The 270658-nt window shown below is 45.2% G+C and overlaps 2 protein-coding genes and 1 long non-coding RNA gene across 7 annotated transcripts; 2 read left to right on the top strand and 1 right to left on the bottom strand.

The window, feature by feature from the left end:
- The first annotated feature begins 58999 nt into the window (after window positions 1-58999).
- LOC147117145 (STEAP1 protein-like) lies at window positions 59000-109589 on the top strand. Of its 2 annotated transcripts, XM_085987879.1 has the most exons (5): window positions 59000-59117; window positions 59520-59631; window positions 85607-86092; window positions 106778-106942; window positions 107628-109589. In XM_085987879.1, exons 2-5 carry the CDS (start codon window positions 59536-59538, stop codon window positions 107931-107933), a joined length of 1053 nt encoding a protein of 350 aa, XP_085844005.1. In that variant the 5' UTR covers window positions 59000-59117; window positions 59520-59535; the 3' UTR covers window positions 107934-109589. The 2 variants fall into 2 exon arrangements, with proteins under 2 accessions (XP_085844005.1, XP_085844006.1); XM_085987880.1 differs by lacking the exon at window positions 106778-106942.
- LOC147117146 (uncharacterized) lies at window positions 76931-83586 on the bottom strand. The gene is made up of 2 exons (XR_015078381.1): window positions 82942-83586; window positions 76931-79571 (listed from the first exon to the last, which is right to left on the bottom strand). It is a non-coding gene; the product is annotated as an uncharacterized LOC147117146 (long non-coding RNA).
- Window positions 109590-126965: 17376 nt separating the features above from the next.
- steap2 (STEAP family member 2, metalloreductase) lies at window positions 126966-243414 on the top strand. Of its 4 annotated transcripts, none has more exons than XM_085987883.1 (6): window positions 126966-128180; window positions 171302-171370; window positions 172888-173381; window positions 183294-183821; window positions 196871-197035; window positions 239592-243414. In XM_085987883.1, exons 3-6 carry the CDS (start codon window positions 172890-172892, stop codon window positions 239874-239876), a joined length of 1470 nt encoding a protein of 489 aa, XP_085844009.1. In that variant the 5' UTR covers window positions 126966-128180; window positions 171302-171370; window positions 172888-172889; the 3' UTR covers window positions 239877-243414. The 4 variants fall into 4 exon arrangements, with proteins under 4 accessions (XP_085844009.1, XP_085844010.1, XP_085844008.1 ...); XM_085987884.1 differs by lacking the exon at window positions 126966-128180 and adding an exon at window positions 141649-141886 and having other exon boundaries at window positions 172874-173381; XM_085987882.1 differs by lacking the exon at window positions 126966-128180 and adding an exon at window positions 141650-141886.
- The last annotated feature ends 27244 nt before the right edge of the window (window positions 243415-270658 follow it).

Here is a 270658-nt window from a genome sequence, read left to right on the forward strand (position 1 = left end):
GAGCACTTGAAATGCCATAGCATACAAGGCTACGGACCAAATGCTGGAATATGGGATTAGATTAGACAGGGCCTGATGGCCGGTGCGGACGCGATGGGCCGAAGGGTCTCTTTCTGTGCTGTATAACTCTATGACTCTAATCTTAGAGACAAAGAAGTCCATGCGCTCCTCACACTTGTTATCGGAGGTAAGGGTGGAGGAGACCGGGGAGAGTGGTTTAAGAAGACGGTTAGCTGTAGAGAATAAGAGAGCCGGGGTTTATCTTTGCATTCTAGAATGATTCTGGAATAGTGAGCAATTTTGGCAGACGAGAGCAGGGCCCGATAATGCTTATGTGGTCCAGCCAGATCTGGCGGTGAATGGCTAAACCAGTTGTCTGCCATATCCGTTCAAGTCTGCGTCCCTTGGTCTTAAGGGAGCGAAGATGAGAGCCGTACCAGGGGGAATGGCCAGGGTGAGAGAGGGTAATTGTTTTAGTAGGGACTAGGGCATCCAAGGTGGTGGTGAGGGTGTGGTTGAGCAGGTCGGTAGATGCAGAAATGTCATGGTGAATGGAGGGCCAGAGGCTGTACAGTTGGGATTTCATAAGTGCAGTTGTAAGAGAGTTGGGGGAGAGTTTTTCCAGGGGTGGACACGGAAGGAAGTAGGGTTGGGGGAGATGGGTGGAAGGGGGATGTGGGTGGAGAGCGATACGGGGAAATGGTCAGAGATGGCCTTATGATGGCAAGGTTGAGGGGGTGGCTGTGAATATGGGTTGGGGAGTTTACATGGAGGCTCACCTCCCTTTGCCTTGCACCATTATCCCTTTTGTCATTTAGCACTTCTGCCCTCCACCCTATCACAGACCTTTGCTTTTTGTTCTTTCCTCCCCTCCCTCCACACGCACCCCCCCCCCACCCCCCCCCCCCCCCACCCAACCTGTTCCCTGGCTCTCTATTTGCTTAAAAGCTGTTCATCTCTAACATCATCCAGTTCTGATGAAGCATCATTGACCTGAAACGTTAACTCTGTTTCTCTCTCCACAAATGCTACCAGACCTGCTGAGTGTTTCCAGCATTTTCTATTTTTATTTCAGGAAATGATATATTAACCTTGGAAGGGGTACAGCATAGATTCACCAGAATAATACCAGGGCTTACAGGTGTAAATTATGAGGACAGGTTGCATATACTTGGCTTGTATTCCCTTGATCTAATCAATGTATTTAAAATGATAATGGGATTCGATGGGAAACATGCAAAGAAACTATTTCCTCTGAAGGGGAATCCAGAACAAGAGGGCAATCTTAAAATTAGAGCTAGGTCATGTAGGAGTGAAATTTGGAAGAGTGGTGAAAATCTGGAACTTGCTGCCCCAAAAGAATGTGGATGCTGGATCAATTGAAATTTTCAAGACTGAGATCGATCGATTTTTGTTGGGTGAGGGTATCAAGGAATATGGAGCAAAGGCGGGTAAATGAAGTTGAGGTACAAATCAGCCATGATCTGATTGAATGACGGAATAAGCTCAAGGGGCTGAATTGTTTGCTCCTGTTCCTATTGCTTCTAAATCAATACTGAATACTCATGATAAGCACAATGTTGTTTAGGTCTAGAGTGCAGCACCCCTGAAATTCATTTACAGGAAACTTTGTGATATCCGGCACTGACGGGCCCGGCGTGTTGCAGATCTATCAAAACTGCCGGACATACAAAGTTAATGTTGAAGCATACGGAGGTTTTCATCTCCGTATCTGACAACAAACACTGTTGCTTAGCAACAGCTTCTAAAGAGGCAGCTGCAAGCGTCTGTAGCTGAAGCTGTTGCTATAGCTACAGACCTTGCAGTGCCTGACTGGGGAAAAAAAAAGAACGAGAACTAAAAAAACGTATAGAAAACGGCTCCTGATTTTTGCCGTTAGATCGAGTATTCCGGACATACAACCTCTGGATAAACCAAAGTTTCCTGTACTATGTTCCAACTATATTTATTTTGCATTAAAAAAACTTCTGATTTTTTCTACCCATGTAATGTAACAAAATATTCCACCCTAAAAGAGAAATTGTTTAGTTCTCACATTTTGTTATTCATTGATAAATATGATTTCAAAAACATGTACATATTGCAGTCATTACCAATAGGTCTTATATTTAGATACTGTTTCACATTGTGATGTTGAGAAATTTTATTAGGAATAGGGTTGATTTCTATATTTTGAGTTCTTGTGAAGCTGACTAGCATGTGAAATAGTACTATTAATAATCTGAACCCACTTTTATTCTGTTCAGGAACAGATGGAGGTGCTGTAGGCATGCAGAAGGTCAATAATGTATGAGCCAAAACAATACTTTTGAACATTATCTGACTCTGTTGATTTGGTCAACTCTTCATTACTTCATGAAACCGCCTATAATCCTTTGTACAAATTTTATCGCATATGCATTGTGAAAATATATAATGCAAGTCCTTTAAAAGATATTGGTACAATATTGCTCTCAATAGCGCCTGGGAAATGAGGAAATGGTGGCAGAAACTTGTAATGTCGAAACTCAAACCTCTTCATGTTGCCTTGGTATTTCCTGGGCTTCCCACACAGAGGCGGGCGATTTTCACTTGGGAAAATCAATGTTAACCGGGTGGTAAGGGTCTAAAAATGGGATGGGAAGCCTTACCACTCAATAAGATCATGGCTGACCTGATCTTGGCCTCAACCCCACTTCCCTGCCCGCTCCCCATAACCCTTGACTCCCTTATTGTTCAAAAATCTGTCAATCTCCACCTTAAATATATTCAATGACCCAGCCTCCACAGCTCTCTGGGGAAGAGAATTCCAAAGATTCACGACCCTCTGAGAGAAGAAATTCCTCCTAATTTCCGATTAAAAGGGTGCCCCCTAGTTCTAGATTCCTCCACGAGGGGAAACAGCCTCTCTGCATCTACCCCTTCAGAATCTTATATGTTTCAATAAGATCCCCTCTCATTCTTCTAAACGCCAATTAATATAGGCCCAACCTGCTCAACGTTTCTTCATAAGACAACCCCTTCATCTCCGGAATCAACCTCGTGAACCTTCTCTGAACTGCCTCCAATGCAAGTATATCCTTCCTTAAATAAGGAGACCAAAACTGTACGTAGTACTCCAGGTGTGGTCTCACCAAAGCCCTGTACAGTTGTAACAGGACTTCCCTACTTCTATACTCCATTTCCTTTGCAATAAAGGCCAACACTCCATTTGCCTTCCTAATTACTTGCTGTACCTGCATGCTAACTTTTTGTGATTCATGTACAAGGACCCCCAGATCCCTTTGTACCTCAGCATTTTGTAATCTCTCCCCATTTAAATAATAATTTGCTTTTTTATTTTTCCTACCAAAGTGGATAACCTCGCATTTTCCCACATTAAACTCCTTCTGCCAGATTTTTGCCCACTCACTTAGCCTATCTATATCCCTTTGGAGATTCTTTGCATCCTCTGCACAATTTGCTTTCCCACCTATCTTTGTATCAGCAGCAAATTTGGCTACATTACACTCAGTCCTGTCATCCAAGTCATTAATATAGATTGTAAATAGTTGAGGCCCCAGCACTGATCCCTGCGGCACCCCACTAGTTACAGTTTGCCAACCTGAAAATGACCCATTTATCCCGACTCTCTGTTTTCTGTTAGTTAGCCAATCCTCTATCCATGCTAATATATTAACCCCAACCCCGTGAGCTCTTATCTTGTGTAGTAACCTTTTATGTGGCACCTTATCGAATGTCTTCTGGAAATCCAAATACACAACATCTACTGGTTCCCCTTTATCCACCCTGCTCGTTACATCCTCAAAGAACTCCAGCAAATTTGTCAAACATGATTTCCCCTTCATAAAACCATGCTGACTCTGCTTGACTATATTATGATTTTCTAAATGTGCTGCTGCCACTTCCCTAATGATGGACTCCAGCATTTTCCCAATGACAGATGTTAGGTGAACTGCTCGATAGTTGTCTGCTTTCTGTCTCCCTCCTTTCTTAAATAGGGGCGTTACATTTGCGGTTTTCCAGTCTGCTGGGACCTCTCCAGAATCCAGGGAATTTTGGTAGATTACAACCAATGCACCCACTATCTCTGCAGCCACCTCTTCTAAGATTCATGGATGCACGCCATCGGGTCCAGGTGACTTGTCCACCTTTAGACCCATTAGTTTGCCGAGTACTTTCTCTCTAGTGATAGTGATTCTTTTAAGTTCCAACCCCACCCCCACCCCAATAGCCCCTTGATTATCCATTATTGGGATGCTTTTAGTGTCTTCTACCGTGAAGACCGATACAAAATATTTGTTCAAGGTCTCCGCCATTTCCCTGTTTCCCATTATTTATTCCCCAGACTCATCCTCTAGGGGACCAACATTTACTTTAGCTACTCTCTTCCTTTTTATATACCTGTAGAAGCTCTTACTGTGTTTTTATATTTCTTGCTAGCTTACTCTCATAAGCTATCTTCTCTCTATCATTTTTTTAGTCGTCCTTTTCTGCTTTTTAAAAATTTCCCAATCCTCTGGCCTTTCACTATTCTTCGTAACATTGTATGCTTTTGTTTTCAATTTGATACCATCCTTTACTTCCTTAGTTAGCTACAGATGGTTCATCCTTCTCTTAGTCTTTCTTTCTCACTGGAATATATCTTTGCTGAGAGTTATGAAATATCTCCTTAAATGTTTGCCACTGCTTTTCTACAGTCTTACCCTGTAATATATTTTCCCAGTCCACTTTAACCAAGTCTGCCTTCATATCTTTGTAATTACCTTTGCTTAAGTTCAGGACACCATTTTGAGACCTAGCTTTCTCACTCTCAAACTGAATTTGAAATTCTACTATGCTATGAGCACTTTTCCCAAGAGGATCCTTCACTTCAAGATCATTAATTAATCCAGCCTCATTACACATTACCAGATCTAAAATAGTCTTCTCTCTGGTTGGTTCCACAACATATTGTTCCAAGAAACCATAAGAACATAAGAACATAAGAAATAGGAGCAGGAGTAGGCCAATCGGCCCCTCGAGCCTGCTCCACCATTCAATAAGATCATGGCTGATCCGATCCGAACCTCAAATCTTCTATCACTCCCCATCCCACCCGAACCCATGTGATCTCCCGGGAGAGGCGAAAAACCAGATAAAAAACCCAATGGCCAATTTGGGAGAAAAAATCTGGGAAATTCCTCTCCGACCCATCTAGGCGATCGAAACTCTTCCAGGAGATCACTCTGTCCCTATATTTTCTACAGTACTTACCTTCTGTAAAGGCGATCTCCACCCCAGCCAGGAACAGGAATAAAACCATCTCCTGAAATCTAACACAGAATTAGAACACAAGAAGTAGGAGCAGAACCAGGCTACACGGCCCCTGGGGCCGCTCCACTACCCACAGGGCCATGACCATTCCGAACCTAGACTCATGTCCAATTTCCTGCCCGCTCCCCGTAACCCTTAATTCCCTTTACTTCTAGGAAACTATCTATTTCTGTTTTAAATTTATTTAATGATGTAGCTACCACAGCTTTCTGGGGCAGCAAATTCCACAAACCTACCACCCTCTGAGTGAAGAAGTTTCTCCTCATCTCAGTTTTGAAAGAGCAGCCCCTTATTTTAAGATTATGCCCCCTAGTTCTAGTTTCACCCATCATTGGGAACATCCTCACTGCATCCACCCGATCAAGCCCCTTCACAATCTTATATGTTTCAATAAGATCGCCTCTCATTCTTCTGAACTCCAATGAGTAGAGTCCCAATCTACTCAACCTCTCCTCATATGACCACCCCCTCATCCCCGGGATTAACCAAGTGAACCTTCTTTGTACTGACTCGAGAGCAAGTATGTCTTTTCTTAAGTATGGACACCAAATCTGTATGCAGTATTCCAGGTGCGGTCTCACCAATACCTTGTATAACTGCAGCAATACCTCCCTGTTTTTATATTCTATCCCCCTAGCAATAAAAGCCAACATTCCATTGGCCTTCTTAATCACTTGCTGCACCTGCATACTAACTTTTTGAGTTTCGTGCACCAGGACCCCCAGATCCCTTTGTACTACAGTACTTTCCAGTTTCTTGCCATTAAGATAATAACTTGCTCTATGATTTTTCCTGCCAAAGTGCATAACCTCACACTTTCCAGTATTGTATTCCATCTGCCAAATCTCTGCCCACTTACTTAGCCTGTCTATGTCCCTTTGCAGGTTTTTTATGTCCTCCTCACTCACTACTTTCCCTCCCATCTTTGTATCATCTGCAAACTTTGATATGTTACACTCGGTCCCCTCCTCCAAATCGTTAATATAGATTGTAAAGAGTTGGGGATCCAGCACTGACCCCTGCGGAACACCACTAGTTACTGATTGCCAGTCTGAGAATGAACCATTTATCCCAACTCTCTGCTTTCTGTTAGAGAGCCAATCCTCCACCCACGCCAGAATATTACCCCCAATCCCGTGATTTTTTATCTTGAGCAATAATCGTTTGTGTAGCACCTTGTCAAATGCCTTTTGGAAGTCTAAATACACTACGTCCACTGGTTCTCCTTTATCCACCCTGTATGTTACTTCCTCAAAGAACTCAATCAAATTTGTCAAACATGACTTCCCCTTCATGAAACCATGCTGAGTTTGTCCTATTAAATTATGTTTATCCTAATGTCCCGTTACTGTCTCCTTAATAATGGACTCTAACATTTTACCAACCACAGATGTTAGGCTAACAGGTCTATAGTTTCCAGCCTTCTGCCTACTACCCTTTTTAAATAAGGGTGTTACATTAGCAGTTTTCCAATCTGCCGGGACCTTTGCTGAGTCCAGGGAGTTTGGGAAAATTATTACCAATGCATCCACAATCCCTACCGCCACTTCCCTCAAGACCCTAGGATGTAAGCCATCAGGTCCAGGGGATTTATCCGGCTTGAGTCCCATTATTTTACCTAGTACCACTTCCTTAGTGATTTTAATCGTATTTAGCTCCTCTCCCCCTAGAGTCCCCTGTTTGTCCAGTGTTGGGATACTCTTAGTGTCCTCTACCGTAAAGACTGATACAAAATATTTGTTCAGCGTTTTTGCCATCTCCATGTTTCCCACCATTAATTTCCCGGTCTCATCCTCTAAGGGACCAACATTTACTTTAGCCACCCTTTTTCTTTTTATATAACTATAGATACTTTTGCTATCTGTTTTTATATTTTTTGCTAATTTACTTTCATAATCTATCTTCCCTTTCTTAATCAATCTTTTAGTTATTTTTTGCTGTCTTTTAAAGACTTCCCAATCTTCTATCCTCCCACTAGATTTGGCTACCATATATGCCCTTGTTTTTAGTCGGATACTATCCTTAATTACTTTACTTAGCCACGGATGGCTATCTTTTCTTTTACACCCTTTTTTCCTCAGTGGAATATATTTTTTTTGGAAGTTGTAAAATAACTCCTTAAATGTACACCACTGATCATGTACCATCTTACCCTTTAATCTATTTTCCCAGTCCACTCTAATCAATTCCGCTCTCATACCTTCATAGTCTCCTTTATTCAAGCTCAGCACGCTTGTTTGAGATCCAACCTTCTCACCCTCTACTTGAATATGGAATTCAACCATGTTATGGTCACTCATTCCAAGGGGATCCTTTACTAGGACATTTTTAATTAATCCTGTCTCATTACACAGGACCAAATCTAAGGTTGTTTGCCCCCTGGTCGGTTCAGTTACATACTGCTCAAGAAACCCATCCCTAATACACTCAATGAACTCATCCTCAAGGCTGCTCTGCCCAATTTGATTTGTCCAGTTAATATGATAGTTAAAATCCCCCATAATTATAGCTGTTCCCTTATTACAAGCCTCAACTATTTCCAGAGTTGCAACTGTTCGGAAGCCTATAGACTACGCCCACTAGTGTTTTTTTCCCCTTATTATTCCTTATCTCCACCCAAACTGTTTCACTATCCTGCTCCTTTGACCCAATATCATTTCTCTGTATTATAGTGATTCCTTCCTTTATTAACATAGCCACCCCACCTCCCCTCCCTTCCTGCCTGTCCTTCCTGATTGTTAAATAGCCTGGTATGTTTAATTCCCAGTCATGGTCACCCTGCAGCCATGTTTCTGTAATGGCCACAAGATCATACCCATATGTAGTCATTTGTGCCGTTAACTCATTCATTTTGTTACGAATGCTACGTGCATTCAGATAAAGAACTTTCAAATATGTTTTGTGACACTTAGTTCCTGTTTTTTCCCCTTTTACTACTTTACCTTTTACTCCATACCTTCTGTCCCTTCCTGACACATTCTGTTTTTTAATTTCCCCACTGCTACCTAAGTCTATGACCTTCTCTGTTGTCATTTCTGTTATTTGCTCTCTAGAAACCTCCCCCCCACTAATTAGTTTAAAGCCCTCTCTACAGCCCTAGTTATATGATTCACCAGGACTCTAGTCCCAGCACTGGCCAAGTGGAGTCCATCCCAACGGAACAGCTCCCTCCTGTCCCAGTACTGGTGCCAGTGTCCCAAGAAGCAAAACCCATTTCTCCCACACCAGTCTTTGAGCCACGCATTTAACTCTTTAATTTTATTTATCCTAGCCAAATTCGCTCGTGGCTCAGGGAATAATCCAGAGATTATTACCCTTGAGGTTCTGTTTTTTAATTTGACCCCTAGCTGCTCATACTCCTTTAACAGAACCCTCTTCCTTGTCCTATCTACGTCGTTTGTACCTTCCCGTATACACTCTAAGAACTCTTCCTCATGTCTACCTTTGCCAGTTTGCTTTGTCCAATCAATATGAAAATTAAAATCTCCCATGATTATAGCCGTACCTTTCTTACAAGCCTCTGTTATTTCTTGATTTATTTTCCGTCCTACAGTGTGACTACTATTTGGGGGCCAGTAGACCACTCCCACCAGTGACTTTTTAACCTTATTATTTCTTATCTCCATCCAAACTGATTCTACGTCTTGATCTTCTAGGCCAATATCATTTCTCATTACTGCACTGATCTCATCCCTTATTAACAGAGCTACACCACCTCCTTTTCCTTTCTGCCTATCCTTATGAAAAAGCAAATACCCGTGAATATTCAGTTCCCAGCCTTGGTCACCTTGCAACCACATCTCTGTAATGGCTATCAGATCATACCCATTTATTTCTATTTGTGCTGTCAACTCATCCATCTTGTCATGAATGCTGCGTGCGTTCAGATATCGAGATTTTAATTTTGTCTTTTTACCAATTTTCCCTACTCTGACCCCTCTTTCTGATGCACTTTTATGTGTATACGCTCTGTCCCTTCCTGTCACACTCTGGTTATCATTACCTCTATCGCTACCCTGCACTTTTGCCTTCTCATTTTTCTTTGACTTTTTAAATTTCTGCTCAGCATATCCCTCCCCCCCACTATTTAGTTTAAAGCCCTAGTTAGGACACCAATTGCAATTTCAATGGATACATGCATGGAGCTTGCAAAGCGAATGCTTTACCTATGTGTACTGGAGTTCTGATCAAGAAACAGCCACAACATTTTTAAAATTTTGTAGAGCCAGAAGAAGCAGACCCCAGACAGTCTTAGCCTTATGCCTCAAACAGCTGTAGGGCTAGGGTGGCCACGGTAATGAGGCAAGAGGGGGTGTTCCTAGCCCGCCTTTCTCAATTTCCTGTGATTTTGTTCAAGGGGCACTTATTTCCAATGGTGTCACAAAAAGTTGGCCTAATGCCTGGGAGTCTCTCAGATGAGCGGTTTCAGTTGACCAAGTTGCAAGGCAAGAAGGCTGCAAAAGCAAGTGGCATCTTTTATTTGCAGGCTCCCATGAGACATTTGAGCCTGTAGGCTGCTGTTCTCCAAAAGCAGCTAAAAGATCCCAAGAAAGCCAGCCAGTCCCACAGTTGTGAGCCTCTCCAGGCTGCAACTACAGTTATGTTTCCTACCTCCCATTTCCTGGTGCCAATCATGGTAGCTTCTTCCATTGGTGTTAATGTCTGTAGAGTGGCAGGACTTCCTCCTGTTCTTGTTCTCTGCCTTCTGTTGTGTGCCAGCTTTTCCTGCAAGAAGAATGACATTTGATTAATATGTACCCTGTTTAAGAGTTAAGACGTATGAGGCAATAAGAGGAAGGAGTAGTTCTGAACGCAGTAGTAGGTTTTGAGGGTGTGAGTGCAGGTAGAAAAGAGGCACAATTAAGTGTTCCGTGCTGACTTAGGAGAGGCATGTGAAGCAGGGAAAGGAAGGATTGATAATGCTGGAGCTACAGTAGGTCATGCAGGGCTGTGCAGAGAGTAAGAGAGATGTGAAAGGGAGTCTTACTTTGGCAGTCCTGGTCAGATCATTATTCTTTCCTGCACTGCAGCCAGATCCTGGGCACAATGTTTGTGGTATTTACATGCTCTGCCACCTCTCCATGCCTGCTGAGAAATTTATCTTGAAACCTGTAGTGTATGTACCCGTCTACCTTTAAGGGAACTATTGAATGTAACCGTTCACCTTTAAGGGAACTACTTTAGGTGTGGCACTATTTGTTTGGCTTCTGTATACTGTAATACCGATAGTGACCACACCAGTATATAAGTGTTGTAGCAGGATTTCTGGGGCAGATTCGCCCGGACCTTCGAATAGTAAAGACCTGTTTGTTTGTTACTTCTGAAGTCTGTGTATTTATTAACTGCACAACCCACAGACTTTACAGTGGCGACGAGTCCGATCGTACCCTGCGGCAAGATTACCATAAGCAACGAAGAGCGTTGAAGAGAGACAACCGCCCTCGTCGTGCTACCAAAAGAAAACACGAGGCTGCAACAACAGAAAGCAGGAAGACTAACAACAAAAGCTGTATCAGCAACAGGCACTGACTACCCTTCTGCCACGGTGCGGAGTGAGCCGACCAGCAAGAAACAAGGCGGCCGAAGAGACTGTGAGTAGGGGAAGGTGTAGAAGCATCCGGAGGATAAGGGCAGAGCACTCGACCTCGGTCGAGGGGGAGCTGTGCCGGCCAAAAGTCGGGTCCAACGGCGTCGGGTGACAGCCGGACCGCGATCGGCGGGACAATCGGGGCAGCGACCGCAGCCACGAAGCGCTGAGCCTGCGAGTAGGCGCGGGAAGAGAAACCCAGCCGCAGCCGGGGAGGGAAACACCGGTCTGCGAGAGGGCTGGGGAGGCGAATGGGAACCGTGCGGGTGAGAGCCGGGTGCGGAGAGAGAGACTGCGAGGAGCCGGTCCAGCGGCTGAGCTGTTCTCTACCAACGGGGTACTCAGAGCCGGCAAAACCGAACGTGCGGGAGTGGGTGAGAGACACAGCCGAAAACGGGGTGAGAGACTGCGCGAGAGCCAGTCCAGCGGTGAGCTGTTCTCCACCAACGGGGTACCCAGGGCCGGTAGCATCGAACGTGCGGGTGAGAGAGACAGAGCCGGGTACGGAGAGAGAGACTGCGCGAGAGCCAGTCCAGCGGCTGAACTGTCCTCCGCTAACGGGGTGTACCCAGCGCCGGTAGAGCCGTGCGGGCGGGAGGAAAAGACATAGCCGAGTAAGGGGAGCTGTGCGGTAGCCGGCCAGCAGCTGAACCTGTCCGCTGAGGGGGAAGCGTACCCCTTCCACCGGGAAGAAATGCGGGAAGCCGCCATTAGGCGGAGAAGACGCCAGAAGCGGGAAACGGCCATTGAAGTGGGCGGGGCGAGAAAGGAAGAGCGGGAAACCGCCATTTTCGCGGGAAAACCGCCATCTTGATTGACATACCGCCATTGAAGTGGGCGGGGAGAGAAGGAAAGAGCGGGAAACCGCCGATTTCGCGGGAAAACCGCCATCTTAGAAACAAATAAATAAATAAGAAATACTGGTGCTGCTCCCAAGGGAAGAAAGATGCCTAAGCGAGGGAATATGAATGACTTTAATTCTGAAATAGAAGACTGGGCCACGTACGTGGAACGCATAGAGATCTATTGCGAAGCCAACAAAATAGAGGAAGACGACAAGGCGATAACATTGCTAAACTCGATGGGGGCAAAAACATACGGGCTCTTGAAGCATCTAATAGCACCAAATAAACCAGCGGATCAGACCTTCGAAGAGATTGTGGCTGTGCTGAAGGGCCACTTGAACCCCACACCGCTGATGCTGGCTGAACGATTCAAATTCTACGCAAGAACGCAGAAGAAAGACGAAAGCAATGCGGAATACTTGGTCGAACTGCGTAGGCTAGCGAAATACTGCCAGTTCGGAGGGAATCTGACAGAAGCGCTGCGGGACAAGTTCGTATGCGGATTGTCCAAAGAAGGGACGCAGAAGCGACTACTGGAAGAGAATGACCTCACACTGGACAGGCTGCATCGCACGAAGCTGCAGCGAAAGGAACGGCGGAAATGCAACTAAAGGCGGCGGCACTCGGGGTGGACCAAATTACTTCAAGCACAACAAAATGCTACCGTTGTGGGAAGACAACGCATGACCAGAATCAATGCTGGTTTAAGAACCAAGAGTGTAGGAAATGTGGCAAACTGGGTCACATCGCGAAGGTATGCCGGTCCGGGAAAAAGATCAATAATCAAAGGAAGCCACCACCAGAAAAGTACAACAAGGTACACAAGGTGGCTGAGAAGAGTTCAGACGAACAGAATTCAGACTCAGACCCAAACAATCAGGAGCTGGGTAGTCTGAGAATCCACAATGTGGGTAAAGAAACGGATCTACAGGCCATCTGGGTCATACTAAAAATAGCTGGAGTCCAAATAAGAATGGAGCTGGACACTGGATCAGCTCTATCAGTCATCAACCGAAGGGACTACCACCGGCTATTCTCTCACATACCTTTAAGAAATACCAAGTTCGTATTACAGACATACACGGGGCATAACGTATACCCCGTGGGGAAAATAAGAGTCAAGGTGAGAGATAGGGGTAAAGAACACCCAAGAATGAGCTTGTACGTATTACCTGAGGGAGGACCACCACTTCTAGGACGGGAGTGGATTAAGAAAATAGACATGGAATGGCATTACCTAAAAGCCATAATGAGGGAGGACTCGGTGCAAGCTATTAGCTCAGATTCTGAAATGGATGATGATAAGACCAAGTCGAAAACGAAGACAGGCAGAAGGACTTATGGTACCAAGAAGAATAAAGCTGCAGAGCAGAACTCCAGGTTGACAGAGAATTCTGAGCCTGTTCAAGCAAAGGATTCATCCATGACGGAAGAACACCGAGCTCGGACGCAAACTTATGTCAAAGTACGACAACAATTAGAACAGTTGAGTGATCGTCTCGTACAGGAGATGAAAAATATGGAGAAGTTCTGGGACACCGAATGGGGAAACCTGGAAAGACTACAGAGACAGCTAGCTCAAGCAGAGAGCGACCATAGAGCCATCATGGTCAAATACCAATCACATTCCCCTGATGCTGTTCAGGAACTAGAATATTTACAGAATGAACCAAAGGAAGAGGAATCTTCAGGGAGCCAGGATTTTATTCCAGTTCTTCTTTACGACTCCTTACAAGCAGAGTGTGAGAAGTTGAAAGAACAGTATGAACAGGCCCAGGCTACAATTCAGAAGGGGGTTAACTCGGCAGCCTCCGAAAAGCTAGTTTCAGTAGAAGCATATGAACAACTAAAGGTTGAACATGAGCAAGAAGTCCAAAGGCTGCAGGAAATTCTTGATGAGCTCAAGGCCAAGACAGACTCATCGATAGAAGCTCCATCCATAGATGAGCAATTAGAGGTGAAAATCATGGCAGAGCATGAAAGACAGGATGTCCAAGAACTTATAAAAACATTGAAGGACACCCAAGACAAATATGAGGCGGCAATGTCTGAGGTTCAACAACTTGAAGAACAGATTCAACTGGGAATCCTTGCAGTGGAAGAACAGGACACTGTAAGAATGGTCCCTGAACATGAACTAGAGAGCATCAGGGCGCAACTTTTCCGAGCGCTGAAAGCCAAAGTTCAAGAGGAACGTAAGGCGGAAGTATTGGAGAAAGAGGTGGATGAAATGGAGAAGACTCTGATCCACCGTGTTCCCAGGGAAGAGTTAACGGTCGGCCAACTCCTTCATATGCTGAAGGACAAGACTCTACAAGGGGAACAATCTGAACACGAGCTTCAATCTTCAGGGGGAACGAGTTCGGAGCTCTCAAAAGTCACGGAGATAGCTGAGGTGGCAACACAAATTTTACAAGGATGCCAAAAGTACGTTGAATCACGTCAAGGTGAACAGAAGAAGGTGGAAACCGTTACTTCAGTAGAAGGGTTAAATAGCCTGATAACGCAATTACCGGTGGAAAGGAAGGTATTGAACTCACAAATGAGGTCCGTCGTGAAGGAATGGCAGATAGCCCAGGAAGAGCGGGATGAATATGAATGCATGAAGAAGGCTTTTCAAGAAAGATGTTTAGGGAAGGAACCACCATCAGCTAACGTCCAGACGGGTGAGGAGGAAGAAGAAGTCTCTCTCGCTGGCCTAACTCAGGACGAACCTGAATATTACCATGACCTGTTGAGTGACACTGAATATTATGAGGATGTGGTCTGCCCAGCTTGTGATGAAAACTCTCAAAGTGCTGAAATCCGGATGAAGCACTTAAGGTCTAAGGAACATAGAGAGTTGGTGGCGCTACAGCTGGCAGCCGAGAAAGGAGCTCCGAGAGTTTCAAAAAGGCAGAAAAGAAAAAGAAGAAGCAGAAGATAATAACTGTCTAAAATATTAGCACTTCTACCATTCCAGGCGGGACATTACGAAAGGAGCTAAATTAGTTGAAAAACTGGTAAATGTCAAGACAGCCAGTTGGTTGTCAAAGTCCGCACTGCTGGTTCAGCAGGACGAAAGTTCAAGCTGCTACGTCAAGAAAAAGGCTATGGAGGAGTCACGCTAGCCAGGTGAACCGGCTACCCCAAAGAAATGTTGTTTGGAACGAGTCAAGATCAGAGACTGAATCTATGAACTGTTTCCGCAGAGACGGAACCTGTGAACTGTTTCCACCGAGATTATATTTGTAAATTGTTTTATATGACATTGACTCCACCGAGATTATAGCTGTAATTTGTTTTATAGGAAGTTGAAGATATGTATGTTTAACGGGGACTCTGTAAGTAATAAGCTAAAAAGGGAGGATTGTAGTGTATGTACCCGTCTACCTTTAAGGGAACTATTGAATGTAACCGTTCACCTTTAAGGGAACTACTTTAGGTGTGGCACTATTTGTTTGGCTTCTGTATACTGTAATACCGATAGTGACCACACCAGTATATAAGTGTTGTAGCAGGATTTCTGGGGCAGATTCGCCCGGACCTTCGAATAGTAAAGACCTGTTTGTTTGTTACTTCTGAAGTCTGTGTATTTATTAACTGCACAACCCACAGACTTTACAAAACCCATCATCAATTGGCATGGAAGAGGACCTTCTCCTGCTGCTCATTTGGTTGATGAACACCTCCACCACTGCATCTGCGAATCTGGGAGCCCTGGCAGAAGTAATCTTGCCTGTTGTTTCACATTCTCACTGCTTGTTATTCATCATTTTTAAAAGCTCCTCCTCTTTAAGGTGCTGCAGGCTGTCTTTAAGTAATAACCGAATTTCCCTATCAGTGAACTACCTTTAAGAAGTGCATTTTTGCACTGGCAGCTTGCTGATTTATTTTAAATTAGGCCCGGCCACGAAAATGGCACACCCCGCCCACCACCTGCCTAATTAGCACTGTATATGAAAATTGCCCCCAGAGGGACAGAGAAACGTACAGAAAGGGCGAGACAAAAACAGTGAGGAAGAATTGGACAGAGTAACACAGACACCACAGTCAGGCAGATGGGTCTCAGTTTAACATCTGATCTGAAAGGTGGTGCCTCCCACAGTGCAGCACTCTCTCAGTACTTGCACTGATGTGTCAGCCAAGATTATTTGTTCATGTCTCTGGAGTAGGGCTTGAATCCGCAAGCCTTTGACTCAGAAGTAAGTTACTATCGCTGAGCCAAGGCTGACAAGGCAAGTAAGCTATAACACATTCAGCAGGAATTTCCACTGGAGTTCTCCTGATCGGCCTCTGTAACTTCAGCAGAAGATCAGCGGAAACCCCGGAAAAACAAACAATTTTGTGTTACATGGTGTGATGCTTCTGTATCCTCCGTCTCTCTCTGTGTAATAATAAAGATGTAAGGCCACCATATTAATACATTACTATAAGTTAGTAAACAAATTTCTTAGTTTGCTCATGTTACCTCAATTAAAAAGTGGACTTGTTATGCAACCATGGAGATTCTATTCACTCAGTCGTGTTATTGCAAATTATTGTGTTGGGGAAAGAAGAAATGGAATCTGATCTTAAGTGACCATGGAGTAAAATTGCAGTTTACAATTGTTTTTATTTAACGTGGAATTTGATCTTGTAGGGCTGACCTTTTTCTCTTACCAATTTTCCTCTCATCCTCTTATTGACTCCCTGCCGTAGTACATGGCACTAGTTGTCCATTGGTACTTGCCCAGTGGTCATTATTCATGTGTGAGCCATGAAAACCTGCTCTTTAACCACATGGCTTCAGAACCAAGCCTGATTCTTTCCCATGTACATACACCTCCAGCATCGAATTACTTAGAATGTGCAGCACAGAAAAGCCATTCAGCCCAACTAGTCCATGCCAGTGTTTATCCTCCACTCGAGCCTCCTCCCCTCTTTCCTCATCTAACTCTATCAGCATAACCCTCTAATCCCTTCCCCCCATATGCTTATCTAGCCTCCCCTTAAATGCATCTATACTATTCACATCAACCACTCCCTGTGGTAGCGAGTTCCACATTCTCACCACTCACTGGTAAAGAAGTCTGTTTGGAGGTGCGAACAGCTGAGGGAGGGTGGACCTGGGTGAGGCGGCGGTAGCGGCGGAGCGAGGATAAAAGTGGCGGCAGAGCCCAGGTAGGCCCCACAGCAGCGGCGGACCTGGGTGCGGCAACGGCGGAGCGAGGATAAAAGCGGCGGCAGAGCGCAGGTAGGCCCCACAACGGCAGCGGACCTGGGTGAGGTGGCGGTGGCGGCGGAGCGAGGATAAAAGCAGTGGCAGAGCGCAGGTAGGCCCCACAGCGGCAGCGGACCTGGGTGAGGCGGCGACGGAGCTTGGATAAAAGCGGCGGCAGAGCGCAGGTAGGCCCCACAACGGCAGCGGACCTGGGTGAGGCGGCGGCGGCGGCGGCGGCAGAGCGAGGATAAAAGCGGCGGCAGAGCGCAGGTAGGCCCCACAGTGGCGGTGGACCTGGGTGAGTCTTACCAATCTCCGAGCTCGGAGAGAGAGAAGTAAAAAATAATCGAAGTGTGACATCACCAGAAAGCAGGTAAGTGATTGGTTGGTATTTCTTTCTATTTTAAATTTAAACTCTGTGGTTTATAGTTTCTAAGCTCTCTGTGGTGTAGCGGGGACTGTTGGTAAACCAGGGCCCTTAAGTATATCATTTAACTGTAGTGTAATTGGTGGGATTGATTTGATTTAATTTAATTTGAAATAATTAAAGGGTAAGCCATGGCAGGAGAGCTGGGCCCCATGGTATGCTCCTCCTGCGCTATGTGGGAACTCAGGGACAGTTCCTGTGTCCCTGACGACCATGTGTGCAGGAAGTGTATCCAGCTGCAGCTACTGGCAGACCGCATTGCAGCGCTGGAGCTGTGATTGGATACATACTGGACCATTCGCGATGCTGAGGACGTTGTGGATATCACGTTTAAGCAGTTGGTCACACCGCAGCCAAAGGTTGCACAGGCAGAAAGGGAATGGGTGACCAACTGGCAGAGTAGTAGGCGCAGGCAGGTAGTGCAGGAGTCCCCTGTGGACATCCCCCTCTCAAACAGATATACCACTTTGAATACTGTTGGGGGGGGGTGGCTTATCAGCGGAAAGCAGCAGCAGCCAACGTCCTGGCACCAGGGGTGGTTCTGCTGCACAGGACAGGAGGAAAAAGAGGAGTAGAGCTATAGTAATAGGAGATTCTATTGTAAGGGGAATACATAGACGTTTCTGCGGCCGCAAACAAGACTCCAGGATGGTGTGTTGCCTCCCTGGTGCAAGGGTCAAGTATGTCTCAGAGCGGCTGCAGAACATTTTGGAAGGGGAGGGTGAACAGCCAGTTGTCGTGGTGCATATAGGTACCAACGATATAGGTAAAAAACGGGATGAGGTCCTAAAAGCTGAATATAGGGAGTTAGGAGGTAAATTAAAAAATAGGACCTCAAAGGTAGTAATCGCAGGATTGCTACCAGTGCCACGTGCTAGTCAGAGTAGAAATAGAAGGATATTTCAGATGAATACGTGGCTAGAGGAATGGTGCAAGGGGGAGGGATTCAAATTCTTGGGACATTGGAACCGGTTCTGGGGGAGGTGGGACCAGTTCAAACCGGACGGTCTGCACCTGGGCAGGGCCAGGACCGATGTCCTAGGGAAAGTGTTTGCCAGTGCTCTGGGGGAGGGTTTAAACTAAAATGGCAGGGGTTTGGGAACCTGAGCAGGGAGACAGAGGAAAGGGAAACAAGGATAAAAGCAAAAGATAGGAAGGAGAAAAACAAAAGTGTCAGTCAGAGAAATCAACAGTTTAAATCAAACATGGCCACAGTAAATAATAATTCTAATAGGTCTAAGAGCGTTAAAAAAACAAGCCTGAAGGCTTTGTGTCTTAATGCGAGAAGCATTCGTAATAAGGTGGATGAATTAGCTTTGCAAATAGAGGTAAATGAATATGATTTTATTGGGAATACGGAAACATGGCTCCAGGGTGGCCAAGGCTGGGAACTCAACATCCAGGGGTATTCAATATTCAGGAAAGATAGGCAAAAAGGAAAGGAAGGTGGGGTAGCATTGCTGGTTAAAGAGGGGATTAACACAATTGTAAGGAAGGATATTATCTCTGATGATGTGGAATCTGTATGGGTAGAACTGAGAAATACCAAGGAGCAGAAAATATTAGTGGGAGTGGTATGTAGACCTCCAAACAGTAATGCGGAGGTTGGGGATGGCATTAAAAGGGAAATTAGAGAAGCATGCAATAAGGGCACAGCAGTCATCATGGGTGACTTTAATCTACATATAGATTGGGCTAACCAAATTAGTAACAATACTGTGGAGGAGGAATTCCTGGAATGTTTACGGGATGCTTTCCTGGACCAATGTGTCGAGGAACCAACTAGAGATCAGGCCATCTTAGACTGGGTATTATGTAATGAGAAAGGATTAATTAGCAATCTTGTTGTACGAGGCCCCTTGGGTCGGAGCGATCATAATATGATCGAATTCTTCATTAAGCTGGAGAGTGAAGTAATTGACTCAGAGACTAGGGTCCTGAATTTAAATAAAGGAAACTACGATGGTATGAGGCGCGAGTTGGGTAGGATTGATTGGGGAATGACACTCAAAGGGTTGACGGTGGATAGGCAATGGCAAACATTCAAAGATCGCATGGATGAACTACAGAATTTGTTCATCCTAGTTTGGCATAAAAAAACAAAAAAGGTGATCAACCGTGGCTAACAAGGGAAATTAGGGATAGCATAAGATCCAAGGAGAAGACATATAAAGTGGCCAGAAAAAGCAGTAAACCTGAGGATTGGGAGCAGTTTAAGATTCAACAAAGGAGGACAAAGGGATTAATTAAGAAGGGGAAAATAGAATATGAGAGTAAGCTTTCAGGGAACATAAAAACTGACTGTAAAAGCTTTTATCGATATGTGAAGAGAAAAAGATTGGTGAAGTCAAGCGTAGGCCCCTTGCAGTCAGAATCAGGGGAATTTAAAATGGGGAACAAAGATATGGAAGACCAATTAAATACATATTTTGGTTCTGTCTTCACAAAGGAGGACACAAATAACCTCCCAGAGATGTCGGGGAACATAGGGTCTGATGAAAGGGAGGAACTGAAAGAAATCAGTATTTGTAGGGAAATGGTGTTAGGGAAATTGACGGGATTGAAGGCCGATAAATCCCCAGGGCCTGATAATCTACATCCTAGGGTACTTAAGGAAGTGGCCCTAGAAATAGTAGATGAATTGCTGATCATCTTCCAACATTCGATGGAATCTGGAACAGTACCCATGGATTGGAGGGTAGCTAATGTAACCCCACTATTCAAAAAAGATGGTAGAGAGAAAGCGGGGAATTACAGACCGGTAAGCCTGACATCGGTAGTGGGGAAAATGCTAGAGTCCATTATAAAAGATGTAATAGCAGAGCACTTGGAAAACAGTGACAGGATCGGACAACATCAACATGGATTTACAAAAGGTAAATCGTGCTTGACTAATCTACTGGAATTTTTTGAGGATGTAACTGGTAAAATAGTTAAGGGAGAACCAGTGGATGTGGTGTATTTGGACTTTCAAAAGGCTTTCGATAAGGTCCCGCATAAGAGATGAGCGTGTAAAGTTAAGGCACATGGGATTGGGGGCAAGGTATTGACTTGGATAGAGAACTGGTTAGCAGACAGAAAGCAAAGAGTTGGAATAAACGGGTCTTTTTCTGAGTGGCAGGCAGTGACTAGTGGGGTACCGCAGGGATTGGTCCTTGGACCCCAGCTATTCACAATATATATTAATGATCTAGACAAGGGAACTAGATCTAATATCTCCAAGTTTGCAGACGACACAAAGCTGGGTGGGCGTGTGTGCTGTGAGGAGGATGCCGAGAAACTCCAGTATGATTTGGACAGGTTGGGTAATTGGGCAGAAGCATGGCAGATGCAATATAACGTGGATAAATGCGAGGTTATCCACTTTGGTGTCAAAAACAGGAAGGCAGATTATAATCTGAATGGCAGGAGTAGGGGAAGTGCAACAAGACCTGGGTGTCCTTGTGTACCAGTCGCTGAAGTTAAGCATGCAGGTGCAGCAAGCAGTTAAGGAGGCAAATGGTATGTTGGCCTTCGTAGCGAGAGGGTTTGCGTACAGGAACAAGGATGTCTTGCTGCCATTGTACAGGGCCTTGGTGAGACCACATCAGGAGTATTGTGTGCAGTTTTGGGCGCCTTATCTGAGGAAGGATGTTCTTGCCATGGAGGGAGTTCAGCGAAGATTCACCAGGCTGATACCTGGGATGGCAGGAATTACGTATGAGGAGAGACTAGGTCGATTGGGCTTATACTTGCTGGAGTTTAGAAGAATGAGAGGGGATCTCATTGAAACTTATAAAATTCTGACAGGACTGGACAGACTAGATGCAGGAAGGATGTTCCCAATGGTCGGGGAGTCCAGAACCAGGGGTTACAGTCTAAGGATAACGGGTAAGCCATTTAGGACAGAAATAAGGAGGAATTTCTTCACCCAGAGAGTGGTGAACCTGTGGAATTCTCTACCACAGAAGGCAGTAGAGGCCAATTCATTAAATATATTCAAGAAGGAGTTGGATATATTTCTTAAGGCTAAAAGGATCAAGGGATATAGGGAGAAAGCAGGGACAGGGTACTGCATGTCGATGATCAGCCATGATCGCATTGAATGGCGGAGCAGGCTCGAGGGGCCGAATCACCTACTCCTGCTCCTATCTTCTATATTTCTAGGATGAAAGAGTCATGACAGCTACCAGGAAATTTGGCACACACATGCATAATGATCTTCCTATGGTTGCACACCAGCTGCACATTGAGGGAGTGGAAGCCCTTGTGGTTGACAAACACTCCTGGGTTATGATGGGGTGCCCTGATGGCCACATTGTGCAGTCGATGATGCCCTGCACCCATGGGAAGCCAGCCAGAGTGACAAAGCCAAGCGTCTGCTCAGTAACACTGGCTTCATCAGTGGCAAAGTTGATATAATTGGTTGACTTGTCAAACAGGGCATCAGTGACCTGTGTGATGCATCTGTGGGCAGTTGACTGCGAGATGCCACAAATGTCTGCTGCAGATTCCTGGAAGGAGCCTGAGGCAAAGAGATTGAGGGCAATAGTGACTTTGACAGCCACTGGTAAGGCATGTCCACCCGCTCCTCTGGGCTGCAGGTCTTGGTCCAGCAATCTGCAAATGTCTGCGACAACCTGGCATGTTAGCCTGAACCTCCATTGACACTGCTTCTCAATCATGTTGAGGAAGCTCATCCTCTGTCTGTATACCCTGTGTTGGGGGTATTGCCTCTGGCACGGTGTGGCCCTGCGCTGATGCCCTCTGTCCTGTGCAGCCTCAGGGCGTTGAGGAGAAGGTTGGTGGTGTTATTGGTGCTGCTGGTTTTGGGGCTGATTGTGGTCAGATTCTGGGGACCAAGGTGAGACAGTATAAATGGTACCCATGCTGATGGAATAGATGGCAGGTGAAGTAGAGATGACAGAAACAATCTGTCAATGGTGAGAGAGGTTCTTGCAATGAGGTGACACTGGATGGAGACTTTGCATCAAAGACTTGCAGCCTGCAGAAAGCTCAATCTGTTGCAAATGCAGTGAGAAACATCTTCTGCCAGAGGAAAGTGATCAGCTGTCAGGTGGGAGCTTTTATAGTATATTTCATCCTGTCTGTAAGAGCCATAAAAGCTTAAGAAAATACTTTAAAATAGTGGCTAAATGGCATAATACAGTTAATTTACCTGAACGACTTATTGTATTAAGAAACCCCCTATTTTCTTGCTCCAGTAGTATAGTCCGACACCCCCTTCATTCTTGCCACAATGGAACAGTCCCTAAGCCACACATGGGTGCAGCCATCTTACAGTTTTAAACTGCACGTGGTGAAAGAGGCAGAAGCTGTGAGGTTTGGAGCAGTACAGTTTTTGACCGTGTTCGTTTATACGTGTTTGCTTTGTAATTCTGTTTGTTAAGTGTTATAGTAAACCATTTAAAAGACAAAGCTACGTTTGGGAACGTTTTATTTCGACACGCGTCCACTCGATGTTAAAGGCCCCACAGCCCAGTGGCCTGCCTGTTTGGAAACTAAGAAGCGCCACTGCATTAGTCAAAAGCTAGCTCCCTAAGAAGGAAGGGACGGAATCGTCGGCGAACGTATACATGAATGGTCACGGAGCCAGACGACAATTTAAGAAAGCGAAGGTACAGTGACTGTTACTTGCTTTGTTCATTCTGTTGAGAAGCTAAATAAGAGCTGCGGGTAAAATGGCCGAGGCCTTACGGAGCCAGGAGCTTCCCCCAGCCAGAAGGATTGCTGGCCAAAAGAGGGAAATAAAGCTCACCCCAAAGGCAAGGGAAGAGAAGTTACATAGAAGCATAGGTGCAAGGAAGGCTAAATTAGTTCAGATAACTGGAAAAATGAAGATAATTGATCGTCTCATGGAAGATAATGCTAATATTAAGAAAGCTGAAGACATGATGTATTACGATTTCTCCAAGCTGCATGAAGAATTTAATATACTCAATGAAGATGTATTAGCACTTCTGTCTGAAGAAGAGGGAAACACAGATCAGCACGACTGGTTTGATCTTAAATCAACCAGCATTAAGGACTATATCAAGGCCACGGAGCAGTGGATGTTAAAAATTCGTCAAGATGCTGATACAGCAGAAAAAGATAAGGTTGACGATGAAGTCGGACCAGACGATAGCATTTCAGAGACTTCCGCCAGACCGAGCAAAAATCGAAAAGAAGGTAGCTCTGTTTCTGGACGCAGGTCAGTCGCTTCTACCACAAGCTCGGCGCGACGCATGAGAGCGGAGGCCAAACGGGCGGCGTTGATGGCGTGCGCAGCATCTTTAGATGAGAAGCAAGCTCTTGAACGGGAAGAGGCCCAACTGCAGGTCCAAGAGGCCCAACTGCAGGCCCAACTGCAGGCCCAACAGGCCCAACTGCAGGCTCAACTGCAGGCCCAACAGGCCCAACTGCAGGCCCAAGTGCAGGCCCAGCGGGCCCAGGTGCAGGCAAAGAAAGAACGGCTGGAGATGAAAACAGCTATCGAGGTCTCAGATGCCAGGTTGAGTGCGTACGAAGATTATGAAGGCTCACGGGACGGCGGGAGCCACTGCCAGTCAACGTTGCCACATAGAGTTGGATCCAGGGCACCTTCAAGAGTTACAACAGAGCCCGAAAGCAATTCCCCGGCATTACAGCGTGGAAGAGTGGCCTCTCCACTAACAGGAGCACGTGATGCTACCCCAGACGTCAGACGGTCTAGACTAGACCCTGCTGATGACCACCAGAGGCCTGAAGACACAGGGAGAAGCCTATACCGAGTGATGCAACGTCAGAACGAAATTACAGAGATGCTTGTAAAACAACAGAATCTGTTTCGACTCCCTCAAAGAGACATACCAGTGTTCCAAGGCGACCCACTCAAGTATAAGCCCTTCATCAGATCCTTTGAACAAGCCATTGACTCCAAGACAGAGAGCAGCAGTGATAAGTTGTACTACCTGGGACAGTACACCAGTGGTAAACCACAAGACCTGGTCAGAAGCTGTGAACACATGAGACCGGACCGGGGATACATAGAAGCCAGGAAGTTGCTGCAGGAGCACTATGGTAACGAGCTGAAGATAGCCACTGCATATATCAAAAAGGCTACCAAGTGGCCACAGATCAGATCGGAAGACGGAGAGGCATTGAACGCATATGTTCTCTTCCTCATAGGATGTCGCAACACCATGGAGGATGTTGAATTCATGGAAGAGATGGACAATCCTACGACTATGAGAATCGTCATCTCTAAGCTTCCTTACAGGATGAGAGAACAATGGAGAAGAACAGCCTTTGAGATAATGGAGAGACGGAAAAGTAGAGCCAGGTTTGCAGACTTAGTGAATTTCATAGACAAACAGGCTAAAATTGCTAGGGACCCATTGTTTGGAAACATCCAGGATGTCAGCCCGACCACCGATGGAAGAGTGAAAGCCAAGCCTGCTGAATCAAAGACTCTCAGGAAAGGTGGTTCCAGGGGAAGCAGCTTTGCAACTATCGTCACTCAGGCCGAGGAAGAAAGGCCCCAGAACTCATCTCCCAAAAAGAGCAGCACAGTGACGCCTGCTAATGCCTTTCAGAAGCCATGCTTATTCTGCCAGAAGAATCATACATTGGATTTCTGCAGCAACATCAAAGCACAGCCACATAAGGACAGAATCGAATTCCTGAAGTACAACGGCCTATGTTTTGGATGTCTCTCTCAGGGGCACCTGAGTAGAAACTGTAAGCAAAGAACAACATGCAGAGTGCGCACTCGGAAACATCCCAGTCTGCTGCATATCCATAAAGAAGAACAAGTCTCTAAGAAGAGTGAAGAAAACAATACCGACGAGAAGGTTGTTTCAAGTGCTCTGGTGTCGCTAGAACCAGAGACTTGTGGACTCACTGGGGCCGGTGACAGTGACTGTATTCTTGCCATCGTACCAGTAAGGATCAAGTCTAAGAGGAGTGAGAAGGTTGTGGAGACTTACGCCTTCATGGATCCAGGTAGTTCAGCAACGTTCTGCACAGAATCACTCATGCGACAGCTGAACGTTAGAGGCAGAAGAACAGAAATCCTATTACGCACCATGGGTCATGAGAAGTCAATGCAAAGCTATATCCTGTCAGACCTAGAAGTGTGTGGACTTGAAGAGAAGGACTTCATAGACCTGCCTAATGTTTTCACACAGAGGGAGATTCCTGTTAGAATAGGGAACCTAGCCCTGCAGAAGGATGTGGATAGATGGCCCTACTTAGAAAAGGTGCGTCTCCCATACATTGAAGCAGAAATTGGCCTATTAATTGGAACCAATGCCTACAAAACTATGGAGCCATGGCAGGTGATAAACAGCAAGGATGACGGACCCTACGCCGTCAGGACAGCCCTTGGATGGGTAATCAATGGACCGGTAAGGAGAGATGATGGCCACAAGTCGAACAAGGAGGAACGACAAAACGTCACAGTTAATCGCATCTCTATCGCAAGCATTGAAGAGCTGTTGATACAGCAGTTCAACGCAGACTTCTCAGAACGCAGCTGTGAGGAAAAGACAGAGATGTCACAAGAAGACCATCAGTTCATGGGTTTGATGACAAGGTCTACACAGTTCATTGATGGCCACTATCACATTGGTTTGCCACTGAGAAGACAGACCGCGAAGATGCCGAACAATCGCTGCATAGCAGAGCAACGCGCCATCAGTCTAAAGAGAAAGCTGAACAAGAACCCCGACTTTCACGAAGACTACAAAGACTTCATGAGAAACATCATAGCGAAAGGCTATGCTGTAAAAGTGCCCGAAGAACAGTTGAACAGAGACGATGGAAGGGTCTGGTACATTCCTCATCACGGGGTGTATCACCCAAAGAAGAAAAAGATCCGTGTAGTGTTTGACTGCGCCGCCTCATTCAGAGGAACTTCATTGAATGACCAGCTGCTTCAAGGTCCTGATCTTACTAATACCCTCATTGGCGTCTTGACTAGGTTTAGACAAGAGCTCGTTGCCATGATGGCAGACATAGAATCAATGTTCTACCAAGTCAGAATCCCTGACGAAGATGCTGATCTTCTGCGTTTCCTTTGGTGGCCAGATGGCGACGTTAGTGAAGCGATGGTGGAATGTAGAATGGCCGTACACCTGTTTGGAGCCACATCATCTCCCAGCTGTGCAAGCTACGCTCTCAGAAAAACTGCAGAAGATGGCAAGGGCAAAGCACCATCCGAGGCTGTGGAGACAATCTTCAGAAACTTTTATGTCGATGACTGTCTGAAGTCCGTGTCAACAGAAGACGATGCCATCGCACTGTCAAGAGACCTTAGAACTCTGTGTTCGAATGGAGGATTCCATCTGACTAAGTGGATAAGCAACAGCAGAGCAGTTCTAGCTTCTATCCCAGAAAAGGAAAGAGCCACTGAAGTCAAAGATCTGGACCTGAGCCACGATGTCCTTCCTATCGAGAGAGCTCTTGGTGTACAATGGTGCATCGAGTCAGACACGTTCAACTTCAGGATAATGGTGAATGAAAGACCATCCACAAGACGAGGGATTCTCTCCGTGGTCAGTTCCATCTACGACCCTCTCGGATTCCTGGCACCACTCATTCTGCCGGTGAAGCTGATGCTACGAGAGCTGTGTAGAGACAAGAGAGGATGGGATGAAGATATCCCAGAAGGTCAAGCTCAGAGATGGCACAGATGGCTGACAGATTTGCAACAACTTTCTAGCTTCAACGTCAGTAGATGCATCAAGCCCGCGAGTTTTGGAGTTACAAAGACGGCTCAACTACATCATTTCTCGGACGCCAGTGAGGACGGCTATGGCACGGCTACCTACCTCTTGCTGACAAATCAACAGAGCCAGAAACATTGTGCCTTCCTCATGGGAAAATCCAGGGTGGCTCCGCTGAAGCAGGTCACCATCCCGAGACTGGAATTGACGGCAGCGGTTGTTGCAGTTAAAGTTGACCAGGTGATGCGTAAAGAGTTACAGCTCCCATTAGAAGAATCTGTCTTCCGGACGGATAGCACGACGGTGCTGAAGTATATAGAGAATGAGAAGATACGCTTCAAGACCTTCGTAGCAAACAGAATCTCATCCATTAGAGAAGCTACACAACCATCTCAATGGAGGTATGTAAACACCTCATTAAACCCAGCAGATCAAGCCTCACGGGGATTGAAGGCTGAAAACTTCATGAGGAGTGAAACTTGGATACAAGGCCCAAGTTATCTGCTGGAAACAGAGAGATCATGGCCAGAAAGACCAGATATGCCAAGTCAGATTACTGAAGACGACGTCGAAGTCAAGAGATCAGTCACAGTAAATTTCATAACTACGAAAGAGAACTTTGACACAGTGAACAAGCTTGTTAACCATTTCTCAGGATGGCACCAGTTGAGGAAAGCAGTTGCATGGTTTCTAAGGTTGAAAGAGTTGCTGCTATACCTGAGCGGTAAGAGAAAAGAGTACCGAGCCACTATCAGTCAGTCTGAAAGTAACCCTGATAAGCAGAGAATGCTTCTACAGCAGTATATGCATCAGCACAAGACCACATTGAGCAAGAATTCATTGACCGTGGAGGATTTGGCCAAGGCTGAGAAGGAGATAGTTTGCTTCAGTCAAAGACAAAGATACCCAGAAGAAACCGAAGCTCTACAGCAAAATACTCCAATCAAGAAAGGTAGTCATATCTACAAGCTGGACCCTACACTGCAAGATGGAGTACTGAGGGTGGGAGGGAGACTAAACAAATCTGCTATGCCAGAGGAGGCCAAGCATCCTGCTATCCTTTCTAAGGACCTCCGGGTTGCTACTCTCATTCTTCAGCATATACACCAGAGTATTGGACACAGTGGGAGGAATCACGTGCTTGCGAAGCTAAGACAAAGATACTGGATTCCAGGAGCTAATTCCGTAATAAGAAAAATACTCTCTGAATGTATTGTTTGCAGACGGTTACACGCTAGAGCTGGGGAGCAGAAAATGGCAGACCTGCCTGAAGACCGTTTGTTACCAGACAAGCCCCCATTTACAAACGTAGGGGTGGACTATTTCGGGCCTTTCGAGGTAAAGCGAGGACGGAGCCTTGTCAAGAGATATGGTGTGCTTTTCACTTGTTTGACCATCAGAGCAGTTCATATTGAGGTGGCACACACGCTTGACACTGATTCCTGTATTAACGCCTTGCGGCGCTTTGTCTGTAGAAGAGGACAGGTGTCCATTATGCGTTCTGATAATGGCACTAATTTCGTCGGAGCGGAGAGAGAACTACGGGAAGCTATTGAAGGTTGGAATCAGCTTAAAACACAGGAAGCCATGATGCAAACAGGAATTAAGTGGATCTTCAATCCTCCGGCTGCATCCCACCACGGAGGTGTCTGGGAAAGACAGATACGCACCGTAAGAAAACTACTCAGTTCTGTACTGAAGCAGCAAGCGCTGGACGACGAGGGACTCCAAACCGTTCTGTGCGAGGTCGAAGCCATCATTAATGACCGACCGATAACTAAGACATCAGATGATCCCAATGACCTCGAAGCCCTGACTCCGAACCACCTGTTGTTGTTGAAAACACAGCCAGCCATGCCCCCGGGAGTCTTCAAAAAGGAAGATCTGTATGCCCGTCGGAAGTGGAGGCAAGGTCAGTATATGTCAGACCTCTTCTGGACCAGATGGACAAGAGAATACTTACCTCTGCTACAGGAGCGTCAAAAATGGTCCAAAATAAAGAGGAACTTCATCGTCGGAGACATTGTCTTAATTGTGGATGATTCAGCCCCTAGAAATTCTTGGTTGATGGGAAAAATAACTAAGACCATGCCAGACTCCAGAGGCGTCGTTCGTCGCGTCTGTTTGCAAACCAAGACCAGTACCCTGGAGAGACCGATCACAAAGCTCTGCCTGCTACAAGAAGCAGCGTGAAAAGCTCCTGAACGAAAGAAAAAAGTGGACACTTGTATTGTAAATATGTTGAACTCATTAGTTTATGACTCTTAATGTTTGAGTAATTGATATGCTTCATGTGCCTAGTCAATTAGGGGCCGGAATGTAAGAGCCATAAAAGCTTAAGAAAATACTTTAAAATAGTGGCTAAATGGCATAATACAGTTAATTTACCTGAACGACTTATTGTATTAAGAAACCCCCTATTTTCTTGCTCCAGTAGTATAGTCCGACACCCCCTTCATTCTTGCCACAATGGAACAGTCCCTAAGCCACACATGGGTGCAGCCATCTTACAGTTTTAAACTGCACGTGGTGAAAGAGGCAGAAGCTGTGAGGTTTGGAGCAGTACAGTTTTTGACCGTATTCGTTTATACGTGTTTGCTTTGTAATTCTGTTTGTTAAGTGTTATAGTAAACCATTTAAAAGACAAAGCTACGTTTGGGAACGTTTTATTTCGACACGCGTCTACTCGATGTTAAAGGCCCCACAGCCCAGTGGCCTGCCTGTTTGGAAACTAAGAAGCGCCACTACACTGTCAATTAATCAGCGGTAGCAATGGCCGCTCAACTCTCGCTTCAGGTTTACAGACTTGGTTCCCGAGCAGTGTGGTCCCTGTGGGAATCCAGTTAAATTTCAAAGGTAAGGTTAAAAGCATTCTTAAGGGTCTGACAACAAGCTAATCTTTTATCTATCTATCTTCTATATATATATAAAAAAAGGATCGTGGTGTCTGTCTGTCTCTCTGCCTGTCTCTCTGCCTGTCTCTCTGTCTGTCTGGGCTTAACTCAAAAGTTATAGAGCGTACCTACACATATGTTATATCAAAAGAAAGCTTATGATTAGGGGAGTGTCATAGGTGTATTTACTTTTTGGTTAGACAAAAATTGTTCAGACAGTATACAAAAAACGTTAAAAAAACAGACAAAATCCGCTCATTAGCGGTCGACCAATCCTACCGCTCATTAGCGTTGAGTGACGTGATGGTTGACCAATCCTACGGGGGCAACGGGGGGCGTTTCATGGTGTTTGTGGGCGGGGCCTAATCCTTCAAACTGGGGAGCGGGAGCTGAGCTGAGGTGAGTGGCAGCCATTAAAGACCGGCCGGGCCTGAAGCTAAAAAAATGGTAATGGAGGTGAGGAAATTGTTGATTCATTAGTATTGATTCAGGAATTTTTCTCTCTCTCTCTCTCCTTCCCCCCCTCTCTCTCTCTCTCCCGAAGCGGGAGCTCAGCTGAGGTGAGTCGCGGCCCAAGAGCCCGGCCGGGCCTGAAGCGCTAGGCCGCGCACGGTCACCGCGGCCTGCCTCTAAGTCCTTCCCCCCCTCTCTCTCTCTCTCTCTCTCCTTCCCCCCCCTCTCTCTCTCTCTCTCTCTCTCCTTCCCCCCTCTCTCTCTCTCTCCTTCCCCCCCTCTCTCTCTCTCTCTCTCCCGAAGCGGGAGCTCAGCTGAGGTAAGTCGCGACCCGAGAGCCCGGCCGGGCCTGAAGCGCTAGGCCGCGCACGGCCACCGCGGCCAGGCTCAATTTTCCAAGCACTTCCCCGGGTGGCAAATTAAATGGCGGTCGCCCTTCTTCACCTGCAAAATTTCCCTCTGGCTCTCACTTTTTAGCGGGGGAGAGGCTGCTTTAAATTAGATCGTTCACTCAGTGGCATCTCTCTTCATCTCTTTTGTTTTTCTTTTCTCTGGCCGGCTGCGTGGGAAAACAGAGAACCACGCGGCCCGAGAGGCAGCGGCGGGGGCTCCGGCTCAGCAGATCGGGCGCTCATCAGGGGTCGGCCCGCAATACATCGACCGGAGGAGCGGTGGCTCTCTCTCTCCTTCCCCCCCCCCTCGCTCTCTCCTTCCCCCCTCTCTCTGCTTCCCTCTCTCTCTCTCTCCTTAACTCTCTCTCTCTCTCTCTCTCTCTCCTTCCCCTCTCTCTCTCTCTCTCCTTCCCCCCCTCTCTCTCTCTCTCCTTCCCCCCTCTCTCTCTCTCTCTCCTTCCCCCCTCTCTCTCTCTCTCTCCTTCCCCCCCTCTCTCTCTCTCTCTCTCCTTCCCCCCTCTCTCCCTCTCTCTCTCCTTCCCCCCTCTCTCCCTCTCTCTCTCCTTCCCCCTCCCTCTCTCGCTCTCTCCTTCCCCCCCTCTCTCTCCTTCCCCCATCTCTCTCTCCTTTCCCCCTCTCTCTCTCTCCTTCCCCCCTCTCTCTCTCTCTCCTTCCCCCCTCTCTCTCCTTCCCCCCTCTCTCTCCTTCCCCCTCTCTCTCTCTCTCTCTCCTTCCCCCATCTCTCTCTCCTTCCCTCTCTCTCTCTCCTTCCCCCCTCTCTCTCTCTCCTTCCCCCCTCTCTCTCTCTCCTTCCCCCCTCTCTCTCTCCTTCCCCCCTCTCTTTCTCCTTCCCCCTCTCTCTCTCCTTCCCCCTCTCTCTCGTCTCTCTCTCCTTCCCTCTCTCTCTCTCCCTCCCCTTCCCCCTCTCCTTCTCGCTCTCTCTCCTTCCCTCTCTCTCTCTCTCTCCTTCCCCCCTCTCTCTCTCTCCTTCCCCCCTCTCTCTCTCTCCTTCCCCCCTCTCTCTCTCTCCTTCCCCCCTCTCTCTCTCCTTCCCCCCTCTCTCTCTCCTTCCCCCTCTCTCTCTCTCTTTCCCCTTCTCTCTCTCTCTCTCCTTCCCCCCTCTCTCTCTCCTTCCCACTCGCTCTCTCCTTCCCTCTCTCTCTCCTTCCCCCTCTCTCTCTCTCTCTCTCCTTTCCCCCCTCTCTCTCTCTCTTTCCCCCCCTCTCTCTCTCTCTTTCCCCCCTCTCTCTCTCTCTCTCCTCCCCCCTCTCTCTCTCTCTCTCTCTCCTTCCCCCCTCTCTCTCTCCTTCCCTCTCTCTCTCTCTCTCTCTCCTTCCCTCTCTCTCTCGCTCTCTTTCCCTCTCACTCTCCTTCCCTCACTCTCTCTCTCTCTCTCCCTCTCTCTCTCTTTCCCTCGCTCTCTCTCTCTCTCTCTCTCCCTTTCCCTCGCTCTCTCTCTCCTTCCCCCTCTCTCTCTCTCTCTCTCTCCTTCCCCCTTTCTCTCCTTCCCACTCTCTCTGTCTCCTTCCCCCCTCTCCCTCTCTCCTTCCCCCTCTCTCTCTCTCTCTCTCCTTCCCCCTCTCTCTCTCTCTCTCTCCTTCCCCCTCTCTCTCTCTCCTTCCCACTCACTCTCTCTCCTTCCCCCACACAGACAGACTCATTGATATATATATAGATAAAAATGATTTCTACTTTTTCATGACAACATGCCCTCAAAAAACCGTCGGCACCGCTGGGCACTCCAGCTAGTAATTGTATAAATTGGGTCGCCCGCCTCTGCCGGTCAGGTCGGATCCACGATGGGGGAAAGGCACATGGGAGCGAGATGACAGCTAGTTCTTGACTCACTTTCACAAATAATAACTTTCCCATCCGACCCACTACTGATCTCGCCTGCTACCACCCCGGGAAATTCCAGCCAGAGAGTAAGTGTATATAAGAGGAAAGGAGTGAGTATGAATTACATGAGTGAGTGAATATGAGAGTTTGAGTGAGTGAGTCAGTAAGAGAGTGTGGGTGAACACGAGAGTGTGTGTCAGTGAGTGACCGTAAGAGAAGAGTGAGTGAGTGATAATAAGGGGTAGATTTTCCCAAACCTGTCAGGAAGAAGGCGGGACTTCCCCTTTCAGGTTTTTGACCCGCCTACTTCGGCATCCGGCCAATCCGCGCGGTTTTACCTTGATTGACCTTGTTGAGCCCGCCCAGCGGGCTCAGCAGGCCAATTAAGGGCCACCCGGCAACAGGTGACATCACAGACTGCAATTTCATCTGTCAAGAGTTCATAGAAACATAGAGATAGGAACAGGAGTAGGCCATTCGGCCCTTCGAGCCTGCTCCGCCATTCAATGAGATCATGGCTGATCTTCATCTGAGATCTTAGCTGATCTTACCAGTTCAGTACCCCGTCCCCGCCTTTTCTCCGTAACCCTTAATCCCCTTAGCCTTCAGAAATATATCCAATTCTCTCTTGAAAATATTTATTGAATTAGCCTTCACAGCCCTCTGTGGCAGGGAATTCCACAGGCTCACCACTCTTTGAGTGAAGAAATTCTTCCTCATCTCTGTTTTAAATGATTTGCCCGCTATTTTTAGACTGTGGCCCCTGGTTCTGTGCTCCCCTGCCATTGGAAACATTCTCTCTGAATTCAGCCTGTCCAGGCCTGCCATAATTTTATATGTTTCGATGAGATCCCCTCTCAATCTTCTAAACTCCAGTGAGTACAAGCCCAAACTATTCAATCTCTCCTCGTAGGTCATTCCCGCCATTCCAGGTATCAGCCTGGTGAATCGCCGCTGCACTCTTTCCATGGCAAGAACATCCTTCCGCAGATGGGGCGACCAAAACTGTACACAATACTCCAGATGCGGTCTCACCAGCACCTTGTACAGCTGTAGTAAGGTATCCCTATTCCTATACTCGAACCCCCTTGATATGAAGGCCAACATACCATTTGCCTTCTTAATCGCCTGTTGCACCTGCATGCTCTCCTTCAGTGACTGGTGCACAAGAACACCCAGGTCCCTCTGCACTTCCCCATCTCCCAATCTATTGCCATTTAGATAATAATCTACCCCTCCTGTTTTTACCCCCAAAGTGGATAACCTCGCATTTATCCACATTATAGTGCATCTGCCACGTATCCGCCCATTCCCCCAACCTGTCCAAATCGCACTGTAGCCTCCTGACATCCTCATCAGAGCCCACCCCTCCTCCTAGTTTAGTGTCGTCAGCGAATTTGGAAATATTGCATCCAATTCCCTGATCCAGATCATTTATATATATTGTGAACAGCTGGGGTCCCAGGATAGATCCTTGCGGCACCCCGCTGGTCACTGCCTGCCACTCCGAAAACGAGCCGTTTATTCCAACTCTCTGTTTTCTATCCGCCAGCCAGTTCTCTATCCACGTTAATACTTTGCCCCCAATCCCATGAGCCTTAATTTTGCATGATAATCTTTTGTGTGGAACCTTATCGAAGGCTTTCTGGAAGTCAAGGTACACCACATCCACTGGCTCTCCCCCATCTATTTTACCAGTTACTTCCTCAAAAAATTCCAGCAGATTAGTCAAACACGATTTACCCTTTGTAAATCCATGTTGACTCTGTCCGATCCTTTCCCCATTTGTCAAGTGCTCCGCTATTTTATCCTTAATAATGGACTCTAGCATTTTGCCCACAACCGATGTAAGGCTTACTGGTCTATAATTCCCTGCTTTCTCTCTACCCCCCTTTTTAAATATTGGGGTAACATTAGCTACCCTCCAATCCACGGGTACTGTTCCCGAGTCAATGGAGTTCCGGAAGATGATCCTTAGAGCATCTGCTATCTCCAGGGCCACCTCCTTAAGTACCCCTAGGATGTAGTTTATCAGGCCCCGGGGATTTGTCGGCCTTCAGTCCCCTCAACTTACCCAACACCATATCCCTAGAGATACTAATTTCTCCTCCCTCTCATTAGTCCCTATGTTTGCCGATATTCCTGGGAGGTTATTTGTGTCCTCCTTTGTGAATACAGAACCAAAGTATGAGTTTAATTGGTCTGCCATTTCCTTATTCTCCATTATATATTCTCCCGAATCGGACTGCAAGGGACCGACTTGGGATTTTACCAGTCTTTTCCTCCTGATATACCGATAAAAGCTTTTGCAGTCTGTCTTTATGTTTGCTGCAAGTTTACTTTCGTATTCTATTTTCCCCTTCCTGATTAATCCCTTTGTCCTCTTTTGCTGTATCCTGTACTGCCCCCAATCTTCCGGTCTGGTGCTTTTTTTGCCCGTTGATATGCCCTTTTTTTTGATTTTATGCTGTCCCTAATTTCCCTCGTTATCCACGGTTGAGCCACCTTTTTAGGTTTATTTTTATGCCAAACCGGTTTTGACAGATCGCAGCCATTCAGCTTTCAGTTCCGGCTGAGTGATGCGCTCCCGACTGCTACAGGAAGAAAGGCTGTAAAGGTGAGTACAGGTAAGTAAAAGTTCTTTACACACTTTAGACACACAAACACACTTACCTTTGCACTCATGCACCCATCACTCACCTGAGCACCGACATCGCGATCCCTCCAACTCCTTCAACCTGACGGCCCGCCTGCTCTAACCTGGCGTGGTTTGGAGCCGTCGGGAAACACACACGAAACCTCTCAAAATAGGCAGTTAATTGGCACTAAACCCTTCCCGCCTGGTTTCGGTGGGTCCCAGTGCGGGGCGGGTACCCACCGCCCTGAAACTTACGTGGGGCTGGGGTTTCTGGGCGGGTTGGTGTGAGGAATCCCCCCCCCCCACACACACGCCTGAAACCCCGCCTGACGGCTCCACGAAAATCTAGCCCTAAGAGTCGTAATCCAGGGGATTCGGGGCAGACTGCAGCAGGCTCTGACCTTAGCGCTCGCCTTCTCACCTACCCCACTCACCCTCCAGCAGCCACGGCCAAGTTGGTAGAAGACGAAATTCGGACTTACTACTCAACTTCACGGCAGCTAAAGCACAACTAAAGTTAGTTTCTGAGTTGTCATACCGCTCAAATACTGAATTAACACCGGTTTCAAGACCTTTACAATCGTTTGATGTAATTTACTCTTGTCATTGTCGCTTACCATTTTGTCAACTATTTTTTATAGCACCTATTATAAACGTGCCTTTTTGCCATAATTTTATGTGTGGATTTGACACCAGATTAAGTCGGTAGCATTTAGTAAAATGTACCCAAACCGAACCTTTGCACAGGACCCCGTAAGGTAAACACACCACTGCCTTTATTTTATGCTGCGCTAGCATGTAACCATGATCATGACACCTCTTACTATGACACCTTGATATTGAATTCAATGGAAATGTGTTTGTAGACTGAAAATTATATACTTATGGATTGATCTGATCGAGGCAGAGCTTGAGGGCTCAATTATAAATGAAAAGCTGACATTAAAATCTCATAATTTTGTATTTGAATGCTTTTGAAAAGATTTGTGCAATTAATCAGTAAATTGGTGAAATGCACAAACTAATATCTCTCTCCATATAGTGAACAGCTGATACTAATTTACAGTTTGAGCATATATGGAGCTTTCAAGTATCAATCTTTCTGATTTCTCATTTTCATTGGTCATGAAAGATTACAATGGTTATCAAAGAGGAATGCCAAGGACAGTGGCATCTGACAAATGGCAATTATACCGGGAGAAATTTCATTGGGAGCTTCAAATGATGACATTAATTGCAAAAGCCAGAGTTGAGCCATTTTGACTGTTATTTGAAACCTGGCATGATGTGTAACTGAATCTGTGTTTCTTTATACAATCTGTACAGCATGTGTTTGATTAGTATTTTGTTCCTTGGGCAGATGACTGTGCTTGTTTTTCACTTCTGCATTCTATGGCAAAACCATTTCTCAATCTAGTTAGTACAGAAATCACAGAAACCACCACAGTGCAGATAGAGGCCATTTCGGCCCATCGAGCCTGCACCGACACATATCCCACCCGATCCCCGTAACCCCTACACCAACACATATCCCACCCTATCCCCGTAACCCCACGTATTTAATCCCCCTAACACTAAGGGTCAATTTATCATAGCAATCAACCTAACCCACACATCTTTGGACTGTGGGAGGAAACCGGAGCACCCGGAGTAAACCCACGCAAACACGGGGAGAATGTGCAAACTCCACACAGACAGTCGCCCGAGGCTGGATTCGAACCCGGGTCCCTGGCGCTGTGAGGCAACAGAGTGCTAACCACTATGCCACCGTGCTGCCCTTGTAGTTAAGGCAGCTTGAAGAAGAATTCTGACTAATTTGACAAAGGATTAGAAACACAAATGTTTATATATTACTCAGTTATAATTCAGGCATTTTTCCAACACTTTTCAAGTTCACATTAAAAAGGCAGCTTCCATAAGCAGACTTCCATAACCTCCTATGGATTGAAATTTGCAGTTTTATGCGAATAGCCTGCCTCAGGACAGTTTGGAGACTATGTTTAATTCTCATTCATATCTGTTCCTCATTGTCATTATAGGTTATGCTTAATCCACATCCATATACAGTCCCCATTACTAATACATATGATGCTTAGTCCTCATTCATATATTCCATATTTTCATGACATAATTTTTTCCCCTCTAACTTAATTATTAATGCAGGCTAAGAGATTTCCCAACCTGCCTGTCACATTTTGGGATTTCGACGATTTTTCCACAGAAGAGATTAGGATGTGATTTATATTTAAGTGTTGCATTTATGTTAAAATTAGTTCACAAAGGCTTAAAAGTCATGGGCTGGAGCTGCTGGGACCAAAAGGGGATTGTTATATTACCCGAGAGGTAATAAGCAGCCATCAAAATCGTTAACCATATTGATCAGCCCCAGTACTGGAGAACTGTGGCCAATTCTGGGCACCACACTTTAGGAAGGATGTGAAGGCTTTGGAGAGGCTACAGAAGAGATTTACTAGAATGGTTCCAGGGATGAGGGATTATAGTTACGTGGATAGACTAGATAAGCTGGGGTTGTTCTCCTTAAAGCAGAGAAGGCTAATAGGAGATGTGGTAGAGGTGTTTAAAATCATGAAGAGTTTAAATAGAGTAAATAAAGAGAAACTGTTTCCAATGACTGAAGGGTTGATAATGAGAGGACACATATTTAAGGTGATTAAATAGTGGGGGGGAGGTTCCTAGAGAGCAAATAATAAAAATGACAACAGAGAAGGTCATAGACTTAGGGAGCAGTGGGGAAATTAAAAACCAGAGCATGTCAGGAAGGGGCAGAAGGTATGGAGTAAAAGGTAAAGTAATAAAAAGGGCAAAATCAGGAACTAAGTGTCACAAAACATCTTTGAAAGTTCTCTATCTGAATGCACGTAGCATTCGTAACAAAATAGACGAGTTAATGGCACAAATAACTACATATGGGTATGATCTTGTGGCCATTACAGAAACATGGCTGCAGGGTGACAATGCCTGGGAATTAAACATACCAGGTTATTTAACGATCAGGAAGGACAGGCAGGAAGGAAGGGGAGGTGGGGTGGCTATGTTAATAAAGGAAGGAATCACTGTAATACAGAGAAATGATATTGGGTCAAAAGATCAGGATAATGAAACAGTTTGGGTGGAGGTAAGGAATAATAAGGGGAAAAAAACACTAGTGGGCGTAGTCTATAGGCCTCCGAACAGTGGCAACTCTGTTGGACGGAGTATCAATCAGGAAATAGTTGAGGCTTGTAATAAGGGAACATCTATAATTATGGGGGATTTTAACTATCATATTAATTGGACAAATCAAATTGGGCAGGGCAGCCTTGAGGATGAGTTCATTGAGTGTATTAGGGATGGGTTTCTTGAGCAGTATGTAATTGAACCGACCAGGGGGCAAGCAACCTTAGATCTGGTCCTGTGTAACGAGACGGGATTAATTAAAAATGTCCTAGTAAAGGATCCCCTTGGAATGAGTGACCATAACATGGTTGAATTCCATATTCAATTAGAGGGTGAGAAGGTTGGATCTCAAACAAGCGTGCTAAGCTTGAATAAAGGAGACTATGAAGGTATGAGAGCGGAATTGAGTAGAGTGGATTGGGAAAATAGATTAAAGGGTAAGACGATACATGATCAGTGGTGTACATTTAAGGAGTTATTTTACAACTTCCAAAAAATATATATTCCACTGAGAAGAAAAGGGTGTAAAAGAAAAGACAGCCATCCGTGGCTAAGTAAAGAAATTAAGGATAGTATTCGACTAAAAACAAGGGCATATAAGGTAGCCAAATCTAGTGGGAGGATAGAGGATTGGGAAAACTTTAAAAGACAGCAAAAAATAACAAAAAGATTGATTAAGAAAGGGAAGATAGATTATGAAAGTAAATTAGCAAAAAATATAAAAACAGATAGTAAGAGTTTTTATAGTTATATAAAAAGAAAAAGGGTGGCTAAAGTAAATGTTGGTCCCTTAGAGGATGAGACCGGGAAATTAATGGTGGGAAATATGGAGATGGCAAAAACACTGAATGAATATTTTACATCAGTCTTTACAGTAGAAGACACTAAGAATATCCCAACACTGGACAAACAGGGGGCTAAAGGGGGGGGGGAGGAGCTAAACACGATCAAAATCACTAAGGAAGTGGTACTCGGTAAAATAATGGGACTCAAGGCGGATAAATCACCTGGACCTGATGGCTTACATCCTAGGGTCTTGAGGGAAGTGGCGGTAGGGATTGTGGATGCATTGGTAATAATTTTCCAAAACTCCCTGGACTCGGCAAAGGTCCCGGCAGACTGGAAAACTGCTAATGTAACACCCTTATTTAAAAAGGGCAGTAGACAGAAGGCTGGAAACTATAGACCGGTTAGCCTAACATCTGTGGTAGGTAAAATTTTGGAGTCCATTATTAAGGAGACAGTAACAGGACATTTGGATAATCATAATTTAATAGGACAAAGTCAGCATGGTTTTATGAAGGGGAAGTCATGTTTCACAAATTTGCTGGAGTTCTTTGAGGAAGTAACGTATAGGGTGGATAAAGGGGAACCAGTGGACGTAGTGTATTTAGACTTCCAAAAGGCATTTGACAAGGTGCCACACAAAAGATTATTGCTTAAGATAAAAAAATCACGGGATTGGGGGTAATATTCTGGCATGGATAGAGGATTGGCTATCTAACAGAAGGCAGAGAGTTGGGATAAATGGTTCATTCTCAGACTGGCAATCAGTAACTAGTGGTGTTCCGCAGGGGTCAGTGCTGGGTCCCCAACTCTTTACAATCTATATTAACGATTTGGAGGAGGGGACCGAGTGTAACATATCAAAGTTTGCAGATGATACTAAGATGGGAGGGAAAGTAGTGAGTGAGGAGGACATAAAAAACCTGCAAGGGGACATAGACAGGCTAAGTAAGTGGGCAGAGATTTGGCAGATGGAATACAATACTGGAAAGTGTGAGGTTATGCACTTTGGCAGGAAAAATCGTAGAGCAAGTTATTATCTTAATGGCAAGAAACTGGAAAGTATTGAAGTACAAAGGGATCTGGGGGTCCTGGTGCACGAAACTCAAAAGGTTAGTATGCAGGTGCAGCAAGTGATTAAGAAGGCCAATGGAATGTTGGCTTTCATTGCTAGGGGGATAGAATATAAAAATAGGGAGGTATTGCTTCAGTTGTACAAGGTATTGGTGAGACCGCACCTGGAATACTGCGTACAGTTTTGGTGTCCATACTTAAGAAAGGACATACTTGCTCTCGAGTCAGTACAAAGAAGGTTCACTCGGTTAATCCTAGGGATGAGGGGATGGACATATGAGGAGAGGTTGAGTAGATTGGGACTCTACTCATTGGAGTTCGGAAGAATGAGAGGCGATCTTATTGAAACATATAAGATTGTGAAGGGGTTGGATCGGGTGGATGCGGGGAAGATGTTCCCGATGATGGGTGAAACTAGAACTAGGGGGCATAGTCTTAGAATAAGGGGCTGCTCTTCCAAAACTGAGATGAGGAGAAACTACTTCACTCAGAGGGTGGTAGGTCCATGGAATATGCTGCCCCAAAAAGCTGTAGAAGCTACATCATTACATAAATTTAAAACAGAAATAGACAGTTTCCTAGAAGAAAAGGGAATTAAGGGTTACGGGGAGCGGGCAGGAATTTGGACATGAGTCTAGGTTCGGATCGGTCAGGGCCCTGTGGGTAGCGGAGCGGGCCCAGGAGCCGTGTAGCCTGATCCTGCTTCTATTTCGTGTGTCTAATTCTGTTAGATTCAGGAGATGGTTCTGTGATAGTGGATTGGCCGTTAGGATCAGATTAGCCATGATCTTATTGAATGGCGGAGCAGGCTCGAGGGGCCGATTGGCCTACTCCTGCTCCTATTTCTTATGTTCTTATGGGGCCAGAAATTGCTGAACGGGGCTTGCAGCCCCGTTTTTGCACTTACCCCGCGCTCCTGCCGATCAGCTCCAGGGACGCCTGCACTTGCTGAAACAGAAAGAAGAATCCCGGGCAGCGTATGACGTCACGCCGCCCAGGAGTGCAGCCAGCGCGAAGCCAGGAGCGTGCAGTGCAAGTGAGACACGCCCCTTGAGGTCTCAGTTTCACTGGACACGCCCCCAATGTTTCTGTCAAGCTGCTAAGCATTTTTACATGCAAAGCAGCAGTTTAAATAGGTTTTTGGAAGTTTTTTGAAGATTTTGGTAACTTTTATAAACTTTTTTAAATGTTTACATTATTTTGAGTAATCTGAAGTAGTTTTAAAGAGAATTAAAGCAATTTAAAGACTTTTAAAAGCCCTAAAAGAATTTTTTTAATTCCATTTATTTATTTAGCAATGTCGTCGTCATACGTGTCTTCACACTGTTCCCTTTGGGGAACTGTATGAAGTGGTGGAAGGATTTATGGCCATGATTAACGCTCATTCCGTGACCGTAACCATCTTTGAACCAGCCATTAGGGCGGTTAGTCCTATGGCGGGAGGGTTTTACGGGCTCCCACAAGCTATACAAGGAGGAGGGCCACCCACACCCACGGACGCAAATATCCCACTGGATGTCAACCCAGAATTTAGAGCCGGAGCTCCGACTCCACTTGCCGGGACTGTCTGGAGCAGGGTTCGAAACCCTACCCTGATCTGGCCCAGCGGCGGGGATCCTACCGCTATGACAAAGGCCCAATCCGATTAGCAACGTGAAATGGCAGCATAGGGCTCCAGTCACGGGGAGGGAAAAGGCGCAGGAAACGTATGGGTGTCACCTTTTGTGCGGAGTGGGCCTTTTGCGTAGCAGTAAGCATCCCCGCCGCTGGGCCAGAAGGAGTAGGGTTTTGAACCCCACTCCAGACAGTCCCGGCAAGTGGAGTCGGAGCTCCAACTTTAAATTCTGGGTGGACATCCAGCGGGATACTTGCGTCCGTGGGTGTTGGTGGCCCCCCCCCCTCAGATGGGTTATGGGAGCCCGTAAAACCCTCCCGGCATAGGACTAACCACCCTAATGGCTGGTTCAAAGATAGTTACGGTCACGGAATGAGCGTTAATCACGGCCATAAATCCTTCCACCACTTCATACAGTTCCCCAAAGGGAACAGTGTGAGGATACGTATGATGATGACCTCTTGCGCAATGCACCTCCTTGGACCCTCAGTCGCAGATGCGAGGGGGCAAGTCGTGCAATTGTTAAATTTTTCATTTTATTGACATGTAAAATGTTGGCCCAGTAATTCCCTTCCAAATGCGCGAGTACGGTCGGGGTACTTGCGCATCTGGCTGGATGAAATGCCGGTTTTCAGCATGCACAGTGCATGTGGGGAAAACCGGCATTTCCTGTCCTCTGAACGAAGGGGTTCAGAGGCAGAACGCGTGCGACTGCACAGGCAGCGCGTGCGCAGTATAATTCGCCGCTTTCATTAATGCTTTCAGTGAGGTCAAGTCATTACAACTTACACATGAAAAAAGCATGGGTACAGTTGCTCCAGAGGCTGCGGAGGAAGATATTTATTATCGTGGAGCTTCTGAAAGTATGTATGTCTGTATATATTCCTTTGCGTGTTATGTATATATTCCTTTACTTATGTGTATGAATGTATTATTTAATTATGACTTTCAGAGAAAGTAACTTATTGGAAAATCATAATTAAAAACATACATTCATACACATTAGTAAAGGAATATAAAACATACATACATATACGTAAAGGAATATATGTGGACATACATACATAACTCATTCTCACATTCTATTCACACAGCCACAATTGCTCCTTCTACCTACCGTTCTGAAAACCCTTTTTTTTTTAAAAAAAAAAAAATTTAACTTTAAAACTTACTTAAAATTTCTTAAAATAACTTCCCTCCCTTTCCCAAACAAAAATATTGCATTTCAGAAGCTCCACGATAAAATATATCTTCCTCCGCAGCCAATGAACAACTTTACACTTGCTTTTTTCAAGTGTAACTTCTAAGGACTTACCCTCACTGAATCCATCATTGAAATCCACAAAGTTCACTGCGCAAGCGCTGCCTGTGCAGTCGCACGCGCTGTGAATAGACCTCGGGTCTGGAAATGCCGGCGTTCCCCGCATGCGCTGTTCCTGCTGAACGCCGGCATTTCCAATGGCCAGATGCGCGAGTACCCCGACCGTACTCACGCTTCTGGCCGCGAATTTCTGGCCCATGTTCTTATGTGATTGGCAAAAGAACCAGAGGCGACATGAGGAAAAACTTTTTTACGCAACAAGTGGTTAGGATTCGGAATGCACTGCCTGATAGGGTGGTGGTCTGCTTATGGAAGAGACTGGTCACACTAACCAGAGCGATATCTAGGCAGACCCAAAATTTGTAACACTGCTATTATATCTATAATTATAAATGGTTTGTAGTCCATAAATTGATTTACTGATTTACCCTCTCCCATTTCTTAAACTTGGCATTTCATTAATAATTTAGAAACATCTCATCCTTAACTATATCATCCCTCCTTGGAAGAAAAGAACCCACTTAAGATTTTTCCAGATGAAACTAAATAGCAGTGGTCAGTGAGCTCATATGTTCCCCTGTACATTTTGATTGAACCCTAATTCTGAAGAGTTACGTATTAATGAAGGGGCAAAGTAATTATTATATGATGAACGACCAGGAGAAATAACAATAAAACATCACTCCTTCTCTCAAAAATGTCAGTCTCAAGTTGTGAAACTGAATGAATAGTTTCTTTCATTATGAAATCCAAAGAAGTACATTATATACTGGCTCCAATAACACGATAACAGATAACACAAGGTCAGTTTGATGTGGGCAGCCATAAGGCTCCACGACAGTTACTGAAATGAGCAGCATTTTTTTTACTATATTATATTATCATTGATTCATTTTGGCTGCAAAGCCTAGCTTAAAATAAATAGGTTAATGTGTGTGTTAGAATAGCAAACAAAGCAATAACATATAACTATACAATAGCAAAATACTGCGGATGCTGGAAATCTGAAATAACAACAGAAAATGCTGGAAATACTCAGCAGGCCAGGCAGCATCCGTGGAGAGAGAAACAGAGTTCACGTTTCAGGTCCGGGACCCTTCATGAGAACTCCTATAACTATAACATATAACTATAGTAAGTGTTTGTCCCTAATAGTGCCAACAATAATTTCTGGGCTCAAAATAGTGTTATAGCAATAAACAACTTGAAATGAGAGTCAAGAAACAAATATATTATTTTGCAAGTAATAGATTATTACAACATCCATGATTATGGTTGTTTCTGTCCAACTTGGTGAGATATGAAGTAATCTTATCATATGAAGTAATATACATCAGAAAATATTTGTATCTATATACATTAGTGTCAGCCATGGCTCAGTGGGTAGCACTCTCACTTCTGAGTCAGAAGGTTGTGGGTTTAAGTCCCACTCCAGAGTCTTGAGCACAAAAAATCGAGGCTGACACTCCAGTGCAGTGCTGAGGGAGTGCTGCACTGTCGGAGGTAACATCTTTCAGATTATATGGGATATACGGCACAGAAACAGGCCATTCGGCCCAACCAGTCCATGCTGGCATTTATGCTCCACTCGAGCCTCCTCCTGTCTTTCCTCATCTAAATCTATCAGCATAACCCTCTATTCCCTTCTCCCTCATATGCTTGTCTAGCCTCCCCTTAAATGCATCTATACTATTCGCTTCAACCACTCCCTGTGGTAGCGAGTTCCACATTCTCACCACTCTTTGGGTAAAGAAGTTTCTTCTGAATTCCCTATTGGATTTCTTGGTGACTATCTTATATTGAAGGGCGCTAGTTATGCTCTTCCCCACAAGTGGAAACATTCCCTCTATCCACTTTATCAAAATTTTTCATAATTTTAAAGACCTCCATTAGGTCACCCCTCAGCCTTTTTTCAAGAGAAAAGAGCCCCAGCCTGTTCATCCTTTCCTGATATGTATACCCTCGCATTTCTGGTATCATCTTTGTAAATCTTCTCTGCACCCTCTCCAGTGCCTCTATACCCTTTTTATAATATGGCAACCAGAACTGTACGCAGTACTCGAAGTGTGGTCTAACCACGTTTAGCATAACTTCCCTACTTTTCAATTCTATACCTCTAGAAATAAACCCTAGTGCTTGGTTTGATTTTTTTATACCTTGCTAACCTGTGTTGCAACTTTTAGTGATTTGTGTATTTGTACTCCGAGATCCCTTTGTTCCTCTACCCCACCTAGACTCGCACCCTCCAAGTACTAAGTGACCTCCCTATTCTTCCTACCAAAATGTAATACCTCACATTTATCTGTGTTGAACTTAATTTGCCAATTATATGCCTATTCTGCAAGTTTATTAATGTCCTCCTGTAATTTGTTGCACTCCTCCTCAGTATTGACTATCCTCCCCAACTTGGTGTCATCCGCACATTTAGAAATTGTGTTTTTGATTCCAAAGTCTAAATCGTTAATATAAATTGTGAACAACAGTGGTCCCAGCACTGATCCTTGTGAAACACCACTACCCGCCTTCTGCCACTCTGAATAGCTACTTTTTACCCCTACTGTTGTGTCTGGGTATAATAAGACACAGACTGCAGCAGAAATGGTACAACAGGTGTTTACTCAACGTGGCTCATAGTTGAACTGACTGTACAGATTACTACTCAGTGCTAGATACAGGTGTGGTCACTGCCGGTACTACAGTATACATGAGCTGTAAAAAGTAGTTCCCCCCCCCTTAAAAGGTATATACATTACAATTCCTCCCCTTTTAGATTAACAGTACCATAACACTCATTTAACAATTAAATATCAAACTAATTACAATGAACACTTTTAACATGCAACATTAGCTGAAAATAGTCTATTTATATATTCAGTCTTTGGGGAGGCCTCCTGATCCTTTCTGGATAGCGCCTTTCCCGAGTGTCTTGCTCTTGGTGCGGAGGCGATTCTGGCCCCCTGTCGTCGGTTGGTTCATCAGCTTCCGATGCTACTGTTTCTGGGGAAGATGCTACCTGTACGTCGGGTTCATCACCAGGTACGTATGGGCGAGGCATGGGGTTGACTTGTTCCTGTGACTCTAGGATCTGGTCAGCATGGCGTCTCACGATGCTCTCCCCAACGTCCACTGTGTACATTAGTGGGCCCTGCCGTGTGCATATCATTCCTGGCTGCCATTTTTCTGTTCGGTAGTCGTGGGCCAAGACTGGTTGCCCTACATTGAAGCTCCTTGTTGGCTTCTCATGGATGTGCTGGAATTGCTTACTCTCAACATCTCTTCGTACGTTTGGTCTGAGCAAATCCAGGCGAGATCTTAACCTTTGGTTAAAGAACATCATGGCTGGGGCCTGGTTGGTGACTGCATGTGTCGCATTCCGATAGGCGAACAGGATATTGTCCACCTTGTGCTGCAGCGGAATGTTGTCATTGTACATAGCCTTTATTGCCTTCTTAAAGGTTTGTACGAACCTCTCCGCCAATCCATTTGTGGCTGGATGATACGGGGCGGATGTGTAATGCCTTACCCCATTCTTTTTCAAGAACCTCCGGAACTCTTCGGACACAAACTGTGGTCTGTTGTCGGATCATTTCTGTTCCGGCAAGCCATTCCTGGCAAAAATGGTCCGTAGGACTGCAATAGTTTTCTCTGTGGTGGTGGAGGACATTTTGATGACCTCAGGCCATTTCGAGTGCGCATCCACGGCTATTAAAAACATTGAGTCCATGAATGGACCAGCAAAATCAATATGCACCCGTTGCCATGGAGATGAGGGCCACTCCCATGGGTGTAGAGGGGCCTGTAGTGGTGCATTTTGGACTTTCTGGCATCCTGAGCAGCTCTTGGTCAGGTCCTCGATTTGTTTATCGATTCCCAGCCACCACACATAAGCCCTGGCTAGGCTTTTCATTTTTACCCCTCCCAGATGACCCTCATGAAGCTCATTGAGCACTCTATCCCTTAACTTGGGTGGAATTACCACTTGGGATCCACACATCAAGGTCCCCCGGCACACTGACAGCTGTTCTCTCCTTGTCGAGAATGCTGGCAACAGTGAGTCGCCATGTGCTGGCCATCCCTTCACTGTCAAATCATATACCGGAGACAGTGTCGGGTCATTTCAGGTTTCCTTTTCGATACAAGCGTTAGTTACCGGTAGGTATTCAACTATAGTCGAATGGAATATTTCGACAGGATCCACTGCTGGTGCTTCCTCCGCAGTAGGCAGTGGCAGGCGTGATAGCCCATCAGCATTTCCATGCTGTTTCGTGCCCTTATATTCAATCTCATAGTGGTGCGCCCCTAGAAAAAGTGATCATCTTTGTAGTCGTTGCGCAGTCATCACCGGAACGCCCTTCTTCGGATTAAAAATGGAGACAAGAGGCTGGTGATCAGTCAGCAAGGTGAATTTCTGCCCGTGCAGATAGTGATTGAACTTTTTCACTCCCCACACTAGGCTGAGGGCCTCCCTGTCAATCTGGGCGTAGTTACGCTCGGCTGAGGTTAGTGATCATGACGCAAAGGCTATTGGCCTCTCTGAGCCGTCCGAGAATTTGTGCGACAGCACCGCTCCAATGCCGTAGGGTGACGCATCACATGCCAACCGAATTGGTAATGCTGGGTTGTAATGGGCCAATACCTCTTTTGATGTGATTAGTGTTTTGCTCTTCTGGAAAGCTCGTCTACATTCGTCACTCCACTTTCATGGCACCCCAGTTTGCAATAGGTTTTTCAGTGGGTGTAGTATTGTAGACAAATTTGGCAAGAACTTATGGTAGTAGTTTACCAGCCCGAGGAACGACCTCAGTTGTGACACATTTTCCGGTGCTGGAGCCTTGACTACTGCCCCAATCTTCTCTGGGGACTTATGTAACCCCTCTTTATTGATAACGTGGCCACAATACGAGATCTGTTTTCTAAAAAACTCGCATTTGGGGCAGTTAGCGCGGAGCCCATATTCCTGCAATCTAGTGAGCACCTGCTCCAGGTTGGCAAGGTGATCACTGTCATTTTCGCCCATGACCAGGATGTCGTCCAAATAACACTGGGTCCCTGGGATCCCTTGCAGGACTTGTTCCATTGCCCTCTGCCAAATAGCCGGAGCTGATGCTACCCCGAATACCAGCCGGTTGTATTGGTAGAGACCTTTATGGCTGTTGATTATGAGGTATTTTTTTGATGCTTCTTCTACCTCCATTTGCAGATACGCCTGGGCCAGATCAATCTTAGTGAAGCGTTTCCCTCCAGATAGCGAGGTGAAAATATCTTCAATCCGCGGAAGTGGATATTGTACGGTGTGAAGGACCGGGTTCACTGTTACCTTAAAGTCCCCACAGATGCGAACCTTCCTTGGTTCCCCAGGCGTGCTGCTCAACGACTTTTTCATCACAGGGACGATGGTTGTAGCCCACTCGCTCCAGTCTATCTTGGACAGTACACCTGAACGTTCCAGACTCTCCAGCTCTGCTTCGACGGCTGGGCGGATCGCATAAGGTACTGGTCTGGCCTTAAAACATTTTGGGCTTGCGTTTTCTTCAATTTTAATCATCGCTGTCATGCCTTTTAGTGTTCCGAGTCCTTGCTGGAACACTTCTTTCGCGTCAGTTAGGATCTTTGACAATCGCCCAGGTGTGACGTCGTCATCCTTTTTGTCAGCCACAGTCAGTGCCTGTATGGAATGCCAATCCAGTTGTATTTTCTGGATCCATTCACGTCCCAGTAATGGTGGTCCTCCATCTTGCAATACATACAGGTCTAGCTTTGGTGTTTCCTTACCGTTATATATAACGGTCACCCTTATTTTTCCTTTGGGGTAGACTTTTCGTCCCATGTACGTCTTCAAAATAATTTTTGTGTCTCTCAAGGGTATGTGTGAGAATAGCCGCTCGTAGTCCCATCGGTTTATGACTGTTAGGGCTGATCCTGTGTCCAATTCCATCTTTACCTGGACTCCTGCTATCTTGAGAGTGACCCAAATGGTTCGGTGATCCTCTGTTGTGATCACATTATGTAGTTTCAGACAACTCAGTTCCCTGCTTTCGGAGTCGTTATTACTCTTTTGTTCGTCTCAACTATTCTCCGTCATCTTATGTGCCTTCTTGTACTTTCCTTTGGTAGGTTTCTTATTGCTGGTTTTCTTTCCCGACCTGCAGACTCGTGCTATGTGTCCTACTTTTCCACACTGTCTGCACACTTTGTCTTTGAACCAGCAATCATTCTGGTCGTGTGTTGTTCTGCCGCAGCGATAGCACTTCTCTGTTCCATATGACATTTCGTTTGTGCCATATTCTTGCGGTCTCTGTTGTATCTCTGCAGCGCCCCGTGCTGCTGCTTCATATGATACCGCAATGCTGAAAGCCTTTTCCAGCGTAAGGTCCTTTTCAGATAAAAGCCGTTTCTGGGTTCCTTCACTTTGAAGCCCACACACAAACTTGTCCCTTAAGGTATCTGCCAGTCCCGCTCCAAACTGGCAGTGTTTCGATTATTTAACAGAACTGCGCAAACTATCAGCATTGCTTTCATCCTTATGCTGCTTCCGTTTGTGAAACTTGAATCTTTCTGCTATCAGCAGCGGTGTGGGGTTTAAATGTTCCTGTAGTATCGTTACTACGTCTTCAAAACTCTTTTCCATTGGCTTCGTTCGGGTTACTAGATTTCGTAATAATCCATACGTCTTTGCACCCATTAAATTTAACAATACCGACGCTTTCTTGTCATCTGACACCTCATTTGCCTTGCAGTACACCTCTATTCGCTCGACATATGTAGTCAAATCTTCGACTTCATTGTCAAATGCGGTGATACTGCCACTCTTCGGCATTTTGGGTGTGGTTTAAAATGGCATCTCCCGCGCTTTCCTTCCTCCCCCGCTGCTGCCAACGCCGCACTCGGCGGTCCTCATGGCAATGGCGGCGCCTCGCAGGTTTCTGCGCGTCTCTCTCTCCCTCTCTTCGACGCTGCTCGGCCCCTGAACACCGGCTGCACCCTGTGCGCTCTGCCCTCTCTCTCTCTCTCCCCCGTCGACGCTGCTCGGCCCTTTGCTGTGCCGCTCGGTCGGGCTCTAGCCCGCTGCTGTCCGGGAAGGGTCTGCGCACTACCTGTTGCCAGCCCGTTTCGCTGGACCACCTCGACTGGAAAGCCAAGCCTGGCTCTCGACAGCCTCCCCCGCAATTCTCGAGTCTCTGCTGGATGACTGGGCGGTTGCCCGTGGTCGACGCCCGAGTCTCTGGCCTTGACCTCCAATCCACTGATCTCCAGGAACGAATCCCCGGGAGGTGATGCAGAGTTGCAGGTAGGTTCGAACTTGCCTCGTCATCAATGTTGTGTCTGGGTATAATAAGATACAGACTGCAGCAGAAACGGTACAACAGGTGTTTACTCAACGTGGCTCACAGTTGAACTGACTGTACAGATTACTACTCAGTGCTATATACAGGTGTGGTCACTGCCGGTACTACAGTATACATGAGCTGTAAAAAGTAGTTCCCCCCCTTAAAGGTATATACATTACACCTACTCTCTGCTTTCTGTCTTGAAGCCAGCTAGCTATCCCTTCTGCTACTTGTCCCTTGACTCCACATTCTCTGACCTTGTTCATCAGTCTATTATGGGGTTGTGGTGATTATTCCTTGTTTAGTAAAAGTATTGTGATTGGTTGTTTGTTAACTGCCTTGGGATATATGTTGTAATCTCATTGGTAGTTGATGTCACATGATGTGTGGTGGCCACCTTAAATTCAGTCCTTTTCCAGCTTTGGTTGGGACTGGATGTGGAAAGATGTGCTGCAGATTTTAAAGTTAATAAAGCCTAGTTTTGGAAGGCAAATCTATTCTTTATTTCAATTTATTAACTTTATGTTAGAATGGAGCGATATCTTCAACCAGAACGATTCAAGGCTGACCCCAATTCTGCTGGAGTGGATGATAAATGGAAACATTGGTATTGTACATTTAAAAACTTTTTGGGCGTGTTGGATCAAGAGTCTCTAAATAAGCTGAATATGCTGATCAACTACATTGCTCCGGATGTATATAAATATATTTTGGACTGTAAAACTTACGAAGTGGCTATTTCTACATTTGGAAAAGATTTTTGTTAAACCAAAGAATGAGGTATTTGCACGTCACCTTCTATCTGCCCGTAGGCAGCAGGTGGGAGAATCTTTGGATACTTATTTACAAGCACTTCGGTGCCTTAGTGTTAACTGTAATTATAAGGCCGTGACAGCTGAAGAATATAAGGAAGAATCGGTACGGGATGCTTTTATTAATGGATTACTGTCTAGATCAATTCGTCAGCGGTTGTTGGAAAATAAGACTTTGGATCTTAAAAGTGCTTTTGAGCAAGCTTCTACATTGGATGTGGCTCAGAGAAGTTCGGATTCTTATGCTCTTTTTAATCGGCCTGCGACTATGGTTTCGGCAGTTTTGGATGAAAAGGAATTATGTGGACTTAATGGGAGTGGTTTACTAGATTCTGAAACAGTTTCTACTTCGGTGGCTGTTGCCTCTAGGATTCAGAAGTGTTATTTTTGTGGGAATATCCGGCACCCTCGTCTGAAGTGTCCTGCTCGGGAGGCTGTGTGTAGTAAATGCGGCAAGAGAGGTCATTATGCACGCGTGTGCAAATCATCAGGTTCAATTACCTCCTCCTCTCCTGGTGTGGGAGGGTCCTCCTCTACCACCTCCTCCTCTGTGACTATTCAGCCTTTAGATAGGGCGTTTATTGCATCCATTTCTGCTGCATTTGCTCATGGCCTAAACAAAGCTATAGTTACGGCTCAAGTTAATGGGTTGGAAGTGAAAGCCCTTATAGATACGGGCAGTACTGAGAGTTTTATAAGTCTTCAGTTTGCGAAGGAGAAGCATTTGAAAATTTCGCCTGTTACGTATCAGGTGTGTATGGCTCAGACGACCCTTACTTCACAAAAAGCTGGTTGTTGCTGTGTGAAAATGATTCTTCTAGGTAATACGTATACTGATATACGCCTATCTGTTTTGCCTAATCTCTGTGCGGATATTTTGATTGGACATGATGTGCTTCAGTTACACGAGTCTCTTAGTCTTTCATTTGGAGGGACTAAGCCACCTTTATCTATTTGTGGATTAACCTCTTTATCCATTTCTCCATTATCACTTTTTTCCAATTTGATGCCGGATTGTAAGCCAATTGCTACCAAGTCAAGAAGATATAGTAGTCAGGATAGAGAATTTATTAATTCTGAAGTTCAACGTCTCTTATTGGAAGGAATCATTGAACCTAGTTGTTCGCCTTGGCGAGCACAGGTAGTTGTCACGACTAACGAGAGACACAAGAAACGAATGGTGATAGACTATTCCCAAACTATTAATAGGTATACTCAATTAGATGCGTACCCTTTGCCTAAGATTGATGAGCTTATCAATAAAGTATCTCAGTATAAGGTTTTTAGCACTATTGACCTAAAGAGTGCTTATCATCAGATTCCTATTGTTAAGAAGAATCAACCATATACGGCCTTTGAGGCTGGTGGAAAGCTGTATCAGTTTTGCCGAATACCATTTGGTGTTACTAATGGTGTTGCTTGTTTTCAACGGGCAATGGATGCTTTTATAAGTGATAACTCTCTCTCTGACACCTTTTCATACTTAGATGACATCACAGTGTGTGGCAAATCAAGGGTGGAGCATGATTCTAATTTTAAAAGATTCCTTCAAGCTGCGGAAAAAGTTGGTTTAACTTTTAATAAAGAGAAATGTATCTTTTCGACTACTGAGGTAAATCTATTGGGGTATATTATCTTGGGAAACAAGATTAAACCAGATCCAGAACGTCTGCGACCATTGATTGGTTTACCTTGTCCTACTAATTCTAAGGCTTTGCAACGAGTTGTTGGACTGTTTTCTTATTATTCTAATTGGATTGCAAATTTTTCACGGAAGATCCAGCCTCTTATTCGGGTTACGACATATCCTCTATCATGGGAGGCCAGGACATGTTTTGAGAATTTTAAAAAGGATATTTTAGGAGCAGTTGTGCATTCTATTGATGAGCAGGTTCCTTTTGTGATCGAGACGGATGCTTCTGATTTTGCAATTGGGGCTACTCTGAACCAAAATGGAAGACCTGTGGCCTTTTTCTCACGTACTTTGAACAATAGTGAAAAAAGACATTCTTCAATAGAGAAAGAGGCATACGCAATAGTAGAAGCATTGCATAAATGGAGACATTATTTATCGGGGCGACATTTCACGTTGGTAACTGATCAAAAATCTGTGTCCTTTATGTTTGATGTTAAACATTTTGGAAAGATCAAAAATGATAAAATAATGAGATGGAGGATTGAGTTGGCATGTTACCATTTTGACATAGTTTATCGTCCGGGGAAGGATAATGTTGCTGCTGATGCACTGTCGAGGGCTTATTGTTCTGTGATTCACGGAGATACGCTTATTAATCTTCACAATGCCTTATGTCATCCTGGGGTTACGAGGATGATACACTTCGTACGCAGTAAGAATTTGCCCTTTTCAGTTGAAGACGTCAAGCGGATGACTTCATCATGTTCTATCTGCGCTCGGTGTAAACCGAATTTCTTTAAGCCTCAACGAGCTCATCTTATAAAGACTACTTCTCCTTTTGAACGTTTGAGCGTCGATTTTAAGGGGCCTCTTCCTTCAACTACTCAAAACCGATATATTTTTACTGTTGTGGATGAGTTTTCAAGGTTCCCTTTTGCTTTTCCTTGTGCAGATGTATCAGCTGCTACAGTTATCAAATGTCTGACTCAACTTTTTGTCATCTTTGGGATGCCTGCATATATCCATTCGGATCAGGGAAGTTCTTTTATGTCTTCCCAGTTGAAGGAATACCTTCAGAGTCGGGGAATTTCTACTAGTAGAACTACCCCGTATAATCCCCAGGGTAATGGACAGTGCGAACGATACAATGGGGTGATCTGGAAGGCAGTTATGTTGGCTTTGACATCCCGGAGCCTTAAGAATACACACTGGGAAATGGTACTGCCTGATGCCCTGCATTCCATTAGATCATTGCTTTCAACGGCTACTAATGTGACCCCCCATGAAAGGCTCTTTAACTATCCGCGGAGATCTACTACGGGATATTCGGTACCTTCATGGCTTACTATGCAGGGACCTGTGCTGCTTCGACGCCATGTTAGATTGTCAAAATATGATCCTTTAGTGGAGGAGGTGGAGCTGTTGGAGGCAAATTCCCAATATGCTCATATTCGATTCCAAGATGGGAAAGAAAGTATTGTTTCAATTAAAGACTTGGCTCCTTGTGGTGGCCAGCCCTCTTCTGAGGATATTAACAATAGTTATGATTTAGATAATGTGGATGCTGTTACAGATACTACGAATGTCTCCAATCCGATTGCAGATAATTATACTTCTATTAGTCAGCCCTTGATGGATGTTTATGACCGTCCCAGTTTACCTTCTGATGGGATTTCTAATCCGGAAACCGATGAGAATCGGGATATGGATAGCCTTCCTGCAGAAGATACTTCTGTGTCTCCTGGTGTGGGAGGGCAAGGAATTTCACCAAGGTTAAGAAGGTCGACACGAACAAGATATCCGATCGATCAATTGAAAATGGACTTTTAAATTGATAGTAATGTTTTAAAATTGTTGTAATATTATATTATATTGTTTTAGTTGAGAGATACTTAATACTTATGTGCAATGTTATTATTTGTTGTTGTTCACTTAGTATTGTGTCATGTAAACAGTTTTACTCTTGTTGTGCATAGTTTTAGTTGTAAATAATTAATTATAAATTGTAAAGGTTATTTAGGTTGGAGTATATTTTAAAAGGAGGGGTGAATGTGGTGATTATTCCTTGTTTAGTAAAAGTATTGTGATTGGTTGTTTGTTAACTGCCTTGGGATATATGTTGTAATCTCATTGGTAGTTGATGTCACATGATGTGTGGTGGCCACCTTAAATTCAGTTCTTTTCCAGCTTTGGTTGGGACTGGATGTGGAAAGATGTGCTGCAGATTTTAAAGTTAATAAAGCCTAGTTTTGGAAGGCAAATCTATTCTTTATTTCAGGGGTACCTTATCAAAGGCCTTTTGAAAATCTAGATAAATTACATCTACTGCATTACCATTGTCTACTTTCTCTGTTACCTCTTCTTCAAAAAATTCAATTAGGTTGGTCAAGCAAGACGTTCCCTTTTGAAATCCATGCTGACTATTTATTACTATGTTTTTTGTTTCTAGGTGTTCTTCTATTGTCTCTTTTAGTAGGGATTCCATTATTTATCCTGATGAGACATTAAACCGAATCCCCGTCTGCTGTTTCAGGTGGGCATGAAAGATCCCATGGCACTATTTTGAAGAAAAGCAGGGGAATTATCCCCGGTGTCCTGGCCAATATTTATCCCTCAATCACAAAAACAGATTATTTGGTCATTACCACATTGCTGTTTGTGGGATCTTGCTGTGTGCAAATTGGCTGCTGCATTTCCTACATTACAACAATGACTACACTTCAAAAGTACTTCATTGGCTGTAAAGTGCTTTGGGACATCAAGAAGGTACTATATAAATGCAAGTCTTTGTTATCTTTCTAAAATGTCTCTTCCAAAAAACTGAAAAATAAAGTGTCAAAAAACAAAATTTTGGAGGTTAGCATGTTGTAAACAAATCCCATACAAGATGTATAGTATACCATTTCACAAATTGCCATATTAAAATAAAATGTTAAAAATTATTAATATAACTGGTCAGTTATATTCTCCAGTAGACTAATGCAATCACCCTTTTCAATTTTGTTTACCAGATCATTCTACTGAACACTGGAATTTATAAAACCATTTCAGCCTATCTGTTTGGCCCCCTGATTCATAAACAGAGTATACAGTTCACTACTTTTATTCCTCAGTTGGTTTTCTCATCAAATGCCTCTCCAACTCCTAATATTGCTGATATTATCAGCTTGATTGAGCAGTCCGTTCCAAGTTGTCACCACCCTCTGTGTGAATTTGTCTGTTCACCTTTCCTCTTCTGAACTTAGGAGTACAGGACTGGAAAAGACTATTACAGTCCAGCTGGCCAGCCCTATTTCAAAGAATTATCATATAATTTGCCACCCTCTGCAAAGTAATTAAATGGAAACTGTTTTTTCACCCTCCAGCTTAAAAGTTTGGGGTTATGCCCTCTTGTTGTAGAATCTGTACGGACGTTCATCTTGTCTGTAACCTTTAAGATATTGAATACTTCTATCCTTCAGTGTAAAAATTCCCAACTTATCATAATTCAATTGCTTAATTTCAGCTATCAATTTAGTTAACCATTGCTGCATCGGCCCCAATGCCTGGATGCCTTTTTCACAATACAGTGACCAAAATTGTACACAGTATTCCAGGTAGGGCTGGACCAGTGCTCTGTACAAATTTAGAGTTATTTCTTGAGATTTGTACCCTATTTCACTGCTCGCTCAGTACTGTTATTGTATAGTATGGCCATCAGAACTGCTACTATGGATTGGTCACCACACTATGAGTTCTGAATCTCAACCATGAGACTCTGCCAAGTGTAACCCAAGTGCTTTCAGACAAGAAGGAAGGGTAAGCCAAAGCTAGTCAGCTTGGGTTACTGCTGTGTGCCTCATTCCTAGCAGCTAGCTCCAGAGTGGCATTGGAGGAGGCTCCCAGGAGAAAGGTATGTGACAAGAGACATGGGAAGATTAATCACCCCAAGAAAATGTTAATAGACTCGATCTGAATTGCCTGCATTTTCTGCTATAGAACTGTAAACAAATTAAAATCATGAGGAAAGAGCGACCTTGGAGTGCATGTTCACAGATCCCTAAAGATAGCAGGACAGGTAGATAAGGTGGTTAAGAAGGCATATGAGATACTTTCCTTTATTAGCCGAGGCATAAAATATAAGAGCCAGGATGTCATGCTTGAACTGTATAAAACATTTAGTTAGGCCACATCTAGAGTACTGCATACAGTTCTGGTCACCACATTACTTGAAAGATGTGATTGCACTAGAGAGGGTACAGAGAAGATTTATAAGGATGTTGCCAGGACTGGAAAATTTTAGCAATGAGGAAAGATTGGATAGGCTGGGGTTGATTTCTTTGGAACAGAGGAGGCCGAGGGGAGATTTGATTGACGTGTATAAAATGAGGGGCTTAGATAGAGTGGATAGGAAGGACCTATTTCCCTTAGCAGAGAGGTCAATAACCAGGGGGCATAGATTTAAAGTACTTGGTAGAAGGATTAGAGGGGAGTTGAGGAGAAATGTTTTATCCAGAGGGTGGTGGGAGTCTGGAACGCACTGCCTGAAAGGGTGGTAGAGGCAGAAACCCTCATTGCATTTAAAAGGTACTTGGATTTGCACTTGGAGTGCCGTCGCCTGCAAGGCTATAGACCAAGAGCTGGAAAGTGGGATTAGGCGGGATAGTTCTTTTTCAGCTGGCACAGACATGATGGGCTGAATGGCCTCCTTCTGTGACATAAATTTCTATGATTCTATGTTAAAGTTAAGCATGCCAATACACTCAATCTCTACCTCTCCTCCTTCAAGATGCTCTTTAAAACCTACCTCTTTGACCAAGCTTTTAGTCACCTGTCCTAATGGCCCAGATTTTGCTGGAGCAGGGCATTGAATGGCATCTGCCGTTAGTTAGACTTGCCCCTGCACCCCTCACCTCAAAACAGTTTTGCCCACTAAGTTGCTGAAAGTGTGAGCTAATACTAGCACACCAAGGGAAGCAGGGCATCTCCAGCTTGAGTAAACAGGGCAACCAACAGGGTATCTCTTTATCCAATGTGATTTAAGGATTGGGGAAATAAACAGCATAAGGACTGAGAAGTAAGGTGAATTAAAGGGGGTGAATTCAATGTCAAATCAAGTACAGAAAGAGCAATCAAGAGGGAAAGAAAGATTGGATTAAGAAAGCGTCAGAAAGGAAAAGTAAGAATTTTTTTTTTAATTTGACATTTTTTAAATTTCCTGAAACCATTCAAAACCTGAAGGAGTGAGACGTCACACCTATTATAGTTAATTTTCAGTGCCAGAGCAGTTGATTGGCAGTCATTAACACTTATAATTACTCGCCCTAAATATCTGCGATGGGTTTAGTTTGTATCTATCGCACAAATACAGCTGCTTCACAACCTTCAATGCATGTCAATGATGAGGCAGTAAAAAATAGTGCCATTTTTGCAAAGCTAAGGGCGGAGCGGCGCAACTTGGACAACAACATTTAACCGAACACCTGCCCCTCACCTGAAGGTGCTGTACCATTTACGCATAAATGACAGCGAGCGCCATTATTTTGACATCAGAAACTGGCCCATTATCTCCATATGTGGCTCGGTGTCAAATTTTGTTTGATAATCTATAGACTTGCATATATAGACTTGTATTTATACATCGCCCTTCACGACCTCAGGACATCCCAAAGCGCTTTAACAGCCAATGGACTACTTTTGAAGTGTAGTCACTGTTGTAATGTAGGAAACGCGTGCTCCTGTGAAGCGTTTTTGGGACGTTTTACTGCGTTAAAGGCAAGTTGTTATCTCCTGTCGGCAATGTGTTTCAGTGCACATAGATAGAAAGGTCCTGCTCGACACAGGAATGTTGTAATTTGCACTGTCACCCTGATTGACCGACGCAATCTACTGGGGGGGGGGGGGGGGGGGTGGTATTGACAGGAGGTCGGGACCAATCAAGGCGCTGGAGGGAGGGGTTTGAAGAATGTGAGTGGCAGAACACAGCACGGTATATGTTACACGCGGCGAGGAAGCAGAGGTCTCTTTAGGTGGCTGGCACCTGGGTTACTTTCACTGTCTCAGTGCCTCGTTGATTCGGGCTGACAATAGTTTAGGAAGTGTGGGGCAGCAGCAGCTTCACAGCGAGGTGACATTCATTGAATGCTTCCCTGTGCCATTGTGCTAACTTTCGTCGCACAGAGACGCTAGTTTGCGTTTGGAAGTTACTACGTGCAATTACCTTGGGCAGCGTAGGTTTGCATTGGTTTAAAAAGCCGCAGCTGGAAGGGGACGAGCCGGGGTAGCCCCATGAATGGGAAACTAGGCGCGGATGGTCCGGCTGGTAGTTACTGTTGTTTCTTGCGACACTCCAATTTCATTGGATAGCAGACTGTGTAAAAGTGTTCAAACTTGACCTGTTCTAATGTTATATTTGTGCTGGTGTTTCTTTCTCCTTATGGCCAAGGACGTGTCCTTAAAAGTTTTTTTTCTAGGTTTGAATTTGTACTGGAATCTCCGGCAGTGTACATATTTTTGTTGTTTGTTCCAGGTGCTAACAGTGACTAATGATGGATGTTGAGAGTGCCTGCTCCACGCCTAATAAAGGAGATGAAATGTATACAATGGAATTGTCTACAAGTGGCGCAAGTAACATGAAAATGGTAAACTAGTATATAATTGTCCTTTTTAAGGAAACACTGTTTACCGAAAGTTTGGCAGACCTTTGTGTTTTGCCAAATACTCTTGTGCGATAACATGGCATTTGTCAAAAATACTGACAGTGAGCATTTATCCTCCCTTCCTCGTGGTAAGGATCATCATTCTTAATTTTCAAAAACAAGTATTGTAACCTTCTGTTGAAAATCACTAAGTCCTTTTAATAATGTAGTGTAAGTGATTTTTTTGTTTCCGTATTGTGAAGAGTTCTAATACCTTGTTTATAGTAGCAAAAGGAGTCTGCATTTTAAACCGTATATCCTAATGTGTAGCCTGGTCAGTGATGCTCCCACTGATGCAGAACTCTCATGACCCATGTGGTTATGCATTAAGCCCTGCAGATTCTTTTGTACCTTAATTTAACAGCTTACCCCACATCTGATGCAATCATGTTTGTGAGAAATTACACTGTAGACAAATGTTTGCAAAACAGAAGTTTTGTATGTGTTTAAGGTATATTTTCTTGTAATTATAATGTAACAGAAGGACAATATAAAATTGGTAGGGAGGGAACTGTTATGTGAAAAGATGAGCCAGCAATGAGATCACTTTTTTTCTTGCTGATGCAGTTTAATATACCAGTAGGAATTAATTTTCAGTTGTTAAACTAGGATGATGACTGCAATTCACAATTTTTAAATGGTGCAGGAGCCATGAGATCTCATGAGTACAGATTCTAAGTGTTTGTAGCCCCTGAGTTCTCAAAATCAGTCCTCCTTACTTCCTGTACAGGCCACCACTTCAGACTAATCCAAGACCAGTAGAACAAGGTGTAGGCTAAAACTGCTGAAGCATCAATTTTGAGCAGGTGTCTGGAAAACCTTTGGGATCGGGTGATCAACATTTGGAATGGACTTTTCAGTAAAGGAGTGAAAGGAAGAATCTTGGATTCATTTAAGATCCAGTTTGACGATATAATGGCGGGGGCATTGGAAGCGCTTTTTCCTTGGGTGGAAGAGCTGAGATGGGTCTCCCTCATGTGGTATTCATTTATGTAGCTAATTTGTGCAGGACACTTTTTAAACTATGTATTCCAATGTTCCCTGTTAAGAGCTCCTTTTAAACTCTCAAGTTGCATATTTTCAATAGACATTCATGCAGTGATTTAATCTTCATGGAGTGTACACACTTGCCAGCGTTATGTTTTGTGATGGCTTTAAGATGGATGTAAACTAACTTTTTTTGTTTTAAACATATATTTAGCTCAGTGTTATTGTTCTCGCAACATAAATTAGGGCAACTTGCTAAGCATAACTGCTTTTTCTTTTAAGAACTATAGTAATTTGTCTGTTTAAAGTAGTGTGGCACATAAACTGTTACAAATTATATTGATATTTTTACTCACGTTTTTAGCATGTGATGGGATTATCTGGAAAGAAAGCTGGCAACTGGCAAAGTATTTTGGTATCTAAGCTCCTGCAGAACTGCTGTTTTATAATTGAATAAGAGCTGTCACTCTTTCCCTTAAGAATGAAGGCATTATTAGACACAAATTTCAAACCACCAACAAAAGAAGCAATACTATTCAAAGAATTATTTAAAAATGCAGAGGAAAATGAGAATATATTGATTAAAATACCAACTGATAGTGGAACAATTGCCACAGATTGAACCAAATGTGTAGTTCGCCAAAGTAATTATATAAAAAAAATGTAATTAATTGGCACCAAAAGAGGAAGATTAAATGCCCTGTTCAGCTTAACAACCTTATTTTGTAAAATTATAAATTCTTTCAGCACAGATGGAGGCCAATCAGCCCATCGTGCCTGTGCCGGCTCTTTGAATGAGCTATCCAATTAGTCCCACTACTCCACTCTTTCCCCATAGCCTTACAAATGTTTCCTTTTCAAATATATATCCAATTCCCATTTGAAAGTTAATATTAAATCTTTTTTCAACGCCCTTTCAGACAGTGAATTCCAGATGGTAACTTGCTGCGTTTACCAAAAAAAAGTACTCTATATATACACTTCAACACCACCCACCCCCCCCCCCCCCCCCCCGGGTTCTTTTGCCAATTTACTTAAATCTGCATCCTCTGGTTACTGACCCACCTGCCAGTGGAAATGTAAAATTAGGTCAATCCACAGAGGCTTTAATTTTCCTTTGTTATTAGATCTATCTTTTCGTCTCCTGAGTCAATGGAGTACAGGCTGTCATCTGTTTTCAGACACGAGCACTGACCGTCTGCTCCTGCAGCCGCACATCCACAGAAACTCCTCCACTTTGGTCACATCGCTGTGTTTGGTCCAGTTCTTCTTCTTTTCTCCCTATCTGCTGTTTCAAAATTAGTCATAATTTTGAATACCTATTACCCCATTACCTTTTCTGTTCTAAGGAGAACAATCCCAGCTTCTCTAGTCTCTCGACATAACTGAAGTCCTTCAATCCCCGGTATCATTCTGGTAAATCTTCTCTGTGCCCTCTCCAAGGCCATGACATCCTTCCTAAAATGTGCCCAGAATTGGACACAATAGACCAGATTTTGCGTTAAGAATAATGGTGAGGCTATCGGTGCTCACCGTTATTGTGGATTAATCAGACAGCAACTTCTGGAGTACGCACGTGCGCCATTAAACGCGGAAAGCAGGAAGTTGCTGTCCAAGTTAACGTACTCCTCCACAAGCTTCGCTACACAAATAGCTCTCCGATAGACTTGGCATTGAAATCCACAAGGTCAAGGTGTGAGGGACAAGTTGGCTGTGGTAGATTGGGAGACTACACAAAGGTATGAAGGTGGACATACAATGGCTAACATTCAAGGAAATAATGCATAATTTGCAACAAACATATATTCCTCTAGGGCATTAAAAACCCAAAAGGAAAAGTGATCCAACCATGGCTAACAAAAGAAATTAAAGCTAGTGTTAAGTCAAAGGAGGAAGCTTATAAAGTTGCCAGAAAAAGCAGTCAGCCTGAGGATTGGGATCTTTTTAGAAATCGGCAAAGGGGGACCAAGAAATTGATTGATAAAGGGAAAATGGAATATGAGCACAAACTAGCAAAAAATATAAAAACGGAATGTAAAAGCTTCTATAGGTATGTGAAAAGCAAAAGACTGGCGAAGGTAAATGTAGGTCCTTTACAGTCAGAGACGGGAGAATTTATAATGGGAAATGGCCGAGAAATTAAATAAATACTTTGTTTCTGTCTTCACGGAGGAAGACACCCAAAACCTCCCAGAAATACGAGAAAACCAAGGGTGTGGCGAGAATGAGGAACTTAAAGAAATTATTATTAGTGAAAAAACAGTACTAGCAAAATTAATGGGACTAAAAGTCGATAAATCCCAAGGACCGGATGACCTACATCCTAGGGTTTTGAAAGAAGTGGCCATTGGGATAGTGGACGCATTGGTTGTCGTCTTCCAAAATTCTATAGATTCTGGAACGGTTCCTGCAGATTGGAGGATAGCAAATGTAACCCTGCTATTTAAGAAAGGAGGGAGAGAGAATACTGGGAACTACAGACTTGTTAGCCTCACATCAAGGACAGGGAAGTAGTCAGTGCCCACTGGATGGAGCACTTCGAAGATCTCCTTAACCACGACTCTGTCTTCGACATGAGTGTCCTCAACTCCATCCCACAGCATGTTACCCGCCACCATCTCCGCACAACCCCAGCCTGGCATGAGGTTGAAAAGGCCATCTGACAACTGAAGAACAACAAGGCCTCGGGAGCAGATGGAATCCCCACCGAGGCACTAAAGCATGGCGGAGAAGCACTACTGGCGCGAATTCATGAACTAATTTCTCTTATCTGGAAGGAGGAGAGCATGCCAGGGGATCTGAGACGCCGTAATTGTGACCATCTTCAATAAAGGTGACAAGTCCGATTGCGGTAATTACAGAGGAGTTTCCCTGCTGTCTGCCACAGGGAAAGTCATCGCAAGAATCCTCCTCAATTGCCTTCTCCTAGTGGCTGAAGAGCTCCTCCCAGAGTCTCAATGCGGATTCCGCCCACTAAGGGGCATAATGGACATGATCTTCACCGCACGTCAATTACAAGAGAAATGCAGGGAACAGCACCAACCACTACGTGGCCTTCTCTGATCTCACAAAGGCCTTTGACACTGTCAACCGTGAGGGATTATGTAGTGTCCTCCTCAAATTCGGCTGCCCTCAAAAGTTTGTCACTATCCTCCGCCTGCTTCATGATGACATGCAAGCTGTGATCCTGACCAACGGATCCACCACAGACCCAATTCACGTATGAACCGGGGTCAAGCAAGGCTGTGTCATTGCACCAACGCTCTTCTTGACCTTCCTTGCTGCAATGTTCCATCTCGCCCTCAGTAAGCTCCCCACTGGAGTGGAGCTAATTTACAGAACAAACGGGAAACTGTTCAACCTCCGTCACCTCCAGTCCAGATCCAAGGTCGTCCCATCCTCTGTCATCGAATTACAGTATTCAAACGATGCTTGCGTCTGCGCTCACTCGGAGGTCGAACTCCAAACCATCGTCAACACCTTCACCGAAACGTACGAGAGCGTGGGCCTTACACTAAACATCTGTAAGACAAAGGTCCTCTACCAACCTGCCCCCACCACACAGTGCTGCCCCCCGATTATCAAAATCCACGACGAGGCCTTGGACAACGTGGACCACTTTCCATACCTCTGGAGCCTACAATCAACAAGGGCAGACGTCAACGACTAAGTCCAACACCGCCTTCAGTGTGCCAGTGCAGCCTTCGGTCGCCTGAGGAAGAGAGTGTTTGTTTGAAGACCAGGACCTCCAAACCTGGCACTAAACTCATGGTCTACAGGGCAGCAGTGATACCTGCCCTGCTGTGTGCCTCAGAGATATGGATGACCATGTACAGCAGGCACCTCAAAGCACTGGAGAGGTACCACCAATGCTGCCTCCGTAAGATCCTGCAAATCCATTGGCTGGATAGGCGCACCAACATCGGTGTTCTTGTTCAGGCCAACATCCCCAGCATCGAAGCTTTGACCACGCTCGATCAGCTCCGATGGACGGGTCACATTGTCCGCATGCCCGATACGAGACTCGCAAAACAAGCGCTCTACTTAGAGCTCCGGCATGGCAAGAGAGCCCCAGGTGGGCAGAGGAAACGCTTCAAGGACACCCTCAAAGCCTCCTTGAAAAAGTGTAACATCCCCACCAACACCTGGGAATCCCTGGCCCAAGACCACACAAAGTGAAGGAGAAGCATCCGGGAAGGCGCCGAACACCTCGAGCCTCTGCTGGGAGCAAGCGGAAGCCAAGCGCAGGCAGTGCAAGGAGCGCACATCAACCCAAGCACCCCACCCACCCGCCCCTTCAACCACCGTCTGCCCCACCTGTGACAGAGACTGTAGGTCCCGCATTGGACTCATCAGTCACCTGCAAACTCATCTTTAATGTGGAAGCAAGTCATCCTCGGTTCCGAGGGACTGCCTAAGAGGAGTTGGGAAAATGCTGGAATCTAATATAAAGGATGCAATAACTGGGCACTTAGAAACTAATAAGATTGGGCAGAATCAACATGGATTTATGAAGGGGAAATCCAGTTTGACAAACCTATTGGAGTTCTTTGAGGATGTAACTAGTGGAGTAGACAAAGGGGAACCGGTCGATGTGGTGTATCTTGTTTTTCAGAAGGCCTTCGATAAGGTCCCACACGAGGTTAGTGAACAAAGTTAGGGCACATGGAATTGGGGGTAATATACTAGCATGGATTGAGAATTGGTTAACAGACAGAAAACAGAGTAGGGATAAACGGGTCTTTTTCAGGATGGCAGGCTGTGACTAGTGGGGTACCGCAAGGATCGGTGCTTGGGCCCCAGCTATTCACAATCTAAATCAATGATTTGGATGAGAGGACTAAATGTAACATTTCCAAATTTGCTGCTGATGCAAAGCTAGGTGGCAGTGTTAGTTGTCAAGGGGATCTCGACAGGCTCAGTGAGTGGGCAAGAACATGGCAGATGGATTATAATGTGGATAAATGTGAAGTTATCCACTTTGGTAGAAAAAACAGAAAGGCAGAGTATTTCCTAAATGGTGACAGATTGGGGAATGCAGATGCTCAAAGGGACCTGGATGTCCTTGTACATGAGTCACTGAAAGTGAATGTGCAGGTGCAGCAAGCCATTAGGAAGGCAAATGGTATGCTGGCCTTCATTACAAGAGGATTTGAGTACAGGAGTAAAGAAGTCTTACTCCAATTATATAGGGCCTTGGTGAGACCACACCTGGAGTACTGTGTATAATTTTTGTCTCCTTTACCTAAGGAAGAATATACTTGCCATAGAGGGAGTGCAACGAAGGTTCACGAGATTGATTCCTGGGATGGCGGGACTGTCGTATGAGAAGAGATTGAGTAAACTAGGCCTATATTCTCTTGAATTCAGAAGAATGAGAGGGAATCTCATTGAAGCATATAAAATTATTACAGGGCTTGATGGGATGGATGCTGGGAGAATGTTTCCCTTGGCTGGGGAGTCTAGAACCAGGGGCCACAGCCTCAGGATAAAGGGTAGGCCATTCAGGACTGAGATGAGAAGAAATTTCTTCACTCAAAGGATTGTGAATCTTTGGAATTCTCTACCTCCGAGAGCTGTGGAGGCTCAGTCATTGGGTATATTCAAAACAGAAATCGATACATTTCTGACTAGTAAAGACATCAAGGGATATAGCGAATGGGTCGGTGAATGGAGTTGAGGCAGAAGATCAGCCATGATCTCATTGAATGGCAGAGTAGGCTTGAAGGGCCGAATGGCCTACTCCTCCTCTTTCTTATGTCATGAAGTTGCGGTACTTATGCACTAGTGACCCACAAAACATGCCAGAAAAAGTTAGGGCTGGTGCATTTGGGTGAATTTTTAATGTCGTGGTAAGTCATAATTGCTGCCAAACATCCTCTCTGGCACTGAAAATTTCGTTTTACAAGTGTGAGGTCTCATTCCTTCAGAATTTAATTAGTGTTGGAGATTTGAGAAAAAAATTATATTTTTTAACTTTTTTACTTTATCTTTCTCAATCATATCTGCCTATCTTTCTCAATCATATCTGCCTTTCCCTCTTTCTTTATTTCACTTTCTGTACATGATTTAAAATTAAATTTCTACTTCCTGCTTCAGACTTTGTGTCTCAGTGAGGAATCTTCAATCTGATTGATCCACACTGTTGCTATCCCTACTCGTGCATACCACAGATCCCCTGTAGAGTGCATCGCACGGGATCAGATGGCCGCTTAGAGCAAGTCTCTGTTCAAAAGCCCTCAAACACTGGGCAGCTGTCGGCATAGTGAATGGCGAGTGCCATTCCTTTGCCGCTGACTGCAAAATCCAGACCAATACACTAGCTGAGGCCTAACCAATGATTTATGCATGTTGGCACAACCTCCTTGCTTTTGTACTCTATGCCTTGATTTATAAAGCCAAGGATCCTGTATCCTTTTTAACAGTTTTATTAATTTGACCTGCCAGCTTATTTGATGAGTTGGATTGAACAGGGCTGACTTTTTTGTTTCTACTTTTTTATATGCGAGAATGGCATGGCTGGGGCATTCTCCTTGTTCCACTCTTCTATCCATTATGGAAGAATAAAAGCAATTCCATTCCCTTTTTTGGGGGGGGGTGGGGGAGGGGTGCAGTTCTGGAAACTCCACTGCTCTAATAACTGCAGGATTATAACAAACTTTAGCTTTTGTTTGGAGCATATGTAGAATGCTACACCTCATTCTAGTCCCCACATTGATGCACAAGATGATGTACAGGGAACAACTAAGATTCCAACCTCTTGACTGATATAGTCATGAAAGAGGTCCCAAACCCTTTAACCTGCCTGACCAGGCCTTTGCTGTCTGTAGTAACAAACAGTTGTTTGTGCTTTTATATCACATTACTTCTATCAGTGAGATTAGAATCCATTTAAAAAAAAAAAAAAAAAAAAAAAAAAAAAAATAATTTGGAGAGAAGTACTCTGCGAAGAGACGCGGGTCCATTTAGTAACTGTCTTTTGACCACCATTTGCTAATTATCCTGTTTTTGCCAAAAATCTAAGTAATTATTCTAATCCGTAACTTATAACTTGTTTAAATGGCTATGGTTTGAAAGGAGGGATGAGAAAAAAAATATGGTACTCGGTTGCCAATGTCTTATCTAGATTGTTCACTCCAGCTATAAATAATGTCAAGTTGTATGTAATTGGCCAGCTCCTCTGATCACCTGAAAGCAGTTGCTGTTTGAGTACAATTTGGACTGCATTCAAACAATCTTTTGTTGTTATCTTGTAAGTTGTGCCAAATACAAAGCTTGGCTGTATAACAGGGCACATTGAAACAGGCTTTGGGAATCATTTAAAAGCAAAATACTAAGATTGCTGGAAATCTGAAATAAAAACAAAGTGCTGGAAATACTCAGCAGGTCAGGCAGCAGCAGGAGAGAGGAACAGGCATTTCCAGGTCAGCAACCTTTCATCAGAACTGGAAAATGTTAGAGATGTAACAGAGCCAGGGAAAGGGGGTAGGGGAGGAAAGAACAAAAGGGAAGGGAATAATTTGCTACCTTTTAGACTGGCATCCCCTCAACCCTACAAAAATCCTAATGCCTTCTGGCCAAACCAAATAAATCATATCTAGTGCTGTACAGTAACCAATCCAAATAATTTCTGATGGAATGCCACCTTCCATACCAGTGCTTCGATATGTCTTCCTTTTTCCTGAACTGAGGAGTCCCTTCCACCGTGGCTGACGGGGCCCTTGACTGTGTCGGTTCCATTTTCCGCACCCCTCTCACCCCTTCCCCCTCCCTCTCAGAACCACAATAGGGTTCCCCTTGTCCTCACCTTCCACCCCACCAGCCTTCACATTCAATGGATCACCCTCTGCCATTTCCACATCTCTAGCATGATCCCACCACCAAATACATCTTCCCTTCCCCTCCCCTTTCAGCATTCCAAAAGGACCGTTCCTGCCACGACGCCCTGATCCACTCATCAATCACCCCCAATATCCCCTCCCCTTCCCATGGCACCTACCCGTGCAAGCACAGGAGATGCAACACCTGCCCTTTTACCACCTCCCTTCCCACCTTCCAGGGCTCCAAACACTTTTTCCAGGTGAAACAGTGATTTACTTGTAATACTTTCAATTTAGTATAACTGTATTCGCTGTTCACGATGCGGTCTCCTCTACATTGTGGAGACCAAACGCAGATTGGGTAATCACTTGGCGTAATGCCTCTGTTTAATCTGCAAGTGTGACCCCGAGCTTCCAGTCGCCTGTCACTTTTTTAATTCTCCCCTCCACCCCCTCTCTTTCCTCTGCCTCCTACACTGTTCCAGTGAAGCTCAACGTAAGCTCGAGAAACAGCACCTCATCTTTCGATTAAGCACTTTACAGTCTTCCAGACACTATGTTGAGTTCAACATTTTCAGATCATAACCTCTGCCTCAATTTTTTTTGGATGTCATCTGTTGATGATTCTGCTATTCCCATTTACACCTCTTCTAGACCCATCTTTTATTTATTTACTTGTCCTATTACCACCTCCTTTTGCCTCGCACCATCATCCCCTTTGTCATTTAATCACTCCTGCCTTCCACCCTATATCAGATATTCCTTTTTGTTCTATCCTCCCCTTCCTCCCCCACCCCTTTCCCTGCTTCTGCATTTGCTTAAAGCTTGTTACATCTCTAACTTTTTCCAGTTCTGACAAAAGTTCATCGACTTGAATTGTTAACTCTGTTTCTCTCTCCACAGATGCTGCCTGACCTGCTGAGTATTTGCAGCATTTTCTGTTTTTATTCCAAATGATTTCTACATGTTTGCGCAAACTTTGGTTTTAATGAAAGATTGGTAGAAATTACTTGATCAACTGGCATAGTATGTTTGAGCACCACTGCAACGTATCGTGGTGAGACTCTGGTTACAATCATTCCTATCACCACACACAGTTGAATTTCTGATCTTGCCTGCCACTATGAGGAGGTGCAATCTGACGGCCAAGCACTTCCCTAGAAGAAGGGGAAATCAAAGGGAAACTTGTCTTCAGGCTGCCCTTGCATGCGTTTTTAGTAGCTAGTTTCAAATGGTTTGAGGACTTCCATTGCAACTTGGGGAAATCATGGAGGTGAGGAAAAATTTGACCAGAAATTGCCTACTAAAGCTTGCTGGCAATGTAGAACTGTCAGTCATAGAAACATAGAAAAATAGGAGCAGGAGTAGGCTATTCGGCCCTTGGAGCCTGCTCCACCATTCAATATGATCATGGCTGATCCTCTATCTCAGTACCTTATTCCCGCTCTCTCCCCATACCCCTTGATGCCTTTTGTGTCTAGAAATCTATCGCTCTCCTCCTTTAAATATATTCAGTGATTTGGCCCCCACAGCCTTCTGTGGTAGAGAATTCCACAGGTTCACCACCCTCTGAGAAGAAATTTCTTCTCATCTCAGTCCTAAATGTCCTACCCTGTATCCTGAGACTGTGACCCCTCATTCTAGACCCCCGCCCCCAGCCAGGGGAAACACCCTCTCTGCATCCAGTCTGTCTAGCCCTGTCAGAATTTTATACGTTTTAATGAGATCCCCTCTCATTCTTCCAAACTCTAGTGAATACAGGCCTAGCCGACCCAATCTCTTCTCATACGACCGTCCTGCCATCCCAGGAATCAGTCTGATGAACCTTCGCTGCACTCCCTCTATGGCAAGTATATCCCTTCTTGGGTAAGGAGACCAAAACTGCACACAGTACTCCAGGTGTGGTCTTGCCAACGCCCTGTATGACTGTAGCAAGACATCCTTGCTCCTGTGCTCAAATCCTCTTGCAATGAAGGCCAACATACCATTTGCCTTCCTAACTGCTTGCTGCACCTGCATGTTTGCTTTCAGTGACTGGTGTACAAGGACACCCAGGTCCCTTTGTACATCAGCATTTCTGAATCTATCACCATTTTAAATAATACTCTACCTTTTTGTTTTTTCCTACCGAAGTGGATAACTTCACATTTATCCACATTATACTGCATCTGCCATGTATTTGCCCACTTACTCAACTTGTCTAAATCGCCTTGAAGCCTCTTTGCATCCTCCTCACAATTCACAATCCCACCTAGTATATTACTTCCAATCCCATGTGCTTTAATGAAGTCCCACATGAGAGGTTAGTGTACAAAATTAAAGGCCTTCTGAAAATCCAAATACACCACATCCACTGGTTCTCCCTTATCTATTCTACCAGTTATATCCTCAAAAAACTCCAGTAGGTTTGTCAAACATGATTTCCCTTTCATAAATCCATGTTGACTTTGTCTAATCCCATTAATATTTTCTAAGTGTCCTGTTATCACATCCTTTTATAATAGACTCTAGCATTTTCCCTACTACTGAAGTTAGGCTGTCGTTCCTGGTTTTCTCTCTTTTTAATAGTGGGGTTACATTTGCCACCCTCCAATCTGCAGCAACTGTTCCATAATCTATAGAATTTTGGAAGATGACAACCAATGCATCCACTATTTCCATGGCTACCTCTTTGTACCCTGGGATGCAGATTATCAGGCCCTGGGGATTTATCAACTTTCAGTCCCATTAATTTCTCCAGCACTTTTTTTTTACTAATACCTGTACTAATTTCCTTTAATTCCTCCTTCTCACTAGACCCTTGGTTCCCTCACATTTCTGGGAAGTTATTTGTGTCCTCTTCCGTGAAGACAGAACCAAAGTATTTGTTCAATTGTTCAGTCATTTCCTTGTTCCCCCATTATAAATTCTCCCGTTTCTGACTGTAAGGGACCTAGAATTGTCTTCAATAATCTTTTTCTTTTTACATACTTGTAAAAGCTTTTACAACCTGTTTTTATGTTCCTTACAAGTTTACTCTCATACTCTATTTTTCCCCTCTTAATCAATCTCTTGGTCCTTTTTTGCTGAACTCTAAACTGCTCCCAATCCTCAGGCTTGCTACTTTTTCTGGCAACTTTCTATGACTCCTCTTTGGATCTAAGACTATCCTTAATTTCTTTTGTTAGCCATGGTTGGGCTGCTTTTCCTTTTGTGTTTTTGCCCCAGAAAGGAATGTATAACTGTTGCAATTCATGCATTCGTTCCTTAAATGTTAGCCATTGCCTATCCACCGTCATGCCTTTTAATGAAGCTCCCCAATCTATCATAGCCAACTCACTCCTCATACCATCGTAGTTTCATTTGTTTAGATTTAGGACCCTAGTTTCAGATTGGACTTCTTCACTTTCCATCTTGATGAAGAATTCCTTCATGTTATGATCACTCTTCCCTAAAGGACCCCACACAACAAGATTATAAATAAAACAGAAAATGCTGGAGATACTCAGCAGGTCAGGCAGCATCTGTGAAGAGAGAAACAGAGTTAACGTTTCAGGTCGATGATCTTTCCTCAATTAACCCCTTCTCATTGCACAATACCCAATCTCGGATAGCCTGTTCCCTAGTTGGCTCCTCAACATACTGGTCTACAAAACCATCTCGTACACATTCCAGGAATTCATCCTCCACAGTATTATTGCTAATTTGGTTTGGCCAGTCTATATGTAGATTAAAGTCTCCCATGATTACTGTCGTACCCTTGTTACATGCATCTCTAATTTCCTGTTTGATGCCATCCCCTACATTACCACTACTGTTTGGAGGCCTATAGACAACTCCCACCAATGTTTTCTGCCCCGTGGTGCTTCTTCGCCTTGCCCAGACTGATTCTACATCTTGATTTTCTGAGCCAATCTCCTTTCTCATTATTGCTCTGATTTCATCTTTTACTAACGACGCCACCTGTCCTTCCTAAATATCAAAAATCCTTGGATATTCAGCTCCCAGCCTTGGTCACCCTGCAGCCATGTCTCCATAATTGCAATTATATTGTATCCATTTATATCTTTGTGCTGTTAATTCATCTATCTTATTACAAATGCTTTGTGCATTCAGATACAGTGCCTTTTTAGATTTGTCTTTTTAACATTTTTAGACATCTTAACAATTTTTTGTACTATGGCCCTATTTGTCTTATTACCATTTTTTCTTACCTGGACCCTATTTCTTAGTGCACTCCCTTTTTGTTTGTGCGCTCTGTCTCTTCCTGACACAATGTGGTTATCCTTACCCCAATCACTTCTCTGCACTGCTTCCTTGTCTTTCCTCTTTAGTATTCTAGATTTCTCTCCACCAGGACACCCCCCCCCCCCCCCCCTTAGTTTAAAGCACTATCTACCTCCATAGTTAATCGATTCGCTAGAACTCTGGTCCCAGCATGGTTCAGGTGTAGTCCGTCCCAACGGAACAGTTCTCTCTCTCCCCAGTACTGGTGCCAATGCCCCATGAATTGAAACCCACTTCTCCCACACCAATCTTTGAGCCACGCATTCACCTCCCTGATCCTATTGAACCTATGCCAATTTGCTCATGGGTAAGGTAATAATCCAGAGATTATTACATTTCTGGTTCTGCTTTTTAATTTAGTCCCTAGCTGCTCAAACACTCTCAGCAGAACCTCTTTCTTTGTCCTACCTATGTCTCTGGTACCTATGTCGACCACTACAACTGGATCCTCCCCCCTCCCACTCCAAGTTCTTCTCCAGCCCAGAGGAGATGTCCTTTACCCTGGCACCGGGTAGGCAACATAGCCTTCGGGACTCGCGCTCTTGGTGGCTATCCCCCTAACTACACTGTCCCCTACCACTACCACATTTCTTTTTGCTCCCCCCTCTTGAATGGTTCCCTGTACCACGGTGCTGTGGTCAGTTTGCTCATCCTCCCTGCAGTCCCTGCTCTCGTCCATACGGAGAGTAAGAAGCTCGTACCTATTGGGCAAGAGCAAGGGCTGAGGCTCCTCCACCACTACGCCCTGTTTCCCCATACCTGCCTCGCTTGTAGTCACACACACCTGTCCCTGACCACGGGCCAAATTTGAATTGATTAATCTAAGGAGTGTGACTGCCTCCTGGAACACAGCGTCCAGGTAACTCTCCCCCTGCCTGATGTGTCGCAGTGTTTGAAGCTTGGACTCCAGCTCATCAACACAGAGCCGAAGTTCCTCGAGCAACCAAGACTTACTGCAAATGTGGTCACTGTGGACTTCAATGGTGTCCACCAGCTCCCACATGTTGCAGCAGTAACACATCGCCTGCCCTGCCATCTCTAATGTATTTAATTAAGTGTTTAAGTTATGAACGTTTAGTTTTTAATCCCGGCTCTTCATTTAAACCAATGCCCAAGAAAACAGAAAAATACTGACCAACCAATCACTTCCCTGCTTTCCTGTGATGTCACTCCTTGTTTTTTTGTTCTTTAAATCGCCTGCTCCCTCACAGGTAGGTCCACTCCTGCTGCTGCTCCCAATAGCTCGGTTTGGGCCTCAAGCCTTGGGCTTTATTTCCTCGTTCCTGCTTCGCCTGCTCCCTCACGGGTCGGTCCGGTCCCGCCCCTGCTCCCAATGCATTCCTCTATAAACCTGTGATGGGAGCAGCACTGAGAATTGTTTATGCCTGAACTTTTCATTTTTATCCAAAGAAGACTTTAGCTGCACCTTGATATTCTTTAGCAATACAAAAGAGCATCAATGAAGGCTTACAACAACTTTTATTTATATAGCGCCTTTTAACATAGTAAAACCGCTTGATTGGCACCCCATCCACCACCTTACACATTCACTCCCTCCACCACTAGCGTACCGTGGCTGCAGTGTGTGCCATCTACAAGATGCACTACAGCAACTCACCCAGGCTTCTTTGGCAGCACCTCCCACACCCATGACCTCTTCCACCTAAAAGGACAAGGGCAGCAGGCGCATTGGAACATCACCACCTCCAAGTCGCACACCATCCTGACTTAGAAATATATCACTGATCCTTCATCGTCGGTGGGTCAAAATCCTGGAAATCCCTCCCTAACAGCACTGTGGGAGTACCTTCACTGCACAGACTGCAGCGGTTCAAGAAGGCGGCTCACCACCACCTTCTCGAGGGCAATTAGGGATGGGCAATAAATGCTGGCCTTGCCAGTGATGCCCACATCCCATAAACGAATACATTTATTAAAAAAAAACATCCCAAGATGTTACACAGGAACACAATCAGACACAATTTGACAACAAGCCACATAAGGAGATATTGGTACAGGTAATCATGAAGCATGGTCAAAGAGGTAGGTTTTAAGGAGTGTCTTAAAGGAGGAGAGGTTTAGGGAGGGAATTCCAGAGCTTGGGGCCAAGACAGCTGAAGGCACGGCTGCTAATGGTGGAGCGAAGGAATTCAGGGCTGCACAAGAGGCCAGAATTGGAGGAACGTGGAGTTCTCGGTGGGTTGTAGGACTGGAGGAGGTTAGAGATGGAGAAGGGAAGGCCATGGAGAGATTTGAACACAAGGTTGAAAATTTTAAATTCGAGGCATTGCTGGATGGTGAGCCAATGTAGGTTGGCGAGCACAGGAGTGATGGGTGAATGGGACTTGATGTGAGTTAAAGATACACGCAGCAGAGTTTTGGATGAGCTGAAGTTTAGAGGGTAGAAGATGGGAGGTCGGCCAGGAGAGCAAGTCTGGAGGTAACAAAAGTATGGATGAGGGTTTCAGCAGCAGAGGCAGAGATGGGCCATATTACATAGCACATTTTATACTTGAGGCTCTCCTAGACATTGCTTGTCTGTAACAGAAGTTTAAATGCAAAATTAAATACCATTTGTTAAAATTAGATTTAGTTTGCTTTAAGAAATGGGAATTTCAAGAGTTGCCTGTTTGAAATGAAATAGGTGGAAGCAAATTTAGAGTACTAAATACAGGGGGTAGAGCAGAAGTATGATTTTTAAAATTGTGATACCACTTAAGAAAATTAAGACTCTTTCCAAGGATTAATTATTTGCTGCATACGGCAAAGATAAAATTAAAAGCAAATGCTTAAAAAGAATTTTGAGGATTATTGGCGTCATGATGAGCTTGGAACTAATCATGAATTATGACGGATGAGGCTGAATTACACAAATGGAAAGGCTAACATTTCTCATGGGGCATACAATTACTTGCATTTGTATAGCACCTTTTTTAAAGTAGAAAAAAGTCCCAACGAGTTTGTGATAAAGTAAAAGTGGACACTGAGCCAAACCGATATTGGGAAAGGTGACCAAAAACTTGGTCGAGAGAGGTTTAGGGAGGAACTTCCAGAGTGTCTGGCCTAGATGGCTGAAGGCAAGGCTGTCAAGAGGCCAGAGTCAGGAACAGAAAGTTCAGGGGGATGCAGGGTGCCGGTTGTAGGGCTCAAGGAGGTTAAAGATGGGGCAAGTGAGACCATGAAGGGATTTTAAACCTGAGAAAAAGAATTTTAAATTTGAGGTGTTGGGGAGTTGGGTTTTTGACCTGGGGAATTGGCAATTCACTCAAAGGAATTCACAATGTAGTGCAGCAAAAAAAAGCCGACCCAAGAGTCTTCCTTGGCTTGGCTGCAGCACCACAGCAAAACAAACTGATGCTGCATCAGGACTTCCTTTAAGTGAATTGGTATTTGCAATGCTGTTCAGTGATTTTAGAGAAGGAGGCAAAAGTTGTACCAAAAAAACTTTAAAGGAATATTTGGGCTTAATTTAGCTATGCAATTTAATACTTTTGTATAATGAAGCGAGGTTGCTTTTCAAACCTTCATCAGTTATAGTAAAATTAATTTTTTTTATTCGTTCATGGGATCTGAGCAGCATTTATTGCCCATCCTTCGTTGCCCTCGAAGGTGGTGGTGAGCTGCTGTCTTGAACCGCTGCAGTCCATGTGGTGAAGGTACTCCCACCGTGCTGTTAGGTAGGGAGTTCCAGGATTTTGACCCAACGATGATGAAGGATCGGCGATATACTTCCAAGTCAGGATGGTGTGAGACTTGGAGGTGGTGGTGTTCCCATGCACCTGCTGCCCTTGTCCTTCTAGGTGGAAGAGGTCGTGGGTTTGGGAAGTGCTGCCGAAGAAGCCTTGGCGAGTTGCTGCAGTGCATCTTGTAGATGGTACACACTGCAGCCACGGTACGCCAGTGGTGGAGGGAGTGAATGTTTAAGGTGGTGGATGGGGTGCCAATCAAGCGGGCTGCTTTGTCCTGGATGGTGTCGAGCTTCTTGTATTGTTGCAGCTGCATTCATCCAGGCAAGTGGAGAGTATTCCATCACACTCCTCACTTGTGCCTTGTTGATGGTGGAAAGGCTTTCGGGAGTCAGGAGGTGTGATGTAAGCCCCCAAAGTGTGGACTGAGTGATATACACAGTCGACAACACTGGCTTGTTGTAAGAAAGACAGACCCAATAATTGAAGTAAAAACGGTTTATTCAGGCCTGGGGAGCTATGGCTCTTGCGTCCCAACACAAGGCTCCAACTCCACCGAATCTCTTGAGGTTTACACAGTTATACATATATTCCGAGACCTCCTACTCCAGAGGTCCAATCGATTTAAAAGTCTATACATTAATCACTAATTAGGTGTGCCTAACTTCTACAAGGTAACCAATAACATAAGTTTCACTTTGCACTGTATGGGCCTGTGGCCCCTCTGATTTCTTGGAAATGAGTCATCAGGTCATGTGATTTCTGAGAAACGAGACCCTCTCTCTCTTGACCACTACTAAGTTTCGTTTTTCCAGAAAAGGGTTATGTCAGTGTCTCTTTTTGTAAGTTCATCTCTCTAAACTGGCATGGTCATTTCTGCAATTAAACATACGAGTAATTAGTACATTTCATCTTTAAACATTTTGCTGCGCAATTGCGTTCTACTAAACGTGCCCTGTTACGCTCATTTTTAAATCTTACTTCAGTCCCTCCTTTTGACCTTTTGGACAATTGTTCCAAAACAGGTCAACATGTATTTCCACTGCCTGGTGTCTGCCAAAGCGTGCACTCCCTGGCCTTCTACCAGTCTAGGTTATACATGTATATATCCTATCAATTTGGAGGCCGACTTCCCCCCCCCCCCCTGTGGTATAGTGGTCTTTCCTTTACGGTGGGCTTTCCTTTAGGGTGGTCTTTCCTTTATGCACTCCTTCTGGTGTAACCATTCCCGGGGCCCCTTAGACCCTGCACTAATGGTTGAGGCTTTTCTGCTCAAGCCTGTCCCTCATTCCCACGTGGGGTGTGTGACGTGCCAATTCGAGACTGTCATCACACACCAGTCCTCATTCACCACCCTCCTGCCACCCTCCTTCTGCCACCTCCATCTTATGGTTGGCCGGCCCGGTCTTTAATTACCATGCCCAATGAATCCCATATAATTTCAGGGCTTCCCATCGCGTCTTACACCATTTGCCTTGGAGAGGCGGGGGAGTTGTCCATTCTTAACATCGCTACCTGCCCCTCCTCAGGCTCTACTCCTTTCACCGCACCACTTTCGGCCTTACTCATTCTGGCACAAAGGCACTGGAGAAATAAAAATACACAATATATCAGAATAACAATCAAGAGGAATATCATTATGCCTTGTACCACCGAGGCGCCCACAGTCCCCGACCATCCTGGTCCCCAATTATCAAAATATGAGGAAGTGGGTGAGTTTCCTCTAATGTTGTACTAATGTCTTTCTGTTGTTTCTTTAAGCCTTCTTCTATTTATGATAGTACTTTTAAAATTTCCTTCGTTTCCTGCTGTAACTTCTGGCAAGCTTCCTCTAACTTAGGAATTGCCTTGGGCTCTGGTATGACATAAGTTTCAACCCTTTTTAGTAAGTCCCATATTATCAAATGACCAGGTTTTCCTATCTGTGTAGGTATCTTTAGACCAAAACAACGGTTTGTTTGGGGAATGGTATAAGCCATATCTTGATATTCATATTTCTGTTCAATTGTGGTGACACAACAGGTCCCATTGTTCCTTGATGCTACCCAGGTCCAGTGTATCCCCCTTGGGTGAACCTCGAGGGTGCAATTGGTAATTTTCGTAAATCCGTACTCGGATGTGTCTCCCTCGGTGGGGGGGGGGTGAGTGCACACCCATGTCCTTCCCTTGTGGTGGCACCCGTCCACTACCACCCCCCCTTTAGGTTTCATTCTTCTGTTTATTATCTTCATCCCTTTCCCAAAGCACCTTGGTAGGGACATCATGATATTTAACCCACTTTCCCTTTGTACTTCTCCTATATTAATCACATCGTATCGGGGTTGTCCCCCTTCTGGGAATTGTGGGATGGCCAGTACAAAGCCAATCATCTTAGTCCATGGGGTCAGACAATCGCCTGCCCGGTATACTTGTCCCATTTTACATTCCTTACATAGGCTTTTATTTGTGTCAATCCAAGGTTCCAGATCCTTATTAGTAATCCAATCAGGGATCTGTTCATTATTTATTTGCCTCATGTTATGCTGAGCATTCGACAATAGCCATGAGCCCTACGTGGCACATATTAGTTCCTTATCGGTTTGGCGAGAAGCATTATTAAGTCTATCAATAATTGTATTGATTGTTTCTGCATGGGGGGCTACTATCTCTTCCACCCCCGACAATTGCATTATTGTTTGGTTTCCCTGCCAGTGTCAATTGCTGGCTATTTCCAGTAGCTTGTTTTAGTAACTTCTCTATTTTTGCTTGTAATTCTTCTACTCCTTCGTTTACTCCTTCTATGTCCAAGCTATTAACTGTTGCTAACCCGGCCGCATACCCTGCTCCGGTCGTTTCCAATACTCCCCGTTTCTTACATCTTTGTAAGATAGATTTTTTTCTCCTGTGGATCCTCTAATTGTTTTACCCACAGGGAGTTCCAGGTTTGTTTTGTATCTCAAAAGTACTCATATTAATGGCAAGCTTAGTAACTCTATGTGCTACACTAGAATACACCTCATCCTGTGTTCTCCTTATTACTAATCCCCCTCGATAATGGCAATACTTATATTTATCCCTAGAATCAAGGCGAGGACGCTCCATCTCATTCCGGACGTCCAATGTTCCTGTAATTACAAAAAGGGGGCTGGTCGTCACCAGCCAGTTAGAATTATTCTGCTCTTATACATTTTATCAGTTCAAAATGCTGTACATCTGGTTCATTTCTTGTTCTGTGGCTCTGTCCCCAGACATACCTGAAGATGCAAACTATGGCATATAATATCATCATACACAGCCCTATCATTGATATATGTAGTAACTCCCCTTCCCATTCTTTATATCTTCTAGTATACTCCTCACTCTGTCAAAAAGGGCACCATCTCTGGTTTACTCATTGTCTTTCTTATATATTTTTAACTGGGTCCAGTGTTTCCACCTTCCTTTACCCGTTCCAGACCCATCTACATGAGCACGTGTCATTATTCATTAATACTTCATAAGGTCCTGACCATCTGGGTGCTAGCTCTGGTTTGGCTGGTATTATTTCTGCTATCACTTTGCTGTCTATTGCAAAGACCTCCTTCTGGTCGTCCCGTGTATCCTGTTCTCGATCCCGTATAATCTGTTGGTCTTTGGCCTCATGTCTCTAACTATCTGTCCAGATTTATCTTTGGGTAACAGGACAGCCTCCCCAGCAGTCTCCCGGCCGTTTGAGACGGTGCTGCAATTAGTTTATAAGATAACTTCCATTTATCAAATCCTAATTTTCCTTCTATCACTGTGGGGAAATATCAGCTTAACATTATCCTTCTATCACTGTGGGGAAATATCAGCTTAACATTAAGAAACTTAAATTTAATAATGTCCAATATCTTTAAATTCTATTCAGTAATACTGAAGTTGTTGCTTGGTGAACTCAAACAGCTGTCAGTGGAAAGGGTTAACTCCTTCGCAGGCTTTTGAAGGTGGAGCTAAACATTATTGCGTCACTTCACGCAACCCAAAAAAACATCCCTGACTGAAAGACAGTTGTGGTTTCACACTTTGATTCAACATGAACATTTGGGCTTCATTGGTCAGATTCCCTCTCTCAGTTGATCGTTTAGCTGCCCATCCTCTTGTGTGCTTTAATTTATTATTACGGACTCTTTGGGTAGGAGAGAGGTTCCTACTAATTCTTTGATTATATTCTTGTCTCTTACGGGTCTTCTCCTGGTGTCATATATCCCTGCCTACTCCCGCTATCATGTAATCAGACACCACCCCAAAGGCATTCCGACTATCTATATAGGTTTACACATTTTCCTTTGGCTACCCCCCTTTGATCAAATCCTGTATAGGCTGGGCCATTTCTACTTTGTTTCCCGGGCCTGCCTGTTTGTTTGACTTATAATCTGGGGGCCAGTACACTTCATTCGCTTTAGGGTCGACTAAAGCTCCTACTTCTCGCAGTATATCTATCCCTAGGATTGTTCCTTCGGTATTCTCGCATACCCACAACTGGGTAGGTATTATTATACATCCAATTTCTAGTAAGACTGTTTCGCCCTTATAAGCCCTGATTCTTCGTCCACCGATTCCTGCTATACTAACTGAAAGTTTTGTTCGGGGCAAGGGTAAGTCTGTCAATGAGATTGTGGCTCCTGTGTCTATTAACATTTTGCACTGTCGGCCCCCTACCAATGCATCAACAAACATCCTCGGATCCCCCTCCCCTCTCTGGCGCGGTCCCTTCCTGCTGCCATCCCTAGAAGCTTGCGAGCAATCAAAGCACGCAGCCAGTCCTAATGCCCCTCCCATCTGTTTTTGGGCATTTGTCTCTTCCCTTGTGTCACTATGTATCCTAGGTAGACTACTTCATCCTTCCCTACCTATACCTTTCTAAGGTTTAACTCTAGTCCCGCCTTCTATAAGGCTTCCAGTACCATAATCAATTAAATATTGTAGAGGGACCTGCCACTATCGGATATTCTTGCGGAGTTGAGTTATCTTATTCAATTTGGACTACACCAATTTACATCAACCAGAATTTCACTGTGGCCACAATGAAAGTCTGGTTTTAATAGGTTAATTTACCTCATAACTCCAAGGTTAGATCTTGGACTGAAACTTAATCTTTCATTAAACAAACTTTTTGTTGCTCTTCTCAGTTTTTACACTTCAGCTTAACTCAAATTGTAATAGGTTTTTTTTTCATTCTGAGGGCACAATCTTATTTGCACATTCTTAAACTTCCAAAATCCCCGACAAGACAAAGGGGTTAAATGCTTTTACTTTAACACAGAGAAGTGGGTGGAGCTACAACACACAGCAGACAGTTCTTTTTCTTAACGGACAGATTTTCAGACAAAGGAATATTGAATCCTCTTAAACATTCCTAATCAGGAAAACATCCACACTCACACATTTTTATACAAACTGTAATTTCAGCATATGTCTAAGGTTCCTTTCACTCAGCAAATCTCGTGTTTTACTTGTCTTGGTACAGATGCTAATAACTTCCATGTTGGTAAAGCTTTAAGTTTATCTTTTCCTTCCTTTTTAAATCTGACTCAACAGCTTTCCCTAGTTTCCAAATCCCTGTTTGTTTTTTTTTTTGCTGGGGTTTCAAATTGGTTTGCCTGCAAATTAGATCTTTTTCCTTCTTTATCTCTCCCTTCTGTTTCAATTCCTTACATTATCTGTTGCCTCTTTATCTTTAGCTCCTCCCCACCAAGCCTTTGGCTCTCTGCACTGTTTCTTTTTATTTTCCAGGAGTCGGGTTATAGAATCCAGGTCCCTTGAGGATTCTTCTTCCACCCTCTTAGTCATAACTAACTGCTATATTTAATGCTTAATTCACGGTATTGGTGAATTAGGTTTGTACGCTACGTTGTTCGCCCCTATAGCGTCACCTTCATTAGTTTCTTGCTTTCTATTAGTCACTTCGTTTCGTTAGACACACACCAACCCTTTAGTCCCGAGGTTTTGGTACTGTGGGGTCTGTAGCTCCCGGCGTCCTACTTGATCCTGGCCGTCACGTGGGACTACTGTCCTCTTAATTCAGGCTCAGGCTAGGTGCTGGGGACAGACCTCACCCTTGTCCGTTCTAACCTCTTTATGACCGTAGGGTTTTATCTCATTCACTCACCACGGTGCACCCATTCATTCAATTGTTGAGATTTCGCCGTCTCACGGATAAAGAGGATTTCCCGCCTCCCCGGGGTAGGGGTCTTTCCGCCCCTGTCGGTTCGCCTACACACGGCTAAATGAGGACTTCTCTGCCTCCCGGGGTTTTTCCGCCCCTGTCGGTTCGCCTACCTACGGCTAAATGAGGACTTCTCTGCCTCCCGGGGTCTTTCCGCCCCTGTCGGTTTGCCGCTATACGGCTTAGGGAACACCTTATCCCTATCTTTTTAACCGCCTTCAATTAAGGGTGTCTTTCTTTTTATAGTTCTTTTATACGTCGATTCTGACTCACCGTCTCGCCAGCGATTAACCCCTAATTTTACAGGTGGTAATTAAAACATACTCACCCGTCCTAGGTTAACGCTGTCCGAGAGTCTGGTTCAGAACGCGCATCCCATCCTCTTCGCCAATTGATGTAAGCCCCCAAAGTGTGGACTGAGTGATATACACAGTCGACAACACTGGCTTGTTGTAAGAAAGACAGACCCAATAATTGAAGTAAAAACGGTTTATTCAGGCCTGGGGAGCTATGGCTCTTGCGTCCCAACACAAGGCTCCAACTCCACCGAATCTCTTGAGGTTTACACAGTTATACATATATTCCGAGACCTCCTACTCCAGAGGTCCAATCGATTTAAAAGTCTATACATTAATCACTAATTAGGTGTGCCTAACTTCTACAAGGTAACCAATAACATAAGTTTCACTTTGCACTGTATGGGCCTGTGGCCCCTCTGATTTCTTGGAAATGAGTCATCAGGTCATGTGATTTCTGAGAAACGAGACCCTCTCTCTCTTGACCACTACTAAGTTTCGTTTTTCCAGAAAAGGGTTATGTCAGTGTCTCTTTTTGTAAGTTCATCTCTCTAAACTGGCATGGTCATTTCTGCAATTAAACATACGAGTAATTAGTACATTTCATCTTTAAACATTTTGCTGCGCAATTGCGTTCTACTAAACGTGCCCTGTTACGCTCATTTTTAAATCTTACTTCAAGGTGAGACACTCACTACAGAATACCTAGCCTCTGACCTGGTCTTGTTGCCACAGTATTTATGTGGCTGGTCCAGTTAAGTTTCTGGTCAATGGTGACCCCTAGGATGTTGATGGTGGGGGATTCGGCGATGGTAATGCCGTTGAATGTCATGGGGAGGTGGTTAGAGATGGCACATAAGAATTGCAGAGGTCAGCAGAAAGATGAATAGGGAGCTTGTTGGAGATAGTCATTGCCTGGCACTTAAGTGGCAGGTAACATTCGCACCACACATCAGCCCAAGCCTGAATGTCCATAACCATGTAAGTTACTTTAGAATATTTAACAACTCTGAATATGAGCATAAATTGAATGCTCTGATTAGCTGCCTTGCTTCCCCCACCTGCCTCCAATCCCACTTGTAGGTTGCATTAGTTAGAAGGAAATCTGATGTTTGGAATGAGCCTTTGTACTTGCAATAGGGGATAGTTATTTTAAAGATAGATAGCTATGAAGGCTGTGTACAACTTACCCAGTTATTCCAAGTTCAGTATTTGTAGAATGCAGTAGAGGAATATTCTACCTGCTTGAAAGGAATGTACTTCCATTTGTTTGAAGGGATATTTACTAGTCACACACACACAACACAGAAACCCCACAGTGCAGATAGAGGCCATTTCGGCCCATCGAGCCTGCACCGACACATATCCCACCCAATCCCCGTAACCCCTACACCAACACATATCCCACTCTATCCCCGTAACCCCACGTATTTAATCCCCCTAACACTAAGGGTCAATTTATCATAGCCAATCAACCTAACCCGCACATCTTTGGACTGTGGGAGGAAACCGGAGCACCCGGAGAAAACCCACGCAAACACGGGGAGAATGTGCAAACTCCACACAGACAGTCACCCGAGGCCAGATTCGAACCCGGGTCCCTGGCGCTGTGAGGCAACAGTGCTAACCGGCTATCCCGGATCAGGTGTATTTCTCAGACGTTCACTTTCAACTAAAGTTTGAGGTAGCCGAATCCTAAAGATGCTTAATTGGGTCTAAAGGTCCGGGCTATCTCTCCCTAAAGGAAAGGAACAACCCGAGAATGTTACCATCCTCCAGATAGCACTTTTAATAAGTTTAGCTAGACTGTAACGTCCTGAATATTATGAGGCCATGGAACTGTATGTAATATGTAACTCTTCACCAAAGAGTGTACAGAGATTGAGTTCGAGTTATTGATACAGAAGGCTTATGTGAGACAATTCTAAAAATATATAGATATTTGTTAAAAGAACCGACCTGCAATGTACAGTTGGTGAATCAGTCAATTGCAACGTTAACAGTTCTAAAAAGAGAAAAAATATGATCTTTTTAACAGAGAATCTTACTTTTAAATCTTAACTTCGCTACAGTATTACAGTTCTTAAAGTTTTCTATACAAGATATCCATCAATAGCAAGTGCCTGTTGATCCCCAAGGTACAAAGAGTTGAAGACCACAGAGCCGCCTCTGTAGCTGAGAATTGCTTTGCCCGATTAAAGCGACTCTGATATCCCATTTGAAACTTCAATATTTATACCCTTTTCCAGTTGTATTTCGTTTAATGTTTCTGCTGATTCAAGTTAATTATCCCTATTCATCTTTCTGCTGACTGCTGCAATTCTTTACTGCTACATCAGCTTGTAATATTCCAGAATCTTGTCTTTCTCCAGGTGTTCTGGGTTAACCATATAAAACGGTGTGAAGGGCAGGTGTCCCTTTGTCATCTTTACGAGGGCAGATGTTCCTTATCTTATGTGCCATCTTTACAAAGTTTAAATTAAAACACCTTCTCCAGGGTGAACCATTGTTTTTGTTCCCAAAAGTCAGCCTGTCGGAGCCATGCACCTTCTGTTTCAATAAGTTATTTATTCAAGGTCAACAACTGTCTTATCTCAATAGCCAGAATTCTTTCATAGGATAGTATATTTTTCTAAATAGGTTATATGGCTTATTCCTTCACATGTTCACTGACTCTAACTCTAATTTGTGTTGTAGGATTCCAGGATATCAACAGGAAATTTATCGCCTAATCTTCCTTTTGATGACTTTGAATATCCCTCACAACTGGATAGACAATTGGAGCTTTTCCCACACTGGCACTTTCCGATCAAACTAGCTGGGGGACTGTCCGTTGTTGTTTTCATATACACTTTACTCAGGGATATCATTCACCCCTACATGACTGAAAACAAAAACGTATTTTATAAAATTCCCATTTTGGTCATGAACAAAGTTCTGCCAGTGGTTGCCATTATACTTTTGGCTTTAGTGTATTTACCAGGAATTTTGGCAGCCATTTTCCAGCTCCATTTTGGTACCAAATACAGACGTTTTCCTCGGTGGCTAGCTCGCTGGATGTTGGTACGGAAACAACTAGGGCTCGTCAGCTTCTTTTATGCTGTGCTGCATGCATTCTTCAGTCTATGCTATCCTATGAGAAGATCATACAGATACAAATTACTCAACTGGGCATATCAACAGGTAAGAGCAAGTGAGATTGTTAGCATATTTGTTTTTGTTATATGCTTTTTCTTTTGTGAATTCTCGTGCTTATAAAGCTGAAGGCTATTGCATTCCTGGGGAATGGAATACATTTCTGCTTTTGATATCCAGTGTAACATCAAGCATGGATAAAATTCCATCCCAGTCACACAAGGCTGCGCCAACGTAATTTTTTACCAAACATCCTTAAGGCCCGTATGAATGAAGTTGTCAGTTTGTGCCTACTTCTGGGCATTTTTTTGCATTATAAACTTGTATCTATTAGACATCACGACTATTCAGTCATTTCACATAGCAATGTAGTACTGTAATGGACTTTATTCAAATCAAGATGGAGTGGATTTCAACCCAGGTCCCAGATGTGGAAGAACCATATTCAGCCTTGCTGTGATTCCTCATTCTTCCAGAATAGTGTGTCTTAATTCTGTAGTAATAAACATCTTGGTCACCAATAGACTTGTTGCTTTCCACTTCATACTTTTGTTGGTAGGTTAATATTGGAACAGATCACCCAAAAGCCTAATGATGTTTCTCATTGTTTAGTGAAACACTCAGTCATATGAACTGGTTGTGAGTGGGTCTAGTCCTGGACTAAAACTGGGAGATTTGTGAATTTGTAGCATTGGTTCACCAAATCCATTTTGTTTTTTGTGATTTGTTCTCTAATTTTATAGATTCCCCCAGATGCTTGGGTTGAATTGATTTAAGAGATTTTGAAGTTTATCATATAGAAATTTACAGCACAGAAGGAGGCCATTTGGCCCATGCTGGCCAACAAAGAGCTATGCAGCCTAATCCCACTTTCCAGCACTTGGTTTGTAGCCTTGTAGGTTACGGTACAGCTTTAGTTACTTTTCCTTTGCTTGCTCCTATTTATCTACATGCTACCCCATTGATTACATCTTCCACAAGCACAGGGTCTGCTTCCATGCATGTTGATGACACCAGACTGTACAATGTTTGTCACCACCATTGACCCAGAGCTATTACTGTACGATCTAACTGCCTGTCTAAGTCCTGGAAGTTCCTGCAACTCAACATTGACAAAACTGAAGCTATCATCTCTAGCTTTTGCTAACAAATGAACATGCTTCTGGCTCTGACTCCATCAGCCTCCCTGGCTGAGCCTGGTCGTGCACGAGCTGTTCTCTGATCCATTGCTGAAATTTATACTCTGCCTCTGATTTGCTGCTAAGACTATCTCTGCCTTTTTGCTACTTGAATGTTCTTCAGTTTAGCACTGCTAAAGCCCTTTTCAGTTCATTCATCACCTCAAGGAGTGACTTCTCAAATGCTATCTTGGTAGTCTTCCCACCTTCAACTTTCACAAACTTCACCTGATCCCGAATTATATGGCCCAAATCCCCTTCCGCAGTCCCGCAAAATGTCCCACATGCCCACTACGTCAGCCTAATATGCTCCAGTGGCTGCCTGTGCTCCAGTTAATTGACTTCAAGATTCTCTTTGTTTTCATAAGAACATAAGAAATAGGAGCAGGAGTAGGCCAATCGGCCCCTCGAGCCTGCTCCGCCATTCAATAAGATCATGGCTGATCTGATCCTAACCGCCAATCTACTATCACAGAACCATCTCCTGAATCTAACAGAATTAGACACACGAAATAGGAGCAGGATCAGGCTACATGGCCCCTGGGCCCGCTCCGCTACCCACAGGGCCATGTCCGATCCGAACCTAGACTCCTGTCCAAATTCCTGCCTGCTCCCCGTAACCCTTAATTCCCTTTTACTTCTAGGAAACTGTCTTTCTGTTTTAAATTTATGTAATGATGTAGCTTCTACAGCTTTTTGGGGCAGCATATTCCATGGACCTACCACCCTCCTGAGTGAAGTAGTTCCTCCTCATCTCAGTTTTGAAAGAGCAGCCCCTTATTCTAAGACTATGCCCCCTAGTTCTAGTTTCACCCATCATCGGGAACATCCTCCCCGCATCCACCCGATCCAACCCCTTCACAATCTTATATGTTTCAATAAGATCGCCTCTCATTCTTCTGAACTCCAATGAGTAGAGTCCCAATCTACTCAACCTCTCCTCATATGTCCATCCCCGGGATTAACCGAGTGAACCTTCTTTGTACTGACTCGAGAGCAAGTATGTCTTTTCTTAATAACAACAGAAAATGCTGGAAAAACTCAGCAAGTCAGGCAACATCCGTGGAGAGAAATTTGAGTTGACGTTTCGGGTTTGACCCTTCTTCAAAACTGGAGAGAAAAGGAACTAGATCGAAGGCAGGGCTGCGATCGGACAAAAGAATAAAAGAAGTAAAAGAGATTAGAAGCTAGACGAGATGGTAATAGGCTGTGATTAGGTGTAAAGTGTGCTGGCAGGGCAAAAGATAGCTGCCAGGTGTGAGAGAGAAACAAAAGGAAAGGGGGGGGGAAAGGAAAGGAGTGGAAAAATATAAGTGAAAATGAAATAGGGGCCGAGGTTATGATCTGAAATTGTTGAACTCGATATTGAGACCGCTGTGAAACCGAGTCTTGGCAGATACCTGATCAAACACGAGAAGGGAAACTGAAAATCACAGCACTTTCAGTTTCCCTTCTCGTGTTTGATCAGGTATCTGCCAAGACTCGGTTTCACAGCGGTCTCAATATCGAGTTCAACAATTTCAGATCATAACCTCGGCCCCTATTTCATTTTCACTTATATTTTTCCACTCCTTTCCTTTTCCCCCCCCCCCCCTTTCCTTTTGTTTCTCTCTCACACCTGGCAGCTATCTTTTGCCCTGCCAGTACACTTTACACCTAATCACAGCCTATTACCATCTCGTCTAGCTTCTAATCTCTTTTACTTCTTTTGGTTCTTTTATTCTTTTGTCCGATCGCAGCCCTGCCTTCGATCTAGTTCCTTTTCTCTCCAGTTTTGAAGAAGGGTCAAACCCGAAACGTCAACTCAAATTTCTCTCCACGGATGTTGCCTGACTTGCTGAGCTTTTCCAGCATTTTCTGTTGTTATTTCGGATTTCCAACATCTGCAGTATTTTGCTATCGTATATGTCTTTTCTTAAGTATGGACACCAAAACTGTATGCAGTATTCCAGGTGCGGTCTCACCAATACCAATCAATCAATCAACTTTATTGTCATTGTTAGTGCACAAGTGCAGTACAACGAAATGTAGGCTTGCGGCTCCCGAGAGTGTACATTTAGATTAAGACATTTAAACATTCAACATTCATTTGGCTTGTAATACAGTAACATAAACATCATAAAGTGCATTGGCAGATGTGCAGGCTTTAGAGTTTATTTGTGGAGTTCAGTAGGATGACCGCCCTGGGAAAGAAGCTGTTCCTAAATCTGGTCATTTGGGTGCGAATGCATCTGTAGCGTCTCCCAGATGGCAGGAGGGCGAACAGACTGTGGCTGGGGTGGGTAGGGTCTTTGATGATGGTCCGTGACCTCCGTAAACAGCGTTTCTGGTATATGTGCTCTATGGTCGGTAGCTGGGTGCCGGTAATGCGTTGGGCAGTTTTGACTACCCGCTACAACTGAAGCGCTACCTCCCTATTTTTATATTCTATCCTCCTAGCAATGAAAGCCAACATTCCATTGGCCTTCTTAATCACTTGCTGCACCTGCATACTAACCTTTTGAGTTTCGTGCACCAGGACATCCAGATCCCTTTGTACTTCAGTACTTTCCAGTTTCTTGCCATTAAGATAATAACTTGCTCTACGATTTTTCCTGCCAAAGTGCATAACCTCACACTTTCCAGTATTGTATTCCATCTGCCAAATCTCTGCCCACTTACTTAGCCTGTCTATGTCCCTTTGCATGTTTTTTATGTCCTCCTCACTCACTACTTTCCGTCCCATCTTTGTATCATCTGCAAACTTTGATATGTTACACTCGGTCCCCTCCTCCAAATCGTTAATATAGATTGTAAAGAGTTGGGGACCCAGCACTGACCCCTGAGGAACACCACTAGTTACTGATTGCCAGTCTGAGAATGAACCTTTTATCCCAACTCTCTGCCTTCTGTTAGATAGCCAATCCTCTATCCATGCCAGAATATTACCCCCAATCCTGTGATTTTTTTATCTTAAGCAATAATCTTTTGTGTGGCACCTTGTCAAATGCCTTTTGGAAGTCTAAATACACTACGTCCACTGGTTCCCCTTTATCCACCTTTATATGTTACTTCCTCAAAGAACTCCAGCAAATTTGTCAAACATGACTTCCCCTTCATAAAACCATGCTGACTTTGTCCTATTAAATTATGATTATCCAAATGTCCTGTTACTGTCTCCTTAATAATGGACTCCAAAGTTTTACCTACCACAGATGTTAGGCTAACCGGTCTATAGTTTCCAGCCTTCTGTCTACTGCCCTTTTTAAATAAGGGTGTTACATTAGCAGTTTTCCAGTCTGCCGGGACCTTTGCTGAGTCCAGGGAGTTTTGGAAAATTATTACTAATGCATCCACAATCCCTACCGCCACTTCCCTCAAGACCCTAGGATGTAAGCCATCAGGTCCAGGTGATTTATCTGCATTGAGTCCCATTATTTTACAGAGTACCACTTCCTTAGTGATTTTGATCGTGATTAGCTCCTTTCCCTCCCCCCCCCCCCCCCCTAATTGTCCAGTGTTGGGATATTCTTGGTGTCTTCTACTGTAAAGACTGATACGAAATATTCATTCAGTGTTTTTGCCATCTCCATATTTCCCACCATTACTTTCCCGGTCTCATCCTCTAAGGGACCAACATTTACTTTAGCCACCCTTTTTTCTTTTTATATAACTATAAAAACTCTTACTATCTGTTTTTATATTTTTTGGTAATTTACTTTCATAATCTATCTTCCCTTTCTTAATCAATCTTTTTGTTATTTTTTGCTGTCTTTTAAAGTTTTCCCAATCCTCTATCCTCCCACTAGATTTGGCTACCTTATATACCCTTTTTTTTAGTCTAATACTATCCTTTAATTTCTTTACTTAGCCACGGATGGCTGTCTTTTACACCCTTTTCTTCTCAGTGGAATATTTTTTTTGGAAGTTGTAAAATAACTCCTTAAATGTACACCACTGATCATGTATCGTCTTGCCCTTTAATCTATTTTCCCAATCCACTCTACTCAATTCTGCTCTCATACCTTCATAGTCTCCTTTATTCAAGCTTAGCACGCTTGTTTTAGATCCAACCTTCTCACCCTCTAATTGAATATGGAATTCAACCATGTTATGGTCACTCATTCCAAGGGGATCCTTTACTAGGACATTTTTAATTAATCCTGTCTCGTTACACAGGACCAGATCTAAGGTTGCTTGCCCCCTGGTCGGTTCAGTTACATACTGCTCAAGAAACCCATCCCTAATACACTCAATGAACTCGTCCTCAAGGCAGCCCTGCCCAATTTGATTTGTCCAATTAATATGATAGTTAAAATCCCCCATAATTATAGATGTTCCCTTATTACAAGCCTCAACTATTTCCTGATTGATACTCCGTCCAACAGAGTTGCCACTGTTCGGAGGCCTATAGACTACGCCCACTAGTGTTTTTTTCCCCTTATTATTCCTTACCTCCACCCAAACTGTTTCATTATCCAGATCTTTTGACCCAATATCATTTCTCTGTATTAGTGATTCCTTCCTTTATTAACATAGCCACCCCACCTCCCCTTCCTTCCTGCCTGTCCTTCCTGATCGTTAAATAACCTGGTATGTTTAATTCCCAGGCATTGTCACCCTGCAGCCATGTTTCTGTAATGGCCACAAGATCATACCCATATGTAGTTATTTGTGCCATTAACTCGTCTATTTTGTTACAAATGCTATGTGCATTCAGATAGAGAACTTTCAAAGATGTTTTGTGACACTTAGTTCCTGATTTTGTCCTTTTTATTACTTTTACTCCATACCTTCTGCCCCTTCCTGACACGCTCTGGTTTTTAATTTCCCCACTGCTCCCTAAGTCTATGACCACCTCTGTCATTTTTATTATTTGCTCTCTAGGAACCTCCCCCCCGACTAGTTAGTTTAAATCCATCCATGGCATCATCTCGACCTATTTGGGAAATCATCTTCATGCACGTGTCTAAACTCGCACTCTATTCCACTGATTTTCTTATTACCGCTTCCTCCTTCCCTCCTCCCCTGGTCCCATTGTCAGTGGCCACTTATTCAGTCATAAGGATCCTGCTGTCTGGAATACTCTTCCAAGCCCATTTTGCCTTGCTCTCACTCTCTTGTGTGCTCTTTGCCAAAAAACAAATTCTTTGTCTCTTTTGCAATCTGTCGGCCACCCAAATTCCTTTTGCTTCTTGCTTAGCACTCGCTTCCTTTCCTGTGTAAAGTGCTTTAAGATCTTGCTTTATGTGAGCAGCATTATGTCTGTTAGTTGCTGTTATCCACTTCATGTATCGAGGAATTTTCATCTATCATAGATCGTTTGGAGCAATGACACTAGGAGACTGCTCTTGAGATCAGAGTTCAGTTCCATTCTTGACCGATGTTTACCAGTCTCATACAGATTATCTATGGAGTGACCCTTTCAGGCATCTGTTCAGCTAGCAAGCCATCCAAGACACAATGTTCACTGTGCTTGGGGACATTATAGGCTGACTTGACTTACCTTGCCTTCCAAACCAAGAGGATCATGTAAAAGAAAATAACTTGCATTTATATAGCTCCTTTCAGGATGTTCCAAAGCGCTTCTCAACCAGCTAAGTTTTTTAAAAGCCACTGTTGTAATGTAAGGAAACATGGCAACTAATTTAAGCACAGGAAGGTCCCACAAAGAGCAATGAGATAAATGACCATGTAATTTATTTTAGTGAAGCTGGTTGAGGGATAAATATTGGCTAGGACACCATGAGACTTCCCTTGATCATCTTCAAATAGTGCCACGGGATCCTATATGTCCACCTGAGTGGACTGACTTGGCCTCAGTTAAACATCTCGCCTAAAAGACCGCACCCTGCGGTACTCCCTCACTACTGCACTGAAGTATCAACTTAGATTATGTGCTGGAGTCGGGCTTGAACCCATGACCTTCTGACTCTCTCCAGTGAGAATGTGCTGAGGCAACCTAAGTTCCCAAATAAGTCTCTGCTTAGGAGTCACTTTTGGATTTGGTAGGAGGTAAGATTGTACTGTAACATCCTATCCACTGCAAGACATAAAATTGGCCTTTTTGTATAGAACTTCATAGACATGTATTTATTGTACAACCTCTGCAGCAGTAATGGTATAAAATTAGATTGTAGGTTCTGGCAGTAGTCACTGAAACCTGCTGTCCAGTACTGCCAAGGAGCAATGGAAAGGAAATAATGAGGAGAAAGGACAAGGTGGAAAGAATGGAAGCAATGAAGGAGTCGGGCATTCCATTAACACACCTTTTCAGCAAACTGGTCTTTTCACTTTTGATCTAAATTCTCAAGCTCTGAATCTCGTAGTCTGTTCTTTTTCAAATGGCATTGTCAAGATTTCAACAGTGCTGTGAATACTTGCCTAGTGTAGGATACACATTAAATTCTACACAATACATTAATGAATCAATACTGTGAATACATGCTAAGTTAGTCATTTTGGCTTGCCTTTTCCTGACTCTGAACTTGGACATTGAGTCATCAATGCTCCATGCTGACTGTACACTGCCTGCAAGTCAAATTCATCCCACCAATGGACCTCAAACTTTTACTTTCGACTCTCATATTATCTCTTCCATACCCTCTATCCCACTGTTTTCAAGCAGAACATGTCTCTCCTAACTTCTGGCATGTCTATGTAACCTACCCCTTTGGATTTTGCCAGCAGATCAACAATCGCCACCCCTATCCTCCTTTCCCCTCCAGAATATCCGTTCACTTGCGAACGAGGCCCTTGCTGTTCATGACCTTATTTCGGACAATTGCATTGACATCCTAGCTTTGATTGGAACCTGGCTCATAAGAAGTGACACTTTTTGTCCCTTACTGAAGCCTCTCTGCCTGGCTATACTTTAATAAGAACAGGAGGAGGCCATTTAACCCCTCGCCTGTTCTGCCATTCACTGAGATCATGGCTGATTTCCATCCTCTCCACCCAAACCGGCACAGTGGTGGTGTGGCCCTTATCACCAAATAACACCTTGATTTCTCCTTTTTCCCCTCTAACTGCCACATCTCCTCGGGTATCTTTATCTTGTTCCACACCTCTGACCTGTCCTTTTTATATAAAAAAAAAAAAAAAAAAAAAAAAAAAAAATTAATTATCATTCTCTACTGCCCTTGCAAGCCCCCTCAGCCTCTGCATTCCTCATCCTTGGTGATTATCGATCTCCATGTCGACTCGCACTTGACCCCTGCTCTGATTTCACTGTCCTCCCTAAACCTCTCCCTCTTTATTAACTCCTCTTCCTATATTCCCCTTTACCTTGCGATCTCGCATAGCCTCTCTACTTGCATGGCCATGAACACAGACAAGGCCATCTCGAACCATTTCCTTCTGTGTTCGTTCCTGGAAAATAAACTCTTTCCCTGCCCGCCCAGTCACTCACTATTGCATTTTCAAGCTGCTAACCGCCTGGCCTTTGGCTTTCCATTAGCCTTGATCTTTCTGCAGCTGTCGATCTACTCAATCCACTTAAGGCACATGGGATTGGGGGCAAGGTATTGACTTGGATAGAGAACTGGTTGGCGGACAGAAAGCAAAGAGTTGGAATAAACGGGTCGTTTTCCGAGTGGCAGGCAGTGACTAGTGGGGTACCGCAAGGATCGGTCCTAGGACCCCAGCTGTTCACAATATATATTAATGATCTGGACGAGGGAATTGGATGTAATATCTCCAAATTTGCGGATGACACAAAGCTGGGTGGGAGGGTGTGCTGTGAGGAGGATGTTGTGAAACTCCAGTACGATTTGGACAGGTTGGGTGACTGGGCAGAAACATGGCAAATGCACTATAATGTGGATAAATGTGAAGTTATCCACTTTGGTGGCAAAAACAGGAAGGCAGATTATTATTTGAATGGCAATAGATTGGGAGAAGGGGAAGTGCAAAGAGACCTGGGTGTTCTTGTGCACCAGTCGCTGAAGGTAAGCATGCAGGCGGTTAAGAAGGCAAATGGTATGTTGGCCTTCGTAGCAAGAGGGTTTGAGTACAGGAACAAGGATGTCTTGCTACAGTTGTACAGGGCCTTGGTGAGACCGCACCTTGCGTATTGTGTGCAGTTTTGGTCGCCTTACCTGAGGAAGGACGTTCTTGTCATGGAAGGAGTGCAGCGAAGATTCACTAGGCTGATACCTGGGATGGCAGGAATGACGTATGAGGAGAGATTGTGTCGATTGAGCTTATACTCGCTGGAGTTTAGAAGATTGAGAGGGGATCTCATCGAAACCTATAAAATTCTGTCAGGCCTGGACAGACTAGATGCAGGAAGGATGTTTCTGATGGCCGGAGAGTCCAGAACCAGGGGTCATAGTCTAAGGATAAGGGGTAAGCCATTTAGGACTGAGATGAGGAGGAATTTCTTCACCCAGAGAGTGGTGAACCTGTGGAATTCTCTGCCACAGAGGGCAGTGGAGGCCAGTTCATTAAATATATTCAAGAAAGAGTTAGATATATTTCTTAAGGCTAAAGGGATCAAGGGATATGGGGAGAAGGCAGGGACAGGGTACTGAATTTGGATGATCAGCCATGATCTCATTGAATGGCAGAGCAGGCTCGAAGGGCCGAATGGCCTACTCCTGCTCCTATCTTCTCTGTTTCTATGTCCCCAGTAAAACTATTACACACTCCCATCCTGGTTGTTCCCCCAGTATAGCACCACCTTTGTTCCCTTGATGCAGTCTTTAGCCTATCTAACACACAATCGGTTTAGCCATCATCAGCAGTTCTGGCTGCACCACATCAAGCACTATTATGCCGCACTCTTCTCTGCCAAAACTGCCCACTACTCCAGGATCATCCTGGAGAGCAAGGATATTCTCTGGCTGCTTTTATCCACTACCAACTGACTTCTTCAACTCCTCTCCTCTGTTCCCTCACCCCTGAGCTCCAACAACAAGTGCAAGGAGCTTATGGACGACTTTGTTATTAAGACCTGTTACCATCTGTTCTGTTTCTTTCCCTTGCCCACCAAGTTCAAACCACCCTGATCCCACGTCTTTTTCCAGTTTCCTTCCTCATTTCCAGTTGAAGCGATCCACCTCCTGCTCTCTCGACCCTATTCCCACTAAACTGCTGACCAACCAACTTCACTTGCTGGCCTCCATGTTATCTAACATTGACATTATAAATCAAGGTACATCATGTCTACAGCACAAACAGGCCATTCGGCCTAACTGGTTTCCATAAGAACGTAAGAATTAAGAGCAGGGATAGGCCATACGGCCCCTCGAGTCTGCTCCGCCATTCAATAAGATCATGGCTGATCATCGAATTCAACTCCACATTCCCGCCCAATCCCCATATCCCTTGATTCCCCTAGAGTCCAAGGGGTAAAAATTGATTCGCCGGGGTGCTAATTCTAGCGCCCCAAAAAAGTTAGAGCCCCTGCGGCCGATTTTCCCAGATAGCGCCGCGAGAGGGAGGAGGGGTGCTACTGGAAGCATCCCGCGTCCCTCTTGGGGCGCTGCAAGCCAATATCACGGCACTATGTGGCGCTGCGGCCCGTCGCGCCATGGTACTGCAGGCCTTCCTCCCCTTATTTAAAGGGGAGGGGCCTGGCGCAGTGCGTCCCGGCGCCCAGCTGGGCCACCAGGGATCGGGAGTGCCGGCAAACGAGCCCAGCACTCGGAATGCCGGGCTCACGGAGCGCAGCCGGCACCCCACGGGGACCGGGGACAGCAATGGGGGCAGGTGGTGGCAGGCAGCCAGCAACAGAAATGGCTGCCCACCACCTCCCCTTTAACTAGCACCACCTCAGCCCCAGGTAGGCCCCCCCTGACCCCGGCGGACATAGCATCCGGTGGTAGGTCGGGGGGTGCCACCAGGCCTGGACAGACTAGATGCAGGAAGGATGCTTATGATGGCCGGGGAGTCCAGAACCAGGGGTCATAGTCTAAGGATAAGGGGTAAGCCGTTTAGGACTGAAATGAGGAGGAATTTCTTCATCCAGAGAGTGGTGAACCTGTGGAATTCTCTGCCACAGCGGGCGGTGGAGGCCAGTTCATTAAATATATTCAAGAAAGAGTTGAATATATTTCTTAAGGCTCAAGGGATATGGGGAGAAGGCAGGGACAGGGTACTGAATTTGGATGATCAGCCATGATATCATTGAATGGTGGAGCAGGCTCGAAGGGCCGAATGGCCTACTCCTGCTCCTATCTTCTATGTTTCTATTACAGCCGGGGTGCAAGCAGGGCGCTGCGCATGGTGATGATGTCATCGCCGGCAGCGCTAACGGTTAGTACCACCGCTAACCTCCCGCTGAATTATGCAGAAGGAGTTAGCGGCACTGGGCCCAGGCGCTAGTTGATTTGCGCCCTCTTAGGGGGCGCGAAGGGCCATATGGCCTACTCCTGCTCCTATTTCTTATGTAAACCAGTTAGGCAGAATGGCCTGTTTGTGCTGTAGACGTGATTTAACTTGATTTATATTGACAATGTCTGATAACATGGAGGCCAGCAAGTTAAGTTGGTTGGTCAGCAGTTTAGTGGGAAAAGATAGGGTCGAGAGAGCAGGAAACTGAATTTAGCCCCCAAACATCTATCTATCTTAGCCTTGAATATACTCAGACTTAACATCCGCAGCTTCTCTGGGGCAGAGAATTCCAAAGATTCACAACCCTCTGAGTGACCGTTTTGGTCTTAAATGGCCTACCCCTTATCCTGCGACGATGCCCCCTAGTTCTAGACACCCCAGCCAGGGGAAACAACCGCTCAGCATCTACCCTGTCAATCCCCATCAGAATCTTGTATGTTTCAATCAGATCACCTTGCATTCTTCTAAACTCCAAAGAGTATAGGCCCATTCTACACAATCTCTCATCATGCTACAACCCTCTCATCCCAGGAATCAATCTTGTGAATCTTCATTGCACTGCCTCCATGGCAAGTATTTCCTTCCTTTTAGATAAGAGACCAAAACTGTGCACAGTGCTTCCTTACTCTTGTACTCCAACCCCCTTGCAATAAAGGCCAACATGCCATTTGCCTTCCTTATTGCTTGCTGTACCTGCATGCTAGCTTTCTGTGTTTCTTGCACGAGGACACCCAAATCTCTCTGAACACCAACATTTAAAAGTTTCTCACCATTTAAAAAATATTCTGTTTATTCTTCCTACCAAAGTGAATAACCTCACAGGCAGCACGGTGGCATAGTGGTTAGCACTGTTGCCTCACAGTGCCAGGGACCCGGGTTCGAATCCGGCCTCGGGTGACTGCCTGTGTGGAGTTTGCACATTCTCCCCGTGTTTGTGTGGGTTTCCTCCGGGTGCTCCGGTTTCCTTCCACAGTCCAAAGATGTGCGGGTTAGGTTGATTGGCTATGATAAATTGACCCTTAGTGTTAGGGGGATTAAATACGTGGGGTTACAGGGATAGGGTGGGATATGTGTTGGTGTAGGGGTTACGGGGATCAGGTGGGATATGTGTCGGTGCAGGCTCGATGGGCCGAAATGGCCTCTATCTGCACTGTGGGGTTTCTGTGATCTGTGATTTCCCTACATTATACCCCATCTGCCACCTTACTGCCCACTCACTTAGTCTATCTATATCCCTTTGCAGACTCTTTGTGCCCTCCTCACAGCTTACTGTCCCGCCTAGCGTTGTATTGTCAGCAAACTTGGATACATTACACTCAATCCCTTCATCTAGGTCATTAATATAGATTGTAAATAGCTGAGGCCCCAGCACTGGTCCTTGTGGCACCCCACTAGTTACAGCCTGCCAACTTGGAAAAAGACCTGTTTATCCCTTCTCTCTGTTTTCTGTCTGTTAACCAATCCTCTATCCATGCTACTATATTACCCACAACCCCAAGAGCCCTTCTCTTGTGTAATCTTATATGTGGCACTTTATCAAATGCCTTTTGGAAATCCAAATATACTACATCGACTGGTTCCCCTTTATCTACCCTGCTAGTTACATCCTCAAAAAACTCTAATAAATTTGTCAAACATGATTTCTCTTTCATAAAACCATGTTGACTCTGCCCAATCATATGATTTTCTAAGTGCCCTGATACAATTTCCTTAACAATGGATTCCAGAATTTTCCTGATGACTGATGTCAGGCGAACTGTTTTCTCTCTCCCTCCTTTCTTGAATAGCGGTGTTACATTTGCTACCTTCCAATTTGCTGGGACCATTCTAGAATCTAGGGAATTTTGGAAGATCAAAACCAATGCATCCACTATCTCTGCAGCCACCTCTTAGAACCCTAGGATGTAGGCCGTCCGGTCCTGGGGATTTGTCTGCTTTTAGCCCCATTAGTTTCTCTAGTACTTTTTCTCTACTTGAATTCATTACATTAAGTTCCTCACCCTTGTTAGACCCTTGGTTCCCCACCATTTTTGGTATGCTTTTTGTGTCTTCTACTGTGAAGACAAATACAAAATATTTGTTTAACATTTCTGGCATTTTGTTATTCCCCATAATAATGTCTCCTGTCTCAGCCTCTAAGGGGCCAATGTTAACTTTTTCTACTCTCTTCCTTTTTACATGTAGAAGCTTTTACAATCTGTTTTTATATTTCTTGCTAGTTTTCTCATTCTATTTTTTCTGTCAATTTTTTGGTCATTCTTTGCTGGTTTCTGAAACTCTCCCAATTCTCAGACTTACTATTAGTCTTCACGTTATATTCTTCTTTTCAATCTAATGCATTTAGATTGCTTAACTGCTTTAGTTAGCCACGGTTGGATCACTTTCCCTGTAGAGTTTTTGTTTCTCAATGGAATGTATTTTTGTTGAGAATTATGAAATATTTCTTTAAATGCTAGCCACTGCTTATCTACCACCATAATCTATTTTTCCGATCTACTTTGGCCAACTCTCCCCTCATACCTATGTAATTGGCTTTATTTAAGTTTAAGACTCTAGTTTCGGACATAGAATTTCACTAAAGTTTGAGTGACTTGTCTATCATATTATGATCACTGCCCCAGAGGATCCTTTACTATGAGACTGCCAATTAACCCTGTCTCATTACACAATACAAGATCTAAAATACAGGAAACTTTTTTTTATCTGGCACCGATGGGACCGGCGTGGTGCAGGTTGATCAAAAAGTCTGGATTACAGAGAGATATACTTACTAAGGTACGAGAGCCCCATACACGGCCACAGACCCGGGCATCCCTGTTGCATGGCAACAGGTGCAGGAACCCCGGTTACACGGCCACAGACCCAGGAACCCCGGTTACACAGCCACTAATATGAAAAAACTTACCTGAACCTACTCCTGAATTTTGCCGGTTAAGAGATTTCCGGTTATTTAGGTGCTGGTAAAAAGAGAGTTTCCTGTAGCCTGTTCCCTGGTTGGTTCTATGACATATTATTCTAGGAAACTGTCCCGAATGCATTCCATGAATTCGTCCTCCAGACTACCTTTACCAATTTGATTTGTCTAGTCTATATGAAGATTAAAGTCCCCCACGATTATTGCACTACCTTTGTTACAAGCTCCTACTATTTCTTGATTAATATTCTGTCCAATGGTATAACTAATGTTAGGGGACCTGCATACTACTCCCACCAGTGTTTTCTGCACCTCGTTAGTCTCCCTGGTAAATACTGAAGTAAAATAACTATTCAAAATTTCTGTCATTTCACTGTTCATTACCTGCGAGTTTAGCTTGTACATCCCTTATTGGCATTATCCCTATCCTGATTTTTCTTTTGTTATTTATGTGTCTGTAGAATACTTTACTATTTTTATATTCCTTGGCAATTTAATTTTGTAGTTTCTCTTTGCTTTCCTAATTTTTTTTTTTACTTTCCTACCCTTTTTGTATTCCCTTTTGTCATTCTCTCCTTTATTGTCTATGTACTTTGCCTTTTTTTCAGTTTCAATTTACCCTGGTCTCTCTCTTCATCCACGGTGTTTCATTATTGGCTAGTTTATTCTTGTTTTTAGAGGAATATATTTCTCCTGAACTCTCTTGATCACTGTTTTAAATATTTCCCACTGCTGTTCTATCTCTCTCGTCACAATTGTTTTGCAGTTTACCTTCCCTAGTTCCATTCTCATCCCCTCAAAATTGGCTTACTTCCAATCTATTACTTTGGTCTTTTGGATCCCTCTCCTCGGCTACAGTTCCCCCTCCTTTTCAGAACAGCCACCCTCAACCCTTGCAAACTATCACCGCCTCTCCAACTTCCCAGTATTGACCTTGTGGGTATTCAGATATTTTGGACATACTTGAGTATAGTTACAATTTGTTATTATAGTAACTGCTACAAGTTTATTTTATCATCAAATGAATCATTAACAAACAGTAATATCAGCTGTATCTGGAAAATTCCTTGTGTACACTGCCTTACCATAATTTGTTGTTTAACTTCAGGTTAATTTGTACCGGTCCCTTTATGTCTTTAAAAAGTGTTTCAGTTTGGAGAATTCACTCACGCAGCTTTGCAATCTATCCAGATATTGTTTGTTCATCTTCTGTGAAGCATTGGGCCTACTGAGCCAAATGACCTTTTTAGCATCCCATGCTTTTGTTCTTGACTAATTTGGAATTTGGTTTACAACACTAAATTGTAAACTGAATATTTTATTAGTACTGCACAACCTATTGCACAACCTATTGCACATTCAGGCCAAGATTAAGTGTGTGTGTATGTTTTGTACATCAAAAAAGTAATTAATTATAGAATTTGAAGTGCTCTGGGGTATACTGAGATGAGATAAGGTGCTATATAAATGCAAGTATTTCCTTCACTCCTTCCTTTTTAAAAATAAAAATAAAATAATAGCCCAGAATTTGCGATCGGAGGCGTACCTCCGGAGGTATGTCTCTGACCCGCTAAAAATATATAAACTAGCCTTCAGGCTCCCTGACTACGAAGACTTCGGGTCTTGGGCCTGCAGCTGTACGCCTGCGTAAAGGCCTACGGATCCCAGGGTCGCAGCCGGTTCAGAAGTGTCTCTGGACGACCTGGCCCACTGATCCCAATCAGAAAGGAGGATTCCATTGCTGTCATTTCCGGACGGAATCCCCTAATAAGCAATGTTATCCGCAAATATTTTAAGAACTTGCACAATTCTAATAAAAATAAATGTTCCCATTTTCAAATTAAATTAAACACCCCTTCAGTACATCAAATATTATTTGAAAAATAATTTTAAAGATTTTGATCCAGGCCAAGTGCATAAAGTAATTTTAAGTGTTTGTGCATCATTTTTTATTTTAAAAGTTTTTAATTTAAAATTTATATTAACCCTTACGCTGGTGAAAGCGGGCCTTACGCTTGCTGTTACCAGCTGTAAGGGTTTTGTTGGCATTTGCTGGGCAGTAACTCTCTGCCTTTTGGTTTGGTAGATCTGTCAAGGCAAACTTTGACATTGCAAGTTCTGGGTTTTCATGCATGCGCAGCGCATGCGCAAACTCGGAACTTGCCGGACCTTTTAGAAGGGGCCCTGTCGAAGCCACTGCAAAATCTGGGCCATTAAATTGTTAGCAGGTGACCTGCGTATTCTACCGTGTACTCTTGAGCAGATTAGCAGGCTGAGCCCAAGAGCAATTTTGGAAGACTGTTTGCTATTTATTCTCTCCCATTTGGAAGGGATGCCAGGCCTGAGCATAACTCCACCTTCTGATGATGCTGAGGTTGGAAACGTGTCATGGAGAAAGCCTATAAATCCAAATTTAACTACTTGTTGGTGTAGAGCATTGGTGTGCTCCTGTGCAACACCAATGGGTCCCAATTTTGGTCTCTTTGGCGCCCCATTTTTCATCAGTGATGGGACACGAGCTTATTTTTGTCATTTTGATCTTGCTAAACGACTTCCTGCCCATTGCCATTTCCGAGCGAGCCTTCATTCAGACAGCTAGCCTCCTGCCAGAAATGGGCAGCAGCCTCATTTTGAAATGCAAATTGGGATTCTATGATGATGGGACTTTGCTGTTTTTCTACTGTTAAGTGCTGGACCCACTAGCTACACAGTGGGAGAAACAGCCAGAACCAGTGTCCCTTAAAGGGATTGCTGGAATTGGCTCTGGGAACAATAATTTAAAAAATTGGCCCTTTTTTGGGTGGCATGAGGTAGCAGGATGAGCATAATTGCTCTTCCCTGTGCCTGGCAGCTATTCCTTCTTTCCTTTTCCCACCCTTTTAATTTGTTGCAGGCCCATGCTCTATGGATGGCCCACTTAGATTTCCTGCCTCCTCATTTCCCCCCACCAATGATGAGCTAACTATCAGCACTTGTAATTTACAGCCAATTACCAGTTGAATGTGGCTTGACCATCAAAATGGTTCGGGCCTCTCGCTGACTATGGCAGGTGTTACGATTGCTCTGCCCACTGCGTGCCAGATGTACATGAAAATTGACCCCATGGAGGCCATTTCAAGGTTGCATATTGCATTCCTAAATAAAGAAATCTTGGCTGGTTTAGTATCCTGCTAGGCCTAGCAGTGGTATTGGACTCTCATTCTGACAGTTGAATCCTGAACTTTGATGCTCCTTGAACTTTTTTTTTGCCAGCTCTTGACCAGAACACTGGTAGGTGAGTGTTTCTTATTGAGGGGAGAAAAGTAGAACAGTTAACAGAAAAGTGAGTACATACAGCAGGCATGAAACCGTCTACTGTACAAACAATCTCAACCCATGCAGGATAGTACTTGGATTATATGTGCTGGCTGTTGTCCATAATTATAACCTAAGGAAGATAAGCTAAGCATAACTTCAACAGGATGTTTAGAGGAATTGGGATTTCTGTTCTGAACTAGAAAATCGGCATCTGGAAAGAGAAAGGATGAACTAATGTTTCAAGTAAAAAATCCTTGTAAACAATCAAGCGTTGACCTGCTGAGTAAAAGAGTTAGAAAAAGAGTGGCGAAACATTCAACATAGCTACTTCAGGTGATCACTTCTTCAGGTGATCACTTTTCCAATGATGAAGAGTTGGGGAAAACATCAAGACTATTCCAACCTCCGTAGTGCTACTGAAACCATATTTATAACCAATGAATCTTTTCAGTATTTGTATGAAGGTTGGAATAGTCCTTGTTCTGAATGTGGCCACTGTAGTGTTTTCATACTTGTCGGGTGTGTTTAAGAGGAAACATGTTAAATTTGCTTAGTGACATTTTGATAAAAGCCTGATCCAAGTAACTGCTGCATACTTTTGAGCCAATATAACAAACTCAAATTCTAAAAGGAATACTATCCACATTAAACCCTTTCAATGAGCAGATTCTCAATTTGATAAGCAGTAGAGGAATATGGAGACTGCCAAGTTTCAAATACAATGCACAATATTCTGCCCTGGTAGACATCATCATTTCAGCCTGTTCTTGCCCCACGGAACTTATCTCTTCCTATCTCGACTTTTTTTCTCCCCTTGTCCAGTCTCTTCCCACCTACATCCGCGACTCTTCCGACGCCCTCCGCCACTTTAACAGTTTCCAGTTTCCTGGCCCCAACCGCCTCTTTTTCACTGGACGTACAATCCCTCTAGAGCTCCATCCCCCACCAGGATGGCCTGAGGACACTCTGCTTCTCCTTGAACAGAGGCCCAACCAGTCTCCATCCACCCTCCTTCGCTTGGCTGAACTTGTTCTCACATTGAACAGTTTCTCCTTTGACTCCACTCATTTCCTCCAAATCAAAGGTGTTGCTATGAGAACCTGCATGGGTCCTAGCTATGCCTGCCTTTTCATGGGATATGTGGAACATTCTTTGTTCCAGTCCTACTCAGGTCCCCTCCCTCACCTCTTTTTCCGGTACATTGATGACTGTATCGGTGCCGTTTCCTGCTCTCGCCCTGAACTAGATAATTTCATTCACTTTGCTTCCAATTTCCACCCTTCCCTCACCTTCACATGATCCATCTCTGACTCTTCCCTTCCTCGACATCTCCATCTCTGGGGATAGGTTATTGACAAACATTCACTACAAGCCCACTGACTCCCACAGCTACCTGGACTACACTTCTTCCCACCCCGCTTCCAGTAAGGACTCTATTCCATTCTCCCAGTTTCTCCGTCTCCGCCGCATCTGCTCTGGCAATGCCACCTTCCATACCAGTGCTTCCGACATGTCTTCCTTTTTCCTCAACAGAGGATTCCCCTCTACAGTGGTTGACACGGCCCTTGACCGTGTCCGTTCTATCTCCCACACTTCTGCCCTCACCCCTGCCCCTCCTTCCCGGAACCACGACAGAGTTCCCCTTGTCCTCACCTTTCACTCCACCAGCCTCCACATTCAACGGATCATTTTCCACCACCTCCAGTGTGATCCCACCACCAAATGCATCTTCCCCTCACCTCCCCTTTCAGCATTCCGTAGGGACCGCTGCCTCCGCGACACCCTAGTCCACTCCTCTATCACCCCCAGCACCCCTTCCCCTTCGCCCGGCACCTTCCCGTGCAAGCGCAGGAGATGCAACACATGCCCTTTTACCTCCCCCCTTCCCACTGTCCAGGGCCCCAAACACCCCTTCCAGGTGAAACAGCGATTTACTTGTACTACTTGCAATTTAGTATACTGTTTTCGCTGCTCACGATGTGGTCTCCTCTACATTGGGGAGACCAAACGCAGATTGGGTGACCGCTTTGCAGAACACCTCTGTTCAGTCCGTAAGGGGGACCCCGAGCTTCCGGTCGCCTGTCACTTTAATTCACTGCTCCATTCCCACTCAGACCTCACCGTCCTCGGCCTCTTGCATTGTTCCACGGAAGCTCAGCGTAAGCTCGAGGAACAGCACCTCCTTTTTCGATTAGGCACTTTACAGCCCTCTGGACTCAACATAGAGTTCAACAATCACACTTTTTGTTTGTGCCTTTTTGTTCTTCTCTCCCACATGGCAGCTGTCTTTCATTCTGCCAGCGCAATTTACACTTCATCTAGAGCCATTCTTTGTTTCTTAACCTGTCCCATTACCATCTCCTTTTGCCTTGAATATCTCCTTAATGTCTCTAATTCTCCTGCCTTCTATCCTATCACAGACCTTCCCTTTTGTTCTTTCATCCCCTCCCCCATTTCCCAGCCCCTAAACTTGCTTTAAAATCTGTTCCATTTCCTGCTTTTTTTCCAGTTCTGACGAAAGGTCATCGACCTGAAACATTAACTCTGTTTCTCTCTCCATGGATGCTGCCTGACCTGCCGAGTGTTTCTAGCATTTTCTGTTTTTATTGCACAATATTCACATTTCATTTGTTTTTGAACTGCTTTTATGTTTCCCCCCCCCCCCCCCCCCACCACCACCACCACCTCTGGACATGATGTATATTTTGTTATTTCAGATTTTAGCATTTGTCATTTTAATTTTAACTCCGACTGTTTACAAGTTTGGCTGAACTTAGTCTTGCAGCATTAATTCCTGGTTCTGTGGTTGAGAACTGGCACCAAGGTCACTGAATTTACATTGGGATTTGCCCTTTCAAACAAAATTTCAATTGATTAACTATACTACTTTTAAAGTAATTTATAATCAACATGCATGGAATAGGGAATTTAAATTTGAAGAAAAACTTTCAAGTTACATTTAATTATGGCATATTGATGTTTTAGTCTTAAATAATTAATTATTCCAATTGGATATTGGTATAACAGGTGAAACAAAACAAAGAAAATGCCTGGATTGAGGATGATGTCTGGAGAATGGAAATTTATGTTTCTCTAGGAATTTTGGGTCTTGCAATTCTTGCCATATTGGCTGTGACTTCAGTTCCTTCTGTCAACAATTCATTGAATTGGAGAGAATTCCAGTGTATACAGGTACCTTTTTAACAAATACAAAATGGCTTCTGTTGAAGCATCCGTGTGTAGCACTGCAGTCATGGGGTGAGGGGAAATGGGTGGGATTGTACATCATTCTGCTGAGTTTCCAATTACAAGTGTAGCTCCAGAGAGGTGGCGACCCAAGTATTCTCCTTTACAGAGTAGAGAAGATTGGTAGGACATTTTTATTTTAAGCCACTTGTGAATCTCTCCAAGCAGCAGACTTGGAGCAGAACTGATGGGTGCCCAGGATCAGGTACAATGCAGGACATGAGGGCAAACACAATGCTTGTCAATTGAATGTAGCTAGAGGTTTATCCTGGTAGTATGCAATCAAAAGCCATGTTGGTTAACATCACATGGACACTTTGATATAAAACATCCGTATTATAACAGCTAAAATTACTTGGTCATAAATTACCAGCAGATCCTATGATTGTGTGCACAAGTTTTTGGTTTCTAACTTGTTTGACCAACTTCATGGGTTTAATGATGCAAACTGGTGTAATAAATGAAAACTAATATAGAGTGGCTTGTTGAAACTTTTTTTTTCCTGCTATGATTCCCCTTGGAGCATTGTTATTTTGTATGTACAGTACCCTAGTGTGGTTTTGATACTCAAGTCAAAAGTGTTTTTCTTTAAGCAGTGCATTAATACTTTTATACCATGTTTGTGTTGCAGTCAAAGATGGGATATTGTGCATTATTCCTGTGTACTCTTCATGCGCTGGTGTATGCCTGGAGAAAGTGGGTGGAGCTCAAGTACTATGTCTGGTACACACCTCCGACATTTATAATTGCAGTTTTTCTGCCTATTATAGTTTTGCTATGCAAAATCATATTTTTGTTCCCATGTCTTGCAAAAAGATTGGGTAGAATTCGACGAGGATGGGAATGGAAGTCAAAATATAAAATGGATCCCAGTCTTAATACTGATGAAGACGAGGCTACTGCTGAAAGATTAACGTGTGCAGTGGAAGATCACTAATGACCCCATAGTGCAAATGAGTAAATCTTGCAATTCCATATTGTGATCCATGTACATGTACAACAAGTGTTTGCCTTTTGTGCACTTTGTGGGGTATTTATTTTTTATTTTGTCCTGTTTTTACTTTTTTAAATGTTTTTTATCGAGTTGTTTAAATATATAAAGCTTGATACTAATATTGTGATAGAACAGCACTAAAAAGAAAAGCTGCTTTATTTCCCGTACAACAGATGAGGTAACCCGGCATTTGTTTTAAAAATATTTAGTAGTCAGCATACAAGCTGGTCATTGAAATGTTGCAGATTTTAACAGCTGCCATCACCACCTATATATTCAAATAAGAATTACACTTTTTTACTCTTCAACAATAATGAAGCCTGACATCATATGGTGTTTGATTATGAAATAATGCAATTACTCTCCGTGGATAGACCAGAAAATAAATGACTTTATAGGAGATTTGTCATTGCACTTATTCTCCCATAACCAGAATTAGCCATTTAAGGGTATTAGTGCAGTTATGTTGAGAAATATTGATTGTTTTAAATGTTTAAAATTTTTATTAAGTCTTTTTTATTTAAAAAAAATGCATAATCTTGAACTTAATGCTGTATATTGCTGTTTTTTCTGACGTCAATCTATATGTGGGATTCCAATTACCTATTATTTTATACTTGTGCAATATTAAAGTTTTTCAAGGCAAAAATCTGCCAACTAGATGTTAAGTGGCTATTCAAGAAGACTTTTTGCCAAGTAATGGAATTGAGTTTTTTTCTTAATTTTGTAGCTGAAGTTGAACTTGGCTGGATGCATTACATTTTTCAGTAGTACTCCGCCTTAAATACTGTCTGCCAATATCTGTATCTTCAGTGGATCTTGATGTGGATTCCCAATTTAGTGGTAGTTGTTAATAAAATGTCACTTTAAACTCCGGGTGCTCCGGTTTCCTCCCACAGTCCAAAGATGTGCGGGCTAGGTTGATTGGCTATGATAAATTGACCCTTAGTGTTAGGGGGATTAAATACACGGGGATAGGGTGGGATATGTGTTGATGTAGGGATTACGGGGATCGGGTGGGATATGTGTCGGTGCAGGCTCGATGGGCCGAAATGGCCTCTATCTGCACTGTGGGGTTTCTGTGATTCTGTGAAACTACCAGTGGAAAAATATTAATTCATACATATATAATTCTGTTTTCTACTCTATGGAAAATATTTAGCATTTTGTTCAGTGTCTTGCATTTTTTTTGTTGTAATGTTGTTTAAATGTTTTGATAGGTTAAGGGTGCAATAAGCATTTGTAGGTGGTTAGTGTCTGAGCGATGCAAAACTGAATAATTATGTGTAATGCTAATTGCTGTGCCAATATCAAAAATGGTTCTATTAATGAGTTCCTCTAAGACACTGCAGTACTGTGAAAATAACTTGCATTTATATAGTGCCTTTTAATGTAGTAAAACTGCACTGCATTTTTTTTAAATGGTAGACACTGCAGCTATAAGGATGTAATATTTTGTAGATGATCACTTAACCTGTCTTTTGTTTTGAAGGAGCATTTTTCCTGATGCCTGTTGTATTGTGATATTTGTAATCAATATAGGGCAATTATAATACAAATTGGTTCAATAATAAAATATAAACCTTCTAGTTAAATGAATTATTTTTATAACTGGCCCTACATTTATTGACTGACGTAACTGTTAATATCATGGGAGGTGAACTCCTCCCCAAGTAAATCAATGCAGGGGTGGCAGATGAGATGTGAAAACAATTTTTTTAACATGCATTAAGACTGTAACACAAACAAGAGGTTTCAATAGCTTGTGTCACCCTTCTATTGACTCACTGCCTAAGACAATTCCTCTACATTAAAAGTTACTGTCTGATTGTATTTACTTGTGAAATGCATTAGCTTGCATACATGAAATGATTCTTTTTGTATAATGTACTCTATGCTTGCATGTTTTTACCATAAATGTACATTAGATGATGCACTACAATATGTTTAGTTACCCTTGTCTATTTTACATCGCTAAGTGTTTTATAGTATTGAATGGGAAAGTACAGGTACAGTAGCATAGTGGTTATGTTACTGGATTAAAAAGCCAGAAGCCTGGACTGATCATCCAGAAACACAAGTTCAAATCCCAGCATGGCAGTTTGTGAATTTAAATTCAGTTAATTAATTAAATCTGGAAGAGAATAAAAAGCTAGTATCAGTACTGCTGACCATGAAGCTCAGATTGTCATAAAAACCCATCTGGTTCACAAATGTCTTTTTTTTAGGGAAGGAAATCTGCCATCCTTACCTGGTCTGGCCTATATGTGACTCCAGACCCATAGCAATGTGGTTGACTCAAGTACCCTCTGAAATGGCCCAGCAAGCCATTCAATTGCATCAAGCCATGACACAAAAGTATAATGAGAATAGAAACATAGGAGCAGGATAGGCCATTCGGCCCCTCGAGCCCGCTCCGCCATTTAATGAGATCATGGCTGATCATCCAAATTCAGTACCCTCTCCCTGCTTTCTCCCCATATCCCTTGATCCCTTTAACCTCAAGAAATATATCCAACTCCTTCTTGAATATATTTAATGAATTGGCCTCAACTGCCCTGTGTGGCAGAGAATTCCACAGGTTCACCACTCACTGGCTGAAGAAATTCCTCCTCCTCTCAGTCCTAAATGGCTTACCCCTTATCCTTAGAAAAAAGCAACATTTGGAGATGCTGGGGATGTTGCAGAGCAAGGCCTGAGAGCGGAGGCAGCGGACCTGACAACAAAAACAAGGAGTGACATCACAGGGAAGTGATTGGTCAGTATTTCTCTCTTTATCTTGGGCATTGGTTTAAATTAAGAACCGGGATTAAAAACTTAAATGTTCAAAAAGAGGGAGCTGATTGAGTATCTGGTAAGTGTTTTTACTTGGCTTTCTTAGTTTTTAAGTTTATTCCAGCTAGGTTAGTAAATAGTCTGTTAATTAGAAGTATGGCAGGGCAGCTCACACCTGTGGAATGCACATCCTGTGCCATGTGGGAAGTCCTGGACACCTCCCGTGGTCTGGATGACCACATGTGCGGGAAGTGTCGCCAGCTACAGCAGCTCAAGCACCGGGTTACGGAGCTTGATCGGTGGCTGCAGTCACTGCTGTGCATCCGCGAGGCCGAGAGCTACGTGGATAGCATATTTTGGGAGGTGGTCACCCCGCAGTTTGAGTGTGCAGGCAGAGAGGGAACAGGTGACCGTCAGACAGAAGAGGACGACCAGGCAGGTGGTATAGGAGTCCCCTGAGCCCATCTTGCTCACCAACCAGTATTCGGTGCTGAGTACTGGTGAGGGCAATGGTTCCTCTGGGGAGTGCAGCCAGAGCCAAGTGCACAGCACCATGGAAGGCTCAGCTGCACAGGCCGGGGGGGGGGGAACGAGGAGAGGGAGAGCAATAGTGATAGGGGATTCAATAGTTAGGGGAGCAGACGGGCGTTTCTGCGGCCGCAGACGTGACTTGAGGATGGTATGTGGCTTCCCTGGTTCCAGGGTCAAGGATGTCATTGGCTGCAGGGCATTCTGAGGGGGGAGGGTGAACAACCAGAAGTCGTGGTCCATATCGGTACCAATGACATAGGTAGGAAGAGGGATGAGGTCTTGCAGGCAGAGTTTAGGGAGCTAGGAAAGATGTTAAACAGGGCCTCAAAGGTAGTAATCCGATTACAACCAGTGCCACGTGCTAGTGAGTACAGAAATAGGAAGATAGAGCAGATGAATGCGTGGCTGGGGAGATGGTGTAAGAGGGAGGGCTTTAGATTCCTGAGGAATTGGACCTGTTTCTGGTGGAGGTGGGACCTCTACAAGCCAGACGGGTTGCACCTCAACGGGAACAGGACCAATATTCTCACTGGAGGGCTTGCTAGTGCTGTTGGGGAGGGGAATGGAACCTAAGTATAGAGGCAATAAGGAGGGAAGAAAAACTGGAATTGGAAAACAAAAATGTAAAAGTAAATTGGAAGGACAGAGGAATCAAGAGCTAGATAATAGTCACACAACACCAGGTTATAGTCCAACAGCTTTATTTGAAATCAAGCTTTCGGAGTGCTGCTCCTTCGTCAGGTGAAGTGGAGAGATGCATAAAAACACAGCTTATATAGTCAGAGAATAATGTCAGATGTTTACAGGTAATCTTTCTAACTGCCATTTATCACACCTCGGCAGAGAGATAATCACAACAAACAAAGGTGTAAATGGTGTCCAAACAGGTCAGTCAGGAAAACATTACATCAAAGAGCAATGAGGTGGGGTCACAAGGGGTCAAATGTTGCAGATGCTGGGGTCTGTATGAAAAACAAACAAAAAAACAGAAACTTTTTTTTTGCTGGAAATCACAGCAGGTCCGGCCGCATCTGTGTGAAGAGAACAAGCCAACGACGACTCGAGTCTGGATGACCCTACGTCAGGTGGGGTTACATGTAGCGTGACATGATCCCGGTTCAGGCCGTCCTCGTGGGTGCGGAACTTGGCTATCAGTTTCTGCTCAATGATTTTGCGTTGTGTGTCTCGAAGGCCGCCTTGGAGAATGCTTACCTAAAGATCGGAGGCTGAATGTCCTTGACTGCTGAAGTGTTCCCCGACTGGGAGGGAACACTCCTGCCTGGCAATTGTTGCACGGTGTCCGTTCATCTGTTGTTGCAGTGTCTGCATGGTCTCGCCAATGTACCATGCTCCGGGGCATCCTTTCCTGCAACGTATGAGGTAGACAACGTTGGCTGAGTCACATGAGTATGTACCATGTACCTGGTGGGTGGTGTCCTCACGTGTGATGATGGTATCGGTGTTGATGATCTGGCATGTCTTGCAGAGGTTGCTGTGGCAGGGTTGTGTGGTGTCGTGGTCGCTGTTCTCCTGAAAGCTGGGTAATTTGCTGTGAACGATGGTCTTTTTGAGGTTAGGCGGCTGTTTGAAGGTGAGTAGTGGAGGCGTGGGGATGGCCTTAGCGAGGTGTTCGTCGTCATCGATGACATGTTGAAGGCTGCGAAGAATATGGCGTAGTTTCTCCGCTCCGGGGAAGTACTGGACGATGAAGGGTACTCTGTTGGTTGTGTCCCGTGTTTGTCTTCTGAGGAGGTCTATGCGATTTTTTTTTTTGCTGTGGCCTGTCGGAACTGTCGATTGACGAGTCGAGCGTCCTATCCCATTCTTACGAGAGCGTCTGTAGGTGTCCATCGCGTTCCTCCTCATCTGAGCAGATCCTGTGTATTTGCAGGGCTTGTCCATAGGTGATGGCTTCTTTAACGTGGTTAGGGTGGCAGCTGGAGAAGTGGAGCATCGTGCGGTTGTCCGTGGGCTTGCGGTAGAGTGAAGTGCTGAGGTGTCCGTCTTTGATGGAGATTCGTGTGTCCAAGAATGAAACCGATTCTGAGGAGTAGTCCATGGTGAGTTTGATGGTGGGATGGAACTTGTTGATGTTATCGTGTAGTCTTTTCAGTGATTCTTCGCCGTGGGTCCATAGGAAGAAAATATCGTCGATGTATCTAGTGCATCGCGTTGGTTGGAGGTCCTGTGCAGTGAAGCAGTCTTGCTCGAACTTGTGCATGAAGATGTTGGCGTATTGGGGTGCGAATTTGGTCCCCATGGCTGTTCCGTGTGTTTGGGTAAAGAACTGGTTGTCGAAGGTGAAGACATTGTGGTCAAGGATGAAGCCGATGAGTTGTAGGATGGCGTCTGGAGATTGGCTGTTGTTGGTGTTGAGTACTGAGGCTGTTGCAGCGATGCCGTCATCATGGGGGATACTGGTGTAGAGTGCCAAGACGTCCATCGTGGCGAGGAGTGTTCCTGGTCCGTGGGTGCTGAGTTTCTGTAAGAAGTCTGTAGTGTCACGACAAATGTAAGAAATCACACAACACCAGGTTATAGTCCAACAGCTTTATTTGAAATCACAAGCTTTCGGAACGCTGCTCCTTCGTCAGGTGAAGTGGAGAGATGCATAAAAACACAGCTTATCTAGTCAGAGAATAATGTCAGATGTTTACAAGTAATCTTTCTAACTGCCATTTATCACACCTCGGCAGAGAGATAATCACAGCAAACCAAGGTGTAAATGATGTCCAAACACAGATGCGGCCAGACCTGCTGTGATTTCCAGCAAAAAAAAATGTTTTTTGTCTTTTTTTTGTTTTTGTTTTTCATACAGACCCCAGCATCTGCAACATTTGACCCCTTGTGACCCCACCTCATTGCTCTTTGATGTAATGTTTTCCTGACTGACCTGTTTGGACACCTATTTCCCTTAGCAGAGGGGTCAAAAACCAGGGGGCACAGATTTAAAGTAATTGGTGGAAGGTTTAGCAGGGATTTGAGGGGAAATTTCTTCACCCAGAGGGTTGTGGGGGTCTGGAACTCACCTGCCTGAAAGGGTGGTAGAGGCAGGAACCCTAACCACATTTAAAAAGTACTTGGATGTGCACTTGGGATGCTCTAACCTGCAGGGCTACGGACCAAGAGCTGGGAAGTGGGATTAGGCTGGATAGCTCTTTGGCCGGCGCGGACACGATGGACTGAAATGGCTTCCTTCCATGCTGTAACTCTCTATGATTCACTGCAGTCCGTGTGGTGAAGGTACTCCCATAGTGCTGTTAAGTAGGGACTTCCAAAATTTTTACCCAGCAATAATGAAAGAACGGCAATATATTTCCAAGTCAGGATGGTGTGTGACTTGGGGGGGAACTTGGAGGTGGCGGTGTTCCCATGCACCTCCTCCCCTTGTCCTTCTAGGTGGTAGAGGTCACGGGTTTTCCACATCCCTTGATTTCTTTAGTATCTGAAAATCTATCGATCTCTGTCTTGAATATACTTAACGACTGAGCATCCACAGCTATCTGGGATAGAGAATTCCAAACATTCACAACCTTATGATTGAAGAAATTACTCCTCATCTCCGTCCTAAATGGCCAACCCCCTATTCTGAGAATGTGACCCCTTGTTCTAGACTCCGTTCTAGTTCTAGCCAGGGGCAACATCCTCACAGCATCTACCCTGTCAAGCCCCCTTAGAATCTTGTATGCTTCAATGAGTTCACCTACCATTCTTCCAAACTCTAGAAAATATAGGCCTAATCTACTCAATCTTGCCTCCTAGGACATTTCCCTCAGCCCAGGAATCACTCTAGTAAACCAATGTTGCACTCCCTCTTAAGTCAAGTATATCCTTCCTTAGGTAAGGAGACCAAAACTGTACACAATACTCCAGTGGGTGGCCTCACTAAGGCCCTATAAAATTGTAGTAAGACTTCTTTACTCTTCTACTCTAATCCCTTTGTAATAAAGGCTAACGTACCATTTGCTTTCCTAATTGCTTGCTCTACCTGCATATTAACTTTGTGATTTGTGTACAAGGACACCCAGGTCCCTCTGAATACCAACATTTCCCAGTCTCTCACCATTTAAAACATATTCTGCTTTTCTATTTTTCTTAACGTGGTTAAGTTCATAATTCTTCACATTATATTCCATCTGCCACGTCCTTGCCCAATCACTTAACCTGTCTAAATCTCTTTGCAGCCTTCTTGCGTCCTCCTCACAGCTTACTTTCCCACCTAACTTTGTATTGTCAGCAAATTGAATACATTACACTTGGTCCCCTCATCTAAGTCGTTGATACAGATTGTAAATAGCTGAGGCCCAAATACTAATCCTTTGGTATCCACTAGTTACAGCCTGCCAACCTGAAAATGACCCATTTATTCCTACTCTCTGTTTTCTGTCCATCAGCCAATCTTCAATCCATGCTAATATATTACCCCCAATCCCATGAGCCCTAATTTTGTGTAATAACCTCTTTTGTGGCATCTTATCGCATTCTTTTTGAAACTCCAAATACACGACATCCACTGGTTCCCTCTTATTCACCCTACTAGTTACAACCTCAAAAAACTCTAACAGATTTGTCAAACACGATTTCCCTTTCATAAATCCATGCTGACTCTACCCAATCATATTATGATTTTCTAAGTGCCCTGTTATCACGTCCCTAATAATAGATTCTAGCATTTTCCCTACTACTGATGTCAGGCTAACTGGTCTATAGTTCCCTGTATTCTCTCTTCCTCCTCTCTTGAATAGCGGGATTATGTTTGCTACCTTCCAATCCACGGGGACTGTTCTAGAATTTAGGGAATTCTGCAAGATCAAATGCACGATCTCGGTAGCCACCTCTTTTAAAACCCTAGGATGTAGGCCATTAGATCCAGGGGATTTGTCAGCTTTTAGTCGCATTAATTTCTCCAGTACTATAACGTGGATAAATGTGAATTTATCCACTTCGGTAGGAAAAACAGAAAGGCAGAGGATTATTTAAATGGTGAAAGATTGGGAAATGTTGATGTACAAAGGGACGTGGGTGTCCTTGTACACCAGTCACTGAAAGCAAACATGCAGGTGCAGCAAGCAGTTAGGAAGGCAAATGGTATATTGGCCTTCATTGCAAGAGGATTTGAGTACAGGAGCAAGGATGTATTACTACAGTTGTACAGGGCCTTGGTGAGACCACACCTGGAGTACTGTGTGCAGTTTTGGTCTCCTTACCTAAGAAAGGTTATACTTGCCATAGAGGGAGTGCAGCGAAGGTTCACCAGATTTATTCCTGGGATGGCAGGACTGTCGTATGAGAAGAGATTGGGTCGACTAGGCCTGTATTCACTAGAGTTCAGAAGAATGAGAGGGGATCTCATTGAAACGTATAAAATTCTGACCGGGCTAGACAGACTGGATGCAGGGAGGATGTTTCCCCTGGCTGGAGGGTCTAGAACGAGGTGTCACAGTCTCAGGATATGGGGTAGGACATTTAGGACTAAGATGAGGAGAAATTTCTTCACTCAGAGGGTGGTGAACCTGTGGCATTTTCTATCACAGAAGGCTGTGGAGGCCAAGTCACTGAATATATTTAAGAAGGAGATATAGATTTCTAGACATAAGGGGCATCAAGGGGTATGAGGAGAGAGTGGGAATATGGTATTGAGTTAGAGGATCAGCCATGATCATATTGAATGGCGGAGCAGGCTCGAAGGGCGGACTAGCCTACTCCTGCTCCTATTTTTCTATGTTTCTATGTTGCACCTGTTACTCATACATCCCAATTCCAACAGTAAACCAGGACACTAACAATTTAGTTACATTTTCAGCCGCAGGATATTTCTGCAGGAGTTCCTTGGGGCAGCAACCTTGGCTTCAACTAATTCATAAGGTCAGAAGTGGGGCTGTTTGCTGATGGTCGTACAGTATTCAACTCCATTCACAATTTCTCAGATAATTAAGCAGTCTATGCCCGTATGCAGCAAGAGCTGGACACCATCAAGACTTGGGCTAATAAGTGCCAAGCAATGACCCTCTCCAACAAGAGAGGGTCCAACCACCCCCCTTGACATTCAATGGCATTACTGTCACTGAATCCCGCACCATCAACATCCTAGGGGCCACCATTGACCAGAAACTCAACTGGATCAGCCACATAAATGCCATGGCTACTGGAACAGGTCAGAGGCTGGATGTTCTGTGCTGAGTGTCTTACCTGATGACTCCCCAAAGCCTCTCTGCCACCTATAAAGTGATGGAATAATCTTCACTTGGCTGGATGTGTGGAGCTCCAACAACACTCAAGAAGCTCAACAACACTCAAGAAGCTCAACACCATCCAGAAAAATCAATACATTTAATCAACACCCCACCCACCAGTTTAAATATCCACTCCCTCCACCACCAGGGAACCGTGGCTGCCATGTATGCTGTCTACAAGATGCACTGCAGCAATTCGCCAAAGTTTCTTAGCAGCACCTCCCAAACCTGTGACCTCCACCACCTAGAAGGACAAGAGCAGCAGATGCATGGGAACACCATCACCTCCAAGTTCCCCTCCAAGTTACATACCATCCTGAATTGGACATATATTGCCGTTCCTCCATTGTTGCTGCATCAAAATCCTGGAACTCCCTCCCTAACAGCATTTTGGGAGCACCTTCACCACACAGACTGCAGTGGTTCAAGAAGAAGGCCCACCACCGCCTTCTCAGGGAAAATAAGGATGGGTACCCAGTGACACCCACATCCCAAGAATGAATTTTTAAAAAGTTATATTTAAAACATATTAAAATTAAATTTGTGTACTAAATTTTTAATCCAGCCACCTGCCTTTCTCTCAGTTCTGCCCCAGGGCAAGCCTTCTTCCTGTTTGCTTCCCTACCGATTTTGTTTCCAACTCGACCAGAGGCGTGCTACCTGGCCCGAGGCATCCATCTTCTCATTATGCTACAACATGCCAACAGTTTGCAGGGTAATCCCGCATTAGGTGTGTGTGTTTTCCCCAACCTTCCTCTTGCACTGTTAGTCCCCCACCACCTCCAAAAACTCCTGGATCATTGCCAGATTGTTTCTTTTCTCTCTCTCACATTTCTCCCTCTCTTCCCCTCCCCCCCCCCCCACACCTGCCAAATCAGTCCTATGCCCCTACTTCACCAAGTATTCTTCCACCTGAACCCCAGCCTCCAAGTACTCCCACATGCCAATTCCTCTCTAGTACTCCTGCAACCTAACCAAGTCATGGAACAGTGCTACGGGAAAGTTTATTTCATAAATGTAATAACATTTCCTGTCACATTTCAGCCAATATGAGAGTAAGCTTGCAGGGAACATAAAAACTGACTGTAAAAGCTTTTATAGATATGTGAAGAGAAAAAGATTGGTGAAGTCAAGCGTAGGTCCCTTGCAGTCAGAATCGGGGGAATTTATAATGGGGAACAAAGAAATGGCAGACCAACTAAATACATATTTTGGTTCTGTCTTCACAAAGGAGGACACAAATAACCTCCCAGAAATACCGGGGAACATAGGGTCTGATGAAAGGGTGGAACTGAAAGAAATCAGTATTTGTAGGGAAATGGTGTTAGGAAAATTGATGGGACTGAAGGCTGATAAATCCCCAGGGCCTGATAATCTACATCCCAGGGTACTTAAGGAAGTGGCCCTAGAAATAGTAGATGCATTGCTGGTCATCTTCCAGAACTCGATAGACTCTGGAACAGTACCCATGGATTGGAGGGTAGCTAATGTTACCCCACTATTCAAAAAAGGTGGCAGAGAAAAAGTGGGGAATTAAGCCTGACATCGGTAGTGGGGAAAATGCTAGAGTCCATTATAAAAGATGTAATAGCAGAGCACTTGGAAAGCAGTGACAGGATCGGACAAAGTCAACGTGGATTTACAAAAGGTAAATCATGCTTGACTAATTTACTGGAATTTTTTGAGAATGTAACTGGTAAAATAGATAAGGGAGAACCAGTGGATGTGGTGTATTTGGACTTTCAGAAGGCTTTCGATAAGGTCCCGCATAAGAGATTAGCGTGCAAAATTAAGGCACGTGGGATTGGGGGCAAGGTATTGACTTGGATAGAGAACTGGTTGGCGGACAGAAAGCAAAGAGTTGGATTAAACGGGTCATTTTCCGAGTGGCAGGCAGTGACTAGTGGGGTACCGCAAGGATCGGTCCTAGGACCCCAGCTGTTCACAATATATATTAATGATCTGGACGAGGGAATTGGATGTAATGGCCCAGAATTTGGTTTCGGGGGCTTGCCGCGCGTGCAAGCCCCCGATGTGCACTTACCCGGCGCGCCGACATCTGAAACCTGGCCCGCAGTGGATTTCCTGTCAGTGGCCCGGTTCTGATGTCGGCGCGCTGTGCTAACCTGACCCAGCAGCGTAGTTAGTGCGATGTGCCGGCTGGGATCAGGTGAGCACTGTTCAGCCAATCAGGGGAGGGGAAACTTCATTCATAAGTTTGCGAGTAAGAACTGTCAAACTCCTGAGAAGTACTGCACCCCAAAAACACTACTTAAACTTTAAATAAAATTTTAAAAAACATCCCAATCATTAAATTAAGTATAAATAAGTTTAAAAAAATAATTTAAACAATTTTTTTTTGAAAAAAATAAATTTTTAATAAAAAGGGTCCAAAACTAAACTTACCTTATTGTAGATTCTTTAAAATAATAAACCTGTGGGGAAAAAAATGTCTAAATTGCACTAAAACACCACTTACCTGTAAAAATAAATACTTACGTGTGCTTTTTACAAGCGTAAAGACCGGAGGCCTTCACACATGCGCAAATCCCCCAAAACAGAGGAAATCCAAGACGCACGCGCTGCCCCCTACAGCGCACGCCCTAGCCTCTTCACCTCTTGGGTTAGAGGAGAGGAAATGCCGGTTTTCAGCGCATGCGCAGTGCATGCTGAAAACGGGCATTTCCTCCGGCCAGACGCGTGAGTACCCCTTCCGTACTCACGCGTTTGGGGAGGAATTACTGCCCCATTATCTCCAAATTTGCAGACGACACAAATCTGGGTGGGAGGGTATGCTGCGAGGAGGATGTCATGAAACTCCAGTACGATTTGGACAGGTTAGGTGATTGGGCAGAAACATGGCAAATGCACTATAATGTGGATAAATGTGAGGTTATCCACTTTGGTGGCAAAAACAGGAAGGCAGATTATTATTTGAATGGCAATAGATTGGGAGAAGGGGAAGTGCAAAGAGACCTGGGTGTTCTTGTGCACCAGTCGCTGAAGGTAAGCATGCAGGTGCAGCAGGCGGTTAAGAAGGCAAATGGTATGTTGGCCTTCGTAGCAAGAGGGTTCGAGTACAGGAACAAGGATGTCTTGCTACAGTTGTACAGGGCCTTGGTGAGACCGCACCTTGAGTATTGTGTGCAGTTTTGGTCGCCTTATCTGAGGAAGGACGTTCTTGCCATGGAAGGAGTGCAGCGAAGATTCACCAGGCTGATACCTGGGATGGCAGGAATGACGTATGAGGAGAGATTGTGTCGATTGGGCTTATACTCACTGGAGTTTAGAAGATTGAGAGGGGATCTCATCGAAACCTAGAAAATTCTGTCAGGCCTGGACAGACTAGATGCTGGAAGGATGTTCCCGATGGTCGGGGAGTCCAGAACCAGGGGTCATAGTCTAAGGATAAGGGGTAGGACATTTAGGACTGAAATGAGGAGGAATTTCTTCACCCAGAGAGTGGTGAACCTATGGAACTCTCTGCCACAGAGGGCGGTGGAGGCCAGTTCATTAAATATATTCAAGAAAGAGTTGGATATATTTCTTGAGGCTAAAGGGATCAAGGGATATGGGGAGAAGGCAGGGACAGGGTACTGAATTTGAATGATCAGCCATGATCTCATTGAATGGCGGAGCAGGCTCGAAGGGCCAAATGGCCTACTCCTGCTCCTATCTTCTATGTTTCTATGTTTCTAACATGCTTTAGCATTTCCCCTGACTTACCATGAACAACATGAGATCTCCCAGTGTATGTATATATTATATTAAATCTTGCATATGACACACATTTCCTGTTCACATTTACCTTACTTTCCCTGTCACAATTATTCAGTCACACTTCATATCTCAACATTCTATAATGGGAAAACCCTGTGTGAACATTTTGCTATCATAATTTGTTGATTGGCTCAAAGTAAAACAGCAACTCAGAAGAGATAGGAAATATGTGAATCAAAACCAAGGTAAATGGCTCATAAACTGTCAATGAAAAACTTCTATGAACTCATGAAATCAACCACTCCTGAATGACCAGTTGGCAAACTGACAAATAAAAGAAAAAATGAAGTGATTGAATCAATCAAAATGTTTTTGCCAGTGTTTCTCTCCTTAACCAAAATCTCCTGCTAATATACTTGCGTATTTTCTTGCTGTGCTTTTTCAGGTTTAAAATGGCGAGAAGAAATTAAATACATAAGTAAAGGAATGTATAGAAAATAAAGACCACTCGTTTACGGTTTTCACAAAATAATGGACAAAGTCAGGGATTTTGATCCCCACAGCACCCCCAAGAAAACCATGTATATGTAAAGAATACCACCTACATATTTATCAAATATATTAACAACAAACACTGGATACAAAATTTCCCAGTATGCATATAACTCAGAAACTAGCTAGTTTATCCTGAAACACAAATGGGCAATTTAAATAAGTGTTAGAATCCAGGTGTGCCAGTTTCAGAATGCAAAAGAGTGTAAAGTTTCTTGGAGATTAATGACACAAGAGCAGACTTAGGTTTCATTCTAGTTCTGTTTGCATTGAATCAACAATGGAGTTAAGTCACTAGGAAACCAATGGATGAAGCAGTGAATTGTGCACATTTTAGATAGGTTTAACTCCAGAAAGAAATTTGAGGTGTAACATTCCTGCAAGTGAAGAAGACTGTGAGATGATTGTGTTCAAATATATACATCATAAAAAGCATGAAATTATAAACAAAAATCTAACATTTAGCCTCTCCTCAAATATAGCATTTTAATTGTAGCATATATGAACAGTTACCAAAAACGTATAATGTTCCTTGGCTTATTTTCAGTACTACAACTATCATTTATCATCTACATGAAAATGTTGGAGTAATAGATTTTATGGTAGTCATTTCAATTAGATGTTTGGAAACATAAAATAAAGCACAAGAAGTTTATTAACATCACCTCAATCTTGAGAGAACTATCGTCTATAAATCATTCCTTAGTAATATTGTTCTGTGGAGGAATTGATCTTTGTCTATCCTTACCCTTGTGATGTTCAACCTGATTCTGAAGTAAATATTTATCCATCAACTCTTTTGATAGGAGTCTAGCACCTATCAGCTATTTTATTGGGGGGAGAGGGGTGGAGAAGGGGACTTCTAAAATCTAGCCTCAGATGCCTGTTAATCTGTTTGTCTCCCTCCATTCTGTGATGACAGGCTAGGTTAAATAACCTAGATTCATACAATCATACAGAACAGAAGGAGGCTATTCAGCTCATTATGGCCTGTGCCGGCTCCTTGAAAGAGCTGTACAATTAGTTCCACTCTCCTGTTTTTTCCCCATAGACCTGCAAATGTTTTGTTTTCAACCTGCTTACATCTACATTATCAATGATTCTCATCCCCCGGATCACCTTTTCTCCAGTGAAATCAAGTTTAGTTCTGTGAGTCTCTCCACAATACAGAGCCCTAATGACAGAGTCCAGAGTCTTAAGGCTGATTTATATATTTATAATTATGGTTTCAGTACAAACTCATTAATCAAATTATACCCGATCTGGATATTCTTTCCATACTTACTGTGACCCATCCCACATCATCAGATCAGAACCTAAATATGTCCCTGTTAATTAACCTGTTGTTCCATTCTGTGTCTGGCCTTGATACCTTCAATGTGTATTGGACATTAGCCACGCTGCCCCCAATCCACAGCTTTGCTCGCTGCGGCATATTCAAATTATTTTTCCAGCAAACTATGGCGTGAATTTACCATTGGAGGATTCGAGAGCACAACAGTCGAACTTATGGCATTTATCGCCAATATCGCCATTGCAGCAAATTCGTAAAGTCACAGAGTCATAATGACACAGAAGGAAGCCATTCGGTCCATCGAATCCATGCCGGCTTGCTGTAGAGCAATCCAGTCAGTCCCATTCCCCTGCTCTATCCCCGTAGCCCTGCAAGGTTATTTCCCTCAAGTGCCTATCTCGTCTCCCCTTGAAAACATTGAGTGTCTCCGCTTCCACCACTTCCGTCGGCAGCGAGTTCCAGGTCCTCACCATTCGCTGTGTAAAATAGTTTTTCCTCACGTCCCCCCTGTATCTCTTGCCCAAAACCTTAAATCTGTGTCTCCTAGTCCTTGTACCATCAACTAGTGGGTACAGCCTTTCCCCGTCTAGCCTATCCAAACCTGTCATAATCTTGTACACCTCTATCAAATCACCCCGCAACCTCCTTTGCTCTAATGAAAATAAATCCAGCATCTGCAACCTGTCCTTGTAGCTAAGATCCCCCATCCCCGGAACCATTCTGGTAAATCTCCTCTGCACTCTATCAAGGGCCTTCAAATCCTTCTTAAAGTGTGGTGACCAGAACTGGATGCAATACTCCAGCTGTGGCCTAACCAGTGCTTTATAAAGCTTCAGCATAACTTCTCTACTTAATCAGCCTTCTATGTGGTAAACTGTCAAATACCTTCCTAAAATCCATGTAGACAACATCCATTCCATTCCCTTCATCGATCCTCCCTGTTACTTCATCAAAAATTTCAATTAGATTAGTCAAACATGATCTGCATTTTACAAATCCGTGTAGGCTCTCCTTAATTAGCTTAAACCTCTTCAAGTGCCCATTAATTTTTTCCTTGATTATTGTTTCTAAAACTTTACCCACCACTGATGTTACACTGACTGGCCTGTAGTTACTAGGATTGTCCTTACACCCTTTCTTGAACAATGGTGTCACATTTGCCACTTTCCAATCCTCAGGCACCTCCCCCGCATCTCAGAGAGTCATAGAGACATAAAGGCACAGAAGGAGGCTATTCGGCCCATCGAGTCCGTGCCGGCTCTCTGCAGAGCAATTGAGTCAGTCCCATTCCCCCGCTCTATCCCCATAGCCCTGCAAGTTTATTTCCCTCAAGTGCCTATCCAGTCTCCCCTTGAAAACATTGAGTGTGTTCGCTTCCACCACTTCCGTCGGCAGCGAGTTCCAGGTCCCATTGAAGTTAGCCCTATTCCAGTTTAGAAGGTCCACTTTAGATTGTTCCTTGCTCCTCTCCATTGCTAATCTAAATCTTATGATACAATGATCACTCGTACCCAAGTGTTCTCCCACAGACACTTGGTCGACCTGGCCCCCCTCATTCAGCACCAGATCCAGCAGTGCCTCCTTCCTAGTTTTGCCAAGAACATACTGATCAAGGAAATTCCTCCCCCTCCTTTCCCTTACCCTAGCATTATCCCAATCGATATTTGGGTAATTAAAGTCCCCCAATATCACCACTCTATAGCTCTTGCATATCTCTGCGATTCCCCTGCAGATTTGTTCCCTTACCTCCCTCTCACTATTTGGAGGCCTATAGAATACCCCCAATAGCGTGATCATACCCTTTTTGCTCCTCAACTCGAACCAAATGGATTCTGTCCTTGTGCCCTCAAGAACATCCTCCCTTTCCAACACTACAATGTCTTCCTGAATCAGCACTGCCACCCCACCTCCCTTTTTTCTTTCCTGAACACCTTGTACCTTTGAATATTAAGTGCCCAGTCCTCACCGTTTTTAAGCCACGTTTCCATTATTGCCACAACACCATATTGCCACATGGCTAATTGTGCTTGTAGCTCACCAACCTTATTCACCACACTTTGTGTGTTTACGTACATGCATTCTAAACCCATTTTTGAATTTTTTGTAGTCTTTCTTAGTCTGCTCCTATCTAATATGGTACTACTTCCGCCTCTAGTACTACTTTCTTCTCTAGTACTATGCAACGCACTCACTCTTTTATGCACCTTATTCCTCTCTTCTACTCCTATATGCTGGTGCCCATCCCCCTGCCAAGCTAGTTTAAACCCTCCCCAACAGCACTAGCAAACCTCCCCGCGAGAATATTGGTCCCGGCTCTGTTGAGGTGTAACCCGTCCGGCTTGTACAGGTCCCACCTTCCCCAGAAGGGAAGATTGGAAAATTATGGCAAGCCCTTCCACTATCTTCTCCCCCAATTCCCTTAGCAACCTGGGATGCATGCCATCTGGACCAGGCGACTTATCCACTCTAAGCATACCCAGCCTTTCTAGTATTTCTAGTGTTCAGACCATTATATTTGGCTCTAGGCCATTGCCTGTTGCTCTCTCCCTTTGTTTTGGCTAGCCCTATAAAAGGTCTTGTCTGCTTTTCCTTTTTAAGTCCTGACAAATGATCTATTTATCTAAGACATTAAACTGCAGCTGCTTTTATATTGCCATTCTTTTAGTTCAGAATCCGCAGGCTGACATTTATGAACCAGCTCCTGGCATTTATACCACTCAATCCAGCTCACCTAGTGGCATAATCATTAACCCAGTTTTTCGTGAGTCTACGGCTAGGATACGGGAGTTGAATCTAGCAGTGTAAACACTGGGAGCTGGCTCACAGATATCGATCTCCCGGAATAAAATCTAAAATAGTGTTAAAATAAAAATGAATTACCTTTTCTTGTTTAAGATGTTAATGGGCCTGCTGTCTAGTTCCCATGGTTGTGTTTTTTTATTTAAACATTAAATGTGGAGTAAGGTTTCAACATTTTGAATAGCCATTAGGGTAATGGAACGTATGAACAGGAGTAGGCCATTCAGCCCCTCGAGCCTGTTCCACTATTCAATTAAATAACTGGCTGATCTGTACCGCAAATATGGCAACTGTCGTTCGACCGTCGTAGCTGCCCTATTTTGGTGACATTTCAGTTCAGGGTTGTAACTAGGTGTGGGTTGTAGCTGAAAGTCATTTTATTACAAAATGATTGGAACCCAGTACGATAGCAAAATACTGCAGATGTTGGAAATCCGAAATAACAACAGAAAATGCTGGAAAAACTCAGCAAGTCAGGCAACATCCGTGGAGAGAAATTTGAGTTGACGTTTCGGGTTTGACCCTTCTTCAAAACTGGAGAGAAAAGGAACTAGATCGAAGGCAGGGCTGCGATCGGACAAAAGAATAAAAGAACCAAAAGAAGTAAAAGAGATTAGAAGCTAGACGAGATGGTAATTGGCTGTGATTAGGTGTAAAGTGTACTGGCAGGGCAAAAGATAGCTGCCAGGTGTGAGAGAGAAACAAAAGGAAAGGGGGGGGGAAAGGAAAGGAGTGGAAAAATATAAGTGAAAATGAAATAGGGGCCAAGGTTATGATCTGAAATTGTTGAACTGGTCAAATGCTTCGCTGCCTCTCATTTTCAACTGCAGAATCACAGCCGTACTACAAAATATTGATGATTGTAAAGAGGTCGATACTAAACGGACGAATAAAAAGGTAATTATCAAAGACTCTTTGTATAGTGGTGTGTGCTAACTTTCTTCATGTGAACTGAGGGATATGACGTATTTATTTGTTGGCTCATAAAATAACGGCTTAGTGTGTGAAATCTCTCAACTACACCGATAAAAGACAGAAAGATAAACAGCTCTTTGGCTCCCCCCCTCTCTGGTTGCGTGCAGACGTAAGAAGGGACGCTCTATCCATGGAAGTTTCAATCTCCATTAGTGCAAATGGTTGTAGTAAAATGACAATACTCTGAGCTAAACCACTCTTAATTTAAAGGTGAATTGCTTATTACTGGGAATAAACAACACATTTAGACCATTTCAAACAGATTGCAGTCAAAGTAAATACTTAATTGTAATTTAAGAAGGTCGACAGTGGCGGCGCCTGAGACAGTGACACATGATTCACAAAGCGGGGAAGCTGGTTGCTGAGTCCACTCACTCGGGCTAAATATTCTCCGTTCAGATTTTGATCGGTAGTGGACGATTTATTTTAAACATGCCCCCAATGACAGCAGGACACATCTAGACAGGTTTTAAACGTTTGAACTGCTGTTTTATCATTGTAGTTGTGTTCTAACTTTTGCAGTGCTCCTGTTGAAATGGGAACGATAACCCCCTCAGAAGAGGGCTGGAATGGAGCATGCCCTGGGTTTGGAAAGAGCTGAGTTACGCTGAAGGTTGTCACGGCTCGCTGCAGTCGAGTGTTCCCAGTTATTTTCGTCGGGCCCGTTAATGATGCAACTGGGCGGTTAAAGCAGATTAACAGTTGTCTGCATTGAAGAGGGGTCAGGAAATGGCACCGGCCAAGACACACGGAGACGGCCTAATCTGCTGTTAGGGCAACGCTGTCGATCGGGATCGATCCCAGATCAAGAGCAGACAGCGAACAACCGACCACCAGTCAGAGTCTTCGAGCCCAGTTCAAGCAAACTATTAACGCGGCCTATTAGCATAACGATAGATTGGTTAAGAGGGGGCTCCGGAACTGTCTATATTGGAGTCTGTTTCCGCCCCCGCTCTTTGTGTCTGCCGCCTGCCTAGTGAGGATCAAAGCTGACGTTGTCAGCTGTTTAAATGCCAACGAATGACTATCGTCCATGTGAGGGGTTAACTGGGATTCCCTTGGAATCAAGTTGATGCCAAGATGACACTACTGGTGATAGAAGATTGGCAGCAGTTTGATTTTGTGTGATTAAACTCAGTAATCCTATACTTGAACAAGTCTGACTCATTGATGGGATTTGGAGGCGAAGATCTGTAACAGGCAGCAGTGCTTCTTCCTACTCGGCTCCAGACGACTATGTAATACAAGAGCCCAACAGATATGGGCTCTTAGCTGGATAAGCAGCCAGAAGTTTAACAGAGTTCTGTCCCGGTAAGTTGTGTTTTATTAGTTGGTTAAATTTCTACAGTGTTCCTGAGTACACATGAGGGTTTTCTAAACTTTACCAACATATTCTTAAATTATTTGGGTTTAGGTAAGTTGGTGCTGTTCCTTCAGGGGATAGTATGTGTACTTCATATTGGGGAAATGGCAGCTCCACATATGTGGAGTTCTCTGTAATTTGGATTGGAGGATCTAAAGTATGATGGTGATTTTTTTTGGATGTACTGTACAAATGTTTTGTTCACCAAGTTAGCAGGTCTCCTGCCTGTGGCAGACTGACAACCTGACCCTATTTAAGTTCTGTTTAACTTCTCATACTTGTTTTCAAATCCCTCCATGTCCTCGCCCCTCCCTATCTCTGTAATCTCCTCCAGCCCTACAACCGTCCGAGATATCTGGGCTCTTCCAATTCTGCCCTCTTGAGCATCCCCGATTTGAATCGCTGCACCATTGGTGGCCGTGCCTTCAGCTGCCAAGGCCCTAAGTTCTGGAATTCCCTCCCTAAACCTCTCCACCTCTCTTTCCTCCTTTAAGACGCTCCTTAAAACCTACCTCTTTTCTGCCCTAACATCTCCTTATGTGGCTCGGTGTCACATTTGTTTGCTAACGCTCCTGTGAAGCACCTTGGGACATTTTACTACATTAAAGGCGCTATATAAATACAAGTTGTTGTTGTTGAAGTATCTTTTCTTGTACATCTGCTGCAGCTGATTGTGCTGATTCTACACTGCACGAGCTCCTTGTTTTAGTCTTAGCTTTCTCACAATATGCTGGCTATAACATCTGATATTTAAATCATGCCCTAACAACTTCAAATAATATGGATGTTTAAAGCAGACTATGTAGGATATTTTAGCCAACTTTGGCCAAGAGGTACATCTACTACCCCACAAAATCATGAATGTGGGCAATTTTGCCCTTTTTTATATGTAAATCTCTCTACAACAATGTACTTACCACTGTCTCATGCACACCACGTCATGCAATTTTCTACTTGCTACTTGTTCACTGTGATCCAGTTTAAGAACATTTCCAGATTCCCTGCTGCTGATTTGGCCCCCCTGTTCAGTGCTAAGCCAATGTTGGGTGCAGTGTACTGGCCAATAAAGCTTGGCTTAGGCACTGCACTACTTGAAGGAGAGGTGCTTTTTTGCAGAAGCACCTCATTGTTGTGTAGAAAGCCATGGCCCAACAGCCAAGGAAAAAGAGGAGATTTTCAGATACGGCACTGGAGGCCTTGGTCCTGGGGTTTCAAAGATGCCATCAGGTCCTCTACCCACAGTGGGGCAAGAGGCCTTCAAGGCAGAACAGCAGAAGGCTCTGGGAGGAGATAGCTGAAGCTGTCAGTGTGATGAGTGTTGTCCCCAGGACCTGGATCCAGTGCCACAAAAAGTTTAATGTCCTCACACGAGTGGTCAAGGTGAGTGAATGCATCATCAATTGCCGTATTCCACCAGGCTCACACACTGCTCAATGCACCACACCCCCATCACTCACCTACCAATTATCTCTAGCAATCACACCTCACAATCATAGCTTCACTTCACCCTCACACGCTTACCACTGCTGCAAGACTCACACCCACATTGTGCACCTTGCACACATTGCCAGCTATTCAACCATGGCAGGCACATTACCCAAACTCATTGCACCACACTCACTGACACACTTCCCTTTCTTTTGCAGGCAAAGGTTGCTCATAACCAGCAGGAGACGGGTGGAGGGGAAGCCCATCTGCAGAATCTGACAGAGCTGGAGGAAGCCATGCTGAGATCATAGGCAGTCACAGAGTCCGTGGCGAGCGGGGAAATTGAAAGCATTGCTGATGATGACTGTATGCTCATACCTAATCCTTTGTCTCTCATCCCACTTCCCCCTCATCCCATAATCTCTTCTGGCTTACAAGCTGCTGCTGGTGTATGCATCGATATCTTGCTTTCCCCACCCCCCCTTGCCACAACCCGACCCTTGTGCCTTTCTCCTTTTCAGATACCCAAGAAGTCCCACCAGCACAGCCAATCCCTGATGTGATGGAGGAGGACAGTGAAGGAGAAGAAGACACACCGTCACTGCATCTGACATGCGCAGGCACCAACTCAGAAACTTGCACTGCACGTACTTTCGAGGCTAGTGTAGAAGCAAGATCTGCATGAGTGAGCTGCAGCAAGGCCAGGGGGAAAGGGTAGTTCAGGGGCCAGCTCCCTGGAGGGTGAGTTCGCGTGCGAGTTCTGCTGCACAGGACTCATATGGTGAGCTCGATGGGGCAGCCTTCAGAAGAAGGGTGATGGACATGCACACACAAATGCTTGATGCAAAGGCAAGCTTGCCAGAGAGCCTCTTGGCAATGACAAGGAGCATGGAGGAGTCCAGCTCCAACATTGCACGGGGCTTTTCATGGAGCTTGGAGCCTATGATTTCCAGGATGGAAATGATGGGCAACTCCATGAGAGACCTTGTGGACCCAGCTATGATGCTGCATGTGATGGGCAATGTCGCAGCTTCCATTGCAGCTCGGGCAGAAGTGACCCAACGTCTCAGTGCTGCAGTGGAAGATCAGACTGCTGCCATCGTGGCTGGGTTTACGAGTGTGGAAAGGGGCTTGCAGGGTGTCGCAGCAGTCCAGCAATCTGTGCTCCAACAGATGGCTAGGAATGCTGAGGCGCTGCCCCAGAAGAGTGACAGTGGCTCCGTGGAGCAAGAACCTGCTGTCCTCTCAGGATGACCGCATTCATACTCCCACCCCTGCCACTCCACCAGTGCCCTTGCTGCTGCCCGTCATCCAGCCAGCCCAGACTGCTACTGCCCATGCCGAGGTGGTGCATTCTACAGTTGGGCCTTCTAGGCCCAGAGCTGCTCGAGGTCATCCTGCAAGGCTATCTGCAGTCTCCACCACTGAAAGTCAGTATCCTTCCACCAGCCATGCTACAGCCAATGGGGGAGCACTTCGTAGGAGCGCTAGAGTAGGAAAGAGAACATAAAAGACAGACACTAAGGGAAAGCACAATGGTGATTAGTTGACGTTTTGATTTGGATTTGATTAAATTTATAAATTATGTTTGGAATATTTGTTTTGCGATGGGTCTCATTTCAGCTTTGTACCCAGATGATGCTGTGATGTTCCATGATAGTGGAATGGTAAGATGGGAAAGTGGTGAGCAACGGGGATCTGGGGTTTCAATCATTGGAACGGGAGTCTGATGAGATGCTCACGGACAGCCTGTCGCGAATGGGGAAATGCTGCCAGCCTCCTCCTCCTACTGAGATGGTCCTGAAAACCGTGGTGGCAAGGGCTGTGCCCTCGTGATGGCCAAGTTGTGGAGCATACAGCAGACCACCATGAAATAGGACACCTGCTCCGGCATGTACTGGAGGGCTCGTAAGAACATAAGAAATAGGAGCAGGAGTAGGCCTTATGGCCCCTCGAGCCTGCTCATTCAGTAAGATCATGGCTTATCATCGACCTCAACTCCATTTTCCCGCCCGATCTCCATATCCCTAGATTCCCCTCTATCTCAGCCTTGAATATACTCAACGACTCAGCATCTACAGCCCTCTGGGGCAGAGAATTCCAAAGATTCACAACCCTCTGAGTGAAGGAATTCTTCTTCATCTCAGTCTTAAATGGCCTACCCCTTATCCTGAGACTATGCCCCCCAGTTCTAGACACTGCAGCCGGGGGAAACAACCTCTCAGCATCTACCCTGTCAATCCCCTTCAGAATCTTGTATGTTTCAAAAAGATCACCTCTTATTCTTCTAAACTCTTCTATAGGTCCATTCTACACAATCTCTCATCATAGGACAACCCTCTCATCTCAGAAATCAATTTCGTGAACCTTCGTTGCACTGCCTCCAAGGCAAGTATATCCTTCCTTAGATAAGGAGACCAAAACTGTGCATAGTACTCCAGGTGTGGTCTCGCCAAGGCCCTGTACAACTAGTGTCGCCACGCAGTAGCCGCCACTGTCCGCTGACTGGGACTCGGAGGCCATAGAAATCCGCTGGTGCGCAGGCAGGACTGGGAGAGAGCAACGCCGCACCATGTCGGGGTGGATGAAGCTCTCTGTGCTCCCGGAGTCAAAAAGGCAGTTTATTGCATAGCCGTTTACCTTAACATCCATTTTGGACCGAGCTAGTTGGTGCAGTCTCGTTTGGTCCAGCGTAACAGAGGCCAGCGTAGGGGTCGGTGTGTTGCTGCGGGTATCAGATGGGGGGGTGTTGGCGGTCTGCTGCGTCCCGGCTGGTGTCCAAGATGGCGGCGTCCATGACTCCCATGTGGCTGGAGTCGTCCAAGATGGCTGCTGCTGCGGTGGTTCGCACATGGCTGGGGAGGCCCAAGATGGCGGCCCGCACGGCCCACACGCGGTGCTGTTGGGGGCCCAAGATGGCGGCTCGCCCGGCCCACACACGGCGCTGCTGGCGTTCGGGGTGGCTTTGGCCTTGCAGACGTTGGCGTAGTGTCCCTTTTTCCCACAGCCCGAGCAGGTCGCATTCTTCGCCGGGCAGCGCGCTCTGGGGTGTTTGGCCTGGCCACAGAAGTAGCATTTCTGGCCTTGGGATACTGCTGTCTGGCTTTGGGACACTGCTGCGGTAGTTGGGCCGTTGTTGGGCTGTGGCTGGGGTGGCACGGTGCTATGGGGCTGTCCTACCGTGTCCCAGGTTGTCGTTCCCCGCGGCGTCCACGGTGCAGAGGAGTAGGCATCCATGCCCCGGTAGGCTGCGTCCAGCGTTAGTGCGATTTCGGAGGCTTTGTTGAGGTTGAGGTCGCTCTGCTCCAGCAGACGCTGTCGGGTGTAGTTGGACCTGTGGCCCACTACGAAGGCATCCCGGATCAGTTCCTCCGTGTACTTAGCGGGCGTTACCGCCTTACATCCACAGGCCCGGCCAAGCACGGACAGTGCTTGGAGGTATTCCTCAGTCGATTCCCCAGGTTGTTGCTTGCGTCTCCCCAGGAGGTGCCTGGCGTACACTTCGTTCACAGGGCGTGCGTACTGGGTCTTGAGGAGCTGGAGGGCGTCTGTGTACGAGGTCGCGTCCTGGATGACTGAGTACACTCGGTGGTTCACCTTGGAGATCAGGACAGACAGTTTGTCCGCATCCGTTGTGACCGCAGTGGAGGCAGTCAGGAATGTCTTGAAGCACATGAGCCAGTGAGCAAACTTGGTGGAAGCGTCCGCTTCCCAACTGTCCAGGTCCAGGCATGCTGGTGTGAGGAGCTTCTCCATTATAAAAATTTAGTTAATAAAATTGATGCGCCATCAATTACTCAAAAGACTGAGGTTGAGCGAGTAACAATCAGGCTTTTATTAACTAAAGAATGAAGGTCTAGTCTCGAGTGGTCGACCCGTCCAGAATACTAAGGGACTGGGAGGTAGTCACTTATATACCTGGAATAGTGGGAGGAGTCAGCCGAGGCATGTTCAGACCTGTACCTAGTGGAATACACATACCTCCACAGACAGGTATAACAGTAGTTTACCACACTCTTATACTCCAACCCCCTTGCAATAAAGGCCAACATGCCATTTGCTTTTTGCTTGCTGTACCTGCATGCTAGCTTTCTGTGTTTCTTGCACGAGGACACCCAAATCTCTCTGAACACCAACATTTAAAAGTTTCTCACCATTTAAAACATATTCTGTTTATTCTTCCTGCCAAAGTGAATAACCTCACATTTCCTTACATTATACTCCATCTGCCACCTTACTGCCTACTCACTTAATCTATCTATATCCCTTTGCAGACTCTGTGTTCCCCTCACAGCTTACTGCCCCACCTAGCTTTGTATCATCAGCAAACTTGGATACATTACACTCGGTCCCTTCATCTAGGTCATTAATATATATTGTAAATAGCTGAGGCCCCAACACTGATCCTTGCGGCACCCCACTAGTTACAGCCTGCCAACCTGAACAAGACCCGTTTATCCCTACTCTCTGTTTTCTGTCCATTAACCAATCCTCTATCCATGCTACTATATTACCCCAATCCCATGAGCCCTTATCTTGTGTAATAACCTTTTATGTGGCACCTTATGGAATGCCTTTTGGAAATCCCAATCTACTACATCCACTGGTTCCCCTTTATCTACCCTACATAAGAACATAAGAAATAGGAGCAGGAGTAGGCCAATCGGCCCCTCGAGCCTGCTCCGCCATTCAATAAGATCATGGCTGATCTGATCCTAACCGCCAATCCACTATCACAGAACCCTCTCCTGAATCTAACAGAATTAGACACACGAAATAGGAGCAGGATCAGGCTACACGGCACCTGGGCCCGCTCCGCTACCCACAGGGCCATGACCGATCTGAACCTAGACTCATGTCCAAATTCCTGCCTGCTCCCCGTAACCCTTAATTCCCTTTTACTTCTAGGAAACTGTCTATTTCTGTTTTAAATTTATGTAATGATGTAGCTTCTACAGCTTTTTGGGGCAGCATATTCCATGGACCTACCACCCTCTGAGTGAAGTAGTTCCTCCTCATCTCAGTTTTGAAAGAGCAGCCCCTTATTCTAAGATTATGCCCCCTAGTTCTAGTTTCACCCATCATCGGGAACATCTTCCCCGCATCCACCCGATCCAACCCCTTCACAATCTTATATGTTTCAATAAGATCGCCTCTCATTCTTCTGAACTCCAATGAGTAGAGTCCCAATCTACTCAACCTCTCCTCATATGTCCATCCCCTCATCCCCGGGATTAACCGAGTGAACCTTCTTTGTACTGACTCGAGAGCAAGTATGTCTTTTCTTAAGTATGGACACCAAAACTGTACGCAGTATTCCAGGTGCGGTCTCACCAATACCTTGTACAACTGAAGCAATACCTCCCTATTTTTATATTCTATCCCCCTAGCAATGAAAGCCAACGTTCCATTGGCCTTCTTAATCACTTGCTGCACCTGCATACTAACCTTTTGAGTTTCGTGCACCATGACCCCCAGATCCCTTTGTACTTCAGTACTTTCCAGTTTCTTGCCATTAAGATAATAACTTGCTCTACGATTTTTCCTGCCAAAGTGCATAACCTCACACTTTCCAGTATTGTATTCCATCTGCCAAATCTCTGCCCACTTACTTAGCCTGTCGATGTCCCCTTGCAGGTTTTTTATGTCCTCCTCACTCACTACTTTCCCTCCCATCTTAGTATCATCTGCAAACTTTGATATGTTACACTCGGTCCCCTCCTCCAAATCGTTAATATAGATTGTAAAGAGTTGGGGACCCAGCACTGACCCCTGCGGAACACCACTAGTTACTGATTGCCAGTCTGAGAATGAACCATTTATCCCAACTCTCTGCCTTCTGTTAGATAGCCAATCCTCTATCCATGCCAGAATATTACCCCCAATCCCGTGATTTTTTATCTTAAGCAATAATCTTTTGTGTGGCACCTTGTCAAATGCCTTTTGGAAGTCTAAATACACTACGTCCACTGGTTCCCCTTTATCCACCCTATATGTTACTTCCTCAAAGAACTCCAGCAAATTTGTCAAACATGACTTCCCCTTCATAAAACCATGCTGACTTTGTCCTATTAAATTATGATTATCCAAATGTCCTGTTACTGTCTCCTTAATAATGGACTCCAAAATTTTACCTACCACAGATGTTAGGCTAACTGGTCTATAGTTTCCAGCCTTCTGTCTACTGCCCTTTTTAAATAAGGGTGTTACATTAGCAGTTTTCCAGTCTGCCGGGACCTTTGCCGAGTCCAGGGAGTTTTGGAAAATTATTACCAATGCATCCACAATCCCTACCACCACTTCCCTCAAGACCCTAGGATGTAAGCCATCAGGTCCAGGTGATTTATCTGCCTTGAGTCCCTTTATTTTACCGAGTACCACTTCCTTAGTGATTTTGATCGTGTTTAGCTCCTTCCCCCCCCCCCCCCCCCTTTAGCCCCCTGTTTGTCCAGTGTTGGGATATTCTTAGTGTCTTCTACTGTAAAGACTGATATAAAATATTCATTCAGTGTTTTTGCCATCTCCCTATTTCCTACCATTAATTTCCCGGTCTCATCCTCTAAGGGACCAACATTTACTTTAGCCACCCTTTTTCTTTTTATATAACTATAAAAACTCTTACTATCTGTTTTTATATTTTTTGCTAATTTACTTTCATAATCTATCTTCCCTTTCTTAATCAATCTTTTTGTTACTTTTTGCTGTCTTTTAAAGTTTTCCCAATCCTCTATCCTCCCACTAGATTTGGCTACCTTATATGCCCTTGTTTTTAGTCGAATACTATCCTTTAATTTCTTTACTTAGCCATGGATGGCTGTCTTTTCTTTTACACCCTTTTCTTCTCAGTGGAATATATATTTTTTGGAAGTTGTAAAATAACTCCTTAAATGTACACCACTGATCATGTATCGTCTTACCCTTTAATCTATTTTCCCAATCCACTCTACTCAATTCCGCTCTCATACCTTCATAGTCTCCTTTATTCAAGCTTAGCACGCTTGTTTGAGATCCAACCTTCTCACCCTCTAATTGAATATGGAATTGAACCATGTTATGGTCACTCATTCCAAGGGGATCCTTTACTAGGACATTTTTAATTAATCCCATCTCGTTACACAGGACCAGATCTAAGGTTGCTTGCCCCCTGGTCGGTTCAGTTACATACTGCTCAAGAAACCCATCCCTAATACACTCAATGAACTCATCCTCAAGGCAGCCCTGCTCAATTTGATTTGTCCAATTAATATGATAGTTAAAATCCCCCATAATTATAGATGTTCCCTTATTACAAGCCTCAACTATTTCCTGATTGATACCCCGTCCAACAGAATTGCCACTGTTCGGAGGCCTATAGACTACGCCCACTAGTGTTTTTTTCCCCTTATTATTCCTTACCTCCACCCAAACTGTTTCATTATCCTGATCTTTTGACCCAATATCATTTCTCTGTATTACAGTGATTCCTTCCTTTATTAACATAGCCACCCCACCTCCCCTTCCTTCCTGCCTGTCCTTCCTGATCGTTAAATAACCTGGTATGTTTAATTCCCAGGCATTGTCACCCTGCAGCCACGTTTCTGTAATGGCCACAAGATCATACCCATATGTAGTTATTTGTGCCATTAACTCGTCTATTTTGTTACGAATGCTACGTGCATTCAGCTAGAGAACTTTCAAAGATGTTTTGTGACACTTAGTTCCTGCTTTTGCCCTTTTTATTATTTTACCTTTTACTCCATACCTTCTGCCCCTTCCTGACACGCTCTGGTTTTTAATTTCCCCACTGCTCCCTAAGTCTATGACCTTCTCTGTTGTCATTTTTATTATTTGCTCTCTAGGAACCTCCCCCCCCCCCCCCCCCCCCCCCCCCCGCACTAGTTAGTTTAAAGCCCTCTCTACAGCCCTAGTTATATGATCCGCCAGGACTCTAGTCCCAGCCTGCTAGTTACATCCTCAAAAAACTCTAATAAATTTGTCAAACACGATCTCCCTTTCCTAAAACCACGTTGACTCTGCCTAATCATGTTACGATTTTCTAAGTGCCCTGATACCACTTCCTTAACAATGGATGCCAGCATTTTCCTGATGACTGATGTCAGGCTAACTGGCCTGTAGTTCCCTGTTTTCTCTCCCCCCATCTATCTTGAATAGCGGTGTACATTTGCTACATTCCAACCTGCTGGAACTGTTCTAGAATCTAGGGAATTTTGGTGTCCAGGTAACTCTCCCCCTCCCTGATGCATCGCAATGTCTGCAGCTCGTACTCCAGCTTAACAACTCTGAGCTGAAGTTCCTCGAGTTGAAGACACTTACTGCAGATGTGGTTGCTCAGGATCGCGATGCGATGCTCTCCACAGACTCCCACATGCCCTGCCAGCTCTAACCTTGTTTTATTTATTAATTAATTAGTTAATATTTTAATTTTATTCTTTGATGATTTCATCTAGTTTAAGTTATTAATTTAATAAGTACTAGGAAATTACAGTTTCTCAGCACTTAATTTAACCCCATTCCCTAACTTAGAGAGCAAAAAAAAAAGCTGTAATACTCACCAACCAATCACCTCCTGTGACGTCACTCTTTGATTTTTTTGTGTTTTTGAATCGGAGCCTCGCAGCTGCCAATGCATTAATTCAGGCCTGTTTTTGGGCCGCTCTTTATCCTCTCGCCACTGCCGATGCTTTAATTCAGGTCCGCTCTTGGGCCGTTCTTTATCCTCTCACCGTTGCCGATGCTTTAATTCAGGTCCGCTCTCAGGCCGCTCTTTATCCTTTCGCCACTGCCACTGTTATAATTCAGGTCGGCTCTCGGGCCACTCTTTATCCTCTCGCCACTGCCACTGCTTTTGAGTGGTCAAGGCAGCGGAATTGTTGCTTGAGCATCCCGATGGTCTGCTCAATGATGTTCCTGGTGGAAGCATAGCTCTCATTCTGAGAGTGCTGGCCACAAGTGATGGGGTTGCAGAGGGGAGTCATCAGCAAAGTGCAGGGCGGATAGCCCTTTCATCTGAGTAGCCACCCTCAGGTTTGATGTGGTAGCTGGAAGATTGCTGGCACACCGGACTGGCGCAGGATGCAGGCATCATGACTGCTGCCAGGATACTGGGCATTCACCATCATGATGTGCTGGGCGTGGTTGCACACCAACTGCACGTTAAGTGAGTGGTGCTTTTGCGGTTGTGTAACATCTCAGGATTGGTTTTGGCACCCACAAAGCCACTCAGTTGATGGTGCCTAGCACAGTGGGGAAGCCCGATATCTTGGCAAAGCCACATGCGTGCTCCTGCTGCTACTCTCTGTTTGGAGCGAAACTAATGAAGTCCCTTCTCCTGTAGTACAGAGACTCTGTGACCTCCCGGATGCTGCGATGGATGGTGAACTGGGAGATGTTAGCTATGTCTTCTGCTCCAGATTGAAAGGATCTGCTGGCAAAGAAATTGAGCCATGGTGACCTTGAGGGCCACTGGCAGCGCCATCGTCGCCCTGCTCTGAGGCTGCAGGTCTGGTTGCAAGAGGTGGCAGAGTTCTGTGACCACATCCTAGGTGAAGCGAAGCCTCCTAATACACTGCTCCTGGCTTAGGTGCAGGTAGAAGTGCTCTCGGAAGACCCTAGTTGGGTAAAGCCTCCTGCTGAGAGGCCTCCTGCCCCTCCTCCTGCTCCCTCTGCGAGCATCTTCGCTGCCTCCGCTCCATCTCCCTATCATACTTGAGCGCAAGGGGGACTGCAAGTAGGACCCCCATGACTGGGAGCAAGAGAAGTGAGCAGGACCCTTTAAATGAGAAGCAAGGTGTTCTCTAATTGCAGCAACTCTCCCTGTCACCTCAGCAACTTTAAAAGAAAACTGTAGAAAGCTCCAAACAATTACACAAACTTGCACAGAGCCAGTAGAGGTGTAAAAGCAAGTCAGCTGCAAGTTGTTGATGATCCCTTCAAATAGCGCTGGTGGGATGTCCTTCCTGCTGCTGAATGCATGTTCAGCTACTCGTGATTTGGAAAGGGTGTTAAAAGGAGCAGCGACATCCAAAATAGCAGATCGTGCATCAAATCAGCGATGCACGCTCATTGATGTCACGATCTGCCTCATTTCCATTTCTGCAACGAGCGCAGGCAACAGCAGCGCTCATGATCTGCCCAAAATGGTGGCCGCCATTTTCTCTTCCAAACCGGCCACAACGGCTGGCACAAATGGGCCCAATTTCCTGGCTATTATATGTACAGTTTGGGACTTTCTAAACTGATGTCAATAAACTTCTGATGTGAGGTTATAACATTTAAGGACTGACTGTTTCATTGTATTATAATCTGTATAGAGTTTAGGATCCATGTGAGAATACAGTCAAGACTTTTCCACTGAGTGGTGCTACTAGTTGTTCTGACCATGTTCCACAATCTCATTTGTGTTATCCTCCTAGAAAATGAAATGCTCTTGAGACTCAATCTCTTTCTTCCCCACTACTAAATCTTAGACTTAGTAAATCCAATCTATTCCATCATGTATCAGATTATGGGTTAAAGTTCTTGTATCTTTACTTTCCTGGACTGTGTTTGTTGCAAAATGTGCAGGGCTGCACCCAGGCTCTCCCATGACTCCCTCCATATGCTTACAGAGGGAGTCACAGCATGCAGGGAGGTCCTCTTCCCATGGGTGGAAGAGACGGCCCCAGGAGATTAACACAGCCTGGTTGCACATTGCAGAGGAGGGCACAAGCAGGGATGTGATCAGGATTACTTGGGTGCAGTGCTGCAAACGTTTCAATGATCTCAATAGATCATGAAATGTTAGCACAAAGCCATACTCAACCTCATCCTGCTGTGTCTCTCATCACATCCCCCTCACTCTGCCTTCCCTACCCTACTCCTGCACATCCTTCTCACACCAACTTACCTTGCTCCTTCACCCATCCATCTCCCCATCTCACTAGCCACACCTCACACTCACCCTCATAAGAAATAGGAACAGGAGTAGGTCATTCGGCCCCTCGAGCATGCTCTGCCATTCAACAAGATCATGGCTGATCTGATCTTGATCTCAACTGCACTTTTCTGCCTGTTCCCCATAACCCTTGACTGCCCTGTAGGTCAAAAATCTGTCTATCTCAGCCTTGAATGTATTCACTGACTCAGCCTCCACAGCTCTCTGGGGTAGAGAATTCCAAAGATTCACGACCCTCTGAGAGAAGAAATTCCTCCTCATCTCCATCTTAAATGGGCGACCCCTTATTCTGAAACTATGCCACCTAGTTCTAGATTCCCCCACGAAGGGAAACATCCTCTCAGCATCTACCCTGTCAAGCCCCCTCTGAATCTTACATGTTGCAATAAGATCACCTTTCATTCTTCTAAACTCCAATGAGTATAAGCCCAACCTGCTCAACCTTTCCTCATAAGACAACTCTTTCATCCCAGGAATCAACCTAGTTAACCTTCTCTGAACTGCCTCCAATGCAAGTATATCTCTCCTTAAATAAGGAGACCAAAACTGTATGCAGTACTCGAGGTGTGGTCTTACTAACGCCCCGTACAGTTGTAGCAAGACTTCCCTACTTTTATACTCCATCCCCCATGCAATGAAGGCCAACATTCCATTTGCCTTCCTAATTACTTGCTGTACCTGCATGCTAACTTTTTGTGTTTCATGTACGAGGTCACCCAAATCCCTCTGTACCGCAGCACTCTGTAGTCTCTCCCCATTTAAATAATATTTTGCTTTTCTATTCTTCCTACCAGTGGATAACCTCGCATTTTCCCACATTACATCTGCCAAATTTTTGCCCGCTCACTTAACCTACCTATATATGCCTTTGCAGACTCTTTGGGCTGGATTTTCTCAATGCAGACGAGTTGGAGGCGGGATTGCTGCTTGTCGTGTCAATGTCCCGCCTCCATCCTTGTCTGACCAACTAGAGGGATTTTCCCCTAATTGACCTTATTAAGCCCGTCCTGCAGGCCAATTAGGAAGGAAGTCACTGACAGAGCACGTCAACGTCAGACGTGCTATCTGTCAAGACTTCTTGGAAGAAATGTCAGCGTTTGACAGCTCTGTGAAGCTGTCAAACACTGACTTTCCCTGTAGTTTGATGAGACCTTGTGTTCAGGACTCATCAAACCTTTCAACTTTGTCGATTTCAGATGGTTTGGAGGATCCAACAGCCAATCTGTGAAATCGACAACGAGGATGTCGGGTCTCCTGATCCAGAGAGGATGAAGGCTGTAGGAAGAAAACAAGGTAAGTGAACATTTTTTTACTCTTAGCACTCACCTTACATGCTTGCCACTCCACACTTGCACCCATCACTCACCTCTACATCTTACTTCCAGGTGCCTCCGACCGCCGCAGACCTCCTTCACGTCACCTCCAACCCGGCGGGGTTCTCTGCGGTCGGGAAGCCTTCACCTGTGAAGGTAAAATGGCACTAATCCTTTTTTCTGCCTGTTAACTACCTGTTAACAGGCAGTTAAAAGTATTTAATGCCTTTCCTGCCTCCAGGAGACGGGACCCGAAGCAACACATCTTCCTGCCTTCTGGCAAAAGGGCACGGAGGCGGGATGGGGTGAAGGGATAATTACTAGTCCTAGTCCTTTTCGGCTACCCCAGATCAGGCATATTCCCCAGACGTTCACCTTCAACTAAAGTTAGAGATAGCCGGATTCTATAAGATGCTTAATTAGGTCTAAAGGTTCAGGCTATCTCTCCGTAAAGGAAAGGAATGACTGAAGATGTTACCGTCCTCCAGATAACACTTTTAATAAGTTTAACTAGACTGTAACCTTCCGGATATTATGAGGGTCCGGAATACCCCCCAGAATTCTGCAACTCCTCACAAAAGAGTGTACAGAAATTGAGTTTGCGAGATTGATACAGAAATACTATTTGAGACAATTCTAAAAATATATAGATTTATTTAAGAGCTGACATACAGTTAACAGCTTTTGAGTCAATCGCAACATTAATAGTTCAAAAAGAAATAGCTTACATTTCTTATCTACAGATATTCTTATTCTCAAATCTTAACTTCATACATTTTTACATTTCTTATCCTTAATTCTAATCCAGGATATCCACCAAAATCAAATACCCTGATTACCCGAGATTCAGAGTTGTAGGCTTACAGAGTGGTTCTGAAGCCGAGAATCACTTGCCCGTTTCCAGCGACTTCTGACTGTCTATCTGAAAAAGCACTATTTTATACCTTTTTTTAATGGTTTATCCTTTGACGTTTTCTGCTGATGTAAGCGAATTATCTCTAAGTCATCCTCTGTTGACTTTTTTCTATTCTTACTGCCAATTCAACTGTTAGCTTGCAGACTCCTATCTGTGTTTAGGTGTTTCAAAAACTTATCATAAAATTGTATTACACATTTATCTCTTTGATGCCATTCTTATCAAAATTCTTCCATTAAATTCTTAATATTAGCTTAACTGGTTATTGGCAGATGTTGTGACTCCGTGGTGTTCCAAGTTCAATACAAACACAATGTAATTGCTTGGTGTATCTATTGAAGTCATATTTTCAAAGTGTTCTGTAGGTATCATATTTACAATATGTAAATTAAAACCACTTTAACCAGGGTGTTTCATGCATTTCTAGCTATCTCAATTGGTTGCATTAACAATTATGGTCTCCTGTCTTTCAAGTTTAACATAAAAACTATTTGACCAGCAGGTGTTTCTTTTACTTGATGTCATCTTTTCAAAGACACATGCCTCTTTTAATGTTTCTGTTCAACGTATTAGTTTATAACACTTTACTTGGGTCATTCCATTGTGTTTCTCCCAAACTCCAGACCTTCTGGAAGTGCCAAACTGCTATTTCAATAGGGCCATTGTTTTAGTATATTTAACCAATTCCCATTTCAAAGCTTTTATGGTGTTTTACAACTTTTGTGTTATCAAACCATCCCATTTCAGAAGCCTGTATTGACACAGCTTGTGTCGCCGAGGCCTTCCAGACTTTTAAACCCAGTATATCATGTATTAATAATGTCAGAAATCTGCTCATATGATGATGTATTAATAATGTTAGAAATCTGTTCATATGATGGTGTATCTCTTGGAATATGGCTTTTTCCTTCACGGGGCGGGTTTGCCATCTGCCCCCACTTTCTGCTGCTTTACCAGCAGTCCCACCTCCATGCCCGCCTCCTCAGGGCTTGGAAAATTCAGCCCTTTGTGTCCTCCTCACAACTTGCGTTCCCACCTATCTTTGAATCATCAGCAAATTTGGCTACAGTACACTCGGTCCCTTCAGCCAAGTCATTGGCCCGTATTTTCCGATGCCTACGGCTTATACGAGCTGTGTACACACCCGTAGGGACATTGGAAATGCACATGCGCTGAAAACCGGCATTTCCGATCTGTCAAGAATGCTCTTGACAGATTGGATGCCTGCCTTGGCGAAGGGCCTCTGCGGGTGGAAAGTTCGCTTTCTGCAGAACCTCCGCCCGCTAAAATCACTTAAAAATCTTACGCTTGGTAAAAGCAGATGTAAGGCTTGGTGTAAGGCTTGCTTTTACCAGCATAAGAGTTTAAAAAAGTTTAAAAAAAAAAATTTTTTCACTCATTTATAATTTTAAAATACTTTTAAAAAAGGTACGTTTATTTTTAGCCCCGTAAAAAAATTTCAATTATTTTTTTCAAAAAATTTAATTTTTGTTTAAAATATTTAATTTAATGTAATTTTAACTCATTTTAAAAACGTGATGGTTTTTAAAAAAAATATATTTAATGTTTGTGTCTTTTTTCAGTGATCCCCATTCATACCTTTGACAGGTCTATCTGTCAAAGGTATGAAGGGGGATTCCCTTCTTTCATTGGCTCGCCTGGCCCACGTGATCCCAGGGACGCTTGCGAACCGCCTGCGCCCCTGGGATACCTGGGCCCTGCGCATTTCGACTGTGGAACGGCCCAGGATTGGAAATGGCTGCACCTCGGGAGCCCTCAGGTAAGGGCGTAGATTTTTTCCCGATAGGAGGCATCTGCACGCAGGAAGCCTCCTACCGGAAATTACGGGCCATTAATATAGATTGTAAATAGTTGAGGCCCCAGCATCTTATCGAATGCCTTTTGGAAATCCAATTACACTACATCTACTGGTTCCCCTTTATCCACCCTACTTGTCACACCCTTGAAGAACTCTAATAAATTTGTCAAACGCGATTTCTCTTTCATAAAACCATGTTGACTCCGCTTGATTGCATTATGATTCTCTAAATGTCCTGCTACTACTTCCTTAATAATGGATTCCAACATTTACCCATTGACAGACCTGAATTGAGTCCCCCGCCACAGCGTGTCGGGTCTGCTCAGCTCTGACAGACCCGACATTGGGAAAGGTGTGTGGTGGCGGGCTCATAGTGGGGTCCCGACCCGCTGAGGAATAGAAACACATTCCGACCCGACCTGCCACCGATCGCGCCTGCTGACCCCCAGAAAATCTCAGCCAACGTTTCAGGTCAATGACCTTTTATCTAACAGAGTTAATCTTTCGGGTGTTATTGTACACTCGCTGTTGTGCTGTCCTATTAGAGGCTGCCCTCGTGTGTGACTAAATAAGCTCTTCTAGTTGGAGGTATAGTAAAGAATGAGAGATTATCTAGCTGTTATAAACTGAGGGTAGGATTTCTTTCAATTTTGAATAATAAGCAAGCCCAAAGTTACATAAATCTTGTTAGTTTGGTGTTAGACTGCATTATCATTACATTTATTCAGCCTTTCACATAGAGCGATGCGGGGAAAAATTGGGCTGATTTGTGCCCCTTGTTAGTGCCCCCAAGGGTTGCTAATGGGGCACAAATTCCCTAGCGCCCAGGCGCGGTGCCACTAACATCTCCCGAGAAATTCAGCGGGAGGTTAGCAGTGGCGGTAGCCGGTAGTGCCCCATGGCGCTGCGCCGCTGGCGATGACGTCATCGCCATGCACAGCGCCCCGTTTGCGCCCCGGCCACAAACGTCCCTTGCACCCCCTGAGCTATCGGCGGACGATATGTCTGACAGGGTCAGGGGGCGTTTTTGCAGCGGCGGCGCTAGTAAAAGGGGCAGGTGTTGGGCGGCCATTTTCTTTTGGCCGACTGCCAGCACCTGCCTCCTTACCATTTTTTTCTCGGGGTGTCGGCCGCGAGTTTCCATGGCACCCCGCTCCCCAGCGGTCCTGCAGGACCTCAGTGCACACAGCACTAGATCCCTCCCCCTTTAATCCGGGGAAGAGGCCTGCAATGACGCGCCGCTATGTGCCGACGCGTGTGGTGCTGTTGCACTTAGCGCCGCGATCTTCAGTTGTAGCGCCCCAAAGAGGTGGTGGCGTGCTTCCAGTAGCGCTCCAGCTCCTGCTTGGGGCACTACTACTCAATTTCCGGCAGGGGCGGCGCTAACTTTTTTGGGGTGCTAATATTAGCGCCCCGGCGACGTTAGCAGGGGCGCCATCCAATTTCTCCCTCATGGAGTCTCTGGGGAGCAGGGCAGTGGGATTAGTTTTTGTTGAATCCGTGATTCTTAAAGTATGATGTTTTCCAATAGTCTAAAGACTAACAGTACAGAGTCATGCTCAAGGCTTATATACAGGTGTGGTCACTGCCAGTGCTACAGTATACAGGAGCTGTAAAAGTAGTTCTCTCTTAAAGGTACATACACTACAATTCCTCCCCTTTTTAGATTAGCAGTACCTATAACATTCAAATAACAATTAACACTTTAACATGCACATTAAACTGAAATAGTCCATTTATACATTCAGTCTTTGGAGCGGCTTCCTGATCCTTTCTGGATAGCGCCTTTCCTGAGGTTCTTGTTCTTGGTGCGAAGGTGATTCTGGCCCCCTTTCATCGGTTAGTTCATCAGTTTCCACTGCTACTGTTTCTGAGGTAGAGGCTACCGGTATGTTGGGTTCATCCCCAGGTACACGAGGCATGGGGTTGATTAGTTCCTGTGACGCTAGGATCTGGTCGACGTGGTGTCTCAATGTTCTCCCCGACATCCACTGTGTACATTAATGGCCCCTGCCGTGTGCATATCGTTCCGGGTTGCCATTTCTCTGTTCGGTAGTCACGGGCCAAGGCTGGTTGTCCTACATTGAAGCTCCTTGTCGGCTTCTCATTGATGTGCTGGAATTGCTTATCCTCAACATTTCTTCGCACATTTGGTCTGAGCAAATCCAGACGAGATCACAACCTTCGGTAAAGAACATCATGGCCGGGGTCTGGTTGGTAACTGCATGTGTCGCATTTCTGTAGGCTAACAGGAAATTGTCCACCTTATGCTGTAGTGGAATTTCATCATCGCACATGGCCTTTATCGCCTTTTTAAACGTTTGTACGAACCTCTCAGCCAATTCATTTGTGGCTGGATGATACGGGGCGGATGTGTAATGCCTTACCCCATTCCTTCTCATAAATTTCCGAAACTCTTCGGACACAAACTGTGGTCCATTATCAGAGCAAATCTGCTCTGGCAAGCCGTTCCTGGCAAATATGGTCCATAGGACTGCAATCGTTTTCTCTGTAGTGGTTGAGGACACTTTGATCACCTCAGGCCATTTCGAGTGCGCATCCACTGCTATTAAGAACATTGAGTCCATGAATGGACCAGCAAAATCAATATGCACCCGTTGCGGAGAGGAGGGCCACTCCCATGGGTGTAGAGGGGCATGTGGTGGTGCATTTTGGACCTTCTGGCATCCTGAGCAGGTCTTTTTTAGGTCCTCGATTTGTTGATCGATCCCCGGCCACCACACATAAGCCCTAGCAAGGCTTTTCATTTTCACCCCTCCCAGATGACCTTCGTGAAGCTCATTGAGCACTCTCTCCCTTAACTTGGGTGGAATTACCACTCGGGATCCACACATCACTGTCCCCTGGCATACTGACAGCTGTTCTCTTCTGGATGAGAACGCTGGCAACAGTAAATCGCCATGTGTTGGCCATCCCCTCACCGTCAAATCATATACCCGAGACAGTGTCGGATCATTGCGGGTCTCCTTCTCTATATCCGCGTTAGTTACTGGCAATCGTTCAATTATCGACGAATAAAATATTTCGATAGGGTCCACTGCTGGTGCTTCCTCCACAGTAGGCAGTGGCAGGCGTGATAGCCCATCAGCGTTTCCATGCTGTTTCGTGCCTTTATACTCTTTTTCATATTGGTTCGTCCCTAGAAAAAGGGACCATCTTTGTAGCTGTTGTGCAGTCATCACCGGAACGCCCTTTGGATTAAAGATGGAGACAAGTGGTTGGCGGTCCGTCAGCAAGGCGAACTTCTGCCCACGCAGATAGTGGTTGAATTTTTTTACTCCCCATACTAGGCTGTGGGCCTCCCTGTCGATCTGGACGTAGTTGCGCTCGGCTGAGGTTAGTGACCAAGGCGCAAAGGCAACTGGCCTCTCCAACCCGTCTGGGAATTTGTGCGACAGCACCGCTCCAATACCATAGGGTGATGCATCACATGCCAACCGAATTGGTAGTGCTGGGTTGAAATGGGCCAACACCTCTTTTGATGTGATCAATTCTTTGCACTTCGGGAAAGCTTGTTTACATTTGTCATTCCACTTCCATGGTACCCCCGTTTGCAGTAGGGTGTTCAGTGGGTGTAATACTGTAGACAAATTTGGTAAGAACTTATTGTAGCAGTTGTGACACATTTTCCGGTGCTGGAGCCTGGACTACTGCCTCAATCTTTTCAGGGGACTTATGTAACCCCTCTTCATCAATAACGTGGCCACAATACGAGATCTGCTTCTGGAAAAACTCGCACTTGTGCCGATTAGCTTGTATCCCATATTCCTTTAATCTAGTGAGCACCTTCTCCACTGTCATTTTCGCCCGTGACCAGGATGTCGTCCAAATAACACTGGGTTCCTGGAATCCCTTGCAGGACTTGATCCATTGCCCTTTGCCAAATAGTCGGAGCCGATGCTACCCCGAACACCAGCCGGTTGTATTGGTAGAGACCTTTATAAGTGTTGATCGTGAGGTATTGTTTCGAGGCTTCTTCTACCTCCATTTGCAAGTACGCCTGGGCCAGATCAATTTTGGTGAAGCGTTTACCTCCAGATAGCGAGGCGAAAATATCCTCAATCCGTGGAAGCGGATATTGTACCATGTGAAGGACTGGGTTCACTGTCACCTTATGTACCTTTTTGTACTTCTGAACATTCCAACCCTTCCAGCTCTGCTTCGACGGCTGGTCGGATCGCATAAGGCACCTTAAAAAAAACAACAACAAAAAAAACAAACCTTTGGGCTTGCATTTTCCTCTATTTTAATCGTCGCTGTTATGCCTTTTAGTGTTCCGAGTCCCTCCTGGAACACTTCTTGTGCATCAGTTAGCATTTTTGACAGTCGTCCAGGTGTGACGTCGTCATCCTTTTTGGCCTCAACCTTCAGTGCCTGTATGGAATGCCAATCTAATTGTATCTTCCGGATCCATTCACGTCCTAGTAGTGGTGGTCCTCCATCTGGCAATACATATAGGTCCATTTTAGGTATTTCCTGGCCTTTGTATGTCACTTTCAGCCTTATTTTTCCTTTGGGGTAGACTTTTTGCCCCGTGTACGTCTTCAAGACAACCTCTGTAGCTTTCAAGGGTATATGTGAAAATAGCTGCTTGTAGTCCCTTTGGTTTATGACCGTTAGGGCTGATCCTGTGTCCAATTCCATTTTCACTTGGACTCCGTCTATCTTGCGTGTGACCCAGATAGTCTGGTGATCCTCCATTTTGATTACCTTATGTAGTTTCAGACAACCCAGCTCCTTGCTTCCGGAGTCTGTATCACTTTTCTGTTCGTCTGAACAACTGTCCATCACCTTATGTACCTTTTTGTACTTCTCCTGTGGAGATTTCTTGCTGCTGGTTTTCTTCCCTGACCTGCAGACTCTTGCTATGTGTCCTGCTTTTCCACACTGTCTGCACACTTGGTCCTTGAACCAACAATCCTTCTGGTCGTGTGTTCTGCCGCAGCGATAACACTTCCCTGCTCCATATGACATTTCATTGGTGCCATATTCTTGCGGTCTCCGTTGTATCTCTGCAGTGCCCCGTGCGGCTGCTTCGTGTGATACTGCCATGCTGAACGCCTTGTCCAGCTTTAGATCCTTTTCTGATAGAAGCCGTTTCTGGGTTCCTTCACTTTGAAGCCCACACACAAACTTGTCCCTTAACGTATCTGCTAGTCCCAATCCAAACTGGCAGTGTTTCGATAGCTTGCGCAGTTCCATTAAGTACTCAGCATTACTTTCTTGTTTATGCTGGTTCCTTTTGTGGAACTTAAATCTTTCTGCTATCAGCAGCGGTGTGGGGTTTAAGTGGTCCTGTAGGATTTCCACTATGCTTTTGAAATTCTTATCCACGGGCTTCTCTGGGGTTATTAGGTTTCGCAGTAAGCCATAAGTTTTTGCACCCATGGAATTTAACAAAACCAGTGCTTTCCTAACATCTGCCACTTCATTCACCCTGCAGTACACCTCAATGCGTTCCACATATGTCGCCCAATCTTCGACTTCATTGTCGAACGCAGTGATACTGCCACTCTTCAGCATCCCTGGGTGTGATTTAACTGTCTAAAATGGCATCTCCCGCGCTCTCCCTTCTTCTCTGCTGGCACAAAATGGCGTCTCCCGCGCTTTCCTTTCTTCCCGCGCTCGCCCTTCTTCTCCGCTGCGGCTTCTAAAATGGCGTCTCCCGCGCTCTCCCTTCTTCTCCGCGGCTCAATGGCATCTCCCACGCTTCCTTTCTTTCCCCCGCGGACGCTGTTCAGCCCTTGAGCCCTGGCTGTGCTCTGCGCGTTCTCCTGTGCGCCTCTCCCGTTGCCACCGCTCGGTCCTGAACCCGGCTGCTGCTTTACCCTCTCTTTTTTGTTTTTCCTCGACGCCGCTCGGTTCTCAACCCCCGGCTGCGTCCTGTGCGCTTTACCCTCTCTCTTACCCCGTCGACGCTGCTCGGCTTTTTCTCTGCCGTCGGTCGGCTCCAGCCGCCGCTGTCCGGGAAGGGTCCGCGCTGTACCTGTTGCCAGTCTGTTGCTGGATCGTCGTGGCTGGGGAACCAAGCCCGGCTCTCAACAGCCTCCCCTGCGATGTTCACACTCTGCCGGATGACTGGGCGGTTGCTTGTGGTCGACGCCCATGCTTCTGGCCTCGACTTTCTTCCACCGCCCTCCCGGAGCGAATCCTTGAAAGGAAATGCAGAGTTACAGGTAGATTCGAATCGACCTCGTCGCCACTGTTGAATCCGTGATTCTTAAAGTATGATGTTTTCCAATAACTAGACGGAGGCTGTAACTCAACAATCAACAGATGTTTACTGGAGGAGAGCAGTCTAAAGACTAACAGTACAGAGGCATGCTCAAGGCTTATATACAGGTGTGGTCACTGCCGGTACTACAGTATACAGGAGCTGTAAAAGTAGTTCTCTCTTAAAGGTACATACACTACAGTTTTGAATTGCTCTTGGAGCCAGCACGGACTCGACAGAGCCTGATGGCCCTTTCTGTTCTGTGAACATCCATGGTTCTTAGAGATTGCACTCAATGGTGGATCGATCCGAAAGGGAAATGAAGAGGGAGAGTGAATAAAGAATTCAAAGTACACTACATTTGTTGAAATTTAAACCATGTACCCTTATTTTTATTCTATTATTTTTGATTTGTTTTAAGCTGGTTAGAACAGTGCACCCTCAATCCAGCCATTGACGCATTTCATGTGACTTGGTGATAATGGTGGTTTAAATCAGATTCTGAGTAACAGAACAGTAAAGGGTCATCATGAATCTCCTGCACTGTAAACATTATTGAATGGTTTTACCTTTCTCAACCCAATTTAAAAACATTGATCAAATCAGTATAAATTTACTCTTGTTTGGAGTTGTTAATCAGTTAGTGCCTGGTCAATGGGATTCCCCAGCAAAAGAAACTGATAACGTTAAAGGAAACTAAGACACTTGGGGTTGCCTTTGAAATGCCCTTATTCACCAGAGTTCCTGTTGACCTCACTTTGGAGGTCGCAAAGTATTAATAGAATACATCTAGAAAAAAGTGAGCAAAATGATTTGCTGTGACAGTAGATGTTACAATCATTGGCTCATCAGTTTCCAGAGCTGTGGCTAGTTACAGGATGTGTAGAGCAATACCTTTTGGCAATATCCTGTCTACTTACTGAATGTAGCATTTGTTGTCCACTAGGATGCCATAGATACCCTCCACTAAGTCAACTGTCTGATGTCCACCCATCAAACATTTCATTGGCTCTGAGAAATATGTTCTTGTGGGACAGCTCATATATAGAAATTCAATCCTCTGATTATGACTCCTGCTGTCCAGTGATACTCAAGTGAACAGTCATATGGATATTGGATGATTAAATTGGCTCATCCCATTGGTTCATTAGAAAGATAACATCTGAATTTGTATCCTGCTTTGATAGGATCAGCACTAGAGCAGGAGATGTGATCACAAAGGAATCTACTCTGAATCAGATTCTGCTTTCTCCTGTATCTCCTCTTAATTATCAAATTACGTTTAAGAGAAAGGTACAGAAATTGAATTTGAGCTTGATTGTGTCCTTACCCAGGGTAAAGACCCAGTTCTGGGCCAACAGTGAGAAAGAAAGTAAAGAAGGAGAAGGGTTAGAATGACAAAAGAGCTGATATACATGCTTCTGTTCTCTGTGGTATGTGTTCAATCACTGTATTGGGAAAACCTAGATAGCCATTGATTATAGACTATATAAGCATTTACACGGCAAAAATCTAGCAGGCAGAGGAAAAATAAATAGCATTATTAATGCATAGTCTAGGAATTGGACCACAGGTTAATTTATTGTACATGACTTGCCTAGGTAGGACATCCACCATGCCATCGTTCCCTTATTCCGTGTCACATTTGGGTGAGAACAGGTAGGTTGGATAGCGTGCAGCTGTATAGAATGGATCAACAGATTTGTGCAGTTGAAACCTGTTTCTAAAACCATTTTTTGTGCTCACGGTGAGGGATGTTCGTGCTGGGTCATGAAACGCTTTCCATTTTAGACATCCAGCCCACCATCAAACACTAAAGTCAGTTCAGCAATGTGAGGATGCACTTTAAGTTCCTTCTACTCTGCCCTATCAATGCACCTTAGAAATGAGCTCACTACTCCACCAGTGTGACACTTTCCCTTTTTCCACAGCAGCCATTCTTTAACATGAAATAGTCAAATTAGTGCCAAATTAGGACTAATACTGTGTTATGCATCACTGCCTACTAAGAATGAAATTGAAAATTCCCATCTTCCTTTCAATTAGGACCCTTATAGCCAGCAAAGACTTGCATCCATCAGTCTCTGGTAAATTTAAGCCCATGTGCTAGAGATGATGTCAGATGGCACCAATTTGTTGAAAGGGTGGTTAACCTGTATTATTTAAAACATTCAACAATTACTTCAAATAACATGGATTTTCTTAGTCACTGCTGGAGAAACCCTATTAATAATTCCTCATCTCTCTCTGTCATGACCATGATTGGATGCTCCTCTGGACCACTACTGCTTTTCCTCCTCTCTCTGCTCTGACCAGAACACCTTCCCTCCCTGAGCACCTATACCTTTCCAGTCCCTCCTTGCTCCCCCCTGCCTCCTCTCGTGTTCCCACAACCCATGCCTTCCCCCCCACTTCTGCCCTGTTCCTAAGAAAGCCCCATCACCAGACTTTTCAGTATGACCTGCAACCACCTCAATACTTCCTCACTGTGACGCCTCCATCCCAGTGCTGCCATACCCCAGACTTACCCTCCCACCATTGTCAAAGTCAACACCCCCTCCCAGACCTGGACAACATTCAGGCTTGGGCTGATGAGTGGCAGGTAATATTCACGCCACACAAGTGCCAGGCAATGACCATCTCCAACTAGAGAAAGTCTAACCATCGCCCCTTGACATTCAACAGCATTGCCATCGCTGAATCCCCCACCATCAACATCCTGGGTGTCACCATTGACCAGAAACTTAACTGGACCAGTACATAAATACTGTGGCTACATGAGCAGGTCAGAGGCTGGGTATTCTCCTGACTCCCCAAAGCCTTTCCACATCTAGAAGGCACAAGCCAGGTGTTTGATGGAATACTCTCCACTTGCCTGGATGAGTGCAGCTCCAACAACACTCAAGAAGCTCAACACCATCCAGGACAAAGCAACCCACTCGATTGACATCCCATCCACCACCTTAAACATTCACTCCCTCCACCACCGGCGCACCGTGTCTGTAGTGTGTACCATCTACAAGATGCACTGCAGCAACTCACCAAGGCTTCTTTGACAGCACACACAGCCTCCTCTCCCAGTCCACTGTAGTTTGACATGCTGTATCTGGAACAACCAACCTACTTTGCTCCTCTGTATGAGGGGCTTTAAAAAAAGTGAAATAAAATCAACAAACAAACTTTTAATTTTTCAATCAGTGGCCTTGCTTACTGTTTCTGTACAAATAGGCAGATAATCATGAGATTTGAGCCTGAAAATATCACTAACACTCCTGCAGTACAAAACCCAATTTCATTTATTAAATTACTGTACATTCACAGCGTATCCTCCGACTCACCATGAGCAACACTACAGGAGATCTGCTAGTTAATACATTTTTATCTTTTTCTTTGTTAAAACACATAAAATTACTACTTTGTAAGAGACCCAAGTATGTAACTGCTGCGGCATGGACTCAATGGGCCAAATGGCCTCCCTCTGTGCCGTTATGACACTCTGACTATGGTGAGAAACAAAAGTGTTCCAATAGCATTACCCTGCTTAGACCTAGTCAGCCCAACACTGTCAAAAGTCCTGGCCAAACAACAGTTCCAAATTTGCAATATAACAACTTTCAGTAAACTTGACCCTCCAGACAACTGTAAAGAAATAGGGGCATTCCTGGCAGATCTATAGGTAACATAATTATTTCAGCCAAGGTAATTAGAGTATGCTTTGTCTTTTAAATGTTTGGGAATAATTAACCCCTAGCTCGAGTCTTAATTTGTGCTAGTTGTTCATTGAAGATGCTGCACAGGTTTTCATATCTGAGGGCCAGTATGATGCAACTTGATCTATCGTTGAAAGTGATTTTAGTGCATCCCTCAGTGCTGAATACAGCACATTATTAGTGTCAGGCAGTGGTTCATTTGGTGGTACTCTCACATCTGAGTCAGAAGTTTGTGGGTTCAAGTCCCACTCCAAAAACTTAAGCACAAAATCTAGGTTGACGCTCCAGTGCAGTACTGAGGGAGTGCTGTACTGTCAGAGGTGCTGTCTTTTGGATGAAATGTTAACCACCTGCCCTCTCGGGTGAACGTAAAAAATCCCATGGAACTATTTTGAAGAAAAGCAGGGGAGTTCTCCCAATATCCCCATGCCAATATTTATCCCTCAACCAACAGATTATCTGGTCATTATCACATTGCTGTTTGTGGGACCTTCCTGTATGCAAATTGGCTGCTGCATTTCCTACATTACAACAGTGACTACACTTCAAAAAGTACTTAATTGGCAGTAAAGCGCTTTGGGATGTCCTGAGGTGGTGAATGGCGCTATATAATGCAAGTCTTTTTTACCGTTAAAACTCTGAACTACATAATTTTGTGATTTGTTGAGGGAAATGTTACGTTGTAATTACAGTAAAACGTGTCTGTAACAATCAACATTGGGGCTAATCAGGTGGTCTTCTAGTATAGGTCGAACTGATATTTTCCTCCATTTATCGGTTGGACTGACAGTAACTCATTGCTGTAAGAATCTCAGTGAACCTATTTTTGTTGGTGATATATTTCTATAGGGGGAATGGAGCATTTTTCCATTTCAGTACCTGGGACCTAGGAATGATTGATACTGGGTGTTAATTGCAAGATAGAGCTTCTATAATACTACCTAGAAAGTACTGTTCGTGATATTAGCAAATTACATTCCTCTATCTATTATTTTAATGGGGGCATTAACATATTTATTTTAAGCAGATTAACATGTATGAATGCATTAAATGTTCGTTCACTAATATCATAAAACAGTCATTTCTAGGCTAATTTGTAACTTTGGAAAACCGTCTCTTTCTGCATCTTTTTGTTCTTTCTGCTGTGGTTAGCGTAGGTTGGAATGCCATTTGTCCCACTTTCACAACTATCCTTCTAGTTCCCCAGAGGAGCCATTTTGTAGTCTTTCTGCATGCCATATTATAAGCAGTTTACTGTTGCTCCTACCTCCTAGGAATTGATTGCAAACTACACATGCTGAGTCCCTGAAGGCAACTCGACAGTTCAGTTAGAATAGGGAAAGGAAAAGAAAATTGAGGGTGAGTCATACAAGTCTTCCATTATTCTGGAGCAGCAATGAGCAAAGAAAGCAGAGTGCTTCATTATGTTGCTAGCTAAGCTGAAAATAAGCCAGAGCACGACTAACTAAAACTAGTGAGTACCTTGACTATTTTGTGCAGTTTTTGTTAGCCAAGACATGAGAGAAACTTTTGAGCTGTGGAGGTGGCGCTGAGAAGAGCCACAAGTCTGATCTTTGGCATCAAAGCATTGAGTTGCAAGAAAAGACTGAAGAATCCAGGGCTCTGTAGCCTTGGAGGGAAGTGACTGAGAGGGAACTTAAAGAAGGTATTAAAGGCATAGATGAGATAAATCTAGAACACTACTTCAAGACAATAGAATAAGTTGGCATACACTAAAACTGGTGAAAGGACAACTTAAGACAGTTGTTGGGAAGACCTAATTTATGTGAAGAGTGAGCACTAGAAATGGCCTTCCAGGTAGTGTAGGGGAGGCAAAAACCTTGGATTCATTCAAGATACACTTGGATGTGGTGACAGGAGTGTAGGCTTTGTATTCTGGATGGATGAGCTAAGATGAGCCAAGTCACTCCTCTTATCTGTGTATCATAGAGTCATAGAGTCATAGAGTTTTACAGCACAGAAAGAGGCCCTTCGGCCCATCGTGTCCGCGCCGCCCATCCACCCCTGTCCTGTCTAATCCCATTTTCCAGCATTTGGTCCATAGCCTTGTATGCAATGGCATTTCAAGTGCTCATCCAAATGCTTCTTGAATGTTGTGAGGGTTCCTGCCTCTACCACCCTTTCAGGCAGTGAGTTCCAGATTCCAACCACCCTCTGGGTGAAAAAGTTCCTCCTCAAATCCCCTCTAAATCTCCTGCCCCTTACCCTGAATCTATGCCCCCTGGTTATTGACCCCCCTACTAAGGGGAAAAGTTCCTCTTTATCTACCCTATCTATGCCCCTCATCATTTTGTACACCTCAATCAGGTCCCCCCTCAGCCGCCTTTGCTCCAAGGAAAACAACCCCAGCCTGTTTAGTCTTTCTTCATAGCTGAGGCGCTCCATCCCAGGTAACATCCTGGTGAATCTTCTCTGCACCCTCTCCAAAGCAATCACATCCTTCCTATAGTGAGGCGACCAGAACTGCACACAGTACTCCAGCTGTGGCCTCACCAGCGTTTTGTACAGCTCCATCATAACCTCCCTGCTCTTATATTCTATGCCTCGGTTAATGAAGGCAAATATCCCATATGCCTTTTTAACCACCTTATCTACCTGTTCCGCTGCCTTCAGAGATCTATGTACATGTACACCAAGGTCCCTCTGACCCTCTGTACTTCCTAGGGCCCTACCACTCATTGTGTATTCCCTTGCCTTATTTGTCCGTCCAAAATGCATCACCTCGCACTTTTCAGGGTTAAATTCCATTTGCCACTTTTCCGCCCATCTGACCAACCCGTTTATATCGTCCTGTAGCCTGAGGCTTTCCTCCTCGCAATTTACCACCCCACCAATTTTTGTGTCATCTGCGAACTTACTGATCATACCTTTTACATTCTCATCCAAATCATTTATGTAGATCACAAACAACAAGGGACCCAGCACCGATCCCTGAGGTACCCCACTGGACACAGGCTTCCAGTCACAAAAGCATCCTTCGACCATCACCCTCTGCCTCCTGCCACTCAGCCAGTTTAGGATCCAACGTGCCAAGGCACCCTGGATCCCATGGGCTCTTACCTTCTTGACCAGTCTCCTATGCGGGACTTTGTCAAAAGCTTTACTGAAGTCCATGTAAACCACATCCACAGCATTTCCCTCATCCACCCCCCTAGTCACCCCCTCGAAAAATTCAATCAGATTTGTCAGAGATGATTTACCCTTGACAAAGCCATGCTGACTATCCCCGATTAATCCTTGCCTCTCCAAGTGGAGACTAATTTTGTCCCTCAGAACTTTTTCCAATAATTTCCCTACCACAGATGTTAGGCTCACTGGCCTGTAATTCCCTGGTTTATCCCTGCTACCCTTCTTGTATAATGGTACTACATTAGCTGTTCTCCAGTCCTCTGGTACATCCCCTGTGGCCAGAGAGGTTCTGAAAATTTGTGTCCGAGCCCCTGCAATCTCCTCCTTTGCCTCCCACAGCAGCCTGGGATACATCTCGTCCGGGCCTGGGGATTTATCCACTTTTTGGCCTGCTAAAACCGCTAGCACCTCCTCCCTCTCGATGCTAATATGTTCAAGTATGTCACAGTCCCCTTGCCCGATTTCTATGTCTGCATCGTCTCTCTCCATAGTGAACACAGATGCAAAAAATTCATTTAAAACCCCGCCTACATCATCTGGCTCTACACACAGATTGCCACTTTGGTCCCTAATGGGCCCTACCCTTTCCCTGGTTATCCTCTTGCCCTTAATATACTTATAAAACATCTTAGGATTTTCCTTTATTTTGCTCGCCAGTGTTATTTCATGGCCCCTCCTCGCCCTCCTAATTTCTTTTTTAAGTATGCCCCTGCACTTTTTATACTCCTCTAGGGCTTCTTCCGTCTTTAGTCTTTTGTAACTGCCAAAAGCCCCCCTTTTTATTTCTAATGCATTTTTGTATATCCCTTGTCATCCAAGGTTCCCTTTGCTTGTTGGTCCCACCCTTGACCTTTACAGGAACATGTTGGCGTTGTACTCTCTCTATTTCCCTTCTGAAAGTCTCCCACTGTCTTGATGTGGATTTTCCTATAAGTAGCTGCTCCCAGTCCACTTTGGCCAGATCCTGCCTTATCATATTAAAATCGGCCTTCCCCCAATTTAGAACCCTTATTTCCGGGCCGTCTTTGTCTTTTTCCATGACCACCTTAAATCTCACCGAATTATGGTCACTATCGCCAAAATGCTCTCCTACTGACACTTCCACCACTTGCCCGGCTACATTCCCCAGAATTAGGTCCAGTATCGCCCCCTCTCTTGTAGGACTTTCTACATGTTGGCTCAAAAAGCTCTCCTGGATGCACTTTAAGAATTCTGCACCCTCTAAGCCTTTCACACTCTGACTATCCCAATTTATATTGGGGAAGTTGAAATCCCCCACTATTATTACCCTATTATTTTCGCACTTTTCTGAGATTTGCCTACATATCTGTTCCTCTATCTCCCCCTGACTGTTTGGGGGCCTATAGTACACTCACAGCAAAGTGCTTGCCCCCTTTTTGTTTTTAAGTTCTACCCATATGGCCTCATTAGAGGAACCCGCTAATATATCATCCCTCCTTACAGCAGTAATTGACTCCTTAATTAATATTGCAACACCCCCTCCCCTTTTACACCCCCCTCTGTCTCGCCTGAAGATTCTATACCCCGGAATATTGAGCTGCCAGTCCTGACCCTCCCTCAACCATGTCTCCGTGATAGCAACAATATCGTACTCCCATGTGTTCAACAACAACTTCAGTTCGTCCACCTTATTTGCAAGACTCCTTGCATTAAAATAAATGCCTTCCAGCCCTGCCATATTCCCTTTTGCCTTCGCATATTTGCTCTGCCTTGTTTTTTTCTCTGTATTTGGCTGTAAATCACCCCCTGCTATAGCTCCACTCTGTACCCCATCCCCCTGCCAAGTTAGTTTAAACCCCCCCCAGCAGTGCTAGCATACCTCCCCGCAAGGATATTGGTTCCCCTCTGGTTCAGGTGTAAACCGTCCGACTTGTACAAGTCCCACCTTTCCCAGAAGCAGACCCAGTGATCCAGGAAACTAAAGCCCTCCCTCCTGCACCATCCCTTTAGCCACGCATTCATCTGTTCTATCTTCCCATTCCTATACTCACTAGCACGTGGCACCGGGAGTAATCCAGAGATTACAACCTTTGAGGTCCTGCTCTTTAATCCTTCACCTAGCTCCCTAAATTCTTGCTGCAGGACCTCATCCCTCTTTTTACCTATGTCGTTGGTACCAATGTGGACCACGACCTCTGGCTGTTCACCCTCCCCCTCCAGAATGCCCTGCAGCCGCTCAGTGATATCCTTGACCCTGGCACCAGGGAGGCAACAAACCATCCTGGATTCACGTCTACGGCCACAGAAACGCCTATCTGTTCTCCTTACTATAGAATCCCCTACCACTATTGCTCTCCCACTCTTTTTCCCCCCTTCCTGGGCAGCAGGAGCACCCCCAGTGCCAGGAAGTTGGCTGCTGCTGCCTTCCCCTGGTGAGTCATCCCCCTCAACAGTATCCAAAGCGGCATACCTGTTTGAGAGGGGAATGGTCACAGGGGTCTCCTGCACTACCTGCCTGCTTCTATTGCTCCTCCTGGTGGTCACCCATTTCCTATCTTCCTGTGCAGCCCTTCCCTGCGGTGTGACCAACTCACTAAACGTGTTATCCACGAACCTCTCAGCATCGTGAATGCTCAACAACCCATCCACCCGCAGCTCCAGCGCCTCAATGCGGTTTGCTAGTAGCTGCAGATGGATGCATCTCTGGCACACGTGGTCATCAGGGGCACCGGCAGTGTCCCTGAATTCCCACATAGAGCAAGAGGAGCATATCACGGGGCTGGGCTCACCTGGCATGACCTTCCCTTTACTTAATTTAAATTAATTTACTATCACCAATTAAAAATATCTCTAAGGCGCTTGTATAGTCTACCAACAGTCCCTGCTACACCAGAAAAGACCCTAGTAACTATAAACTACAGAGTTTAAGTTTAAAAAAGAGAAATACTCACCAACCAATCACTTACCTGCTCCCTGGTGACGTCACACTCTGATTACTTTTTACCTCTCTCCTCTGCTGTTGATTTGGTTCGCCTCTGCTGAACCCGCCGGTTTTAAGTGCCGCCGGTCGCGCTGCTGCTCTCCCACAGGTCCAAGCTCTCTGACCTCGCCTCTGCTGAACCCGCCGGTTTTAAGTGCCGCCGGTCGCGCTGCTGCTCTCCCACAGGTCCAAGCTCTCTGACCTCGCCTCTGCTGAACCTGCCGGTTTTAAGTGCCGCCGGTCGCGCTGCTGCTCTCCCATCATATGATTTCATTTCAGACTCCTTTCAAAGTGAGCGGAGGAAGGAAACCTTCAAACCCAATTTGAACCTATGGTGGTCTCCTAGGTGAATATTTCACTGTGCCATTTAAATGAGTTTGCTCTAGCTCTCATGCCTATTAAGGTGGATTTGAAGGAAAATAGGAACAGGAGCCTGTTCAGCCATTCAGTTAGACCAGGGCTGACCAGTACCTCAATTCCATTTACCCACCTTTGTTCCATACCATTTCCCAATAAAAATCTATCGCTCTCAACCGTAATAATTTCAGTTAACCCAGCATCCACAGTCTTTTGGTGGAGTGAGTTCTAGATTTTCACTACCCTTTGTGTAAAAAAAAAAAAAAAAGTTTCCTGAATTTGCTCGTAAATGGCCTAGCTCTACTTTTAAGGTGATGTCCTCTTGTTCTGGATTCCCCCGCCAGAGTAAATAGTTTCTCTGGGGGGAATTTTCCCAGCTCTGGGGAGGCAGGTATGGAGGCAGGACTGCTGGGAAAATGGCAGAAACTGGGAGTGGGTACCGACCCCGCTCTCAACCCACCGCCGTGCCATCTTCCCGGGAGGCAGATCCTTGAGTCGAGCAGGAACCCATCTCCTCGAGGCGGGAAGGAGATTAGAGCCAATTAACTGCCTGTTAGCAGATAGTTAACAGGCAGTTTTGAGGCTTTCCCCATTTTACACTTGCAATTGCGGGCTTCCCGACGGCTGCGAACCTCGCCAAAGTCAGCAAGGCGAGCAGTGGGTCTGCGGGGGTGAGAGGGGTCGAAATGTCAGCTGTAGAGGTGAGTGATGGACGCAAGTGTGGACAGGTAAGTATGAGAGGTGAGTGTAAAGTGTTGGAAAAAGTTTCCTTACCTTTGCTTCTTTCTGCAGGCTTCAACCTTTGAGGATCCGGAGGTACCTCATCTCAACGGCAGAGATGACAATGGCTGCCAGCCATCTGCTTTCTACTGAGGAGAGAGGTCTTGGTGAGCCTGTGTGCAAGGGCTCACCTTAGAACAGAGATTGTCAGTGTTTGACAGCTTCTCAAAGCTATCAAATGATGACAATTCATCTGTCAAAAAATGTTCGACAGATGACGTCATATGCTGACGTCATCTGTCACCGGCTTTCCCTTAATTGGCCGGTAAGCCTGCAGGGCAGGCTTACCAAGGCCAATCAAGGGAAAATAGCATGGGTTGGTCAGATGTCACTGGGGGGCGGGGCTGAAACCCGGAAACCAGAAGTCCCGCCTCCAGCACGTCTTCATTGAGAAAATCCAGCCCATATCTAACCTATCAAATTTCTTTCATTTTAAACACCTTGAATCGATCACCCATCAATCTTCTATACTCGAGAGAATATAAGTTACATTGATGCATCCTGTCCTCATAATTTAACCCTTTAAGCCCTGGAATCGTTCTGGTGAAACTACGCTGTACTATTTCCAAGGCCAATATATTTTGAGGTTCGATGCCCAAAACTGAATGCAGTAATCCAGATGGGGTCTGACCTAGGTTCTGTACAACTGAAGTATAACTTCCTCCATTTTATATTGCAACCTCATTGAGGTAAAGATGAAGGGGGAAAAATTTGGTTGCTTTGCGCCTCCCATTAGCGTCCTAAGAGGAACGACGATATATGCCCATGTCTGGATGGTATGTGACTTTGAAGAGAAATTGGAGGTGTTGATATTCTTGTCCTTCTAGGTTTAGGAGGTCACGGGTTTGGGAGTTAGTACTGAGGCAGTCTTGGTGAGTAACTGCAATGCATCTTGTATATAGTGTGCACTGCATACACAGTATACCGATGGTGGAGGGAGTGGATGTTTTAAGACAGTGGATGGGGTGCCGATCAAGTGGACTGCTTTGTCCTGGATAATGTCGAACTTCTTTAAGATTGTTGGGCTTGCACCCATCCAGGCAAGTGGAAAGTATTCCATCACACTCCTGACTTGTGCCTTGGGGAATCAGGAGGTGAGCCATTTGCCACAGAATACCCAGCCTCTGATGCTCTGCTTACATGGACTTGTGTGCCTGAAACCAAAACTGTGCTGTAAGTGTAATTGGGGTACACGGGTTTCCAGATGCCCAAATATTTCCAAGGTCTCAAATTTGGTAGGCATCCACCACTGAAACCAGGTATTTATCCTTTTAGAACCATAGAGGTTTACAACCTAGAAGGAGGCCATTTAGCCCATAACATCTGTGCCGGCTCTTCAATCCAAATTTACTCCCACTGTCCCACTCTCTCCCCATAGTCCTGTACTTTCATCTGCTTCAATATTTATCCAGCTTTCCCTTAAAAAGTGCAATGGATTCTGCCTCAACCACTTCCTGAGGCAAAGCATTCCATGCTCCAACAACCTGCTGCACAAAGAAATTTCTCCTAACCTCTCTTCTCACTCACTAGCCATTTTAAATTAATCATGCTTTGCAACTGACTCTCCCACCAGAGGAAGTGGTCTTCCCTATTTACTCCAACAAAACTCTTGGAATAGACCAGAGGCCATGAGCGCTGTAAGCATATAATCTGAGGGAGATTAATGAATGTACAGTAAAATGATTTACAAAAAAGTGAAGTTATTTGGAGGCAGTCATGGATATAAAGGAGCAACAGAGTGGAAGAGAGGACAGAGCCTTTGGGAAGCGCTGAGTTAATGCCAAAGAGTCAGAAGGTGAACCATCAACTACAGGAGATGCATTGATTTGAGAAGAAACTACCGTAGATAGACATGAAGATGGCTTTGGTTGGAGGCCATATGATGGTAAGTGTTTTAGAAGTGCACAGTGCAAGGACTTACATTTGTCGGAGGCAATGACTGATTATTGGCCAAAATGTTCAGAGTTCCTGATTTTCATAATGTAGTTCACTAGTAGAATGGCCATACTGAAAACCATAGCGGTGATCATGAATTAGGCCAGAACTTTCAAGACGGTGGCTAATTTGAGTTAACCATTGCCTCTTTAGAAATTAGCAATATAAGGACATTAATAGCTGGAAAGGTAAGAGCTATTGCCTTTCTTAAAGATGGGAAATACACAAGCAAATTTTCAAAAAGAAAAGTACCATGGGATCTTTTACATCCTCGTAAATAGGCAGGCAGGACCTCAGTTTAGCATGCCATCCAAAAGATATTAGGGTGAAGTATTGTTGTTGGCAATTTGAGATGAAGAATTTGAATATCAAACAATCAATATTGGTTTCAGTGTGATCTTTCTCTTTCCCTCCCCAACCCCACCCCATAAGCATATTGTTATCAATACACTAAAAAAAATGTTTTAATTTGTTTATGTGATATGGGTGTCACTGGCAAGGCCAGCATTTATTGCCCATCGCTAATTGCTCTTGAGAAGGTGATGGTGAGCTGCCTTCTTGAATCGCTGCAGTCCATGTGGTGAAGGTACTCCCACAGTGCTGTTACGTAGGGAGTTCCAGGATTTTGACCCAGCGACGATGAAGGATCGGCGATATACTTCTAAGTCAGGATGGTGTGTGACTTAGAGGTGGTGGTATTCCCATGCGCCTGCTGTTCTTGTCCTTCCAGGTGGAAGAGTTTGCGGGTTTGGGAGATGCTGCCGAAGAAGCCTTGGCAAGTTGCTGCAGTGCATCTTGTAGATGGTACACACTGCAGCCACGGTACACCAGTGGTGGAGGAAGTGAATATTTAAGGTGGTGGATGGGGTGCCAATCAAGCAGGCTGCTTTGTTCTGGATGGTGTCGAGTTCTTAAGTGTTGTTGGAGCTGCACTCATCCAGGCAAGTGGAAAGTATTCCATCACACTCCTGACTTGTGCCTTGTAGATGTGGAAAGGCTTTGGGGTGTCAGGAGGTGAGACACTCGCCACAGAATACCCAGCCTCTTGTTAAGTCTGTGTGTTCTAGTTATTGTTAATAAGAATCACTGCACACAGACCACGAGTAAATTCAACAGGTCTTTACTAGTCGGAGGTCAGGCTGAACTGCCCAATAAATCATTACACAGCACTTATATACCGGTGTGGTCACCACCAGTATTACAGTATACAGCAGCCAAGATAAAGTAGTGCATCTCTTAAAATAGTTCTCTTAAAGGTGGAACGGTTACATACACCACAATCCTCCCTTTTTAGCTTAACAGTATATATTCCCCATTAAACATAACATAATAACATATATACACAACTTCATGTAAAAACAGTTCACAGATTCAGTCTCTGAGGAGGCCTCCTGATCCGAGACGGATAACGCCTTTCAGGGGTCTCTGGTTCTCGTTGCTGGGGTGACTCATCTAGTTGATCCCCTATGGATAGGACATCATTATCAGGTATATTCACTTCTGAGGTAGATGCTTCAGGTTCACTAACTTCCTCCACGGTTGTCTCAGTCGTAACCATGGGCTCGACCCTTGTTCTCGATCCCACCAGTTGGTCAGCATGACGTCGCATTACATTTTCACCAACATCTACCGTGTACATCAGGGGTCCTTGTCTGGCCCGAATTGTTCCAGATTGCCATTTCTCGTTTTTATAGTCCCTGGCTAACACCGGTTGTCCTATTTCAAAACTCCGAGTGGGCTTGTTATTGATATGCTGGAACTGTTTGTTTTCGACTTCCCTCCGCACATTTGGTTTTAACAAGTCCAACCTGGACCGCAACCTCCTGTTATCAGGATATCGTCCAAGTAACATTGAGTGCTTGGAATTCCCTGTAATACCTGCTCCATGGCCCTCTGCCAAATTGCTGGAGCCGAAGCCACTCCAAAAACCAGTCTATTATATCGATACAAGCCTCTGTGCGTGTTGATTGTGAGATACTGGTGCGACTCTTCCTCAACTTCCATCTGTAAGTACGCTTGCGCCAGGTCTATCTTGGTGAAGTGTTTCCCGCCAGACAATGAAGCAAAGATATCCTCAATCCGCGGAAGCGGATATTGCACCATGTGAAGCACCGGATTAACCGTGATCTTGAAGTCTCCACAGATGCGGACCTTCCCCGGTTCCCCTGGCTTGTTACTCGATGAACGCTTCATGACGGGAACAATGGGCGTGGCCCACTCACTCCAGTCCACCTTAGACAGTACTCCTGAACGTTCTAGCCCTTCCAGCTCCGCTTCCACAGCAGGTCGTATCGCATAAGGTACCGGTCTGGCTTTGAAAAATTTGGGTTTGCATGTTCTGCAATCTTGATTTTTGCCGTAATTCCTCTGTGTTCCCAGTCCCTGTTGGAACACCTCTTTAACCTCATCCAATATTCTGGACAATCGTTCAGGTTTGACATCTTTTTTTCCGGAATCTACCGTTATTGCTTTTAGGGAGTGCCAGTCCATATTTATTTTCCTGATCCACTCCCGTCCCAGAAGTGGTGGACCTCCCTCAGGTAGTACATATAAGTCCATTCCTTGGTGTTCTTTGCCCTTGTGTACCACCTTGACTTTTATCTTTCCGATGGGGTATACTCTTTGCCCCGTGTATGTCTGCAATACTATCTCCGTATCCCGTAGGTGAATATGTGTGAATAACCTTTTGTAATCTTGCTTATTCATGACCGTCAACGCCGATCCGGTGTCCAATTCCATCTTCACTTGGACTCCTGCTATCTGAAGTGTGACCCAGATAGTTTGTAGGTCAGCTTCCTTACTCACATTGTGCATTCTCAGACTACCCAGTTCCTTGCTGTTGGAGTCTGAATCCGAATTCTGTTCATCCGAACTCTTCTCAGCCACCTTATGTACCTTTCTGCACTTTTCCTGCGGTGACTTTTTGTTGCTGGTCTTCTTCCTGACCGGCATACTTTAGTTATGTGACCAAGCTTGCCACATTTTCTACATTCCTGATTTTTAAACCAGCATTGGTTCTGATCGTGTGTTGTCTTTCCACAACGATAACATTTCGCTGTACCCAAAGCCATTTGATCTACGCTGAGTACTGCTGCCTTCAGCTGCATTTCCGCAGTGCCTCTCGCTGCGGCTTCGTGCGATGCTGCAATAGTGACAGCCTTATCAAGTGTAAGATCATTCTCTTCAAGCAGCCGCTTTTGTGTTCCTTCTTTCGACAATCCACACACGAATTTGTCTCTCAGTGCCTCTGTCAGTCTTTCCCCAAACTGACAGTATTTCGCTAGCTTACGCAGTTCAATTAAATACGCCACGTTGCTTTCCTCTTTCAGTTGCGTTCTCGCATAAAATTTAAATCGTTTCGCTAACATCAGCGGTGTGGGGTTCAAATGATTTCTCAGGACAGCAACAATATTAGCGAAAGCCTGATCCGCCGGTTTAGCTGGTGATAGAAGATGCTTCAATAGCCCGTATGTCTTCGCACCCATTGAGTTTAGTAAGGTTAGTGCTTTATCTTCATCTGATATTTTATTTGCCTTACAATAAATCTCTATGCGTTCTACATACGTGGCCCAATCTTCAACATCGGGATCGAAATCGTTGATGTTACCACGCTTAGGCATCCTCGCAATCTTCTTGAGAAACAAAAAGAATTTTTTTTTTTTTTTCAGAATGGCGGTTTCCCGCGCTTGTCTTCTTCCCCCGCCTACGAAAATGGCGGCTTCCCGCGTTTGCCTTTCTCCCCCGCTGGCTGTAATGGCGATTGCCGTATTGCTGCATTCGCCCTCCCCAGCGGTTCTCAAATCGTGCCTCCCAGCCCCTCTTGCAGTCCGGTCCTTTCCCCCGGCTGCGGCTGAGTTCTCCGCGTTTTTTTTATTTTTTATTTCCTCGCGGCCTCGATAGCTGCCCGGCCTTTTTCCCCGGTCGCGGTCGAGCTCTCTCTCGACGCTGTTGCGTCTCCCAGCCCGCTTGCAGCCCGGTCTTTTACACCGGCTGTGTTTGCATTCACCGCGGCTCCCGTGCCTTACGCTGCCCCAGTCTCAGCGCCTCTGGCCCCGACTTCTGTCCGGCTCTTTTCCCCGGCCGTGGTCGAGTTCTCCACCCTTATATCCTTCGTTTTTCCCTCCCCTACTTCACAGCCAACGTGGCCGACTTGCTGCTCGTCGCTGATCGGCTTACCCACCACCGTGATAGAAGGGATGATCACTGCCTGTTGCTGATGGAAGGCTTCGTGTCAGGATTCTTCCTTGCTATTCAGATCCGAGTCTTTTCTCAGCAGGATGATGAGGGCGGATGCCTCTTCTCGACGCCCGTTAAACTGCCTTGGATATATCTCTGCCGCAGGGTAAGATCGTCATCGTCGCCACTGTTAAGTCTGTGTGTTCTAGTTATTGTTAATAAGAATCACTGCACACAGACCACAAGAGTAAATTCAACAGGTCTTTACTAGTCGGAGGTCAGGCTGAACTGCCCAATAAATCATTACACAGCACTTATATACCGGTGTGGTCACCACCGGTATTACAGTATACAGCAGCCAAGATAAAGTAGTGCATCTCTTAAAATAGTTCTCTTAAAGGTGGAACGGTTACATACACCACACCTCTGACCTGCTCTTGTCGCCACAGTATTTATGTGCTGGTGCAATTAAGTTTCTGGTCAATGGTGACCCCCAGGATGTTGATGGTGGGGGATTCGGTGATGGTAATGCCACTGAATGTCAAGGGGAGGTGGTTAGACTCTCGCTTGTTGGAGATAGTCATTGCTTGGCACTTGTGTGCCACAAATATTACCTGCCACTTAGCAGCCCAAGCTTGAATGTCGTCCAGGTCTTGTTGCATGCGGGCATGGACTACTTCATTATCTGAGGAGTAGTAAATGGCACTGAACACTGTGCAGTGATCAGCGAACATCCCCATTTCTGACCTTATGTTGGAGGGAAGGTCATTGATGAAGCAGCTGAAGATGGTTGGGCCTAGGACACTGCCCTGAGGAACTCCTGCAGCGATGTCCTGGGGCTGTGATGATTGACCTTCAACCACCACAACCATCTCCCTTTGTGCTAGGTATGACTCCAGCTAGTAAAGCGTTTCCCCCCCCCCCCCCCGCCCCCCGATTCCCATTGTCTTCAGTTTTACTAGGGCTCCTTGATGCCACACTCAGTCAAATTCTGCCTTCATGTCAAGGGCAGTCACTCTCACCTCACCTCTGGAATTCAGTTCCTTTGTCCATGTTTGCACCAAGGCTGCAATGAGGCCGGGAGCCGAGTGGTCTTGGCGGAACCCAAACTGGGCACCAGTGAGCAGGTTATTGGTGAGTAAGTGGCGCTTGATAGCACTGTCGATGACACCTTCCAACACTTTGATGATGATGATTGAGAGTAGACTGATGGGGCGATAATTGGCTGGATTGGATTAGTCCTGCTTTTTGTGGACAGGACCTACCTGGGCAGTTTTCTACATTGTCAAGTAGATGCCAGTGTTATCGCTGTACTGGAACAGCTTGGCTAGCAGCGTGGCTAGCTCTGGAGCACAAGTCTTCAGCACGACAGCCGGGATGTTGTCGGGGCCCATAGCCTTTGCTGTGTCCAGTGCACTCACCCTTTTCTTGATATCACGTGGAGTGAATCGAATTGGCTGAAGACTGGCTTCTGTGATGGTGGGGACCTCAGGAGGAGGCCGATATGGATCATCCACTTGGCACTTCTGGCTGAAGATGGTTGCAAACGCTTCAGCCTTGTCTTTTGCACTCACGTACTGGGCTCCACCATCATTGAGGATGAGGATATTCATGGAGCCTCCTCCTCCCGTTAGTTGTTTAATGGTCCACCACCATTCACGACTGGATGTGGCAGGACTGCAGAGCTTTGATCTGATCCGTTGATTGTGGGATCGCTTAGCTCTGTGTATAGCATGCTGCTTCCGCTGTTTAGCATGCATGTAGTCCTGTGTTGCAGCTTCCCCAGATTAGCACCTCATTTTTAGATACGCCTGGTACTGCTCCTGGCATGCTCTTCTACACTCCTTATTGAACCAGGGTTGGTCCCCTGGCTTGATTGAAATGGTTGAGTGAGGGATATGCCTGGTCATGAGGTTACAGATTGTGGTGGAATACAATTCTGCTGCTGCTGATGGCCCACTGCGCCTAATGGATGCCCAGTTTTGAGCTGCTAGTTCTATTCTGAATCTATCTTAATTAGCATGTGGTAGTGCCACACAACACGATGGAGGGTGTCCTCAGTGTGAAGACTTCGTCTCCACAATGACTGTGGTCACTGCTACCAATGCTGTCATGGACAGATGCATCTGCGACAGGTAGATTGGTGAGGATGAGGTCAAGTAGGTTTTTCCCTCGTGTTGGTTCTCTCACCACCAGTCACAGGCCCAGACTGGCAGCTATTTCCTTCAGGACTCGGCCAGCTTGGTCAGTAGTGGTGCTACCGAGCCACTCTTGGTGATGGACATTGAAGGCCCCCACCCAGATTACATTCTGTGCCCTTGCTACTCTCAGTGCTTCTTCCAAGTGGTGTTCAACATGGCAGAGTACTGATTCATCAGCTGAGGGAGGGCAGTAGGTTGTAATCAGCAGGTGGTTTCCTTGCCCATGCTTGACCTGAAGCTATGAGACTTCATGGGGTCCGGTGTCAATGTTGAGGACTCCCAGGGCCACTCCTTCCCGACTGTATACCATTGTGCCGCCACCCCTGGTGGGTCTGTCCTGCCGGTGGGACAGGACATACCCAGGGATGGTGATGGAGGAGTTTGGGACATTGGCTGAAAGGTATGATTCTATGAGTAAATACATCCAATGACAAAACACTAAATGCACGTATTGATAAAACTTATGTTCAGTTAAAAACCTGTACTATATGAAACTGAAAAATGGCTTTGTGGTCGATGGGTTGTTATATCTTTTGTAGTATATTTTCTGATATCAGCAATAAAAGCTTATGCAGTGCCTAAAGCTCTCTCACTTTTTATTTTTGTGTTTTCAATCTGTTAATTTTTAATTTTTTATGGGCGAGTGTGATTAATTCAGTCCATCTATAGACATGTAAAGTGTTTATCAAAATACAGACAATATTCAACTGAATCTGCTGTAATCCAAAGCTGGGAATAAAATAGATAACTGCATGAAGTTATTGATCCTGCAAATATTATTTGTTTGATGTTGGTTAAAAGTGTATTGATATTATGTATGACTATTGCCAATATGAATAAAATTTTAATGTTATATTAAACTAAAACAGAAGGTTATTAATACATTTCCAATGACAATAATTGCAGGCCAACATTCTAGATTCATAGTGCTTTACAGATTAGTACATCTCTGTGCCAAAAAAAATGAGGAAGGGAGAGAGAAAAATAGGAAAGGGGCTGGTAAATGACTCACTGTGGAACTGTGACGTGCTGCTGGACAGGACACTATGTGCATACAGATGAGTCCCTGATGTTCCCTTCCAACAAAAATCAGTCATTCAGGACAAGGAAAGCATTTCTCAAAGTCACATATGCAACCGTCCCAATGTTAATAATGTCCTCTTTTTTCCTACCAGATCACAATTCCATTAGGTATTTTTAGTAATTATCCGGAGATAAAAGAGGTGGTGTGGCTTTACAACAAGGTCAGTATGCAATTCCTGCATTAGTCCTTCTGATAGCAGCATTCTGCTCATAGTTAGATGCATTTTTGTTGTATTTTGCTGTTCCTCTTTGCTTTTTAGTAAAGTGGTTAGAATATTTGATGATTTTGGGGTAAGTGTTTTTTCCTATGTGCTTACAATTTTCACTAACCATTTCTTTTTGTAAAAACAAGGCAATACAATCAGTTGAGGGTAATACGATTTATAATTTTATGCCTGAGAATCTGTATCTGTACATGGAAAAATACATTAATATAAATGCCTGAAGAATTCAAATTGAATACTGCATTTAGCCTCATGTTTGTGCCTTACATTTAGCAGTTAATATTTCCATCACTAACCAGGTTGGTTTCAAGTTTAATTAGAATCTGTTTCAGTGAATGCATTAGTGAATATGCTGTGCTTGTATAATACAAAGAGGGTAATAAAAGATGATCTCCTGCTGTATGTTTTGAAGTTACACTGCAGTGGCTGAATTGGAAAACATTTACCATAAAGTCTGGAGTATAAAAGACACATGTTTTCTTGTGCTTGTGATGTTTCAAAGCAAAAGGCCCTGGAGGATCTAAAAAAAATTTATTTGAAACCTAACTTATCAAACCAGTATTTAAGTCCTTACTGACCATTTTCATTATAATATTGTAATCTTCCTCTGTCCCTATCATTATGACAAGAATAGCCTAACAGTGCAGTATTTTATGTGCTGTTGCTATTTTTACAATTTTCTGTGTCAAAGAATATGTGAGATGTTTGATTATAGCCAAGAGGCTTGCATTACTGACATGGTTTGAAGTCAATGTAGGTCGATGAATAAAAATCATAGAAGTATACACCCTCCTCCAAATAGACTACAATAGTGAAGTCCTATATGGAATTGGAGATCTGGTAAATGCCGAAAGGTAAAATTTAAGATTAATGTAAAGATAGCAATTTTTTTTACAGCAGCATTCAGAAAATAAGTCAAATTCATATTTTTATTTATAATTTAAGATATTATTTTAGATAGCCACATCAAAAGAAAGTGGTAGCATTCACACAGATGGTCAAATGCCTAATCCCTAGCTGTCTTGTTCAGTGGGGTAGAAGGGGAGGGAGTGCGTCAGATCACTAGCAGTCTGCGAGTGTTTGCGTGTATGAGTGGGGTTAAGTTAAGTTATAATGTATATAATCTCAAGAGTTCTTGGTTTTGGAAGGAGAAGAGAACTTAGTGGGTTGTGGGATACATGATCAGTCCTTTGTGGCTTTGTGAAGTATGCCTTCCATTTTTGGAGTTGCCCCTTTAAAATAGAAACTTTTTGGATTTCTGCCAAATTGCAGTTCCTCTTAAGTTCAATGTGATATTAAATGTTTCTGGCAAATATTCTACCAAATCTGTACCAAATTTAGCCTTGTACGGATCATCAAATATATAAATAGGAAAAGCAACTGTGAAATGTTTATGAATTAAAATAATTTTGTTCCCTTCTTTCACCCCCATCATAACAGTTTCTGTCTTTCAGCAATGGATTCCATCTCCATCATGAGGAATGCGAAAGATGTCAGTGAGACCTTCTTACCAAATGGCATGAGTGGCTTTAAGGAAGCATCCAAGTCCGCCATAGGGATTTTAGGAAGTGGAGATTTCGCCAAATCATTGGCGATCAGATTAATCCGATCTGGGTACTCTGTTGTAATAGGAAGCAGAAGCCCCAAACGAGCTGTTGGGTTCTTCCCTCCTCTTGCTGATATCATGCATCAGGAGGATGCTGTTACGAAAACCAATCTCATATTTGTTGCTATACATCGAGAGCACTATGCCTCCTTGTGGGACCTCAAGCACTTACTGGTAGGCAAAATCCTTGTGGATGTGAGTAACAATGTGCGAATAAACCAGTACCCAGAAGCCAATGCAGAATATCTTGCTTCACTATTCCCAGATTCCATGGTGGTAAAAGGCTTTAATGTAATATCTGCCTGGGCGCTGCAGTCTGGTCCAAAGGATGCTAACCGACAGGTAGGAAGGAATGTGTTATATTTGCTGCTTCAAATTAGCTGGAATTCAGTCATAAATCTGTGGTCAGTATCTGACTTATTACTACTCGAGTTAACAAATGAATTACAAAGACAAGAATAACATATTTCTAAACATATTGGGAATTCAGCATTCATTAAACTTGGCCTCCCAAAGTCAGATATACAGGCCCATGCTGTCATAGAAGCTTGTGTTCAGTAAATCTTATTCACCTCAGTTGAAGCAAATTACCTATGGGGGGAAAAATTCAGTTGTTTGCGCCTCCTGTTAGCGCCTTAAGAGGGCGCCAATTGGGGCACAAAGCAACTAGAGGCTGGGTGCGGCGATGTTTGCGCCGCTCGCAAAATTAACTAGACATTTTGCGGCAGCGCTAAACACTACCACCACGATCTCCTGCGCCGGCAGATCGTGACGTCAGTCGAGTGCGCAGCGCCCCGGACCGGATATTGAGTGGCGCCCCACCTGCCTTACCGCTTGCCGCTAACAACGACAGGTTGAGGGGAGCATTTTGCTGTCAGAAAAGGACTGGGGGAGCGATCTTTAAAGGCGACCGCTTCCTGCCTTTTTTTGTTGGTGACATTTTTGCACCACGCATTCTGAGCGAGAGAGAGAGAGACTTCTGGAGAGATTCAACGCTGTGGAAAGGAGTTTTGAGTATTGAGCAGCACTTGCAGGTTCATTTTGATTTGCCCTTCCTTGCTTCGCCAGCGCTCTGAGGTAGCGCCTCGCTCCTCGGCCTTTGCGCCTTAAGACAGGTGTGAAGCGCCTGATTTAGCGCTCCAATCACCTCCAGGGGCGATAAAAGCCAAGTTTGCTGTCGGAGGCGATAATTAGCGCCATGCGCTAAACTTTGTGCATGGCCGATAATGGCGCCCCAAACGGGGCGATACTGAATTTTTCCCCCATAGTTTTTTGTAAAATTGACTTTAGCCTATAACCTGTTCCAATGCAGGTATCACTAAACCATATGTAAAGCAGAAGTGCACAATTTAATGCAGTTTGCTTCTTCATCTATTTGGTCTGTGCTGCAGTTTGTAATTTTTTCCACTTCTCCAAAAAAAACCACAATTAAAATATTAATTATTAAAATATTCCAACTATTTTTGAATTTATTATCAAAGTAATATTAGTTTGTGCTGTCCTCTCATGCTGCACAGTGAAGAAACTGGGTCATGTATTTTTATCCTTCATATCGTTTGCAAACATAGTGAACTATTTTGGGCCAGTATTCAGGTTAATAGAATTTTGCTGGTATGTATCATCATGGTTACGGATTCTTGGTGGTAAAATTTTATTTATTTTTAGTAATGTGGTACCATTCAGCTAACATTTAAATTCACCCCATTGGTGCTAAAAAGTAACTTTCATTTATCGAACATCTTTCACATCCTCAGGACGTCCCAAATGCTTCACTACCAATGAAGTACTTTGAAGCATAGTCATTGTAGTATTGTCGGGGAACGCGGCAGCCAATTTGTAAACAGCAAGGTCCCACAGACAGCAATGAGCTTAATGACCAGATAATGGGCCAACATTTGCGATTAAAAGCTTCCCGTGGGCGGGTGCCTCCGACCTGCAAAATGTCTATGAAAGTACCTGGTGGCCCGGGAGGTACGAAGGCTTGCAATCCTGGGCCTCTTATGTACACGCGGGCAGAGCCCCATGTATCCCAGGGGCGCAAGCAGTTTGCATGCGCTCCTGGGATCACGTGGGCTGGCCCAACCAATAAAAGGGAATCTCCATTTATACTTTTGACAGTTCTGTACGTACGGAACTGTCATAAGTATGAATGGGGATCACTTAAAAAATAATGATAAATAATAAAAACATGAAATAATTATTTTTAATTACATATTTAAAATTAATTAAAATGCCATTTAATAAAATATTTTAAACAAAAATTAAATTTTTGGGGGAAAAAATTAAATGTTTTTACAGGGCTAAAAATAAACTTACCTTTTTGAAGAGTATTTTTTAAATTTATAAATGAGTGCTAAAATTTTATTTTTCTATTTTTTAAAACTCTTATGCTGGTAAAAGCAGGCCTTACGCCTGCTTTTACCAGGTGTAAGAATTTGACAGGCGTTCAGCAGGTGGAAGTTGTGCAAGTAGCGCAACTTTCCACCCGCAGAGGCCCAGCTCCCGCGGATGCGGAGGATCTGTCAAGAGGATTCTTGACAGATCGCAAGTGCCGGGTTTCAGCGCATGCGCTTCGCATGCCTAAACCCGGAACTTGAGCGGCCCCTACGGGCGCGTACACACTTCGTACGCACCCGTGGGGGTCGCAAAATATGGCCCCATGTGTTTTAGTGATGTTGGTTGAAGGATAGTTATTGGCCAGGACCCTGGGAGAACTCCTTGCTCTTCAAATAGTGTCATAGGATCGTTTAGGTCTACCTATGAGGACGTATGGGGCCTCGGTTTAATATCTCATCTGAAAGAAGGGACTGAAGTGTCAGCCTAGCTTATGTGCTCAAGTCTTTGTTGTGGGTCTTGAACCCATGACCTTCTGACTTGGGTGACAGTGAGTTAAGGCTGATGTCTAAAGCAGATAATAAAGGGCGCAGTGTCATGTAACCAGTGCTGAAGTCTTTTTATAATATGTTGTAGGTGTCTTCACACTACTACGAAAATACTGCGGTTGAAACTGACAGTTAAACAAACGTGGTTTAATGTACTGAAACAGTTATAAACAAAAGAACGCAGGAGAAACTCCAAACAGGTCTATACACAAGCTGGATCCACGAGGACTGAACAGAAACGCCCTACCCCCCTGACGTCATGACGTCATCACGTTTCCCGCCATTGGGAACGTCACGTGACCCGCGTGATGACGTCATCGCATCAGATTGCAATTTTATCGATCCTGCGCTGTTTAAACAGCGCACACACTTAAAGGTAACAACTATGATTAAAGACAATTATAAACGTTACTGCAAGAGTCTCTTGATGGCTTTGCCACAATGTCATATATTAAAATGGAACAAAGTTTAAAGATACATTATTTTGTAAATGGTAAACCTCTAGAGAATAAATATAAGTAGATTGATAACAGTTTCACTTGACCCTGTATAGAACAAATTAACATTGCTTTTTAGAGTTCTTTAACCTATTAGCAAAATGTGTAGTTACTACCCTGGCCTGAACAAAATACACGCTGATTATTGGGCTCAAACTAGGAAGTTTGGGTTGAGTTGGGCACACATTGTATTCATGTTTTAAAAACCTTTGAAGTTTGTGAACTTGTTGCCTTGATTTATTATGAGTACTTCTAAATCCTTCCATTGCAGGCGGACAATGAATTGCTGTGAAATTCCCTTGAGGATTGACATTAATTAAAAACAGAACTGTACCACTTTTGGTCAAGTCATGTGTTTAATCATAGGTGGCAAATTGCCACAGTTAGCCACAACACTCCTGCTGTCAAAAGTGGAAACTTGTAAATGGCATTAGCTAATGTTAGGATTATATAAAATACTCAATAACACTATCTGGAACATGTTCCAAGGCAGTAACACTTCAAAGGATTGAGATTACATTAACCCCTCAAGTTTCACTGTTGAAATTTTATGTCATCCCAACACCTCAGTCTTTTACTGTCTTGTAACAGTGCAGACAATATGTTATCTTGTGCATAATATACATTCAGAAATACAAACAGAAAATGCTGGAAATACTCAGCAGGTCAGGCAGCATCTGTGGAGAGAGAAACAGTGTTAACGTTTCAGGTTGATTACCTTATGTCAGAATTGGAAAAAGTTAGGGGGAAAAATTCGGTCGGTTAGTGCCTCCCGTTAGCGCCTTCGGGGGGGGGGGGGCGCTAACGGGGCGCTAGGAACTTAGCACCCGAGCGCGACGATTTTCGCGCCGCTTGCGAAATTGACCAGTCATTTTGCTGCGGCGCTAAACACTACCGCCACGATCTCCTGCGCCCACAGATCGTGACGTCAGTCAAGCGTGCAATGCCCCGGACTGGATATTGTGTCACGCCCTCTGCCTTAGCGCCTGCCGCTAGGAACGACAAGTAGAGGGGAACGTTTTCAAGTCAGGAAGGGGCTGGGGGAGCGCCATTTAAAGGCGGGCGCTTCCTGCCTTTTCTTGTTGGCAAAATTTTTGGTTTTAACGCTGTCCTAAGGAGTTTTGGCCCTCAGCACCACTTTTGAGGCTCCTAAGCGCTGAGCTCTGTCCCTGGGCCTATCCATTCGTGCATCCAACACAATTGCTTTAGAGGTCTCTCCAGGCCGAGATTCAAGGCTGCATTGAGCAGGGTGTGGCTGGCCTGCAAGATGGCCCCTCCCCTTTAAGAACTGGACGGCGCCAGTGTGTCTGGCTTCCATGGTAACTGACATCGCCTGAGCTTCGGTAGTATTCTGAGGTAGCACCTCGCTCCCCGACGTTTGCGCCTTAAGAGAGGTGTGTAGCGCCTGATTTAGCGCTCAAATCACCTCCAGGGGCGATAGAGGTGAATTTTGCAGCCGGAGGCGATAAATAGCACCAGGTGCTAAACTTTGCGCCCGGCTGATATTAGTGCCCCAAAATGGGCGATACCCAATTTTTCCCCCTTAGAGATGTAACAGGTTTTAAGCAACTACAGAGGCAGGGAAAGGAGGGGGGGGGGGGGCGGGAGAGGAGGAAAGAACAAAAGGGAAGGTCTGTGATAGGGTGGAAGGCAGAGAGATTAAATGACAAAAGGGATGATGTGCAAGGCGAAAGGAGATGGTAATTGGACAAGTAGAGAAACAAAAGATGGGTCTAGAGGAGGTGTAAATGGAAATATCAGAATCTTCAGCAACAGCTGCCATCCGAAAAAATGGGGGCAGTGCTTTCCTCTACATTGGGGAGACCAAACGCAGATTGGGTGACCGCTTTGTGGAACACCTCCATTCAGTCTGCAAGCGTGACTCCGAGCTTCCGGTCGCCTGTCACTTTAATTCACCGCTCCAGTCACACTCTGACCTCTCCGTCCTATGCCTCCTACACTGTTCCAATTAAGCTCAAGAAACAGCACCTCATCTTTCTGTTAGGCACTTTACAGCTTTCTGGACTCAACATCGAGTTCAACAATTTCAGACCATAACCTCTGCCCCCATTCCTCACCCTTATCCACCAGAACACAAAGATCTATTCATACGTGCCGGTTGAGATATATGTAAATTAATGGGAACATTCATTTTAAGCTTTAAATGTGGCTCCTTAGTAATTATCTAAGTGACCTACAAAAACAAGAAGTTTGGACATTCCTTCTGCACTATGATTGTCATGTGACAATTGGTGAGAATATGGGACAAGGTGGAAAGTGCAAACATTGCAAAGCAGTATAAAAAAGGGCCAAATGTTTTCTTGGCATTTAATTATAACAGCAATAATCTTACAGAACTGAGATATATATACCAAAAAAGAAATTGTAATGTAGAAGACAGCTGGTAGGAAAACTATTTTAAAAAGCTGTTGTCATTGGCAAGGAGGAATGTGCGTGTCTGATGTGGTTTCAAGAGTCATAGTCTAGATTTCAGAAATAGTTACTCACCAAACAAAAAATCCATAAATTATTCATACTAGAGAATAGTGATTAGAGCCTGTGGTTTACAAAACATGGCACCAGCAACCAATGTTCCCAGTAAGCTGCGTTTTTTTTCTGCACAGCCTGTTTCTTTTAATGCACGGTCCCTTTAAATTTCTGCGCATGCGCGGTATTTACAACGTAAAAAGCCAGTGAGCGGCCTGCGCGGGACCTTTCAGATTACTGGCGGCCGCGCACGCGCACTTTAACGGGAACATTGCCAGCAACATACTCGGACGTAGCAGTATGAAATGAGTGGAGACCATCTCGGCTCTTTTTATATTAAACCCTGGTAGGCTAACCATGCCACTCAGTACCGACCATTTTATCCTGGTTTCTCAAAAATGTAAATGATGTGGCCCCAAAAATCCCTGGCCCTTCCAACATACTCAAAGATTCGATTGGATTCCAAAATTAGATTGGACAGGTAGATGAAGGAAAAGGGGTTAAAGGGATATGGGAATATGGTGGGTAAATGTGATTAGAGCTATTTCCTTGCATGGAAGGCAAATGCCAACATGGACTGGATTTGCCGAATGGCTTGTTTCTTCTATTTATTACTCCCAGCGTAACTGTGTCACTGCCCAAGGTTAGAATATCCATCAGATTGGTCTCTTGTAGGTGGAGCCTCTGCCCACCCCAAAACAAAACCATCAGCACAAGGAAGACCGGGCCAGAACAGGGTACTTAGGTGTACCTTGTCGATAACTGGTGGAAATGTGGCGTACATGGGGGGTCCAGGCTGGGATTGTGGCCCGGACCCCAATTTTATTTTTATTGCAGTAGGTGTGGCACCCATGTGCCCAGACCTTGTGAGTGAGTGTGTGACTATGCAGCATTCAGGTATTTGTGCTGGAAGCATGCCTATTACTGCCCCTTTTCATGGACCACATGGTGAACACTTTGATATGACAATATTAAACAGTGCACAGGAGCAACATGAACATGCTTGTGCACTTAGAAAGATGAACAATTGGCAAAGTGCAGTGCATTCTCCCTCTGTGATGTATCGAGTTTAGAGTGAAGTGCAGTTACGATACATTGAAAGTCAACACTGAAATCAAGTCACATCAGTGCACTTACCTTGCCAACTTTGCATAGTCCAGTAGCTTTCTTTCTCACCTGCTTCAAGCTTTGGACCACAGGTAAGACAACATTTACACATTTTGTCACCTCCATTCATGCTGCTCCTTATTACAGAATGGTCCTCATCACCAAAAAGAGTAAACCTTCCCTGTAAAATCTCCTGCAGCAAGACTTCCAAAGCTATAAATGGAGCAGTTATTATCCCTTGTCCTCAGCCATTTTTGTCCCCTCAGTTGCAGGCCTTTAGGGGGTAACCATTACTGCACCTGATAATCATGGCTGCACCCAATAATCCATCCCGCAGTGCTCTCAGCACAGCATGCCAAATATTTATTAGAATGAGCTGCTCTTGCATTATAGTGCTGGGTCAGTAGAACATACCATAGGTGTGCCACTGGACCAGAACTGCATTATCCTTCCAATAGTGACCCCATCAAGCACTTTCGGAACACTTAAAGAGCAGCTAATTCCAAAGCAAAGCTCTATCTGTTCTGCTCTAACAGTGTTTCTCAAATCTAGCCTCAGAACTTTACCCCTTAACTTGTACCAATGTGAGGTTTTCTGTTTCTCAGATTTCATAGGATGTTAAAGCATAGAAACAGGCCCTTTTAACCCTTAAGTCACTGCCATTGTTTTTCTCCATGTGAGCTACCTAGTCTAATTCCAGTCTCCCAGTACTCCCCACATCCTTTTTAATACTTCTCTTACAAGCTACAGTATTATCCAATTTACTTTTTTAAAGAATTTAAGGACTCTGCTTCAAAAACAGTTTGTGGCAGATATTCCATATTTTAACCACCTTCTTTATAAAAGATATTTGGGGTGAAATTGGGTACCTTTAGCTTCTCCTGTTAGCACCCCGGGAGCGCTAACGGGGCACAAATGGCTTTGCGACCAGGCATGGCGCTGACATCAACTCCCACCATATTCGATGTTGCGCCCCGATCTCCTTCACCCGGAAATCATGATGTCATCGCCCTAGTAATGCCCTGGGCCCGAAATTGACTTCCACCCCCTGCAGCAGTGCCGGTCGAAAACACCGACAGTTGCAGGAGGCGTGCATTGGGCGCCGGCCACTTCAGGGGCGATGATTAAAGGCGAGGTGGCCGAGGTAAGTGGGGGAAAAAAATCTTACCTTTCCTGTTCTAGTTTTTTTCGCGGGTTCCTGCCTGCGATCGATCAGCCTGGCATTCTGCTTAAGTGCTGGGCTGATCGCACGGGATCGCGGCTGCCTTGGTGGTCCAGGTAGGTACTTTTTAAATTGCAGAGCCTGCAGCGATGGCCCTTCCCTTTAAGGGAGGGAAGGAGCCTCTGAACGCGGCAGCACTGCTGAAGTCTCCGCCCCGCTCTCCGACATTAGTGCCCTAAGAAGGAAGTGGAACGCTTGATTTAGCGCTCCACCGCCCTCTTAGGGCGCTAAAACTCAATTTCGCGGTCACCGGCACTAAAGTTAGCGCCCAGGCAATGTTAGCGCCCCAAAATGGTCCATATCGAATTTTTCCCCCATTTTTTTCTACTCACGCTTTACTTCAATTTATTACTATTTACCTTTTATAGTAAGCTTTCATAAAGTTGAGCACCTCTATCAGGTTAGCTCTTATTCTTCAACTCTAGTGAATTATATAGTATTTATATAGCACCTTTCACAACCTCAGGAGATCCTAAAACACTTTATATTGTTTAGTGGTTAGCACTGTTGCCTCACAGCGCCAGGGACCCGGATTCAAATCCGGCCTCGGGTGACTGTCTGTGTGGAGTTTGCACATTCTCCCCGTGTTTGCATGGGTTTCCTCCGGGTGCTCCGGTTTCCTCCCACAGTCCAAAGATGTGCGGGTTAGGTTGATTGGCCATGATAAAAATTGGCCCTTAGCGTTAGGGGGGATTAAGTATGTGGGGTTACGGGGATAGGGCTTTGGTGGGATGGCTGTCGGTGTAGGGACCGGGTGCTAGGGTTTGGATGATCAGCCATGATCTCGTTGAATGGCAGAGCAGGCTCGAAGGGCCGAATGGCCTACTCCTGCTCCTAGTTTCTATGTTTCTATGTTTCTACAGCCAATGAAGTACCTTTGAAGTGGAGTCACTGTTGTAATGTAGGAAACGCAGGAGCCAATTTGTGCTCAGCAAATCCCACAAACAGCAATGTGATAATGACCAAATCATTTGTTTTTAGCTGTTTGCTGAGGGATAAATATTGGCCAGGACACCAGGGAGAACTCTCCTGCTCTTCTTCAGAATAGTGCTGTGGGATCTTTTACGTCCACCTGAGAGGGCAGACAGGGCTTTGGTCTAACAAGAGAGCTGAGAACATCAGAGAACTGAGATAAAACAGAAGTTATGTATATAGGGTTCTGGAAAAGATTGATAGTGGAGAACGAATGAAGAAACTGTTTGAGTGAAATTAGCCTGAATTTTACAGTAAAATAAAATATTTTCCTCCATGTAAAATTGCTCACACCCAACCTCACACACACAATGGAAGACCCAGACTGCTCCAAGTAACCCCCCAGGCACACCTGTTCAGCTGCTCCTATTTTGTTTATGCTCCATAATGTTCACTGCAGGGATGTTATGTAGTGACCCAGTATGTGTGTATCCTTGGCATTCACTGCTTATTCCCCAGTCAGATGTCAGCCCAGTGGCACTTCTGCCTCCCCATTCTGCACTGAATGTTTCAGCTTGGGGACATGGAGTGTTTAGCTAAATGGTCAGTGGGGCAACATCATGGTAGATAGCTGGGAAGCGCTACTCTATCGCCTGAGTGACACCCCTGTCACACTCTTAAGTACTGCACTGAAGTGTTAGCCTAGATTATGTGCTCAAGCTCTAGAGTGGGATTTGAACCCATGATGTTTTGAGTTTTTTGATTGTGTACCAACAGCAGTTTAGCAATGTCATGTCAAGCCAACCCAAAGTACAAAGAATAAATTCTCCTCCATTCACTAATATTAGGCCCTGCTTCACAATCACATGTCTTTTCACTAATAGAGAGTGGAGGAAAATCTGCTCTTAATTTTTCAAGAACAGCACGCAAATACCTACCGTCATTCCCTTCCTTGTTTTATGTAAGTTTTGCCTGCAGGGGTGTCGTGGCAAAGTGACTTGACCAGCTGTGATACTGAGATTTAATTCATTGCATTTAATTTGTAAAAATAAGGATGTGTTTGATGATCGCATTTAAAAAATGCTGCCTTCAATGGAAAACAGTTGGGGCTCTGCTCATACTTGCTTTGTTGTCTGTTGTCTATCAGATGTACATTTGCGGCAATCTGTTGGAAGCCCGACAACAGATAATTGAACTTGCTCGAGAGCTGGACTTTATTCCTGTTGATATGGGATCATTGTCTTCGGCGAAGGAGATAGAAAACATGCCCCTGCATCTCTTTACTCTCTGGAAAGGCCCCGTGCTTGTGGCAATTGGCCTAGCCATATTCTTCTATATATATTCATTCATCAGAGACATTATACATCCCTATGTGAAGAACAAACAGAGTGACTTCTATAAAATTCCAGTTGAAATTGTGAACAAGACCTTGCCTGTAGTTGCCATTACCCTCCTCTCGCTCGTTTACCTGGCAGGATTGCTGGCAGCTGCTTTCCAGCTGAATTCTGGAACGAAGTATCGTCGATTTCCTGTCTGGCTGGAACATTGGCTGCAGTGTCGCAAGCAGCTGGGGCTTTTGAGTTTCTTTTTTGCCTCTGTTCACACAGTCTACAGCCTCTGCCTTCCAATGCGACGTTCAGAACGATATTTCTACCTCAACATGGCTTATCAGCAGGTAAAAAAAAACAGGGAATTTGAGCGCCTCTCCTTTTTCTTTTTAAATGCCTCTGTTGTTGACCTTATTTCTGCCCTCCATTTCCTGAGATTATTTTACCAGGCTATCTTTGTTTTCTCCCCCTTTGCACCCCGGGCCATGCATCTGCTGTGGTCAAAGTGCAGGATAGTTGGCCCGCTCCAAAGCCGTTAATACAGCTGCTTTGAACCGGCTCCCACAAGACAGAATAAGGTGGCCTGGTGACGATACCCGAACAAATTTCCGCAGGTAGGCGGGGAGAGGGTACCAAAAATATCTAAGGAAGCCTACCTTTAAAATTTTAGCTTTTCCTTTGTCTCCCGCAGACCCTCCAGTCAGCGGAGAGTCTGGGAGCAGTTAACAACGCCATCTTTTCTGGGCACCTCGGGTGGAAAATGAGGTGGGAGACTACAACCACTCTTTCTCACCCATTTAAATGGCTCCATCTATCTGTGCCTACTGCAGACACAGGCCTGGCTCCGCCCCCAGGAATCGCAGGCTGGCGTCAAAGGGATGGAGGGACCCAACAATCCAGGTCTCGTTCCTGATCTATGCTCCTAGGGAACACTTTGTCCTGGCTCTGGCGCTTGGAAAACTATCAGCTGTATGAGTTCCTTTATGATCTTGCATGTGCCAGTACAGTAAAATAAATAACCAAGCCAACAAATGCAGCGAAAAATATGAAATACAGAATCCTCAAACAGTGTGCTCTTGGGCACTTGGCCCAGAAAAATAGAAATCTGATGCCCTCATGGACTTCAGTTTGGAAAACTATGGCCTAGACTGTGAATGTTTAACCATAGAAAGCATTGCAGCTGAGATCATTCATGTGCTCAACTACCATCCACATACAGGCACTTTCCAGCAGGAGTGACTGGATAACAATCACAAGTAAGAACTCTGGTTAATTCTTTTGAGCCCTAGTCTAGGGGCATTGAGGATATTTGTAGTACCTGTACTACCATCCAGCTGAAATCTGCTAATGCAGTGCAGAACAGACATAAAACTGAGAGCTTTCTTTGTGTAGTTTGGGCCTACACCAGGCAATGTATTTACTCACTAAGCCATGCAAGGGCTCTATTATTTTTAACAAATTTGAGCATGCTAATATGAAATACAGGAAACTCTCTTTTAACCAGCACCTAAATATCCAGAAATCTCTCTCAACCGGCAAAATTCAGGAGTAGGTTCAGGTAAGTTTTACTATATATTAGTGGCCATGTAACCGATGTTCCTGGATCTGTGGCCGTGTAACCGGGGTTCCTGCACCTGTGGCCATGTACGGGGCTCTCGTACCTTGGTAAGTATACCTCTCTGTAATCCGGACTTTTTGATCAACCGGCGCCACGTCGGTGCCGGATAAAAAAGAGTTTCCTGTATGTAGATAATACTAACATTCATGAACCACTGGAAGAAGTCCCAATATGCTGGCCCAAGATTGCTCCATTGTTTTTGAAGGAGGTGTCGAGCAAAGCCTGAATATTTCACCACAAATTGAAAGTTGAATCACCCCAGACTGCATCTCCAAGGGCCTGCTCAAGAACACTTGGGGTGGGGGGGGGGAAACCAAGTAACAATATAAGTAATATATTGCTTAAACTTATAGCCCCAAACTACCTGTGATTATTCAAATTGGTGATTTGTCAGGCATGACATCCCAAGACAGAATCCATTGTGACAAGAGGTGCAAGAGAGTAGTGGGAGCCAGTACTAAAGCTGAGAGTCCAAAAGAAGAGAACAACAGGAGCAAATACTAAAGTACCTTTTCTTGTGCTAGCTACTTACTGTAATAAATTGACTGAACTGGCTTGCAAAATGTGAATATAGTGAAGCCACAGAAGAGGGGTAAGCCCTACTTGGACCGGGTTATCGAGGAATATGTTTTTCCCCAATTTTACCAACAACTAATTTACCCATGATTTTCAGGATATTTGATACAATAAATCGCCACCCCATGTGATTGTATATTTACACAACCTGTAGAAATATTGCATTACCTGTGTTCCTAACTTGTCTCCTAAATATTTGTTTCAGTTTAAAGACAGTATCTGTGAAACATTTAGGGGTAAATTCACGTCTTCACCACATGGGCAATAATCTGGCACAACTGAACGGATCGCCTGCCTGTTACAGAACCCACCCGACTTCAATCTATTGATTCCGATCGGTTGTGTAACATGCAGGCAATCCATTCAGACAGATTACCACCCATAGGATTACATAGGATATACGGCACAGAAACAGGCCATTCGGCCCAACCAGTCCATGCTGGCATTTATGCTCCACACGAGCCTCCTCCTGTCTTTCCTCTTCTAAATCTATCAGCATAACCCTCTATTCCCTTCTCCCTCATATGCTTGTCTAGCCTTCCCTTAAATGCATCTATACTATTCACTTCAACCACTCCGTGGTAGCGAGTTCCACATTCTCACCACTCTTTTGGTAAAGAAGTTTCTTCTGAATTCCCTATTGGATTTCTTGGTGACTATCTTATATTGATGGCTTCTAGTTATGCTCTTCCCCACAAGTGGAAACATTCTCTCTCTATCCACTTTATTAAAATTTTTCATAATTTTAAAGACCTCTATTAGGTCACCCCTCTGCCTTTTTTCAAGAGAAAAGAGCCCCAGCCTGTTCATCCTTTCCTGATATGTATAGCCTTGCATTTCTGGTATCATCCTTGTAAATCTTCTCTGCACCCTCTCCAGTGCCTCCATATCCTTTTTATAATATGGCAACCAGAACTGTACGCAGTACTCTAAGTGTGGTCTAACCAAGGTTCGATACAAGTTTAGCATATCTTCCCTACTTTTCAATTCTATACCTCTAGAAATAAACCCTAGTGCTTGGTTTGCTTTTTTTATGGCCTTGCTAACCTGTGTCGCAACTTTTAGTGTTTTGTGTATTTGTATTCCCAGATCCCTTTGTTTCTCTACCCCAACTAGACTCGCACCCTCCAAGTGATAAGTGACCTCCCTATCCTTCCTACCAAAATGTTATACCTCACATTTATCTGTGTTGAACTTCATTTGCCAATTATATGCCTATTCTGCAAGTTTACTCATGTCCTGTGACTTGTTGCAGTCCTCCTCGGTATTGACTATCCCCCCCAACTTGGTGTCATCCGCACATTTAGTAATTGTGTTTTTGATTCCAAAGTCTAAATCGTTAATGTAAATTGTGAACAGCAGTGGTCCCAGCACTGATGCTTGTGGAACACCACTACCCACCTTCTGCCACTGTGAATAGCTACCCTTTACTCCTACTCTCTGCTTTCTGTCCTGAAGCCAGCCAGCAATCCATTCTGCTACTTGTCCCCTGACTCCGCATTCTCTGATCTTGTTCATCAGTCTATTATGGGGTACCTTATCGAAGGCCTTTTGAAAATCCAGATAAATTACATCTACTGCATTATCATTGTCTACTCTCTGTTACCTCTTCAAAAAATTCAATTAGGTTGGTCAAGCAAGACTTTCCCTTTTGAAATCCATGTTGACTATTCATTATTATATTTTTGGTTTCTAGATGTTCTTCTATTTTTTCCTTTAGTAGGGCTTCTATTATTTTTCCTACCACCAATGTTAAGCTGACTGGTCTATAATTCCCTGGACATGTTCTATCCCCCTTCTTAAATATCGGTATTACGTTAGCTATCTGTCTGTCCTCTGGCACTATACCTTTTTCTAATGAATTATTAAATATGCGTAGTAATGCCTCTGCTATCTCTTCCCTAGATTCTTTTAAAATGCGTGGATGCAATCCATCCAGAACAGGGGTTTTATCCTCTTTGAGTTTGATTGATTTATTTAATATATCCCCTTTTTTATTTTAAAGGCACTTTTCTCATTACTAATCTCATCATCCAATGCCACGTCCATCTGTTCTATCTCCCTGGTAAATACTGAAGCAAAATAATTATTTAATATTTCTGCCATCTCTCTATTGTTACCTGTGGTATTATCCTGACTATCCCTTAATGGCTCTATTCCCATCCCAGCCTTCCTTTTTTTATTGATGTGCCTATCAAATATTTAACTATTTTGTTTTATGTTCCTTGATAATTTAATTTCATAGTTCCTCTTTGCCTCCCTAGTTTTTTTTAACTTTTCTCCTAATCTTTTCATATTCTCTCATCATGCACTCCCCTGCTGTCCATGTACTTAATGTATGCCTCTTTCCTTACTTTCAATTGTTCCCTTATGGCTTTATTCATTTATGGAGTTCCATTATTGTTGAGTTTGTTCTTTCCTTTTAGCGGAATATATTGTTCCTGCACTCTGTTGAACACCGTTTTAAATGTTTCCCATTGCTGTTCTCCATCATTGTTTGCTAATATTGTTGCCCTTTTTTTCCCCCAAGTTCTATTCTCAGCCCCTGAAAATTAGCTTTTCTCCAATCTATTAATCTGGTTTTCATCATACTTATGTCCTTCTCAATTATCATCTTATAGGCAGTAGTGACCATAATACGCTTTATGTTCCCCTACCTTTACTTTTCTTATCTGCTCTGGTTCATTCCCCATTACTAGATCCAGTAGCGAATCCTCCCTTGTTGGGATTTTTTACATATTGGGTTAGAAAGGAGTCCTGTACACATTGTAGGAACTCCATTCCCTTATCCCCTTTACCTACCTCTTCTGTCCAATTAATATCGGGGTAGTTGAAATCCCCCATGATGATTATTCTATTTTTTACGCATTTCCCTAATTTGTGTGCATATTTCTTCCTCCACCTCCCTTCCACTATTAGGTGGTCTGTAGACTACACCTATTAGTGTGATTAATCCTTTATTATCTTTTATCTCTATCCATATGGATTCTATTTTTGTCTCGCTGATATCTGTTACTTTTTTCTGCTGCCATTGTTATCCCTAATAAGTACAGCTACTCCGCCTCCCCTCTTTCCCTCCCTATCTTTTCTGAATATGTTATACCCTGCAATGTTTAATTCCCAGTCCTGATTTTTCTGTAGCCATGTCTCCGTAATCCATACAATGTCTGGTTCCTCGCAACATATGATTGTCTCCAGCTCCCTTGTTTTATTACAGACACTGTGCATTGCTGTATAGACAGTTTAACTCATTTTTAATAGGATTTCCTCTCCCCTTATGATTTTAACCATCTTTTTAGACTTCTGTTGTATAACTCTATTTATTCCCTTGCCATGAATGTCCTCCATTACTTTCTTCTTTCCTATGCTCTCTCTTCCTGTTTTGTTTATATTTAGGCTGGTTACGTTTCCTGTAGATCCCTCCCCCTATTTTACTAGTTTAAAGCCTTTGCCACTTCCCTATTTACCCTTTCCACTAGGACATGGGTCCAGTCCCAGTTCAGGTGGAGCTTGTCCCATCGGTACAGTTTCTTGCTGTCCCAGAACTGGTGCCAGTGTCCCATAAAAAGGAACCCCTCTTTCCCACACCAGCCCTTTAGTCACGTGTTAATCCTCCTGATCTGTCTGCTTCTATGCCAATTTGCACGTGGCTCGGGCAATAATACAGCGATTATTACCCTCGAGGTCCTGCTTTTTAATTTAGATCCTAACATCTGATACTCTTTCAGCAGGACCTCCTCCCTGTTCCTACCTATGTTGTTTGTTCCAACATGGACCATCACAACTGGATTTCCACCCTCTCCAAGTTCCTCCCCAGCTGCTGTGAGATATCCCTTACCCTGGCACCATGTAGGCAATACACCCTTTGGGATTCTCGTTCCTGGCTGCAGAGCATGCTATCTATCCCCCTAATTATAGAGTCCCCTATCACTACCACATTTCTATTCTGCTGGGCGGGCTCAACAAGGTCAATCAAGTTAAAATCACGTGGATTGGCCGCATCTCGATGGAGGCAGGACTACAACCCCGAAAGTTGTAGTCCTGCCTCCTTCCCGACTCCTGAATGAAAATCCTGCCCATGGGCTCAAGACTTTCCAAACTGTCTAATTAGCCTTCCTGTACGCAGTGTGCACTCTCCCAAGAGGGACACACCCCACTTACCTAAGCCAATCCTTAGGAACTGCACAAAGTGTGCACAAGGGTACTGCTGAAGTTTAATTTTTTTTGTGTGATCATCAAGGTGAAAGAGTTTTGTCAATGGAATTAAACTTTTTCCATTTTAGGCACCCAGTGTCAGCATCAAGCATTCTAAGTATTTCACAGCCAGATGCAGAATAAAGTTCCCTGTACTCTGCCCCAACAACTTGCCTGAACCCCATCTCAAGACATTTTTCCATTCCCCACAATGGTCATCCTGTGGCCTTGCATGAGATTGCCAACTAGTGCTGAATTAGGAACAGTTTTTTGTTGCAAGGCCATGGCCACTAGGTACTGGATTGAGAATGCCCAAACTCATTTCACACAGGACCCTTAAGGCCAGCAGACAGAGGAGATGACACCCGACTTTACCTCACCACCACCACTCCTGACCCCTCTGCTGCTTATCTGACATCCAGTCTTGGATGAGCCACAATTCCCACTCATTGGGGACATTGGAAAGACTAAAGTAATTGTTTTTGGCCCCTCCAACAGACTCTGTTTCCTTGGCCATTGATTTCATTCCCCCCCACTCTTGTCAGATTGAACAACGTAAATGCCCCATTCAAACCTGAGATGAGCTTCTGCCTCTATATCCCCTCCATCACACAGGTCACCCACTTCCAACTCCATAAGACTGCCTGCCTCCACCACTGCCTCAGCCCAGCTGCAGCTGAAGCTCTCATTCATAGCTTTATAATTTCCAGACTCGACTATTCCAATGCTCTGACCAGCCACCCATTCTCCATGCTCTGTAAACTTCAACTCATCCAAAACTCTGCTGCCTGCATCCTATCCCGCACCAATTCCTGCTCACCCATCACCCCTATCCTTGCTGAGTTACATTGGTTCCTGTTCCCACAATGCCTCAAATTTAAAATTCTCATCCTTATATTTAGAACCCTTCATGACTTTGCCCCTCCCTATCGCTGTAACCTCCTCCAACCCTACAATGCTCCACAAACTCTCCATTCCTCTGACTCTGATTTTTTGCACATCCTCCTTCTTTGCTCCACCATTGGCTGCTGTGCCTTCAGCCGACTAGGCACCAAGCTCTGGAATTCCCTCCCTAAACCCCTCTGCCCCTTAACCTTCCTATCCCCCCCTTAAGACCCTCCTTAAAACCCACCTTATTTGACCAAACTTTTGGTCACCCCTCCTAATATTTCCTCCTATGGCTTTGCGTCCATTTTTGTTTGATTATGCTTCTAGGAAGTACCTTGGGATGTTTTTCTACATTAGAGGCTCTATATAAATAAAAGCTATGAGGAAAGGAGTTGTTTTATTCCCAGCTGCAGCTTTTAAGACTTTTTTTTAATTGATTATTTTAAGTAAAATGCCTTTTTTTAATATGGTAAATTCATTGCTCCCACGCTCCCAGCAGGCAGCCCTGCTTGAAAGGCATGTCAGAGATGGGGCTACAACACTGTAGTGCCGATTGTTGAAATTACCCAGAAGAGACAAGATTCCGTCACAGCAAAGTTTTGCCAATGACTTCTATAACAGTTAAAGATCATGGCCTAGAAATTCAGTTGCGTTCGCCAGCCGTTAACGCCATAAGAGGGGTAGATTTCCAGCGCTAGGCGCTTAGCGCCCGGGCGCAGCGCGATCTGCGCCTCGCCCCAACTTCAGTTGACATTTAGCGCTGGCGCAAAGTGTTAGCGCCCGCTCAGCTGCGCGCGCAGCTTATGACGTCATTTCGTCGTGCAACGCTGTTTGTGCGCCCCAAACCGGAAATTCAGTGGCGCCCGCCCAACGTGGGCGTGGCGCTGTTAAGAACTGTGAAGTGGAACGCAGCAGAGGCCCTGCGGGCCTCGGGGAGCGCTAATTAAAGGGCACTTTCACTGAACTATAAAGGCCAGCCATTTTGCTGCAATGACTTTAGTGCTTTGGATTTCTGGACACAGACCAAGGAACAGACCTTAGTGATTTGGGACAACATAGGAGAGGTATTTTTGGCTTCTGGCCAGAGCTTGGAAATTTGGCTCTTTGTGATTTCACTGTTTGCAAGTTCATTATGGGGGCTGCATGGGGCTCCAACCCTCAGTTCCAGCATTATGTGCGAAGGGCTCGCAGACGCTGTGTGAGAGGGCCATCAGGCGTCGGCAACGTAGGCCTTACCCACTCGGGGAATACCGGCAGCAGGTGTCCTATCGCACCATGACTGCCGCGCATTGTGTTAAGAGGCTGCACTTCAGAAGGGAGGTGGTTGCAGAGATCTGCCAGCTGCTTCACAGAGATCTGCGTCTACAGCTGATGTGCAGGACCTCTCTGTCGGTGGAAGTGAAGGTCACGGTGGCTCTGAACTTTTATGCAAGCGGCTCCTTCCAAGCCGCTGCTGGGGACATAGCGAACATCTCCCAGTTCGCCGTGCATCGCTGCATCCGGCAGGTCACCGATGCCCTTTTCGCAAGGAGACAACAATTCATCTCCTTCCCCATGACCCTAGAGAGGCAGGAGCAGCCTGCAGTCGGATTTGCCAGGATCGCCGACTTCCCCATGGTGCAGGGCGCCATTGACTGCACGCATGTGGCTATGCGGGCACCTATCGACAATGCCGAGGATTACCGCAACCGGAAGGGCTACCATTCCCTTAATGTACAGCTGGTGTGTGACCACAGGCAGCGCATCCTAGTTGTCAATGCCCGCTTTCCAGGAAGCAGCCACGATGCATTTATCCTGCGCCAGACTACTGTGGCTGACATGTTCGAGGCACAGCCTCCACCAAGGGGATGGCTTATTGGGGACAAGGGCTACCCTTTGTGTACATGGCTCATGACCCCGCTCCGTGCGCCCAGGACCCCTGCGGAGGAGGCATACAACGAAAGCCATCAAGCCACAAGGAACATCATAGAGCAAACGATTGGCGTCCTCAAGCAACGGTTCCGCTGCCTGGATCGATCCGGCGGATCTCTACAGTATTCGCCGGATAGAGTCTCCCAGTTCGTCGTCGTTTGCTGCATGCTGCACAACCTGGCTATCCGCAGGACTCAGGCACTGCCACCTCACGTTGGGCCACCACCTCAGGAGGACGAGCACGAGGACCATGAGGAGGAGGAGGATGAGGAGTACCAGCCCAGAAGGGAGCCACAAGGTCCAAGGGCCGTCCGCCGGCGGCTTATTGAACGACACTTCTAGGCCCCCTGTCAGGTAATGGCTTGTGGCAATGAACGCACCTGAATGCAGCCGCTCCGCAAGCCCTCAGCCGGTTAACGCAACAACCACTTGAAACATGACACCTGGACAAGCTGAATAAATAAAAAGCTTTATTTAACAAACTCAGGGCCCTTCCCACATGAAACAGAAAAACAGACGAGACCCCCAAAAAACAGCGAAAAACATATCTCACTCCCACAACCTGGGGAGGAATAACAAAACTTGTCAATCCAATTGGCCTTCATCTTCGGCCTTTCCAAAATAAGCCCCCCCCGCTCCAGAACACAAACACCCCCATATAAAAAAAACAGTTGGCCACACCCTCTACTTGGTGTGCCGAGAGGGCGAGTCCTTGTGCAGGCTTCTCCGGCCCCTGCCCGACCTGTTGCTCCGCTTCAACCTGGGCCCTGTGGGTGTTGGAAGGCTGGGGGAAGGCTCCTGAGGGGCACCAAGCGTATCGGCAGATGCCCTTGGGGGTCGGCCTAGACGAGGTCCGGCCCTGGAGGGGCCGGCTGCTGACTGCAGCTGTGGCTGGGCAGCATCAGTCTCTGCAGCAGCTCGTCGCACCTTGGCTGGGGGAGTGGCAGTGGCGGCTGCAGCAATGGGGGCAAGCTGGCTGATGCCAGGCGCTCGCTGGTCGCCAGAGACACAGGCACTCGGCCGGGCTGGCACTGCAGCAAGCGCAGCAATCTGGTGGAGGCCAGACCGCTGTGCTGCAGCAGGGCGGCGGGTGCCCTGTCGATGCTTCCATGTCACAGCGAGTGTGGCAGAAGTGAGTGCCCGAACTGCCCTGTTCTGTGCCCGCATCAGATCAGCCAGTGTCTGCACGGCACCACTCATGAACTCGCGACTCGCGCCCTGTGCTGCCGCGAGTTGGTCGACACCCCTGGCCTGTGCTGCCGCGAGTTGTTCCACACCCCTGGCCTGTGCTGCCGCGAGTTGTTCCACACCCCTGGCCTGTGAGTCCCTGAAAGCGGCCACACTATGAGCCAGGGACTCAATGGCCTGAGGCAACTGTCCCACAACCCCCATGAACTCGTTGTGGCGCCGCTCGGAGGCCGCGGACATTTCATCAAGGAGGCGCACCTCCTGGGCGAGGACCGTCTCCGGACTGGAGGGCGGACTCTCCATCTGGGGAGAATGCCGCCGTGCTGCCCGACCCTTCCCGCGTGCCTGGACGCCACTGGGCCCAGGAGCTGCACCCCCCTGCAACAGTTCCCCCTGTCTCTCCTCCAGGCAAGACGTGTCCCCTCCATTGCCATCCCCTGGCGCGGATGAGGGCTCCCCCGATGTGCCGCCTTCCTCTTGGCCCTCGACGTCCTCCTCTTCCAAGGGACTGGCACACTCAGCTTCATGGACCTCCTCCTCACCAGCTGAAAGCAGGAAGGCACAAGAGTAGCTTTAGAGTGAGGACAGGGCGTCAGCGAGGGAGGCATGAGTGGTGGCATTATGCGCATTGGTCGGACAGTGGCAAAGGATGTAGATCTGAAGCGCAAGGGGAACGAAAGAGGTCCAAACGGTCATGTCCTTACCATTGGGGCCCAGCACAGGGTCGGCATCTCCAACAGCAACGGGGCCAACCACCCGGCCACGCATGAGTCGAGCCACGCGCTCCTCCAGGTCGCTGAGCTCCTGGAACTGGCCACGGCCTCCCCCGGTGACATTCCGGCTCTTCATATTCTTCGCCAGCTTGGCCTGCAAGGGAAAGGACGACCTCTAAGTACAGTGTGTTGCCCTGTTGTTGTGTGCACTGCCTCCCATGGTCGAATAGCTTGGCCAGTGTGTAAAGTGCAGAAAGTGCTATTGATGATCATGCCAGTGCCATAGCTGCTGGAGGAGGGCTGGCCATTAGGCCTTTGAGGTCCCTTTGCCCATAATGTGAGGTGCACATGCAAGGATGAGGAGGACACTGGAAAGGGTACTCACCCTGACCATCCGAGTGAGGTCGTTGTACTTCTTGCGGCATTGTTCCGCACTCCTCGGGACATCGCTGGTGGATGACACCCTGTGGGCAATTTCCCTCCAGGCTCTCCTGTACTGCCTCCTGGGAGCCTTCTTGCCACTGTCCGGGCACAAGATCTCTCTTTTTTCAAAAGCCTTAAGCAGCACCCTCAAAGCATGCTCTGAGAAGCGCTGCGCTCGTTCACGGGCCTTCTGCATGGCTTCAGGCGCTATTTGGGTCCACCAGCAGTGTTCAGGCCTAGCTGCAGGGCTCCACTATCCAGGGCGTGGCAGCAGACCAAGTCGACCCTTCCCCCTTTAAGAGCTGGCCGGCGTCAGGGTGTCTGCTGTCAATCAAAACATGACCGCACCTGCGCTGCGCCCGGCCTCGGCGTTATCAGTCCGCACCGCCGGCTTAGCGCCTAAAGATAGGAGTGCAACGCCAGTTTCAGCGCTCGCCCAAACTCCTTGGACAAATCTACTGAATTTCGGCGAAGTGGCCTACACTTTCCGGCGGGCGCTAACTTTAGCGCCCGCCCGACTTTACCGCCCCAAAAGTGGCCAGACTGAGTTTCTAGGCCCATGGCCCTGAAATTAGATCGGGGGCTTGCCGCGGGTGCAAGCCCCCGATCTGCACTCACCCTGCGCGCCGACATCTGAAGCCCGGGCCTGCTTGCATTTCCTGTCACAGGCCCGGTTCAGCTGTCGGCGTACTGTGCTAACCTGATCCAGCGGCGTAGTTAGTGCGATGTGCCGGCTGGGATCAGGTGAGCACTGTGCAGCCAATCAGGGGAGGGGAAACTCATTCATGAGTTTGACAGTAAGAGCTGTCAAACTCATGAAAAGTATGGGCTGCCAAAACACTACTTTAACTTTAAATAAAATTTTTAAAAACATCCCACTGATTATAATAACTATAAATAAGTTTTTAAAAATGTTTTAAGCAATTAATCAATTTTTTGAAAAAAATAAATTTTTCAAAAATAGGGTCTAAAACTAAACTTAGCATCCTGTAAATTCTTTAAAAATAACAAACCTGTGGGAAAAAAATTTCTACATTGTACTAAAAGCCCACTTATCTGAAAAACTAAATACTTACGTCTTGTTTTTCCACGCGTAAAGACCGGAGGCCTTTACACGCGCGCAACTTTGGGGAAAAAAAAAGGTTTTACTGCGCACGCGTTGCCTGTGCAGTCGCGCGCGTTCTGCCTCTGAACCCCTTCTTTCAGAGGACAGGAAATGACGGTTTTCCCCGCATGCGCTGTGCATGCTGAAAACCGGCATTTCCTCCGGCCAGACGCGTGAGTACCCCGACCGTACTCGCGCGTTGGAACAGGAATTACTGGCCCCATGTTACTAGGCATCTGCAATAGCTGGAATATAATAAGTGACAAATAAGTGCATGTGGGAGAGATCATTTCAACTCAAATGTTTTGTGTTCTGAAAAAGACTTTATCACGTTCTTCAGAAATATCTCTGAACACTTCACATGCATTAACTTACTTTGAAGTGCAGTGACTGTCCTTAAGTAGGCACAGTGACCAGATGCTATGTATCCGTTTCCCTGTTGATCCAGTGGAAACTGTAACTAAAGCATTATTCCTACTGTGTCAAGGCGCAATATTTTGTTTAATTTTTTTTAAATTCTCATTTCTTATCATTGATTTAATTCTTAACAGTTGACTGAAGTTTCAATGTTGAAGAGAACTGTGATTTTGACTCTCAAGTTTTATGATTTTACAAGCCATATTTAAAGTACGTGACAAAAGGTCATCGACCTGAAACGTTAACTCTGTTTCTCTCTTCACAGATGAGTTTCTCCAGCATTTTCTGTTTTTATTTAAAGTACGTGACTTGGATACAAATGTCTGAATTGGATTTGATGCATTTATTGTGCTCCTTTCATAGGTTCATGTCAACATTGAAAATTCCTGGAATGAGGAGGAGGTGTGGCGAATGGAAATGTATATTTCCTTTGGAATTATGAGTCTGGGCCTACTCTCATTGTTGGCAGTTACATCAATCCCTTCAGTCACCAATTCCCTGAACTGGAGAGAGTTCAGCTTTATTCACGTATGTTTCTCTTTCATTTCATTTCCTCATGATGTGCAACTTTTTGTATTAAGTCTGATGCATTAGAACCATGTTATGTGGAAATATGTGGAAAAGGTGTTTCTGTTGCAAGTAGGAATGAATTTAATCAACAAGCTAGAAGCCATAAACAATTTTTCTCTTTTTCTCCTGCATTGTTTTTGTAGGTGTAAACCAGATAGGAAAAAAAAACTTCAAACAAAATCATTTAATTTTAAATAGACCCTGGCCCCAAAAATCCGCAGCCCTTCTGGCACACTGCCACTGTAACTTCAGCAAGAGTACATCGGAAGGGTTGGAATTTGGGCTTGGAATCAGTTACATCAGATCTTGGCCTTGGAAGGGAATTCCTGCCTGTCCCTTACAAAGCCAATGGTATAAGGGGGCAGGGTCAGGGACTCCCTACATTGAGGGGTCCTGTTTTCCTGGCCCCCAAGGACCCAGTTATAGGGTTGGTAGAGGTGGAAATGGGCCCAACCCACGGCTACCCTGAAGGTAAATTTTATTTTAATTGTGGTCACCTTACGAAGTGACCAAGGGGGCACTTGTCCTTTTTTTTTCCACTGTGGGAGAGAAACCCACACCACTTTCCCGGACCAGACTTTCCGGCCTCAAACAGGGAGAGTGCCTTAGATGCGGCCCTTGTGGCAGAGTTGCCTGCCATTGCCATGTTAATTAATAGTCTTCCCCCTGAGCCTGCGAACCCTTGGTCGGATCAATAGCAAAAGTGACCCAAGAAAGTATGGTACAGGAACTTACAAGGGCAGTCAGAAGGGAGGAGATATTTGAGGGTTAGTGAATAGTATTAGATCCAGAAAATGAATCATCTAAGATAAATTATATGGCCAGGCTAACATCAGACTTCAAGAGAGTTGATAGATGTAATGCATGAATGCTTCTTGAGCCAGTGTGTCAAAGAAGCCATGAGAGAAGCAATGCTTATCTTGATTTGGTGATTTGGTATTCATAAATGACCCGGAACATGTGATATGGAATGTAGTAGCACCTCTGGGGGACAGTGACCTCAAGTGATAAAGTTTAACATGAACTGGGAGTCAGAAATACCTAGGACCAAGATCTATGTACATAACTTTAAAGGGGCTAAATTCAATGAAACGAGGGAACAACTAACGTAAAAGAAAATTCAGGCTGGTTGATCGACAACACTTCCATATAAGACAAGTGAAACACCTTTAAAGATATAGGGGGAGAAATTCGGTATCGCCCCGTTTGGGGCGCAATTATCGGCCAGGCGCAAAGTTTAGCACCTGGCGCTAATTATCACCTCCGACTGCAAACTTGACCTTATCGTCCCTGGAGGTGATTGGAGCGCTAAATCAGGCATTTCACACCTCTCAAGGCGCTAACGCTGAGGAGTGAGGCACTACCTCAGAGCGCTGGCGAAGCTCGTGATGTCAGTTAGCAATGAAACACTGGCGCTGGCCAATTCTTAAAGGGGAGGGTCAACCTTGCTCTCCATCCACACCTTGCTCATTGCAACCTTGAATCTCGGCCTGGAGAGACCTGTACATCAATTCTGCTGGAAAGAACAATGGAGAGGCCCAGGGAAAAAGCTCAGCGTGCAGCCTCCATAGTCTCTTCTAAATCGATGCAAGGAAGGTCAAATCAAAATGAACTTGCAAAGTGCTGCTCAGTGCCCAAAACTCCTTCACACAGCGTTGAATCTCTCCAGAAGTCTCTCTCTCTCTCTCTCTCAGAATGCGTGGTGCAAAAATGTCGCCGACCAAAAAAAGTCAGGAAGCGGCCGCCTTTAAATAGCAATCCCCCAGTCCCTTCCTGATTGCAAACGTTCCCCTCAACCTGTCGTTGCAGGCGGTAAGGCAGGGGGCGCCACTCAATATCCAGGGCGTTGCACGCTCGACTGATGTCACGATCTGCGGGTGCAGGAGATTGTGGCGGTAGTGTTTAGCACCTCTGCAAAATGTCTGGTCAATTTCGCGAACAGTGCAAACATTGCCGCCCCCGGGCGCTAGTTGCTTAGCGCCCTATTAGCGTCCTCTTAGGGTTAGGGCGCTAACCGGAGGCGCAAAGCAACCAAATTTTTCCCCCATAATGCTGAACATCAACACACTCCCAAAATAAGCTCAACTAAGCAAACATGACACTAAATGAATTAACGAAAAAAGTTAAAGGGAGATAAGAGGAAAAATGGTCTGTACAAATTCTGTAGGAAGAAGGGGCGCACTGGGACTATTATAAGAAAATGCAGACATATTAAAAGAATGATTAGAGAGATGTGAAAAAAGACAAAGCAGCTGAGGCTAGAAAATTCTTTCAGTACCACAACAAGAGGGTCGTCGGAAAGACTCGCTGCCACGTGGAGTGGTTGAAGCTAATAGCATTGTTGCATTTAAGGGGAGGCTTGATGCGTAGACGAGGGATACATGACCGGGTGGGGAGAGGTAATTGGAGTGGGAGGAATCCCATGTGGAGTATAAACACCGACACAGACTAGTTGGGCTGAATGGTCTGTTTTTGTGCCGTAGATTCTATGTAAAGAAGAGGTGAAAACCGTAAGCAACACAAACTGGCTTGAAACTGAGGATGAGCACAAAATAATAAATATTCCGAATGAATATTTACTCCGAGTATTCACAAGAGAAAATATGAGCAACATGCCCTTTCCCAACACAGATATCCTAAGTAAAATCAATAACTTCATTATAAATGGAACTGAAGTCCTCAACAGGCTAAATGGGCTTAAAGCAAATAAATCTTCAGTGCAGAGCAGGAGGCTGATTGATCCCCAATGTCAGGGAACTGAGTTACAAGGAAAGACTGAAGAAACTTGGGCTTTTCAGCATAGAAAAGAAGCATCTGAGAGGTGTTCTTATAGGGGTTTATAAGATTGTTAGAGATAAAGAAAAAGTTAACTTGGAACATTATTTTAAATTAAATTGCAGGAGTAGAATTAAGGGACACAGGTTCAAACTTCTAAAAGGTAACTTTAGGACTGAAATCAGGAAATTCTTCACACGAAGAATGATCAATGTAAAGATAAAGTCGTGGAAGCAAAACCCTTGGAATCATTCAAGAATGGGTGTTAGGATTTCTGGATGGATGAACTAAGGTGAGCCAAATGGCTTTCCTCATCCATAATTATCTTGTGAAAGCTTAAAAAATAGTTTACTTGCCATTCAGAAATAGAACTATTGATCTTCTGGGAGGATAGTTCACGTACTGTATCCGAATATGCACTTTAAATGCAAGCCTGCAGAGAAGGCATTACTGGTCCCTTATCATGCACATTTTTAATTGAAACCAATTAAAGTGTTTGTCACACCTTTTTGATTTGGTGAAAGATAAAGATCCATGCCTCACATCACCGCAATACATTTCCTAAGCAAAAGATCATGGCCCTTTAATATAAGCAGGGGAAGGAAAAGATGAACTTGCTAATAATGTTTCTTTCTTTTTTATAAACAAGCTATTTGATCTAGGCATTATATGATGGCTGAGTTTTCCCCTAAACCGAAGAGTTTGCTTTTAAAAATGTTGCTGGAACAATAAAATGGGGCTGTGTTCTCCGCACTGGGACTGATGCAGCATATTAGGCACTGGAGTCTGGTATTATCAGGCCAGACGCCTGGAGCCTGATGTACACAGCACATGACTACGATTGAGAAGTGCTTTGTTCGCAAAGGGCAAATTGAATTTAGGGAGGCCTGTTCTCTTCTGTTGTACCCTTGTTCTTAAAGGTACATTGCTGGATTTCTTAGCAACTTACTGTGCACTGCTTTGGTCTTGCTCTTGTTGGACAAAGGAAGTTAGGGAAACTTTTTGAAATCCTTCTGACAGCTACTTAAAGCTGTACTACATCTTTTGTCCATGACTGTATATCTGAAGTGTTTCGTGAACTCCTTTGCATGACAGATAGGTGCAAATACTCCATTCAAACACATCCTTGTGCTACAACTTGTGTGTATAGGTGCAGGTTCTCATGCTTTCCCTATCTGAAGATACCTGCCTCTGCAGACTGCAATTCCTGAAGGACACCATAACATAGTTTGTCACACTCCTGCAGCCAGGCATGGAAGCCAGTTCTGACATGGACAGTTCTGTCAGTGGCTATCAAGGTTACAGCTGCATTACACTTTTATGCAGAAGTGTCCTTTCAGGCAACTGTCGGAGATCTCCGTCACATCTTCCCACCTACATTTCGCATATGTCCAAACCAATTATTTCAGCTGTTTTCCTGTGGAAAGAAAATAGCAACAAGCAAATGCCCTTCAATTCTGCCTTGTGGCAGAATTTCTGTAAATGTAGGACATCAGTGACTGTAGACACATAGCCAAACATCCCACTTTCCCTGGGCAACTTTGTTCATGAACAGTAAAGGGCTGCAGTTCCATAAATGTGCAGGTGGTCTGCTACCATAGGAAAAGAATCATGCACATCAGTGCACAATTCACTGGCAGTTCCCATTATTCCTTCATCCTGTGGCAGTAAACAGTGTTATTTGAAAGGCCAAGAAGACTCCAGGGATGGTGGTTAGGGGATCAAGGAAATGCTCCGAAGCTGTGGTTCATAACACCACTCTGTCACCTGGGAGCTGAGAAGTACAACAAGACCCACGCATCCGCCAGGAACACACCTTTGGCATCCTGAAAGGACGCTGCAGCTGTAACTACATAGTATAGCTTGGCCAATGCTTCCAAAATTATTGTTGCCTACTTTGTTCTGTACAACTGCACACAGCCTAACAATTGAATAGTCAGGGGAAGAAAGGCAACCTGGAGTAAAAGAAAATGAGACCAACCAGGAAGCAGAGGAATTGGCAGCTCTTTAAAGTGCAGAGTCTGCCACAGTCATCAGCCAGGGTCTCATCAACCAAACCTTTAAGTGCTTTATACCACCAATGCACAACTGCAATCTGCTTTATTCATCAAATGCTCCTCTTGCACCTCACTAGCAAACCAACTTCACCACAGAACGGACATATTTACGATGATGCTTGCCATTGTAGATGTGGCTGAAGCAGAATGCTGTGAGGTGCTAGGTTGAGGCGATTTATTGGACTTGGAGGAGCAGAACAACAAACTTGACAGTAAGGCACCTCACGAAACATAGCAAGACATCAGCATATTACACCGAAATGTTGCACTGTCTGCTGTGTGTGAGAATGAATGAGTGGAGAAAAAAAGAATGAAAAGCAAAGAAATTCAGTATCGCCCCGGTTGAGGTGCTAAATTAAAAAAAGTTGGAGGATTAGCGCCTCCACTGACCTCCCGCTAAATTGATTGTTAACACTCCAAGAGAGAACTGGAGTGCTAAATCAAGCGCTAATCACTTCACTTAGGGTGCTACACACACACAGCGGGGCAATACCCGCAGAGCTATAACAATTTTCAGGTGCAGTCCAATCGGGACTCATCATTCACACTGGCTCCTTCTAGTTCTTGAAGGGGAGGTTGAAGATTCAGCACAACTTCACTCTCAACATTGCTGGCTCTGAAGATGACCTCCAAGCAACTTAACAGCTACACCTCTTATCCTCATGGCTGATCCCACTCCCAGGGAGAGAGCTCGCCGTTTCAGCACCCAGGCATTGGTCGCGGCAGTCGAAAGAAGGAGGGCAGTGCTGTTCTCGGCCACTGGCAGGAGGCCATTGCCGCACGTCTTCAGGGCAGTGTGGTGTGAAGTGGCCCAGGACGTCTTGGCCAGCAGTGTGGTCCTCTGGACCCTCACACAGTGCCGTAAAAAATTCAATGACTTCACTCGGGGTGAGTACATGCTTCAACAAGTCCTACATACCAGCATCTGAACCTCAGTCTGTACACACTGCACAAACCACCACACCCCCATCACTCACCCAGCAAACATCTCAACCTACTAAAACTCACATCCACATCTCACACCTTGCCTACAATCACAGCTATTCAACTATGGCAAGCACATCTCCCAAACACCTAGCTGCACACTCACTCACACACTTTCCTTCCTCTTGCAGGCCAAGCTGGCCCACAATAGGAGGGAGCAGCAACGAACAGGCGGGGGTGACAGGGACATCCAACAGCTTACAGATCTGGAGGAGCGAGTGTTGAGAGACATTGAATGCCAGGTGGTGGGCGCCGTGGCCACTGGCGACGTTGACCCCCTTGGGGGCAACAACGGTATGTTCATCCCCTCTCCTTCTCTCATCCCACTTCCCCCTCACACCACAAGCCTTTCCCACTTTCCAGCTCCTTATACTGTCTGCATTCCTTGCTCCCTTCCTGCCCCCTGCCCTCGCCTTTACGCGACTCTTGTGCCTTTATGCTTTCAGAGAATCAGCAACCAGACGACCAGCCTGTCTCTGAGCCTCCCAGTGAGAGCGAGGCGGGAGAAGAGGAGGAGGAGCAAAGCACCGCGTCACTGCATGTCTCATCCGCAGGCACCACCTCAGATACTGGCACTACGCAATCTTTAGAGGCAAGTTTAGTAGAGGGGTCTGCACTGGGTGATGCACCAGGGACGAGCGGGCTGCAGCAATGCCAGGGGGAAAGGGTAGCTCGGGAGCCAGCTCCCCGGAGGGCGAGTTCGCACGCGAGTTCTGCTGCACAGGACTCGGATGAGGTCCTCGATGGGGAGGCATTCACAAGAAGGGTGATGGGCATGCACACGGAGATGATAGGTGCAATGGCAAGGGTTCCCAAGAGCCTGTCGGCAATGGTGAGCAACGTGGAGGAGTCCGCCTCCAACATTGCACAGAGCTCTGCGCACACTATGGAGCCCAACATTTGCAGTCTGAAAAGGATGGTGGACTCCCAGAGAGATCGTGGGGACCCAGACCTCATGTTGCGTATCATGGGCGATGTGGCAGCTTCCATTGCAGCACAGGCAGAAGCCACTCAACATCGTAGTGTTGTAATGCAGTCAGTGGTTGCTGCCATCGAATCTCAGGCTGCTCTCATGCAGTCTCAGCTTGATGCCACGCAAGCTCTGACTGCTGCCATCATCGCTGGGTCCACCACAGTCCACCGGGGATCTCAGTGTCGCAGCAGGCCAGCAATCTGTGCTCCAGCAGATTGGTAGTGATAGTGAGGTGCTGCCCCGGGGGAGTGGCAATGTGTCAATCGAGCAGGAACTTGCTGTCCTCGCTCAGGATGACAGCATTCGTGCTCCCACCACTGCCACTCCGCCATTGCCCTTGTCACTGCCTGTCATCTAGCCAGGCCAGACTGCCGCCACCCAGCCTGAGGCAGTGCAGTCTATAGCTGGGCCTTCCAGGCTCAGAGCTGGTCGAGGGCGTCCTGCAAGGCCATCTGTGGTCTCTGGCACCGACACTCGGCAGCCTTCCACCAGCCCTGCTGCAGCCACTGGGGACAGACTCTGTAGGAGCAGTAGATTAGGAAAAGGCACTGTAAAGAGGAGAAGTAAGGGTTTGCACAAGGGTGATTAGTTAATACTGTTGTTGTATATATGTATTTATTAAATGTTGATAAATTTCTTAATGGAATGTTGCTGATTTTGTGATGTCTCTCATTTCAGCTTTGCGCTGTGATATGGCAAGCGAAATGGATGGAATGATGGGGATGTGGTCAGCAACCTGATGAGGCGTTCACGGACCGCCCTTCCAGAAGGCCAATTGAGTGGCTGCCTCCTCCCTCGCTGCTGTTCCTCCTCCTCCTCGTCCTCCTCCTCTCCCTCTTCCTCCTCCTGAGGTGCTGCCACTATGCCTGGTGGCAATGGCTGGGCCCTGATGATGGCCAAGTTGTGCAGCATACAGCACACCACGAGGAAAAGGGACACCTGCTCAGCCGAGTACTGGAGGGCTCCTCCTGAGCGGTCAAGGCAGCAGAACCGTTGCTTGAGCACCCCGATGGTCTGCTCGATGATGTTCCTGGTGGTGGCATAGCTCTCATTGTATGAGTGCTGAGCAGCAGTGTTGGGGTTGTGGAGGGGAGTCATAAACTAGGTGGAGAGTGGAAAGCCCTTGTCTCTGAGCAGCCAGCCGTGAGCTTGATGTGGTGGCTGGAAGAGTGCTGGCGCATAATGAAGGCATTGTGGCTGCTGCCAGGATAGCGGGCATTGACGGTGAGGATTCGCTGTCTGTGGTCGCACACCAGCTGCACATTAAGTGAGTGGTATCCTTTGCAAAGCCACATGCACGCTCGTCCTGCTTCTCTCTGGTCATTGGGAAGGAAATGTAGTCCCTTCTCCTTCTGTAGAGAACCTCTGTGACCTCACAGATGCAGCAATGGAGGCAAACTGCGAAATGTTAGCTATGTCTCCTGCTGCAGACTGGAAGGATCCGCTGGCATAGAAATTGAGGGCAACGGTGACCTTGACTACCACTGAGAGAGCCGTGGTGGTCCTGATCTGAGGCTCGACGTCTGGCTGCAGGAGGTGGCAGAGCTCTGTGACCACCTCTTGTTGAAGTGGAGCCTTCTAAGACACTGCTCCTCAGTTAAATTTATGTAGGGGAACTGCTCCCGGAATACCCTGGGAGCGTAAGGCCTCCTGTTGACAGCCCTGTTGGCCCTCCTCCCTCTGGCCACATTTTCCAATCTCTGTCTCTGCCTCCGCTGCCTCCGACGTTGATGCTGGAGGGCGAGTTCGAGTGTCAGTACAGCCCCCATTGATATATACAAGTGTAGGAGTTCGAAATCTCAGCACAATGAAAGTGACATTTTTAGCAGCCAGAACACTCCTGAAAGTAATAAGCGTTTACCTCAGTGAAAATGGCTGTTTCCCTATGTGAAACTGAGAAGGCAGCATTGAGCGGCGACTAAAATCAAACCAGATGTTTATGCCTTTAAATATCACTCCTACAGCTGTCATCCAACTGCATCACGCCTCCTCTTCCTGCTGTTGTCCACGCCAGGTGCTAAGGCAGGGGGCGATAGTCAATTTTGCATCTGGGTCGTTAACGGGGCGTTCCACACGTGTTGACGTCACGATCTGTCAGCTGCTAAAGGCGTAGGCGCTAGATGTTATCGGCAGCGCTAAATCCCAGGTGAATTCGTGTGCGGCGTTGGATTTGCCGCGCCCCACCAGGCGCTAACGGGAGACGCTAACATGCCGAATTTCTCCCCCTTAGTGTCTGCTTCATCTACTCCCTGAGATAAAACATTCAATCCTCTAATAATTCTTTGCATAAAGAAATTTTTGTAACCTCTCGTCTCCTTTTAGTCGCCATTAGTTAGTTCATCTCCATAGTTACCCTATCAAAGCCCTTCATAATTTTAAAAGTATCTATTAACCATAATGAGTGGCATCCAAGTACCAAGGACACTAGCTATGTTTAGGTAGCATTAAGGAAGCTTGTGCTACAGTAGTACTTAGTGCTTGTTAACTGCTGCAATTAATGGTTGATAAAACCAACATTTTCATATGGCAATGCACAGTGCAGTGCAAAACACGAGTGTGCCTGTGCATTTACAGAGATGAGCATTTGACATAGTTCACTGCATTCTCCCCTTGTGATGATGTACCAAGTTTACAGTGAAACCTCAACACAACAACTTATTAACATGCTGCCACATTTACACAGTTACCGTGGCAACATTGCATTGACCAAAATATTTCTTCCTTACCTGCGCCCAGGTTTAGGCCAGACGTGAGACTCCATTTACGTGATTGCATTACTTCCAGCCACACTGTTCTGGCAATACTCTATCGCAGGCTGGCCGTTTCATCCAAATAGGGCCACCCTTCACTGCCGGAGCTCCAAAGCCGGATTGCTGAATAAGACCATTTTTCCCTCGAGCATCTTTCAGCCAAAAAGAAGCATACCTTTCAGGGTAGCCAGCAGCAAAAGGCTGGCACAGGAAATCTTGCCTCCATGCCCTCTGCACACACTCTCTGAATCATGTGCCTATGTGCTGGGGGCTCATTAAAATATACGAATGAGTCAACAATAGTATGGGGTTAGGTCAGCTCCTAGGCTGCAATGCGTGCACAGAACCTGATGCACAGTGGCCCCCGGCGTGCAAGCATTTTCATCCCCATTATTTTCTTTACCTGCAACAGCAAGTAGGACATAGTTTCATATCTCTTATGGTGCTGCATGCTAGCATACACACTCCAATCTGTGGTAGGAAATGTATAACATGAAGCTTCTCTTCACCTTCCACCCAATAGCAATGGTCTATTGTACTGCAGAGGAGGGTGGGGATAGGAAAATCTCCATTCATGCACTAAATAGTATTTCTTATTATTAGTTTCATTCATCTCGGCTGCGACATGTTCCAAAAACTATGCTGTGATGGCACTGCAACAACTTGCATGATTTTTTTAGCACACCCAACTGTAAAGATTCCTGCGATAGCAAAATACTGCGGATGCTGGAAATCCAAAATAACAACAGAAAACGCTGGAAAAACTCAGCAGGCCAGGCAACATCTGTGGAGAGAGAAACAGAGTTAACGTTTCAGGTCGATGACCCTTCGTCAGAACTGATGAAGGGTCCCAGACCTGAAACGTTGACTCTGTTTCTCTCTCCACGGATGTTGCCTGGCCTGCTGAGTTTTTCCAGCGTTTTCTGTTGTTATTTTGTAAAGATTCCTGTCTCTGACCAAATAGAAGCCTTGACGATGTGGCAGGGGGGTGGGGGGAGTTTAGCATGAAAAAACCTGGTGGGTTGCAGGCGGGGGAAGGGTTTAAAGATCTAACTCCCAACCCCAACCCGCCCACTTCCAACTTTTACTCAAGCGGGATGGGGGGCGGGCAGCCAACCCGCTGCCAGAGGCGGGTTGGCATTTTAAATGTGATAATGCAGCCCTGAAGCCTCTGCTTTAATTTGCTGTGCAGGTTTTACTGAGGCTGGCTGGGGATCCCGGGCCTGTCAATCAGGCTGGCTTCCGGGCAGGGAACCTGCCCACGACGTCACATGCGCGCCAAACTCCACAGCAGGCGAGGATACCCGGACCTCCCGCGGTCTACCGCTCCCCGGGGTGGGTCGGAAACTTCAAGATCCAGCCCGATGAATCTGTTCTTATATGGGAAATTGGCCACTTTAAGAACAAGCTGGATGATTAGCTGTTCATTCTTGGTGCTCCCACTCAGCAACAACAATGGAAGTGGCAGCATGTTGCACCATTTTACATACTGTGCTGCTTTGAATCATTGACCCAGATTTTGCTGTGTATTTAACTGTGAGGCTAACTATGCTCCCCGTTGTTTATGCGCAAACCAGACAGCAACTTCCAGTGAGTGGAGATGTGCAGTTCAACGTGAAAATCCGGATGTTGCTGTTCAAGATGCGGCGCTCCTCCATAAGCTGCGAGGAAATTACATCTCGCCACCTGGCTCCCCGTTCAAATGTATTGAACGCGTGAAGTTTCTGTACTGACGTCGTAGATACGGACTAAACTCGCCAGAAAAATTTAGGGCTTGTTCATTCCAGTCTAAGTACCCTTGTAACGTGTGGCAATTCTTATTTACTGCCCAACAACCTCCCTGGCACTGAATATTAACTTTTACAAGTGTGGAGTCTCATTCCTTCAGCTTTTAAATATTGTTGGAGATTTTTTTAAATTATATATTTTTTTATTTCTCTCTCTCTTATCTCTTTCTTAATCCAATCTTTCTTTCACTTTTTGTGCCTGATTGGACATTGAATTCATTACTCTAACTGACACTTCCTGGTTCAAGCGCTGCTCAATAACGATTCTTCAGTCTGATTGGTTAAGGAGATACACAGTTGCTTGCCCTGATCACACAGCTCCCAGATGCCCATTTGGATGTCCCACTGACAGCAGCTCGCAGTGCCATACCCCATAGAAAGTCTGTGGGGAAAGTGCAAGCCTAACGAACAGCAAAATCTGGCCTATTGTCATCTGTGGTCAAGATGACAGTAAAATGATTCTGCCTGCGAAATCTTAAATCACATCCTTCTACTTTTGTCGGATTTAGATGAGCAACTATTACAATACGGTGCTTGTTTATTTTGCTGGTCTTGGAATTAATCAAAAATCTTTTAATTACAGCGTGCAGCTCTACATAGGCACACCCCTCTAATTGTTCATTAAATATACCAGGCATTGCTGGAATATGCCACAGTAATGAATGAATACAAAGTTCCTTTGTACACAATAGCTACTGCATAAAAATGGGGGAAATTGATTAGAACTGACAATTTACAGAATGTTCAGAATTCACTGACCCAGACTCTGAAGTCAGCTGCCTAAACTATCATTGGAGATTATATTTAGAAATATATCTTCTTGGGCTTCCCAACAGTGGATGTGGACAATTGTAACTACATCTTTACGAAACTAGTATGGTGAAATGAAGGGTATTTTACTTGTTATCTCAAATAGAGCAGGAGAGAACTGTCGGCACAGAGATTCACAGGATGTTACAAAACGGTGCAGCATTTAGAGAACATGAAATCCTACTGCTACATTACCAGCCATTGGCCCATTACTCAGAAGGCCTCAATTTGGACTCAAAAGGGGTGACTTTGGTCTTGGATGGTGGAGCCGAAGGGGCGATAGCAAATCGGCAGCTCGTTTTACACCCCGCCTGTTTTTCTTCACCATTGAATACAATAGAAAAGAAAATCGGGCAGGGTGTAAATCCGGATGCCGATTTGCTATCACCCATTTTGCGCTACTTCCCAAGACCTCTGTCACCGCCCCCCCCCCCCCCCAAAGGATTCAGAAATTTAAAACTAAATTGTTATAAAATGCACTACTGAAATTGGTATCAGGAAATTAACTCATTAATTGTTCCTTTTATTTTTATTACCAAGTAACGTGTGTAGTAGAAAAATAGGAGCAGGAGTAGGCCATTCGGCTCTTTGAGCCTGCTCCGCCATTCAATATGATCATGGCTGATCCTCTATCTCAATACCATATTCCCGCTCTCTCCCCATACCCCTTGATACCCCTTGTGTCTAGAAATCTATCTACAGGAAACTCTCGTTTAAACGGCACCTAATTATCCGGAATTCTCTATTAACCAGCAAAATTCTCACTCCGAAAACAACACCTCAATAACTGGCAATGTTGCCAAGTCAGAGCCTCCCGCGGTGGCCGACTTAGTCCGTGGGGGTAGTTCTCCAAACTGCCACTACTCGGCTTCTTGGCGCTGTCGGAAGTTGGAATACCTCAATACCCCTGTAACAGGAGACTGACTCTCCCGCGCTGCCGGTAGTCTCTTCTGATCTGCCATTTTACAGGGGTACTGTGTGTCTCCCACACTGCCGGTAGTCATTGCATTGCATTACCCTCAACTGGCAGTACTGTACTCAATCAAGCATCTTCCACCATCCATTTAACACAACATTCTGTAGGTGAGTACCCAATTACTGTATACTGCACATTTCTTGATTTTTTAATTTTTCTTTGTTAAAAATAGCGTCGGTAGATTAACCCTCTCCGTCATCTGGAATTTTTGATCAACCGGCAACACGGCGGTCCCGTCGGTGCCAGATACCAAGAGTTTCCTGTATCTCCTTAAATATATTCAGTGACTTGGCCTCCACAGCCTTCTGTGGTAGAGAATTCCACAGATTCACCACCCTCTGAGTGAAGAAATTTCTCCTCATCTCAGTCCTAAATGTCCTACCCCGTGTCCTGAGACTGTGACCCCTCGTCTAGAGCCCCCAGCCAGGGGAAACATCCTCCCTGCATCCAGTCTGTCTAGCCCTATCAGAATTTTATACGTTTCAATGAGATCCCCTCTCATTCTTCTAAATTCTAGTGAATACAGGCCTAGTCGACCCAAACTCTCCTCATACGACAGCCCTGCCATCCCAGGAATCAGTCTGGTGAACCTTTGCTGCACTCCCTCTATGGCAAGTATATCCTTTCTTAGGTAAGGAGACCAAAACTGGTAGAAGTTAATAGTTTCTTTTTTTTTGGAAGGACGGAATTTGCATACAGTCTACAGCTGTAACAGGCTATCATAGAAATTTCAGAGATTTGGAAATGTTTCTCCTGAGCTGTTCAAGTGGATGGAGATATTTCCATCTTTAAGGTCACTGAGTTTGTTAGTCGTGTAATTTCTATGGTAGACATTTTTTGTGGAGTGAGCTTCTTGTGTTTAAATAAGCATTAGCAAGAGGGTATTTATTTAATTGGCGGGATAATATCAGGGCCACTGGTTTACAGTGATTAAATAAATTAAATTCCATTTTTCTTAAATGGTATTCTGCAATTTATTTTTTTCCTGGTGTTTTGAGGATTAAATTCCACAACTTCGTTCATTATTCTGTGAAAACCGTAAATAAGTTGGGAGGGGAGGCCTGTTCCAGGTTTTCACACTTCCCTCTCCAATTTAGCTAACCTGCTTTAACTATTCAAACATTTTCTGGGTCTCGTATATGTCCTTTTTGTTCTCTAATCGTGCCTCCTTTTATCTTATGTTATTATAATTTTTGTCAGTTAACCATCTCCTGTTCTCTACCAAATCACTTTACAGCTCTTTTTTTTCTTCTTGTGTATATGTCTTTCAACCCCCCATCCTTTCCCTTGCTCTGTTCCTTCTAATAATCTGCTAATTTCTGGGTCTGATGGGCAGCACTGAAAGTAAAAATGCTCCTTTTTTTGAATTCATTCCTGGGATGTGGACGTCGTTGGCAAGGCTGGCATTCATTTCCCATCCCTAGTTGCCCTTGAGAAGGTGGTGGCGAACCTTCTTGAACCGTTACAGTCCGTGTGGTGAAGGTACTTCCACAATGCTTTATGCAGGAATTCCAGGATTTTGACTCAGCAACGATGAAGGAACAGCAATATATGTCCAAGTCGGGATGGTGTGTGACTTGGAGGGGAACTTGAAGATGATGGTGTTCCCATGCACCTGCTGTCCTTGTCGTTCTAAGTGGTGGAGGTGCTGTGGAAGAAGCCTTGGCAAGTTGCTGCAGTGAATCCTGTAGATAGTACACACTGCGACCATGCTGCGCCAGTGGTGGAGGAAGTGAATGTTTAAACCAGTGGATAGGCTTTTAATCAAGCGGGATGCTTTGTCATGGATGGTGTTGAGCTTCTTGAATATTGTTGCAGCTGCACCAATCCAGGCAAGTGGAGAGTATTCCATCACACTCCTGATTAGTGCCTTGTAGATGGTGGAAAGGCTTTGGGGATTCAGGAGGTGAGACATTCGCCGCAAAATACCCAGCCTCTGACCTGCTCTAGTAGCCATGGCACTTATGTGACTGGCCCAATTGAGTTTCTGGTCAATGGCGACTAGCTAGATGTTGATGGTGGGGGAATTCGGCGATGGTAATGTCACACAAAGGGCCAAACTAATTCATAATGAGAGTGTGAAAAAAGCAAGCCTGAAGGCTTTGTATCTTAATGCTAGAAGCATTAGGAACAAGATGGATGAATTAGTTGTGGAAATAGAGGTAAACAAGTATGATTTGATTGGGATTACAGAAACGTGGCTGCAGGGTGGGCAAGGCTGGGAACTTAACATCCAGGGATATACAATATTTAGGAAGGATCGGCAAAAAGGTAGGGGAGGTGGGGTAGCATTGCTGGTAAAGGAGGGGATTAATGCAATGGAAAGGAAGGATATTAACTCGGATGAAACGGAATCTGTATGGGTAGAAATGAGAAATAGCAAGGGGAGAAAAACGTTAGTGGGTGTGATATATAGGCCTCCAAATAGTAATATGGAGGTGAGGGAAGGCATAAAAAGGGAAATTAGAGAAGCGTGCGATAAGAGCACAGCTGTCATCATGGGTGACTTTAATTTACATATTGATTGGACTACCCAAATTAGTAAAAATTCTGAGGAGGAGGAATTCCTGGAATGTTTTCGGGACGGTTATCTGGACCAATATGTCGAGGAGCCGACTCGAGATCAGGCCATTTTAGACTGGGTATTGTGCAATGAGAAGGGACTTATCACCAATCTTCTTGTACGAGGCCCCTTGGGTCAGAGCGATCATAATATGATCGAGCTCTCAGTCGAGATGGAGAGTGAGGAAATTGAATCAGAGACTAAGGTCCAGAACTTAAATAAAGGGAATTACGAGGGTATGAGACGGGAATTGGGTAAGATTGATTGGGTGGTGTTTCTGGGGGGATTGACAGTGGATAGACAATGGCAAGCATTCAAAGATAGAATGGAAGAATTCCAGAACATGTTTATACCGGTTTGGCATAAAAATAAACCTAAAAAGGTGACTCAACCGTGGATAACGAGGGAAATTAGGGACAGCATAAAATCAAAAAAAAGGGCATATCAACTGGCAAAAAAAAGCACCAGACCGGAAGATTGGGGGCAGTACAGGATACAGCAGAAGAGGACAAAGGGATTAATCAGGAAGGGGAAAATAGAATACGAAAGTAAACTTGCAGCAAAAATAAAGACCGACTGCAAAAGCTTTTATCGGTATATCAGGAGGAAAAGACTGGTAAAATCCCAAGTCGGTCCCCTGCAGTCCGATTCGGGAGAATATATAATGGAGAATAAGGAAATGGCAGACCAATTAAACTCATACTTTGGTTCTGTATTCACAAAGGAGGACACAAATAACCTCCCAGGAATATCGGCAAACATAGGGACTAATGAGAGGGAGGAGCTGACAGAAATTAGTATCTCTAGGGATATGGTGTTGGGTAAGTTGAGGGGACTGAAGGCCGACAAATCCCCGGGGCCTGATAAACTACATCCTAGGGTACTTAAGGAGGTGGCCCTGGAGATAGCAGATGCTCTAAGGATCATCTTCCGGAACTCCATTGACTCGGGAACAGTACCCGTGGATTGGAGGGTAGCTAATGTTACCCCAATATTTAAAAAGGGGGGTAGAGAGAAAGCAGGGAATTATAGACCAGTAAGCCTTACATCGGTTGTGGGCAAAATGCTAGAGTCCATTATTAAGGATAAAATAGCGGAGCACTTGACAAATGGGGAAAGGATCGGACAGAGTCAACATGGATTTACAAAGGGTAAATCGTGTTTGACTAATCTGCTGGAATTTTTTGAGGAAGTAACTGGTAAAATAGATGGGGGAGAGCCAGTGGATGTGGTGTACCTTGACTTCCAGAAAGCCTTCGATAAGGTTCCACACAAAAGATTGTCATGCAAAATTAAGGCTCATGGGATTGGGGGCAAAGTATTAACGTGGATAGAGAACTGGCTGGCGGATAGAAAACAGAGAGTTGGAATAAACGGCTCGTTTTCAGAGTGGCAGGCAGTGACCAGCGGGGTGCCGCAAGGATCTGTCCTGGGACCCCAGCTGTTCACAATATATATAAATGATCTGGATCAGGGAATTGGATGCAATATTTCCAAATTCGCTGACGACACTAAACTAGGAGGAGGGGTGGGCTCTGATGAGGATGTCAGGAGGCTACAGTGCGATTTGGACAGGTTGGGGGAATGGGCGGATACGTGGCAGATGCACTATAATGTGGATAAATGCGAGGTTATCCACTTTGGGGGTAAAAACAGGAGGGTAGATTATTATCTAAATGGCAATAGATTGGGAGATGGGGAAGTGCAGAGGGACCTGGGTGTTCTTGTGCACCAGTCACTGAAGGAGAGCATGCAGGTGCAACAGGCGATTAAGAAGGCAAATGGTATGTTGGCCTTCATATCAAGGGGGTTCGAGTATAGGAATAGGGATACCTTACTACAGCTGTACAAGGTGCTGGTGAGACCGCATCTGGAGTATTGTGTACAGTTTTGGTCGCCCCATCTGCGGAAGGATGTTCTTGCCATGGAAAGAGTGCAACGGCGATTCACCAGGCTGATACCTGGAATGGCGGGAATGACCTACGAAGAGAGATTAAATAGTTTGGGCTTGTACTCACTGGAGTTTAGAAGATTGAGAGGGGATCTCATCGAAACATATAAAATTATGGCAGGCCTGGACAGGCTGAATTCAGAGAGAATGTTTCCAATGGCCAGGGAGCACAGAACCAGGGGCCACAGTCTAAAAATAGCGGGCAAATCATTTAAAACAGAGATGAGGAAGAATTTCTTCACTCAAAGAGTGGTGAGCCTGTGGAATTCCCTGCCACAGAGGGCTGTGAAGGCTAATTCAATAAATATTTTCAAGAGAGAATTGGATATATTTCTGAAGGCTAAGGGGATTAAGGGTTACGGAGAAAAGGCGGGGACGGGGTACTGAACTGGTAAGATCAGCTATGATCTCAGACGAGGATCAGCCATGATCTCATTGAATGGCGGAGCAGGCTCGAAGGGCCGAATGGCCTACTCCTGTTCCTATCTCTATGTTACTATGTTAAATGTCTTGGGGAGGTGGTTGAATTCTCTCTTGTTGAAGGTGGCCATTGCCTGGCACATGTGTGGCACAAATGTTACTTGCCACTTATCAGCCCAAGGGTGGGTGTTCATGTTTTGGTGCATGTGAGCATGGACTGCTTCATTTTCTGAGGAATTGCGACTGGAGCTGAACACTGCAATCATCAGTGAACAGCTTCACTTCTGACCTTACATGGAGGGAAGATCATTGATGAAGCAGCTGAAGATAGGTGCAACACGCGGTTGAATGCTGCTTTGATTTCAAGGGTAGTCACTCTCACCTCATCTGGAATTCAGCCCTTTGTCCATGTATGGACCAAGGTCAGGAGCTGAGTGGTCCTGGTGGAACCAAAACTGAACATTGGTGAGCAGGTTATTGGTAAGTAAGTGCTGCTTAATAGCGCTGTTGATGACTCCTTCCATCACTTTGCTGATGATTGACAATAGGCTGATTGGATGATAATTAGATTTGTCCTGCTTTTTTTGGACAGGACATATCTGGGCAATTTTTCACCTGTCGAGTAGATGCCAATGTTGTAGCTGTACTAGAACAACTTGGCTAGAGACACGGCTAGTTCTGGAGCATAGGTTTATAGCACTACAGCTGGGATGTTGTTGGGAACAGTAGCCTTTGCTGTGTCCAGTAAGTACCTCTGTGTTTCAACAGTTCCCAATCTCCTGTTTGGCTGAAAAACTGGCTTTTCAGAACCAGTTTTCAGCTTGTAAGGAATTCAACTTAAGGGTTCTGCTATGCAGTGACGCTAAACTTTCAATGTCATTCTGGAGTCAGTGTCCGACCCAATTCTGGAGCAAAGCAACTTCTACAAGGAAGTACTACTGAACAGCCAGCTGAGGGCGCCGCCCGAGGAGTATAAATACTAGGGCGTGGGCCCAGCTTGGCCAAAGACAGTCTGGAAACAGGAAGTTAGTGGCTACTAACTAGACCTCCATGTTTTGTTACAAGTCGATTAAAGCCTTGCTTTATGTACAACCAAGTGCGTAGTGAGTCTTTATTATGTCCGTAGTCTCCCATCACTTCAATTTGGTGCCATACCCAGTACAAAGCCAGTGCAGTGTCAAACTTGGTTTACAAAGTACAGGTACTCGGTTAGACTTCCAGGACATAATTTAAACCTACCTGCCATTCATTAAAATCTTTAGAGGGTAGTGAGTCTCTTCTTCACTTGCTAAACATTTAAAGTTTAACTGTTGGGGGGAAAAATTCAGTTGCTTTACACCTCCCATTTAATGGGGCGCAAAGGAACTAGCACCCGGGCGCGGCGATGTTTGCGCCGTTCGCGAAATTGACCAGGCATTTTGCAGCGGCGCTAAACACTACCACCACGATCTCCTGCGCCCGCAGATCGTGACGTCAGTCGAGCGTGCAATGCCCCGGTAGCGCCCCAAACCAGCTATTGAGTGGCGCCCCCTGCCTAACCACCTGCCGCTAACAACAACAGGTGCAGGGGAGCGTTTTGCAGTCATGAAGGGACTGGGGGAGCGCTAATTAAAGGGGACCGCTTGCCTTTTTTTGTCAGCGACATTTTTGCACCACGCATTCAGAGAGAGAGAGACTTCTGGAGAGATTCAACGCTGTGTGAAGGAGTTTTGGGTACTGAACAGCACTTTGCAGGTTCATTTTGATTTGACTTTCCTTGCATCGATTTAGAAGAGACTATGGGGGCTGCACTCTCAGTTCTTTCCCTGGGCCTCTCCATTGTTCTTACCAGCAGATTTGATGTACAGGTCTCTCCAGGCTGAGATTCAAATCAAATCAAATCAACTTTTATTGTCATTGTTAGTGCACAAGTGCAGTACAATGAAATGTAGGCTTGCGGCTCCCGAGAGTGTACATTTGGATTAAAACATTTAAACATTCAACATACATTTAGCTTGTAGTATATTAACATAAATATAACCATAATAAAGTGCATTGGCAGATGTGCAGGCTTTAGAGTTTATTTGTGGAGTTCAGTAGGATGACAGCCCTGGGAAAGAAGCTGTTCCTAAATCTGGTCGTACGGGTGCGAATGCATCTGTAGCGTCTCCCAGATGGCAGGAGGGCGAACAGACTGTGGCTGGGGTGGGTAGGGTCTTTGATGATGGACCGTGACCTCCGTAGACAGCGTTTCTGGTATATGTGCTGCAATGAGCAGGGTGTGGATGGAGAGCAAGATCAACCCTCCCCTTTAAGAACTGGCCGGCGCCAGTGTGTGTTCCATTGCTGACTGACATCACATGAGCTTCTCCAGCGCTCTGAGGTAGCGCCTCACTCCTTGGCATTAGCACCTTAAGAGAGGTGTGTAGTGTTTGATTTAGCGCTCCAATCACCTCCAGGGGCGATAGAAGACAAGTTTGCAGTCGGAGGCGATAATTAGCAGCCTTGCCAGCATCATCCACATTCCAAATGATTTGGACACAAATTGGAGGTATGCGCCTAGGAATTGCAGTAGGCCAGAAACCTGCCAGTGCCACTGTGGGCCAAAGTTAATGGCGGCCCAAAATCATAGCGCAGGCATGACCGGTATTTTGGTGCTGCTTGCTAATTTAAATTAGCACAGCGCTAAACCTACTGTGCAACACTGGTTTTCAGGCGCTACTCTCAGCAGGATGCCCAATGTAGCGTGGCTGTAGTACCCCTGAAGCAAGAGTAGCATTATCTTAAAGCAAGGCTGTTCTTTTAAAAGTCAATATCGGTCCCTTAAAGGGGAACTGCCTTCTAAAATGAAAATAATAAAAATAATTTAAAAATGAGGCAGTTTTTAGCCCTTGAAGCTCAACTGCCTTCTGAAAAAAAATAAACAGCAAAAGTTATTCCCAAATGCAATCTTCAGCTCTTAAAGTTGAATTGCCTTCCACACCTAAAAAAATAGTAAAAGTGCCTCAGCACTAACACAAATTGCTCAACTAACCAGGAAAGGGGCACCCAGTGTCTCGCATGTAGCACTCCAGCTTTGTGCAGGGGGTCAACATTGGAAGAGAGGTCCTCTACCCACAGGGGCCAGGAGGCCCTCCAGAAAGAAGGATGTGGGACTAGATCACCGAGGCCATCACTGCCAGCAATGTCGTCCCCCTCCCCCACCACGACCTGGCTCCAGTGCCCAAAGAAGCTTCATGACCGCAGACCAGTGGTCAAGGTCAGTGAATGCATCTTCAAAAGCCGTCTCCTAACAACTGCACCACTAGCCTCATACACTGCTCATTGCAGGACCTCCTCCCCCCCGCCCCCATCACTCACCTACCAACAATGTTTACCAATCACAAGGTACACCTCCAGCTGGAGGAGATGGTGCTGGCTATTCTTGGCAGGGGCATGGCTGAGCCCTTTGCCAGTGGTGGGCCTGAAAGGATATAAGATGCTGGTATTCTCATACGTTATCCTCCTTCTCACATCCCACTTCCCCCTCATCCCACAATATCTTCTGATTTACAAGGTACGCATGGTGTAAGCATACACCTCTTGCTTTCCCACCCTCCCCTCACCACAACTCTACCCTTGTGCCTTCCTCATTTCACATACCCAAGAAATGCAGCCTGCCCAGCCAGTGGTTGACCAAGTAGAGGAAAAGGAGAATGAAGAAGAAAAAGAAACACCGTCGCTCGATTTCACATTCCCAGTCACCAGCTCCTCAAGGTCAAACTGCAAGACCATCTGCAGTGTCCCCCACTGAAAGTCAGCAGCCTTCCACCAGCCATGCTACAGCCACTGGGATAGCACTGCATGACATCAGTAGGATAGGCAAAGGCAAACAAAAGACTAAGGGAATATTGGATGAATAGATGTATAAAGTTGGATTGGAAAGTTTGCTTTGTGGTGGCTTTTATTTAAGCACTGTGGCCAAGAGGATGCTGTGATGGTCAGTAACAGAGGGAAGGTAAGGTGTGGGACTAATGCTGAAAGGGGAATTAATAAATAGACATTCTTATTATGAACACAGCTAGCTTTTGCTAGACACTTTTATTGAGCACATGTGGACTAGGTACAGTATCTGTAGAGGCATCCATCTTGACTGCTGCCTTGTGGGTAGCCCAGTGCCCCATGGGTAATGTAGTCTTAATATACATACAGCTGGGTAGTGTAGTCTTATATACATACAGCTCTACACAGCTCTACGGCTCCACCTAGTGTCCACTATAGAATGACATGTTATTGATCATTACATCCCCCTTTCTTTGAGGTTTAACAAAATCAATATCAATCAACTTTCAAGAAAACAATAAAGATAATATCAGTAACACTTTTGTTAGTGCTCTATAAACATAAACATTTTCAAAACAGTCAGCACATTTTCAAAGCTTTACATTGTACTCAAAGATTAAGTCTATCAGGCTTTTTTACTTCACGTGTGGATCTTCTCAACACGAGTAAGTCTGATGTGTCTTCATGAGATTGTTCTGGCGGTGAATGACAAGATGCAGTTGCGGCATTGTCATCAATCTGCTCTTGAATAGTCTCTTGTGTTTTTAGGAGGGAACGGTGGTTCCTCCTCAGAATCTGTCCTTCCTCAGTTCTAACAGTGTATGACCTTGGTCCTACTTCCTCAAGAACTGTAGCTTTCCTGTTCCATGCATCTGGATCCTCAATCCTGACAACATCATCCCTTGTCAATGGTTTTAGAGTTTTGGATGACTTGTCATAGTATGATTTCTGTTTCAGCTTTAACAGTTGAAGCCTCTGTCTCAGTTCCTCACTTTGCTGTTCTTTTGCACAGCAGGGTAGCGTGCTGCGAAACTTGCGACCCATTACTAGTTCAGCAGGTGAAGAACCACAGTCTAAAGGTGAGGCTCGGTAGCTCAGCAGGGCGAGATAAGGATCAGACTTGCTTTCTGTCGCTTTCTTCAGTAGCTGCTTGAGAACTTGAACACCTTTCTCTGCCTTACCATTTGACTGAGCATACAAAGGACTGGATGTGATGTGCTGAAAGTCATAATGTGCTGTAAACTGTTGCCACTCCTTACAGTTGAAGCACGGACCAGTGTCGCTAACGGCAATCCTGGGAATTCCATGTCTGGCGAAGATGGATTTCACATGCATTATGACACTGCTTGCTGTGGTGCTTGAGAACAGCGCCATCTCAGGATAGTTAGAATAGTAGTCAATCACTATTAGATAGTCTTTACCATTTAAATGAAAAAGGTCCATACCAACCTTTTGCCATGGTGCTGTTGGTATGTCAGCTACTATCATTGGTTCCTTTGCTTGTTTGTTTTGGTGTTTCTGACATGTCTCACATTTGCCTATCATGTTCTCAATGTCCTTATTTATGCCAGGCCAATAAACAGTGTCTCTTGCCCTCCTTTTGCATTTTTCAATTCCGAGGTGTCCCTCATGAATCCTTTTGAGCATGTCTTGACGTAGAGCCTGTGGAATGAATATTCTGTTCTGTTTTAGTAATAGTCCACTTGCGACACTCAATTCTGACCTTATGTGAAAATATTTTGGACAGGAACCTTTTGGCCAACCATGATGAATGTTCCCTATTACTGTTTGTAATACTGTATCTTTTACTGTTTCTTCTGCTATTTGCTTTGATTTTGTGTCTGACACGGGCAGCGCAGCAGTGACCATACTCACATGAACATCCACGTCTTCTTCAGTAGAGCTCACATGACTCATTGTGGGTGCTCGGGATAGTGCATCTGCTAACACTATGTATTTGCCTGGTGTGTAGATCAGTTCAAAGTCATATCTTTGCAGCTTCATCATGAGTCGTTGAATCCTTGGAGACATCTCATTCAGGTTCTTTTTTATGATGGCAACCAGTGGGCTGTGGTCTGTCTGAACTGTGAAGGTGGGAAGTCCATATATGTAGCCATGAAACTTTTCTAGTCCAACTACCAAGTCTAGACATTCCTTTTCAACCTGGGCATATCGACACTCAGTATCAGTCATAGACCTGGAGGCATAGGCAACAGGCTTCCAATCTTCACCCTCTGCTTGTAGCAAGACCGCACCTAGGCCATCTTTTGATGCATCCGTTGACACTTTGATTCTTTTTGTTGGGTCAAAGAAGGTGAGTACAGGTGTGGTTGTCAGCACTGTTTTGAGGTTTATCCACTCTTGTTCATGTCTTTCTGTCCATGCGAACTCATTTGTTTTATGTAGCAAGTCTCGCAGACAGGCTGTCTTGGCTGACAAGTTAGGAATGAACTTTCCAATGAAGTTTATCATCCCCATGATGCATAGCACTCCTTTTTTGTCAGTGGGTCGGGGCATTTTGAGTATGGCGTTTACTTTTTCCATATCTGGCTCTATTCCTTTACCAGATAGATTATCTCCTAAGAAAGTGACTTCCTGGATGCCAAACTGACACTTGGCTTTGTTGAGCTTCAGTCCATTCTGGCGTATGCTCTGTAGCACTTTAGTCAGTCTCTCATTGTGTTCTTTCAGTGTGGAGCCCCAGATGATGATGTCATCAACATAGACCCGAACTCCTTCCAGACCTTCAATTATGTGTTCCATCGCTCTATGAAAGATTTCAGATGCAGATATTATCCCGAAAGGCATTCTGAGGAAACAATACCTGCCAAATGGTGTGTTGAAGGTACAGTATTTGGTGTTCTCTTCATCCAGTTTTAGTTGCCAAAATCCTTGTGAGACATCGAGCTTTGTAAAGTATCTGGCACCTGACATTTCACTGGTGATTTCTTCTCGCTTGGGAATCTGGTAGTGTTCACATTTTATGTTTGCATTTAAGTCCTTTGGATCCATGCATATTCTTAGATCATTGTTCTTTTTCTTTACACATACCATGGAGTTAACCCAGTCTGTTGGCTCTTCGACTTTCCTGATGACTCCTAGTGTGGTCATTCTGTCCAGTTCATTCTTGAACCGGTCACGCAGAGGTGCTGGAACTCTTCGTGGAGCATGTACCACTGGCTGAGCATCCTCCTTTAGCTGGATCTTGTAAGTGAATGGTAGAACTCCAAATCCTTTGAACACATCCTGGAAATTATTCACTACAGAATCCACCGAGTCATTTGGTCTGCTTATGGCACAGTTTATACGGTAGACTCTCTTGACCAGTTCTAAGTCCTCACAAGCTTTGTCACCCAGTAGTGAATCAAGTCTTTCAGCCACAACAGAAAACATGAGATGATGCACTTTGTCTTTGACTGTCACTTTAAGTCTGCATACACCTAAGCTATCTATTTTCTGTCCATTATAGTCCTTCAGTAGTACTGACTTTTTCTGTATTTTGGGCTTTTCTTTCATATTGTTAATGTCACTCATACTGATTAAGTTTGCTTTTGCCCCAGTGTCTAGTTTCAAGGTAACTAATGCTCCATTTACCTGCAGTGGGATCATCCATTTGTCCTCTTTTGCTGCATTAACTTTATGTTCAGCATTGTCCATTTCTGAGGGCTGCACATTTTCTGTATCCTTTTTGATATTGTCACATGACACCATTCCTACAAAAAATGTCTCACTTAAATCAGTGTCCTCAATTACATTAACTCGTTGCCCTTTCTTAGTTTTTACTTTTGAAAAGCATTGTTTGGCAAAGTGATTCTTTCCATTACACTTTGTGCACATTTTTCCAAACGCTGGGCATTGTCTTAACTGGTGTTTGTAACCACAGCATTTACAATTAAAAATTTCATCCTCCGATTGCTTTTCATTTCTGTTCTGCCCACGTTTCTTCCCCTTGTAGGACACAGCACCGACAGCAGCATTATCACTCATTACAATCGCATCATTATTGATTTCACTGAAAGTCTTCGCGTGCTTTCGAGCTAGCTCGCTGGCTTGGCATATTTTCACTGCATTTTCCAAATTTAGTTCGGTTTCTCTCAACAGACGTTCCCTGACTTTTTTATCATGAATACCAAACACAATCTGGTCACGAATCATGGATGATTTCAGCTCAGAGAAATTACATGTCTCTGCTTTCAGTTTCAGATCAGTTATAAAGCTATCAAAAGTCTCATTTTGCTGCTGTGTCCTTGAACAGAACATGTATCTTTCATAGGTCTCATTCATTTTGGGAGAGCAATGTGCATCAAATTTTTTTAGCACATCTTCTAATTTTTCTCTGTTCTCCTCTGGATTAAATACAAATGTATTAAATACCTCTATCGCCTGTGGGCCTGCAACCGTAAGCAGCAACGCTATCTTCCTTGCATCTGGCTTCGTACCGAATCCGATGGCTGCAATGTAGAGTTCGAATTGTTGTTTAAGAGTCTGCCAATTGTAGTCGATATTTCCTGTGAGTTTCAAACGCTCTGGTGGCTTCAAATTCTCCATGTCGCTTTTCACAATTTTCAGCAGATCTTCACCATCCTGGTACCATCTTATGTTCATTAATAAATAGACATTCTTATTATGAACACAGCTAGCTTTTGCTAGACACTTTTATTGAGCACATGTGGACAATGTACAGTACCTGTAGAGGCATCCATCTTGACTGCTGCCTTGTGGGTAGCCTAGTGCCCCATGGGTAATGTAGTCGTAATATACATACAGCTGGGTAGTGTAGTCTTATATACATACAGCTATATACAGCTCTACACAGCTCTACGGCTCCACCTAGTGTCCACTATAGAATGACATGTTATTGATCATTACAGTGATCACTGGGACTGCAGGCGGATGATTCCATCCCGGATATCCCGGCCAGAAAAGGTCTGTTTGGTTTGCATCCTTCCTTCTCTTTCCTCCTCTTCTGCTTCTTCCTCTTCTGCGTCTTTCTCTTCCTTCTGTGGGCGGATGCTGGAATTCTGAAATAAAAGCAGAAAATGCTGGAAATATACAGCAGGTCAGGCAGCAGCTCAACCTGAGACATGAACTCTGTTTCTCTCTCCACCGACGCTGCCTGACCTGCTGAGTATTTCTGGCTTCTTAGAGGCCTATCTTTACTATCCAAAGCCTTGCAAGCATCCAGCTGCACTCCCTGCACACTTTAAAAACTTTTAACATCTATTGTACCAAGCCACTACTTGAATAAAATATAAATAAACAGTCCAAAAACTTAAATCAAAACTTACCTGAAAGATGTGTTTGTCCCTTTAAGAAGCGCTAACAGCGTCTCTGCAGGGCTGCTTCTCGCACACTTTTCTGAGCATGCTTAGGACCCGGTGGTAAACTCAGTGAAAATGTCGATGTTTGCAGATGTGATGTCACACTCTGCTGATTTACGTATCTGGGCCCAGCGCTGCTAACGGCCCAAATGGTCAGAGGTAAGACTGTGAATTTCTAGGCCATGATGTTGAAATTTGCAGATGATACTAACTTGGCAGGGGGATGGGATACGGAGTGGAGCTATAGTAGGGGGCGATGCACAGCCAAATATAGAGAAAAAGCAAGTCAGCCTGGAAGGCAGAGCAAATATGTAATGGCACAAGGGAGTATGGCAAGGCTGGATGGCATTTATTTTAATGCAAGGAGTCTTGCGAGTAAGGCAGATGAATTGACAGTGTTGATGAACACATGGTAGTATGATATTGTTGCTATCACAGAGACATGGTTGAGGGAAGGGCAGGACTGGCAGCTCAATATTCTGGGGTATAGAATCTTCAGGCGAGACAGAGGTGGGTGTAAAAGAGGAGGGGGTGTCGCAATATTAATCAAGAAGTCAATTACTGCTGTAAGGAGGGATGATATCTTAGCAGGTTCCTCTAATGAGGCCATATGGGTAGAACTTAAAAACAAAAAGGGGGCAAGCACTTTGCTGGGAGTGTACTATAGGCCCCCAAACAGTCAGGGGAGATAGAGGAACATATATACAGGCAAATCTCAGAGAAGTGTAGAAATAATAGGGTAATAATCGTAGGGGATTTCAACTTCCCCAATATTAACTGGGATAGTCAGAGTGTGAAAGGCTTAGAGGGTGCGGAATTCTTAAAGTGCATCCAGGAGAGCTTTCTGAGCCAGCATGTAGAAAGTCCTACAAGAGAGGGGGCGGTACTGGACCGAATTCTAGGGAATGTAGAAGTGGTAGAAGTGTCAGTAAGAGAGCATTTTGGTGACAGTGACCATAATTCGGTGAGATTTAAGGTAGTCATGGAAAAGGACAAAGATGGACCGGAAAAAAAGGTTCTAAATTGGGGGAAGGCCGATTTTAATATGATAAGGCAGGACCTGGCCAAAATGGACTGGGATCAGCTACTTGTAGGAAAATCCACATCAGAGCAATGGGAGTCTTTCAGAAAGGAAATAGAGAGAGTACAACGTCAACATGTTCCGTAAAGGTCAAGGGTGGGACCAACAAGCCCAGGGAACCCTGGATGTCAAGGGATATACAAGAATGTATTAGGAAAAAAAGGTAGGCTTTTGGCAGATACAAAGGACTAAAAACAGTGGAAGCCCTAGAGGAGTATAGAAAGTGCAGGGGGGTACTTAAAAAAGAAATTAGGAGAGCGAAGAGGGGGCATGAAGAAACACTGGCGGGCAAAATAAAGGAAAATCCCATGGTGTTTTACAAGTATATTAAGGGCAAGAGGATAACCAGGGAAAGAGTAGGGCCCATTAGGGACCAAAGTGGCAATCTGTGTGTAGAGCGGGAAGATGTAGCTAAGGTTTTAAATGAATATTTTGCATCTGTCTTCAATATGGAGATGGGTGATGTAGGCATAGAAATCAGGCAGGGGGATTGTGATGAACTTGAACAAATTAGTATTGAGAGGGAGGAGGTACTAGCGATTTTAGCGGGCTTAAAAGTGGATAAATCCCCAAGCCCTGATGGGATGTATCCCAGGCTGCTGTGTGAGGCAAGGGAGGAGATTGAAGGGGCTCTGACACAAATTTTCAGAACCTCTCAGGCCACAGGGGAGGTGCCAGAGGACTAGAGAACAGCTAACGTAGTACCATTGTTCAAGAAGGGTAGTAGGGATAAACCAGGGAATTACAGGCCAGTGAGCCTAACATCAGTGGTAGGGAAATTATTGGAAAAAATTCTGAGGGACAGAATTAGTCTCCACTTGGAGAGGCAGGGATTAATCAGGGATAGTCAGCATGGCTTTGCCAGGGGGAGATCATGTCTGACCAAAGCAAGGGAATAAACAATGGCCCAGAACTTGGTGTCGGGGGCTTGCCGCGCGTGCAAGCCCCCGATGTGCACTTACCCGGCGCGCCGACATCTGAAACCTGTCCCGCAGTGGATTTCCTGTCAGTGGCCCAGTTCTGATGTCGGCGCGCTGTGCTAACCTGACCCAGCGGCGTAGTTAGTGCGATGTGCCGGCTGGGATCAGCTGAGCACTGTTCAGCCAATCAGGGGAGGGGAAACTTCATTCATAAGTTTGAGTAAGAACTGTCAAACTCATGAAAAGTACTGCACCCCAAAACACTACTTAAACTTTAAATAAAATTTTAAAAAACATCCCAATCATTAAATTAAGTATAAATAAGTTTTAAAAAATAATTTAAACAATAATTTTTTTTTGTTGAAAAAAATACATTTTTAATAAAAAGGGTCTAAAACTAAACTTACCTTATTGTAGATTCTTTAAAATAATAAACCTGTGGAAAAAAAAATTCTAAATTGCACTAAAACACCACTTACCTGTAAAAATAAATACTTACGTGTGCTTTTTACAAGCGTAAAGACCAGAGGCGTTTACACATGCGCAAATCCCCCAAAACAGAGGAAATCCAAGACGCACACGCTGCCCCCTACAGCGCACGCGCTAGCCTCTACACCTCTTGGGTTAGAGGAGAGGAAATGCCGGTTTTCAGCGCATGCACTGTGCATGCTGAAAACCGGCATTTCCTCCGGCCAGACGCGTGAGTACCCCTTCCGTACTCACGCGTTTGGGGAGGAATTACTGCCCCAATGAATGGTAGGATCTTAGGAAGGACAGAGGATCAGAGGGACCTTGGTGTGCATGTACATAGATCCCTGAAGGCAGCAGGACAGGTAGATAAGGTGGTTACAAAGGCATATGGAATACTTGCCTTCATTAGCCAAGGCATAGAATATAAGAGCAGGGAGGTTATGATGGAGCTGTACAAAACACTAGTTAGGCCACAGCTGGAATACTGTGTGCAGTTCTGGTCGCCACACTATAGGAAGGATGTGATTGCATTGGAGAGGGTGCAGAGGAGATTCACCAGGATGTTACCTGGGCTGGCGCGTTTCAGCTATGAAGAGAGACTGGACAGGCTAGGGTTGTTTTCCTTAGAGCAGAGAAGGCTGAGGGGGGACCTGATTGAGGTGTACAAAATTATGAGGGGCGTAGAAAGGGTAGATAGAAAGGAACTTTTCCCCTTAGTAGAGGGGTCAATAACTAGGGGGCATAGCTTCAAGGTAAGGGACAGGCGGTTTAGAGGGGATTTGAGGAAAAACTTTTTCACCCAGAGGGTGGTTGGAATCTGGAACTCACTGTCTGAAAGGGTGGTAGAGACAGGAACCCTCACAACATTCAAGAAGCATTTAGATGAGCACTTGAAATGCCATAGCATACAAGGCTACGGACCAAGTGCTGGAAAATGGGATTAGAATAGACATGGCTTGATAGCTGGTGTGGACACGATGGGCCGAAGGGCCTCTTTTTGTGCTGTATAACTCTTTGGGCTGGATTTTGATTGAGGAGGCGGGACTACAACTTTCGGGGTTGTAGCCCCACCTCCATCGAGTTGTGGATGTGGTGTATTTGGACTTTCAGAAGGCTTTCGATAAGGTCCCGCATAAGAGATTAGCGTGCAAAATTAAGGCACATGGGATTGGGGGCAAGGTATTGACTTGGATAGAGAACTGGTTGGCGGACAGAAAGCAAAGAGTTGGAATAAACGGGTCGTTTTCCGAGTGGCAGGCAGTGATTAGTGGGGTACCGCAAGGATCGGTCCTTGGACCCCAGCTGTTCACAATATATATTAATGATCTGGACGAGGGAATTGGATGTAATATCTCCAAATTTGCAGACGACACAAAGCTGGGTGGAAGGGTATGCTGTGAGGAGGATGTCGTGAAACTCCAGTACGATTTGGACAGGTTGGGTGATTGGGCAGAAACATGGCAAATGCACTATAATGTGGATAAATGTGAGGTTATCCACTTTGGTGGCAAAAACAGGAAGGCAGATTATTATTTGAATGGCAATAGATTGGGAGAAGGGGAAGTGCAAAGAGACCTGGGTGTTCTTGTGCACCAGTCGCTGAAGGTAAGCATGCAGGTGCAGCAGGCGGTTAAGAAGGCAAATGGTGTGTTGGCCTTCGTAGCAAGAGGCTTCGAGTACAAGAACAAGGATGTCTTGCTGCAGTTGTACAGGGCCTTGGTGAGACCACACCTTGAGTATTGTGTGCAGTTTTGGTCGCCTTACCTGAGGAAGGACGTTCTTGCCATGGAGGGAGTGCAGCGAAGATTCACCAGGCTGATACCTGGGATGGCAGGAATGATGTATGAGGAGAGATTGTGTCGATTGGGCTTATACTCACTGGAGTTTAGAAGATTGAGAGGGGATCTCATCGAAACCTATAAAATTCTGTCAGGCCTGGACAGTAGATGCAGGAAGGATGTTTCTGATGGCTGGGGAGTCCAGAACCAGGGCTCATAGTCTAAGGATAAGGGGTAAGCCATTTAGGACTGAGATGAGGAGGAATTTCTTCACCCAGAGAGTGGTGAACCTGTGGAATTCTCTGCCACAGAGGGCAGTGGAGGCCAGTTCATTAAGTATATTCAAGAAAGAGTTGGATATATTTCTTAAGGCTAAAGGGATCAAGGGATATGGGGAGAAGGCAGGGACAGGGTACTGAATTTGGATGATCAGCCATGATCTCATTGAATGGCGGAGCAGGCTCGAAGGGCCGAATGGCCTACTCCTGCTCCTATCTTCTATGTTTCTATGTGGCCAACCCACGCGATTTTCACTTGATTGACCTGGTTGAGCCCACCCAGCATGACGTCACAGATTGACAATTCATCTGTCAAAAGCTTTTGACAGATGAAATATCAGCGTTTGACAACTATTTGAAGCTGTCAAACACTGACAACCTGTATTCCAAGTAAATTCCTTCCTCTCAGGCTGATTTAGAGATCTCTCCAGAACAGAAAGCTGAATGCTGCAACTTTTGACAGCTCGCGGCCATTCTGCTTTCTGTGCCGGTGAGATGAGGGACTCCCGAGACCTGAAGAAAGGCTGCAAAGGTAAGTAAATGTAAGTAAAACTTCTTTAAACACGTTACACACACCAAACACACTTACCTTTGAACTCATGCACCCATCACTTACCTGAACACCGGACATCTCGAACCCTCCAAGCCCTTCAGCCTGACGGCCCGCCTCGCTAACTTGGTGTGGTTTGGAGCCGTCGGGAATCCCACACTTTAGCAATAAAAATACGGATTAGGCTAAAAACTGCCTGTTAACTACCTGTTAACAGGCAGTTAATTGGCACTAATCCCCTTCCCGCCTCGGGGAGGCGGGTCCCAGCACAGGTCGGGTATCCGCCTCATTTGAAACTGGCATGGAGGCGGGTTGGGGGCGGGATGGGTTCGTGCCCCCCGATTTCAAGATTTTAACCCCCACACGTCTCCAATCCCGCCTCCATGGCCCAATGAAAATCCTGCCCTATGAATCTATGACTCTATACCAAATTGAGGGGGTGGCGGGGTGTAGTTAACAATGTAGAAGACTGCCTAAAATACAGGAACGCCTCCAGCCAAGCTGTTCCAGTACAGCTATAACACTGGCATCTATCTGACAATGTGGAAAACTGCCCAGGTATGTCCTGTTCACAAAAAGCAGGACAAATCCAATCCAGCCAATTACCACCCCATCAGTCTACTCTCAATCATCAGCAAAGTGATGGAAGGTGTCATCGACAATGCTACCAAGTAGCACTTAACCAATAACCTGCTCACTGATGCTCAGTTTGGGTTCCGCCAGGACCACTCGGCTCCAGACCTCATTACAGCCTTGGTCCAAACATGGACAAAAGAGCTGAATTCCAGAGGTGAGCAAGAGTGACTGCCCTTGACATCAAGGCAGCATTTGACCAAGTGTGGCATCAAGGAGCCCTAGTAAAACTGAATTCAATGGGAATCGGGGGAAAACACTCCACTGGTTGGAGTCATACTTAGCGCAAAGGAAGATGGTTGTGGTGGTTGGAGGTCAATCATCACAGCCCCAGGACATCGCTGCAGGTGTTCCTCAGGGCAGTGTCCTAGGCCCAACCATCTTCAGCTGCTTCATCAATGACCTTCCCTCCAACATAAGGTCAGAAATGGGGATGTTCGCTGATGACTGCACATGTTCAGTGCCATTCACAACTCCTCAGATAATGAAGCGGTCCATGCCCGCATACAGCAAGACCTGGATAACATTCAGGCTTGAGCTGATAGTGGCAGGTAGCATTCACACCACACAAGTGCCAGGCAATGACCATCTCCAACAAGCGAGAGTCTAACCACCGCCCCTTGACATTCAACGGTATTACCATCACCGAATCCGTCACCATCAATATCCTGGTAGTCACCATTGACCAGAAACTTAACTGGACCAGCCACATAAATACTGTGGCAACAAGAGCAGGTCAGAGGCCCGGTATTCTCGGCAAGAGTCTCGCCTCCTGACTCCCCAAAGCTTTTCCACCATCTACAAAGCACAAGTAAGGAGTGTGATGGAATACTCTTGCCTGGATGAGTGCAGCTCTAACAACACTCGAGCTCGACACCAAGACAAAGCAGCCCGCTTGATTGGCATCCCTCCACCACCGGCGTACCATGGCTGCAGTATGTACCATCAACAAGATGCACTGCAGCAACTCGCCAAGGCTTCTTCGGCAACACCTCCCAAACCTGCGACCTCTACCACCTAGAAGGTTATGGGCAGCAGGCGCATGGGAACACCATCACCTCCAAGTTCCCCTCAAAGTCACACACCATCCTGACTTGGATGTATATCGCCGTTCCTTCATCGTCGCTGAGTCAAAACCCTGGAACTCCCTCCGTAACAGCACTGTGGGAGTACCTTCACCACACGGACTGCAGTGGCTCAAGAAGGTGGCAATAAATGCTGGCATTGCCAGTCTTGCCCACATCCCATGAACGAATTAAAGAAAACATAAACAGTCTTGCAAAGTGGGTGGATAAATGGCAAATTATATTCAATATAGTGAAGTGTGAGGGGAAAGGAGGCCACTAATTACTTGAATAGTAAGAAATGAAAGTGGTAGAGATCTGAGAATACAGTTATATAAATTACTAAAAGTAGCAACACAAGTTGATAAGGCCATAAAGAATGCAAAAAAGTTATGGCGTTCATTTCTGAAGGAATAGAATACAGAAGCAGGGAGATAATAAATTTATAGAGAACTCTGGTTAGACCGCACTTAGAGTATTGTGTGCAGCTCTGGTCTCCATACTACAAAAATGATATTGAAGCACTGGAGAAAATGCAGAAGAGATGTACAGAGATGTTGCCAGAGAATGCAAATATCGGGAAAGATTGTGCAGGCTGGGACTCTTTACTTTGGAAAAGAGAAGTCTACGAGGAAACATGATAGAGCTCTTTAAAGTTATGAAGGAGAGTAATAGCATAGATGTGGAGAAATTGTTTCCACTTATTGGTGAGTCCAGAACAAGGGGGCATAAATATAAAATAGCAACTAGCTGATCAAATAAAGAATTTAGGAGGAATATTTTTTAAACTGGTATGAATGTACAACTTGTTGCCTTGTGGAATGGTTGAAGCAGAGAACAAAAATGTATTCAAGGGGAGGCTTGCTGCATACATGAGACAGGGGATAGAGGGCTATGGGAGCAGGGTAGGAAGAGATAATTAGAGTGGGAGTGAACTCGTGTGGAGTACAAACACTGGCATAAGCCAGTTGGGTGGAATGGCCTGCTTCTGTGCTATAGATGCTCTGTAAAATAAATTTTAAAATACGGTATTACATGGAAGCACATAGCATTAAAGCGATGGTGGTAGCTTGGATATGAATTGGCTAAGGGATAGTGTTAGATCCGTGTATTTTTGATGTTGCGTGTCCTTCAATAACTAGACACGAGACTGCAGGAACAATCAACAGGTATTTACTGGATGAGGGTTACTATAAAACTAAACGTACAGATCCCTACTCAGGGTTTATATACAGGTGTGGTCACTGCCGGTACTACAGTATACAGGAGCTGTAAAAAGTAGTTCTCCCCTTAAAGGTACATACACTACAATTCCTCCCCTTTTAGATTGACAGTACCATAACATTCATTTAACAACTAACACTTTTAACATGCACATTAACTGAAAATAGTCCATTTATTAATTCAATCTTTGGGGCGGCTTCCTGATCCTTTCTGGATAGCGCCTTTCCTGAATGTCTTGTTCTTGGTGCGGAGGCCCCTTGTCGTCAGTTGGTTCATCAGCTTCCGGTGCTACTGTTTCTGGGGTAGATGCTACCTGTATGTCGGTTTCATCACCAGGTGCGCGAGACATGGGGTTGACTCGTTCCTGTGACTCTAGGATCTGGTCGACATGGCATCTCACAATGTTCTCCCCAACATCCACTGTGTACATTAGTGGCCCCTGCCGTGTGCATATCGTTCCTGGTTGCCATTTCTCTGTTCGGTAGTCGCGGGCCAAGACTGGTTGCCCTACATTGAAGCTCCTTGTCGGCTTCTCATTGATGTGCTGGAATTGCTTATTCTCAACATCTCTTCGTACATTTGGTCTGAGCAAATCCAGACAAGATCTCAACCTTCGGTTAAAGAACATCATGGCCGGGGTCTGGTTGGTGACTGCATATGTCGCATTTCTGTAGGCTAACAGGAAATTGTCCACCTTATGCTGCAGTGGAATGTCGTCATCACACATGGCCCTTACTGCTTTCTTAAAGGTTTGTACGAACCTCTCAGCCAATCCATTTGTGGCTAGATGATACGGGGCAGATGTGTAATGCCTTACCCCATTCCTTTTCATGAATCTTCGAAACTCTTCGGACACAAACTGTGGTCCGTTATCAGAGCAAATCTGCTCTGGCAAGCCGTTCCTGGCAAATATGGTCTGTAGGACTGCAATAGTTTTCTCCGTGGTGGTGGACGACATTTTGATCACCTCAGGCCATTTCGAGTGCGCATCCACGGCTATTAGAAACATTGAGTCCATGAATGGACCAGCAAAATCAATATGCACCCGTTGCCATGGAGATGAGGGCCACTCCCATGGGTGTAGAGGGGCATGTGGTGGTGCATTTTGGACCTTCTGGCATCCTGAGCAGCTCTTTGTCAGGTCCTCGATTTGCTGATCGATCCCCGGCCACCACACATAAGCCGTAGCAAGGCTTTTCATTTTCACCCCTCCCAGATGGCCTTCGTGAAGCTCATTGAGCACTCTCTCCCTTAACTTGGGTGGAATTACCACTCGGGATCCACACATCAAGGTCCCCTGGCATACTGACAGCTGTTCTCTTCTGGATGAGAATGCTGGCAACAGTGAGTCGCCATGTGTTGGCCATCCCTTCACCGTCAAGTCATATACCCGAGACAGTGTCGGGTCATTTCGGGTCTCCTTCTCTATATCAGCGTTAGTTACTGGCAAGCGTTCAATTATAGTCGAATGAAATATTTCGACAGGGTCCACTGCTGGTGCTTCCTCCGCAGTAGGCAGTGGCAGGCATGATAGCCCATCAGCGTTTCCATGCTGTTTCATGCCCTTATACTCGATTTCATATTGGTTCGCCCCTAGAAAAAGCGACCATCTTTGTAGCCGTTGCGCAGTCATCACCGGCACGCCCTTCTTTGGATTAAAGATGGAGACAAGTGGTTGGTGGTCCGTCAGCAAGGTGAACTTCTGCCCGTGCAGATAGTGGTTGAACTTTTTCACTCCCCACACTAGGCTGAGGGCCTCCCTGTCAATCTGGGCGTAGTTATGCTCGGCTGAGGTTAGTGACCGAGACGCAAAGGCTACCGGCCTCTCCGAGCCGTCCGGGAACTTATGCGACAGCACCACTCCAATGCCATAGGGTGATGCTTCACACGCCAACCGAATGGGTAGTGCTGGGTTGAAATGAGCCAACACCTCTTTTGATGTGATCAATTCTTTGCACTTCTGGAAAGCTCGTTTACATTCGTCATCCCACTTCCATGGTACCCTCGTTTGCAGTAGGGTGTTCAGTGGGTGTAGTACTGTAGACAAATTCAGCAAGAACTTATGGTAGTAGTTCACCAGCCCAAGGAACGACCTCAGTTGTGACACATTTTCCAGTGCAGGAGCCTTGACTACTGCCTCAATCTTTTCAGCGGACTTATGTAACCCCTCTTCATCAATAACATGGCCACAATACGAGATCTGTTTCTGGAAAAACTCGCATTTGTGGCGATTTGCTCGGAGCCCATATTCCTTCAATCTAGTGAGCACCTGCTCCAGATTGGCAAGGTGAGCACTGTCATTTTCGCCCGTGACCAGGATGTCATCCAAATAACACTGGGTCCCTGGAATCCCTTACAGGACTTGATCCATTGCCCTTTGCCAAATAGCCGGAGCTGATGCTACCCCGAACACCAGCCGGTTGTATTGGTAGAGACCGTTATGAGTGTTGATCGTGAGGTACTGTTTTGAGGCTTCTTCTACCTTCATTTGCAGGTACGCCTGGGCCAGATCAATCTTAGTGAAGCGTTTCCCTCCAGATATCGAGGCGAAAATATCTTTAATCCGCGGAAGCGGATATTGTACCGTGTGAAGGACTGGGTTCACTGTCACCTTAAAGTCCCCACAGATGCGAACTTTCTTTGGTTCCCCAGGCGTATTACTCAACGACCTCTTCATTACAGGAATGATGGGTGTAGCCCACTCACTCCAGTCCACTTTGGACAGTACTCCTGAACATTCCAAACCTTCCAGCTCTGCTTCGACGGCTGGGCGGATCGCATAAGGCACCGGTCTGGCCTTAAAAAACTTTGGGCTTGCATTTTCCTGTATTTTGATCGTCGCTGTTATGCCTTTTAGTGTTCCAAGTCCCTCCTGGAACACTTCTTGTGCGTCAGTTAGCATTTTTGACAGTCGTCCAGGTGTGGTGTCGTCATCCTTTTTGGCATCTACAGTTAGTGCTTGTATGGAATGCCAATCTAGCTGTATCTTCCGGATCCATTCACGTTCTAGTAGTGGTGGTCCTCCATCTGGCAATACATATAGGTCCATTTTTGGTGTTTCCTTACCGTTATATACAACGCTCACCCTTGTTTTTCATTTGGGGTAGACTTTTTGCCTCGTGTACGTCTTCAAGACAATCTCTGTATCTCTCAAGGGTATATGTGAGAATAGCCGCTTGTAGTCCCTTCGGTTTATGACTGTTAGGGCTGATCCTGTGTCCAATTCCATTTTCACTTGGACTCCAGCTATCTTGAGCGTGACCCAGATAGTTTGATGATCCTCCGTTTGGATCACCTTATGTAGTTTCAGACAACCCAGCTCCTTGCTTCCGGAGTCTGTATCACTTTTCTGTTCGTCTGAACTACTCTCCGTCACCTTATGTACCTTCTTGTACTTCTCCTGTGGAGATTTCTTGCTGCTGGTTTTCTTTCCCGATCTGCAGACTCTTGCTATGTGTCCTACTTTCCCACACTGTCTGCACACTTTGTCCTTAAACCAGCAATCATTATGGTCGTGTGTTGTTCTGCCGCAGCGATAGCACTTCATTGTTCCGTATGACATTTCATTTGTGCCATATTCTTGCGGTCTCCGTTGTATCTCAGCAGCGCCCCGTGCGGCTGCTTCGTGTGATACTGCCATGCTGAAAGCCTTGTCCAGCGTAAGATCCTTTTCTGATAGAAGCCGTTTCTGGGTTCCTTCACTTTGAAGCCCACACACAAACTTGTCCCTTAAAGTATCTGCTAGTCCCGTTCCAAACTGGCAGTGTTTTGATAGCTTGCGCAGTTCCGTTAAATACTCAGCATTACTTTCATCTTTATGCTGGTTCCTTTTGTGAAACTTAAATCTTTCTGCTATCAGCAGCGGTGTGGGGTTTAAGTGGTTCTGTAGGATTGACACTATGTTTCCAAAATCCTTGTCCACTGGCTTCTCTGGGGTTACTAGGTTTCGCAGTAAGCCATACGTTTTTGCACCCATGGAATTCAACAATACCAGCGCTTTCCTCTCATCTGGCACTTCATTCGCCTTGCAGTACACTTCTATGCGTTCGACATATGTCGTCCAATCTTCGACTTCATTGTCGAACGCTGTGATACTGCCACTCTTCGGCATCCCTGGGTGTGGTTAGACTGGCTCAAAATGGTGTATTCCCGCGCTTCCCTTCTTCTCTGCTGCGGCTCAAAATGGCGTTTTCCCGCGCTCTCCCTTCTTCTCTGCTGCGGCTCAAAATGGCGTTTTCCCGCGCTCTCCCTTCTTCTCCGCTGCGGCTGCTCAGCCCTTGAACACCGGCTACGCTCTGCGCGTTTTCTTTCGCGCCCCTCTCTCTTCTCCCATCGACGCCGTTCGGTCCTGAACACTGGCTGCGCCCTGTGCGCTCTACCCTCTCTCTTCTCCCGTCAACGCCGTTCGGTCCTGAACACCGGCTGCGCCCTGTGCACTCTACCCTCTCTCATCTCCCGTCGACGCCGCTCAGTCCTGAACACCGGCTGCGCCCTGTGCGCTCTACCCTCTCTCTTCTCCCGTCGACGCTGCTCGGCCTTTTCTGTGCCGTCGGTCAGCTCTAGCCGCCGCTGTCCGGGAAGGGTCTGCGCCATACCTGTTGCCAGCCCGTTTCGCTGGACCACCATGACTGGAGAACCAAGCCCAGCTCTCAACAGCCTCCCCTGCGATGCTCAATCTCTGCTGGATGACTGGACGGTTGCTCGTGGTCGACGCCCGTGCCTCTGGCCTCAACTTTCTTCCACTGTTCTCCAGGAGCGAATCCCTGGGAGGTAATGCAGAGTTGCAGGTAGGTTCGAATCTGCCTCGTCACCACTGTTAGATCCGTGTATTTTTGATGTTGTGTGTCCTTCAATAACTAGACACGAGACTGCAGGAACAATCAACAGGTATTTACTGGATGAGGATTACTATAAAACTAAACGTACAAATCCCTATTCAGGGTTTATATACAGGTGTGGTCACTGCCGGTACTACAGTATACAGAAGCTGTAAAAAGTAGTTCTCCCCTTAAAGGTACATACACTACAGATAGGAGGCAGAGAGTAGTGGTGAACGGATGTTTTTCTGACTGGAGAGAAATAAGCATTGGGGTCCCCCAGGGGTCGATATTAGGACCATTGTTTTGCATGTTATATATAAATGACCTGGATTTGGGTATAGGAGTAAAATTTCGAAGTTGGCGGATGATGCAAAACTTGCCAATGTAGTAAATAGTGAGCAGGATAGCAGACTTCAGGAGGACCTAGACAGACTGGTGAAATGGGCAGAGATATGGCAGAATCAATTTAATACAGATAAGTATATAGTGATGCACTTTGGGAGAAACCTGCACTGCATCTACCAGTCTAGGATCTGTAGTATAAATGTAGCCTTGAGATAGATCGGGGTGTTCGCTGCAGAATTGCCTGCTGGTCAATGAAGGCAGGTGAGAAAAAAACTTATTATTTAAAAACAAAATGAATAAAAGAAAAGTTAAATGGTGAAACAGAAAGAAAGACAAGGGAAGACAAGCAAGAAAGAAAAGAGCTTGCGCTTATAATAATCAGAGAGAATAGGAAGAAAAAGTGAAGTGGCATTTAAAGAAGTCTGTATATATCATTTATAACAATATTATGGTAATAAAACTACTCATTACATCTGACTAGCATTATTACTGTAAAATTATGCAATTTTTCAACCTCACAGTATGTGAGCTGAAACCTGAAAAAGAATTGCCAGCCCAGAGAAACTTCCTGGGGCTGCTGATGTTCTTGGGTTTAATTACTAAAATTTATATTTCCACTAAACTCATTTGAACAGAATGTTCAAAGTATTAACATCTAAGGCCTGCACTACATCACACACACTGGATAAATTGGCACTCCCACTGGCTCCAGCTTTACTAGAACAAATCCACAATAGAATGTAATAGATGAATTACATAGAAATTATAACACAGAAATGCACCACTAATATCTCATTAATCTATCAAAATCTTTCCCAGATTAATTTTGAATACCAGATGTAAACAAAGTATTAATATAGATACCATGGGACAGATTTTTATATCCCATTATTACGTTTTATTTTATAGTCTTTGGTTCAGTGTTACTGGTTACTCCTCTAAGCAGACCTTGCATCTCCTATGGACCAGAGTGTGCCTTTGTCTGCCTAATATCTAGATAAACATAACGAGACCCAGAGATGAAACAGAGAATCCCAGGCACTATACTCCATACATACAAACATAGAAGATAGAAGCAGGAGTAGGCCATTCGGCCCCTCGAGCCTGCTCCGCCATTCAATGCGATCATGGCTGATCATCCAAATTCAGTACCCGGTCCCTGCTTTCTCCCCATACCCCTTGATCCCTTTAGCCTTAAGAAATATATCCAACTCCTTCTTGAATATATTTAATGTATTGGCCTCTACTGCCTTCTGTGGTAGAGAATTCCACAGGTTCACCACTCTCTGGGTGAAGAAATTCCTCCTCATCTCAGTCCTAAATGGCCTACCCCTTATCCTTAGACTGTGACCCCTGGTTCTGGACTCCCCGACCATCGGGAACATCCTTCCTGCATCTAGTCTGTCCAGTCCTGTCAGAATTTTATAAGTTTCAATGAGATCCCCTCTCATTCTTCTAAACTCCAGCGAGTACAAGCCCAGCTGCATTGTCTCCTCAAATTCAGCAAGTGGAAGAATAACACTATATCAAACCAAATCTATGTCTGATATAAATGCCAGGGAGAAAATCATCTGACTCCATCAAAAAGCTGGTGCTATTTTTCTTCAAATTGCCCTTAGATTTAATCCTGTGTATGTATGCAAGACTAGCAAGAGAGAATCTAATTAACAATACATCATAAACAAAAATGCTTCCTTTTTCTCACATAGGTTTTATATCCCTGTGAAGACTAACACACTATAGGTTTCTACATGTTTCCACTTGATAGAACAGCGGGTCGTATTTGGGGAAAAATGCACATGATACAGAGTTAAAATATATAGACTAACAACAGAAAATGCTGGAAATACTCAGCGGGTCAGGCAACATCTGTGGAGAGAGAAATAGAGTTAACGTTTCAGGTCGATGATCTTTCAAAGGTCATCGACCTGAAACGTTAACTCTGTTTCTCCACAGATGCTGCCTGATCCGCTGAGTATTTCCAGCATTTTCTGTTTTTATTTCAGATTTCCAGCATCCCGCAGCATTTTGCTTTTTTAAAAAGTACATGGATTTTCATTCATCACAGTACGTGATTCTTCTAAAGGTTACAATTTAGAGAAAAGTTGCACACAAAATTTAACAAAGTGAATGATGAAATGGATTTTACTAAGAAAATTATATCCTTTCTTTTCTCTTCAAGTCTACACTTGGTTATGTGGCCCTCCTTATCAGCACCTTCCATGTTCTGATTTATGGATGGAAGCGAGCCTTTGAGGAGCAGTACTACAGGTTTTACACTCCACCAAACTTTGTGCTAGCTCTTATTCTACCTTTCACAGTCATCCTTGGGAAACTTATTTTGCTGCTTCCGTGCATCAATAGAAGATTGAGAAAAATACGCAAGGGTTGGGAAAAGAGTCAATTCACAGGTGACACTTCAACAATTGTTCTTCAAGCATCTCCAGAAAGAGTTACCGTTATGTGACATTATGCCAAAAATTTATTCCATTTAAGCCATTCAACTTTCTTCATCTTTATGAAATGAAGACTACTGTGTTAAGTTTGTTTAATTAGGTTGTAAATTATTGACATATCATCTTAGAAACTCCAGTTTCTTGTACTTCTTTGCCCGTTGTCTAATGATAGAGTATATATGAAGTATATAGTAGTGAACAGTGTGTGGGATCCACGATTTATCTCACAAGATGAACTCAGCTCATAAGTAGTGGGTTACGGATTCCATTGTCTCTTCTGTTTATGCCAGATTTAAAAATCAACACACTAAATGAGCTCAGTATTAAAATGAGCTACATGTAGTAAATAAAAATGGAAAACGTTTGATCAATTTTATATCTAGACCCTGTCAGAAAAATCTGTTAAATGTTTTTACTTGCTGTCCTGTTGCTTTGGTGGAAGAAAAATTGATGAACCTGTTCTCTTCCTAACATTGATAGACAGGATGTACTAGAAAGTCTAGGTAGGCTTAGAGTGGATAAGTCGCCTGGTCCAGATGGCTTGCATCCCAGGTTGCTAAGGGAATTGGGGGAGGAGATAGCGGAAGGGCTTGCCATAATTTTCCAATCTTCCTTAGATGCAGTGAAGGTGCCTGAGGATTAGAAAGTTGCAAATGTGACACCATTGTTCAAGAAAGGGTGTAAGGACAATCCTAGTAACTACAGGCCGGTCAGTTTAACATCAGTGGTGGGTAAAGTTTTAGAAACAATAATCAAGGAAACAATTTACGGGCACTTGGAAAAGTTTAAGCTAATTAAGGAGAGCCAACATGGATTTGTAACAGGCAGATCATGTTTGACTAATCTAATTGAATTTTTTGATGAGGTAACAGAGAGGATTAATGAAGGGAATGCAATGGATGTTGTCTACATGGATTTTAGGAAGGCGTTTGACAAAGTACCACATAGAAGGCTGGTTAACAAAATTGAGGCTTGTGGAATAGGTGGGTCAGTGGCAGCTTGGATAAGGAATTGGCTTAAGGACAGAAAGCAGCAGATTGTGGTAAGTGGCTGTTTTTCAGACTGGAGGATGGTAGACAGTGGTGTTCCCCAAGGGTCAGTGCTGGGGCCACTGCTTTTTCTGATATATATAAATGATCTGGATATTGGAATACAGAGTAAAATTTCTAAATTTGCCGATGACACCAAACTTGGGGGCGTGGCAAACAGTGAGGATGATACCAATCAACTGCAACAGGACATAGAAAGGCTAACAGAATGGGCAGACAAGTGGCAGATGGAATTTAATACAGAGAAGTGTGAGGTGATGCATTTTGGCAGAAGGAACAGGGAGAGGCAATATACACTTAATGGCACAGTTTTAAAGAGTGTGCAGGGACAGAGGGAGTTAATGTGCATAGGTCTCTGAAGGTGGCAGGACATATTGAGAGAGTGGTTAGCAAAGCATATGGAATCTTGGGCTTCATAAATTGAGGTATTGAGTACAAAAGCAGAGAAGTTATGCTGAACCTTTATAAAGCACTGGTTAAGCCACACTTTAGGAAGGATGTGAAGGCCCTTGAGAGGGTGCAGAGGAGATTTACCAGAATGGTTCCAGGGATGGGGGATCTTAGCTACAAGGACAGGTTGGAGAAGCTGGATTTGTTTTCATTAGAGCAAAGGAGGTTGAGGGGTGATTTGATAGAGGTGTACAAGATTATGATGGGTTTGGATAGGGTAGACAGGGAAAGGCTGTTCCCACTAGTTGATGGTACAAGGACTAGGGGACACAGATTTAAGGTTTTGGGCAAGAGATACAGGGGGTATGTGAGAAAAAAACTTTTTTACGCAGCAAGTGATGAGGACCTGGAACTCGCTGCCGCCAAAAGTAGTGGAAGCGGAGACACTCAGGCCTAGAAATTAGGTATGGCCCCACCAGCTCAGTTGCGCCCAAAAGTTTGCGCAGCGCCCGGAGCCCGTTGCGCCCGCCAGAAATTCACTTTTAGCGCCCCAAGTCGGAACCGGGCGCTGTTCCAGGGTGTGCCCGCCTCCGCTTGGGGCGCTGAAAGTGAATTTCAGCGCTCCAGCTGCCGCTGCGCCACCCGATGCGGTGCGGCAGGCTGGGGTACTGCAGGCCTCCCCCTTCTCTTAAGGAGGAGCTGCCTGCAGCCGTGAGATTGCCGCTGGATTCTGCCGGCAAATGAGCCCGGCACCACGGAGAAGTGCCGGGCTCGCGGGAATCAGCCACCAATGCCGCGGGGGGGTTGGTGTAGGAGGCCGGGGAGGGAGGTGCGGGCAGGCAGCCGCCGAAAAAGCAGCCGGCCGCACCTCCACCTTTATGCGCCCCACTAACGCTGCATGAAGGCCGTGTTTCACGAACGTTGTTTGCGGCCGCTGCGGAAGAGGCGGCCGCAACTGAATATGGGCGTCGGGCCAGCATCGGGGCGGAACCGGGGCGCTGCGCACACCGATGACGCCATCGGTGCCGGCGCAGCGCTACCGGCTACCGCCGCCATTAACGTTGCACTCAATTTCCGCGCTACCAACCCCGCTGGTGCAGAAGACCTCTTTAGGCGCTAAGTGGGCGCAAGGCCCACTGAATTTCTAGGCCTCAATGTTTTCAAGGGGAGACTGGATAGACACTTGAGGGAAATAAATTTGAAGGGCTACGGAGATAGAGCGGAGGAATGGGACGGACTGAACTGCTCTACAGAGAGTCGGCATGGACTCGATGGGCCAAATGGCCTCCCTCGGTGCCGTTATGACTCTATGATTGGCAGGAATGCTTGTTTTGGAATCTGGAAATCCAAGCACCAAGCTTAGTGTAGAGTAATCTATATTTATAATTCACCATAACTTTTAAAGTTGCTGAGGAAAATTGATCCTGCTCTCCAAAGGCTCAATACACAGTATGGTACTGTACTGTACAGATTGAGGAGGTCCCAGATTTGAGCCCTAGTCAGTGCTGGCATTTATTTTTTAATTCTGCTTCTGGTAAATTAGGATTTCACTAAATTTCTCTGTTTTTAAAATGTGTTTAAGATGTATTTATTAGACATAGCTCCTTAAATTTGAAATTACTTTAAAGTCTGTGGTAATAATCGAATAAGAAAGGCAGTTAATGGTTTTTGTAGGATAAAATAACATTAGTGCAATTGATGTAACAATAAGCAAATGCCAATGCTTATTTCATAATTTTTTTGTTCAGGAATGAAAAATATTGCTTTCAGTAGAATAAGAATTCACACCAATGAAAATAAGATCTACCTGTGTAAATGATTATTTGACAGTTGGTCTAACAATCTAGACTAAATTTTCCAAGGAATTGTTATTTACCATGGAATATCACTGGATTATCACACATGCCCAGCACAATTTTGGTACGTCAATAATGTGCAGTGTTCATAATTATAATGAAGTTGTTTATGTCAAAATGTGGCAAGCTATGTATAAGTGTCAGTCTTATTATTTTTCATTAAATTTGTCAATGTTGTAATTTACATTTCAGTCTTTGTTGATTGAGTAGATGGAACTATTCATTACGTGCAATAAAAATTACTTTATGTTTCCAAAAAAGTTTTTGTTTCTAAACAATATTAGTAATGAGAAATCTGCTTTGTATCCCTATGCTTCTCAATTGGTGCCTCAATTACCATTTTCACTGCACAGTTCCTGGTATGTGTTATGTTTCAGTCTATTGCTGCATCCAAAGGATAAGCAGAATAGTGCTTCTGTGTTTGAATCACTGAGGCCACCTGGTCAGAAATTTGTGCAAAAGCCATTTTGCTGACAACCAAGTTTGCAAAATATTGCAGCACACATCCTTTATTGGAATACATCAGTGTAAACCTTTCAACTGTGTGAATTTGCTTTTGATAACGCTCCTGTGAAGCGTTTTGGACTGTTTTATTACTTTAAAGGCGCAATATAATTGCAAGTTGTTAATTATTGCTATATCAGTACTTGAAATTTTGTTGAGTTTCGCAGTAGCATTATGCTGCCACATCAGCACTGATACAAAATATTTTCAGACGTGTATCAAAGGAAAAGTGGCAGCATTGCTTTGCAGTCAGATACTGATCTGACACAGGAATGCACAAAAGCCAAGCGGTATAAGATCCGCTTGGCCTCGACACCATGTGATATATAACTCCAATGTGGCATATAGCCAGTGTTAAAAAAACACTCAACATCCATTGGACTTTTACAAACTTACTACAGATTCTTTTTAATGTCGTCATCTTCAGATTCCTCCCCGTAGCCTTGGTTCACCCTGCCATCGCCTTCTTTAAAAACCTTCCCAAACCCCACCTTTCTCCTGGCTTTGCCTTTCATTATTCTTACTACTAATCTGTAAATTGCCTTGAGATGCTTTGTAAATAAAAGGTGCTATATAAAATGAAAGGTGTTGTGAGAAAGTGGATGGAGCCTCCAGCTCTCCTCTAACGTTGAAAAATACCCATCAGGTAAGTGAAGTTCTGTGCGTGCAACATAAGCACATGAGTTCATAGCTTTCTTCTGACAGGCAGAGTACAATTCACATCCCATAGTATATCACAGGTCTTGTTGGCTGTGCTTTGCATTCTAAACCTCCATAGCACTCTTAGGGCTCGATTTTCCCAGCCCTGAGGAGGTGGGTTTGGAGGCGTGCGAGTTGTTAAAATCGCCAAAACTGGTGGGCGGGCCCGTTCCTGCCTCCATCCCGCCTCCGAGCATTTTTCCCAAGTTTGTGTTTTCTGACCCGCTTTCCATCCCGCCTCCAAGAGGCGGGATAGGCCCTTAAGGGCCTTAACAACCACTTAATTGCCTCTATAATCCCATTTTGAGAGGCCTTTCCAATTTTAACACATTTCCCCCATCCTACACGCCTCCTCTGGAACACGCCAGGTAATCCTGGTGGCCTCACAATTGGATTGCTTACGAACAGCTGCAGCTCCACCATTACAAAGGAGTTTTCACCGATGATCATTTGCAGGTGGCAGAACTTTGTTGTTTCGGGTCTGGGGGAACTTTTAGCAGGCATACTCAGTGTTGTGGAAGTTTGGAGCCTGACACCCATCTCCAGTGTGACCTTCTTGGAAACCCCTCTCCCCACCTTGACTAAGCGCTTCCTCAGCTGAGGCATATACCAGAAGCATGGCGACCATTTAATTCCTTTCCTCCTGGACATTAGATTCGGATGAAGACCAGCCGCGGCAGCAGCAGAACCATGAGCAACAGTAGAATCAACAGCAGGAACATCAACAGGAGCGCTGAGCTGCTAGTCACCCACCTGAAGATGCACAGGCCAGAGGGTGCCAGAGCGCCACCATATTGCTGCCCGGGATGCAAGGGACGCACTCATGTTGGTCACATTTGCTTAGCCTGCACAATCTCTGTGTAAATCCATGTTGACTTTGTCCAATCCTGTCACTGTTTTCCAAGTGCTCTGCTATTATTACTTTTATAATGGACTCTAGCATTTTCCCCACTACCGATGTCAGGCTTACCCGTCTATATTCCCCGTTTTTTCTCTACCACCCTCTTTAAATAGTGGGGTTACATTAGCTATCCTCCAATCCATGGGAACTGTTCCAGAGTCTATAGAATTTTGGAAGATGACCAGCAATGCATCTACTATTTCTAGGGCCACTTCCTTAAGTACCCTAGGATGTAGATTATCAGGCCCTGGGGATTTATCGGCCTTCAATCCCATCAATTTCCCTAACACCATTTCCCTACAAATACTGATTTCATTCAATTCCTCCCTCTGATTAGGCCCTATGTTCCCCGACATCTCTGGGAGGTTATTTATGTCCTCCTTTGTGAAGACAGAACCAAAGTATGTATTTAATTGGTCTGCCATTTCTTTGTTCCCCATTATAAATTCCCCTGTTTCTGACTGCAAGGGACCTACGCTTGACTTCACCAATCATTTTCTCTTCACATATCTATAGAAGCTTTTACAGTCAGTTTTTATGTTCCCTGCAAGTTGCAAGCTTACTCTCATAATCTATTTTCCCCTCTTAATTAATCCCTTTGTCCTCCTTTGCTGAATCCTAAACTGCTCCCAATCCTCAGGTTTGCTGCTTTTTCTGGCCAAATTATATGTCTTCTCGTTGGATCTTATGCTATACCTAATTTCCCTTTTTAGCCACAGTTGAGTCACCTTTTTTGTTTTATTTTTATGCCAAACAGGGATGAACAAATTCTGTAGTTCATCCATGCGATCTTTAAATGTTTGCCATTGCCTATCCACGGCCAACCCTTAAAGTAACGTTCCCCAATCCATCCTAGCCAACTCGTGCCTCATACCATCGTAGTTTCCTTTATTTAAATTGAGGACCCTAGTCTCTGAGTCAACTACTTCACTCTCCATTTTAATGAAGAATTCTATCATATTATCGCTCCTCCCCAAGGGGCCTCACACAACAAGATTGCTAATTAATCCTTTTTCATTACATAATACCCAGTCTAAGATGGCCTGATCTCCAGTTGGTTCCTCGACATATTGGTCCAGGAAACCATCCCGTATACACTCTAGGAATTCCTCCTCCACAGTATTGTTACTAATTTGGTTAGCCCAATCTATATGTACATTAAAGTCACCCATGATAACTGCTGTGCCCTTATTGCACGCGTCTCTAATTTCCCATTTAATGCCATCCCCAACCTCAGCATTACTGTTTGGGGATCTGTATACAACTCCCACTAACGTTTTCTGCCCCTTGGTATTTCTCAGCTCTGCCCATACAGATTCCACATCATCAGAGCTAATATCCTTCCTTACTATTGTGTTAATCTCTTTAACCAGCAATGCTACCCCACCTCCTTTTCCTTTTTTCCTGTCCTTCCTGAATATTGAATACCCCTGGATGTTGAATTCCCAGTCTTGGTCACCCTGGAGCCATGTCTCCATAATCCCAATTATATCATATCCGTTTACATCTATTTGCACATCTAATTCATCCACCTTATTACGAATGCTCCTCACATTAAGACACAAAGCCTTCAGGCTTAATTTTTTAACACTCTTAGTCCTTTTAGAATTCTTATTTACTGTGGCCCTGTTTGATTTACGCCCTTGATTTCTCTGCCTACCACTTTTGCTTTTTTCCTTCCTGTCTTTTGTTTCTATCCTTGCTTCCCTTTCCTCTGTCTTCTTGCACAGGTTCCCAACCCCCTGCCATTTTAGTTTAAACCCTCCCCAACAGCACTAGCAAACACTCCCCCTAGGACATCGGTTCCGGTCCCGCCCAGGTGCAAACCGTCCAGTTTGAACTGGTCCCACCTCCCCCAGAACCAGTTCCAATGTCCCAGGAATTTGAATCCCTCCCCCTTGCACCATTCCTCTAGCCACATATTCATCTGAAATATCCTTTTTTTCTACTCTGACTAGCATGTGGCACTGGTAGCAATCCTGAGATTACTACCTTTGAGGTCCTATTTTTTAATTTACCTCCTTACTCCCTATATTCAGCTTTTAGGACCTCATCCCATTTTTTACCTATGTCGTTGTTACCTATATGCACCCGACAACTGGCTGTTCACCCTCCCCCTCCAGAATACCCAGCAGCCACCCCGAGACATCCTTGGCCCTTGCACCAGGGAGGCAACATACCATCCTGGAGTCTCGTTTGCGGCCGCAGAAACGCCTATACCCCTTACAATAGAATCCCCTATCACTATAGCTCTCCCACTCTTTTTTCTCCTGTCCTGTGCAGCAGGACCACCCATGGTGCCAGGAAGTTGGCTGCTGCTGCCTTCCCCTGATAAGCCATCTCCCTCAACAATATCCAAATTGGTATATCTGTTTGAAAGGGGGATGGCCACAGGGGACCCCTGCACTATCTGCCTGTGCCTACTACTCTGCCTGGTGGTCACCCATTCCCGTCCTGCCTGTGCAGCCTTTACCTGCGGTGTGACCAACTCCCTAAACGTGCTATCCACGATGTCCTCAGCATCGCGAATGCTCCAGTATGTATCCATTCGCAGCTCCAACGCTGCAATGCAGTCTGTCAGTAGCTGCAGCTGGATACACTTCCCGCACACATGGTTATCAGGGACACAGGAAGTGTCCCTGATTTTCCACATAGTGCAGGGAGAGCATGCCACGGGGCCGAGCTGTCCTGCCATGAATTACCCTTTAATTAATTCAAATTAAATCAAATCAATACCACTAATTACACTACAATTAAATGATATACTCAAGGGCCCTTGTTTACTACCACTCCCTGCTACACAACAGAGACCCTAGAAACTTTAAACCACAAAAATTAAGTTTGGAAAAAAGCGAGAAAGAGAGAAATACTCACCAACCAATCACTTACATCCCTCTCATGGGTCAGCCCCACTTCAGAGGTAGCAAGTGGCTTGACAGCACCTTGCTGCACTGCAGGGGGGCCATGAGGACCCATTTCTGCACTGGAAGTTCTACTCCAGAGGACTTGCATGAAGGTCTGCTTTGTTTGCTCAATAGCTGACCATCGATCCTCAAGAGATGTCATTCTATTCTGAACAATGAACATGTTTTCAATACCCTTGCGACTAAGCTCCTCCATGGACCATGGAAGGAGTGAGTGTAGTGAATGCATAGCATAGATGCTTAGAAGGATACAAAGGACCCTCCCTGTGTGTTGTAAGTAGTTGTTGTCATGGCATCACAGTGATAGGAAGTGTGAGGGCTGCATGGTCGAATAGTTAAGTGAATGTGACCATAGACAGAGAGGGAATGGGTAAGGGTGCAGGGATGTAAGTGTCAAGTGGGATGTGGAGGATGAGGTTGGCAAAGCAAAGTGCTGGTGAGGAGAGGCGATGGGGAGCAGATTGAGGGTGATGGGAAAGTCATACTCACTTTTCCGGTGTGGAGAAGGTCATGAAACCTCTTCCTGCATTGCAGCCAGGTTCTGTGGCTCATTGAAATGGAGTTGACAACCTGGGCCACTTGCAGCCACACAGCTTTTGTCTGCTGGGGTGGCTTTTTTCTCCCTGAGGAAGGGAACAGTACCTCCTTCTTACAGCTGGCTTCGTACACCAGAGCTTGGAGGGAGGGCTCATCAAACTGAGGAGCACACTTTAGCTTGATCATTGACATTTTCCACAATTCAACTCCTTCATATAAATTGCAGAGCCTTTGCAGTCTCCAGAAGAATCAAGGCTGCTTGCAGGCCTTAAATCCAACAGCATTGATGATGTCATCGGAGGCGACTTTCTGTATGAAAAGACTAATTCGGCCAGTGGTTCCTGTTGAATCTGTGAATCTTAAAGTATAGTGCTCTTCAATAACGACACGGAGGCTGCAGATTTACAATCAACAGGTGTTTACTGGAGGAGGGTAGTCTAAAGACTAACAGTACAGATGGCTGCTCAAGGCTTATATACAGGTGTGGTCACTGCCGGTACTACAGTATACAGGAGCTGTAAAAGTAGTTCTCTCTTAAAGGTACATACACTACAATTCCTCCCCTTTTAGATTAGCAGTACCATAACATTCAAATAACAGTTAACACTTTAACATGCACATTTAACTGAAATAGTCCATTTATAGATTCAGTCTTTGGGGCGGCTTCCTGATCCTTTCTGGATAGCGCCTTTCCTGAGTGTCTTGTTCTTGGTGCGGAGGCGATTCTGGCCCCCTGTCGTCGGTTAGTTCATCAGTTTCCGCTGCTACTGTTTCTGGGGTAGATGCTACCGGTATGTCGGGTTCATCCCTAGGTACGCGAGACATGGGGTTGACTCGTTCCTGTGATGCTAGGATCTGGTCGACATGGCGTCTCACAATGTTCTCCCCGACATCCACTGTGTACATTAGTGGCCCCTGCCGTGTGCATATCGTTCCGGGTTGCCATTTCTCTGTTCGGTAGTCGCGGGCCACGACTGGTTGTCCTACCTTGAAGCTCCTTGTTGGCTTCTCATTGATGTGCTGGAATTGCTTATCCTCAACATTTCTTCGCACATTTGGTCTGAGCAAATCCAGACGAGATCTCAACCTTCGGTTAAAGAACATCATGGCCAGGGTCTGGTTGGTAACTGCATGTGTCGCGTTTCTGTAGGCTAACAGGAAATTGTCCACCTTATGCTGTAGTGGAATGTCATCATCGCACATGGCCCTTACTGCCTTTTTAAAGATTTGTACGAACCTCTCAGCCAATCCATTTGTGGCTGGATGATACGGGGCAGATGTGTAATGCCTTACCCCATTCCTTCTCATAAATTTCCGAAACTCTTCGGACACAAACTGTGGTCCGTTATCAGAGCAAATCTGCTCTGGCAAGCCGTTCCTGGCAAATATGGTCCGTAGGACTGCAATAGTTTTCTCCGTAGTGGTGGAGGACATTTTGATCACCTCAGGCCATTTCAAATGCGCATCCACTGCTATTAAGAACATTGAGTCCATGAATGGGCCAGCAAAATCAATATGCACCCGTTGCCATGGAGAGGAGGGCCACTCCCATGGGTGTAGAGGGGCATGTGGTGGTGCATTTTGGACCTTCTGGCATCCTGAGCAGCTCTTTGTTAGGTCCTCGATTTGTTGATCGATCCCCGGCCATCACACATAAGCCCTAGCAAGGCTTTTCATTTTGGACCTTCTGGCATCCTGAGCAGCTCTTTGTTAGGTCCTCGATTTGTTGATCGATCCCCGGCCACCACACATAAGCCCTAGCAAGGCTTTTCATTTTCACCCCTCCCAGATGGCCTTCGTGAAGCTCATTGAGCACTCTCTCCCTTAACTTGGGTGGAATTACCACTCGGGATCCACACATCACTGTCCCCTGGCATACTGACAGCTGTTCTCTTCTGGATGAGAATGCTGGGAACAGTGAGTCGCCATGTGTTGACCATCCCTTATACCCGAGACAGTGTCGGATCATTTCGGGTCTCCTTCTCTATATCCGCGTTAGTTACTGGCAAGCGTTCAATTATTGACAAATAAAATATTGCGATAGGGTCCACTGCTGGTGCTTCCTCCGCAGTAGGCAGTGGCAGGCGTGATAGCCCATCAGCGTTTCCATGCTGTTTCGTGCCCTTATACTCTATTTCATATTGGTTCGCCCCTAGAAAAAGGGACCATCTTTGTAGCCGTTGTGCAGTCATCACCGGAACGCCCTTCTTTGGATTAAAGATGGAGACAAGTGGTTGGTGGTCAGTCAGCAAGGTGAACTTCTGCCCATGCAGATAGTGGTTGAATTTTTTTACTCCCCATACTAGGCTGAGGGCCTCCCTGTCAATCTGGGCGTAGTTGCGCTTGGCTGAGGTTAGTGACCGAGACGCAAAGGCTACTGGCCTCTCCAACCCGCCTGGGAATTTGTGCAACAGCACCGCTCCAATACCATAGGGTGATGCATCACACGCCAACCGAATTGGTAGTGCTGGGTTGAAATGGGCCAATACCTCTTTTGATGTGATCAATTCTTTGCACTTCTGGAAAGCTCGTTTACATTCGTCATTCCACTTCCATGGTACCCCCATCTGCAGTAGGGTGTTCAGTGGGTGTAATACTGTAGACAAATTTGGTAAGAACTTATGGTAGTAGTTCACCAGCCCGAGGAACGACCTCAGTTGTGACACATTTTTTGGTGCTGGAGCCTTGACTACTGCCTCAATCTTTTCAGGGGACTTATGTAACCCCTCTTTATCAATAACGTGGCCACAATACGAGATCTGCTTCTGGAAAAACTCGCACTTGTGACGATTAGCTCGTAGCCCATATCCCTTCAATCTAGTGAGCACCTGCTCCAGGTTGGCGAGGTGATCACTGTCATTTTCGCCCGTGACCAGGATGTCGTCCAAATAACACTGGGTCCCTGGAATCCCTTGCAGGACTTGATCCATTGCCCTTTGCCAAATAGCCGGAGCCGATGCTACCCTGAACACCAGCCGGTTGTATTGGTAGAGACCTTTGTGAGTGTTGATCATGAGGTATTGTTTCGAGGCTTCTTCTACCTCCATTTGCAGGTACGCCTGGGCCAGATCAATCTTAGTGAAGCATTTTCCTCCAGATAGCGAGGCGAAAATATCTTCAATCCGCGGAAGCAGATATTGTACCGTGTGAAGGACTGGGTTCACTGTCACCTTAAAGTCCCCACAGATGCGAACCTTCTTTGGTTCCCCAGGCGTATTACTCAATGACCTCTTCATTACAGGAATGATGGGTGTAGCCCACTCATTCCAGTCCACTTTGGACAGTACTCCTGAACGTTCCAAACCTTCCAGCTCTGCTTCGACGGCTGGGCGGATCGCATAAGGCACCGGTCTGGCCTTACATAACTTTGGGCTTGCATTTTCCTCTATTTTAATCGTCGCTGTTATGCCTTTTAGTGTTCCGAGTCCCTCCTGGAACACTTCTTGTGCGTCAGTTAGCATTTTTGACAGTCGTCCAGGTGTGACGTCGTCATCCTTTTTGGCCTCTACCGTCAGTGCCTGTATGGAATGCCAATCTAATTTTATCTTCCGGATCCATTCACGTCCTATTGGTGGTGGTCCTCCATCCGGCAATACATTTTTGGTATTTCCTGGCCGTTGTATATCACGTTCACCCTTATTTTTCCTTTGGGGTAGACTTTTTGCCCCGTGTACGTCTTCAAGACAATCTCTGTATCTCTCAAGTGTATATGTGAAAATAGCCGCTTGTAGTCCCTTCGGTTTATGACTGTTAGGGCTGATCCTGTGTCCAATTCCATTTTCACTTGGACTCCGTCTATCTTGAGCGTGACCCAGATAGTTTGGTGATCCTTCATTTTGATTACGTTATGTAGTTTCAGACAACCCAGCTCCTTGCTTCCGGAGTCTGTATCACTTTTCTGTTCGTCTGAACTACTCTCCATCACCTTATGTACCTTTTTGTACTTTGAAGCCCACACACAAACTTGTCCCTTAACGTATCTGCTAGTCCCATTCCAAACTGGCAGTGTTTCGATAGCTTGCGCAGTTCCGTTAAATACTCAGCATTACTTTCGTCTTTCTGCTGGTTCCTTTTGTGGAACTTAAATCTTTCTGCTATCAGCAGCGGTGTGGGGTTTAAGTGGTCCTGTAGGATTTCCACTATGCTTTCGAAATCCTTATCCACTGTCTTCTCTGGGGTTATTCAGTTTCGCAGTAAGCCATACATTTTTGCACCCATGGAATTCAACAAAACCAGTGCTTTCCTGGCATCTGGCACTTCATTCGCCTTGCAGTACACCTCAATGCGTTCCACATATGTCGCCCAATCCTCGACCTCACCGTCGAACGCTGTGACACTGCCACTCTTCGGCATCCCTGGGTGTGGTTAGACTGGCTAAAATGGCGTCTCCCGCGCTCTCCCTTCTCCGCTGGCTCAAAATGGCATCTCCCGCGCTTTCCTTTCTTCCCGCGCTCGCCCTCCTTCTCCGCTGCGGCTTCAAAAGTGGCGTCTCCCGTGCTCTCCCTTCTTCTCCGTGGCTCAACGGCATCTCCCGCGCTTCCTTTCTTTCCCCCGCGGACGCTGTTCAGCCCTTGAGCCCTGGCTGTGCTCTGCGCGTTCTCCTGTGCGCCTCTCTTGTTGCCGCCGCTCGGTCCTAAACCCCGGCTGTGCTTTACCCTCTCTCTTTTTTGTTTTCCGTCGACGCCGCTCGGTCTTCAACCCCTGGCTGCGCCCTGTGTGCTTTACCCTCTCTCGTACCCCGTCGACGCTGCTCGGCCTTTTCTGTGCCATCGGTCGGCTCCAGCCGCCGCTGTCCGGGAAGGGTCTGCGCTGTAACTGTTGCCAGTCTGTTGCTGGATCGTCGTGGCTGGGGAACCAAGCCCAGCTCTCCACAGCCTCCCCTGCGATGTTCACTCTCTGCCGGATGACTGGGCGGTTGCTCGTGGTTGACGCCCGTGCTTCTGGCCTCGACTTTCTTCCACCGTCCTCCCGGAGCGAATCCTTGGAAGGAAATGCAGAGTTGCAGGTAGATTCGAATCGACCTCGTCGCCACTGTTGAATCCGTGAATCTTAAAGTATAGTGTTCTTCAATAACGACACGGAGGCTGCAGGTTAACAATCAACAGGTGTTTACTGGAGGAGGGTAGTCTAAAGACTAACAGTACAGATGCCTGCTCAAGGCTTATATACAGGTGTGGTCACTGCCGGTACTACAGTATACAGGAGCTGTAAAAGTAGTTCTCTCTTAAAGGTACATACACTACAGTTCCCACATGCAGGAAATCAATTGGCCAATTAGGGGAAAATCGCACTTTTTCAACACTTCACTTAGAAGTCGGGGTCCTGACACGATTTCCACCTGACACACCCCAGCCCGCCCACACTGACAAAATCCAGCCCTTAATGTCTCAACCTGTTAACATGATGTAACCACAGCCTATGTGTACTATTGCACTTTAGCTTTTTTTAAAAATGCACATTAAATATAGAAAATGGCAGATTAAGAGAATGCTTTGTCACAATGCACTATACATTCTCTCAGTGTCAACTGCCACTTCCCCTTTGATGTGGGAGCACAAGGTTCCCACATGTCTGCCCCAGCCAAGCCCTTGGCTCTGCAAATGACCTCGCAGATTGTCACTAGGGAGCCAACTTCTCACAATGGTATGAAATGGTTAAGATTATACATAGCAACGCAACCTGTGTCTACTAATTAACAATCAAAAACACAAGAGCAACCAGTCTGGCTCCCAGCTAGCTGCTGGCTCATTATTGAGAAAACAAAATGTTGAATTTAATATTACAGAAATATTGTAAGCTAAAGAATCCAGTTCCTTCAATACGGGTAAAAATCCAAACTATTACAGCATGTCACGCACATGATTCTGACAACACATAAATCAAAACAAACACTTGTTGGACCTAAATAGATTCCTGAAAATAGTTCTACTATGAAAAGGCCTTTTACAATCAGATGTATATTTTACTGAAGGGGTTCTCTCTATGAATGGGCTTTATGTCCCGTTACCACTGTTGGTTACATGTATTTGATCACTTCCCTGTATTTTCGAGTTCTAGCATTTACTTTTCAATTGTTATCTTCAGATTTAATGCTAAAATAAATTTAAGATTAAGGATTGTTTTTGTTCCATTTACTGTAAAGTTTATACTTTACTGTCTTCCCATTAAAATGTTTACCTACATTTCTGGGTCTAAAGAAAGCAATGACAGTTTGGCTGCTGCAATGCTGTACGTGTGAAGAGAAGCAGCATCTTTGACTCGGCGATACTTAAGGAAAAGTACTTCTCAATTTTAATTCCCTTTCTTCCAAGTACATTAAATATTGATTTAATAAAGAACCATAATCTCATTGTGGGCATGTCATGTTGCTGCTATTTCCTATCCCATGCATGCTCTGGAATGTACTTGAATGTGCTCTTTTCTGATAGAGTAATGCACAATAAACCAGTCACTCCAACCTCTTTATGACATATCACACATCCTTCTTCACAGCAACACTAGCTGAAGCAACTCTGATTTAACAAGGTACAGCCTTCTTTTTGCCAAAGCTAATAATAGATATATAGGAGTAATGGAAGACAGAAATTAAATCATAAACAAGGATGGGTAGACCACAGCACCGATTTTATGAAATAAAAAACAGAACATGCTGGAAATATGGAGCAAGTCAATCAGCAGCTTTAAAAAGAGAAAATGCAGGTTATTGACAATTTGAATGAAGTAAAAACAGATTAAGAATGAAGTGCAGGCACAAGCACATACTATAGTTAACTGATTTATACACTGAATCAACCGCTCCTCTAATGGATACTCTATAATCATACTCATACACCGCTGTATATTTATAGCCCTATGCTAACCTAACACAACTAAACTTGTATCACGTATTAAACAAATGAGTCACAGAGCAAAGAATACCTGTGGTACAAAGCAAATGAGCAAACCTGCTTCTCTGCTGAATACATCTTTGTTTTCTGGTTTGTCTTGGCTGTGTTGTTTTGTTGAAATTACTTCCATTTATTGGATTCAGGTGAGGGAAAGAAAACAGTTGCTGTGTGTCATGACATTCATGCACTTTTGCTTTGCTTGAAAGGGTGGTGTTTGTTATGGTGACTTCTGCAGAGTCATAAGAACATAAGAAATAGGAGTAGGCCATTTGGCCCTTTGAGCCTGCTCCGCCATTCAATGAGATCATGGCTGTTCTTCTGCCTCAATTCCATTCACCAGCCTTACCGCCATATCCCTTGATGCCCTTACTAGTCAGAAATCTATCAACTTCTGTTTTGAATATACCCAATGACTGAGCCTCCAAGCCCTCTGGGGTAGAGAATTCCATAGATTCACCACCCTCTGTGTGAAGAAATTTCTTCTCATCTCAGTCCTGAATGGCCTACCCTTTATCCTGAGGCTGTGGCCCCTGGTTCTAGACTCCCCAACCAAGGGAAACATTCTCCCAGCATCCACCCTATCAAGCCCTGTAATAATTTTGTATGCTTCAATGAGATCCCTTCTCATTCTTCTGAATTCAAGAGAATATAGGCCTAGTTTACTCAATCTCTTCTCATACGACAGTCCCACCATCCCAGGAATCAATCTCGTGAACCTTTGTTGCACTCCCTCTATGGCAAGTATATCCTTCCTTAGGTAAGGAGACCAAAATTCTACACAGTACTCCAGGTGTGGTCTCACCAAGGCCCTATATAATTAGAGTAAGACTTCTTTACTCCTGTACTCAAATCCTCTTGTAAGGAAGGCCAGCATACCATTTCTTCTTCTTCGGCAGTCCCTCGGAACTGAGGATGACTTGCTTCCACATTAAAAATGAGTTTGCAGGTGACTGATGAGTCCAATGCGAGACCTACAGTCTCTGTCACAGGTGGGGCAGACGGTGGTTGAAGGGGCAGATGGGTGGGGTGCTTGGGTTGACGTGCGCTCCTTCCACTGTTTGCGCTTGGCTTCCGCTTGCTCCTGGCGAAGAGACTCGAGGTGTTCGGCGCCTTCCCGGATGCTTCTCCTCCACTTTGTGCGGTCTTGGGCCAGGGATTCCCAGGTGTCGATGGGGATGTTACACTTTTTCAAGGAGGCTTTGAGGGTGTCCTTGAAGCGTTTCCTCTGCCCACCTGGGGCTCTCTTGCCATGCCGGAGCTCCGAGTAGAGCGCTTGTTTTGGGAGTCTCGTATCGGGCATGCGGACAATGTGACCCGTCCATCGGAGCTGATTGAGCGTGGTCAAAGCTTCGATGCTGGGGATGTTGGCCTGAGCAAGAACACTGACATTTGCCTTCCTAATGGCTTGCTGCACCTGCACATTCACTTTCAGTGACTCATGTACAAGGACACCCAGGTCCCTTTGAGCATCTGCATTCCCCAATCTTTCACCATTTAGGAAATACTTTGCCTTTCTGTTTTTTCTACCAAAGTGGATAACTTCACATTTATCCACATTATAATCCATCTGCCATGTTCTAGCCCACTCACTGAGCCTGTCGAGATCCCCTTGAAGCCTCTTCACATCCTCTTCGCAACTGACACTGCCACCTAGTTTTGTCATATGCAAATTTGGAAATGTTACATTTAGTCCCCTCATCCAAATCACTGATATAGATTATGAATAGCTGGGGCCCAAGCACCGATCCTTGCGGTACCCCACTAGTCACAGCCTGCCATCCTGAAAAAGACCCGTTTATCCCTACTCTTTGTTTTCTGTCTGTTAACCAATTCTCAATCCATGCTAATATATTACCCCCAATTCCATGTGCCCTAATTTTGTTCACCAACCTCTTGTGTGGGACCTTATCGAAGGCCTTCTGAAAATCGAAATACACCACATCTACCGGTTCCCAATAGGTTTGTCAAACAGGACTTCACTTTCATAAATCAATGTTGACTGCCCAATCTTACTATTAGTTTCTAAGTGCCCAGTTATTGCATCCTTTATAATAGATTCCAGCATTTTCCCAACTACTGATGTGAGGCTAACAGGTCTGTAGTTCCCCGTTTTCTCTCTCCCTCCTTTCTTAAATAGCAGGGTTACATTTGCTGTCCTCCAATCTGCAGGAACCGTTCCAGAATCTATAGAATTTTGGAAGATGACAACCAATGCGTCCACTATCCCAATGGCCACCTCTTTCAAAACCCTAGGATGTAGGTCATCCGGTCCTTGAGATTTATCGACTTTTAGTCCCATTATTTTTGCTTCCAACATCACTATAACAGATTATCTGGTCATTATCTCATTGCTGTTTGTGGGAGCTTGCTGTGTGCAAATTGGCCTCCTACACTTCAAAAGTACTTAATTGGCTGTAAAGCGCTTTGAAACTACCTGATGTGATGAAAGGTGCTATCTGAATACAAGCTTTCTTTCGGAGGGTCTCTATATTCATTGTCTATGGGAGTTTTGGAAATTGCCCTTAATCTCCAATACAAATACAAGTGAGTTTTTCCAATTTTCCTTCAGGTTGCCACCCAGTCAGTTTTTCTCAAAAAGTAGGTGGTCTTTGCGATGGAGAGGATATAGAGAAGGGCGGGGAGGGAGTGCGGGAGTGGGAGGGTGGGGGGTAGGAGTGGAAGATTAGCTCATGGTTGAGTAGAACGCTGAGTTTGCAAACATTCTGGTTCAGCCTAAGATAATGACCAGGAGGACAATGAAGTTGTTAGAAACGGTATAGGGTTTGTGGGGCTGAAGACCGGCTTCAGTCTTCCCAATGTTTAACTGGAAGAAATTTCACCTCATCCAAGACTAGCAATCTGACAGCACAGAGGCAGTGGAGGGTTCGAGAGAGGTAGATCTGGGAGTCATCAGTTTACATGTGGAAACTGATCCCATGTTTGTGGGTGATGTCATCAATGGACAGCAAGTAATTAAGGAAGATCCTTGGGGAACTCCAGAGGTAATAATGTGGGGGAAGGAAGAGAAGCCATTGCTGGAAATGCACTGGCGATCAGATAAAATGGAACCAAGCAAGGACAGACACACCAAGGTGGACAACAGATGTGAGATATTAGAAGAGGATGGTGTAGTCGATTTTGCGGGTTATCTAAGCTCTCCAGGATTATCATGGCTTAATAGGTGTTTTGCAGAGGAGAGTGTGGCTCGGTAGATCTTCAAATGCTCCAGGCAGATCTGGCAATACATGGTCAAGCCAGTTGTGCACCAGATAAACTCAAGTCTGTGCCCCTTGGATTTGAGGGAGCAATGATGGGGGCTGTATCAGTTGAACGACCGGGGTGAGAAACAGTGAGGGTTTTGCTGGGGACAAAGACATTAAAGGTGGAAGTGAGGACATGGTTGAGCAAGTCAATGGATGCAAAAGGTATCGTGGCAAAGGCTAGGCAGCTGGGAGTATGAAAGTGCAGTTTAAAGTGACTTGGAGGAAAGTTTTTCTGGGGTAGATGCAGATGGAAGTGTGGCTGGAAGGGAGTAGAGTAATGTAGGTGGTGAGGGCTGCAAGGAAGTGTTCGGAAATCAATGACCGAGATCAGGGGAGTAGAGATGCCACAGGAGAATGAAAGCCTTGATTATGGGTCAATTTATATGGAGGCAGAGGTTTAGGGAGACTACTGAGGCAGAAAATTAAGAGGGGAGATTGAAATCAGCGAGAAGTCGCTCAGTGGAGAGGGTGTGGGAGGAAAAGAAGGAGGATTACTTGGGGAGAAATTCAGAGTGGGGCTCAGGTAGACAACAAGTATTTTAATGGAGAGTGGGAGGGGTGGAACAGAGTGAAGTGCTCAAAGGAGGAAAGGTATCAGAAGAGTAGGAGGAGAGACCTAGATGTGATAGGGATGAGGGCTACACTGCTACTACTACCATGGGCAGGGTAGGTGATGGGAACCAAAGCCAGTTGAGGAGGCTTCAGTTAGGGACAAGATGTTGCTACCTGTGGTAGATGCAGGGAGGATGTTTCCCCTGGCTGGGGAGTCTAGAACCGGGGGTCATATTCTCAGAATAAGGGGTCGGCCATTTAGGACTGAGATGAGGAGAAATTTCTTCACTCAAAGGGTGGTGAATCTTTGGAATTGTCTACCCCAGATGGCTGTGGAGGCTCAGTCGCTGAGTATATTTAAGACAGTGATTGATAGATTTTTGGATATTAAGGGAATCAAGGGATATGGGGAAAGTGGAGTTGAGGTAGAAGATCAGCCATGATCTTATTGAATGGCGGAGCAGGCTCGAGGGGCCAAATGGTCTACTCCTGCTCCTATTTCTTATGTTCTGATATTCTGGTGGTATGTACTGTCTCCAGTAGTAGCAGTACTGCCTTATTTACAATGCTGGTTTGTTGCTGATGGCAGAGTTGCAGTTTGTGGGAAACTGGCAATATAAATGCATAAGCTGGATTCTATACAGGATGAATATCCTGTAAGCTAAAGGCAGGTGAGGCACATAAGTAACGATAGTTGATTTAATCAGTAGAACCAAATCAGTTGAGGGTCAAGCATCATGTGATTGAATGGCAACTAACACAGTAGATTTTGGAACAGATTTTGTGGTTTAAAGTTGACAATGGAAAGCAGCATAAAGCTGCAAGCCTTGTTTATTTATTAAATTATTGTTTTACCAGGGTCTTGAGCACAACAAAGTAACATTAATCTATCAGCTAATAACTTATTCAATAGGGTTTGAAAATAGTAGATACAGGTAGACTACCTTTTATCCGAACTTCCGAAAACCGAAACCCTCTAAAAACCGAAGGTTTTTTCGTTCAGCGTAAGTCGTGCGCATGACATGACCAGAGTGGCGCACAAGTTACGCTGAGCAGAGGGTCAGCGTAAGTCGTGCGCACGACCCCGACCCCCGCCGACGACCCCCCCGCGGACCCCCGCCGACCCCCCCGCGGACCCCCGCCGACCCCCCCCGCCGACCCGACTCCTGCCGACCCCCCCGCGGACCCCCGCCGACCCCCCCGCCGACCCCCGCCGACCCCCCGCCGACCCCGACCCCCGCCGACCCCCCCGCCGACCCCCCACCGACCCACCCCCAACAAATTTCCCAGTCTTATAAAATACCTTCCGAAATCCGAAATTTTCCGAAAACCGAAACACGGCTGGTCCCGAGGTTTTCGGATAAAGGATAGTCTACCTGTACTGCATTGTAATTTATTGCAGGGAGATGTAGACCACAGGTGATTGGAAGAAAAGGCCTAGGATCATAATCACTGTGCCATTCTTTACTCGGGGAGAACCAATTATTTGAATGTTTTAATGTTTTAGTGATGACCAACAAGGCAGTCAGGTAAATTGTGTACCAATGCTGTTGTCCCTTTGGCACAGACCCCCCAGACAAGGCCTATCAGAACAGCAAACTAGTGGTGTTCTGCAGGGGTCAGTGCTGGAACCCCAACTCTTTACAATCTATATTAACGATTTGGAGGAAGGGACCGAGTGCAACGTATCCAAGTTTGCCGACGATACAAAGATAGGAGGGGAAGCAGTGAGTGAGGAGGACATAAAAAACCTGCAAAAGGACATAGACAGGCTGGGTGAGTGGGCAAAAATTTGGCAGATGGAATATAATGTTGGAAAGTGTGAGGTTATGCACTTTGGCAGAAAAAATCAAAGAGCAAGTTATTATCTAAATGGAGAGAAACTGCAAAGTGTTACAGTACAAAGGGATCTGGGGGTCCTGGTGCATGAAACACAGAAGGTTAGTATGCAGGTACAGCAGGTGATCAGGAAGGCCAATGGAATCTTGGCTTTTATTGCAAGGGGGATGGAGTATAAAAGCAGGGAAGTCTTGCTGCAGTTATACAGGGTATTGGTAAGGCCACACCTGGAATACTGCGTGCAGTTTTGGTTTCCATATTTAAGAAAAGATAAACTTGCTCTCGAGGCAGTTCAGAGAAGGTTCACTCGGTTGATTCCGAAGATGAGGGGGTTGACTTATGAGGAAAGGTTGAGTAGGTTGGGCCTCTACTCATTGGAATTCAGAAGAATGAGAGGTGATCTTATCGAAACATATAAGATTGTGAGGGGGCTTGATCGGGTGGATGCGGTGAGGATGTTTCCACTGATGAGTGAGACTAGAACTCATAGAGTCATAGAGTCATAGAGTTTTACAGCACAGAAAGAGGCCCTTCGGCCCATCGTGTCTGCGCCGCCCATCCATCCCTGTCCAGTCTAATCCCATTTTCCAGCATTTGGTCCATAGCCTTGTATGCAATGGCATTTCAAGTGCTCATCCAAATGCTTCTTGAATGTTGTGAGGGTTCCTGCCTCTACCACCCTTTCAGGCAGTGAGTTCCAGATTCCAACCACCCTCTGGGTGAAAAAGTTCCTCCTCAAATCCCCTCTAAATCTCCTGCCCCTTACCCTATCTATGCCCCTCATCATTTTGTACACCTCAATCAGGTCCCCCCTCAGCCTTCTTTGCTCCAAGGAAAACAACTCCAGCCTGTTTAGTCTTTCCTCATAGCTGAGGCGCTCCATCCCAGGTAACATCCTGGTGAATCTTCTCTGCACCCTCTCCAAAGCAATCACATCCTTCCTATAGTGAGGCGACCAGAACTGCACACAATACTCCAGCTGTGGCCTCACCAGCGCTTTGTACAGCTCCATCATAACCTCCCTGCTCTTATATTCTATGCCTCGGCTAATGAAGGCAAGTATCCCATATGCCTTTTTAACCACCTTATCTACCTGTTCCGCTGCCTTCAGAGATCTATGTACATGTACACCGAGGTCCCTCTGACCCTCTGTACTTCCTAGGGTCCTACCACTCATTGTGTATTCCCTTGCCTTATTTGTCCGTCCAAAATGCATCACCTCGCACTTTTCAGGGTTAAATTCCATTTGCCACTTTTCCGCCCATCTGACCAACCCGTTTATATCGTCCTGTAGCCTGAGGCTTTCCTCCTCGCAATTTACCACCCCACCAATTTTCGTGTCATCTGCGAACTTACTGATCATACTTTTTACATTCTCATCCAAATCATTTATGTAGATCACAAACAACAAGGGACCCAGCACCGATCCCTGAGGTACCCCACTGGACACAGGCTTCCAGTCACAAAAGCATCCTTCGACCATCACCCTCTGCCTCCTGCCACTCAGCCAGTTTAGGATCCAACGCGCCAAGGCACCCTGGATCCCATGGGCTCTTACCTTCTTGACCAGTCTCCTATGCGGGACTTTGTCAAAAGCTTTACTGAAGTCCATGTAAACCACATCCACAGCATTTCCCTCATCCACCCCCCTAGCCACCCCCTCGAAAAATTCAATCAGATTTGTCAGAGATGATTTACCCTTGACAAAGCCATGCTGACTATCCCCGATTAATCCTTGCCTCTCCAACTAGGGGGCATAATCTTAGAATAAGGGGCTGCCCTTTCAAAACTGAGATGAGGAGAAACTTCTTCACTCAGAGGGTAGTAAATCTATGGAATTTGCTGCCTCAGAGAGTTGTGGAAGCTGCGACATTAAATAAATTTAAAACGGAGATAGACAATTTCCTAGCTGATAAGGGAATAAGGGGTTACGGGGAGAGGGCAGGGAAGTGGACGTGAGTCTAAGTTCGGATCAGCCATGATCCTATTGAATGGCGGAGCAGGCCCAAGGGGCCGTATGGCCTACTCCTGCTCCTACTTCTTATGTTCTTATGTTTATGTTATGTTCAAACCATTTCCTTAATAAAAACAGAAAATGCTGAAATACACATCAGGTCCATCACATTTGTAAAAAGAAAAAACAGGTTAATATTTTGGATGTAGACCCTTTGTCAGAACGCAACTGTTTCCCTGTCAAGATTTAGATAAAGTTAAATGCTTCAAAAGACCAAGAGCAGAGAAGCAAACTAACATAAACATGAGAAATAAACGTCACAATATGAGATCAGCAAACAAGTAACACTAGTTGAACTGTTGAAGCACATGCATTTTTGGAAATGCTAAAAAAAGACAGATCCAACTGAACTTTCCTCTCATCATGAGGCATCAATTCAGAATCATAATGGTCATCATCATCCTTGAGGTCCTGATGCATTAAAAGTTGGAATTAGTTAAAATGATAGGAATCACCCGAGAGAAGAAACATTGATGATCAAATGGCACTTAGGTGACCCCCAACAATAGTTTGCCAGATATAGATAAGGCAAACACTATTACATTACCAGATTTAAGCACACACAGTTACCTCCTTTAGGAATCACAAGTACTAGCTAGTAATAAATAGTGCAGAGAAATCAGATCACACATAAATGCTAAATTCAAGGCACTGTGGCAGAACCACTGAATGACTCTGGCTAACTGTATATAATTCTCTTTAACGATGTTCTAACACCAGCCTAAACCTATACCATTGTGTTAGGCATTACTGTGTTTTGTATATAGAGTTTGCATGTATGGGGGCGTGGCCCCTTTAAGAGCGCGGGCAAACGCGATGATGTCACTTCGCAAACCACGAGACTGCCCAGGCAGTCCTCGTGGCATCTCCGTTGAGTAAAGACCTGTTTGATTGTTCTCTTGTGTCGATCTCCGTTATTCGTTGGAATTCATCAATTCCTACATTGGTGACCCCGTTTTTGTGAACGTTTTCACAAAAGAAGAGCACAGCAGGGAAGCAAACGCTGTTTCGCTGAAGCTACCGCAGTTCTGGGAGCAGCAAGCGCCCTCGTGGTTTATTCAGGTCGAGGCCCAGTTCGCTCTGAGGAACATCGATGCGGATCAGACCAAGTATCTTTATGTGGTCTCCGCACTCAACAGCTCTACCGCCTCTCGGGTTGTCAGCCTCCTCGAAAACCCCCCAACGGAGCGCAAGTATGAAACCCTCAAAGCGCGGTTACTGCAGGTTTTCGGGCTCATGAAATTGGAGCGCGGCTGTCGATTACTCGCTATGCCCGGGCTCGGGGACTCCAAGCCTTCAGAGTTGATGAGCCAAATGCTCACACTCCTGGGCTCAGAACGGGAATGTTTCCTATTACGCGAGCTTTCCCTCAGCCAACTGCCTGAACAGGTACAAGCTGCCCTGGCCAGATCTGAAGTTGAAGACTGCGCAACACTCGCTGCGGAGGCTGACAAAATTTTCACTGTGACTCGGCAGTACTGCGCCGCCACGAGGCACCCATCCCCCGCAGACGCCGCCCCAGCTCGTCAGCCTGCTGGACTGTGTTTCTACCACGCGCAGTTCAGCGCGAAGGCGATGCGTTGCCACCCTCCCTGCAGTTTTCCCCAAAAAAAGCAACAACTGACACTGCGACCACCGAGGAACGGGTCTAACGGGCACCCCGCGGCCACGATGGCGATCGGCAACGCGGGAAAATTGCTGTTCATCACCGATACTCTCTCTGGTCATCATTTTCTGTGTGACACTGGAGCGCAGTGCAGCATTTTACCCGCGTCCACCCTCGATGTGCAGATGGGGAATCACGGCCCCACCCTTGAAGCGGCCAATGGCGGAGCAATTCGGACCTTCGTCAGACGGCGAGTGGAGGTGTGCCTCGGGGGGCAACGTTTTCACTGGGATTTTGTTACGGCCAAAGTTTCTCAGCCCCTCCTCGGCGCGGATTTCCTGAGCGCCAACAGTCTCTTGGTCGACGTCAGGAACCGGCGGCTGATCAACGCAGCAACTTTTAATTCTCTTCCGTGTTACCGCAGTAACAGTACGTCACGCACCATCTCCTGTGCGTTCCCGACTCCTGATGAGTTCGCTCGCCTGCTCGGCGAATTCCCCGACCTGACAAGACCCATGTTCTCCTCCACAGCCACGAAACATGGTGTGGAACACCACATCACCACCAACGGCCCCCCGGTCTACGCGCGGGCCTGGCGCCTGGAACCTGGCAAGCTGGCGGTCGTAAAGGCAGAATTCGCAACCATGGAACGGTTAGGGATTATTCGCCGGTCGAAGAGTCCCTGGTCTTCACCCCTCCATATCGTCCTGAAGCCTGGCGGTGGATGGCGGCCATGCGGCGACTATCGACGCCTAAACGATGCCACCACTCCCGATCGGTACCCGATCCCCCATATCCAGGATTTCTCTGCCCATTTGGCAGGGAACACCGTGTTCTCTAAAGTCGACCTCGTGCGGCGCTACCACCAGGTCTCAGTTTATCCACAAGACGTCCAGAAGACTGCAGTCATCACCCCATTCGGCCTCTTCGAGTTTTTACGAATACCGTTTGGGTTAAAGAACGCCGCCCAGGCTTTCCAACGCCTGATTGACTCCGTGCTGCGGGACCTCAAGTTCCTCTTCATCTACCTGGATGACATTCTAATTGCCAGTCCTACTAAGGAAGAACATACCTGTCACCTACGCACCCTTTTTCGACGCCTCAGCCAACATGGCCTGATTATCAACCCGGCCAAGTGTCAGTTTGGCCTGCACCAAATTGACTTCCTGGGGCATCGCATCACCTCAGAGGGAGCGGTTCCTTTACCTTCGAAGGTAGAGGTGGTGACATCCTTTCCACGCCTGCAGAACATAAAGGCCCTGCAGGAATTCCTAGGCATGGTAAACTTTTACCACCGTTTTGTGCCTAAGGCGGCACTACTCATGCAGCCCCTGTACGAGGCCCTCAAGGGCAAGACTGGCAAGAACCCAGTAGACTGGACGGATGACATGGCCCGAGCATTCGCCGACACCAAAAGCGCCTTAGCCAACGCGACTATGCTGGCGTACCCGCTGCCAGGAGCCACCATCGCTCTCACCACTGACGCGTCGGACTACGCAGTCGGTGCCATGCAACAGCAGTGGGTGAATGGGACGTGGCAGCCGTTGGCATTCTTCAGCCGTCAACTGAGGCAGAACGAGAGAGCATACAGCACGTTCGACCGGAAGTTGCTCGCCCTTTTTCTGGCCATCCGCCATTTTCGGTTCCTTCTGGAAGGACGTCCTTTCACCGCCTTTGTGGACCATAAGCCTCTGACCTTTGCAATGTCCAAGACCGCCGAACCGTGGTCAGCCCGACAGCAGCGTCAACTGACCTACATATCCGAATTCACCATGGATATACGGCATGTGGCCAGTAAGGACAACCTGGTGGCAGACTGCCTCTCCCGCGCGTTCGTCAATACGGTTCATTTGGGCATCAACTACGCCCTCATGGCAGCGGACCAAGCCTCAGACCCGGAAGTCCAAGCTTACAGAACGGCCATCACTGGCCTCCAGTTGGCCGACGTCAAGTTCCATTCGGCAGGTACCACGCTGTTGTGTGACGTCTCCGTACAGGATCCTTGCCCTGTCTTGCCGGTCGTCTGGCGCCGCAAAGTGTTCGACGCCATACTTGGGTTGTCACACCCTGGACTGAAGGCCTCTCAGAAACTGATGTCAGCGAAATTTGTATGGCATGGCATGCATAAAGATGTCTGCGACTGGGCCAACACCTGCGTGGTCTGCCAAAAGGCCAAGGTACAGCGCCACATCAAAGCTCCGTTGGCCACCTTCGCAGTTCCGGAGCGACGTTTTGACCATGTCAACGTGGACCTGGTAGGACCACTCCCGCCCTCCCATGGTTTTTCACACATCCTGACCATGGTTGACCGCACCACCAGATGGCCAGAGGCGGTCCCCCTGTCATCCACTACTTTGGCGGACGTGGCCAGGGCATTCATTTCCTTCTGGATGGCCCGTTTCGGAGTGCCCGCAGACATTTCGTCGGACAGGGGACCGCAGTTTTCCTCCGAACTCTGGAATGCGGTGGCACAAGGACTCGGTGTCAAATTACACCGCACCACAGCCTACCACCCACAGGCGAATGGCCTCTGTGAACGCTTCCACCGCTCAATGAAAGCCGCCCTGAGGGCCAGCCTCCAGGACGCAGGATGGGCAGACAAGCTACCGTGGGTCCTGTTGGGCCTTCGCACGGCCCCCAAAGAAGACCTTCACTCTTCATCAGCGGAACTCGTGTATGGTCAGCCGCTGCGAGTCCCAGGGGACTTCCTACCAACATCAACGGAGCCCTGGTCCGCGTCTGCCCAGTTTGCTAGTCACCAGGAGGCGGACAGATGTTTCGCACTGGTGCCCACTTTGCACCACGGGCTGCAGAGGTCACACATTCCCACGGAGCTTCACAAGGCTGAATACGTTTTTATTCGCCATGATGCACATAGGGATCCGCTCAAGGCCCCATATACTGGTCCCTTCCGCATGTTGGAAGCAGGGGACAAAACCTTCACGGTAGATGTCGGTGGTAAACCGGACCACATTTCGGTCGACCGCTTAAAGCCAGCACATTTGGACCTCGACCGCGCCGTCGAGACAGCACAACCGCCGAGACGGGGTCGGCCACCCATCGTCGTTACGGCAGACCAAGTGCGACCGCCCACCAGACCGCCAGCTGCCCTGCAGCCTCCGCCTCGAGAGTACAGGAGTCGTTCTGACAGACTCGTCAGACCCCCTCACCGTCTGACTTTGTCCGTTAAAGCGAATTCTGGGGGGGGCGCATGTGGCAGAACCACTGAATGACTCTGGCTAACTGTATATAATTCTCTTTAACGATGTTCTAACACCAGCCTAAACCTGTACCATTGTGTTAGACATTACTGTGTTTTATATATAGAGTTTGCATGTACAGGGCGTGGCCCCTTTAAGAGCGCGGGAAAACGTGGGCAAACGCGATGACGTCACTTCGCAAACCACGGGACTGCCCAGGCAGTCCTCGTGGCATCTCCGTTGAGTAAAGACCTGTTTGATTGTTCTCTTGTGTCGATCTCCGTTATTCGTAGGAATTCGTTAATTCCTACAGCACTCACAATAATGTTGTGATAGATGGCTGCTCTCAATCCATGGATATTCACAACCAATTTAATTTATTTTACAGTAATTGTACAACTTGAAAAACATTATCCAATCCACACACCCCCACTGGATAACATTCTGAAGCGAGGGAAGGAACAGACCAAGGGTAGTTGGTAGGCACTGGAATTTCCAGCAGTATAGGGCTAGTGGGCACCTCCTAGCCCTATGCAAATGAGGTGCCCTCCCACTGACCCTGCAAGCTCCAGCAGAGTGAGTGCTGGAGTGGACCAACCAGCACAATCCCGGCAAAACTGCCGTGGATTTTCAACCCCAAGATGCTAAAAGACAGATTTAAAAATAACCATGGTTCAATGGCTCAGCTGGTTAAGGCAAGAAGTAGCTGAGGCACACAAACCTGGAAGGCTCCATGTCTGTTCCCTAATCTGTGCTGAGTACCTGATCTCGATGCTATGTTGGTGGTGGGATGTTACAATTGGTCTCAGCATCCCTGGACTGGGGCTGAGGTGGGAAATTGGCCACAAAATCTCCTTTTATTACAACCTCGACTTCTTCATTTTCCTGCAGCACTCCTGGGCTCCTCATCCATTTCAGAATGAGTAATTCCGAAATCATGACTGAAATCTAAACCAGCTCTTCCACCGTCTCCCGTGCTTCTCTACACCAAAGTAAGCATAAAAATATTAGCTAACAAGAGTTTAATGGCCAGTTTTTCAATCTATCCCATTGAAATTTGTTCTGATGATGTCTATGAGTGGCAAACAGGAGTCATGGGCCAGTTATCTCTGGCAGTGCCAGGTGAGGTAAATCATTCCTGATGCTCTAAAACTCACTAACTAATGTCTCCACAGAATTATTTAGAGAAATAAGGGAAACACAAATTTCTATTTTAAAAACTGGATTTTTGATGTCTGGTTTATAAATTCTAGAAACTTTTAGACAACACACTCAAAAAGTGGACTGTTCACTTTAAAACTGGATGGGGGCAACTCTGGGAAGATTTTTGGAGAACCTTGCTCATGACACAAAATTGTTTGAGCAGCAAATATAATGACAAATCAGATTTTTTTAGATTAATTCTTGGGATATGGTCGTCACTAGCAAGGCTGGCATTTATTGCCCATCTCTAGTTGCTCTTGTGAAGATTATGGTGAGCCACTTTCTTAAACCATTGCAGTCTGTGTGGTGTAGGTGCTCCCACAATGCTGTTAGGGAGGGTGTTCCAGCATTTTGATCCAGTGACGATGAAGGAACGGTGATCTATTTCCAAGGCAGGATGGTGTGTGACTTGGAGGGGAACTTGGAGGTATTGGTGTTCCCATGCTTTTGTGGCCCTTGTCCCTCAGATGGTTTGGGAAATGCTGTGGAAGAAGCCTTGGCGAGTTGCTGCAGTGCATCTTGTAGGAAGTATACACTACAACCATGTTGTGCCAATGATGGAGGGAGTGGATGTTTAAGGTGGTGGATGGGCTACCGATCAAGTGGACTGCTCTGTCCTGAATAGTATTGAGCTTCTTGAGTGTAGTTGCAGCTGCACCCATCTAGGCAAGTAGAGAGTATTCCATCACACTTCTGACTTGTGCCTTGCAGGTGGTGGAGAGGCTTTGGGGACTCAGGAGATAAGCCACTTGACACAGAATATCCAGCCTCTCACCTGCTCTAATAGCCACTGTATTTATGTGGCTGGTCCAGTTGAGTTTCTGGTCAATGATGACCCCCAGGCTGTTGATGGTGGGGGATTCAGCGATGGTAAAGCTGTTGAATGTCAAGGGGCGGTGGTTGGACTCTCGCTTGTTGGAGATAGTCATTGCCTGGCACTTGTGTGGCTTGAATGTTACCTGCCACTTATCAGCCCAAGCCTTGATGTTACCCAGGCCTTGCTGCATGCAGCCATGGACTGCTTCATTATCTGAAGATTGACGATTGCTAATGGTGCAAAGCACAGGCTGGATGCTTTTTAATTTTCTATTTCTTTGATTGGGGGGGGTAAATATCTCTTTATGTGGCTCGGTGTCAAATTTTGTCTGAGAACGTGAAAACCGCAAGTTGTTCTTGATGGCACTTGTTTCAAGATGGCGGTGCGCACGGACACAGCGGCTTTGTCTCTCCTGAGACTGAGCGTTTTCACCCTCCTTCTGAGTCTCTTCTGGACTCTGCTGATTCGGGAATTAAAGGCTGACCTACTGTACAGCCGGCAGACGCTCCTAGACATCGGGGCCGACTGCGTGCGGCTTACACTCGGCGACAT

Source organism: Somniosus microcephalus, chromosome 5 (assembly GCF_052327205.1).
Source record: "Somniosus microcephalus isolate GS21.2 chromosome 5, FLI_Smic_1.0, whole genome shotgun sequence".
Lineage (NCBI taxonomy): Eukaryota > Metazoa > Chordata > Chondrichthyes > Squaliformes > Somniosidae > Somniosus > Somniosus microcephalus.

What these genes read in the sequence shown, in the direction of transcription:
- steap2 (XM_085987883.1), top strand. Translation starts at nt 172,890, where the DNA reads ATGGATTCCATCTCCATCATGAGGAATGCGAAAGATGTCAGTGAGACC. An exon ending in CAAAGGATGCTAACCGACAG is followed by an intron (nt 173,382 to 183,293) that starts GTAGGAAGGAAT and finishes GTTGTCTATCAG; the next exon opens with ATGTACATTTGCGGCAATCT. An exon ending in TCAACATGGCTTATCAGCAG is followed by an intron (nt 183,822 to 196,870) that starts GTAAAAAAAAAC and finishes CTCCTTTCATAG; the next exon opens with GTTCATGTCAACATTGAAAA.
- LOC147117145 (XM_085987879.1), top strand. Translation starts at nt 59,536, where the DNA reads ATGATGGATGTTGAGAGTGCCTGCTCCACGCCTAATAAAGGAGATGAA. An exon ending in GCGCAAGTAACATGAAAATG is followed by an intron (nt 59,632 to 85,606) that starts GTAAACTAGTAT and finishes TTTGTGTTGTAG; the next exon opens with GATTCCAGGATATCAACAGG. An exon ending in GAGAATTCCAGTGTATACAG is followed by an intron (nt 106,943 to 107,627) that starts GTACCTTTTTAA and finishes TTTGTGTTGCAG; the next exon opens with TCAAAGATGGGATATTGTGC.